Source organism: Euprymna scolopes, chromosome 36 (genome assembly GCF_053919585.1).
Source record: "Euprymna scolopes isolate OS-2025 chromosome 36, ASM5391958v1, whole genome shotgun sequence".
Taxonomy (NCBI): domain Eukaryota; kingdom Metazoa; phylum Mollusca; class Cephalopoda; order Sepiida; family Sepiolidae; genus Euprymna; species Euprymna scolopes.
In genome coordinates this window covers 58,232,243-58,520,600 of record NC_136517.1, presented here as the reverse complement: position 1 = coordinate 58,520,600, position 288,358 = coordinate 58,232,243, and the positions used below count along the sequence as shown (strand labels likewise).

Genomic DNA, 288,358 nt, shown 5'->3' with positions numbered 1-288,358 from the left:
TGCCTATTTTACAAGTATTTTAATGGAATGTGCTCTGATGAACTCGTTGCATTTGTGCCCCCTCGGTGTACACATTCCCAACAAACCCATTTAGCAACAAAATCTTACCTCTTCACTGTTGAGGTCCATAAATGCCAGAAAGCTTTCTACTCTAATAGTTTCTTCCCTCGAACTTTTTATATTTTTAAAAAGAATAACAAAACAAATTGCAAGTATATACACTCCCGGGTAACATCGAGTAGATACAGATAGTGTTTGATAAAGTTGTTTTTTTACTCATCTCCACCCCTACCTGCTTCCCTGACTTTACTTGATGTGCAGAAGCTTAAATGTAATGTAAACCAATATCTTGTTAATCTTTCCTAAGCATGGCCCCAAATAGCAGCCTCTAACATCCAAATGATGATATGCCTTGTTAGGGGTGAACATGATTTAAAAAAAAAAAAACTTTATCAAACACTGGCTGTATCTACTCGATGTTACTCGGGAGTGTATGTACTTGCAATTTGTTTTATTATTCTTTTTAAAAATATACAGAGTTATTTTTTCCAGATTATTATTATTTATTTTTTCATTTCTTTTTTTTTTTTTTTTTTTGCGATCAAGTAGATGTAATTCTGTATAGATGAATACAAAATTACGTTCCTTTTTTTTTTTAGATGATGGCCATCTAAAAATAATTCCAACCCTGATAAAGTGCTTTTTCAAGAAGGAAATGACATTGTATTCTTTTTAACAAAATCTTGCAACGATCCACACCTTTGCCTCAGAAGTTTCTATGCTACAAAAAGAATTGTGAAACCGGATAGAAAATGTAAATGATGAAATCGATTGTAATTTCAATTTTCTGGAAAATGACGTTATCAAATTTTCAACTTAAATGCTATATGAGTCTAACTTTGAAAATGAAGACATGCTAGGCGGTGTACTTGTCTGTGCCAGGTTTCTCAAATGTTCCTGGCTATTAATTTCTGAAAATCATCTAGATAAGTAGCTCTTGTATATCAACAAGAGTAATAAAGTGTATTATTTCTTAAGTTGGTACTTATGCACTATAAGAACCATGCTATCGTCGGAATCGTCCGTACAGCTTACAGAAAACACCTTAACCCTAATACAAAAAAAAATAATTAAAAAAAAAATACTTGTTTGTTATCATATATATGTATGTGTGTGTGAATTTGAAAAAATTCATAAAAAATCATAAAATGAAGAAAAATTATGTAAAAAAGAATCAAACAATTTTTTTTTTTTTTTTGCTATCAGTTTTTTGTTACTAAAAATAAATATTTATTCATGAAACTTAACTACAATTAGTGCTTTTTTTGTTAATTCGAATTTTAATTTTCTAAAAATTTCATAAAAATTGTCCAATGATTATGCAAGAATATTGTTTTGATTTTTCAATTCATTTTTCCTCAAATTAGCTTCGTACTGACAGCAATAATATATTTTTCACTGAAAAAAAAAAAAAAATTGGCCGGCATTTGCATGGTAAAAAAATCACGAAACTTCCGTTCGCACTTTCAGGCGTTTTGTGTAAAAAAAAAAAAAAAAAAAAAAAAAAACGCCCTGTCGATTTTGACGATAATACGATCTTAAACTGCATAAGTATGATATTATTGTTTTGTTCTAAAGTCAGGGTCCAGTGTTTAGTTTGGAAATATACCAATGTCATAACGAAATACATGTTAATCCCAATTTTTTTTTTTCGCACATCGATTCATAATTGGCATCGATTTCATTTCTTCCATTGATTAAGAATAAATTTAAAAGCGGATATACATAAATATATTTTTTACTTGCATATGTGTGTGTGTGTGTGTGTGTGTGTGTGTGTGTGTGTGTGTGTGTGTGTGTGTGTGTGTGTGTGTGTGAAATGAATATGAATAGGTGATGAATAAGTGTTGTGTTGGCACACACTTAAGGGCTTTCTGCGTCTTCAGCCACATTGTTGCCCTTTCACTCTGAAGCCGTGTGAAAGCCACTCCTGACGACTCGTTGCCGGTGTAGGGCAACACACAAACGCGATCACAACAAAAATCGATTACCTTTGACTGAACAACAACTACAAAAACATTTCGAATAAGAATCTGCGTTTTGGGCTTGATTGTTCATTGAATTAATGGCAAAGTCATTTTGCCTTGCACAATACCATGACTCATTTCTATCTCTCTTCCCCTTCTTCTCTCTCTCTCTCTCTCTCTCTCTCTCTTTCTTTCTCTCTCTTTGTCTATCTACCTATCTACCTACCTATCTCTTTTATTCATTTTTTCTCTTGATTTCTTTTTCTCTCTCTCTCTCTCTTGATTTTCCCCCTCTCTCTCCTTCTCTCTCTCTCTTCCTCTTCTTCTTCTTCCGACATTCTCTTACACATAACTTTCTCACTTTCTCTCGATTTTTTCTCTTCTTCTTCTTCTTCTTCTTCTTCTTCTTCTTCTGTATATCTATCTATCTTTCCTTTTATTTCTCTCTCTTTTTTTTCTATCTTTCTTCTTTCTTTCTATCTCTCAATTTCTCTCTCTTTCTAGTTTTCCCTTCTTTCGCTCGCTCATGATTTCTCTTTCTTACTCTTGATTTCTTTCTCTTCTCTCTCTCTCTCTCTCTCTCTCTCTCTCTCTTTCAATTTCTCTATCTTTTTACCTTTGCCCTTCCTTTCTCCCTCAATTTTTACCTTTCCTCTCTCTCTCTCTCCCTCTCTTTCTCTCTCTCTCTCTTTCTTCCTCTTTCTATCTTTCTCCATTCTCTCCATCTATCTATCTATCTATCTATCTATCTATCTATGTCTCTTTCTCTTTCTGTCTGTCTTTCCCCTTTGTTTCTCCTTCTCTCTTTCGATTTCTCTCTTTGTTTTCCTTTTCTTTCTCTCTCTTTTGATTTATCTCTCTTTCTATTTTTTCTCACTTTATTTCTCTCCCACTTCCTCCTACCCCCGTCCCCCCCTCTCTCTCTCTCTCTCTCTCTCTCTCTCTCTCTCTCTCTCTCTCTCTCTCTCTCTCTCTCTAAACGGCTCGGAATTCTCACGAGAGATTTGTGCCTACAAGTAGCGCAATGATGGGCTCGTCGACGCTGGTGTGACTCTACCACTGGTGCAGATGAACAGCGAATGATGCGGAAGTGTGGCTGTGTGCACATTCAATTGTTCTAATCAATAACAAAACAAAATAAAACACACAACGCATACACACACAGCGATTCTGTGTATTGATTTATGGTATTGATTCAATAATTTCACCCGAATGTTTTCGGCATGGCCCGATGATGTCAGCCTGGAGGGCATATGCAAACATGTTATCGCAACGAGTTTAAAACTCCCGACTTTTTCCTGTCGCCAACACTTTTAGATCAAAAGAAAAAACATACCCCCCTTCTTCTGCTGCACTTAGTTGGTCATCAAGTTATAGTCTGATTTGGTTTAGGTTTGGATTTAGTTTGATTTAGGTTTCATATAGTGTGGTTTAATTCTAATTAATTTGGTCATGTTTGGTTTGCTAATTATTTGATATTTGTTTTAGTTTGCTATTTGTTTAATTTCGCTTGGTTTAATTTGGTTTAAATTTCATGTGGTTTGGTCTAATTTTAAATAATTTGGTCTAATTAATGACATATTTGATTTTCTATTTGTTTTTTATTTGTATTTAATTTGGTTTTGCTTTCAGTTTGTTTGGGCGAATAAATGGCATAGTTTGTTTGACTTAGTTTGCATTTACTTTATTTGGTTTGGTTAATTAATGGTATATCATTTAGTTTGGTGTAAATTTTATTTGACTTGGACTAATTAATTGCATATCGCTTGCTTGCTTGTTTTTTAGTTTGGCTTGGGTTTAATTTGATTTAATATCATATCGATGAGTTTAGATCAACTGGAAGAAAAATATTTCTCCTCATCTCTTTTGGATGGTGATTCTGCCAAATACGTTTTGGTTTATGTTGGATTTGGTTTGGTTTGATTTGGTTTTGGTTTGAGTTTGGTTTGGTTTGATTTGGTTTTGGTTTGGTTTGTTTTAGTTTGGTTTTGGTTAAACATTACTAATTAAATAAAACTTGTTTTAGATATTTATTGTCAAAAGAAAATAGTTGATTCAAACTAAACAACTATTTAACACTGTTTCCTTAGATATTACATTGATGTAGGAGCGGTATACAGTCGGATTAGGGTTAATAATGTTGTGTCGAAAGGTAGTACAGCTAGATTTTATGGTAGTACAGTCAGTTTTCGTAATCAGTGTGTGTATGTGTGTGTATGTGTGTATGCGTATGTATGTGTTCGTTTAGTTCTTTTTTTTTTTTTTTTCATATATATGCATGTGCGCATATCTGTTTCTGTCTCTCACTGTTACTTCAGGGCTGCGAGATCTGCATTTCTTTCTTTCTTCTTTTTTTTTTTTTTTTTTTGCTATCTCTTACTGTTACCTCTGGGGGTGGGGGGTTCTTCTCTCCTACCCCCCCCCAACCCACCATCACATGAACAAATGCACTTTTCCAAAATGGAATTTATTCAATCGTTTCCTAAACTATGGGATATGTCTCTCGACAGTCAATCGGTCATCAATGTCCTTAAATAACCTGCACTGGTTATGAAAGCCAGATGGCCACCTTCACATTAACACGGAGTGGGGGTGGCCGACACAACAGCAGATTCCAGCGAGGTCACAGTTCTCATTTGTCATCAGAATTTCCTATTCTCTGAAATTTGGAAACAGAAAAAATTCTTTTCTTTCTCACCAAATCTTCGTTTTTCCTCAATTTGTAAGCTTTTTTGTTTGTTTTTTTTTTAGAAAAAATGTAAAAAAAAAAAAAAAAAACAAGTTTGCATTAACCTTTTCGATCCGATAATATAGTTATACATTTATCTGTGTAGATATTTATGTTTGTGTGCGTATGCATGTTTATGTGGCAGTTTATGTCGAGGGGGGGGTAGTTTTATCTTTGAACAGAGAATGATATTTCTTCTAATGATGAAGTTTGAGATTCTTGAGAGCGTTTCCTTCAGGCCCCTCTCTAAGAAGAAAAATGAAATAATCCCTTAAAATCCTGCTTTAAATAGATTATTATTTAGACAACTTCCAAGAACGGGCAAAAGTAAATCTTGCTCAAAATATGACTATATCATCATCAGCAGCAGCATTATCATCAACGTCGTCATCATCAGTAACAGCACGCCCTTCATCACCATAGTAGGGGCTATGGCAATGGCATAGCTATGCCATCTGGAACTTTGGTGCCTAGCATGGCCACCCATGACAGACAGATTTGGGATGAAGCCATATTTTTTATGGAAATAGCTCCAGACATGGTATGAAGCCACTTGATGTAAGAAGCTAAAATAAAATACCATTTCAATGTCAAAAACTAGTCAGCGATAAATGTTAAATGGATAGATTCCGACCCATAAAACATCAATTCTTCCCATTCTGTCAGAAACATCACTCATGGAACGTGAGGATTAAAATACAAAGTAAAATACCAAATTAAAGTACAAAATAAGATAAGCGAGATTTATGAGGCTGCTGAAAGTAAACCCAAGATGCACTTTTTACTATATTGCATTACGTATCATCGGCAGAAGCAACAGCTGCATCACAAGCCTTTAACTCTGTATGTAGTTGCGCAGGCGCCATCTTGATAAATAACTTATCACCTTGCTACCACCTATCGAGGTTCTGCACCAATGCCTGATATTCCACATGTTTTCCAACCCATAGGTTTTATCAACCTAAAACTTACTTTATACAAATCTTGTCTTTTGTTTTAAATCTCAAAACTTATCACCTGTGTTTAATGTCAAAACTTGTCATATGTTTTAAATGTCAAAATTTGTCATCTACTTTTAATATCAAAAAAAATGTCATCTGTTTTAATGTCAAAAATTGTCATCTGTTTTAATGTCAAATCTTGTATAGGATACTAGTTGGTGTGATAAGTTTTCTATGGAACTCATCTTCTTTACAGCAGACTTGGCAGCATATTCTATGTATTTTCTCCAATTAATGTTACCTGGAGTTTGTATGTTGACCTATTGGGAAGGGTGCTACAGTCATGGCCAATTGGAAGTTGGAAAGATTCCTGATAATTATTAAAAGAAAGAAGCTGCTTTGTCTTAGTAGCATTAAATGTAACCATCCTTTTTTGGCCTCTTTACATTATAAACTGAGGATTATTTTCAAGAGATCTGGACTCTTGAACTCCTGACAACTTTTATCTCGTCTTCCACCTTAGTATATAAAAATTATATATCGTATTATTATTATCAGTATATAAAAATATTATATCGTATTATTATTATCAGTATATAAAAATATTATATCATATTATTATTATTAGTATATAAAAATTATATATCATATTATTATTATTAGTATATAAAAATTATATATCGTATTATTATTATCAGTATATAAAAATATTATATCGTATTATTATTATCAGTATATAAAAATATTATATCATACTATTATTATTAGTATATAAAAATTATATATCGTATTATTATTATTAGTATATAAAATTATATATCGTATTATTATTAGTAGTATATAAAAATTATATATCGTATTATTATTATTAGTATATAAAAATTATATATCGTATTATTAGTAGTAGTATATAAAAATTATATATCGTATTATTATTAGTAGTATATAAAAATTATATATCGTATTATTATTAGTAGTATATAAAATTATATATCGTATTATTATTATTAGTATATAAAAATTATATATCGTATTATTATTAGTAGTGTATAAAAATTATATATCGTATTATTATTATTAGTATATAAAAATTATATATCGTATTATTAGTAGTAGTATATAAAAATTATATATCGTATTATTATTATTAGTATATAAAAATTATATATCGTATTATTATTATTAGTATATAAAAATTATATATCGTATTATTATTATTAGTATATAAAAATTATATATCGTATTATTATTAGTAGTATATAAAAATTATATATCGTATTATTAGTAGTAGTATATAAAAATTATACATCGTATTATTATTATTAGTATATAAAAATTATATATCGTATTATTATTAGTAGTATATAAAAATTATATATCGTATTATTATTAGTAGTATATAAAAATTATATATCGTATTATTATTATCATTATTAGTATATAAAAATTATATATCGTATTATTATTAGTAGTATATAAAAATTATATATCATATTATTATTAGTAGTATATAAAAATTATATATCGTATTATTATTAGTAGTATATAAAAATTATATATCGTATTATTATTAGTAGTATATAAAAATTATATATCGTATTATTATTATTATTATTAGTCTATAAAAATTATATATCGTATTATTATTAGTAGTATATAAAAATTATATATCATATTATTATTATTAGTATATAAAAATTATATATCGTATTATTATTAGTAGTATATAAAAATTATATATCGTATTATTAGTAGTAGTATATAAAAATTATATATCGTATTATTATTATTAGTATATAAAAATTATATATCGTATTATTATTATTAGTCTATAAAAATTATATATCGTATTATTATTATTAGTATATAAAAATTATATATCGTATTATTATTAGTAGTATATAAAAATATCAGCCAAACTCAAATTCTCCAGGTCCACTTCATGATCGTGGCAAAAGCAAATAAGTTATTCAAAAAAAATTTGTTTTATTTGAATGATTCAAACTACTGTTTATCATCTTGAGTGTTATTCTTACAATGTTTCGGCTAATGTAACCTCCGATCTTCTTCAGGCGTATTTTTCCGAACTTGGGAAGTATATAATATCGAATTACTTAAGACTTCTAACATGTCATGACATGTTCGTAGATTAAATAAAGGTTTCTGTTCGAAATTCTCTTCAAATTCAACAGAAAGGATCCCAAATTCGACAAGGTACACCTGAAGAAGGTTAGAGGTTATATTGGTCGAAACGTTGTGCAAATAAAACTTAAGATGAGAATAGTAATCCAAATTATCCAAATTATCAGTCCTCATCTCAAAAGTTCAGGAACAAAACAAAAATATGAGGATGAATCACAAGTTTTACAAAGTTTTAAAAGAATATTCCTTCTATTTGCATTTTATTGGCCATAGATTTTTCTAAGACGTTTCATTATGATGACTTGTGTGATTATGATAACTTGTGTGATTATGATGACTTGTGTGAGAACTCCTAGTAGGTAAAAACCTATCAGGAGTTTTTACACAAGTCAATATCAGCAATTGCTCATGGGCAATTTTTTTTGGAGTCTGAGTCACAACAAGTTTTTCCAGATGACCAATACTCTCTGCCCACTTTTGATAATTGTTGCAAATCTCGTTGCATTATTACAACAGCCGTCTACCATTGTTTTCTCACTGACAATCATCGTTGGTTTTATCTGGGATTTGAGTCGAATAAGCCCCTGCAATGTTCCCGTACTCCGTGTACTTTTCCAGTGGAGGTTTGGTTGGTGTTAAGTCTCTGCAATCTTTACATTCCCCCTTGACTCTTCAAGACCACTTTTCATCATCATCATCATCATCATCATCATCATCATCATCATCATCATCACTACTACTTCAATATTCTCCTGTCTTCTCCTTCTCGATTTGAAAACAAAATGCTGAGAAAACTTTTCTGACCCCCTCTGCATCGATAAATGTGAATTGTATCCTATTTCTGTTATCAACGTTATCACATCTGGGGATAAATTTACGTCTCTATAACAACTTCCTACTTCCAGATAATTTATAAGTTTTTTGAACAGAAAATGATATCACATTGTGTTGGTCTCATTTTCTAAAGCAGGAAGAAATAATATGAATGTCTTATTTCTGGTTTTGTCTGTTTTGTATTTAGGACAGACATTTGGTAAGATCAATTCATTATCAAAATGGATATGGAATTTGAATAAAAAATAATGTGTACTCTCTTCACTGTCATATATGTAGCTGTTTACCCGGTTTCGAGTGTGACCACCCTTCATCAGAAACTTTTCAGGTTTTTGCGTACGCGTACATCAAGGATATATATATATATATATATATATATATATATATATATATATATATATATATATATACTGGGAAGAATGTGATTCATTGGGTCACTTATTGAGTTCAGTTTAGATTGTTTGAGTCCAAAAAGCCAGTTAATATTATAAATAAAATGACAAAGTCGAGTCATTTATGAAAGTATGATAGGTTATGAAATAGAAGGGTTGTAAAGAGATAGCTTCGAATTAGGAGGTGTCAAAAGCAAAGCAAAATATGATGAAAGTAAAAATAAAATAGATTAACCCCATAATTTATTATACCATACCTGTTCACACTAAAACACTTATCACAATATTCTGTGGATCTATATTAAAAAACCTTGTTAAACTTTGTGACATATTTCCATTCTATGGAGGTCAGGCGCAAATGAACACCCCATAATTTTATTATACCATATTTCTTCAAACTGAAACATAATTATCAAAGTATACTTACGCAGATAGATATGAAAAGTCTTTATTAAAGTTTGTGCCTATTTCCATTCTATGGAGGCCAGGCGTGAACGCAGACCCCACAATTTTATTATACTATCCGTATTTAAGTTAAAACATACTTATCAAAGTATTATTATGTACATCTATATCAAAAACACTTGTAAACGTTTTTTTTTAATTTTTTATTTCCATACTTTGTGGACCAGGCGCGTACGCAGACCCTACAATTTTAATGAATCATCATTATGCCAGATCAAACATACCCAGTCCTGTGTCTCGATACACCTTCTATCATTATATGTGATAGTTTTCTATAATAGTCAACCATATAGGAGCCTATTCATGACCAGACACACACACAGACGTTCAGCTTTATATTATAGAAGATATATATATATATATATATATATATATATATATATATATATATAAATATACATATATATATATATATATATTTCTGTTAGTCTGTCTGTCTGTTTGTCCATTCCATAATTGCTCAGAAACTACTAGGCCAATCTGTCTGAAAATTTTTTATGGATTTTGTTCTGATAAGGCACAGCAAACTAAGTATTAAAGTACCTGTTCAGTGCACAGTTAGAGATTAATAGGGATTAGTATTTAATGTAAAAATGAGCACAAATTTAACCATATTCAATCATCAATTTGGCAGAAAGCACAAATTCTTAGCCAATGGGCTATAACTTTTGCAAGTTTTTAATTGTCTAAACAGTCTAGTGTTATGTATAAAGCTACTTTTGTTGTTGATGTTATCCATTGTTCTGACAATATCATTAAACAAACGGTTTATTTTTGGCTGGACACTATAAAAATTACAAAAAGAAAATGAGACTCGTACAGAATTCGAACCTAATGCAAGATGGGTATTATTTGAACCACTTGATTAACGATCCATACATCCAGAGAAAGCTAAAATTGTACAAATAATATACAGGGGTTGGACAAAGTAATGGAAACACCTTGTGAATTTTGCATCAATCAATAGGTGGTTTAAACCTATAAAAACTGAAAATTAATCAAAATGTTGGTTTCATGTTTTCAGCAAGATACGAACCTTTCTGGTTTATTCCCAGGAATGTTTACAGGGCCCTTGGGAAAAAAAAATGTGCTGGTACAAAACTATTTCTGAACCACCTATTCAACGCTGATCATATCTAGATAATTCAGTTGCATTATATTATTTTATGTTCTGAGTAAAAAAAAAAATCTAGTGCTTATTCAGAATTGTACTATCAAATCATGTGACTTTATTTCTCCATACTGTCTTTAGGGATTTTTATCCTGGGCCCCCAAAATCAACAAAGATTAAACCATTCCTGTAATGATCCAGTCCCTGTTGATTTTGCGGTGGGAGTTTAGTTCTGTGCAGTTCTAGGATGTTCACCCCACCCCCTAGGCTTTGCTTTCTCTCTTTGAGAAGGGGTTAGTATATTGCTAATCACCTGAGGCGCCCTTATTGGGGAATGTCGATGGGGCTGCCCAGGCACTTTTTGCAGGTCAGAGTGCCCCTCCTTAGGGGCACTGACTTGTCAATCCCACTTTCCGACCCTGGTGGCTAAGTTCTTGCAGTGGGAGGAAACTAAACAACTCCACCCTTTCCTAATACAATTGAAAACTCCTTTTCATTTCTCTCTACAAGCCGGACATTTTCTACAAGTCGAACTTAAAACTCTAAAGGAGCAAGAATTTATATCATTAACGATTACTACACTACCACCTTACATTCATTAGCCCTTATCCTCGAGTGGCCTTCGGGCCTTGATAAGTGGTAACTCCGGGTAGGTGATCAAAATAACATAAATTTGGATGAAAAAAAAAAAAAATGAAAATTTCGGAGATGATTTCAAACGTAATAACAAAAACATACTCGAAACAGTCAGTAATCCAGAGGATAAGCCGAAAAGATTCTTAGCAAACATTTAAAGATAAGCAAAGCAATAAACACAGTCAATTGGATGTTGGGAAGGAGGGGGGGGCATTTTCAGACTCATCTTAACATCTACTCTTTTCTTGTCAACCGGATGCTGTCAACGAAAATCAGAAAGCCTGAAACATCCCAAGTAGAGATAAAAAGAAATGGTTAAAATAATGAAAAGGAACAAAAATCGATGAAATCGCATCTGAATTGATTAGAGCAGGTTGAGAAGCAATGATTGAGATGTTTTAAAAAATATCAGCATAAAACTATTGAATTAAAAAAAAAAAAAAACAAAGAATGGTATCCGATGCTTGTTAACACTATTTATAAAATGAGGACAAACTTGACTCGGCAAATACAATTGCGCGTGTGTCAATTCTTTGTAAACTTTTCCTGCGGATTCTGTTATAGGGAATGAAAAACAAAATGCTTTGAGGATTCCACAAAAAATCGAACCATGCGCAAAAAAAATTGCACCTAAAGAGATGATTAAAATATTAAAAAGATCTCTCGGTGTATGAGACAGTGGGAGAATGTCTGCTATCCAGTAGGATGCTCCATCCCCAGCTAGAACAAAATTATAGAAAAATTGAATAGAAAAACAGAAAACCCATAACAACCCAAGTAGAAATAAAAAGGTCGTTAAAAAAAAAGAAAAGGGAGAAATTGCCAGGAATCGATGAAATCGCATCTGAATTGATTAAAGCAGGTTGAGAAGCAATGATTGAGATGTAAAAAGAATCATAAAACCATAGAATAAAAAAAATGGTATTGGATGCTTGTTAACACTCTAAAATGGGGACAAATTTGATTCAGAAAAATATCATTTCTTTAGCCAAGCTTTTTTTTTTTAGATCATTTTTTTTTTTTTAATACAAGAATGATTCTTCACTGAAGATTTTTCCTGAATTTTGTCTATTCTGACTTTTATTCGGATCATACTATTCTGCAGTCAATAGCAGTTCCGCTTTCCTATTCAGATTTTTTTTTACATAGCCGTGCCCATGCGTTTTTATGTGCCATTTCTTCATTTAGATGACAAAAATCGAGAATCCGACTTACTTTATTTTATTATATAGAAAATCAAGTACAATATTCTATATTAAGATGAAAATATGAAACATAGCTACTGCAAGAAAGTTATAATTTATATTGTTGCATTTTCAACCTTATGTCATGCATGCAGAAAACCAAGGTGTGATAAACTTTACAGAAGTTTACAAATAGTATTCATACTTTGTAGTGGTATGTTCTTGTATGAGTGTATGTGATCCTTCCAGAGTGAGGACTTACCATCCTGAAATTAAAATCTCCTTATTTTTACTGTCAAAAGTTGAGACAAAACTGATGGAAGAGAGACCTTCATTCTAAATCGTTGGGTGGGAAGACAAAGTGAGAGAAGGATCGATAATAACTGTTTAATTATATTTTGTCAGCCCATATCATTTTACATGTCCACGCATTGCATGCTTCCAAACGAACTTTGCTTCTCTCCCACATTCTGTCTTTGAGCTATATGATATCATATAGTCAACGGAATTCTTATTGATTACAGGGCAATTTCACAAGTTCTGAAACAATAGAAGTTTTTACAACAAAAGTGACACCTGCTTCTTTCTTAAAACTTCTGTTATTACACTCTAATAAAAAGTATGAGTGTTGCGTTTCAATCTTTTTCAATAAACGCAACAAAAAAACCCAACAAATTGCTGTCATTATTACAAAAGTACATTAAAGTTCACAAATTGTATTCATACCTTGGTAACTGCTTGTTCTTGTACCTGTAATCTAAGAAACATTAACAGTACTCCCACGACATTCACATTATTAGCTCAACGTCTGAACTTTGTCATGTTTGGTTTATTGCCAAATACTCAACTCATTCTTCTCTACAATTCGTCCTTCTTATTGCAGCCATTCCTCTCATATGCAAATTATATTTTGCAATCACACGCCCTCATAATCTTTAAAGATCATTTCACAGCATATAGAACTTACATCTCTAGTGATTCATACACAACCAGACTTAACTAGTCCTCACTACACGGTTAGACTTAACTAGTCCTCACTATACGGTCAGACTTTACTAGCCTTCACTACACGGCCAGACTTAACTAGTCTTCACTACATGACCAAACACAATTAGCTCTTGACACACGACCAGATATAATTATCCCTGCATACACAGGTAAACATAACTAGCCCACCATACATGGCCAGACATAACTAGCCTTTTTTATTCTTATTGACTTTTAAACATGCCAAAAAAAAATAAAATAAAAAGTCTGACTCTCGAATTGCTATTTAAACTTCTCCAAAGCATGACGTCATTTCTCAAAAAGTTTGCCTCAAATCGTAATTTAACCTGCTCTTTTACATGGTGACTAATTTCTCAAAAAGTCTGACTCTTGAATCCTTATTTAAAATTCTCCATAATATGACTACTGTTATATAGGGGTTTCATTGAGAGAGCCTTATTATACGCGCAGTCTTAGAAGAGTCTTATTAGAGTGTTTGTTATTGAGAGAGAGTCTTATTACAAGTGATGCTGTTGAGAGAGTTCTAGAGAGGGATGTTGTGAGAGAGATTGTTCGTTCCGTGTTCGTGTTATGACGATTCATATATATTAAAAATATGTTCATTCTTAGGTTAATAGATGTGTTGCTATGTGAAGCTCTTAGAGTGAGGAGATAGTGTTCAGTGTAGATATGAGATGTAGATTCACATTGTGGATATGAGATGTGTATGTCACGACATTTTATGACACAGACATATAATAACAATTCACTTTACCTTTTTGTAAGAATCACAACCACAAAGACGCTTTATCAAAACACATGATGGGTTTATTTCTTCACGACCGGCCATGGTTTTCTCATCAAGAATTCAAAGTTTCACATTTTAGTTTCAAAGTGACCGTCTCGCTTCCTAGACATTCGAATTCCCAGACCCTCTCTGACTTTCTCACTGACTGTCTCCCCAACTAACTAACTCTCACTTCCTATATTGAGATCCATCCATGTCTGGCCACGTGAGCAAAACTCACGTGCCACCAACATGCGCGACTTTGCACGTTTCCGACATTATGATTTCCCAATAACCTATTTTTTCTTTGATGTTTTTACAAAGGAATTCAACCTACATATCTAATTTATTTAACCCATATTTTATAATCCACATATTTTCTAACAATTGAATAGTTTATTTATTATTTATTTCATCAGAATTAACAATTTACTGGACATTCCATTTAAACCTATTGTTCTTTAAAACTTATATCCAAGGTTCGATTTCTGCTTTCTCTCATTTTATTTTCATTTTAAGTAATCTCTCTATTTTTATACTTACATGAAAAGGGGACAGCCCTTATCATGTAACACTACGACCATTTTCAAAATGTCCAACTCTTGAATTTTATAAACAATTCTCCAAAACATACCAACGCCAACTGTAAAAAAAAAAAAAAAAAAAACTGTTGATCCTAAATATTTGTGATTCGTCCACACATCTATCTGTTAAATTACATTTCAACTTGATAGTTCCCTTGCATGAATAAGCAAAAAACAAGCACACGACAGAAATGGCCAAAAGAGACATCAGAAATGCATGAAAACCCTCCATTGTAGAAAAATGGAAGAATAGGTCAGTCAATGTGCCAAATATTTTTGGAGTGAACTATCTCAGGAATATAAACATAAGTAAGGCTCTGCAGACTCTTTTGAGTACTTGTCACACAGACGTAGAGAGTGTGAGCCATTTAACATCCAGTTGTAAGGTTCTGTTTTAGTATGACTACTATCTAATGTGGCACAATGGACTCTGTAAATATCTTCACTGTACTATCTGTAAAAAAAAAAAGAATATCCAGTGTAGCAGCAAGCTTTGGGAACATATACCAGAAAATACTGTTAGAAGTAAGCTCATACACCATCCACTATGATTATGCAATCCTTATAACTATATACTTAGAAATTGTAGCTATTACACTTTACATAGTGATATGGGACAAAAGGAGAAAGAAACAACCTTAGTAGAAGTTAATAATCTCTAATGATGCTGGCAAAAACAGAACTGAAAGAGAAGATAACGAAATACTAAGGTATTATGTACAACATAAAAAGAAACTTGAATCTTAGGAAGATTCCCATCATAGGAGCAATCGGACTCATGAAAAAGAATTTAAAAAACTACTTGGAAAATATATCTGATGAACTAAGTGCAAGATAGATCCAAACAATTGTTCCTAAAGAAACGGTTAGAATTTAAAAAAAAAAAAATCTTGTGGTTGGAATGTCTGAAATAGTGAGTGAATGTCTCTCATCCGGTAGGATGCACCATCACCAGAAAAAAAAACATAAGAAAATTGAAATTATTAGATGATTTAGTTTCATTTCACTATTTTGTACAGTTCTTTTTGTGTATATTTTCTACATTGTGCATACTTGCATAGCATTTGGGGCTGCATTTAGGGTAAATCTTTATCTCTATCTGTAGAACAGTCTTTGCCAAACTATTATGTCAATTTTTGTTTTACAGACTTGAAACTGATATATGGGGTATTCGGACCTGTGAAACAAAATTGAGATAGTTTTTAGCTAGAAAATAGCTGCTAAAGTAGCAAAATTGAACAATTGGAACTTGGAAGGCATAGTTCGATGTAATGTGCATGTTCTACGCATGTGCAAATATACATTTATACGTCTAACTGCGTTAATTTGTCAAGTTTTAATGTGTCGTTAGCTCAGATGGTAGCAAATACTGCTAGAAAGCTAAATGTTTCGTTTTGTTTCTAACTGATGGCAGCCAAATCATATATATATTTTTTAACTTATGAATTCCCACTATACATTGGTACAATATAATAATCAATAAAGAATTGGCCTAGAATAATATGAGAGTATGAAATCTGCACGCATTAAAATGTTTAATATCATATTTAAGTGTAATTTAGGCTAATCGTCAGTAAAGCTAGAAAATGCGTATTTTTTTTTAAACAATGCATAAAAACGATTAACGCTAACAATTTTTTTTTCTAAAAAAAAGGGTCGTTCTTTAACGGGAAATAACTCTGTACATTTTATAACGATTTATCTCCCTTTCATCACAATACACTATTTGTCAGTAAAAATAAGTTGTGAACTTGTATTTTAAAATGATAAAAATAAATTGATATTACAAACAATTATTTCCTGTGCTTTACTTATGCATGCTAAATATATGGTATGATCACGTTAACACATCAGTTTTCATTAGATCACCGAAGTTAAGCAAAGTTGACTCTGGTCAGTACTAGATAGATGGCCATTTAAGAATACCAGACGTAGTATGTAGGAGGACCTCAACAACACCTCTCTGCAAGAACTACAATGCCTAACGTCGTCATCTCCCCTGACAATGATATATACATATATATATGTGTGTGTGTGTGTGTGTGTGTGTGTGTGTGTGTGTGTGTGTGTGTGTGCGACTGCCGACCGCTTGTGAATTTAATATTCCCTTGACATTTCCTCCTTCAGAGGAAGCTGGTTCAACCCACTGGTATGTTAAACAGATTAGTGACTTTTTTTTTTACACAGGAATCACCACTTATCAAGGCCCGAAGGCCACTCGAGGATAAGGGTTAATGGGTATACATTAGTCAATATGATTATAGCGTAGTAAACATAAGTAGTTGGAATTTTGTAAATTGGATTACTTAGGGGGACGGTTCATCAAGAACTTGTTTACACTGGACTTGAAGACAATCAGATTGTAGTCATCTGGAAAGCAGGCAAACAGAAGAGAGTTCCACAAGGGTGCAGTTCTAAGAAAGAAGCTTTGTTCATGGAATTTAGGTTTAGGCACAGATAAAGAGTGTGGGAAATTATTGATAGTGGTTTTGGCTAGACGAGTGTTTTTCATGGTCTTGTACCATAATCTTTTAGTGATGGTTTCACAAACAAAACACCCATTTCCACTGTGTCATTAATCAGCATGGAAGTAGTAAAGCTCAGGAAACTGTCATAAGAATGACCATGTCAAAGCACAACCTGGTCTAACCGGAGGTAGCAAAACTTAAAATAAAAATTACGAGCATTTAATAATAGGGAGATATGTCCAATTACCGTCTATGCCAAAAAAAATGGGAGATTACAGAAAATTTTTCAAAAGTTTAGCTAAAAAAAAAATACTGACTCGATCTTAATAAAATCTTCAATAAATAAAATAATAAAAGAAACACTTTTGTTTAAATAAATGTTTGCTGCAAATTTAAAAGAAAATTAGTTCTTGTGCAGTTTGTGTTTCACACATTAACACCTTCCGTTCCAGTGTCTTCCTCATATATAGAAAATCCATTTTTCTTGTAGTTGAGTTGATGTACAAAAACAAATTTTATATCATTGTACAGAGAATTGCATGAAGGAAAAATATAACAAAAGGGAAAGAAATAATTGATTAAACAATAAAATCACTAGGATTTGTAAACATTTTAATCCTGTGTTAAAAACAAAATAGTTCTCTGTATCATTTGATTCTTCAGACTACTGTTCTGATTTTGAGTGTTATTTCTACAACGTTCCAGTCAATGTAATTTCCGATCTTTTTCAGGTGTATCTTGTCGAAGTCGACGAGGTTACATCAACCGAAACGTTGTCAAAATGTCACTGAAGATGAGAACAGTAATCCGAAGGCTCCCAATAATACAAATAACCAATTCTCATCTAAAAAAGTTAGACACAAAAAATAGTTCTCTTTCTTTTTTTTAATCGCAAACTTATTTTTTGGGAGAGGGTGCTGTTAAAAAGTTTATGTCATTTATATTACTTATTTTTTACAGATATTTTGTGTGATGAAATTAAAGAAAAGGTTATATTATGAAAATTTAGCTTAAAATATCAACATTTCATTCATTAATTCGATATGAAAAAAATAATTGTTTTAGTTAAATTGTAAATTTTTTTTCTACGGAAGCTACTAGTTTTGTTTGCTTGTCTTTTGTCTTTTTGGAAATTTCTTCACCGACTGCTGTCGATAGTATGTATTCTCTTTACGCTTTTGGACTACCATACTTAATTTAAGAAAGTAAGCATGGTTTATCATTAAGAAGCATGACAAGGTAAAGAATAAAAATAACTAAAACGAGTTGAAATATAATCTGACCTTTTCTTTTTTTTTTTTTTTTCTTTCTTGGTGTTTTTAATTTTACTTTTGTACGCATGAATTTCAGAACTGTTTGTTTAATTTTTTTTTTTTTTTTTTTTTGTCAACGTTTATTGAGCATACCTAATAACAAGGAGTTGCTTTCTATACACTTTTAGATAATACTAGTAGGCCGCCTGCATTGTCCGATCGTAAAATACGCTTAAATATAATATTTGGATGAATACAAATTTCGTATTTATTATTATATTATATTCGACCCAATATAAAAGTTGTTTTTTTTTAATTACTCATACGCCACCACCGAGAATCGAAACCAAAACGTTTAGCTTACGATTTACTTTTTCCTTTGACGTTAATACCTGAGTTATGAAGACGTGTTTGTTGCAGGGCTAAAAATTAAAACATGAACCAATAGCTATGACGTTATGCATGCATATTCGTAATGCCATCGTTCGACCTTCCCCTGGCAAATTTCATTTTTTAAATTTTTACACTTTTGCACTTATTTTCCCCAGCTAAAACCCAAATATAAAGTTTCGTATGGGTTCAAATAGTCTATATATTAAGTTTCATGTCTGTAGACAGAAAACTAACAGAGGAGTTTGTTAGGAACATTTTTTTAAACAAATATATATGCACATACATAAATATATATAGAAAGAGGTTTGTGTTTACTATAACCTTTTTATGCAAATATTACGCAAGTAAAAATCATGCAGAATATCTGTGTGAATTACACGTAATAGTTAACTAAAGATGATAATTCCATAAGAAAACAGAAAAAAACGAATAGGGAATTAATTAAAATGAATATTTAAAAAATTATGCAAATTAGTTAGATGACTGCAATTCCACGGCCCGTATAGAAGAAAGTTGTATTTTCCTTTTCAATAAATAGAAAATAGGGTTTTTTATATGAAAACCATTACATAAAAAAAAAGAAAAAAATTATAGGAGTATAGATACCAGCCACTCCAGATACAATATTTTAAATGTGACCTGCGACCAAGGGAGATAAGTCCTGCTTAATTTCAGATATGGCTAGGGGAACTAACTCTTGATTTTGCTAATTTTCTCCCTTTGCTATTCATATATGGAATTGATAATAATTTACTCAAAAACATTTCAACAATATATATATATATATATATATATATATATATATATATATATATATATATATATATATATATATATATATATATAAAGCTGAACGTCAGTGTGTGTGGGTGTCTGGTCATGAATAGGCTCCTATATGGTTGACTATTATATAAAACTAATCACATATAATGATAGAAGATGTATCGAGACACAGGAATGGGTATGTTTGATCTGGCATAATGATGATGCATTAAAATTGTGGAGTCTGCATACGCGCCTGGTCTACAAAGTATGGAAATAAAAAATTTAAAAATTAAAAAAAAACGTTTACAAGTGTTTTTGATATAGATGTACATAATAATACTTTGATAAGTATGTTTTAACTTAAATAGAGATGGTATAATAAAATTGTGGGGTCTGTGTTCGCGCGTGGCCTTCATAGAATGGAAATAGGCACAAACTTTAATAAAGACTTTTCATATCTATCTGCGTAAGTATACTTTGATAATTATGTTTCAGTTTGAAGAAATATGGTATAATAAAATTATGGGGAGTTCGTTCGCGCCTGACCTCCATAGAATGGAAATGTGTCACAAAGTTTAACAAGGTTTTTTAATATAGATCCACAGAATATTGTGATAATTGTTTCAGTGTGAAAAGATATGGTATAATAAATTATGGGGTTTATCTATTTTATTTTTACTTTCATCATATTTTGCTTTGGTTTTGATAGCCCCAAATTCGAAGCTATCTCTTTACAACCCTTCCTTTTCATAACCTATCATACTTTCATAAATCAGTCCATTTTCTGTAGGCTGTTTTTGAACCCAGTCAACGACGGGTACTTTTGCTAGTATATATATAGTCTTGGAAGTTTTTTAACCTTTAAAACTATACAAAGAAAAATTATTTTTTATCATTCGTTAGAAAACTATCAGTAAGTCATTCAATAACCTGCAATCACTGCATCAACTTGCTCTCTTTAATTCACTATAGTACTAATGTAATTTAAGGGATCATCAGTTGTTTACAGTGAAACACTGTTCCGGGGATTTAAAAATAAAACAGTATATTAAATCATGGCTCCCAGCAGTGTTGATCAAACACCACCTCCTTTAATCTTAAGAAGAAGACGTTACAAATATTAGATCTAGTTTTCTATTCTTAATTAATTTAGCTAACCTATTCATGTTATAAAAATGAATTTCTTACCTGTGAGATTCATCTGTTTCCAAATTCAAAATGGATATATTTTTTAATTTACCAGTCTTGTATTTATAGGATTAGGATTGATCCATTTGACTACTTATCCCCTCCACTATGATTAGTACTTTGTATATTTACATTCTTATTTATTGAAAATTAAATATATATAAAGATTAAAAATATTTATAAATATATACATTTTTTTTAATACATTTTATACATTACTAATATAGTTTTGGATTTCCTTTATTAATATATTCTGGTTAATTTTATACGATTCAAACGCATCAGGATAACGAAAAAATGCTTTATTTAACTATCTAAATATTTTATTTTTATCCCCACCTTGTTTTACCATCCTTATTACTAAGCTAGAAACTGGTGGTATAAAATCTATTAATTTTGAAGTAACGCAAGCTATTCTCAAAATCTCTGACATAATGGTACCATAAAATATAAAAACAGGGCAAGTACTATCTTTATGCGGCATACAAATTATTTGAAAGGGGAAAGAGTTTCTTTTATTGAATATTTTATAAAGGAAAATCCCATCCTTAATTTTTATATCTAAATCCAGAAATGTAGCCTGTTTTCCTCTATGTTCACAATTCAATTCTAACTCTTTTGGATATATAAGATGCTTATTTTTTTCAAATTCATCATTATCATTTATACATATAAGGTTATCTATAAATCTCCTACACCCATGAAAATTATATGTTTTAGATATATCATTTTTTATTTGTGATGACATATATATATACTCGAGCCTATGTAAATACAGGTTTGCCCAAAATGGTGCAGGATCCAATCCCATTTGGGATACCTATCGTTTGGTGTAATATTTTATTTCCTATTTGAAAATAACATTCTTTAATAAGATGACTTATAAGTATTTTTAAAATACCTTTAGAAACACTAGTTTTGCTATTTTTATTTTTACACCAGAAAGTTTTAGAGTTTGAAAAGTCTATATATTTATCTTTTGCCACTTTCAAAAGCTAAATCTACAGTATCATTTAATTCTTTTATAAGATTTTCATGTGGAATTTTAGTATATAGCGTACTAAAATCATAAGTCACTATAGATTTTGCTTTTATCCTGGAGTTTATTTTATCTAATTTTTCTTTTACTGAAATTATTTACCACCCAAAATAGATTTATATTACTATAGAATTTTCTTTTCTGGTGGAAATTATTTATTTGATCCATAATTAATTTAAATATTTTAAATATAGCTTTACTTAAGGGTTTAGTAATGCACGTCTTTGAAACCTAGTGCTAACTGGATTTTTGTGCATTTTAGGTATCCAATACATACATGGAAGTTTTTTGTTTTTTTCTTATAACTTTAATCCTACTTTTTTTTTTTTTAACAAGGTGATCACCACTTATCAAGGCCCGGAAGCCACTCACGGATAAGGGTTATTGCATGTACAGTACGTTAGTGTGGGGATTTAATAAAAATATCTACTTAAGGGGGGGGGGGCTTCATCAGGAATTTGTTTACGTTGGACTTGAAGACATCCAGGTTGTAGTCAGGTGGGAAGCAGGCAGATGGAACAGAGTTCCACAGGCGTGCAGTTCTAAGAAAGAAGCTTTGTTCATGGAATCTACGTTTTGATTTAGGCACAGATAAAGAGTGGGGAAAATTTTTGACAGTGGTTTCAGCTAGACGGGTGTTTTTTGTAAAAGATTTGCAAGGGGGGGACTAGAGATTGGAGCTCAGACGAGCAGCTGCCATGGAAATAACGATAAAACAAAGATAGGCTCACAACGTCTCTTCTGTGGGTGAGAAGTTGCAGGGAAGAGAAAAGGGCATCCCCCACTAAGCCACGAAGTCTATTTTGTACTCTGTCAAGGCAGGATAGGCTGTTTTTAGCAGCTCCTGCCCAGATATGGCAGCACTACTCCATCCTTGGGCGTACTTGGCTTTTATATAGATAGAGAATTGCATCAGTAGTGAGATATCTTCTTAAGCGGTACAAGGATCCCACCATCTTCCCAATGACCCTGGCAACAGACCTGATGTACATGTTCCATTTCAGATCAGGAGTAAAGGTCAAGCCCAGAAGCTTGTCAAAACATGGGGCTTCTCCTAGACGAGAGCCATCCATTTCAATTGATGGGGATCAGAGCGTTGATGATGTAAAGATAGGAGCTTGGTTTTAGATGCATTAAAAGTAACCAGCCACCTCTTCCCCCACTGAACCACACGCTCGGGATCAGAGGAGAGAGAAGCAGAGAGAACTATAGTACTGTTATTCAGAATAATGCTATTTAAATTAATATTATTTACTTTATAGGTATCTGAAACGTTACCTATAATTCCTACTTCTATCAATAAACGTTGTATATGATATTTTTTACATATAAAAGCTATATTGTTTGCCGCTTTATCAATAGGAACAATTACAAACTTATCTTGAAGTATTTTAAGTTCATATATATATATATATATATATATATATATATATATATATATATATATATATATATATATATATATATATATATTCATTTCAACAGCAGATATTAGTTCTCGCGCGAAAGAGCAGGACACAAAATGTTTTAAATAATAATAATAATAATAATAGAATAACAATAACAAAGACTTTCGCTGGCGGAACTACTATTGACCGTAACCAGTTATACAATCCTTTTGAAATTTTCATCTCAATTTTTCTCGTTATGTACTGAATATTTGTTAACGAAACCTATATGAAATATGTTCCTTATTAAATTTTAAAGATTTTCTATTCTGAAAGAAGTTTAAAAAATTTAATCGAAAAAAGTTATTTTAAAGTTTTTGTTAAAAAAAATTCAGATTTTCTCATTATTCAGACCTGTATTACAAAGAGGGGGTTGCAAAAAATGAGTTGTGGTGTGAGGAGAAACACGAACTGAAACAGAGAATATTCAGACCTGTAATAATACAAAGAGGGGGTTGCAAAAATGAGTTGTAGTGTGAGGAGAAATATAAACTGAAATAGAGAGAAGGAGAGTTTTCAAATATAATCTTAAAAAGATAAGATACAAGTTAGAAAAGCATTTCATCCATTTATTTTATGTAACGTACATTTTGTTGCAATTTAAAAACATTATCTTTCATCTAGCAATTAATGATATAGATATAAAATCTTCAATGATGTTTTTTTTTTAAAGTGCAACAGAATGTATGTACATTACATAAAATAAATCCAAGGTAATTTTTTGATTCAATTTAAATTAAATTTTTATACCCTACTTTGTAAAATTTATAAAAGTGCACTTTGAAAATAAATAAATTTCAAATTGAATCTTGTACATTTATTTTTAAAGCCTATAGTAAAAACATTTTGTTTAACAATTTTCGTGCCTTGGATGAAATGCTTTTCTGACTTGTATATTTGTTGTTGAAATACTTTTGGTTTTTTAACTTTATTTTATGTTTGTCAGTATAGAATTACATAATCTTATCACCAATCGAACAATTCAAGCCCAAGATCTACGTAATATGAAGACTGATCTCGTAACCATTTGATCAACATGATGATCACACTTTGAACATGAAAGAAATGCCACTCGTATTCTTTCAATGTAAACACAAGTACTATGATTCCAAAAAGAATTCTATCTCCCAAAGGAGAGAACCATACGACATGGTTACTTTATGAATCATTAATTTATTATCTTTTGAAAGGGCTCAACTTTTAAGGAGCTTAATATTTATGAGGGTCGTACCAAAAGTAAAGCCTCCTATTTTTTCTTTAACTCGAAAAAAATTGAAGCACTACGAAGTGATACCATTAAAATGAGTGACCGTTTGTGCTTCAGAATTTATTTTTCTACATAGTCACCACTATTCTCAATACATTTTAGCCAGGAATTTAATGACCCATCTCTGCTTCTGATGCACATCCACGACAGGGTTGCTTTCTTCGAGTCTTACACTATCAATGTCTGTGCAAAGAGATGCAACTGTCAGGTCATTAATGCATAAGTTCAGTCATCATATGCAATTTGCAATCCTCTCTGATCCATAAAGTGTTCTTGCATATCACTGAACAATGATAAAAACAAAGACTGTTGAATATTCATAGCTGAAACTGGGTGGAAAAGTTAGGCATAGACTGCAATTCGTTCATATCAAATATGGTTGAATTGTTCGTACCAAATATGGTTGAATTGTTTATACCAAATATGGTTGAATTGCAGAAATGATTGTGAATTTTATTAACGATTCTATGGGTGGCATTTATTCGAGATGAGCACACCTTTATTTTCACTCTTTTTTTTTTTTTTCATTAACATAATCTCTTCCCATATAATTTAGGCTTGAAACTGCAAGGCCTGATGGAGTTCCTTTCTTTTGTTTATTAATATAAGTGTACCTGCTTCCCACTGCATCAAATTTAGACCTGGTATCGGCTTATAGTAGGGAATTCAGCTCCAGTCTGAGCTATAGTTTGAACGACGAGTTTTATCTAGGAGAGATAACTAACATTTACTAAGGGAAGAAGGTTATTTTTTTCCAGATAATTTAGGACGCTGAAAAGATCAGTAGAACAATGAAACAAAGTCAAAATACAAAGCAATTTCCTTTTTTTGATATGAAGAAATTTCATTTTTTTCAGACAATCTAATCTATATTGATAAATTCATTATGTCCGGACGTTAAAATGATGAATGATTTTTTTTTTGCTGAAACAAAGTCCAAAACACCATTCGTCATTGTTCAATTGTTCTTTTTATGGCATTTGACCTCTGCCCTCTGCCTCAACTATGTCATTCATCTCTGGAAATGCTTCTGTTTGCATATCAAGGTCATCCTGACATGCACTAAATGTGACCTTTGTGAAAATTCACACTAGCTAACTTAATCGTTACATGTAGAATTCCTAACATGTAACATATATATCTGCATTCAGAGGTGTGTAGCACCAAAGCTGTATGTAATCTCTTGAAGTGAAAGCTTGGTTGTTGATTCCTTTGTCCAGCCTTCGTTTTGTAGTAATAAGAATAAAAAATTAAAACAATTGACACAAAAAATCAGAGATCAAGCCACAGAAAATTCGAATCCAAATCAAAGATGCAAAAAAACAGAAAAAAAATGCATTCAAATCGTGAAAAAGAATCATCATCACAAATCAAGCAAAGAACAACTGTGGCATAAATCTTGGTGAAATCAGCAGCTGTTGCAACTGCAACGGGGATCTGAGCACGTCCGTTACTTTGAACTAGTCAGCCCATGATTAATCATGTTTATACTATGCTCAGTCATTCGTATTAGAGATACATAAAGCCATTGGCAAAGTCCTAGCTCATGGTTCTTCCCTTAATGCTGGCGTTTGCAGCTCATCTATCATGAGCAATTTTTTTTTGTTGATCAGATTTATCATATTCAATGTTCAATTACACACATAACCCATAGAGATACAAAGCATTGCACATACAAAATTTCAGCTAAATTAGACGACTGGAAATGAGTTAACGGCATTGCTTATTGAACGCTCCTGGTATTCTTTAATTACACACTTATACAATTCAGAAAGGAATGACCCACAATTACCTTGTAGCTATGAAAAAACTCAGAGCTGGGTTTACTTGTGAACATTAAGCTAAACTGCAACCTTATTTATGAGTCAATCATCATCATCATCATCATCATCATCAACTTTGGTTCAACATCTGTTTTACACATTGTCATGCATTGATTATTAGTTTGCATAATGGTTTCCTTAGCCTACTCTTAGACCTGACCCTGTGACATCAACTGTTCTGCATCTACTAATTCATTTTTTTAATGTGATCAAACCATCAAAGTCTCTTACTCTGTATACATCCTCATCTATTGTCAAAAAGTAATAAACAACGCAAGAGAGTTGTATGCTCAGTCCGTTAAGTCCAAAGTAGCTGAGCAGCAGCTAGGTTCCCACCAGTTTTGGCAAATAGCAAACAGAATCCTGAACAAAAGCCTGTGTTCTATCCCAACTCTAATAAATGGACCTGAGCTCATTTCGTCAACATCAGACAAAGCCAAACTCTTTGTCAAGAACTTTGCAGCTAATTCTACCCTTTATGACCAAGGCCACCAACCTCCAATATTTCCTCCTGTATCAGAAAACATGCTATGTGATATACAAATATCTGTACATGATGTTGCCAAGCTAATTAAAAACTTTGATTCCAGTAAAACAACCGGCTGTGACGGTATTCCAATACTCAAAAGACTAACGCTCATCCTTACAAAACTGTTTAAACATTGTCTTAAGAATTGCTTTCCATCACCTTGGAAAATCTCATCAGTATGCCTTGTATTTAAGAATTCAGGTGATCGCTCATCTTCCTCTCAGTACAGGCCAATGTCTCCTGTGTGTCATGAGTATGTTGCTGGAATCTGTGTTAAATAGAGAAGTAATCAACCATCTCAGCAAAAATAACCTTTTTAATGACACGCAATATCGTTTCCATTTTGCTAGATCTACAGCAGATGTGCTTACAGTTATATCTCATAGGATTAGCAAATCTCTCGACAGAGGCTTCCTTTCTAGGGCAATTGCTGTTGACATATCAAAGGCCTTTGATAGAGTATAGCATAAAGGTTTACTTCACAAGATCTCCAGCTACAGTATAGATGGAAGTATCTTCTCAATTATTAAATCATTTCTCTCTGATAGGTTCATAAGAGTAGTGGTTGATGGGCAGAAATCAGAAGCTCGCAGTATTAATGCTGGAGTCCCTCAGGGGTCCATCCTGGGCCCAACTCTCTTCCTGATCTACATTAATGATCTTCTAAATCACATTCTTACATTATTCGTAGACATTTATACTGATGACACTACTATCTATGGTAGCATATCTAAGACCATAAACGACCAAGTTCTCTCTGATTCTCTCTCCTCTGATCTCGAGCAAGTGGTACAATTGGGGAAGAGGTGGCTTGTTACTTTTAATGCATCTAAAACCAAGCTTTTATCTTTATATCATCAACGCTCTGATCCCCATCTGGTATCAATTGAAATGAATGGCTTTCGTCTTGGGGAGGCCTCATGTTTTGACAAGCTTCTGGGCTTGACCTTTACTCCTGATCTTAAATGGAACACATACATTAAATCAGTTGCCAAAGCTGCTGGAAAAATGGTAGGATCCTTCTATCGATCCAGTACATATCTTACTGCTGATGCAATTCTCTATCTATATAAGAGCCAAGTACGTCCAAGGATGGAGTACTGTTGCCACATCTGGGGAGGAGCTGCTAGAAAGAGCTTATCCTGCCTTGATAGAGTTCAAAATAGACTTCGTAGCCTCGTAGGGGATGTCCTTTTCTCTTCCCTGCAACCTCTTTCTCATAGAAGAGATGTTGCGAGTTTGTCTCTGCTTTATCGTTATTTTCATGGAAAGTGCTCGGCTGAGCTCCAATCTATGGTCCCCCCTCGCCAGACTTTCACAAGAAACACCCATCTAGCAGAAAGCACTATCACTAATTTCCCCCACTCTTTATCTGTGCCTAAACCTAAACGTAGATTCCATGAACAAAGCTTCTTTCTTAGAACTGCACGCCTATGGAATTATCTTCCGTTTTCCTGCTTTCCAGCTGACTACAATATGGTTGTCTTCAAGTCTAACATAAACAAGTTTTTGATGAACCATTCCATATAAGTTAACAAATTTACCGAATTTCCATTATTAACGATTACTATATTGTCCAATTTCTACTCTACACTCTTTAACCCTTATCCTCGAGTGGCCTCTTGGCCTTGATAAGTGGTGACGCCTATGTAAAAAAAAAAAAAGATTTAATCTTTCTCTGATGTCTTTAAGATTCACATTACACATACATTACATCATTCTCATATCATTTCTCTCCATGCGACGTATGTCCTCAACCGTCACTAGTGAACCACTCATACAGTTTTTATAATTAATTTATTTCGTGAGAATTGCTAAGATTTAAAAAAAAATCTATGTTAAAGACTAATAGTAAATAAGACAACACGGTGGTATACTTAGAAGAGTTTGTTTACAGAACTACAGAATAATATTTTACAGAAAGTCTGCATCCAATATTGTGACCTTGTTGATTGCCATGAGACTTAGTTGTAACCTTTAGTCTTCATACTCCATAAGCGAGGTTTCTGACAAAGGCGAAAGAATTACTGTTTTCTGAGTCGCAACCTATCCATCTAACACTTATTGTTGGCAAATTTTTTACCTTGAAGTTTTATTTATTTATTTATTAGCTCCTTACATCAAGTGGTTTCATGCCTTGTCTGGAGCGATTTCCATACAAAAAATACTCTGTATATAGTGTTTGAAAGAGTCCATCTATTCCAAAAATAGGGTAGCTCAATATCATGCCATAACAATCTATAAGCATAAATCTGTGTATTTATAAAATGTGTATAATCATCACACTAACAGTGAAATTAAAATGCTTTCCTGTGTTTTTTCTTCATCAAAAAATGTTCCGTTTTAATAACAGTAGCAGCAGTAATCACCTGAAATCAAATAAGTGTAAACCCCAAAAAATAATTTCATCGACAACACATGCAAACAATGGTAATTCAGCGCTCAAAAAAATTTTGCTGTGGTGTGGTTTCTGGTTTTGGTAGGTAAGACCATTTTGGACGACTATAGTGCCTTTGAGTACTGCCAAGAACCACACCAACAATTCAAATATAAATTGGATATAAATGCTCTGTTTTAGCAAAGGAATAAAATTAAGGATATATGTACAGATGTGTATGCATATAAAAAAGGAAATAAATGAAACATTGAGACAATAAAAGGGTAACCAGTTAGTAAATGCTAACTAAAACATAAACAGAGTTTTGTAAATGAAAAATTAAGAACAAAAAGAAAACGAAACTTTATAACAAAACATTTTTATATTACAATTTTATAAGAATAAAAAGTATCTTCAATTGATAAATGTTCATTTATGCAAATGTGCGTTTGGGTAAAAAAACGTTAAGTAGTTACATGTCAAATTGTTCATAATGTGAATAATATCTGTATGTAATAGTATTGTTTATGTGAGTATTTGGCAGAGTGGCTTTTGTATGTGTTGATTTACTTTGTTTTTGTTAGTGCATGTATAGCTGTGAGTAGTGATTCATTTCTGTTCACTTGACTGCCAGTAGCGTGTAAAAATGTGTGTACAAGATGAAGACGGCTGGTATATGATTCATTAAGTACTTTCTGCCTTGCCTCCGCCAGCCAAAGGCATGAGATGGGGGTAGAGAATACGTTCTTGGAGTCCTGTTCAATATGACCAGATTGGTGAAATCTTACAGAAAATCTCATTTGGTCACTGTTCTTGTAGGAGTTCCTCAGTTCACACTGGCATATTACTTTCACATAGATGTCTTTTGAGTTTGAAACGATTTTCGTTGGTTGAAAATACTTTGAGTTAACACATTTCTGTGAAAACTTGCTTTTGAAAGTGGCAAAGAGAGTGAATCCAAACAAAGCGGAGAAAGAAAGAGGGTAGCGATTCAGCTGCCACACTGTCTTCTCAATCAAAAACTTTCACTCATTTTATTCAGCTATTTTGAACTGCCAAAAGCACCTATTTTGCATAAAGACGTCGGCAACCTACACATTGTCCCTCTTGTGTCTGGTCTCTTTCTAGAAAGAATTCTAAGATGGAGTACTGTTGCCACATGTGAGGTAGAGCTCTTAAGAGCACCCTCTCCTGCTTTGACAGAATTCAAAACCATCTGCAAAACTTTGGGTGATAACCTTTTTGCCTCCTACATTGAAAAGACGTTAACATCTGTCTCTTTTCTATCACTACTCAGGTGATTGACTGAGCTCCAATCTATGGTCTCTCCCCATAAAACGTTTGCAACAAATACATGCCTAGCTTCAACAATCATCAACAACTTTCTGCACTCTCTATCTGTGCCTAAAAATAAATGAAAATTCCGTGAGTAGAGTTTCTTTCTTAGAACTGTGGGTCTGCTTTCTGGCTGACTATAACGTAGTTGTCTTCAAATCCAATGTGAATAAATTACTATTGAGCCGTTTACTTAGATAATCTAGACTTACCTAAATTCTACTATAACTCATCTTATTGCCTCACCATCCACCTAATATTTTAACCCTTATCCTAAAGTGGCTTCTAAGCTTTGATAAGTGGTGACCTCCCAAGTAAAACAAAATAAAAGGTAAAAATAAAAATAACCATTTGATTCATTCAAATTGAATGAATAATGTCCAACCACAGCAACAAGAGATGAAATTTTTTTAATTACTTTTTTGCATTATATTTTCGGTAATCAAGTGACCTCATCTTTTAAAAATGAGTTGAGGCAATAACATATGTACAAACGTTAAATTATCTTATTATATTATTGCTAGCGGGTCATGTGGAAATTCCACAGCAGCATCTTTCATATGTAATATATTGCTGCTGGGCATTTTGTGGCCGTTCAGCATGAATGAAGACACCCTCATATTATTCTAGCCCTTATCGCCCTCCCCCCTTACTAAAATAATAAATTTGATACTTTGTCTGGGCTGACGATTGCATTACAAACACACCAATCAATTAACTCATATTTCATCATTTTTCATAATTCTTGGATATGTTACTAATTTCGACAATCATTTTTCATAATTTTGACCAACATTATCGCCCTCCCCCTTACTAAAATAATAACTTTGATATATTGTCTGGGCTGATTATTTCATTACATACACATCAATCAATTCTGGGTATTCTGATAGTATCTTAACCAATCTCGGGTGACGCTGTATATTCTGCTAGTATATATCTTCCACCTATCTTATTCAATCCTGGGCGATGCTAGGTATTCTGCCACTATGTTTTCTACCTATCTCATTCAATCCTGGGCGACGCTGGGTATTCTGCTAGTATATATTTGCACTTATTTCAACCACTCCCAGGACTTACTTCATGTCCGCCACCCCACTGTTAAAAATATACATGAAATAAAGTGTTTAAATTTAAACTGTTTCAGCCATTTCTGGGACTGACTTCTTATCCCCCACCCCACTGTTAAAAATATACATGAAATAAAGTAATGTTTAATGCATAAACGGTTTCAGCCATTTCCGGGACTGCTTTCATATCCCCCACCCCACTATAAAAAATATATATCAAATAAAGTAATGTTTAAATCGTAAATGTTTTCAGACATTTCTGGGATTGACTTTTTATTCCCCATCCCACTGCTAAAAATATACTTGAAATAAAGTAATATTTAAATCATAAACTGTTTGAGCAGCTTTTCGAAATTCACACACAAAAACATTCACACTTTAGGGATTAGGCAACCATTACTTCAACATGAATTTCTGAGTGTAGTCTCAGCATTCCAGTGACTTTAATCCCCCCTCCTTAAGAAGAGTTTTTTCAATTAATGCCATGCGGACATTAAGGAAGAAAATATGAACTCAAGATTACTTGATATATTTACGTGATTTGTGGAATATTACAAATCAACCCCTAGCGTGCATTAATCCATTTACCTGATTTTTGGAATCAGCAGTACATTCATGTGATTTTTGGAATATGACATCTTATGTCAATGTAGTACATCATAAATATATTATATGCATCTTTTTTAGCAAAAGATACTGACGTCATCACTGAAAATAAACATGTCAGACTATCATCCTCCCTATTCGAAAAGAAGGAGGAAATTGAACACTCATCAAATCTATTAACTCACATTTAGTATAATCTATATATTAATACGATAGCGTGTGTGTTCTTAAATTTCAACCAATGAAATTTTCCAGAAAATGTGATACAAAAGAACACACACACTAGCGTATTAATATATATATATATATATATGAGCAAATAGTTAATAAAACATGTTAAAAAACACTTTGAAAAAGAGTTAAAAACATATTTAATTTGAAAAGGAAACACTAAATAAGTGGATAGTCCTTAATCTGCGAAGTTTTGAAGAAATACTTTCCTTCTCATCAGAGGGTAAGAATTAGCAAAATGCGGGATCGGATTTTGCATGCAAAAGTATTTGATGAAACTGCAAGTAAGTCAAAGATCTTACTTGATAACAAAAAGCGAAGCATCCCCAACTCTTTGGTAGTGCTTAGAGTGGCTGCTCCATCAACAGTTGTATAATATCGGGATGTTTGTAGTACCATGTCGCGCATGGAAAGGGACCCTGTACTCATCCCCGGTGGGCTTTCCTGAGGCCACAATCCTGTAGGTAAAGACAGCTGATGGTCTACTTGTATTGCATGTCTGATATTCTGCACAACCACTCAGCTAGCACCTCTCACTCACCCTAACTGAAACTTTTAAATTAAATAAAATGAAATGACAGTTCAATCAAAAATTACGTTTAAACCAGGACCAAACTAAAAAAAAAACAACCTGCCTTCTCATTGAGGCTTGCATTTACGAATATCCGCGGGCTTAGAACTAACTTAGATGAAGTTGGATCATTTCTCCAAGTAAACACCCTGGATATTTTAGCATTAAGTGAAACTAACCTTCACTCATCCATTCCCTCTAACCACTTTAACATGCCTGGTTACCTCCCACTCTGCCGTAAGGACTCAGACAGACATATGCATGCGCTTGGAGTCTATATTCGTAACACCCTCCCCCTGACTAGAGAAACAAAACTAGAATCAGACGACCAGGCCTTTATGTGTTTCAGACTAAACATGCAACAATTAGCTACTTCTATTTTCTCTACCGCTCTCCCTCAACCCAAGACTATACCCTAATAAACAAAGTCTCTGAAACTATAGATATAGCACTCTCCCTCAATACTAATGCACAAGTAACGATTGCATGCACAGACGTGGTATACGCTTGCACAGTCACGGAATTGCCGAAACATGCAAACAACCAATGAAATGGAGGAAATAATGAATATAATCAAAGTACTCAGGACACAAGTATATATAGAGAAGCATATGGTCAGGGTTCTAATAATAACAATAACAACAAAAACAACCAGAACAGCAGATCCAATAATATAATTCCCAATAAAAACCAGAAGAAGATTAACCAACACCCGCGTTATACATCTTCAGGTCCTCTCTCAACTCATCTCCCCAATATAAGATTCACCAACACTGGGATGGATAAACCACTAAACAATAATAAAACATTGCAAACATTCACTTATATAGGTGCATCTTCAAACTTAATAAAAGTAAGAATTTCAAACCACTTGCATTCTTTCAGAAATGAAAGATCTCAAAATAATGATAATAATAGCACATCTTTAACTACATTAATTCTAGGGTTATAATCAGGATTCGGTTCTGGAGTTCGGGAAGGAGTGAGTCACTCTCTCAACAACAGCACGTTTCTGCCCTCTTCTTTTCCAATCGACCACACCTGGCCTCTCGCCACCAATGTCACACTGCACAATCTGAACGTCAGCAATACAAAATTCTTTTCAAGAGATGTTCACGACTCTTTTCTCTCTCCTCCCCCAGGGAATTTTTCCCAGCTTTTATATCCTCCTATCTAGAAAAAAAAAGGAAGAGACAGGAAAAAAAATAGCTTCTCCCATCATGCTCTGCCTTCCCAAGATGCTTTTTTCCACAGCAGCCTTGATGGTGTGATGATTCCTCTCCACTATCCCATTGCCACTCGGCCGATACGCTGCCCTAAAAAATTGCCTTACTCCCCACCTATCACACACCTCTTTAAAGGTTTCTGATCGGGAAGTGGGGCCATTGTCCATTAACAGTTCTTCAACCAGCCCTCTTTCCAAAAATATTTCTTCGATGACCCCTCCGATCGCCCATGCAGCTTCTGCCCTGATCTCTCTCCATATGGCAAACTTCCCCGGTCCACAGTCGACCATCGACAGATACAGCTTATGGCAATAATGGGTCACATCAATGGCCAATCGCTTCCAGTCCTCTGCAATGTGTAACTCCTACTTCATGTCTTGATGGTCCGGGGTCTATCGATTGGCACTCCTGACAGTGCTCCACTACATCCCTGACCTCCTTCTCGGTGGTTTCCGGGTAAACCTCTCTTGCCAGGAATAACATCTGTTCACGACCAAAGTAGTGCATTTCATGTAACTTTTTAACTTCCTCTCCTACACAGCATACTGAGGAAACCTCCTTTCTCTCTTGCAGCCAGGCCTTCTTTACCCGTGTCATCGAATCCGCCTTGTTCTTTTCTAATGGGATCAGCACTACAGATACCTTCAACTGGAATTCTGCTATCAAATCTGTGAGTGCTCTGAGCCTGCGCTTGATCAGCATTTCTGCAGCACCTCTGGTCCTAATTCTCTTATCGTCAGTCACTGCTGACCTGATCCATGAAACTACCATTGCCGAATCGGATTTGATTTTGATTGTTTTCAATCCCCACTTCAGGGCCAGATTGATTCCTTTCATAGCGGTCTCCAGTTCGGCTATGTTGATATGGGAATAGTCGTTTTTCTTCCTTAACCACACCACATCATCCACAGTTACGCCTCCCATCTCTAATACAACACCCAATGCCAGACTGCTCGCATCACACCAAATCACCACCGTGTCTCCGCCGCTGACGTACCATTCCTCCTTTACTGGGTCTTCTTTCGTCACTCTCGCGATGATTTCCTGTAGCATGTTCATGACCTTCGTCACACGGCCTTCCCAGCCATCAGTGCCCGTTTGTCGTTTAATAAAGCTGCACGCTATCCTGAGCCAGCTGGCGATTGGATAGTGTCCCACCAGTCTCCTGTAGACCGAGAAGAGTTCTCGTTTTGTCAGGTCGGTTCCGATTTCGGGTATTGCATTCCCTTGTCTAAAGACAAGGCTTCCTTTGCCATCTCGGTATAGTTTCACCCCCAACACCGCTCCTCCATCCAGGGATCCGCCGGTTTTGCAGTCAACCCATACCTCACGACATGGCCTCTCACTTTCTCTGCTGTCACCTCTGCTTCCTCCACAAGAATGTCGTCAATGTACAAACTAGTGGCCTTGTCCACTGTACAGTCTTTACTCAGCACCGTCTTCAGCACGGCAGTCATAGTTTTGGGGGCTGAGCTCAGCCCAAAGCTTAACCTCGTCAGGCAATACAACTTCCCTTTGTACTGGACCAATTGATGTTTCCAGAGTTTTTCATCTACATGGATCTGGAAATAAGCCGACTTCAGGTCGACAATCTTAGTGGCCTGCTTCATTCTCCTCCACTTCCTCAGCACTTTTTCGCATACATCAATCCCCTTTCCAGTGTGGCAGGCTACGTATCTGTTTAATTCTCAGAAATCCAGTACCGATCTAACTTTATTCTTTGTAGGTTGAACAACCGCCAGTAATGGTAGCACTCCTTTTTCTTCCCCTTTCCACGGTTTCAGAATTCCCTCCTCTATCCACCTCTCCACTTCTTCCTCGAATCCTTTTCTTATTTCTCCTCGCAGTGTTTTCTCATAGCAGCTTACTTTGTTTCGTAGTTCCTGAGGCCCGGAGATTCATTTCCATTCCACCGTCCACCTCTCACCATCGAACCTCGCCAGGAAATCCTTGTCCTCGATGCAGCAAGCCTCTGGTTTTTGTGTTCTGATATTTCTATCACCTTCCACTCCTGCCATTCCTACTGCGCTGTGGCGTCCAAAAGTTACTTGGCCCCCTCTCAACATAGCGCCCCCCAGCTGGTTGATCGCACTTACCTACCTGCCATCCACGGTCTTAATACTCCTGGTTCCACTCCATGATCTAGTGACATTCTTCGTTACCAACGTCGTGGTGCAGCCTGAGTCAACAAGGGCCATGGCTCTCTTCCCATTGACCACTACCGGTAACTGGGGCAACGTTTCGTTGTGCGCCATTTCCACATAGAAGGGGGAACCACTGGTGCAATGGCTCACCTTCACTCATTTCCCTGGTCCCATGCAGCAACGCAATAGCGGCTAATGTGCCCCACTCGTCCACATCGGTAGCAGATGACCCCCGGTCTCAGCTCTTTGCAATCCTTGAGCAAGTGAGGACCCTGGCACCGGAAGCACTTGATGGCAGGCCTCCCCTTCTGTCACCTCGCTGCCTGTCTCTCGTCATTCAAGTGGGGCCTCATGCACTTATTTCCACTCACAGCTGCAACCACGATTGGGCCCTTGACATTCTTGACTAGGACTCTGACGTGGACCAAGAGATCGTCCACTTCCATCGTACTGATCTCAGTGATTCTCTGCATGTTCGCGGAGATTTCTTCTGGGAAGCCATTCACTAGGTATAGCTTTATCGTCATCTCCAGACTCCTCCCCACATAACCAGCCAATCCTGCCAGTCTTCTGATCTCTGCAGCAAAGACGTCAACAGACTCGCCTGTCCACCTCAAACTTGCAAGCTTGCCGAGTGCTTCAAATGGACTCTCGGCGAAAGCCAATTTCAGTCTTTGCTCCACTGAGGCAAGGTCTCCCTTATCTTCATCACGCATCTGCTGGTAAATAGTGAGGGCTTCCCCCTCTAAGTAGAGCGGCAGCAGGGTGACTACGTCTTCGATTTTTTGCAACCTTGCCACCATCTTTAATTTTTCCAGCCATTTAATTAGGTCACCCTCCCCAGTGAAGGGTCTCAACATCTGAGTTGAGAGTCTCCAGTCAGCCATGTTAACCTGCTTGACTGGCCGAAATAGCTTCTTGGGTTATAATCAGGATTCGGTTCTGGGGTTCGGGAAGGAGTGAGTCACTCTCTTGACAACAGCACATTTCTGCCCTCTTCCTTTCCAATCGACCACACCTGGCCTCTCACCACCAATGTCACACCGCACAATCTCAACGTCAGCAATACAAAATTCTTTTCACGAGATGTTCACGACTCTTTTCTTTCTGCTGCCCCAGAGAATTTTTCCCTGCTTTTATATCCTCCTATCTAGAAAAAAAGGAAGAGACAGGAAAAAAAATAGTTTCTCCCATCATGCTCTGCCTTCCCAAAATGCCCTTCGCGTATACAAATGCGCTGGCCATCCTTTCCTTCTTCTTTCCCAAAGAGTGATGCAGATACGCCCAGTACGTTTCTTTTTTTTTTTTTTTTCTTTTCTAACCATATACCCCTCATTAATCAATAGCCTGGAGGACAAGAAAATTCCCTATTCAATTAAATGGAGTATACCGGATAAATCTAGATCATACACCCCAGGGGACAAATTTTGTAATCTTTGTATACCCGAAGCAGTTAACATTATCACCTTCAATAAACCTATAATAAATGCCAAGAACGAACTAGTGTCTAGATGTAAACACAAGAAAAACTTTAAATACAGCCAACTTAAAATAAAATAACATAGATTTTCTGTATACTTGTAAATGTGTAAAAACATAACACTAAATGCATATCACTTTTTGACTAAAAACTAAGGTATATGACTTGCGAAATGTTTTTAAAAATAAGATGTAGAGTATTTCATTTAACCTATATACTAACACATTCTTATTTACATTTTATATAGAGACTCACCATACACGCATTCACATACTATACTTTAAATTCCAGCACATAATTTACACTTCTGAGATTTTGTTTGAATACTGTTTTAAGCTAGTATTTAACATCTCAATTAAGGAATTTATAAATCGTCTCTCTTCATTACCCACAAATAGAGTAAGCATTCCTCATTGCAAAGTGTTTTCCCTATTCACACATGTGAATATGGACACATAATACTCAATAATGCATCATCCTTGTGGTACTATACTAACCCAGTTTTATGGGTATAGTTCCTATACCTTATTTTCTTAGTTTTACTTAACAATTATAGTGGTTACTTTGATTATTATTATTATTGTTATTATTATTATTATTATTATCATTATTATTATTATTATTAATTTTATTACTATAATGATTATTATTATTAATAGTATGATTATTATTATACTTTCACTTTTTATATATATAAAGTTTTTTCAGTTAAATATTATTAAATATTATTATTATTATTATATATTTTTTGATATTTTTTCAGTAAAGTATTTTCATTAGTATTATAAATTTTATAACCCGTTTTATTAATATGCCTAGATTTAGTTGTACAAATTACTTACACAGATTATTATAGTTCTAAATTTTCAGTTTAATTTTGTCATTTATACATATAAAATTAACAAGAATAGTACTGTATGTATTAGATAATATTATTTTGAGTTGACTAGATTTGAATTGATTTAAATCGATTTAAATGAAATTAGTTTAAGCGGTTGGTTTCTGTTTGACATGCGTTGTTTTGGATTTTCTTCCTCTTCTTTTTCTTTTTCTTTCTTTCATATGTCTGGGCTCAAGTTGAGCTTCTTGACCTATTTTCGCGGCCTGTCACTTTATTTTATAAAAGTTTATTGACTTCGTCTACGTAATTCATCGTCCTCTCTCTCTCTCTCTCTCTCTCTCTCTCTCTCTCTCTCTCTCTCTCTCTCTCTCTCTCTCTCTCTCTCTCTCTCTCTCTCTCTATGTATCTCCCCCCTCTATTTCTTTATTATCATTATTTTATCTCTTTTTTATTTTATTTTTTTATTTTTTATTTTTTCTGTCTCTCCCCATGCATCAATATTTCCTTCCCTCCCTTTTTATTTATTTTATTTTATTTCATTTTATTTTTATTTTATTTCATTTTATATTATTTTATTTTGCTTTATCTTATCTTATACTCGCTTTTTGATTATGCGCAATCATTTTCTGTCCTTTTCTTTTCGTTTTTCATATCACTTCAGTTTCTCTCATTTTGCATGGCGTGTCTGCCAAAGCGACTTTAATTTTTTAATTTTTAATTTTAAATTTTATCAACAATTTGAAAGTTATTTTAGAGTGGAATTTGAAGCTCATGTTCTATGAGTATAAAAAAGATTAAATATATCAATTTATATGTTTATTAATAAACAGATCCACCGGACCTATATATATATATAAACAAATTTTTTTTATTGGACCAATTATGTAAACAAAAGAAAATTGCTCCAGGAAAATGCCTAATTCGGATCATTACATTGTGATGTGGATCAGTTTACCACACTGCTTTCAAAGACATTCACTTCGGATTTTACCATGCAATTTGGATGTTAACTTTTATATCCTTTTCTTTAACTTCCCTTACTCTATGACTTTTAATTACTCAATCAATTTTTAATTGTGATTTTCCATAGCTTACTTACTTTAGCAAATAAGGTATAAACCATTATAACTATTTGCTAATATTTTCTCCTCTGAAGAGATGGTAGACATGGAAATCCTATAGGATAAGAAGTTAAAATATTTCTAATGTCTTTGTCTTTTTAATAAAAATCTTTGGATCTGAAACTCAAACATTTCATGTCATAAATTATTATATTCATTGAATGACTAAAAATTTGATATATATATATATATATATATATATATATATATATATATATATGATGATTGCAACGTCTTGTCAGACAAGTGCCACTCCCTCAGTCACTGAAAGTCCATGAGCCCGAAAATAACCTTTTTTTTTTCTTTTCTTTTTTTTAGTCCTGCCAGCGAATTCACACGCTCACGCAGACATGACATTGAAGACGGTCCTTGGCATACATACACATATATACATATACACACATACATACACATACATACCCATAAACATACACACATGCACACATCCATACATCCATACATACACAATACATATAACACATAACATACAAACATATACATACACACATACACACACATATACATATATATGCATACACATATATACTATCATATACAAATACATGCACACATATACATACATATTCACATACATATACGTACACATGTATGCACATATACATGCATACACATAAAGTTACCTACATACATACACATACATATATATGCACCTATACGCATACATATATATGCATATATACATATACATATACATACACACAAATATATATACGTATATACATACAAACACACATAAACATGTATACACAATAAATAAATAAATAAAAATATATACCCACATACATATATACATACATATACAAATAGGTATACATACACATACATACACTAGTACATATATTAACATACATACATACATACATACACACACATATGCATATATAGAATGATGGCAGATCAATTATTACATGCTTCCAGCATTTCAGGCCTACACACATGACACTTTTTCCATCGCCACGGACAATTTTTATAGACAAATGCCTGAGGAAGTATCTATACAAAGATGATGTTACAGAGTTTTAGCTTTGTATGACAGCTAAATCTCTCTCTCAGTTCAAAATGTTGAGATCCAGCAACAAGCATCAGCAAGATAGCCAGCAACAAATCAAACTGCAGACCAACTTAATGCGGGTACTGGTCTCCCGCTTTATGTATTTTTTTTTTTTTTAAATCAGAGGGGTTGCCTTAACAGGGCTTTTGGGCGTCCTCTCCACCCCACACACATATCGAAATAAAGATATACACGTACGCATACAAGTATGCATACAAACAGATGCACGCAAACATACATACGCAAGAACAAATACACATGACAACATGCACATACACTCATACATTCATACATACACGCATGTACATACATATGCACACATACGTACACATACACGTACATGTATAATATATATGAAGGAGCATTTATCATGACAATGATGATGGTTGTTACGAATAGGTGAATTCAACATGAATAAAAGAGTAAAACAATCCCAAATACACAGAAGATAGAATAGAGAGACGTTCGCTTCACCAGTTGTACAGTTTTTAAAATGAAAACGCGTTCATAACGGCACAAATCCACAACGTTCATGACGACGACGATGATGGTTGTTACGAATAGGTGAATTCAATATTAATAAAAGAGTAAAACAATTCCAAATACACAGAAGATAGAATTCTATATTCTATATATATATATACATATATATACATGCATATATATATATATATATATATATATATATATATATATATATATATATATATATATATGAAGAATAAAAAATGTATAAATACATTTGAAGCCAAAACTGCAACACGAATTTTTTTTTTTTATAAAATAAACAGATGTTTATTTTTGAAGAAATATATTTCGGAGTAAGACTCCTTTATCAATCATTTTTTTTCTTCTCTTCTTCCACGACATGATGTAGTGGGAGATAGTTCGATGAAGAGTCCACGTGATGTTGTTAACTGCGGGGTTTTTGTGAAGCCGGATAGGTGACACGTGGTCGCGCATTTTGAAAATCTGAGTAGTTATTTTTGTGTATATCCATTAGAACTGTTGAGTGAAATTTGAAGAATAAAACATGTATAAATACATTTGAAGCCAAAACTGCATATACACAAAAATAACCAACCAGATTGTCAAAATGCGTGACCACGCGTCACCTATCCGGCTTCACAAAAACCCCGCAGTTAACAACATCACGTGGACTCTTCATCGAACTATCTCCCACTACATCATGTCGTGGAAGAAGAGAAGAAAAAAAATGATTGATAAAGGAGTCTTACTCCGAAATATATTTCTTTAAAAATAAACATCTGTTTATTTTATAAAAAAAAAAAAAAATTTGTGTTGCAGTTTTGGCTTCAAATGTATTTATACATGTTTTATTCTTCAAATTTCACTCAACACTTCTAACGGATATACACAAAAATAACCACCCATATATATATATATATATATATATATATATATATATATATATATATATGAATTTACTAGTGTTTGAAATGTGATAAATAAAAAAAAGATACTGATAAAAAATCTTTTACATTATATATCTTTATTTAAATATAATTTTACTAAATTCAAAATGTAATGGTTTAAAACCCAAACAAGAGTAGAATTTCTTTTTCAATGAATTAATACAATTATTTATTAGAACTAAATTCGGTATTCCGATCTATAACAGAATCTTCATCAGGAAATTTTTTTTATTTTTTTTACGTGACATATTGATGGTAATGCTTGGCACAGCTTCAGATGCTGGTGAAGCACGAGGTTTGAATGTCCTGAGCAGTGTGAGGAAAGAAATGCTGCACTTGTTTGGATTTAAACCATTAAATTTTGAATTTTGTATCCCAATTCCAACAGTGCTTACTATAAATAATTTTACTAATGAAAAAAAAAAATTTTTTAAACGTGCATATATGGAAAATGACAGGTTGAGTATTCATACCAGGAACATGTTTCAGAAAAATCTGAAATCATAGTTAATATGTTTTGAATTTTTGAAATATTTTCTATATATTAATATTCTAGTACCTTTAACATACGTACATATGTGTATCACGATTTCCAGATTATAAATTATTCGATCAGGAGATCCTACTTATTAAAAAGGAAGCTAGAAGTGATAACATATTACAACCATTAAATTAGTATATAGAGATGCTAATTTAATGTTTGTAGTATGTTATCACTTTTTTAATAAATAGGATCTCCTGATCACTGAAGACGAAATGTAAAAAAAAAATATTTTAAATTTAAAAAAATGATGTCGCTTTTGGTCCTTATGTAAAACTAAAATATACTTTCTTGGTCTTCTAGCTAGAATTTGGTATAATGATATCATGGGGTTTCCGTTTGCGTCAGACGTCCATACAATAGAAATACGTCACAGAATCATATATATATATATATATATATATATATATATATATATATATATATATATATATATATATATATTTACATAAAATGGGTTAAGAAATTCCAACGAAAGAAAGATGTATATTTAAATAAGGGGGCAGTCACCAACAATGTGTATTTTTAACATTATTTTATTATTCCGTGTCTTGGTTTTTCATTGAGAATTGTGTTTGGATCATTGTAATAATGTTTTTAAATCATTGAAATCGTTTTTACGCGTTTCAGACGTTCTGTGAAGCGTCCTTGTCAGAAATTATTTTCAAATGTGTTGGAGATGTAAAAATGGCATTTTCGTAGTTCATTTGAAGTGTTTCCAAGGGGTGGAGGCTTGTAAGTGTTTATTGGCATTATTAGTATTATTCATTCAACAATATGAAATATGAAAGATGCCGCCATGGAATTTCCACAAGTCCCACTAGTATACCATAAATATATGAAAGTTCTGAATAATAATATATAAACCATTTATTCTCAACCATTTTTTACTCATGGATTTCTTTTCTTTTTAATGTATTTTGATTAACTCCTATAGTTTATGTTATTTTGCGTAAATAAAAAGAAAACTAAAGGACATATAGCAACAGTTTATTTTGAAGGAAAACTGAACCCATATTACATGTATCATGGGAGTCTACATAGGCCCTGGTCGAAAACCATTGAATATCAATCACTGAGCTTAACTTTAACTTTGAACTGCAGGGTGCCCCAATAAAATGTATACACTCTTTAAATGACTATAAAACCAACATTTATTATAATAATAAAGAAAAATTTCACACATCAAAATACTGTGAACAAATATATGGAAACCAACTAATTATCGAAAGTGTTCAAATTATTGGCCATTGTGGTCCATGAACAGCTAACAACGCTCACTGATTAAATCGAAAATGTTCCTAATCAGTTCAATCAGTATTTTTACACTTTTTCTTTCAATGGTTGCTTTCAACTCATTAATTGTAGCTTGTTATGTGGTGTGAACCTTTGTTTAACATGCCCCCCACATCGCCCCCAAACATGAGAAAAATCCATGGGGGGTTCAAATCTAGTGAGTGTGGACAGTACTCGATACTTCCTCTTCGTCCTAACTATCTGTTTCGCAGGTGACTATCAAGACCTGCTCTTACGTCATGATGACAGTGGGGAAGTGCTCCATCCTGCTGGAAGTGCCATTCTTTATTCATAAACATCTCTTGGGAACATGGTATAGCGTATTCATGTAGCAAGTTGAGATAATTTAAAGAGTGTATACATTTTATTGGGACATCTTGTATAATATTCCAGAGATTTGATAATATATTCTTTTCTTTTTATTATTCTTTTGAAAAATGTCGGAATTAATGATTAAATGGGTTAATAGGAATTATTTTCAACCGAGATAACTCTTGAATTGTTTTAGTTCAGCAACTTAAACTTTTCCTCGATATATCATGAATAAAGATATCTTATGTTTTAAGAGGTTACTGTAGTTTGTTTGAAGCATTGTTTCGTGTGTATATATAAAGGATGTATAGAAGGCAATACAATGCAGAGGTGTAATGGATCAAGACAAATTGAAGCAAATAAAGACATAATGGGGGAAAGAGTTATATATATTCTACTTTTTATCAATGTTTCCAATACTTTTATTGTCATCGAAATCGGTGTAATAGTCCATTTTTAAATCACATCAATTGATATAGTCAAGAACACACCACGATGCACCAGGAGGAAGCTTCACATGTCTCTTTTAAGTGGCTTAGTCCACAATACACTGTAGTTTCTATTGCATGTTGAAGTATCTACTGAACACTCCCAGATACATAAAGTACATTTGTGTGAAATTTCAAAAAAATCGACCCAGACATTTCAAAGCCCATAGGGAACGAAACCTCCCCCGCGTGTACGCACGCACACACACACACACACACCACACACAACACACACACACATGCAAGCATACAAAACACACACAAGTGCCTTTTATATATAAGTAGAGATATATTACATAAATATTTTTAATGCTATGTATATGCATAAATGACGAGAGAAAAATGAGTATGTTATCAATTGTGATTTTAGAAGATGGATATATATTTCACACAACAGAATTTTAATCTATGCCCAACACATCATCCTGCCACTTAAATCTAGCAATGAAAAAGTTTCATGCAAATTAATTTGGTCAAACGACGAAACTGAAATATGAATATATGAAAGTTTTATGGTTTACATGTTCAAAAGCGATATTTGTGGATTTAGTCACGTGATCCCTTGAAATTTTGCTGCATTCTTCAATATGCATAAACATAGACCGTAGACACTTATTTTGCACCTAAAGAAATCAAACTTATCAATATCAAAGCTATGGTTTAAACTTGTTCCATATGTGTCTCGATAATATGTTTCTATAAATAAAACTTTTATTATATATATATATATATATATATATATATATATATATATATATATATATATATATATATATATGACAAGCAAGTTTGGTTAAAAACTATAGTTTTTGTTTTTCGTCTCATTACGAAGGAAGTTGGTTTAGTAAAGATTCAAGGTTATTACTTACTGTTCAGTTAATCATAAATTACGGCTAATCAGAACAATTAAAGCATTGTTTTTTCAAACAGAACTCAATCCCAAAACTAATGTATATTTAGCATGTGTTGTGTTATTAAAGCTTATAGAGAAAAAGCCTTGACGAACTAACAATAATAATAATAATAATAATAATAGTAGTAGTAATAATAATAATAATTGTAAAGTGTTTAGACATTACATTGAACAAAGATGGCAGTAGTAAGTCAAATCGTCGAAGAATCAATGCAGTCACGATCTCGAGTGTTGACTAATTCTTAATAACAAAGATGGTGGCAAAGAATCAATGTTGTCTAATTCATTCGTTTCAAGATGGAGACTGACTTGCATTCAAAATTCAATATTCTCATGATGAGGTCGAAGGCTTCTCATTGGTTGATTGTCCTAACGCTTAGTTATAAATAAGATCGTCCAAATCATTGGGGTCATACGTTCATTATTAATCAAAAACATTTTAATAAAAATAATAATGATAATAATGTAATCTCAAAAAACGTTGAAATAAAGAATGGGAGAAATTGGAATCAGAGGAAGACTGAGAAGATACAACGGATAGTCAAACTGAAAAGCTTAAGGAAACTCCTAGGATGCAGAAATTAACTAAGCATAAACTGTGATAGAAATACAGGGTAGAATGATAAAATTGTCATCCTATAAAAAACAACATGATTCCATTTCAATTTGATGAAAACCTACTTTCTTTTTTTGTTGCAGACCATCTACTAGTTGGTATGGCACAATCACGTTGACACACCGGTTCTGGCCAGATCTCCAAAGTTAAGCAACATTGAGCCTGGCCAGTAACAGATGGGTGACCATTTGAGAAGGCTAGGTGCTGTATGTACCTTCTAAGAAGGTTGGGCATGGGGCCAGCACCCCCACCCTGAAAAAAGAACTCCTCACTACAAAAGCATCTACAAAGTTGTGGATGGCCTATGCCCCTCCAGGGGGCTCAAGGTTATCGATGGGATCTACTAGTTGGCCAGTTGTGTATAAATCCCAACAGTGATAGGAGCCTTCTATAATGTCTGAAAGTGACACAATGTTCAACGAGCGAGATCGGAGATGCACCGCTGTACAACTCATACTCTGTACCAATCCAAGTTATGACAACAGAACCATTGCCAGCACCCTCAAAATGCATTGCTGGATTGCCATGAATAACAGGGACGTGCTCAGGGTGACGAAAACAAAGTTTTCAGCCACTGTTATGATCCTTGGTGTGATTTCGAGTCAGGGCCACATCATGCCACCTCATATCTTCAAAGTCGGCTTGAAAGTCAACATCAAAGTTTACCTGGATGTGCTGAAGAGTGCGATGATTCCCTGGTGCAATCAGGTTCTGCTGGCAGACCCTACATGTGGCAGCAAAACTTGGCACCAGCCCACAAGTCCAAAAAGACCCTTGGCTTCAGAAAAAGTACTACGACTTTGTACCCTTCTCTCACTGGCCCTCCCTCCTCCCCAGACCTAAACCCGCTGGGCTACTTCATTTGGTCATACATCAAAAACATCACCAACATGACCTTCTTTAACACCAAAACCAGCCTGATCGGCACCATCTGCCGAGTAATCGCTGAGCTTCTGCCGGTGCTTGTAGAAAAGGCATGCTCTCAGTTCTGGATCCATATCAAGACAGTGATTGAGACTGAAGGCAGCTACATTAAATAGATGTCAGCTCAAGTTATCTGAATTGATTTTTTCAATAAATGTATTAAAATAAAGCTGTAGTGTCATTTTCTTTAAGGCGACAACTTTATCGTTCCACCCTGTATAAATAAAACAAAAACAGAATACAATCAAAGGAAACTAAGAAAACCGAACCCACAAAAAGTTAACTACACCCGCCCCCCCCCTAAAAAAGAATGGTGGCATCTATATCAGATAATATGACACCAAACAGTTGTGAGGGATCCGGAAGGACTGAGTATTGCTGGCATGAACCAGACCTCCAAGTGCGGAGAGTACTGTAGCCTTTGGGAGGCTTTTTGCCACCCAACCCCAGGCTTTACTAATGGCTGTTGCTAGTGAGAGATCAAAGGTAAGCAGCTGTTGTGATAACGTGAAGTCATCTGTACTTATTATCAAAAGAGGTGGAGAGCATTGGAAATCAGGGGAGACTTGTTGTCACTCAGACTTCAGAAAAGACAACAAGTTATTGTTAGTGAGTAATCGCTACATGAGAACTCCTAGTGAGTGGACAATAACAATATTGGAACTCTACAAGAAATTCTCCCAATATAAAAAAGCAGTTTTTTTCACATTTTCATTGATTTAGAAAAGACCTTTGACAAAGTGCCAAGAGAAACTAGTTGTGAGCCTCGCTGATGTACTCTCTAACCCAAAATAAATAATGGTGGGAGTGCACCAAAAATAAGTACTCAGCCTGCTCCTCTTCACAATCGTCCTTGATGACCTGACAAAACTCTGCAAAAGTAGTGGTCTGTGGGAGGTTCTGTATGCAAATAATATTGTTATCAGTGCACCCAATGTGACAGATTTTTTTTTACTGTTTTAACGGAGTTGATCTGTTAGTTTATGGATAAAGCAGGAGAGGGTAGGGCCACTACTCTTGACTTTTTAAATGCATTCGACAGAGTGTGATATTCTGGTCTTCTACATAAACTTTAGGGTTATGGTAAGGTTTTTGGCATTATTAGGGGTTTATTTTTTATGAAGCTTGTGAGTAACTCTGGATGGTTCCACTTCATTCTCTTTTTCTATCATGGTGTTCCTCAGGGCTATATTCTATAGCACTGCTTCTTCATTATATCAATGATTTTTCTAGAGAATATTTTTCAGAAAATTAACATCTATACTGATAATACTATTCTCTATTCCGGTGTTGCTTCCCCTCCATTTCTCTCGGATCAGTTGAAATATGCAGAAGTTATAATCTAGAAGTTGAGCTGGATTCAGTTGTAGATTGCAGTACTAAATGACGTGTTTCATTTAATCCTGTCAAGACTCAATTCATGTCTTTCACTCGAAGATGTATCTCTTTTCATTCTGAGATTTTCATGGATGTTTCTGCTCTTAAAAAGAAATTGACTCCAAAACTTCTTTTTCTTTTTTTTTTTTTTTTTTTTCCAAAAATCTTTCTTGGAGTACATATATTAAGTCCATTGCTCTTTCTTCTTCTTGTAAAGTCGGTTCGCTCAATCACTTTAAACACTTTCTCACACCTGAGGTTATTCTCTATCTCTATAAATCTATCAGGCCATGTATGGAGTACTGTTGTCATATTTGGGTTGGTGATCGTCTATCCCATCTATATATATAAATCTATTATATAAATCTCACTTGTCTGTTTAAATGTATGTATGTATGTATGTATGTATGTATGCCTAAAAATTTCAACAGAGGCAACAGATTTTCATGAGATTGATATCGTTTTGAAGGTCGACCCTTCAGACGGCAAATATCAAAAAATTGGCTAAAAACATTAATTCCTTCACTCTCAACTGGGCACTTTTCTACAAGGTGGGGTCGCTTTTTTCACCGCTATTTTCAAAAGTCATCCTCTCTTTTCGATTGACTAGCCTTAATTTAAACCTTTGCCACTTCCGGTTTGGCGATGAACACAACAGTAAAGACGTAAAGTTTTTTTCATCTTTCGCAGTACAGGTTCGAGCCTGCCTGCCTACTACCACATTTTAATTTTTTTTTTTTTTGCTCAACACACACCTCCAAACACCCGGGCAATGCCGGGAACCTTGGCTAGTTCTTGATAAATTGCAGAAACATATCTGAAATTTGATTCTTCTCACCTTTTCTTCTTCTCTGCAACCTCTCACAAAAGTAATGTTTCTCTATAAATAATTTTATGGTTTGTTTTTTTCAGAATTGTCTGATACCCTGCTTCCTTAGTTCCAGCTCGTTTGACTTGTTGGTCTATTGGTTTTCATCAATTCACTGTTTTGATATCTCATTGTAATACAACTTCCAATTCCATTAGCTTTTTTCCAAGAACTGCAGACTTGTGGAACTCTCTTCCTCCTAACTGTTTTCCTCATACCTAGCAAAATGCTTATGAATTTGTTTTATGTTATTTACATTTTGTTGCACTTAAAAAATTAAATTTACCTATTATTTAGTCAGTAAATATTTAGATATATAATTTTCAAGTAAAGTTGTTTTTTTTTTAAGTGCAACAAAATACACATAATATAAAATAAACCCAGGGTAATTTTTAGATTTAATTTAAATCAATTTTTTATATCTTACTCTGTAAAGTTTATAAAAATGGACTTTGAAAATTGATAAATTTCAAATTAAATCTTGTAATTTAATTTTTAAAGTTTATAAAAAGAATTCTGTTTAACCATTTCCATGCCTTGCAAGAAATGCTTTTCTAACCTGTATCTCATTTTTTAAAATTAGATTTTACTTAATTTAAATTTGAAAAAATGAATATGCTTTTGCATGCCTGTAACAAGTTGAAATTATTTTCTTGTTTCAATATTCTATTTGGGTGAAAAAATAATGTTATCTCTACTTATATATAAAAGGAACTTTGTGGGGGGGGGAAGAGAGAGAGAGAGAGAGAGTTTATTCTCTATGGATTCTGAAACGGCAAGGCCGATTTTTTAAAAATTTCACACAAATGTATCATATGTGTCTGGCAGTGTTTTTAGATAGATTTTGTATCAGAATGCCCCTGATATGTATCGAAAATCAATAATCGAAAGAATCCGGTCAAAGTAGGAACAGTTCGATTTTGACCAATGTTAACACTCTCATATCATAAATGTATTTTAGAAGTTTTATCACCACACAAGTAGAGGGCCCAGTGTATAAAATCAACTGTAGAGTCTTTGATAAGATAGGGGCGCGTTCGAAATGAATGTTTTTGTTTAGAGCACAATTGAACTATGATGCCTTTTAAAATTTAATTCAAGCCATTATATTAAAAAAAACAAAAAACAATGTATTGTGAACTAAGTTACTGTGGGGATGCATGTGAATTTTCCTTCCAGTGCACCACGGTGAGTCTCTGACTAAAGCAGTAAATCAATCGATTTGATTGAAAAATGAGCAATTCCACAGATTTTCATGACAATAAAAATATTGGAAGTGTGGGACATTTATTAATCCTTATTTAATCCTTGACAACATCGGATCTCCCTGCTCTTTTGTAATAAAAATTATTAAAGTCTGATTTAAAAAATAAAAAAAGAAAAAAGAAAAACATATACAATTAAATCTACTTTTCTGTCTTTCTTCTTTACTTCTATTTCTCCTTTGAATCTCTATTTTTCTACTCTCTCTCTCTCTCTCTCTCTCTCTCTCTCTCTTTCTCTCTTTCTCAACTCTCATATATATTCTATTTAAGGCATTGCATACTGTTTGATTCAACAGAAGACTTGATAAAATTAAAATTATATCCTATCAGAGTATTGAGTACATTTGGATTTAGCATCTACCATGTTTTAAGTGGCCTACTGTATTATTGCACACCTCTGTTACATCTATGGAATTGGGCACTAGTTTATGTAGCATATATTATTTATAGACTGTCCTACTGTATTATTAATAATCTATTACTCCAGATTTAAGATTATTGACTGTGGCCATAAATAACAAAGCAAAAAAAAAAATGTATGCTTAACATATTTCTTTAAAAATTTATTTCTTTATCTTTCATTATCCTGGGAATCATTTGTTTTAAAACCAAGGTTATCTACCACTTCTAAGCAAAATATCCCTTCCCTATATATATATAAAATGAACTAATTTTTTCCCCTAGGATTAAAAATCAAGACATTTAATGCGAATGTAATATGCACAAACTGCAGCACAATATCTGAGGTGTGTTATAGGCATATTACCTCTCCACTTCCTCGATAATCGAAGATTCCTATATTTTTTCTGCTTTTTTATTGCTTTTTTTTACATGGAGGTCACCACTTATCAAGGCCCAATGGCCACTCGGGGATAAGGGTTATTGTGTGTACAGTAATCAAAGGGATAGTGTAGTAATAGTATTGGAGAATTGATAAAGTGTCATTACTTAAGGGGGCGGTTCATCAGGAATTTGTTTATGTTGGACTTGAAGACATCCAGGTTGAAGTCGGGAGGGAAACAGGCAAGCGGAACAGAGTTCCACAGGCGTGCAGTTTTAAGAAAGAAGCTTTGTTCATGGAATCTACCTTTTGATTTAGGCACAGATAAGGAGTGGGGAAAATTATTGACCGTGGTTTCAGCTAGTCGGGTGTTTTTTGAAAAAGATTGGCGAGGGGGACCAGAGAATGGAGCTCAGACGAGCACTTGCCATGGAAATAACGATAGAACAAAGATAGGCTCGCTACATCTCTTCTGTGGGAAAGAGGTTGCAGGGAAGAGAAAAGGGCATCCCCCACCAAGCCACAAAGTCTATTTTGTACTCTGTCAAGGCAGGATAGGCTGTTTTTAGCAGCTCTTGCCCAGATGTAACAGCAGTACTCCATCCTTGGACGTACTTGGCTTTTATATAGATAGAGAATTGCATCATTAGTTAGATATCTTCTGGAGCGGTAGAAGGATCCCACCATTTTCCCAGCGGCCTTGACCACAGACTTGATGTATGTGTTCCATTTAAGATCAGGAGTAAAGGTCAAGCCCAGAAGCTTATCAAAACATGGGACCTCCCCTAGACGAAAGCCATCCATTTCAATTGATGCCAGATGGGGATCAGAGCGTTTATGATGTAGAGATAGGAGCTTAGTCTTAGATGCATTAAAGGTAACCAGCCACCTCTTCCCCCACTGTACCACACGCTCAAGATCAGAGGAAAGAGAATGAAAGAGAACATCATCATTTACGCCCTTTGATGTGTTGCCATAGATAGTTGTGTCATCAGCATAGATGTCAACGAAAGATTTTAGTATGTGTTTTGGGAGATCATTGATGTAGATCAGAAAGAGAGTTGGGCCCAGTATGGACCCCTGAGGGACTCCAGCATTAATACTGTGGGCCTCTGATTTCTGCCCATCAACCACTACTCTTATGAGCCTATCAGAGAGAAATGATTTAATGATCGAGAAAACATTTCCAGTTATACTGTAGCTGGAAATCTTGTGTAGTAGGCCTTTATGCCAAACCTTATCGAAGGCCTTTGATATGTCAAGAGCAATTGCCCTAGAAATGAAGCCTTTGTCGAGAGATTCGCTAATCCTATGAGATATAACTGTTAGCACATCTGCTGTAGATCTAGCAGAATGGAAACAATATTGCGTGTCGATAAGGAGGTTATTTCTGATGAGATGGTTGACTACTTCTCTATTTATTGTGGATTCCAGCATGACACACAGGAGACTTATTGGTCTGTATTGAGAGGGAGATGACTTATCACCTGAATTCTTAAATACAGGGCATACTGATGAGGTTTTCCAGGGTGTTGGGAAGCACTTCTCCTTAAGGCAACGTTTAAACAGTTTGGTAAGTATGGGGGCAAGTTCTGGTTGTAATTTTTTAACACTATAATTGGAATACCGTCAGGACCAGTTGCTTTACTGGAGTCAAGGTTCTTGATTAGCTTGGCGACCTCACACACAGATATTTGTATGTTGCATAGCGTGTTGTCTGTTATAGGAGGGAATACGGGGAGTTGATGGCCTTCGTCGCACAGGGTAAAATTTGCCGCACGCACAGATATTTGTATGTTGCATAGCGTGTTGTCTGTTATAGGAGGGAATATGGGGAGTTGATGGCCTTCGCCGCACAGGGTAGAATTGCCGCAAATTTGATGTGAGTTAACTGCCACAATCGGTTGTTAAAATCTATGGAAGTAGTAAAATCTTTTCTCTCTAATTAATTCCTCCTTTCCCCGCCACCAGTTATACCATTTTCGGGATCGTTCACAAGCGACAGTTACTAAGGAACACCGGTTTGGGTTTTCTTTACTTCGTAGTTGCTTAAAAAAACTGGAATGGAATTTTACTGTGCCTTTCCGTTCTATGCTTTCTACTGGGTGAAATGCACTATGGACTTAACCGAATCGAAGGATTATTTGTGCCATATTTTTTTCGCTTTTCACTGTTTTCAGTTTTTTTTTGTTCATCATTTTTTTCCCCCTTATTTTTGCTTTTTGTTTTTCCGATTTCTTTTTTAAAGAAGTTTTACGTTTGTTCTCTGTTTTTTTTTTGTTTTGGTTTTTCAGATTTTTTTAAGAAGTTTATCATCGTTTTTTTTTTAATATTTAAACAGGTTTATTACTTCGCTTATTCTTTACTTTACCCCTCCCCCTTACACACACACCTCCAAATACCCGGGAAACGCAGGGTACCCCCGCTAGTAATAAATAAAATGAAAACAATTTCATAAGTTAACAGTGTAAAAAAATGAAAGTCAGGAGGCCTCCATAACGTTAGTGAAAGCACTAAATAACATTAACTAGGTCTCCAGAGCATTACTAAAACCAACTTTCAAACTCCCCTAGAAAAGAAATTATTTTTTTAAGAGAGTTGTAGCAGAAACAAATAGAGCTCTTTTTCTTGTGCGTCAGTGCCTCCCCTGACTGTGCGATATGGCATATACTAACCAATCAGAGGCATAGCACAGGGACCTTCCTTAACCCCTAAGGAACTCTAACTGCTTCCGTTCCGGACGAGAAAAACTCTTTCTTTTCCAGCCAGACGCCAAAGAGAGCGGACCTGTTTCCTCTCTCTCTCTCTCTCTCTCTCTCTCTCTCTCTCTCTCTCTCTCTCTCTCTCTCTCTCTGCCTACACCGGTATCGACGATTCCCACTTGAGAATAACTACCGGGCAAAGGCAGACAAGTTTTATCCGAGTCATATCTTTTTGGCATCTTACCCTGACTCGCTTCAATAAACCTTTTCCTTGTTAAGTTTTACGAAGTTGTTAGTTCGTTTATTCAGTAGCTTGTGCTGAAATAATTATTTTATTAGGAAGTGCCCGAAAAGCACTAACTCAACTCCCTAAAGAGTACTGAAAAAAATAACACAGGATGCCGCCAAAGCACAATTGAAAGCTCAAAAGTAAGGAGGCATCCAGAATACTACTAAAAACGATTTACTAAGCACCCTCTACTAGTGGAGGAAATATTTTTTAAGTAAGCAGTGAAAAAAAAACTCAGGAAGCTTCTAGGGAACTACTGAAAACACTAAATAAAAGTAAGGAGAGTTCCAGAGCACTAATAAAACTAAATTCTTTACCCTCACTTTAGAAGAGAAATTAATTTTTGAAGTGAGTAAGGGAAAAATAAACCTCAGGAGGCCTCCAAAGTGCTACTAAAAGCACTAGGTAAAATTAAAGAGACTTCCAGAGCACTACTCTAACCAAGTTTCTACCCATGCAGAAGAAAAATTATTTTTTTAAGAAAGCACTGAACAAATATTTATATATAAAACTCAGCAGGCCTCCAAAGTGCTACTAAAGAGACTTCCAGAGCACTATTAAAACAAAGTTTTTACTCCCCCCCCCCTTTAACAGAGAAATTATTTTTTTAAGTGATCAGTGGAAAACAAACTAAAGAAGCCTCCAGAGTGCTACTGAAAGCACTAATTAAAATTAAGGAGGTTTTCAGTGCCCTACTAAAATTATTTTTAAGTACTTTATTTATTATCTATATATATATATAAACGAAAATGTATGTATGTATGTGTGTATATTTGTGTGTCTGCTAAAAACTTTCGACAGACACAACAAAAATTCACAAACTCTGTATCATATTGAAGCTCCATCCTTCGCTCGAAAAATATGAAAAATTGGCCAAAAACGTTCATTTTTTCAACCCAAAATCGACAATTTTCGACAGGGGGGGGGGGTCAACAAAAACTGTCCTCTCGTGACGACGACCGGTTCTACACATGTGTCAGATGACGTCATGACCTGATTTACTTTAAATAGTTGAAAAACTGAACAAATTTCATGTATGTTGCGTTAGGTCAGTTGTTTAGCGCATTGGTTCATTATCTAAATGTTTTGGGTTCGAATCGTGGTGTGAGATGTCTTTTTCTTTTTTTTTTCTCGATTTTTTAAATTTAAATATTGAACCAGTGTTATTAAGCCATTTTTCACGTAACGTTCGTTTTTCTGGGTTTTTTTTTACTTCGCTTATCCACCCCTGATACACACCCAAAAACACCCGGGTACCCACCGATTTTTTAAATTTTAATATCAAAACAGGCTTATTTAAGCTATTTTTCACGTGTTCATTTTTCTGTTTTCAACATCGTTCGTTTGCCTTACGTTAGTTTTTTTTGTGTTTTTTTTTGGATGTTTTGATTACCCCCGCCGCTTAAGTTTTAACGTTGTTTTCTTTTTTTACTCGCTTATTACAAACAAACCTGGTTATTGACCTCATTTGCTGAATAGCTTCCGCCGTCATCATCGTCGTCGTAAAGCTCGACGATTTCCGTGCGCGCACCTGTCAATTTGGTTCTTACTTAAATAAATTCAAACATCTTTCAGTAACTCATTCTGGCTGGCCGCTTTTATTTTCAAACTTCGCCTCAGGGCTTCGGGTTCGATCCTACCAACTTTTACCCCCCCCCCCGGTTTCTTTTTTTATTTAACACCACACACACCTCCAAACACCTGAGCAACGCTGGGTACCCCCGCTAGTTTAAAAATAAAACTACTCAATGATTTTATGTGATTTTTTGTTGTGCCATCTTTTCTTTCTGTCATGGGTAAGATTATTTTGTTTTTTTATATGGATAGAATTTTGTACAAATACTTTATTTCTTATTTTAAAATAAAACTACTTGATGATTTTATGTGAGTTTTTGTTGTACAAACTTTTCTTTCCGTTATGGGGTAAGATTCTGTTTGTGTTTTTCCATATGGGCAGAATTCTGTAGAAACACCTTATTTTTTATTTAAAAATAAAACTACTCGACGATTATTATATTTCGACCCATGGTGATGAGATCATATTTCGCGTTGGAAGCTGTTGGGTTAGTCGGGTTGGAGATTCTGATTAAAAGAATTATTTTTAAATAACTATTAAAGATTGTCTCTGTGCAAAAGAGGAAATGTCATTTCGATTGATGATAAAGGAAATCGTCCCAACCAGAGAATAAATCTGTTGATCCTGGTTAAACTCTAAGACATGCTGTCATCGCATGTCATTGTGGAAAACCTGAATTGCGTCAGCTAGTCTTATATGTCTGATTGACCAATCCACTTCTGCATGAGTTGATGCGGCACTCATTGATTAATCGATCGAGAGGAGAGATTGCACCCTTGCCTGACCACATTTTCAGGATAAAGTGCAGTGCAGAGCTGTTTTTAGTCAGTCAGGCGGCAGAGTGTGAGTTGTTGTGATCAGTTGAGGAAATCCCAGTGATCAGTTGTGTGAGTTCTCGTAGACAGAAAGGCAGTCAAGGAGTCAGTCCTGTTAGCAGTCTTGATCAGAATCAGAGTGATATGTAAAACCTCTTGGAATAGAAGAAGAACCGGATGAAGAAACGGCATATTAACTCGAAATGACAAAATATCCTTACCCCCCCCCTCCCACACACACACACCCACACACACACTTCTGATATTGAGAAAAAAGTGAAAGGGAAATTAAGTTAAAAAGAAAGGGAAAAATAGATAATGAAATAAAACAGTAGCGCTTGTTACTGAAATTTGTTGACAATAACGTTGGTACACACATTTTGTTTTGTTTTTTTGTTTTTTGTTGATTATTGTTTTTTTACTCACCTTTTTCTTTATTGTTTGAATTATATACTGATCTGAACTATTGCATTGCTTTTAAATATGTTTGAAATTCAAACCATGGCTTATGTCCTTTGTTATGATAGCAAGTGTGACCTTTATTTGTTTTGTTTTCTTCCTCTTTCTCCGCTTGCCGTTAATTTCTTCTGCTTGACGTCATATCGAACCATTGAGTGAACCTATTGCATTTTCATAGTGAGGTGGTCCAGGAACCACTAGAATATTTCTTTCTTCCTTTTTATTTTCTTGTTTTTTTTTTTGTTTTGTTGTTTTTTTTCTGGCTGTCCATTTGAGATTACTGCTTCATCACCTGTTGGAGTGGCAAATAATGATTTGTCAAACCAAATGACCTCACTCAGATTGTTCAGGAACCTACCCGTGTGCCCGATAATGACGGCCAGTATGCGAGCCTACTAGACCTTTTTCTCACAACTTGCCCTGAACTATGTTCAGTTTCTGTTCTGTCGCCTCTTGGATCTTCCGACCACTCTGTTGTATCAATTAAGATAAAAATGAAATGTAATAAGTCCCCAGACGTACCTCTTCATCGTACAGTATATCGATACACTAAGGCTGACTGGGATAGCTTCCGTACATTTATATCTGATCTACCTCTGCATTCCATGTTTAAAAAGGATGTGTCCTCTATAGTATTAGACCTAACTGAATGGTTAATTGTAGGTATTGACCATTTCATACCCTCTAAAAAGTTTCAGCAAAAACCTAACAGCCAGCCATGGTTCTCTCCAGAATGTGCTGCTGCCATTGCGCACAGAAATCACTTTTTCCACTGCTTCAAACGTAATAGATGTATGGAAACTAAAGCCGTTTTCAGGACTGCCAGCAACCATTGTAAGAAAGTAATAAGGAACGCAAGAGTGTTGTATGCTCAATCTGTTAAGTCCAAAGTAGCTGAGCAGCGGCTTGGTTCCCACCAGTTTTGGCAAATAGCAAACAGAATCCTGAACAGAAGCGTGTGCTCCATCCCAACTATTATCAATGGACCTGAGGTAATCTCGTCAGCATCAGACAAAGTCAAACTCTTTGTCAAGAACTTTGCAGCTAATTCTACCCTTTGCGACCAAGACCGCCAACCCCCAATATTTCCTCCTGTATCAGAAAACACGCTATGTGATATACGTATATCTGTACGTGATGTTGCGAAGCTAATCAAAAACCTTGATTCGAGTAAAGCAACTGGCCCTGATGGTATTCCAATTATAGTACTCAAAAAACTTCAACCTGAATTAGCGCCCATACTTACAAAACTGTTTAAACGTTGTCTTAAGGAGAATAGTTTCCCATCTCCCTGGAAAATCTCATCAGTATGCCCTGTATTTAAGAATTCAGGTGATCGCTCATCCCCCTCTCAGTACAGGCCAATAAGTCTCCTGTGCGTCATGAGTAAGTTGCTAGAATCTGTGTTAAATACAGAAGTAATCAAACATCTCAACAAAAATAACCTTCTTAGTGACACTCAATATGGTTTCCGTTCTGCTAGATCTACAGCAGATGTCCTTACAGTTATATCGCATAGGATTAGCAAATCTCTCGACGGTGGCAATCTTTCTAGGGCAATTGCTCTTGACATATCTAAAGCCTTTGATAGGGTATGGCATAAAGGTTTACTTCATAAGATCGCTAGCTATGGTATAGCTGGAAAAGTCTTCTCAATTATTAAATCATTTCTTTCTGATAGGTTCATAAGAGTAGTAGTTGAGGGGCAAAAATCAGAAGCTCACAGTATTAATGCCGGTGTCCCTCAGGGATCCATCCTGGGCCCAACTCTTTTCCTGATCTACATTAATGATCTTCCAAATCATATCCTTACATCATTTGTAGACATTTATGCTGACGACACTACCATTTATGGTACCACATCTAAGACAGTAAACGACCAAGTTCTCTCCAATTCTCTCTCCTCTGATCTTGAGCACGTAGTACAATGGGGAAAGGAGTGGCTGGTTACTTTTAATGCATCTAAAACCAAGCTTCTCTCTTTACATCATCAACATTCTAATTCACATTTGTCATCAATTGAAATGAATGGCTCTCGTCTTCAGGAGGCCTCAAGTTTTGACAAGCTTCTGGGCTTGACCATTACTCCTGATCTTAAATGGAACACGTATATCAAATCTGTTGCCAAGGCCGCTGAAAAAATGGTGGGATCTTTCTATCGATCCAGTAGATATCTCACTGCTGATGCTATTCTCTACCTATATAAGAGCCAGGTACGTCCAAGGATGGAATACTGTTGCCACATCTGGGCAGGAGCTGCTAGAAAGGACTTGTCCTGCCTTGATAGAGTTCAAAATAGACTTCGTAGCCTCGTAGGAGATGTCCTTTTCTCCTCCTTGCAACCTCTATCTCACAGAAGAGATGTTGCGAGTTTGTCTCTGATGTATCGTTATTTTCATGGAAAGTGTTCAACTGAGCTTCAATCTATGGTCCCCCCTCACCAAACTTTCACAAGAAACACTCGTCTAGCTGTAAACACTATCAATAATTTCCCCCACTCTTTATCTGTGCCTAAACCTAAACGTAGATTCCATGAACAAAGCTTCTTTCTTAGAACTGCACGCCTGTGGAATTGTCTTCCGTTTTCCTGCTTTTCGGCTGACTACAATATGGTTGTGTTCAAGTCTAAAGTAAATAAGTTCTTGATGAGCCGTTCCATATAAGTTATTAAATTTACCAAATTTTCATTACTAATGATTACTATATTGACCAATTTCTACTGTACACTCTTTAACCCTTATCCTTGAGTGGCCTCTGGGCCTTGATAATGTGGTGATGCCTTTGTAAAAAAAAAAAAAAAAAAAAAAAAAAGCTTCATTATAGTATTTTCAATTTCATGATAACCTTTACATTATAGATGGCGTTATAATCTATAAAGACCGCATCATCATTCCACTATCACTACGAAGTGAGATACTCCATGTTTTATTAAGGTATAATATCTCTGACTGCCAGGGCTGAATCATCTGTATTTTGGCCAGCTGCCTGCAATGAAACTGCAATGCACTATCTAATCCTAGCACTCCACTGATCTTACCAAAGAGTCCAGAATATCCCTTCCAATGTCTATGCACAGATTTCTTCACATATCAAAGGCGCCAATACTTCATTATCATGGACCGCTATTCTGATTAACCAATAGTTGAAAAGGTCGTCTGATAGGGCCCAAGGACTCATTTCCTGTCTCAAACGCACTTTCATAACATATGACATACCCATTGAACTGGCTTTTAATGGAGGAGCTAAGTTCACCACCACTATCACTTGACAGTTCTTAGTTGATTGAGGGTTCATCACAGGCTATCCTCAGTAGCATTCCCACACAGTAACTGCAGAGAAGAGATCAGCATGAAGACTGTTAAGTGTCTTCTTATGGACAACATAGGTCTTTCTAGAACCATTGACAGTGTGCAATGCTATCATATCAAAACACAGCAGACAGAGATACTATGCTATCACCTGCCAGGTGTATCTTTGACAGTTCCATTCGTAATTCTATCCCAGGAAATTATAAACTGCATGAAACATGATACAGCACATGGAAAGCATGTGAAGTGACTCAGGTTAGATGAACTGAATGACTATCAGAGCATGGCTCTCACCACTCATGGTTGGTGACTATGTACAGATTCAAAATCAGATCAGACCTTATCCATGCAAATGGGATAAACCTGTGGTAGTAATTGAAGTTTACCAATTCAATCAATACGTGATAAGCATTAATGGATTGAGAAGAGTGACACTCCAGAACAGAACATTCCTACGGAAATATGTTCCAGTGCAACTCCCTTCCCAAAGCTGATGATTGATAGCAACCTTAGTGTGCGTTATGCAACTTCCACTTCAAAACCAACAATCATGTTGAATGACTTGACGACAGCACTGAAATTTACAGAACATCAGAAACCCACTGTTTCTATCACTCCTACATAAAAGGAGACGCCCAAGGACAACATCACAAACCCCACTGAATAGATCATCAGTGAGGGGGACTGATCCACACGGCCAAGAACAAATGATGACTGACAAAACCTTAAGCTTTGATACCAGTGTATCACAAGTTGGACTCAACAAGTCAAATCTTTTATTAAAGAGACAACTCCATCCTCTCCATCTATTGTGATGCAGTTTGATATGCATTAATTTGCATATCAATGAATCGGCTGTGCTAAAAAGATGTTATAAAAAGACTGAAGGCAAGCGGACAGGAGTTAAGTGGTTGTGAATAAAATAAATATATATATATATATATACTAGCGGGGAGATCTGACGTTGTCCAGGTTGGTTGTGAATAAAACAAGACGAGTGTAAAATTTTATGCATGCTGGCAAATATTTTTCTAATTAGATTACAGAATTTCCATTACTAACGATTACTTTATTGTCCAATTGTCTACTGTACACTCTTTAACCCTTATCCTAGAGTGGCCTCTTCGCCTTGATAAGTGGTGATGCCTTTGTAAAAAAAAAAGAAAAAAGTTGAATGTGCTGAAACTATCAGGCCAAACCAAGCATGGGCCAAAGTGGTTTGAACACCACCTGACTTCTAACTCAACATCCCTATTGTAAACTGTTTTTGACTGCTGGTGTGGGTATGAGACCAATGAATTCGCCAATCATTTTTATAACCACCGGCTGTGCTAAACCAACCAATGAAATCTTTCAAAGTTACTATAAAAATTGTCGAATTTTGGATTCAATCAGTTCGCCATTAACTACGTCACGGACCGCATTTGATTCTTGGCTGCCATCTTGGTTATTGCCAATTACACTCAGGATCTGACCTGAACTATGCCGCCATCTTTGTTCAACATAATGCCTCAACACTTAACACCTATCTAATGTTTACAGTGCATTGTCTGACAATTCAACCATACAGCAAGCATCATTATGAATGTCTACAGTATTCCGCATTTTTCATTAATCTGTCTCCTATGTTTCATGTCTCATATTCGCAGAAATCTTTTTGTATCAGTTTTTGAGCATATCCCTCTTGACAGTTATGTTTACACACATGCAAAGACTTGCAAGGAGATAAAGAGTGCCATGATTAATGGATTTCTAAATCTTGCATTTAAATCTTTTTCAGGTCTTGTTCATTGTCAACAGTCAATAAACGTTTGTGGAAAAAATGGAATTCATTCTTATTTAGACTTTGCTAGGTTCTCTCCCAAAATTTTACACACACACACACACACACACACACACACACACACACACACACACACACACATATATATATATATATATATATATATATATATATATATATATATATATATATATATATACTAGCCGGGAGATCCGATGTTGTCCAGGATTGAATGAGGATCAACAAATCTTCCACCTCCCAATACTTTTACTGTCATCAAAATCGGTGACATCACCTATTTTTTTTTTTTTACATCAAATCAACTGATAGTGCACCAGGAAGAATCTTTACATGCTTTCCTGCAGTGATTTAGTCCACAATACATTATAATCTACATTGTTCTGTAGAGAATGCATTGTTGATTTTATAAAATTATCTGTAAATAAAGGCTTCACTTAAGTATAAAATGCAAAAGTAAAGTATCATGGTTCAATTGTGCTTTAAATAGAAAGATTCATTTCGAACGCGCCCCTTTCTTATCAAAGAACCAGCTGTTGATTTAATTAAATCATTTTATATAATCACTTGAATTAAAGTTAAATGTACAAAAGTCAAGTATCATGGTTCAATTGTGCTCTAAAAAGAAGCATTCGTTTCGAATGCGCCTCTGTCTTATAAAAAAATCTACAGTTGATTTTATAGGTTGGTCTTTTCTGCTTTTTCGGTGATAAAACTTCACAAATGCACTTGTGATGTCAGGCTGTATTAAGGTGGTAACTAGTAATGAGACGATTTCAATACAATTCTCGATTCCGATTCTTTCTAAATGTCTAAATATTTAACTATAAACTTGTTATTTTTCATCAATTACTGCATAAACACATATTAAATGTGCATATATTTTCTCAGTTGTAAAAAATACAATTATTTGGGGTTAATCTTTTAGCTTTAGTGATAGTTTAAAATCAATAAACATTTGTTATTTCATTATTACTACCAGCAGTGGAAAATTTTGTTTTAAACAAAATCAAATAAAAAAAGATAATTAAAGGAATCGTTTTTAAAATTGGAAAATAGGCACAAATTTTTCCGATTCCAATACCTCAAAAAGTTTCGATTTTTCTGATTCCTAATTCCAATTAATCGTCCCAACACTAGTGGTAAGTTTAGTCAAAATCTGACTTCCTTCTTTAATCAGATTTTTTTGATTATTGATTTTCAATACTTACCGGACACATCCCAATACAAAACCTATATAAGAACACTCTCAGACACATCAAGTATCTTCATGTGAAATTAAAAAAAAGAACTCTTTCTCTCTCTCTCTTACGCACACACACATACACACAAATTTCTTTTTATATATATATATATATATATATATACTTTTTATTTGTTTTACATGAGCATTAATATGTCGCTACACATTCATGGACATGTCGCGATCAGCCAGTTACAAGTAACTAGAGACCTCTTCAGGCGATACTGCTTATACAAAAGCTTAGTCCATAGTCGCTTACAGACTAAGCTTCTTAACGCTTATCTAAAACAAATAAAAAGTATATCTTTCTCTACTTTGGTATTGAGTACTCTTGTATTAATTTCGTTAAAACTTCATTAGTTGCTTTACCTCTGGAAAATATTAACCTGGAATTTTATAATCACATCAAAAACAAAGTTTAGTGTTTACAAAGCATGCATTATCACTACGTTGCTATATGGGTCAGAGACTTGGGCTTCATATAGAAGGCATCTCAAGTTATTGGAAAGATTCTATCAAAGTTGTATTTGGAGAATACTTAATATTAACTGAAGGACCTTAACATCTGACACTGACACTGTAGTTCTTGAACAATCAAATAGCATTTGCATAGAAATGAAAATCATTCAAAATCAGATGCACTGGACACTTGGTTAGGATGGAGGACAAAAGCCTAAACAACTGTTTTATGGCGAGATAGATAGGGGTAAAAGACTACAACATAAACCAAGAAAAAGGTTTAAGAATTCTCTGAAAAACAGGTTTAAGGATTCTCTGAAAAACAGCTTGAAAATACTTGAGATGGATATACATAACTGGGAAGCCCAAGCGAAAGATTAATCACTGTGAAGAAAAACCATCAGAGAAAGGTGTAAGATTTTTGAAGAGCAGCGTGTAGATCTTGCTGTCTTAAAACACATTTTAAGAAAGCAGAACAAAAATATAATGTCAGAGAAATTACAACAGGAACTGAAGTGCACTACATGTGTCAGATACCTATTGTCAAAAGCTGTTTTTTTTAAATCATCTGAAATCACACAATCAAAGACAGGAACGGCAGTCTTATGAGGAGGCTTTTGCAGCACATCCGGCATCGCTAAGTTATCATATTTGTGGTCTAATCTGCAAATATAAAAGTGTCCTGACACGACATTCGAGGATTCACAATATTATCATGCGAATACCTTTACAATAAGAAAAATTTTTATGTCACATATGTGTACTTTCATGTAGAACTAAAGCTGGATTAAAAAGTCACTTGCATGCATACAGCCACACAACACTTAACTGAAGAGATGGCAAACTTCTGTCAAGCAGTAGCAACCATCATAATATATATATATATATATATATATATATATATGTGTATATATATATGTGTATATATATATATATAATGAAATAAGTATTACAGTTAAGTTTACCAAAATAATCCAAATATGTTTTTAACTCTTTTTTTAAAGTGTTTTTAATGTTTTATAAACTACTTGTTCTTATATATATATATATATATATATATATATATATATATATATATATATATATATATATATATATATATATATATATATATATATATATATATATATATATATATATATATATATATAATGAGTGTACGTATAACTGTCAAATATGTACATGTTATCATCATATGACCCATCCAAATTAAAGATGGAAAAAAAATTGTACTTCGGTATTTTTTTTTTTTTTTTTTTCAATCAAATGAAACTATTTTTGGAAGCCGGAAAAGCATAGAAAGGACTGATAGAGTTATCTCCCTTGCAGTGTGCGTGCGCATCGAAATCGCGAAAGGAAATGAGTTTGATAAACGCAAGATGACGATGACGACGACCGCCACGATAGCCGTTGTCTCTTCTTCTACTACTTCATTCACCTTTTCGTTCGAACTGATTTAGTTATTTTAAATAATAACTATCATAACTGAAATAATAACACAGAAAGACAAAGAACATCTACCTTTTTTTTTAGCAAAACGAGAAACACACTTGATTTATTTTATATTTCTTAATAAGCAAAAAAACAACAAAAAAAACAAACAATAATTTTTATTTTATTTTTAAAAAAGAAAGATATTTTTAAAAAGTAATTTACCATTGATAATTGTGTTTCTTTTGTTTTAGTAAAAAGTGAATGGTCTTTTGCGCTGTGTCGCATAACGTCGTTGACCCCAAAGTTAGGGGCACGAGGCCCCCCTCCTCATCAAATTTGAATCTGTCATCCCTTTTAAAAGAATAAGAAGACAGGTGATTTTTGTTTTTAATTACTATTGACGATTTTCGAGGCCTTCAGTAATGGGAAAACTCGACAGGTCCGAAGTTCTGGGTTTCCAACCGCAAAAGGAGATCTCCTACAACCACATCCTTCCATACGCGTCCCAGTTGGACGCCGAATCCAACGAGTTACTCTCCGAGATCAAAGGAAATCTCGCCCGTTCCGTCGAGTTAAGAGACATCAAGGTTGGCGCGACACATTGGGTCGGACAGTTGGCCAGGTAAATCATAAATAATTCCAGACAAAACTTTTCGTTTTGATTCCCAGTTCGAGAAATACTCATTTTCTGTTATTCTTCCTTCACACTTTAGAGAACAAAAAAAAAAAAAAAAAAAACTGGACATAATAAAACCTACACTTACTATATAATAAACTTTAATTATTTGGTGCTTGTATAGATCAGCCCCATGGCTGCCAATAATAACTCCGTAAAATCTGGTAGCGAGTTAGAACAGCTGTGAAAGGTGACCGCACAAGATGAAACACAGGTTCAAGAAATGGCAAACAAAAACACATTAACATTTTTATATTTTAGTTGCTGATTGTTAATTTTCTTTTGCAAATGATTTGGTGGTACTCATGCAGAGAGTGATCCGTGCTGAAATAATGTTATTTAAAAAGCCATTCTTAACATGGGGAGGGTGTTTTGTACCTATTCTGTACTTTAACCTTACAATTGAATAAAAAAACATATAAAACTTTAATTAAACGTGGAAATACGATTTAAAAAAAATAGCGCGGATCACTCTCTGCATTAGCACCACTTTATTATTTTAAAACCCATTCTTGACATGGGAGAGTAAGGTGTTTTGTAACTTGCATACTTTCACCTAACAAGTTTAATGGCAATTTGGAATAACAACTCATTGTTCTAAGGGAGGTAATTCTATTTTACTAAAATAATTGAAAAAAAAATTTTTTCTTACAATTACTCAATGTTTTATTTAGAAAATTTACAACATAGTCGTATTTTACTTTTTTTTATATAAAACTTTTTACATTAAATGTAGTTGAAAAAAAAAAATTCTTACAATTCTTAGTAAAATAGTTACCTACCTTAGAACAATGAGTTATTTCGAATTGTCAATTGAATACCGCAAAACTTAAATTTAACTTAAATACTGTTTTTTAAAAAAAAAAAAGGTCAGGTACTCGTGCACTTATTGATCCGTGCTGAAATAATAACGTTATTTAAAAAGCCATTCTTAACATAGGGAGGTTTGGGGTGTTTATTCGTTGTAAATGTACCCGAAAACCTATAAAAGTCGACGGTACTAGTGCAAGCAGCAGCGCAGTGAACTTTATTATTTAAAAAGCCATTCTTAACATGGGTGTTTTGTACCTATTCTGTACTTTAACCTTACAATTGAATAAAAAAACAAAAAAACTTTAAACTTGGAAATACGATTTAAAAAATAGTTCGGATCAGTGAGTGCATTTAGCACCTTTAAAAAAAATAGCACCTTGTTTTTATTTATTTTTAATAGAAAAAAAAAACAAATAAACCTGCTGTGTGACCGAAGAAGAAATAGATTTTAAAAATATCAAAAATATTTACAAAAAATATCAACAACCTACTGTAAATAAATCTGTAAATGGTTTTCGTTTTCTATTTCTGGCGCCCCAGTTTCGCATGCATCACTTCCATCTCTAAACCGAGGTTGGGATTAATTCTACAGAAAACCACCGAAAACCCACTTGACGACGGAAGGGATTCTATAAAAATACGGGTTAATTTTGTGTGGAAACCATTCGTCTGTTGTCACCACTTATTGAATATAAGAATCCATGGGGGTTGATCTATATAAGCACCACCGAAACAAAAAAACTCTTTCATTTGGCTTTAGGTTTCGAGAAATATTCCTTTTATTTGGTTTAAACGGTGCTTATTCAAATTGGCACTCGTGACGGCAATTAAAAGAAAATACAAAAAGTCTGTATTATGTACGTACTAAATAAGTACTTACATAATTTTGGAATGACATATTCAAGATGTCCTATTCCAAAACTTAAGTAATTTGATTAAGTAGTTTTTCTTTTTATTATTATTCAAGAAAGTTACATTTTACCACTCGGTGAGTAGTCGTGTTTTCATCGGCCATGATGAAATCCAATAAAGTAAGGAGACAGCTCGAAGTGTCGAGGTCAGAAATTAACCTTATGTTCAATACAGTTTAGTAGTAAAATCTCTAAAAATCGTAAAGGTAAAACTTGCGGTGTATGCGCTGTTTTACGGTTGTTGTAAAAATGGAACGGAAATTTAAATTTCGTTCCGTTTTAAATTCGGTACATTTTTACATTACGTCCAACTCCTCGTTCAGTCGTTCACATTCGACATATCAACTTTTATAGGGTTTCGGGTATGCTGACAAGGTTAGAGGTGTCTATTCCGAAGGCCGTTCTTAACATAGGGATGTTGGGTGTCTATTCCGAAAACCGTTCTTAACATAGGGAGGTTGGGGTGTTTATTCGTTGTAAATGTACCCGAAATCTATAAAAGTCGACATTTCCAAACAGTGAGTTGGACTTCTTGCAGTACTGCAAAAAAAAAAAAAAAAAAAAAAAAAAATTTCGGTGCTAGTGCAGAGAGTGATCCTGATCCTGATCCGCGCTATTTTTTAAAATCGTATTTCCAAGTTTAATCAAAGTTTTGATATGTTTTTTATTCAATTGTAGGGTTAAAGTATAGAATAAGTACAAAACACCCTCCCCCATCCCATGTTAAGAATAGCTTTTTAAATAATGTTATTATTTACGTCCGGATCACTCTGCCTGCGCCTGCACTAGTACCAAAATACCAAAAAGGTATACATAATTGACTTTTTTGTTTAAAAATTTATTTTTTTTAATAAAATTTTATTTAAAAATAAAAAAACAACTTTGTATACATATATAAAGTACGATTGCTAAATTTTTACTTTCATGGGGGGGGGGCACAATTAAAAAAAATAATTACAACGGAACGAAATTTAAATTTCCGTTCCATATTTACAACAACCATAAGATAGCGCATACTCCGCAAGTTTTACCATCGTAAATTTTGATTTTTATAGTTTAAATAAAATACTCTATCGATTTACGTAATTTTTGGAAACGAGTACTTGCATCATACAGACTTTTCTATATTTTCATTACTTTTAATTGCCGTCAGAAGTGCCAAATCGAATAAGCACCGTTTAAACTATAGAGAACCATAAAATGAATAATAATAATAATAATACCTACTTTATTAACTTTGATAATTTCGGTACTAGTAGTGCACTAGTGCAGTTGATCCGTGCTGAAATAAAATTATTTAAAAAGCCATTCTTAACATGAGGAGGGGGGTGTTGTGTACCTATTCTGTACTTTAACCTTACAATTGAATAAAAAAACATAATAAAATTTTAATTAAACTTGGAAATACGATTTTAAAAAATAGCGCGGATGAGTAAGTGCATTAGCACCATAATTTCTAACCAGATATAACTTTTTATCCGAAATCACCCACAATCTATTTTTAAATAGTAATTTAGCTAATAGGTAGCTTAGCTTACTGATATACATTATTTTAAAGGAAATATCAAATGTATTTTGGTTTGTCATTTTTTTCAAATACTTATTTGCACTTGAAAAAAGAAGGATAAACTAGAAATTATCCACTTATCATGAGCACTGTATCGGAAATTGCGAAGCGTTATTAATACCCCCCCCCTCTTAATCCCTATTTATTTAAGGCTCCATAGCTTTTGACGGAATGATTATTGATAATTTTCAACCGAAGAAAAGGGTGAAATAAATAAAAATAAAGGTACTTATGCAAAGAAGATACCATGCTACTTTTGATAGTATTTTCTAGTTAAAATTACGTTTTACGGTATTTTAGGTTTTAAAATGGTGCTGTTTTACAATTTGTCATTGTTCTGAGGGAGACAACTCTCGGATTCGTTCTTTTTTTTTTCTTTTTTTTTTTTCATCTAATTTAGAACACTAATAATGCTGTCAGTAAGTTTTTACGAGCGGTTTACAAAAACATACTGGCACTTTTACACTATTAGGATTAAAGTTTGTAGTCGATAAATGGAGTTTTTAGATAAAGAAAAAAAACAATGGTTTCTACTGATTTTATTTATTTTTTTGGTACTTGTACAGTTTAGTCAAGACATTAAAAAATGAAAATATCGAAAAAAAACTTTAAATTGTATGTATCCGTTATGGAACAAAGTTTACTTAATTTCATCAAATAGTTTTTTTTTATTTTACAGCGAAAAAACAATTTATGATACCGAGCAAAATGTTCGATTTTTAGGAAGAAAAGCTAGTATTAAAGATGGGAAGGGGTGTCAGCGCTTTAACTGGAGTTATCTCCCTTTGGCATTTCTAAAATTCAAATTTTTTTTTAAATCCAAGATGGCCGCCTTCAACGCGCTCTCATAAAAACGTTTTTCCGCTGTAAAAAAAAACAAAAAAAAAACTACTTGATGAAATTAAGTGAAATTTTTTTCCCGAGAACTTCGGTCTACAACGGATACATACAATTTAAACTTCGATATTTTCATTTTTTAATGTCTTCACTAAACTGTATAAGCGCCTTTTTTTTTTTTTTTTTTTTTTTTTTTTTTTTTTTTTTTTTTTTTTTTATCAATTCTAATAAATTACAATGGTAGCTTCCTGAATTATTAAAAAAAACATTATTGAATTATTTAAAATAAAAATAAAAACTTTAATCGTGTTAGCCAATGAAAAATTGCGGCCATCTTGTTTAAATCAAAACGAAAAATTACCTCCCTTTTGAACTCTCCTGTGTTTTACGATCGTTTTCAAATTCTATTTTTTTTTTTTTTTTCTTTAATAATTTTCTATCTTATCGATTTTCGTAATTTTTTGATATAATCATCTTGTCGGAATTTATCTTGCTTCCAGATAAATTTGACGCTAAACTAACCTGAAAAAAAAACAGCATGAAACAAAAGTGGGGGAGGGGGTAAAGAATAAAATATAAATGTCTTGCTTTGAAATGAAGAAGAGATTTTATTTACAATAATAAGTTGCAAATTTTTCCCTTTGCGGGCATTAAACTTAAGAAACGCCAAGGTAACATATTATGAAAAAAAAATAACAACACTGGTTCTTATAAAGATGTGTGTGTCCATTAACGAATATAATAATATACAAAATAGTATCTCCTAATCACACTCGCATATGAAATTAATTTTAGGAGTATACTCACAATTGAAAGCCAGTCAGGCACGTGCCTTTTTTCTTTTTTTTTTTTTTTTTGTTTAAAGTCCTTTTAGAATTTTCTCTCCCGCCATGTTGCGTGCAAACTGTAGACACACATGAATTTCAGGAGCAAGACCTCGTCGCTTGTCCGGATAGGAAATTCCAAAATTCCTTGTCACATAAAAAGGTATTTTCTTTAAAACAATTTCACTCCCTCTAAAATACGCGTAAAACTGTAGTGACGTAGTTAATTTTCAGAAGTCTGTCTCGTCACAGTTGGGTATTAACTTCTTGCCGGGCCTTCTTCTTTGAAGGAGGCTCATCAAAATTCCATTTTCAGCGGCGGGCAATGAACCACGTTCACTCTCCACGTCAGCAGAATTTCAAAAGAGACCGAATCTCGCGCTGGGCTCGTGACGTCATCACGGAGCTGGCATTTCGCTTTTCTCCAAATTAAAAGGAGTTTCGTACAAACCCAAAATATACGAAACTAAAAAGCATAATGGATACAAAATACAAAAAATTATGTATAAGAACCAGATAAAAATAAAAAATAAATGTAAACAGGGGGGGGGGGGATGCACCATTATTGGTACAAAAAAAATTCCAACATTCTCCCCCAACAGGAAATGGCAGTCAACCTACAGTTGGATGACACCTGTAAAATTTACAATACAAAAAAATGTTTCTTTATATATACACATACCACACAATGTATGGTCAGAAGAACTCCAGGAAACACATATCAGAACAAAAAAGCAGAAAAATTTAAATAGGCTTGTTTTATACAAATTCACTCGAAAACCTTCATGTTTTAGGTTAGAACAGAGTAGTACATAACCAAATTCATAAATTTAAAACTAATGCTACGATGGTAGGTCACAACAGATGTTTGAACTGAGAATATTATGCCAGGTCATTAACTATTTGCATATAAGAGTATAAAGGCTTGAAAAGTTCACTTACCATCCAACCTCCTCATCCTTCTGGTGTACACCAAAATATCCCAGCCCCCTCGTAACCACAAGAGCCCAGTGAGATCAACACCGATGCTACAAGAGGGACGAATCCAATCAACCCTATGCTTTGATAAGTTCTTCAACTTGGTGGAATGAAATAAAGCTGAATCCTCCATCCTGCGCAAATTATGCAAGGCAATTACAGTTTTAAACGTCCGCATAGCCATATACATGTAGCCAAACAAACAAAGTTGAGTATAGATGTCAGAAACACCTAGGTAGCTGGAGGTGTAATATTTATGGAAGACCCCTATCAAGGAGAGATCTAATCTTGTGTTCAGCACTGAAACAAACATCTCAGCATTAGAAAACTCACTCCCAACTAAGTATAAGATGGTTCTGAGTGCCTCAGAAACACCTCTGGACAAATCAAGCTTGACTTTGATAGCTCTTGCGATACTGCAGTAGACTACGTCAAGGCAGATATTTTTTTTTTACATAGGCGTCACCACTTATCAAGGCCGATCGGCCACTCAAGGATAAGGGTTAAAAAGTGTAGAGTAGTCAAAATGACAATATAGTAATCAATAGTAATGGAAGTTCGGTAAATTTGTTAACTTAAGTGGAACGGTTCATCAGAAACTTGTTCACGTTGGACTTGAAGACAACCATATTATAGACAGCTGGAAAGCAGGAAAACGGAAGACAATTCCACAGGCGTGCAGTTCTAAGAAAGAAGCTTTGATCATGGAATCTATGTTTAGGTTTAGGCACAGATAAAGAGTGGGGAAAATTATTGATAATGTTTTCAGCTAGTCTAGTGTTTCTTGTGAAAGTTTGGTGAGGGGGGACCATAGATTGAAGCTCAGTCAAACACTTTCCATGAAAATAACGATAAAGCAGAGACAAACTCGCAACATCTCTTCTGTGAGATAGAGGTTGCAGCGAAGAGAAAAGGACATCTCCGACCAGGTCAAGATCTTCACAAAATATTCGAAAACAAAAACACCTGCTTGTGACTCCAAAGCAGGAACCGTCCTACTTAAAGGAGCCACTTCATAGAATGAAGGTTCTGCAAGTGATCTCTGCACAACATATCCTACACTCTCGTAGGAACTCTGAGAAGCTGAACTACACACCATGTAGTCAGCAAATTCAACAGGATCCCTCATGGGATTCTTTATAGAGTTACACTCAACCTGAATCTGGACGCCCCAGTCCAACTTGAGTTCACATAACTCTTCAAAAACCATTCTCTTCTTGGTTTTTCCACCTTCACAGGTGGATATAGTGCTTTCTGCCCTATATCCTTGATGGAGAATTTTTCTCCCAGTGCTAACATTAGCACTTAAAGAAGTGCACAAAGCTTGCACTTTCACACAGGATAGACTCCTGTCCTTTAACCACTGGCTATTGTCAGAACTAAATGACTGGAGTAATATCCCACCGTCATGATTAAGTTCCTCAGTATTCTGACAAGGTTGTGGAAGATAACCACACATGCGAGTTTTCGAACTCACATGGTTAGAGGGAAAAACAATTCTAACATCCCATGGAAATCCCTCCATAAATTTCATAATATTCATGCTCACACTTACCAAGTCGTGGACACGAGTGGTATTATTCATGATACCTGGGAATCTCACTCCCAATACCTTTTTCTTTAAAATACTACTGGCAAACTGCCCACCAGAAAAATCAAACTTCAGCGCCTGACTGCGCAGATCCTCTGAAGTGGCACTTGCAACACTGCTTTCAGACCGTGATACAAAATTTTCCAAGCCAAACTTGCCAGCACTCAGCAAACAGTTTTCAGAGTCTGGACATTCGGGCTTAGTAGTCAGTAACTCGCCAAGCATCTCCCTAGGAGTTTCAAATATCTCAGGGTTGTACAAGGAATCACACTCTACACCATCTGCTAACCTCGAAAGAATGAATCGAACCTGGGACGAGAACACTACAACATTAACAGCATCCGCTTCTTCTAGCGAACAGTCCACGTCCTCACGTAAGGAACGATCACCCAACAACTCAGTTATATTATCCACCGATGCTAACCCTTCATCAACATCGGCCTTCATTGTTATAAAATAAGGCTTAGGTAATTCCTCCTGCAACCGCAACAAATCCAAGACGGCGATAATTTTCCCTAAATAAAACTTTCGTTTCCTTACAAGGAATCCGGAAGAACGAGTGACCAACATCGTGCAGCGGTTTTTTTTTTGTTTTTTTTCTTTCAAAAATATGGAATAAATCCAAACAAATACAAAAATGGGCATTCAAATATTATACACAATAAAATGCGCACACAAATATTATACACAATAAAATGCACACACAAAGGTTACAAACAATAAAATTCCTTCCTCATAGCACAAACAAAACAAGACCAAGGTTGTTTTAAACAAACACAATAGTACTCAATTTTCATGTCGAAAATAGTAATATATTAAAAAATTATGAAAATCATAGAGTAGAAAATCTATATATTTATTCGCCGATATTTTCGAAAGTCATCCTCTCCTTCCAATTGTCTTGCTTTACTTTAAACCTATGTCACTTCCGGTTTGGCAGTGGTTGTAACAGACAAAGACATCAGGTTTTTTCCCCCCTTCTTTTCCACCTCTGCGGTACAAGCCTGCCTTCCTACTACCATTTTTTTTTTTTTTTTTTTTGCTCAACATACACCTCCAAACACCCGGGCATCGCCGGGCACTCATGCTAGTCTATATATATATATATAAAAGCCAAAATGTGTGTATGTATGTTCGCTTTTTGTGTATGTACAAGAAAGGCTTTTTTCAGAGAAGCGGTCGGTTGGCTCGCAGCTTAAAACTTTTCATATCACATAGAAATTGTAATATCTCTGAGTTAACAGCGGAGCCCGCCTGTCTATTTAATTTGCTCGACTTCGGGAAAATAAATATTCAACATTTGTCGCTCGCCGCATGTGGATTAGTCTTTTTCCTATAATAAAAGCGACACTAATTCTGGCGGTATTTTTCGACTATCGCCGGAAATGTCCGAAAGCAATCAGATTTGATCAATGTGGAAATATTTTCCTTATATCAAACAATTTCTATTCAAATTGGACAAGGGGAGCTGGTCCCCCCCCCTCTCCAACATCTTGGGAAAATTAAAAAAAAAAAAAAAAGCGTTCCTGCAGTAAATGAAATACTATCCCGCAGTCAAAGTTGACCTCATCAAGTCATTAAAACGTGCACCTGCCAAATCCAAGTAATTAAATAAATTCAAACGTGTTTCCGTTAAGTATTGCGCGGTGGCCCAAAGGTTAATGTCACACGTTTTTATCACACTTTAATTTCCAACTTTACCTCAAGGGTTCGGGTTCGGGTTCGATCCTCATACTCACCTACCAAAACTTTTTTTTTTATTTTAACCTCCCCCCCTCGGAGTTTTGATTTACCCAAAACCACACACACCTCCAAACACCCGAGCAACGCCGGGTACCCCCCCCCCCGCTAGTTGTAGATAAAAGTAATTTTTATGGAAAATTGGGAAATGGCATTTTGCCTAGATGTGAACACCTTGAAGATTGCGAATATATTTTTCTTTTCGCCACTTTAATGGTTGACGTTTTGTTTTAGCCAATAGTGGTACTTTTTATGGTATTTTTTTACGACCTGCCCCAGCGTAGTATAAACACCCACTAATCTCCCCATGTTAAGAATGGCTTTCGGAATAAACACCCTCCCAACCTCCCCATGTTAAGAACGGCTTTCGAGTTTGGGGGTACTTATTCCGAAAGCCGTTCTTAACATGGTGGGGTGGGCACGTCGTAAAAATTTACCTTTTTTATTTTGACTAAAAACACAATAGCAGTTGTTCTAATTCAATAAATTTTCGTAATTTTTTGCTATTTCCGATATAGCAATTGAGTGAGTACTGTTGTTTTGGTTTAAAACCACGTATTTTAAAAATCGATCTGACGACTCTAACACACACCAAACAAAATGTCCGGCTAAATTCAAGTTTTATGTAAAAAACGGAAATTAACTGATACAATTACAGGAGACAAAACCGGACATATTATTTCTAAGTGAAACTGGAATAGGGCCGACCACTTCCCTAGATGAGTCCATAATTAACGGATACTCTAATTTAACAGCTAAATCTGACACCCAAGATCGCCATGGGCATGGAATATGTGCCTACATTAAGGATGGCTTCCCGTGTGACAGGGATATCTCTAGAGAAGATCCTAATTTACCCTATATGTGCTTCAGGGTTGCACTTGCTAACACCACTGCATTTATATTTGCCCTTTATAGGCCCCACAACAGCGGAGTTACTATCTTTAAGAGCATATCTGAGAAAATAGACAACATACTGTCTTCACATCCCTCCGCTAACATCCACATCTGTGGTGACTTCAACGTCCATAACGTGGAATGGCTGACCCATTCAAATAAGACAGATGATGAGGGGAGGTTTTGTCATGATTTTGCCATTGCTTATGACCTCACTCAGATTGTTCGCGAACCCACCCATGTGCCCGATACACCCGGTCAATATGCAAGCCTCCTAGACCTTTTTCTCTCAACTTCCCCTGAGCCATGTTCATGTTCTGTTCATTCTCCTCTAGGATCCTCCGACCACTCCGTCGTATCAGTTAAGATAAAAACGAAATGTAAGAAGCCCCCAGACGTACCCCTCCACTGTACTGTATACCGATACTCTATGGCTGACTGGGATAGCTTCCGTACATTCATATCTGATTTACCTCTGCACTCCATGTTTAAAAAGGAAGTGTCCTCTATAGTATCAGATCTGACCGAATGGTTAATTGTAGGCATAGACCAATTCATACCATCTAAAAAAATTCCAACAAAAACCTAACAGCCAGCCATGGTTCTCCCCAGAATGTGCTGCTGCTATCGCGCACAGAAATCACTTTTTCCATAGCTATCAACGTAAAAGATGCACTGAGACTAAAGCTGCTTTCAGGACTGCCAGCAACCACTGTAAAAGAGTAATAAAAAATGCAAGAGAGCTATATGCCCAGTCTGTTAAATCCAAGGTAGCTGATCAGCGGCTTGGTTCCCACCAGTTTTGGCAAATAACAAATAGGATCCTGAACAGAAGTGTGCGTTCTATCCCAACCATTATCAATGGACCAGAGGTCATCTCGTCAGCGTCAGACAAGGCCAAACTATTTGCAAAGAACTTTGCAGCTAATTCTACCCTATGCGACGAAGGCCATCAACTCCTCATATTTCCTCCTATAACACAGAACAAGCTTGGTAACATACAAATATCCGTGCATGAGGTCGCCAAGCTAATCAAGAACCTAGATTCCAGTAAAGCAACTGGCCCTGATGGCATCCCAATTATAGTGTTAAAAAAAGCTTCAACCAGAACTTGCTCCCATACTTACGAAACTATTTAAGCACTGCCTTAAGAAGTGCTTTCCGACTCCCTGGAAGACCTCATCAGTTTGCCCTGTATTTAAGAATTCAGGTGATAAGTCATCTCCCTCTCAGTACAGACCAATAAGTATCCTGTGTGTTATGAGTAAGTTGTTGGAATCCATATTAAATAGAGAAATAGTCAACCACCTCAGCAGGAATAACCTTCTTAGTGACACACAATATGGTTTCCGCTCTGCAAGATCTACAGCAGATGTGCTGACGGTTATATCCCACAGGATTAGTGAATCTCTTGACAAAGGCTTCCTTTCTAGGGCAATTGCTCTTGACATATCAAAGGCCTTCGACAAGGTATGACATAAGGGTCTACTTCACAAGATTTCCAGCTATGGTATAACTGGAAATGTTTTCTCAATCATTAAATCATTTCTCTCCGATAGGCTCATAAGAGTAGTGGTAGATGGACAAAAATCGGAGGCCTGCAATATAAATGCTGGAGTCCCTCAGGGGTCAATCCTGGGCCCAACTCTCTTTCTGATCTACATCAATGACCTCCCTAAACACATACTTAAATCATTCGTTGACATCTATGCTGATGACACGACCATCTACGGCAACGCATCAAAAGCTGTAAAAAATCGAGGTCGTGGTTCAGTGGGGGAAGACGTGGCTGGTTACCTTTAATGCATCCAAAACCAAACTCCTATCCTTACATCATCAACGCTCTGATCCCCATCTGGCATCAATTTCTCTACCCTGCAACCTCTCTCCCACAGAAGAGACGTTGCAAGCCTATCCTTGTTTTATCGTTATTTCCATGGCAGGTGCTCGTCTGAACTCCAATCTCTTCCCCCCCCCCTCGCCAATTTTTCACGAAAACCACCCGTCTAGCTGAATCCACTGTGAAAAATTTCCCCCACTCTATATCTGTGCCTAAATCAAAACGCGGATTCCATGAACAAAGCTTCTTTCTTAGAACTGCACGCCTGTGGAACTCTGTTCCGTCTGCCTGCTTCCCTCCGGACTACAACTTGGATGTCTTCAAGTCCAATGTTAACAAATTCCTAATGAACCGCCCCCCTTAATTAAACACTTCATCAAATCTCCACACTAACATAATGTACTTGCAATAACCCTTATCCCTGAGTGGCTTCCGGGCCTTGATAAGTGGTGATCATTGTGTAAAAAAAAAAAAAAAAAAAATACGAAACTAGCACACTAATCAAACTGAATGAAATGCAATTGAAAATGAAAATTTTGTGTAGATAACTCCAATGCGCGCCACAGAACCCCCTATATGTAACACGATGTAACTGTAATATAATTTTATATTATCATCTCAACTTTTGTATCATTTAAGATTTAAATAAACTTAATATTTAAAAAAAAAATTTTATTGCGTACGAAAATAATGAAGATGAAAGACTAAAATCGTGATTACATTATCGACGCCTAAGAACAACATTCCTATGTAGTGATCATTTTGAAGCAGCTTAAAAAAAATCTAGCAAAAATCAACTAATTGTCAGATTTTCATTAAATTTTCGATACTTATTTATTTTTAATTTAACTTGCGTATTAAAAGTAGTAATTGTCTGTAGTAGGTTTTGTTAAATATATGAGGGGAAATATTTATTTTTGGGTGTTCTACCCCCCCCTCATATCATGTTACAAAAACCAAACAAAATAAATTTAGGTCCATAAAAAATTGCAACATTTTATAAAACTGAAGTGTTTAAATAATATATATATATATATATATATATATATATATATATATATATTGTTATTATATATATTATTGTTGAGCTTGGCATTATCCAGATAAGTCTCCTTTGTGGAATTGAACTTTCTCTTTTCCTTTTAAATTTAAGCTCTATATATATATATATATACACACACACACAGGGCGACCCAAAAAAACAGGACATTCAATTGTTTTTCTGAGCATTTTACAGTCAACGGAGAAAAAAAGGCTAAAGACCCTAGTGTTTTGATGTGATGTTTTGAATATAATAAACTAGTTATGACCAAAGTTTCATTTCATTCGGACAAAACACTAAGAAACGGGGCCTAATTAGAGTTGTACCCGTTTTTTTTTTGGGGGGGGGTCACCCTATATATATATATATAAATATAAATAAACTATTATAAAAATTACTTGCAGTTATAAATTAAAAAAAAATGGACATATAACTAATATTATATTTTTAAAAAATCGTTTTTTCTCAGTAATATGTAATTAGTTAAATTACAAAAAAAAAAACAATTCTAAAAAAATTATGAATTTTTAAGATTTAAATAGAATAAAATTCCAATATTCCATGATATGAAGTTTTAAACAGATTTTTGAATAAGGTTTTCTGATTTAAAAAAAAATATTTTCGTATGATATAAAAAATGACTATTGGCAATTATAAAATAGCAAATTTAACTACAACTTAAAATCATTTTAATTGTTAAAAGATGTTTATTTGTAGAGAGGGGGGGGTAATTTGAATTCAGCGCCTATTTCCAATAAAATGTACAGAGGTCTCTAATAAAATTATCATAAATAATAGCAAAAAAACACTGCTTCCCTGATTTCAATTAAAACGACTAGCAGCATCTGTAAAAAGTATGCCCAATTATAGGTAGGCATAAAATGTTGTGGCTGATAATGTTGATTTTTACACAAAAATTTGGCCATCCCTAATGTTATATAATTATTTTAAAAAGCCTATTTTATGAAAAAGAAAATGTTTATTTAAAAAGTTTTGTGTAATTATTATTCAAAATTTCAGTATTTAATTGAAAGTATAAAAATATTTCCATGTTAGAATTAGATGCTAATGTATAAGAGCACCATACATTTTAATATACTACTTTTAAAGTATATTATGTTTCAATTAACGATTTAAATTTTGAAAAAAAAAAAAATAGTTTTGTATATAATTACACCAGACTACATCACATAGGAAAATATATTAAAACAAATAACTGAATGCTCTGCAGCATAACATCTTGGTGAATTTATTTGATGCAACTTTCTCTCCACATGAATTAGTATGGTGAATGTGCTGGTTGCGTATTCTGTTTCGATTTCACTCAGTTTCCATTTTTACATAAACTTAGAACTCAGCTGGCCATTTTGTTTCTAGGCTGCAGCATATAAATATTATCAACTCGGCATATTTAAGCTGGCAACAATTTTACTATCAAGCTCCAATGTCATAGTTAACAAAAAAATCAAAAATTAAACAATACAACTAATAAAAAGGTACTTCTGCACTTAATGGACTGTGCTAAAATAATGTTATTTAGAAACCCATTCTTAACATGGGAGAGAGCTTTATTAACTATTCTGTACTTTCACATAATTTAATAAATTCAATTTTTACATCTTTTATTTAACTTAACAATCCTATCTATCATATTTCCAGATCAAACTTTAGGATGATTCCAGAGTGACAATACAAATGAGAAAAAACAAAACTGTGCTTGTTAAGATAGTTGACATAGATTTGGATATATTACTATTTTCGACATGACAATTAAGTAAATACTCTTGTTTTTGCTTAAAACCATTTATTCAAAAAAAAAAAAAAATTGATCTGTCGACTCTATCTTAACAAGCACTCAAAACTCTGAACTGAGGAAATTTTTTTTTTTTTTAAGTGGAAAAATAGGAAAACTGGAAATCATTTGTTCATACAGACTTGACCGTGATTATAAATTTTTACCTTATTTTATTGATAAACATAGATCTTAGGGTACTTGTCCAGAGTTATCCCTACTACTATTAGATTTGAGACTTTTTTTTTATCCTGTCTAACAGTGAGAGACTAGTGGAAGATGCATTAACCCAGATGTGGCAACAATACTCCAGGCATGGGCAAATGGTGGCTTTGTAGGGATATAGAATACTCTAAGATATGATTAATTTTCTGGCATGGCAAAGAGAACTTCTTTGCAGCAGCCTTGGCAAGGTCCTCACCATATTTGTTCCAATTCATATTGCTTGTGAATGTTAGGGCGACGAGTTTGAAAGATGAGCTCTTAGGTAGGGTGTTATTTGTCATGGCAATCAGTGATTGAGAAGAGTAAGCGTTTTAAGTAAAGCTAAGTTATTTGGATACAATGAAACTCACGAATCTAATTTCATTGGAAATAATTTCTATTTATGTAGTAGCATATTATCATAAACAAATAATTTCTATTTATGTAGTAGCATATTATCATAAACAAATAATTTCTATTTATGTAGTAGCATATTATCATAAACAAATAATTTCTATGTATGTAGTAGCATATTATCATAAACAAATAATTTCTATTTATGTAGTAGCATATTATCATAAACAAATAATTTCTATTTATGTAGTAGCATATTATCATAAACAAATATTTCTATTTATGTAGTAGCATATTATCATAAACAAATAATTTTTATTTATGTAGTAGCATATTATCATAAACAAATAATTTCTATTTATGTAGTAGCATATTATCATAAACAAATATTTCTATTTATGTAGTAGCATATTATCATAAACAAATAATTTTTATTTATGTAGTAGCATATTATCATAAACAAATAATTTCTATTTATGTAGTAGCATATTATCATAAACAAATATTTCTATTTATGTAGTAGCATATTATCATAAACAAATAATTTTTATTTATGTAGTAGCATATTATCATAAACAAATAATTTCTATTTATGTAGTAGCATATTATCATAAACAAATATTTCTATTTATGTAGTAGCATATTATCATAAACAAATAATTTTTATTTATGTAGTAGCATATTATCATAAACAAATAATTTCTATTTATGTAGTAGCATATTATCATAAACAAATATTTCTATTTATGTAGTAGCATATTATCATAAACAAATAATTTCTATTTATGTAGTAGCATATTATCATAAACAAATATTTCTATTTATGTAGTAGCATATTATCATAAACAAATAATTTCTATTTATGTAGTAGCATATTATCATAAACAAATAATTTTTATTTATGTAGTAGCATATTATCATAAACAAATAATTTCTATTTATGTAGTAGCATATTATCATAAACAAATAATTTCTATTTATGTAGTAGCATATTATCATAAACAAATAATTTCTATTTATGTAGTAGCATATTATCATAAACAAATATTTCTATTTATGTAGTAGCATATTATCATAAACAAATAATTTTTATTTATGTAGTAGCATATTATCATAAACAAATAATTTCTATTTATGTAGTAGCATATTATCATAAACAAATAATTTCTATTTATGTAGTAGCATATTATCATAAACAAATATTTCTATTTATGTAGTAGCATATTATCATAAACAAATAATTTCTATTTATGTAGTAGCATATTATCATAAACAAATATTTCTATTTATGTAGTAGCATATTATCATAAACAAATAATTTTTATTTATGTAGTAGCATATTATCATAAACAAATAATTTCTATTTATGTAGTAGCATATTATCATAAACAAATATTTCTATTTATGTAGTAGCATATTATCATAAACAAATAATTTTTATTTATGTAGTAGCATATTATCATAAACAAATAATTTCTATTTATGTAGTAGCATATTATCATAAACAAATAATTTTTATTTATGTAGTAGCATATTATCATAAACAAATAATTTCTATTTATGTAGTAGCATATTATCATAAACAAATAATTTCTATTTATGTAGTAGCATATTATCATAAACAAATATTTCTATTTATGTAGTAGCATATTATCATAAACAAATATTTCTATTTATGTAGTAGCATATTATCATAAACAAATATTTCTATTTATGTAGTAGCATATTATCATAAACAAATAATTTTTATTTATGTAGTAGCATATTATCATAAACAAATAATTTCTATTTATGTAGTAGCATATTATCATAAACAAATATTTCTATTTATGTAGTAGCATATTATCATAAACAAATAATTTTTATTTATGTAGTAGCATATTATCATAAACAAATAATTTCTATTTATGTAGTAGCATATTATCATAAACAAATAATTTCTATTTATGTAGTAGCATATTATCATAAACAAATATTTCTATTTATGTAGTAGCATATTATCATAAACAAATATTTCTATTTATGTAGTAGCATATTATCATAAACAAATAATTTTTATTTATGTAGTAGCATATTATCATAAACAAATAATTTCTATTTATGTAGTAGCATATTATCATAAACAAATAATTTCTATTTATGTAGTAGCATATTATCATAAACAAATAATTTCTATTTATGTAGTAGCATATTATCATAAACAAATATTTCTATTTATGTAGTAGCATATTATCATAAACAAATAATTTTTATTTATGTAGTAGCATATTATCATAAACAAATAATTTCTATTTATGTAGTAGCATATTATCATAAACAAATATTTCTATTTATGTAGTAGCATATTATCATAAACAAATAATTTCTATTTATGTAGTAGCATATTATCATAAACAAATAATTTCTATTTATGTAGTAGCATATTATCATAAACAAATAATTTCTATTTATGTAGTAGCATATTATCATAAACAAATAATTTCTATTTATGTAGTAGCATATTATCATAAACAAATATTTCTATTTATGTAGTAGCATATTATCATAAACAAATATTTCTATTTATGTAGTAGCATATTATCATAAACAAATAATTTTTATTTATGTAGTAGCATATTATCATAAACAAATAATTTCTATTTATGTAGTAGCATATTATCATAAACAAATATTTCTATTTATGTAGTAGCATATTATCATAAACCAATATTTCTATTTATGTAGTAGCATATTATCATAAACAAATAATTTTTATTTATGTAGTAGCATATTATCATAAACAAATAATTTCTATTTATGTAGTAGCATATTATCATAAACAAATATTTCTATTTATGTAGTAGCATATTATCATAAACAAATAATTTCTATTTATGTAGTAGCATATTATCATAAACAAATAATTTCTATTTATGTAGTAGCATATTATCATAAACAAATAATTTCTATTTATGTAGTAGCATATTATCATAAACAAATAATTTCTATTTATGTAGTAGCATATTATCATAAACAAATATTTCTATTTATGTAGTAGCATATTATCATAAACAAATATTTCTATTTATGTAGTAGCATATTATCATAAACAAATAATTTCTATTTATGTAGTAGCATATTATCATAAACAAATAATTTCTATTTATGTAGTAGCATATTATCATAAACAAATAATTTCTATTTATGTAGTAGCATATTATCATAAACAAATAATTTCTATTTATGTAGTAGCATATTATCATAAACAAATAATTTCTATTTATGTAGTAGCATATTATCATAAACAAATATTTCTATTTATGTAGTAGCATATTATCATAAACAAATAATTTCTATTTATGTAGTAGCATATTATCATAAACAAATAATTTCTATTTATGTAGTAGCATATAATCATAAACAAATAATTTCTATTTATGTAGTAGCATATTATCATAAACAAATATTTCTATTTATGTAGTAGCATATTATCATAAACAAATAATTTCTATTTATGTAGTAGCATATTATCATAAACAAATAATTTCTATTTATGTAGTAGCATATTATCATAAACAAATATTTCTATTTATGTAGTAGCATATTATCATAAACAAATATTTCTATTTATGTAGTAGCATATTATCATAAACAAATAATTTCTATTTATGTAGTAGCATATTATCATAAACAAATAATTTCTATTTATGTAGTAGCATATTATCATAAACAAATAATTTCTATTTATGTAGTAGCATATTATCATAAACAAATAATTTCTATTTATGTAGTAGCATATTATCATAAACAAATAATTTCTATTTATGTAGTAGCATATTATCATAAACAAATAATTTCTATTTATGTAGTAGCATATTATCATAAACAAATAATTTCTATTTATGTAGTAGCATATTATCATAAACAAATATTTCTATTTATGTAGTAGCATATTATCATAAACAAATATTTCTATTTATGTAGTAGCATATTATCATAAACAAATAATTTCTATTTATGTAGTAGCATATTATCATAAACAAATAATTTCTATTTATGTAGTAGCATATTATCATAAACAAATAATTTCTATTTATGTAGTAGCATATTATCATAAACAAATAATTTCTATTTATGTAGTAGCATATTATCATAAACAAATATTTCTATTTATGTAGTAGCATATTATCATAAACAAATATTTCTATTTATGTAGTAGCATATTATCATAAACAAATATTTCTATTTATGTAGTAGCATATTATCATAAACAAATAATTTCTATTTATGTAGTAGCATATTATCATAAACAAATATTTCTATTTATGTAGTAGCATATTATCATAAACAAATAATTTCTATTTATGTAGTAGCATATTATCATAAACAAATATTTCTATTTATGTAGTAGCATATTATCATAAACAAATAATTTCTATTTATGTAGTAGCATATTATCATAACAAATAATTTCTATTTGTGTAGTAGCATATTATCATAAACAAATAATTTCTATTTATGTAGTAGCATATTATCATAAACAAATAATTTCTATTTATGTAGTAGCATATTATCATAAACAAATATTTCTATTTATGTAGTAGCATATTATCATAAACAAATAATTTCTATTTATGTAGTAGCATATTATCATAAACAAATAATTTCTATTTATGTAGTAGCATATTATCATAAACAAATAATTTCTATTTATGTAGTAGCATATTATCATAAACAAATAATTTCTATTTATGTAGTAGCATATTATCATAAACAAATATTTCTATTTATGTAGTAGCATATTATCATAAACAAATAATTTCTATTTATGTAGTAGCATATTATCATAAACAAATAATTTCTATTTATGTAGTAGCATATTATCATAAACAAATAATTTCTATTTATGTAGTAGCATATTATCATAAACAAATAATTTCTATTTATGTAGTAGCATATTATCATAAACAAATAATTTCTATTTATGTAGTAGCATATTATCATAAACAAATAATTTCTATTTATGTAGTAGCATATTATCATAAACAAATAATTTCTATTTATGTAGTAGCATATTATCATAAACAAATAATTTCTATTTATGTAGTAGCATATTATCATAAACAAATAATTTCTATTTATGTAGTAGCATATTATCATAAACAAATATTTCTATTTATGTAGTAGCATATTATCATAAACAAATAATTTCTATTTATGTAGTAGCATATTATCATAAACAAATAATTTCTATTTATGTAGTAGCATATTATCATAAACAAATAATTTCTATTTATGTAGTAGCATATTATCATAAACAAATATTTCTATTTATGTAGTAGCATATTATCATAAACAAATAATTTCTATTTATGTAGTAGCATATTATCATAAACAAATATTTCTATTTATGTAGTAGCATATTATCATAAACAAATAATTTCTATTTATGTAGTAGCATATTATCATAAACAAATAATTTCTATTTATGTAGTAGCATATTATCATAAACAAATATTTCTATTTATGTAGTAGCATATTATCATAAACAAATATTTCTATTTATGTAGTAGCATATTATCATAAACAAATAATTTCTATTTATGTAGTAGCATATTATCATAAACAAATAATTTCTATTTATGTAGTAGCATATTATCATAAACAAATATTTCTATTTATGTAGTAGCATATTATCATAAACAAATAATTTCTATTTATGTAGTAGCATATTATCATAAACAAATAATTTCTATTTATGTAGTAGCATATTATCATAAACAAATATTTCTATTTATGTAGTAGCATATTATCATAAACAAATAATTTCTATTTATGTAGTAGCATATTATCATAAACAAATAATTTCTATTTATGTAGTAGCATATTATCATAAACAAATATTTCTATTTATGTAGTAGCATATTATCATAAACAAATAATTTCTATTTATGTAGTAGCATATTATCATAAACAAATATTTCTATTTATGTAGTAGCATATTATCATAAACAAATAATTTCTATTTATGTAGTAGCATATTATCATAAACAAATAATTTCTATTTATGTAGTAGCATATTATCATAAACAAATAATTTCTATTTATGTAGTAGCATATTATCATAAACAAATAATTTCTATTTATGTAGTAGCATATTATCATAAACAAATAATTTCTATTTATGTAGTAGCATATTATCATAAACAAATATTTCTATTTATGTAGTAGCATATTATCATAAACAAATAATTTCTATTTATGTAGTAGCATATTATCATAAACAAATAATTTCTATTTATGTAGTAGCATATTATCATAAACAAATATTTCTATTTATGTAGTAGCATATTATCATAAACAAATATTTCTATTTATGTAGTAGCATATTATCATAAACAAATAATTTCTATTTATGTAGTAGCATATTATCATAAACAAATAATTTCTATTTATGTAGTAGCATATTATCATAAACAAATAATTTCTATTTATGTAGTAGCATATTATCATAAACAAATAATTTCTATTTATGTAGTAGCATATTATCATAAACAAATATTTCTATTTATGTAGTAGCATATTATCATAAACAAATAATTTCTATTTATGTAGTAGCATATTATCATAAACAAATAATTTCTATTTATGTAGTAGCATATTATCATAAACAAATAATTTCTATTTATGTAGTAGCATATTATCATAAACAAATATTTCTATTTATGTAGTAGCATATTATCATAAACAAATATTTCTATTTATGTAGTAGCATATTATCATAAACAAATATTTCTATTTATGTAGTAGCATATTATCATAAACAAATAATTTCTATTTATGTAGTAGCATATTATCATAAACAAATAATTTCTATTTATGTAGTAGCATATTATCATAAACAAATAATTTCTATTTATGTAGTAGCATATTATCATAAACAAATATTTCTATTTATGTAGTAGCATATTATCATAAACAAATAATTTCTATTTATGTAGTAGCATATTATCATAAACAAATATTTCTATTTATGTAGTAGCATATTATCATAAACAAATAATTTCTATTTATGTAGTAGCATATTATCATAAACAAATAATTTCTATTTATGTAGTAGCATATTATCATAAACAAATATTTCTATTTATGTAGTAGCATATTATCATAAACAAATATTTCTATTTATGTAGTAGCATATTATCATAAACAAATAATTTCTATTTATGTAGTAGCATATTATCATAAACAAATAATTTCTATTTATGTAGTAGCATATTATTCTATTTATGTAGTAGCATATTATCATAAACAAATAATTTCTATTTATGTAGTAGCATATTATCATAAACAAATATTTCTATTTATGTAGTAGCATATTATCATAAACAAATAATTTCTATTTATGTAGTAGCATATTATCATAAACAAATAATTTCTATTTATGTAGTAGCATATTATCATAAACAAATATTTCTATTTATGTAGTAGCATATTATCATAAACAAATAATTTCTATTTATGTAGTAGCATATTATCATAAACAAATATTTCTATTTATGTAGTAGCATATTATCATAAACAAATAATTTCTATTTATGTAGTAGCATATTTTCATAAACAAATAATTTCTATTTATGTAGTAGCATATTATCATAAACAAATAATTTCTATTTATGTAGTAGATATAACAAATTTCTATTTATGTAGTAGCATATTATCATAAACAAATAATTTCTATTTATGTAGTAGCATATTATCATAAACAAATATTTCTATTTATGTAGTAGCATAACATAAACAATACATTTTTAAGCATATTATCATAAACAAATATTTCTATTTATGTAGTAGCATATTATCATAAACAAATAATTTCTATTTATGTAGTAGCATATTATCATAAACAAATAATTTCTATTTATGTAGTAGCATATTATCATAAACAAATAATTTCTATTTATGTAGTAGCATATTATCATAAACAAATAATTTCTATTTATGTAGTAGCATATTATCATAAACAAATAATTTCTATTTATGTAGTAGCATATTATCATAAACAAATAATTTCTATTTATGTAGTAGCATATTATCATAAACAAATAATTTCTATTTATGTAGTAGCATATTATCATAAACAAATAATTTCTATTTATGTAGTAGCATATTATCATAAACAAATAATTTCTATTTATGTAGTAGCATATTATCATAAACAAATAATTTCTATTTATGTAGTAGCATATTATCATAAACAAATAATTTCTATTTATGTAGTAGCATATTATCATAAACAAATAATTTCTATTTATGTAGTAGCATATTATCATAAACAAATAATTTCTATTTATGTAGTAGCATATTATCATAAACAAATATTTCTATTTATGTAGTAGCATATTATCATAAACAAATATTTCTATTTATGTAGTAGCATATTATCATAAACAAATAATTTCTATTTATGTAGTAGCATATTATCATAAACAAATAATTTCTATTTATGTAGTAGCATATTATCATAAACAAATAATTTCTATTTATGTAGTAGCATATTATCATAAACAAATATTTCTATTTATGTAGTAGCATATTATCATAAACAAATATTTCTATTTATGTAGTAGCATATTATCATAAACAAATATTTCTATTTATGTAGTAGCATATTATCATAAACAAATAATTTCTATTTATGTAGTAGCATATTATCATAAACAAATAATTTCTATTTATGTAGTAGCATATTATCATAAACAAATATTTCTATTTATGTAGTAGCATATTATCATAAACAAATATTTCTATTTATGTAGTAGCATATTATCATAAACAAATATTTCTATTTATGTAGTAGCATATTATCATAAACAAATAATTTCTATTTATGTAGTAGCATATTATCATAAACAAATAATTTCTATTTATGTAGTAGCATATTATCATAAACAAATATTTCTATTTATGTAGTAGCATATTATCATAAACAAATATTTCTATTTATGTAGTAGCATATTATCATAAACAAATAATTTCTATTTATGTAGTAGCATATTATCATAAACAAATAATTTCTATTTATGTAGTAGCATATTATCATAAACAAATAATTTCTATTTATGTAGTAGCATATTATCATAAACAAATAATTTCTATTTATGTAGTAGCATATTATCATAAACAAATATTTCTATTTATGTAGTAGCATATTATCATAAACAAATATTTCTATTTATGTAGTAGCATATTATCATAAACAAATAATTTCTATTTATGTAGTAGCATATTATCATAAACAAATATTTCTATTTATGTAGTAGCATATTATCATAAACAAATAATTTTTATTTATGTAGTAGCATATTATCATAAACAAATAATTTCTATTTATGTAGTAGCATATTATCATAAACAAATAATTTCTATTTATGTAGTAGCATATTATCATAAACAAATAATTTCTATTTATGTAGTAGCATATTATCATAAACAAATATTTCTTTGAATCTAAGAAAAAAGGGGGAGAGGAGCATACAATTCAGGGTCTAATAAATTCTTGACAAAATTAACTATTTTCTCTTCTGCATAATTTTTTTCCTCTTTAAAAAAAAAAAAACTATTATAAAATGTTTACTTAACAAAACAAAAAATTAAATGTTTCTATAGGAAGGGACCCATATCAGCCTGAATGTTTCCAATTGTGATTTACAGTACAAATTGGAAATGACCAAAGCATTTTATCATTTGAAAACCATGAAAAAATGTAAAAAACAGACTACACTAAATCATAATTGCAAAACTGAAATTAATTTAATCATAGTGACAACAGCTGTTCAGTTTCTCAAAAAAAAATAATCACATTCTGTACTCTCCCCCAAAAAGCGATCTAACGAGAAAAACTCAAAATTACAATGAATAGAGAAAGAATTGCATATTTTTGGTTAGCTTGAGGGTAAAAATTTGCATATTTTTGGTTAGCTTGAGGTAAAAAACAAAAAAAAAGAAAAAAAATCTTAACACCCTCAAAAAAGTTTAACTTAATGAGTTGAAGAAAATTAATCATTAAATACACAACTCAGATGGGGGGTATGATATTCGTCCTAATCCGTAAAAAAGTTGTTTCGTCTAATGTTTGTATTAATTGACTATTGGGCAACGAATGGACCATTTCCAGTTGGTTCTGTTAATCGCTCTCAGAAACATTTAATCTGATAGTGTTCCCCTCCTAGAAATATCTAATCACAAAACTAAAGAAAAAAAAAGAAAAAAAAAAAAGTATTTTCATGCTCCTCACTTCTTACTCTTGCATTTTTCCCTCTCCTCCTCCCTCATTGCACTTTCCTTCCTCCTCTCTCGTTGCTCTCCTCCTCCACTCTCATTGCTCATGGTAGCTTTCAAGGCCAATGTAAACAAGTTCAATCATCATCACTACCAATCATTACGGTTGTGACTTACCAACTACCTGACATTTCTTAACCCTTATCCTCAAGTGGCCTTCAGGTCTTGATAAGCAGCGACTCCCTTGTATAAAAAGCAGGAGAAAAAATGAAATATTGTTAGGAAGAAATGGTTGTTTTATGAAGTATATAGAATTAGTAGATGTAGTAGTAGATATGAGTGTAAGAGTGAAAATTTCTTCAACTTCCTGTGTAAATGACGATATTAGACGCTGTCCAGCTGGAAAAAAAAATTGAAAGCAAAGAAAATATATTTTCCAAAAACACATCAACCATTGATCTAAATGGCTGCTGAATCAAATTCTCACGTGCAGCTTTTTTTATAGAAAGTTATAATCGTCAATGAAATAGGGATGAAACACTTTATTATGAAAATGTGTCTTATTTGTACATTTCTTATTATTGTAAAAGGATATTGATCCTTTTGTAGGTGTGCAATGTTTGCCGTCTTTTTTTGGTTTTGTTTAAATCCTGACAAGTTGATTTCATATTATATATCTCCATTCTAAAATAAAGACGAGTATATTTTTTTATTTATTCAATTTTCACCCTAAACAAGGCACAGTGCCACTTTGAAGTAGGAGGCTACTATCGGGGACATAAGTTGCAGGGGCATTATGAAGGGAGATGAGTAGCAAGATGTTTGTTCATATTACACTTGAACTTCCGCATATCAGTACAGTTGGGAAAGTAGAATCCCGGAAAGGAGTTCCAAAGTCTAGCAGTTCTGTGGAAGAAACTATTGGAGTAAAAGGCTTTCTTACACCTAGGGATCTCTACTGTAAAGAGGTGGAACTTAGTTGCTTGTCAGGTTTGTCACGTCGAGGAGGTACAAGTGCTTGTAGTTCATCAGAGCATTCACCATTAAAGTAATTGTAGAACAGGCAGAGGGATGCAACATTTCGTCAATGGGACAGAGGCTGAAGCCTAGATGACAGTTCAGGACCTATCAGGTTTGTGACTCTCTTTTGAACCCTGTCCACAAGTGAGAGACCAGCAGCAGATGCACCAATCCAAATGTGACAACAGTACTCCATACATGGGTGAATGGTGGCCTTATAGAGGTAGAGGATACTTTGAGGCTTCTTCATAGATAAATAGATGTGGGTATTCCTTTTTCTTCACCTCATCACACAAATGTAGTGAATGGAGAAAGTTAATAGCAAGTATTACCTTCCTCCCCTTCTATGATGAATCTGAAAAGAAAACCCTCACTCTATCTCCATAATGAGACATTTTCTATTTTTCCTTTCTTTCTATACTAATTAATTTTTACTTTTTTTTTAAAACTTTCCAGTTTGAAACTCCTGGTGCTACCAGATCAGGCTGTTTGAAGATATCACCTTTCTGGCTTAAAAGCATCACCAAACAGTTTTTTTTTTCTTTTCCCTTTACAAAAGTCAATCATGTTCTGTGAAGCCAAAAAGTAAAAATTATTCTCTACAAAACAACCAAACTAGACACCATGACCTTCATATTTGAAGATATAAACAATTTTAAGCATATATATTTTTTTTTTTTCCAAATTTAACAGATTTGGCATTAGATAACCTGAAAAGGGTTGATATGTAGTAAAAACAAAACAAACCACTTTGAGACTTTTTCTTATTTTCAGTTTCACCAACTGAAACTTCCCTTTTTATTAGTGAGAAAGCAAATTTTTTTGTGTTTCGTCATTTTTGATGAAGAGTATATACACTCCTCTATTATATAAATCTCACCTGTCTGTTTAAATGTATGTATGTATGTTTATATGGCTGCCTAAAACTTTCAACAGAGATGACGGATTTTCATGAGATCGGTATCCTTTTGAAGCTTGACACTTCGGATGACAAATATCGAAAAATTGGCTAAAAAAAATTAATTCTTTCACCCTCAACTAGGCACTTTTCTACAGGGAAGGATCACTTTTTTGCCGATATTTTCAAAAGTCATCCCCTTTTCTCGATTGACTAGCCTTAATTTAAACCTTTGCCACTTCCGGTTTGGCAATGGACACAACAGCAAAGACGTAACGTTTTTGTTTTTTTTTTCACATTTTTCATTGCAATAGCTTAACTGCCTTCTAACTTTTTTTTTCCTCTACACATACCTGCAAACACCCGGGCAACACTAGGCACCCAGGCTAGTTCACAATAGATGCAAAATTTTACAAATATCTACAAGTCTACATAAGCATCAAAACCGACGAGGTCATTATGACATCACAATTTCACTATCATTAACTAAAATACTGCTTACATATTATTCTTAAAATTCTTATACAGCATCACATTTATTTATTTATGATGCCTTTTCAAAGATCTCATTTTTTTAACATAAACTTGTTAGATTTTCAAAATTGCATTGAAGCTGACAAATCAAGCTTTGTTTTTGCCAATTTTCATTTGTTATTGTTGTACCGTGTTATTGACAATATAACTGTAGAATCGAGAATGCGCTTACCTTCCCTCTGGACCATTTAACTAATTTCAACATATTTATTCAGTAGCAATTAGTCGTATGCTAATTGCCATTGGACCAGCCTACAATTAGTCAGGGATGGTGGATTGTTCTATTTTCAGGCGCCTGATTGGCTAAACATGCGAGGAGGGGCAGGTGCCACTCTACAAATGCCAGCTGCTCTGGCATTCAGGGGTTTTACTGTTCTAGACTTCTGCCAGGAACTACACTCTGTCAATTATCGCATCCATTCAGCACAACATCTTCATTGGATTAGCTGGCTCACCCTAGCAATATTCTACATGGTGCTACGAACAGGATGGAACCTGAGGATTGGGAAGACTTCTTTCTCAAAGCTGGGATTACAGCTGAGTCTGCCAAAATCTATGCCACCACATTTGCCAGAGAAAGACTCACCACAGATCACCTACACATGATGGACAGATCCCTGTTAAAGGAATTAGGCATCACTACTATGGGTGAAGCAATGCGAATCCTCGAAAAAGCCAAGGACCCCCCCGCCTCACAGACTGCCTATGCTAAGGCACCAACCGCCAAACTCCCTCAGCTCCATTCCAACATGACACCCGAACAGTTTAGGAAATTCCGAATCAATTGGGAGGTATTTACTAAAATTACAGACATGCCAAAACACCAGGCCAATATTCAATTGCACAATTGTGCAGATGAATCGGTTCAAAATGCAATCATAAACACTCACCCGAAACTTTTTACCATTGATCCAGACAGATTATTGAACACGATCGAGGCCCTGGTAACTCAGAAAGCCCCTGCTGCAGCTATGACCTATCCGACGTTTACATAAAAGACCAGCTAATAAGGGGAATAGCAAATGACGCACTCCAGACGGACCTACTGGCTAAAGCCGGCTCACTGAAATCACTTGAGCAGAATATCTGCCATGCCGAGGCATTTAAGTCCGCATTACGGGACCAGACTACAATGAGCAACATGTTGGACATATCTGCATATCGAAAACAGAAGCGTCGTGTCCCCACTAAAAGGAGCCCAGACTCGCGTTAGCCCCCCCCCTCAAACTGCAATTACAACGACGACGTGGGATCAGCGGTTGTGGAAACAGTCAACATGGCACCCCGGGGATGAAACCTTGCCATCTATCTTACCCAGCATGGGGCCAAACATGCAGCAATTGTGGAAGATCAAACCACTTTGCCCGAGTGTGCCGGTCGATCAAGAAGGAACGCCGCAGAGCTGCTGTCAAAAGCGCCGAACTTGACAAGGCAGCAATGGCCAGCCTGATCGCCCACATTACATTTGATCAGGCAATAGAGCAAGTTACCGAAATAAAGGCAACGGTAACCCCATTTTCACCCAATCCGGACCCAAGGAAGAGAAACAACATCCCTGAAAATAATAGCACCAACATGATGATATTCCCTGACAGCGGTGCCACTATATGTCTGGGTGGCACAATATACTCGAGACACATGGGCCTTACCATAGACAACCTGATCCCATCGAGGAAAGTTGTTTGAGCAGTCGGGGATTCCACTCGTGAATGTCAGGGTTGGTTGCCGGTGATGTTCAGTGTGAGGGGACACACAACCAAACAAGCCCTCTACATTTGTGAAAGGACAAAACGGCTTTATTTCAGCAAGGCGGCCTGCATTGATGTTGGGATATTACATAAGGAATTCCCAAACCCATCGATGGCTATGCAGTCGTTAGAAGTCGAAAATAAAGTGCAGGATACAGAAAACAGGGTCAAACCCTTACCAACGCGTCCAGACAGCCTCCCTTTCCCTGCTACTGAAGCCAACATCGGCAAATTAAAAGACTGGCTGTTAAAATGTTTTGCGGACTCTGCATTCAAGAACAACGGGGTATTTCCCTCCATGACTGGACCTGTAACATATTTGTTACAATTTATTTTAAAAATTACTTGGTTCAGCACCGCCAACTGCTAATATAAAACATTTTTAAATAATCACCTAAAAATAGAAATCAGCAAGGGAGATAACTCATTTTAAATTGAAGAATGTGATAGCTGTATGTTTAAAATACATGTGTAAGTTTAAAAATGTGTCAACAAATAAAAATTATAAACTCAAATGATTTCACTGCATCCCAGGCAATACTGGGCAGATAATCAATAATCTCACATTTATTCCTAAAACAAAAGAAAATTTAAATCTACCAATAATATTTTTTAAATAAATATCAATTATTTTTTATAATATAATTATATTATAATTATATTACAAACACTAGCAGTTCTTATACAATTATCAGTTTAGGAAAAGATAATTTATTGCCAGGCGGGCAATTCGAACCCAGTCACAAAGTCACCTTTGACTTTGGAAGCTGATATTCTGCCTTCAAGCTGTCAAAAATTAACACAAGAATTGAGGGAAATTAAGTATCTATAAATTTCAAATCAGTAGGTATAAACAGTAAACAGTCAGATAATATTCAACAGCAGGAAGTTAGAATAATGCATTTTTGCTTAGGTTGACCACTTTTTTTCTTAATTCCCCAAAGAGGGCTCAATCTTTTTTATTTAAAGGGGCTTTATAACAATGTTTTGAATAAATATTAACAATTATTTTATACCTACAAATACCAGTGTCTCGTGCTTACACAATCATCAGTGTAGGAACTGATAATTACTTCTGGTCGGGAGATTCGAACTCAGTCACCCTTGACTTCGTCGGCTGATATTCTGCCCTCAGACAATCGGAAATTAACAAGACAATTCTCCTAAATATTTCATCAGATAGACCCAAAAAATATTTTCTTTTTTTAAACCATTATTTTTTAATTCAACAGTTTTTAAAATGATTTACATTATTTATCATTCATGCTCTTTTTCTGTCTTTCACCCACTGATTTAATTCCATCCTTTCCATTCAGCTGTACATTTTGGATATTTATGACTATCTCTGTTCCATCCCTCTAGCCTCTAGCTTTACTCACCTTCTTTCCCAAATTGCATCTGAACTACCAAATTCTGTCCTACACCAAGGATGCCGCCACCCTCATTTTTTTTACTCTTACTCTTGTGCAAGTTATGTATTTTTTTTTATTTTCATGAAATGTTACAAAAGACAAAATGGAAAAACAAAAAATTAGGGACAAAGCCACTCAAAAATTGGGGAGAGTTGGTGGTGGTGGAGGAAAGGTTTTTGGTCATCCTTGTCACTGCACCTTTTGTTGCTCTATGCTATTCCTAGCTGGAGTTTTCATTCACCACAATACGACAAACACACTGGGTGAGGGGGTGGGGGCTCATCTTGAATAAGTTTCGAATAAGATAGAAAGCAAAGTATCACTTCTTGTATCCTCCTCCCAACATTTGATTTGAATCTTTATCTTATATTTTCTCTTTATTTATTCCCTTCTACATTTTATTTATCTTATATATACAAATCTCACAGAATATACAATATGAATGTACAGAGCAAACTCTTAAATATTGCATCAGATTGAACTCAAAAAAGTCTTTGTGAAGAATTATCACAGACCAGCATAATTTAGAGTATGAAAACTGATAAATATTCAATTTTAACTTACAATATTACATTATTTTATTTATTTTTTTTTTTTTAGATAAAATTGGGATGTAAAAAAAATACAATTTTTATTCGTTATAAATGTACGATTCTTTCTCTTGTGTTAGTTTTTTCCAGGATACTTCAAATTAAGTTATTTTCGGTAAAATTGTTTTTTATATTGGATGTGCACAGTACTGTGCCTCTTTGCACAATAAAAGCAGCCCTATCTTAAAGAAAAGGACCACTCATCAGTATGGTTGGATTAAAGTAAGGTTTTAACTTGTACTGATGATTGCTGAGGGTGTAAGCACTAGTTTACAATTTGTATTAAATGAAAGTTACCACTTTGATGCCTCCATTCAGTCTTGAATGACAATAGATACCGTCTGTAAAGGGTAGGTGCACATGTAATTGTGAGGTAAGGGTTGCGCAGTCCCTAACCACACCTCTCCTTAATTGGCACTGCTTGAATCCAGTGGCAAGGAGAAGTGCTAGATGACTGGAAACTATGCAGAGATAAGCAGAGAGCATATACAGCACCTGGAATTCTCAAATGGTCACTTATTTTTGGTACTGACCAGGTTGAACGTTGTTAAACTCTAGTGATCTAACAGGAACCGGTATGTCAACGTGATTATACTATATCAAGTAACACAGATACATAAAGTGTGTAAGAAAGACTTATTGAACATGGATGTGTGCATGTTGTGGGGGCCCTGTCATTCGTGTTTACATCTGAGTTAGGCTTCCCATCGTCTATAGTATATCTGTTAAGATCTGAGATTATTTGCCTGTCAAGACCAGTTATTATCCACTCCAACTCGTCTGTTAGTCTCATCTACTCTAACTGATCTGCTTCATCTCCTTGAACACCTCTATCTGACGTTTTGAGATGAGGATTGGTTATTTGTATTCATCTGACTACTTTTCTCATCTTGAGTGTGATTTTCACGTTTCAATCAATGTAACCTCCAACCTTCTTCAGGTGTATCTTGTCGAACTTGGAAATGTTTTTGTCGAACTCAGGAATTTGGACAGGTTGTAATGCAGTAGTTAGAATACTTGTAAAAATAAATTGTAAAAAGTGATATTCTCCTAAAGGTTCAATCCTCAGTGTGGGCGATTGAAAAATACAGTTGCGAATTACTTAGGACCTCTATCCAGTCATGGATGACAGAACAAGAGCATGCTACCCCTGTGAAGTAAATAAAGGGTTCTGCCTGAAATTCCATCCAAATTCCCGAGATTGACAAACTAAAACTAGATACTGATGCTACCAGATCAGGTTGTCCAGTGGCTTCCTGAGACAAAATGCACCGACATTAAATTTCTGTTTTTGTTTTCTATTCTCTTTTGTAAAACTTAATTATGTTCTCCAAAAACAGCCCCCTTATCCCCCCTTTTTTTTTTCCTATCCTACTTCCCAAACCCATCGGTGGGGCATTAGAATACACCGACTGTCCCCCTGCAGAGAGTAAAAGCCTCTCAAAGGGGCCACCTGTTGGCCATGGGTGGCGACCCGTAATGACTTGGAAAAGGATCCTGATGGCTGAGCAACCGATATCTAGGGAAATTAAAGTTATCAGTTGCAACACTCCACTTTGGCCTCATACAAGGCTAGACGGGTGGTTGGAGGGGCCCGATCCGATCAATCGGCTAGTTACATCAAGCCCCAACACATCTTCTACTTTTCTATCAATTTCCTCTAAACCGTAACAAATACAGTTCTACCCTGTACCACTATAAACTATATACATATTTTCCCCTCTTTTCCTTGTGTTAGAAGGCGGTGGCTAGGGTCAAATGTGCCAAATGATTAAAGTCATGGCATGGCTGTATAGTGCTGGAAGTTGCCACAAATGACTTGGATTGTGTAACTAAAGGATTATGGGTGCTCATGGCTCCCATTTGGAACATGTATACTGTTTATGTAAACCTGGCATGACAAGGCGAATGGGTTTCCCCCTTAACATGCCCCAATATTGGACTCCGAGGTGGGTGGGGAGCATAAACAATAAATTTAAAATATATATATATATATATATATGACCAATAATAAAAACTTCCAAGCGCCAACATGTCGACTCGGATAGTTCAGATAATGAACTATATCAAACATCTTCAAAATTTATTGTATTGGAATCCACCGAAGAAACCAAAATAACTGACTTATCACCGTTTATTATACACTAGCAGGGGGTACCCGGCATTGCCCTGGTTTTTAGAGGTGTGGGTGGTGGGGTGGTAAAATGAAAACAAAGCGAAGTCATAACCCTGTTTAAATATAAAAACAATGTTAAAACTATTAAAAAAAAATCGTGTAAAAAAAAAAAAAAAAAACCTAAAAAAATGAATGTGATGCAATATGAACGGTCCGACAATGCCCGTGTGTTTGAAAAATCCCCTAAAAGTTTGAAGGGAGGGGGGGGTCGAACTCTAATCATTGAGCCAAAAGCGCAAAAAAAAAAAAAAAAAAGTGATGAATTAACTAAAAAGTGAATTAGGCCAAATATCAATTCTGCAGTGAAGTTTGTTTTGGTTTAGTTTCAGTAGTCACATCACACTCGAATTCTAAATGAATGTTTTTGTTTTCTCAAATTCTAAATGAATTTGTTTGTTTTAATTTTAATTTAAGTGTAATGCAAGTGAATTCACGATATGCGTTGTAATCTTTGTGTAAAAATAAATGTTGAGTTGAAAGTACTAATAAATAAAGGTCAAAGTTAGATTTCACGGTTAGAGGCGTTAAAACCGGAAGTAAAATCTGGTTAGTCTCGCAGATTGCGTCTTACACTAACGAGAAAAAAAAGAAAACAATAATAGTAATTGCGTTTTTGTGTTTTTTTTATTTTTATTTTTTTATTTCTATTTTATTATGGAAAAAACAGAAAGCATAAATCAGGGAAAAAAGAAGAAAAAAAAAAAAAAAGAAACGACATAAGTAACCTTGTACGATTCCAAACCGGTGTGTTTCCTCGTAGTGTTCCTTGTGAACGCATCCGCTGCGGTGTAAATGGGGAGAGGAGAATAGAGAGAAAAGATGTTGCAACTTCCATTGAATCTAAGCGATTTTGGCAGTGGACTCTCACCGGAAAAAATATAGGAATGTACCATTGTCAAGGAACTGTAGAGGTAATAGGCCTATAGCAAACCTCATATAATGTGCTACAGTCTGTACGCATTACATTTGCATGTTATGTCATGATTTTTAATCTTTTATGGTCAAAGTTGGAGGGGAAAAAATTAGTTCATTTTATTTATATAGAGAAGATAAAATTATATCGGCATATATTACCCCAAAAAATGTGAAAACTTTAAAAAATAAAACCCTACCGGTGGAAGTGGAAAGAAAAAAACATGCCACTTTTCTCCTAGGAATGAAAACTTTTCACAACATAAATATCAAAACTTATCCACCCAAGAATCTGAATACATCCAAAGGTGTAGTAAAATCGAAAGACCTATCAATGTGCACTACTAAAGAGATAACAAAAGAACTTAAAAACCAAGGAGTAATAAACGTTAAAAGAATTACAATAAAAAAAGAGAATCAGACTATACATACGAACATTTACAGTATGCAGTTCGATAGACCCACTATCCCAAAAGAAATCAAAATTGGGTTCAACGTTGAAAAAGTTTAACCCTTTATGCCAAACCCACTTCAGTGCTTTAAATGCCAGAAGTTTGGGCACCATGAGGATGCATGTAGGGGACGAGCAGTGTGCGGCAGATGTAGCCAGAGAGATCCATACCACACTGTAATCTTGATTGTAAATGTGCAAATTGTGGAGAAAACTATCCTGCTTATGCTAGAGCATGCAGAATCTGAAAGAAAAAAAAGGAAGTAGCGTCAATAAAACATACCAAAAACATCTCCTTCCTCAAAGCCAGGAAAATAGTAGATGGATACATGAAGGAAAAGACGTACTCTCAAGTCACCTCAAGTTGTATATCATCCAACATCACTAACCAAGACTCCAAATACAAATACTAATAAGCAAATTGTTACAATTGGGACCAAATGACTGGCACAAATTTATAAATGAAATTAAACCAAAGATATCATCAAAAATTAATCATCCCATTAAATCATCAACTAATGTTACCAAATTCTCAACCAAAATCAGAACATCCAAGAAAACAAAGTCGATCAAAAGAAAGACCACAAAAATCACCAGTACATCGTGCAGATGCTGAAAAAGACGAAACTAAGGAAAAACAAAATCAGTTAAAAGAAAGACCACACAGGTCACCAGTACGTCTTCCCCGTGGTGAAAAAAATACACTTGAAAAACAAACAAAAAATACATCTACCAAAAAACAAAATAATATAAAGAAATTACCACAAACAGAAGCCACTACTACTGCTACTACAAATAGATTTACGGAATTAGAAGACCTGGAAACTGAAATTCTCATGAATTACAAGAAAATCCAATGGAACTGCCGTGGACTGAAAGCAAATTACAATGAAATTTTATTGTTGCAAACCAAATTTAATCCTTTGGTTATTTATCTCCAACAAACCTTCCTTAAGAATGAGAAACATTTGAATATAAAACACTAATAACAATATAACTACATTCATAATACAGGACTTAATAATACTGTAACCCTTTTCCCTCTCCCATTGCAAAACCCAATCATATTCTGCAAGGCAGAGAACAAAAATGATAAAATCCACTTTTAAACAACCAAATCAAAAGCTAAAAACTAACGATTGAAAATACAAGGAGCTTGAAGAATAAAAATCTCATAAAATAACTGGATACAACATCAAATACTATTCCCCAAAATAACTGGATTCGGCATTAAATAACCCACAAAGGGTTGATATGCCGTTAAACAAAACAAAAAAAATGAATAAAACTAAAAATTTTTTTTTTTTTTTACTACATAGGTGTCACCACTTATCAAGGCCGATAGGCCACTCAAGGATAAGGGTTAAAGAGTGTAGAGTAGTCAAAAGGACAATATAGTAATCGATAGTAATGGAAGTTCGGTAAATTTGTTAACTTAAGTGGAACGGCTCATCAGAAACTTGTTCACGTTGGACTTGAAGACAACCATATTATAGACAGTTGGAAAGCAGGAAAACGGAAGACAATTCCACAGGCGTGCAGTTCTAAGAAAGAAGCTTTGATCATGGAATCTATGTTTAAGTTTAGGCACAGATAAAGAGTGGGGAAAATTATTGATAATGTTTTCAGCTAATCTAGTGTTTCTTGTGAAAGTTTGGCGAGGGGGGATCATAGATTGAAGCTCAGTCGAACACTTTCCATGAAAATAACGATAAAGTAGAGACAAACTCGCAACATCTCTTCTGTGAGATAGAGGTTGCAGCGAAGAGAAAAGGACATCTCCCACCAGGCCACAAAGTCTATTTTGAACCCTATCAAGGCAGGACAAGTCATTTCTAGCAGCTCCTGCCCATATGTGGCAACAGTATTCCATCCTTGGATGTATCTGGCTCTCATATAGATAGAGAATTGCATCAGCAGTGAGATATCTACTGGATCATCGATAGAAGGATCCGACCATTTTTCCAGCGGCCTCGGCAACAGATTTGATGTACGTATTCCATTTAAGATCAGGAGTAAAGGTCAAGCCCAGAAGCCTGTCAAAACTTGAGGCCTCCCCAAGACGAGAGCCATTCATTTTAATTAATGCCAGATGGGGATCAGAACGTTGATGATGTAAAGATAGAAGCTTGGTTATACATCCGTTTTTTTTTTTTGTTTTGTTTTTTCTCTCACCTTAGTTTCTAGCTGACTATTGGAATTAAACTGCTTACATCCATACGTGACAAAACCAACAAGGTCAACTCCAATGTTGTGTGCCGTGGATGTTTTTTCTTTTATTTTTTCCTCTGGTTCTGTCCATGTTGTCGTCTCTCACATTGGCAATATTTTTTTGTGTACTATGTTAAAAATGGTAGACGGTAAAGATGAAAATTGACGTACCCACATACTGTACCAACACTAATCATGAAGTAGGTATAAGTAGTTTAATTTAAAAAGCAAACAAAAAAATCTTGTTTTTCAATTAAAAAAAAATGCTCTGTTGATTTAAGTAATTTTATATGATTAAAATTGTTTTTCATGAAAGCAACAATAAAAAAAAATTAGTCTGTTTATTAAGAAACTTTATTTATCGACTATTGAATTATCTGGGCGACCCATTCAGATATCAACTGGTACGTCTTTTGAGGATTTATTATATTAAAATCATGTCAGCATTGGTTTACACATACCCAGGGCAATGGCAGAAACCCTAGAAAACAAATTTCAGTAGAATGGGGTCATAAGTGAATGGTAACATTTAATGCTACTAAGACTAAGCTTCTTTCCTTTAAGAACTACAAAAAATCTTCTCAACCATTGATTTCTATGCCCACACCTTACCTGAGAGTCCATCCTTCAAACTAATCGACTAAACATTCACAGGCAACATGAATTGGAACAAACAAACTTAGGACATTGTCAAGAAGGTGGCTTCTTCTATTGTGGCTAGAAAATTACTTGCACCTATATCATTGTAAAGATATAAGATATTCTTTGGTGCAAGTAATTTTCTTGTCACAATTTGCCCATGAATGAAATATTGTTGCCACATCTGTGCTGGTGCATTTACCACTAATATTTCACTTTTAGACAAGATCCAAAAAAGAGTCTTAAATCTAATGAGTCCCACACTATTAACCAATCTCTTCAACCTCTTTTTCATCCTCACAATCTTGCCTCCCTCTGCCTGCTTTACAAACACTTTAATGGAATGTGCTCTGTAGAATTCTTAGCACCCCTTGACATATATATTCTCGATAAGTAACAAAATCCCACCCCTTCACTGTTGAAATCTTTAGGTGCCAGAAAACTTTTTACTCTAATAGTTTATTCTCTCCGACTGCTAGACTTTGAAATTCATTTCCTGTTTTCTGCTTCCTTGACCGTATGAACATGTAGAAATTGAAATATGAGACATGTTGCTACTCAACTCCTCAGTCTCCGGCTAAATACAATCCCAAATATTAGCCCTACACTCCAAGTGACAATATGCCTTGTTTAGGGCGAAAAAGAATTTTAACAGAAAATGTTTGTGTATAAATGTTTTCCAGAACAAGACTTTAAATACTTTGTTTAGTAAACAGACTGAACACATAAACAGAAAAGGATGAACATCTGATTATTATCGCTGAAAGAAGATGAAGAATCAATTTGTTTTTGTGGTTGTTGTCTCTGTTCTGAATTATCAGCTTAAAAGAATTGGATTGTTGTCCAATGGGATGAAGCTTAATTTTTATCACCTTTTCATCTCACTTCACCGACATTTGGTTATCTCCTCTTGGCTCCCAAGCAAAGGAGGAAGTCAGACAGGTTTGTCTCTAGACTTAATTTATTTTTATTTTAACTGCTTTGACCAAAGCAATAAAGTAAATCTGAATGGTTATGAATGCAGATTCATTGCTTTTAGAATCTTTCTAGGACAGATTTGACTCCAGAGTTATGTTTTTTCTGTTTTTCAACCTCTGAGGTATTGAGTCAAGTTTTACGGGAGTTGGAGTAAGATTTTTTTTTTTAAACTGACTCTGGTAGTTTTTCTTTATATAATCAGGGATGTGAGATCTTTGCTTTTTAGTGGAATTCCGCTTTTTCTTTTAATTAAAAAAAAAAATCTTTTTATTTTTAAAATTTTCAAGCAAAGTCTATTTCTGTTGAATTCAATAAAGCTTTCTTATATTTTATTGTCTTGTTCCTTTATCTCTATATGCATTCAAGGTCAATGAATTCATGGCATTTTATTCCTACTGTCTTGTTTTGGTCCTTCTCTCTTTTTAAAGCACATACTTTCTCTCTCTCTCATTTTATCTGTCTTTCTCTCTTCCTGTTTTGTCTCTCTTCCTCTTCTTTGTTTCAGCTTAATTTGTGTCATTGTCCTCATACTTCAAAACAATCACCGATATGGGTAGAGGAAGATAGCAAAAATTTGTTTTATCACAGGATAAACCCCTTCCACATATTTGAAGTCTTTCTCTTGCTAACAACCATGTTTTTTTCTTGTTTATTTCTTCAGAATAAACTTTGGACATGCTATTTCCATAAAAATCTCATTTTACTAAAAATTTAATAAAGTTAAAGTACATCAGTCAATAATTTCAGTTAAAAAAAAAAAATATTGATTCACCATCTCCCTCACCTCCAAAAAATAAGATTCTACTTTATTTAGGTGATTATGGGGGAAAACTGAAAAAGTTGGCAAAAAGAATGATTATTTTAGGGGAGGAGGTAAGGTATATATACAATTACTTATCTACATAGTTACACATCACTCCTCTCTTAGTTCCCCCCCCTACTTCTCTAACCAAAACGGTATGCAAGAGTGTAATTTATCTATCCCTCTGTCTAATTAATATGGTTCAAAGAAGCTGGACTTTAAATAAATTGATAGTTGAAACATTTCTGCACATATGTAACCAATAATGTTTGTATAAAAAAAAAAAAAATTTATACTATAATACAACTCTACTTGTTATTGAGCACTATCTTAAAAACACTGGATTTTCGTTAGATTGACATCTATGAAACAATCACCATATAAGTGCTATATATCCATTTGTCTCGGAAGACAATGGTTTTGTGCTTCCGATTAGTTCATTCACAAATTGCAATGTCTGCTGTGATGATACAAGCCCATATTTGATCGAGCGATATATATATCTATATCTATAAAAGTGAACGTGTCTGTATATGTCTGTGTGTGTACATTTCCCTACGCAATAACTCTGTCAATTTTAAGTCTACAGACTCAAAATTTGATATACAGGGTACTGAGATTAAGGAAAATCGATGTGATCGGTTTTCAGACAGAAATTTGGCGATTAAGGGGTCACAGTTCAACGATTTGACCTTTGAGAACTCTACCAAACTCGTTTGACAATTTTCGGTCTAAACACTTGAAATTTTAGATATAGGTTCCTTGGACATGGATCTAACTTAACTTGATTTAAGCCCAAAACAATAAATTTTAAGGGGTCATAATTTTAAAAATTTGCCGTTTTTTTTTTTTTTGCTCAACATACACCTCCAAATACCTGGGCAACGCTGGGCACCCATGCTAGTATATATGCAATGCCTTTGTTCAGTCTCAAGAGACAATGAACACCTCTGGGTAGCTGCGCCTGTTACTGTGAAGTAAGGGTTGCCAATCCCCAACCAGACCTCTGCTGAATCTGCACTGCTCGGGTCCAGTGGCAAAGAGAGGCCAAAGACTGACTGGAAACAACGCCAAGATAAGCGGAAAATACATACAGCACCTGGAATTCCCAAATTTTCACACATTTTATTAATAGTACTGACCAAACTCACCATTGCTAAACTTCTGTGATCTGACGGGAACCAGTGTGTCAATGTGATTATGCTGTATGTATATTATGCAGCTTATATATATATATATATATATATATATATATATATATATATATATATATATATTTATTCTTTATGTAAATACAGTCATATCTTGCTACAATGTACAGACCGTTTCAATCATATTTTGAGGAGAGAAAATGCCATGACCCTTGTTGAAATTCATTAATTTTTTATAAATATATATATATAAAGTGAAAATGTCTGTGTGTACGTTTCTCTACCAAATAACTCTGTCAATTTTTGTTCTACAGACTCAAGATTTGACATGAATGGTATTGAGATTTGGGAAAATCTTTTTCATTGGTTTCAGACAGAAATTTGGCTGTTAAGAGGTCAAAGTTCAACGATTTGACCTGTAAGAACTCTACCAAACTCCTCCATCAATTTTGTGTCTAAACACTTGAAATTTTAGGTATAGGTTACTTGGACATGGATCTAACTTTATAATTTTATTTCAGCTCAAAACAAATGTTATGGGGTCATAATTGGGTTTTAAATATTTGACCTCTGTGGTCTCTATCAAATTACTCAGCCAATTTTTGGTCTAAACATTTAAAATTTTACATAAAGTGTATTCAGACATAGGGTAAGCTTTTTAATCGTTTTTTTTTTGTTTTTTCTGAAAATTTGGCTTCCAAGTGGTCATAGTTCAAAAGATTTTACATTTGCAGACTCTAGCAAACTATTAAGCCAATTTTTCGGTCTAAGCATTTGAAACTTTACATAAAGGGTATTCAGACATGCAGCAAGCTTTTTAATCAGTTTTGGGGTGAAAATTTGGCTGCCACAAGGTCAAAGTTGACAGTTGACCTTGGCAGACTCTACCAAACTCCTCTTATAATTTTGGATCTAAACACTTGAAATTTTAGATATAGGTTACTTGGACATAGGTCAAACATTTAAATTTGATTTGAGCCCAAAACAAATGTTAAAAGATCAAAATTGGGGTCAAAGTTTAAAAACATTAAACCTCTACGGTCTCTACCAACCTTTCTCTATGGTAGTTAAGGAAGCCTGTTATATAGAAGGCATTACCGTACATGCTCACATTTTTTGATCTATATATATGGACATAAAGTTATGAACAGTACATAGGGCCTGAGCAAAGCCGGGCTAAACTGCTAGTATATATAAAGTGAGAATGTGTGTGAGGACACTTCTCAACCTATATACGCAACAAAATTTTGATCTACAGACTTGAAATTTGGTATATAGAGTATTCAAACAAGTAGAAAACTTTTTACTTAGGTTTTATCCAGAAAAAAGAGCTGCTAAGGTGTAAAAATTGAGAAAGAAAAATTGGTACGTGGACACCGTTGGATTTTTGTTTAACTGTTTTATGACTGCGTATGCACAAATCGTTCGCATTATATTAAGATTAAGTAACTTGAAATGATATTTTGAAGATGCCAAGCCGGCCTGATGATTGTTGCACTTGACTCTGTTTTTAGGTTTTGGTTTTGATCTGTTTGAGTATTTTTTTTTTTTTTTTTTTTACTTACATGAAGTGAACTGTTTAGAAAAACCATCATATTCGTATGACCATGTCTGTTTTTTTTTTCATTTTAAAAAATTTTTTTTATTTATTTTTTTTTTTTTTTAAGCGATTTAACATTACGTTTAATACCAGGCAATGCCAGGCTGCTTGTTAGCATATATATAAAAGCTGATTTTATCATGTGTTCTTTCAAATCTGTATCTGGAAAAATGGTGGGATCTTTCTACCACTTCAGAAGGCACCTTACATTTGGAGCAATCTTCTGTTTGTATAAGTGCCAGATACATCCTCAGATGGAGTATTGCTGTCATATCTGGGGAGGTGTTGCTCAGAACAATCTTTCCTGTTTTGGCAATGTAAAAAAACTGAACTCAAAATCTAATGGGCGAGACAATTTCTTTTTGTTCCTATGGCTTCTTTCACACAGAAATATTGCTAGCCTCTCTCTACTCTATTGTTATTATGGTCATAGTAGGTGTTTGACTGAGCTCCAATCCTTGGTCCTCCTCCATCTCCTTGCAAGACATTCTTAGTTATGACTTGTCTATTTACAACCACAGCAAATAATTTTCTTTCTCTGTCTACCAAAAGCCAAATCAAACTTTCATGAATATGGCTCCTTTCTTAGAACATACCATCTGTTGAATAAAATGCTGTAAGATTGATAACCGACCGACTACAGTATGTTAACTTTCAAGTTTAATGTAAAAAAAATAATTGATGAGTCATCTTCTTGAATAATTGATCCCTTTTCAATACTCTTGTGCTCATCTCCCTAGTAATACACATGAAAAAATTTAAATGGCTTAAAATATTTCAATATTGGTATATATAGAAAGAGCTTGATAACCTAAGAAAGAATCTTTTAAAATTTTTTAAATCCAATTAAAATTAAGGAAGTTATGAGTTTTTTTGTTGTTTTTTTTTTTTGCCTCGCATGTTTGGATATTTTTCCCTCTTTAAAACCATATGCGTTTTGTCACATTTTTTTTTATACCAGTTTTTTGGTAAAAATGTTATATCTTTGTTAAAACAGAAGATCAAGCAATGAAATTTGCCATATAAGTATATTTTTGTGCTAGGAATTAGAATATGCTACTGAAAATCTCCAGAAGTTAATGGTTTCCAAATAATCTGCAGTAAATGCACATAAATATGCTGCAATTCCTTAAAAATGCTATGTATCCATTAAAAGAAAAAAAATCTTACCGAAAACGCCGTTTTATGATAGCATTTTTATCACTTTATTTGCTTAAAACTCTTAAAATATATATAATGTACATTATTATTTATTAATTCATTTGAAAGTATATTCATTTTCGAACGAAACAGTGGTATTTTGAGGACTTAAGGTGCTTTGGTTTTTAAAATATTACGATTTTAGCAGAACCCCCTTGAAATCCGTAATTATTCAAAGTGTTTTATCGTCCATGTGTATTACTAATCTCACATATTGTTGCTGTTCCTTTCATGGTGATCATCCAGCTGACAATCTACTTAAACCTTATCCTTGAGCTGCTCTAAGCCTTGATAGACAATGAACTATTTGTAAAAAAAAAAAAAATGAAACAATTTGAGGAAATTTTAGCAACATACATATAGGAGTGGATCCAGTTGGGATCACAGATTAAGATGTTTTTGTGTCTTTGAGACGAGGATTGATAATTGGCATCGTTGTAGTTCTCCCCCATTCCTATACAGATATTTCTTTTTGCTGAATACTAGGGCATTTTAAACTATTTTGATTGTATAGACATGGCATTTCAAGGGCATTATTATTTAGTTAACATGCATAGACGATGTGATCATTGCCATTTTATATCTGGTTATATAATCATTTGAGGACAAATTAATATATACATGAAAATGACTCTTGGAAACACTTTTCTTTTTTATCTTTTTACTAAAAAGTGTTGTTACAGATAAGAATATATTTTGTAATTGTATTCATTACAGTCTCCTTGGTAACAACTTTTATGTGAAGTATGAATTGCCTACATGCTAGGATCATATTGAAAATTTAATTCGTTTAGAGATTATTTACTTAAAAAAATGAGACTTCTGATAACTTTTAAGTATGCTCATGTATAGTAGCCCAAAGGATTGAGATCTGCAAAGCTAAGAGTCCATGAATGAATTCTGTAGTGTTTGGCAAATGCAAATTCTGGAATGAAGGTTTATGTCTGAGTAGCTAATGAAAGTGTTGTTGTAATCAGAAGTGGATTAGAAAGGGACTGTTTATTATTTTCACAACAATCAAATCCTAGGTAAAAGAGAAAAGTACATAATGACAAAATAAAATGATTATGGTGATTCAGAGTAAGCATAGACTATGAAATATTTGGTCCGGACTTAACTGGGAGAGTCACAGTAGAAAATATAAAGTTATTCTTTTACCATGGTTGGCTGTGACTTGTTTTAAATACTTACTCTCTTCGGGAATGATGTAGCAATTTGTGATAGCGAATAAAATCAGATGATAATAGCTGGAAAACATGCATCCAGTACAGGCATGTAGTGTGATCATTTTCAATTTATGTGTGGAAGCAGCATTTTTGAAGCTATACTAGTATTTTGTAAAAAGGAAAAAATGTTCCTATTTTATTATATATTAGCAATTTCATGACTACTAATTTTTCAGTTTTCATTTGAAGTGTTTTTTTTTGTTTGTTTTTTTTTGTTTGTTTTTTTTTTAAATTTTCATATGCTCAAATATACACACATACATAAACTAAGAGAGGCACTCAGTGTTACCTAGGACTGAAAATGATTGTCACATATTAGAAATAATCAAAATCTATAGTATGGAAACTTGTTATTATAAATGACATTTTGTAGGTCTTCAAATTCCTTTTTAAATTGCTACTTAGCTTGGCCTGAAATATATAGTTTAACCCTTTGGACCCTGACCCAATTAAGCTATAATTAACAAAAAAAAAACAAAAAAAAAACAAAAAAAAACAATAGGCGATTAGCACAATTATTTGATGACGTATTATTAGATAGCAAAAATATCAGTTGTCATGTTTTTGGTTATGTTGCTAGGGTCGATATTATAAGCCGTGCCATGGAAAGGTTAAAGGATAAAGATGCTGTTAACCGCAACAAAAGTGTTTTCCTTTAGTTTTTGTCATAATCTCTCTTTCTCATTCCTCTCCCTTTGTCACCCTTCCTTTCCTCCATTTTTCTCACCATTGGTTGTGGCAATAAGATGTCGATTGTAACAGAAACTGATAAAATGCAGTGTATCCTAACTGAGTGACTAAATAATCTCTACACATAATAAAGTGATCTTGATGTTTTCCCATGACTCTAGAGTTTTAATAGGAAAGTAACCAAACAGTTCCGAAACAATTTTTTTATACTCACCGCTCAAGACACTACTGCATGTTTCAGTAAACTGTGTACATTTTTATCTGTTTAAAAATTATTATACTTATTCCATAAAAAAAGACTTATTTACTCAAATACATCGTGCCACAATGAAAATAGTAAAGGCTTTCACACTCTCTCCATTAGATCCTCTCACACTCGTCACATCACTGTGTTCTGACATTTACCAGTATAATTATTTTATTAGATTTCATTTTTTCACTCCTACCAACTCTAACAAACAATACTTTTCTTTAAAAAATTGCCACTTCCTCACTTTCACTTACATTCAAAGTGGCATCCTGATTGTATTCCAGGAATTTGGAATGCTTGAATTTTAGAACTGCTCGATGCCTATTGATGATAATTTGAATCATTCTATTGAATCCTTGATTACATTCGCAAGCATGTCGAATTATATTCAAAACGGCCTTTTGTAATTAGCAGTCACTTACACATTTGTTACTAATTTCAGTTCCAACACAATTCGTTTAAATAAATGAAAAAAAATTAATACTTTTTCTATTTTTAATAGAATTGTAAATTTTCAAATTTTCAAAAATACACCATTCACCACCATTTTTGTCTCTATGGATAACACATTTTTTAAAAGGTTTTTGAATCAATTTTTTTTTTTTTTTTTTTTTTTTTTTTTTTTGTCTAAATAAGATTTAGGATGATTTGTTATAAGAATATGTAAAAAATATTAACATGAATACCTGAATTTCAAATGATTCAGTCTTTTATCTCAGTGTTGTGGCGAAATTAAAAAATCCAAAATTTAATGATAGTTTCGAAGAAACTGGTAGCCTTTACATGAATAAATGAAGTCAATTTAGTCCTGTAAATTTCCATGTATTTTTAACATTTGTTTGGACGATTAAGTGAAGAATAAACTGTATAAGGATTTAATTCTTTTTTCATAAGCGATACATATTTGTTGCCTACATGACCCACAAAGTTAAGCAATGATTAGGTTGGCCAGTACTACATGGGTGACCATTTGAGGAATGCTAGATAAGGAAATATCAGGTAACGACAAATTGCTGAAAGAAATTATCATATTTTTGGCAAAATGTGCAGTTATTTATCGATTTTTTTTTTTATTTACTTTTTTTTTTATCGATTCTCCAAAGCATTCCCTATTTAATGGCATATTAGCAATATTGGGTTCACTAAAAGAAAATTAATCATTTATTTTTCAAAGATTTAAAAGTAGTGTTTTCCATAAAATAATCAAAGTATGTTTTTTTTTTTTTTTTTTGCTAATCTGAAAGAATAATTTTTAACATATTCAACAAATTTCGCACTTCCAAACGCAATCGATGAAAAATGAAACGTTCAACATTCGGATTTTCAACCTTAAAATCTGATATGTGCATATTTTTTTTTTTTGTTTTTTTGTTTTATTTACAATCCTCACCCTCCCCACAATACAATTTATTTTCAGTTTCAGATGATTATTTTAAGCATATTTGTAATCACAAATAAATAAAGGGGTTTTGTAGGCATATATATATATATATATATATATATATATATATATATAAGCATCGATTATTAAAAATACACTGTTATATATTTCATTCTTCACTTAATAATCAGTGAAAATTGCATATTGATTGGATTATTACTCGATTTTTGGTAGATTTTTAAAGAGAAACTCCATCAAAAAGTACTTACTCCCTCCTTCCGTTTGGGGCGGGCCTAATTTTGTCTGAGTGTTTGTTAAAAACACCTAATGGAGGTAGTCTTGTCTATGTCACTAGTACATTTGCTAAGAATGCGGTCGGCCTCGTTCATAGCATATCCTATTTTAGCTTTGGTGGAGAGGGCAGATTTGTAATTTATAGAGATATCCTTGCAAGCGCTCTTCCTATAGAATTTTGTATGTGTCCTGTTTTGATAATGTTTGTTAAGGGTGAAGTCTACAAGTGAAAGAGATCCAGATGTGTTAGTGTCCAATGGTAACTTTATACATGGGTCAGTATTTTTGAAGGTGATGAGGATCTTAATTGCTTCTCGATGTGAGGATGAGGATATCGTCCACGTATCTTGTAAAGAATATGCTGGCACGTTGTTACACCCTTGACAACTAATCAATAACAATACATAAATAGCAAGTTAGATAGAATAGTGTATATATATAAATATATATATATATATATATACACACACACACACACACACATAAACATAATAAAGAAATTAATATATAGAAAACAAATGAATTCAATTATTAAAATAAAATGTGTACGTGTGTGTATGCACATATATGTAGGCATGTACACGTATACATATTGACATATATACTTCGGCAGGGGAACCAATCCAAGCACACTTTGAGTGATCTTCCTTAGGCCATTCGCTTCACCCAAACCAGATATTACATGACACCAATATAGCAGTCATTAACATTCTAAATACACACTTTAAGTGTAATACGCAAAAATTAATTATTTACATACATTAAAAAAAAAAAAGCTACAATAATTCCCAGCAATACTTAACATTCATCACAACTCGTAGCCTGGAAATTGATTTGACAGCCACTGACTTCGGGGAAATGAAAAACAATGAAATAAAACAAATGAAAGCACCGCTGAACAGTTGTACACGTTCCTGAAGACGAGATACTACTCTTGAAAATTAGGAACATCAACACCTACCATCTTCTGGGTCACATTATGTTGGCAAATAAACGTAGTATAATTGAAATTTTTTTCTAATATTGTCATTATTCTTTTATATCTAATTCATGTCCACAGTGTTTCCTACAGACCGCATTGATATAGCCTTCAAACACAACTCCTTTCATAATACTTCACATCATTTTATTACAAAAATACATACACATATTTCAATTGAATTAAAATATGATACCCCGGTTTGAAGTGAGCCACCACAGTTTTCAACCCTGTCTTTTTGTTAAAGTGTCGTATCTGTTCTGATAGTGTACTTAATCATCTCTATCCACAGTCATTGAATGATAATTTCCTCTGGACAGCAGCAATACATATTAGAAAACAAAGAAAACAAAATTGAACTAATCTAATTTTTCTTTCAAGGAACAATTCCCTTTCTGTTAATAATTTAACAAAAAATTTTGTTTTTAATTCTCGATGACAATAATGAATGAGGTTTAGAAAAACTTTGAATTCTTTCACTAACATTTGTAAACAATTAAACATGTGATTATTTTTCAGACAAACAGTTCAAAGTAAAAAACAAAAATGTTTGTATTTTCATTAAAATATTTCTTTAGATTACATGTAAACAGCCTGATAGAATATCAAATAAAGAAGTAACAAAAACATTTCATTTTTTTTATTTTAAGGTGGGAATTACTTTTCTATAAAAAATCAAGGAATAATAAGCACCCAATTCCTGCCAAGTAACAGTAGCTCTGCATGTATAAGCAAATGTTTTCTCCATTTTGGGACAAGAAAATTGGGTTCGGATATTTTGTTGTTGTTTTTTACTCGTCCAAATTTTTTCTTTTGTTTTAAATAGAAATGGTGGTTACTTTTGTAAAATATTTGCTCTTCTAAAGTTCTTGATGGTTATATGAACGCATATATTATATACTAGCATAGGTGCCCGGCTGTTTGGAAGTGTGTTGAGCAAAAAAAAAAGTGGTAATAGGGAGGCAGGCTCCAACCCGTACCGCGAAGGAGGAAAAGAATAGGGAAACAACGTGACGTCTTTGCTGTTACGACCACCACCAAACCGGAAGTGACGTAGGTTTAAATTAAGGCTAGACAATTGAAAAGAGGGGATGACTTTCAACAGTATCAGCAAAAAGGCAACCCCCCTCCCTGTAGAAAAGTGCCCAGTTGAAGGTGAAGAAATTAATGTTTTTAGCACATTTTTTCCGATATTTGTCGTCCTATAGGTCGATACTGATTTTGTGAAAATCTGTTGCCTATGTCGAAAGCTTTAGGCAGACATGCAAACATACATTTATATATTGGTTGCTCAAATTTTCGACCCAAACCAATTAAAAAGCTTGCTCTATCTCTGAATACCCTTTATGTAAAATTTCAAATGTTTAGACCAGAAATTATCTGAGTAATTTGGTAGAGACCGCAGCAGTCAGTTTTTTAAAAAAACTTTGACCCCTATTATGACCTCCTTAACATTTATTGTTTTGGGCTCAAATCAAGTTAAGTTAGATTCATGTCCAAGGAACCTATATCTAAAATTTCAATTGTTTAGACCCAAAATTGGCGGAGGAGTTTGTTAGAGTTCTTAAAGGTCAAATTGTTGAATTTTTACCCCTTAACAGCCAAATTTCTGGCCAAAACCAATTACAAAGATTTTCCCAAATCTCAGTGCCCTGTATATCAAATGTTGAGTCTGTAGACTGAAAATTGACATAGATATTGTGTAGGGAAATTGCCACTGACAGACAGACACTTTCACTTTTATAGATATATAGATTATACTTCACATAAAATTTGAGCATCTTGGGAAAATAACCATGTTTTGGCTAAATACAAGTAATGATAATGAACTTAAACAATGTACTCACTATAAGCCAAACAGTTTACACTAACCTAACTCAAGTTTTATTTCAAGTTTGCAGGAGGGCAGCAAAAAATATATCTTAAAATATTAAATATAGTTTACGCACTTCATTTATTGTAGGAATTTTTTTTTTTTAATAAAATTCCTTTTTTCATATATTTTTTTTATAGTTCAATTATTCTGTTATATTCGATCCGAGTAAGGCCTGAAATACTGGTTCTACAAGTTAATTTTATAAATTAAAAAAAAAAAAACATGCAAAGAAAAACATTTTCACAGAACCTTTGAAATAAGATCATGGTTAATTTTTATTTAGATTGTTAAAGTTTCATATGTAAATTATAATATATGCTTGCTCTGTGGAGAAAAAATATCTGCTTAGACTTTTTTTTAACATGTAAATGCATTTTATCTTTTCTGTATTTAATAGATTTCTCGGAAGATACTTAAAATGTAGTGATTCATTAGATAAAGATGTTTTCCTGTTTTTGTTTTGTTCATTGTATACATAACAAAAGTGGTGTACCTTCAAGTTATTAACATTCACATTTTTACTATGCACGAGGTACCTTCAATAAGTTTCTAGACTTTTTTCATATTGGCACGTTTATTGATAGTACACATATGAAACTCTAGTCCTCTTCAAAGTAATCTCTCCCGACTGCAATGCACTTCTTGTACCGTTCCAATAACTTCTGGAAGGCCCCATGGAAGTCCTCTCGTGTGAGCGTGTCAATGACCCTCATCACAGCCTCTTTCATCTCCTCAATTGTCTCTAAGGTTTTTCTTGAGCTTAGGGAATAACCAAAAGTCACAAGAGCAAGGTCTGGACTATAGGGTGAGGAACTGTCTTGATATCCATCTTGGTCAAATAGTCTGTGATAAGGATGGAGTTGTGGACTGGTGCATTCATGTAAATCTTTTGCAGTTTCTTGTGAATAATTATGTGTACAGTTCCCACACTGACATCAAACTGTGCACTTATTGTCTCTATAGACACACAACTGTCCTTAATTCATGAATTTTTTTATTTATCCAATCAACTCTGGTGTCCTGACTTCCATATGCCTCTCACACCTCTCATCATCCCTCATAGACTCCCTGCCTTCCTTGAATCTCTTATGCTATTCAAAAGCTGATGCTTAATTCATGAAAGATGGTCCAAAAGCAGTCTGAAGCATTCCATATGTTTCTGTGGCATTTTTTTCCAAGTTAAAAACATAATTTTATTGCAATCATTCTTCTAAAGTGTCCTCACATCCAGATTTCATTTTTGAAATTCACCACCTGTGACAATCAGGTTTTAGTGGGGTGTATTCCAATTTCTGCTGTAGCTGTTCATTTGAACCAGAAATCATAAAAATTGGTCAGTCATTTGTATAACAATAACATACTGAATTTTTAAGAGTTTACAACGATTTTAGATTTGGTTTAGGAGCTGTTTTACATGCTGGCATGTATTTAAATATTGACTTCCGAACTAACCTTTCTCTGGCCGCGCATTTATCTCTTTTTCTCTTTATAAAATCTATTTTTAATCATTTCCTCTCATGTTTTTCTTTCCCTGCCAATTGACCTTGTTATTTTGTTTGTTCTAACTCTGTTAACCCAAGAACTCTCATCTATTCTTTCAATATGACCATACCAACAAAGTTTCCTGTTCTACAAACACGTCCCTATACTGTTCAGATTTAATCTTTCTCTGAGGTCATCCATCTATAAGACTCACAGACATTGCCAGAACTTCATCCACTCATAACTCTTGCAATCACACTAGCACCAACTCATCCCTGTGTTGCAATAGTATAACCAATTTTGAACTACTTCAGTAGTTTTGCCATCCAAATATACTTTCTCTACATCTGAGTTCTCATCCATTTTGATTGTCTTACAATTCCTGTACAGAAACCAGTTATCATTTCACAGAAATGTTTGTTTCATTTCTGAGCTTAAATCTACCAATCTTGGAATGAAAATGAAGCTTTGAATAAAACCAGAATATCTGTGTTTCTTATTTCCAATATTGATAGCATCATTATTGCTAGTATCACTAAATATTATTTAGTATGAAAATATTTTTGAAGTTTTGAAAAATATCAGCTCAAAATATGTTGCTATTCTGATTGTCCACACTAGAAACATTTTGAAGGAAAAAAAATTGAATCATTGAATTACTTTAAAATCACGCATGTACAGATTGTCTTGTTTACATGTATCAAACACACGAGGCATAAAAAAATAAATAATCCAACCAACGTGCATATCATGTAAAGGTTCAGTCTCGTTTTAGAAAATGAATTCAAGCCGACTGTTTCGGTGTTATTGAGTTGTCATTTTTTTTATGATGATAAAGAGGCTCTAGAGACAATATCGTGAACGGACTTTTTCATGCTTGGTAAACTGTGCTTTTTACACATTGTCTATACCAAAAGAAATGTAATATTTCAATGCATAATATATTAAAAGCAATCTCAATAGTGGTAGTGAGATGGGAGGGGATGTTAATGAAATCTGATTTCTCTTTTATATATATACTAGCATGGGTGCCCGGCGTTGCCCGGTTGTTTGGGGGTGTATGTTGAACAAAACAAAAAAAAATTGGTAGTAGGAAGGCAGGCTCGAACCCGTACCGCAAAGGAGGAAAAGAATGGAAAAAAACCTGCCGTCTTTGCTGTTACGACCACTGCCAAACCAGAAGTGACGTAGGTTTTAATTAAGGCTAGACAATCGAAAGGAGAGGATGGCTTTCGAAAATATCGGCACTGTAGAAAAGTGTCATGTTGAAGGTGAAGATATTAATGTTTTTAGCCACTTTTTCGATATTTGTCATCTGAATGGTCGAACTTCAAAACGATACTGATCTTGTAAAAATCTGTCACCTCTGTCGAAAATTTTAGGCTGGCATGCAAACATACATACATTTATATATTGACATGATGCATAAGAATTTTTCACCTGATATAATCCTACATTCTTAATTATATACTATGAAAATTAGGTTCTGGATGAATAGCATACAAGACGGTAAATTTTCTAATTTCCAACAACTTTTGAACTGTCATAATTCAGTGGCTACTTATGCTAACAAAATAAATTTGATACCGTTGTTTACGTTTTGTAAAGATCTAGGTACCCACAGTGAAAGTGTCCAGATGTAATGAAAATAAAATTTTGATTTTGGATACCTATAATGTCAAAGACTTTGATATATATTTATGTCACTTAAAATTAAATTCTTTACATTCCATATATTAAAAAAAAAAAAAATGTTTAATTTCTGAAGTCTTGAAAAAAAAAAAAATGTCCATCCTCTTTAAATTCTTCTGACACTTACATTTTTAACATGTCATCCAAACAAGTGTCCCACCATTGTAGCATCGTCAGACTCAACAAAGTGTGTTTGTTATAATAGGTAATGGTAGCTTTAAAGGAGAACAGGGAGGAGGTGAATGAGTTAAAGTAAAACCAATATGAGTCGCTGCATGCAGACTATGAAAAAAAATGGATATGCCTTCTGTTGTCCATTGAGATCAGATGTTGTGGTTTTTAGGACAATGGTCATTTCCTTCCGTTTAAATATAGATATCACTGATCACTGCTTGAAAAGTGCTTCACATCATCTTCAAATCACAGCTCAATATAATGATATCCTCAACAGCAAAAATCTACAAACGTTTTTATAGTCTATCTGGTGGCATTAGAAGTAACAGTATCACCTTAGCCATCAAAACTTTTACCACCTTTGGTTAAGGACAAGGTATCACACATGCTATCATATGTATGAAAAGAAAAAAAATGTGTGTGTATATATAAATTATTATTCATGGAAATTTGCTTGAATCTTATCTTTTAATATTTTGATTTGTAGTCAAATGTTTGGGCTACCGACCCCAAAATCCAGGACACAAGGTCAGTTAAATTTCTCTAGTTGAGAAATTTGTGATAAATTTTTAAGTTGTGCAACTTGCTTATCCCAGAATAATTCTGAAAAAATTTTTTCATTGTTTCAAGTAAAACTACTTTTTGTATGATTATTTTTTTTTTAATATTTCTTTTGCAGATACATCCACCTTTATGGGCTGAAATTTTCCAAAGAAGATCATATATATTTCATCAAACTCTTGTATGAATTAATCCTCATTCCTCATTACCAATTCTCACTGACACACAAGTTTGCCCAAACCATCAACAACTTACTCAAGTAAGAAAACATTTTGATTTTTAAAAGATTATTTTCATTGATTTTTGCTTTAAAAAAATTATTATTAATGGAGTTATCACTTAAGGCCAAAAGCACCTCAAGGATAAGGGTTAATGACATTGAATGATTGTCATTTGAAAGATGAAGAATATTGAGTTTATTAAAAATAATTAATGGAATTAAAAAAAAATTATGGGAAATTGAGTAAATGTTTATTAATAAAAAATGGAATTAATATAAGCATGTCTCATTTTTTCTCGTTTGACACCATTTTTAATCTTTATTTATGAAGAGTTATATAAATGGAAGTTCAGCAGTGACAAAATTCGTGATGATCGAGAAATTTTAACTATTGCTAAAAGTAGATTTTGTAAATAAAGACAAGATTACTGAGTTAATTTTCATAAATTTTGTGTGAACAGTATTTTGTTTTCCATCACAAGTAAGTACTTCACAAATGTTTATTATTTTCTATTTAGCAGCAATATTTCATATGAGTGCAACCATATAAAAGCATCAAATTTGGTTATAAATTTTTTTTTTTTTTTTTTTACATGAAGAATATTATGAGAAGATTGAAAATTGATATAATGAAACACTTTGATTAGTTATGGGAATGATTCATGACAAGAATTTGAAGACTATTATACCATCTTGTAGCTTGGCGAGCAGTAGTCCCATGGTAATGTCTTCCACAGATAAGTTCTTGGAAAGAAATTCTGTTCATGGAAATTATATGGTGAAGTTTCCAATTCATTAAAAAATAATTGCTTCTTTGCAACCTACTCTTGTCTGTCCAGCGAGACTCTTATTTGAAGTTGGAGTATGGAGTCATCTCTTTGTTACTGTGACTCGGAGGAGTGATAATACCTGTCAATTCCATCTATGGGTTAAATAGAATCTATTGTTTACAAACTATTTATTTACAAGATATACTTCTACAAACCATAGATAAAATATACATTTACAACATAAATATAAAGATATTAAGAATTTAAAGCAAAGTCGTTTACCAAAATGACTGGATTCAGCATTAAATAACCATTTTTAAGATGCTTTTTATTATTTCTTTCTTCACCTAATTTGACAACTTTAAAAAAAAATTAATAACTAGCAAAAACTACCTGCCATCCAGACAGAAATTGAGTTGTAGCCTTCTGTACAGAAAAAATGTTACAATTTTCATTTAACATTTTAGTAATTTGGAGAATAACAAAAAAAAAAAACTAATTGGAACGGTGTTATTTTATATATTTTAGTATTGAAAAAATTTACTGTGTGTGAACTTAGACATATTTTATTAATTAGAAAAACAATAACAAAAATATTATTTTATTTGATCTTTTTTATATTCAAAGTCGAGGAAATAAATTATCCATTAAAAACAGTTACATAATGAAATGAAAAGGCTGAAAATCGATTGGTCAAATAAAATAATTACTGAGCATTGTGAAATGGTTGTGCTTTTTACTTTTCATTATTCAAGAGAGAAAAAATTTTTTTGTTTAAATTTTTTATATTTTTTGTAATTTAGAAAGATGAGATTTTTTCATGGCTATTATCACTACAAGTAAAATTTTGTTTTAAAATAAACTTATCTGTTTAATTATTAAAAGATATATACATATATGTGTAAATTATTAAATTTTGTTTTAATTATTAAAAGAAAACCTTTAATCATTGTCTTCAATGCAAATTAGTGAAATCGCACATTTTTCAATCAAATCGATTAATTGCCTGTCGTAGTTGGAGGTCCATTGCGGTGTATCAGGAGGGAGCTTCACATGCTTGCCCGCAGTGACTTAGTCCACAATACATTGTAATCTACATTGCACTGTGCAATTGTGCTTTAAACAGAAACATTCATTTCAAACGTGCCTCTGCCATATCAAAGAACCTAATGTTGATTTTATATGTCTGGCCTTTCTGCTTGTGTGCTAATAAAACTTCTCAAATGCACTTGTGATGTTAGGTTGTGTAAGATGTTAATTTTGGCCAAAATTGCCTGTTCGGTTTTTCATTGGATTTTTTTCAATTATCAATACTCATTGAAGTTATTCTGTTTCATAACCTATTTAAGAACACTGCCAGGCACATAAACTACCTTTGTGTAAAATTTCATAAAAATAGGCCAGCCATTTTTGTGTCTGTAGGGAATAAGCTCACACAAACACAAAAAGTTCCTTTTATATATAAATGAAAATAACATCAACAAAATTGTTGCATGTATTGAAGAAAATAAGCAAATTAAATTACAAATGAATCATACAGAATATTAATTATAAACTGTTTTATAAAATATGCAAATGAAGTATGATCTTGTGTTTTGTAAGTCCTTTCATCAGTATATAACATATTTCAATATATTTCGTTGTATCAATGAATTAATATTATTTTGATATAAATATAATATTGATAAATGAAATGCCCATAGAAAAATAAACAAAAAAAAACAAAATTTAATTTCTTCAATTTCGTTAAAAGAAAATGACTTTTCTTTCATATCTGATTTTTTTTTTGTTATTTTCAGAAAGAAGTATCTCCTGTCTCCTGATGACTTAACACTTCCTTGGAAGCCATTGTATGACTTCTACCAAGATGTCTTTGATTCTCACTATGAAATGTTTGGGTTGCATTTCTTTTCAAGGTTAGATTCTATTTGCATTTGACAATGTTGATTTATTTTCTTCTGTTGAAACTGAAAAAATCGTTATCTTAGAGATAACAATGATTTATAAAGAAATAGATGTAAGTATACATATAGGTATTCCAACCTAATTTTGGCTGCTAATTTCAGATGAGATAGATTCATTTTCAGTCATTACTTATTTTTTAGATTTTTTACAAAGGATTCCCCCACTTATCAAGGCCCGGAGGCCACTCGAGGATAAGGGTTAATGGGTATACATAAGTAGTGGAAATTTTGTAGATTTGATTACTTAGGGGGATGGTTCATCAAAACTTGTTTACGTTGGACTTGAAGACAATCAAATTGTAGTCAGCTGGAAAGCAAGCAAACGGAAGAGTTCCACAGGCGTGCAGTTCTAAGAAAGCTTTGTTCATGGAATCTATGTTTAGGTTTAGGTACAGATAATGAGTGTGGGAAATTATTGATAGTGGTTTTGGCCAGATGGGTGTTTTTCGTGAAAGTTTGACGAGGGGGGACCATAGATTGAAGTTCAGACGGGCACTTGCCATGAAAATAACGATAAAGCAAAGACAGGCTCACAACATCTCTTCTGTGGGAAAAAGGTTGCAGGGAAGAGAAAAGGGCATCCTCCACTAAGCTACAAAGTCTGTTTTGAACTCTGTCAAAGCAGGATAAGTTGCTTCTAGCAGCTCCTGCCCAGATGTGGCAACAGTACTCCATCATTGGCCGTACCTGGTTGTTATATATATATATATATATATATATATATATATATATATATATATAAAGATATTATTTATTGCATATGTATTTGTATGTGTGCATGTTGTCTTTACGTAAAGTTGTTGCTATGCAAGGAAATTGTCTGTCTCTTAACATTCACTTGTTTTTTAATGTTTTCAATTTTTATCTCCATTTTTCTCGTTATATACTGAATACTTGTTAATGAAACCTATATAAAATCTGTTTCTTATTTCATTCTAAACGCTTTTTTTTTTTTTTTTTTTTTTTTTTTTTTTTAATTTTGCATTTGAAGAAAGTTATTTAAGCTCTTGTTTTGAAAATTTAAGAGCTTTTTTATTTTTAAGACATTACATAGAATGAAAAAGGTGAATTACTGGAAAAATACGGATGAAGAGAGAATAAGAGCAACATATATACCAAGAGAGTAAAAAAAAAAAAAATCTATATTATACTAAAACTTTGTATCTGCTTGTCACATTATTTGAAGATATATTTTAATGTCTATTAAAACAGATAAGGGGGTAGAAACTTACTTTTTAGTGCTTTCAGTAGTGCTTTGGAGACCTTGAGTGTTATTTATTTTTTTTTTTTCGCTGATTACTTTAAAAAGATTTTCTCTTCTCGGGTTTGAGGGTTGGAAACTTGGTTTTAGTATTACTCTGGGGGCCTTCTTAGTGCTTTCAGTAGTGCTATGAAGGCCTCATGACTTTTTTTAAATTTTTTTTTTTTTATTTTTTTCCAGTTCTCACCTAAAAAACTTTCTCTTCTAGAGATGATTAGAAGTTTGCTTTTATTAGCGGTCTGGAAGCCTCCTTAATTTTTTTCATTGCTCACTTAAAAAAATATTTTCTTTTCTGGGGATGGGGAGTACTTAGTAACTTACTTTTAGTAGAGCTCAGGAGAACTCCTTAATTAGTGCTGTTAGTAGCATTCTGGAGGCCTCCTGAGTTTTTAACTGATCACTAAAAAAAAAATAATTTAGTATGCTCTGGAGGCTTCATTAATTTGATTCAGTGCTTTCAGTAATGCTCTGAAGGACTCCTGTTTTTTTTTTTGTGGCGGGGGGGGGGGGGTTCTACTGCTTACTTATGCAATTGTTTTTGTTTTATTATATTTGGTTTGAAAGTGGTAGATAAACTTTGTTTTAAAACAAATGAGTTTCAGGATAATGAGAGATAAAGAAATAAGTTTTTAAAGAAGCACACATTTTTAATACTGCTTTGTTATTTATGACCTCGGTCAATAATCTAAAACAAACTCTGAAGCAATGAATTATTAATACAGTAGAACACTCAGTTAATAGTATCTGCTACATAAAACAGTACTCAATTTACTAGATGTAACAATTGTGTGCAATAATGCAGTAGACCACTTGGAATGTGGTAGATGCTTAATCCAAATGTACTCTAAATACAGCTGGTATGTGCTATAATATAATTTTACTCTTATTAAGTCTTATGTTGAATCAAACAGTGCTCAATACACTAGAATCTAGGAAGTAAATCTATTCTATCTCTTTCCCCTCTTTTTTACTTGTATTTCTCTCTCTCTCAGCTCGTATATATTCTATCTAGGTTAGATAGAATATATATGAGAGCTGAGAGACAGAGTAGAAGTAAAGAGGGGGGGGCAGAAGAGTAGATTTACTTCTATGTTTTTCTGTTTTACTTGTTTTATGTTTTAAAATCAGATTTTAATCATTTTTTTTTAATTAGAAATAACTTTATTTTTTCACCCAAATAGAATACCGAAACCAGAAAATAATTTCAACTTGTTACAGGCATGCAAAAGCATATTTATTTTTTTAAATTTAAAAAAATTAAGTAAAATATAGTCTTAAAAAATGAGATAAAAGTTAGAAAAACATTTCTTGCAAGGCATGAAAATGATTAAACAGTATGTTTTTTTTTATAAAACTTTAAAAATTTAATTACGAGATTTAATTTGAAATTTATCAATTTTTAAAGTCAATTTTTATAAACTTTATAAAGTAGCATATGAAAATTTAATTTAAATTGAATTTAAAAATTACTTTGGATTTATTTTATGTTATGTACATTTTGTTGCACTTTTAAAAAAATTTTAGATGAAAATTTTATATCAATATCATTATTGCTAAATAAATTTATTTTTTTAAGTGCAATAAATTTTACATAATATAAAATAAAAAAAAAATATTTAATTCAATTTAAATGCAATTTTTATGTTTTACTTTGTGAAGTTTATAAAAGTGCATTTTGAAAATTGAATTTCAAATTAAATCTCGCACCTTAATTTTTAAAGTTTATAAAAAACATTTTGTTTAACCATTTAAAGGTGTTAGGAAGTGAAAAAGAGGAAATAAGTTTAACTGAACAAATGTATAAAAAGTGAGTTTAGTAGAAAGACAATGGGGAGGAACTTACTCGCTAAGGCACACAGTCAGCAAAATTAAGATTGTTAATCAAGGTGTGGCAGGTGTTTGGAACAAAGAACTTGGACAGTATATTTAGAGTTATATCAGTTAGGAACGTTTTATTGACTGTCTTGAATTTGCAATAGTTTAGGACAGTTAAAGGCAGGTTATAGCTCAGAGCAGATGGAAAAATGAATTAATCAACTTACAGAGTACAGTTTAATTGATTTTTTTTTCTTCTTTTTTTATGTTTGTGATTTTACGATAATCTCTTCGCACCTAGGATTGCATTCTCTTCATTGTTAATCTTACTGAATATAACTTCATTGATTTTTTTTTTTTTTTTACAATTTTAACAATTTTTTGCACTACACTATAATCTATTTACATTTGGATTCCAGATTCTTCCTTTGTTTTCACGGATTACTATTTCATTGATTGATTGACTGTTTGATTTTTTTATTCTATTGAAAATGTCTTTTGTTTTACAAAAAAAAACATTTGTATTTTTTTAAAAAATTAAAAAAAAATTTTTTATTATAAATTTTCAAATTTATGCTAACCAGTGATGCATTTTTTACTAATGTTTATCCTCTTGTGAAAAGAGTCTATCCTTAAAAATCCATGTTTTGTCTTGATTGGTTCTAATTTTAAGATTCATATTAATTTTATCTCTCATATATATATACACACACACACACTTGCCTTTTATTTTTTATAGAAGTTTCTTACGTATATTTATACTCCTAAAAATATTTTTTTTTTTTTGTGTGTATTGATGTATTAAAAACACTTTCTTCTATTTATTTAAAAAGAAAATACAACTTTCTTATATAGGTTGTGGAAATGCACTCACCAGCAAAAGATCTAGCTAATTTGCATATTCTTTTAAACATTCATTTTAATTAATTCCCTATTAGTGTTTTTTGGTTTTCTTATGGGATGATCATCTTTAGTTAACTATTACATGTAATTATATTAATGCAGATATTCTACATGATTTATACTTGCGTAAAAAGTTTGTAGTAAACACAAAACTCTTTCCATATATTTTTATGTATATGCATATATTTTTGTTTAAAAAATTTTGCCTACCAAACTCTTCCTAGAGTTTTTGGTCTAGAGACATGAAACTTCATACATAAGATATTTGAACTCATGCAAAAGTTCATATTTGGGTTTTAGTCCGGGAAAATCAATACAATAGTGTATTTTAACACTAGAAAGAAAATGAAATTTGATAGGTGATGGTTGAATGTCGGCATTACGATTATGCATGCATAACATAATAGCTATTGGTTCATGTTTTAATTTTTAACCTTGCAGCAAACATGTCTTCATAGCTCAGCCATTAATAGCAGAGGCAAAAATAAATCGGAAGCTAAGCGTTTTGGTTTCAATTCTTGGTGGTGGCCCAAGTCTTTTTAAATCATTATTGCATCCAATATAATAATAAATATGAAATCTGCATGAATCAAAATATATTTAAGCATATTTTATGACCTGGTAATGCCGGGCACCCTGTTAGTTTTTATATATTTTGAAATTTATGCTAACCAGTGATGCATTTTTTTTATTTTTTCATTATTAATTTCTTAATCCATCAAAAATTCAAACAAGGAACTATAATCAATCAAAATTGATTTTTTTTTTTATTTATGTTATTGTATTAAAAATGCTTTCTATTTTTCAACAAAAATTTCTCTTTTTTTTTTTTTTTCTTTTTTTTTTAATATATTTTCAAATTTATGCTAACCAGTGATGCATTTTTATTGATGTTTATCCTTTGATGAAAAGAGTATCTTTAAAAATCTATAGATTAAGGATGTTTCTTTATTGTAATTTTTTTGCATAATTGATGGTTTAATAAATGCTGCAATTTATTCAATTTTTATTGTCTTGGTCAATTTTTCTTATATATATATATATATACTAGCAGTTCAGTCCAGCTTTGCTCGGGCCCTATGTACTGTTCATAACTTTATGTGCATATGTATATATATATATATATATATATATATATATCTATAATATAAAGCTGAATGTTTGTATGTGTGTCTGGTCACGAATAGGCTCCTATATGGTTGACTATTTTAAAAAACTGATTACATATAATGATAGAAGATGTATGTAGACACAGGAATGGGTATGTTTTATCTGACAGAACGGTGGTTCATTAAAATTGTGGGGTCTGCATACGCATCTGGTCCACAAAGTATGGAAATAAAAAATTTTAAAATTAAAAAAAAAACGTTTACAAGTGTTTTTGATATAGATGTACATAAGAATACTTTGATAAGTATGTTTTAACTTAGAGATGGTATAATAAAATTGTGGGGTCTGCGTTCGTGCCTGGCCTCCATAGAATGGAAATAGGCACAAACTTTAATAAAGACTTTTCGTATCTATCTGCGTAAGTATACTTTGATAATTATGTTTCAGGTTAAAAAATATGGTATAATAAATTATGGGGTGTTCGTTCGCGCCTGACCTCCATAGAATGTAAATGTCACAAAGTTTAACAAGGTTTTTTAATATAGATCCACAGAAAATTGTAATAAGTTTTTCAGTGTGAACAGGTATGGTATAATAAATTATGGGGTTTATCTATTTTACTTTTACTTTCATCATATTTTGCTTTGGTTTTGATACCTCCAAATTCGAAGCTATCTCTTTACAACCCTTCCTTTTCATAACCTATCATACTTTAATAAATCAGAGCCCATTTTCTGTAGGTTGTTTTTGAACCCAGTCAACGACGGGTACTTTTGCTAGTATATATATATATATATATATGTATATATATATAATAAAGTTTGATTCATGTCCAATTGACCTACATGTAAAATTTCAAGTGTTTAGACCCAAAATTGGCGGAGTTTGGTAGAGTCTGCAAAGGTCAACTCTTTCAACTTTGACCTCTTGGCAGCCAAATTTTCACCCAAAAACTAACATGCCGAATACCTTTTATGCAAAATTTCAAATGTTTAGAGTCAAAATTGACTGAATAGTTTGCTAGAAACCGCAAAAGTCAAATTTTTTTAACTTTGACCCCTTGGTAGCCAGATTTTCGGGCAAAACCCGATTAAAAAGCTTGCCCTATATCTGCATACACTTTATGTAAAATTTCAAATGTTTAGACCAAAAATTGGCTGAGAGGTCAAATTTTTAACTTTGACCCCAACTTTGACCCCAATTTTGACTCTTAACATTTAATGTTTTGGGCTCAAATCAAGTTAAAATGTTTGATCTATGTCCAAGGAAACTACATCTAAAATTTCAAGTGTTTGAATCCAAAATTGGCAGAAGAGTTTGGTAGAGTTTTCAAAGGTCAAATTGTTGAACTTTGACTCTTTGACAGCCAAATTTCTGTCCGAAAACTGATTAAAATTATTTTCCCAAATCTTATGTCAAATCTCGAGTCTGTAGACTGAAAATTGAGAGTAATTTGGTAGGGAAATCTACACACATAGACAATTTCACTTTGATAAATCTAGATATATATCTCCAAACAGCACTATTGTCAAAAAAAATAGCAAAGTGCAACAAGCTGTGGAAAAGGATAGTTAAGAATATGTACATTTATATATCAACTAACTGTATGTCCAAAGTGACTTTAAATCTGCTATGATAGGCATCATCATTACCTTTGATAAGTTATTTCATGGAGCATAAGTATAGACAGAGAATGCTGCCTGCATTCTAATGAGACAAGCACTTATGATCCATCTTTTGTTGGGTTCTATGGAGAACACAATTTATACTTGGGTGATGAATTCTTCAAAATATATATTTAAATTCCCATTGTTAATGTTTTATGCCAGGGTCACATCTCTTCGCACCCTCCACTTAACTATCAAAAAATCAGTGGCCATGGTGCATCTAGCATTGCCTTGAAGTGTTTGGCCGTCTGCCTGCTGACCACTGCTTCTGGCATCCTGTTTCATGGTGCAGTGATTCAAACTAATAAAAAAAAGATGCTTTCTGGCAATTAAGTTGAAATCCTATCGTGTATAGTTTCTGAGTTTCCACAAAGCCCACTCACTATTTATAAATATATACAGGGTCTGTCATAAGTAACTACATAATTTTATTTCAACGTAATAAATATAGCATGGAAGAAACTTAAGTTGTTTTGCAGCATAAAACATAATGTTTATTAAAGCTTTGTGTGCTCTCCACAGAGCTCAATCCCCTTCGCTAATCATTCAAGGAATAGCAAGATACTTTAGAACAACTTTAACAGCACATCAGCAATGGCAGCTCAGATTCATTAAGTTCAATGCTACAAGGCTTTCTGAATAGACTTTGTTTTTTAGGCCTCACAGTAAAAAACCTGGATGGAAACCAAACCTGGTAAACAAATATATAGCAAACACACGTGTGTGTGTGTGTGTGTATATATATATATATATATATATATATATATATGCTTCTATTATTAGACAAGCATTAGTTTAGAAAATAACAAAAATAAATTACAGAAAATTGCATTTTGGGAGAGGGGAGTAGTTGAAAGGTGGATAACTACCATTTCATTCTTTAATTTAAAAGGAGTTATTTAACTTGGTGATTCTGATATAAGGTGATTATTAAAAATTATTTTATATTACCAGTTGTTCAAGCTTGTTTAAGTAGTTTTAAAATAAATTGTAGCAAAGTACATCAATATATTACCAATAACATGGCGTATCAATAACAAATCAAAATTAATTACTTGAAAGCAATGTTTTATTTGGTGGTTAAGTGTTGTTTGTTAAATTTGTAGCATCCACCTAACTTTTCTTTATATATTAGATTATAAGGTTACAATTTTTTCTTGCATTTTATCTCCATTTCTCTCTTCTTTATTGAACATTCAATTGCATCTTTTTTTTTATTCTAGTAACATTGATAGCGTCATGAAAGACATGATAAGCAACTGCCGACCGTAAGTATTTTATGTGTGTAAGATATATTTAAATGGTACGAAGAGTGATAGTGAAAAATGAGGATAACCACGGGGGAAAGTGATAGATTGTAGAAAAAAAAGAGGTCAGATGGCCTACAATGAGAATGTGAGGGTGATAAAAAGTTGGTGAGTAAATTATAAAATTACGGCTGATTAGAACAATTAAAATGGATTTGAAAAGTCAGTTGTATTTAAAAATTAGATGATAAAATCCAAAATATTTCCTGTCTACTTTATCTCTTTTTCTCTCTCTCTTTCCCTCTTTCTCCTTCCCCGCTTTCCCTCTCTTCGCTTTCCCTCTTTCCTTCCCCTTCCTCGCTTTCCCTCTTTCCTTCCCCTTCCTCGCTTTCCCTCTCTCTCCTTCCTCGCTTTCCCTCTCTCTCCTTCCTCGCTTTCCCTCTCTCTCCTTCCTCGCTTTCCCTCTCTCTCCTTCCTCGCTTTCCCTCTCTCTCCTTCCTCGCTTTCCCTCTCTCTCCTTCCTCGCTTTCCCTCTCTCTCCTTCCTCGCTTTCCCTCTCTCTCCCTCCCCGCTTTCCCTCTCTCTCCCTCCCCGCTTTCCCTCTCTCTCCCTCCCCGCTTTCCCTCTCTCTCCCTCCCCGCTTTCCCTCTCTCTCCCTCCCCGCTTTCCCTCTCTCTCCCTCCCCGCTTTCCCTCTCTCTCCCTCCCCGCTTTCCCTCTCTCTCTCTCTCCCTTCCCGCTTTCCCTCCCGCTCTCTCCCTCTCTTTCTTTATATCTGTGTTAAATAGTATTAGTACTTGTGATAATATTTCCTATTCTTTATAATAAACTATTGTAATTGCGTCCTATAGTTTGACTGCTAATTAGCAGAGAGAGAAACCGGAACAATAGTTCTAGACACTGTATGAAAAAAGAATAGTGGGGGATCAAATAACATGCAGTGGGAGAGGTTTGAGAGTGATAGAAAAAAATGTAGTAAGAGATGGGTGACAGTGAATAAATTGCAACTTACAGCTAATTAAAACAATTTATGATAGTCATGCAGAATGCAGACCATGCTGAAATAATGTTATTTAGAAACATGGGTAGGGGAGAGCATTAATTAATAATTCAATGAATAAAAATATTGTCAAAATTGAGTTTAACTTGAAAATTCTATCTAAAAAATAATCTGATGCAATTAATAATGGATATTTTTTAGCCATTATTTGTTGTTTCCTATGGGATGGCATGCCTGCATTAATCTTCATTATGCATTCGTCCAAAATTTCAATTTCAATAAAAATTAAATGAATAAAATAAAAAATAAAAATAAAGAAACAATATATGTTAATATATGCAGAGAAAAATGATAGGAATAACAGGGTAAATAGTAAATATTTAAATTAATACATAACTTCTGTTATTTTCTGCTTGGCAGCTGACTTAATTCTGTTTTCCTGTTCCATTCTTACAGCAGTTTTTTTTTTTTTCTTGGTACCCTGACAAAAAGAGGGTGGACCTGTAAATTCCCCCTTGTCCGTTCGTTTGTCTGTCCACACTTTTTTCAATAACTACGCCTTGGAATTTTTTGAAATTTTGCACAAACATTAAACATGATATGAGTAAAAAGATAACGGATTTTCTGGGAAATCTCCGATTACCCACCTAAGGGTGCCTTTCAGTTTAAAATGGCTAAAATTGACACTTTCGTGTTTATTAAAAAAAAAAAAAAAAAATTGATGCTTTGGATTTTTATACAACTTCCTGATTTCTATATAATTTTGTTTGTCTATACTTCAAGATAACTCTTTTGGGTGTGCCCTAGGGGCTCTTTTAGGACTAGTAAAAACACTCCATTTTTGGGACTATTTTACCATATTTGTGTATGTCTATTTAGCAGTTTTGCATTGTGCTGAACTCAAATTTAAATATGTTAAGGCATTGGGGACTTTGGGGGCTAAATGGGGGGGGTGCAAATGATGGACTTAGTCATTTCTTTTTTTGTATAGTGCAGAACGCAGAACTCAAATTGACATATGTTAAGGCCTAAAACTGCACCGTTTGTTCATTTTCACCAAAATTTGATGTCCTCTGGAGACTTTTGGGGCTAAATGGGAGGAGGGGTGCAAATGCTGAACTTAGTCATTTTTTTATGCCTCGTTCATGGGGGACCATGCATGCTTCACTTATTTTTTATGGCATTCTTTTGATTTGTTTTCATTTTGAAAAAGAGAAATTATTCTCAAAATATCAAAAACATTTACCATCCCAGTTATATTAAATTGTAAGTCCATATTTATTGATTTATATATGTGAGTGATTTTGAAAAATAAATAGATATATATGAAGATTTATAATTTTAATAAGATCATTGTTCATTTGTCTGTTTTTGGTCATACACCACATCACTTCAATATCCCAATATTTTACATTGCTAACAGCCTTCTTATACGCTTTCATATTTTTTCTTCTTTTCAAACAACTGTATTCTCAAACAAGGAATATTTTAATATGTATTTTGTGTGTTTAAAATATATGGAAAAAGAAATTAGAAAGAAATGTTGATTAATTAATATTTAGTATAATAATAGGGGATGGATTGTTGAAATCTGCTATGAATAATTGGTTTAAATGTATTTTTTTTCACCTGCAGTTATTTTGATTTGGACGCAACAGACGAAATGTTAAAAATTTGGCGTCCCCAACTTTGCCCATTTGACGCCATTATTGAAAAGGCATTGAATTGCATGGATTATTTTCTGCCCACTCTGCTTCCCCCAAAACACCATGACAAAGGATACAAGTAAGTAACAAAGATGGACTACAAAAAAATCTTGATGTACATACCTGTCATGTAACAAAAATGTCATATTCTAAAAATCATATAAATTGATCAAGTAGTTTTATTTTTATAAACAAAATCATACTTAATGATTAATGTGAAATTATTAGCATTACAAGGCTAATCTCGCAAATTTGAATTATTGTGGACCTATCTGCCCCTCTTTTTCTTTTTCTTTTTTTCTTTTTTTTTCTTTTTTTTTTTTCAAGATGTCAACATAAGACAATCCTTTTTTTTTATTATTATTTGATGTTAAAATAAAACTATTGATCAATTTATATGATTTTTGAAATATGACATCTTCCTTCTGTGACGGGTACATACATCATAAAAATTTTTCCGTGTTTTATTTATTTTAATTAGGTTGAATTCTAAATAAGAACCTAAATATTACATTTACATATTTAAAAATGACATGAAACAGCAGCCAATCAAATCATTTTTCCTCAGAAGAAAAAATATTTTCTTTGTTTTAAAATGAAAGATTATGATTTTCACCCACAACTTAAAATGTATTAAATGAGTTGAACGCCATTTTTCTGGCACTTTCTGCAAAAATGGATTCAAGACTTTTTTGTGTTTGTATTTACTATAAAATATATATATATATATATGACAAACGAATGAACAGGTACTACTCCAACCTCCAAAGCAGGAGGTAATGCTTGGAAGGAAGGTATCATTACGGATGAATATATATATTATACTACCACCAAAGGAGGTGTTAGTTCCTAGAAGGATCTCATGATAACAAAACATACTATACAACCTCATTCCCCTAAAAAAAAACAATGGGAGAAGATAATTCTTAGGAGGAATGTATTATGATCACAAATGAGATACAGTATTTATCCCCTCTTTTTATAAAAAAAGAGGTAATGCCTGGGACAACAGAACAGATACTACACTAAATTCGCTCCTGACTTGATCATTGAAAGATAGAACATTAGTCTGAAATAGCTAAGTAAACTGAATTGAACATTAAAAGATAGCAAAATAATAGGTCCTTGTCCAGAATTCCCCCTATATTAAAAATCAAAAATAAAGAAAAATTCTATATGATGTACATACCTGTGATGAAACAAAAATATAATATTCCAAAAATGATGTAAATTGATTAAGTAGTTTTATTTTTATAAAGAAAATTATTTTTAAGAGATCGGAATTTATAGGCATCACAACATAAATCTTGCAGATTTGAATTATTGTTGTTGGGTTATCTCTCTTTGTTTCTTGGCTTGGTTTTAAAATGGCGGACAAAAGTCTCTTCTCTGTTAATAATAAAATTTGATGTTCATTTTTAAAAATAAAACTTGATCAATTTACATGAATTTTGGAACATGATAGTTTCATTTCGAGTACATCATACACATTTTTCTTTATCTTTGTTTTTTAATATAGGGGGAATTCTGGACAACAAAAAAAATGACCCTTTGTCAAAATGAGGTATTGTTCGGCTCAGACCAAGAAGGTCTATCTTTGCAGGCATTAAATCATCTTTTGAGAAGGGTGTGTGTGTGTGTGTGTGTGTTTTATAGATGCCTTGACTAAAGAATGCCAACTGTTCATTTTGGGGTATTTTTGTACCTGACCTGAGTATCTCTTCAGGAACAGCTAGTTTTCTCCACCTATTGCACTGTGCTACATCTTGCTGTAGTGACGAAGTAACTAACTCCAAAGATTTCTTAATAGCGCAGTGACTGGTACTACCAGATCAGGCTGTCTGAAGATACTGGCTTCTTGACCCAAAATATACCAAACATTGATGTGATTGTTTTGCTTTGTTTTTCCTTTCCCTTTGCAAAGCTAAATCATGTTTTGCAAAGTCAAAAACAAAATTTTCCTCTACAAAATAAAAACATTTTCCAGAATTATTGGAGTTTACATTAAATAACTCAAAATTGGTTGATATGGGTAAAACAAAACAACCAAACCAAACTCCATGAATAAATATTTGAAGGTATAAGGAACTTGAAGCATACAAACTTTTTTTCCAAAATTACTGGATTCCACATTAAATAACTTGAAAAGGATTAATATCTCTTAACAAAAAACAACCAAATCTAAGGCAGCATATCACTACCCATCTTCATGACTAAAGAATTTTTATATTTTTGTCCCTTTATAACTCTGTCAGTCTAGGCAACAATGTTTTGTTGACGAGCGGTATTGTTTTCAGACAAAAATTGATAAACAAAAACCTGAAACACAAAGGTGTATAAAACTGAAGAAAGTTTCATTTCCTTGAAGAGGTGAACAAGCAGGTAGACATGTTATTGTTTAAACAAGGATTTGTGATGCTATGTATGTCGACGTGAAATTAAACATCTTTGACCAATGTGTAAATATGTAGAGAGAGATGACAGAGGTGTCTTTACTTTACTCAGGGATTTTGTTGCTATCCCACTAATCCTTGTTGCATCTATATTAGTTAATGAAAAAGGATGATTTCATCTTCAAGTCCGCTTAGCAAGCAAGTCCAAATTTTCCTAAAAAAGGTTCCTTGTCCAAGGTGAACAATTGTAAATCTTTTCTTTAACCAACTTATTAAAAGTTTCTGCAATTGTCGCGCATGGTTTAGTGCAGAAATTAGCATACTTTACTATACAGTCACTTGTATTCTTCTCTGGTTTATGACATCCCTTTTCTGGACCGCACCTTTAATTCAAGTTGAAGAAATAAGTGTAAAATGTTACTACTTGTATCAGCTGCACGAGGAAGAGAAGTAAAAGAAAAAGAGGAATATGCTGTGGTTTCTGTTCATTCGCATACGTCTTCCTTTTCTCCAGGTCCTGGATATGATCTTAAACTATATCCAGTGGTGAGGCCCCAGCTTGTGGGCTTTGGGGAGTGTGGAGCCACCCTTTAATTACCATTGCTCCCAGGTCCACTCTGACCCGGAGTGGTAGTATCTGTTAGGGTCCCAGCTATGGGTTAAATAGAAACCGACTTGAAAACAACAAATATATTCTATTAAAACTTTTTCTTAAAAATCTTTGGATTCGGCATTAAATAACCTGAAAAGGGTTGATATGCCATAAAACAAAAACAACCAACCAATCCTTTTCTCCAAGTGGTTAGGCAAGGAGAGCGAATCATATGATTTTTATCATAACACAGTTTGGCAACATTTTCATGGAAACTGTCATTGTTATACAAAAAGCCATAATCTACATCTCTCTCATAAAAATTTAATGCTATGTAAATTTTTATTTTGTTTTTATTTGTATACATTTTTTCAAATGTAACCTCAGACCTTCTTCAGGTAAATCTTATCTAACTTGTGAATCTGTATGAAATTTTAAAATGAACCTTGTACTTAAGATTTAAAATTTTTGAGTTGGACAAGATGCACCCAAAGAAAGTCAGAGGTTACAGCAGTCAAAACACTGTGAGAATAACATAAGTTATCAATGACCATCTAAAAAATACTAAAGCAGCATATGAAGTGTCTATATTCTATTTATTTTTGTTGAAAATTTTCTGAAAATTTATGTATGAAATGAAAATTGAAAAGGTGAAATACTTTAAAGTAAAATTTGATTATGAAATTTAAAAAAAAAATCTTTCTAACTGGACATATTTTTTATAAATGTTATCCACTTGTTTCTATATTTGCATAATAGAATTGTTTCAGTTCTTTAAGTTCTAAACTTTCTAACTTCAGATTATGGCTAGATGAAATCCTGTTGCTATGGTCATCTTCAAATAACACCCCAGGTTGGGAATGTGTAAGTAACATCAGTTTCATTTTTTAGAATACATTTATCTTTTCTTGATAAAATTGTGTTAGAAAATTTGAGAAAAAAAGAAAATTATTAAAATCTTGTGATTTTATTAGAAGCATTGTAGAAATTGGCATTATTATATTTTTTGAGAAATCATATTAATGTAGATTTTGAGAATGAAACCAGGTAACTTGATTTTGTTTTTTTATATAGGCATAACTTATCAAGGCCGAGAGGCCACTCACGGATAAGGGTTAAAGAGTGTATAGTAATCAAAAGGACAATATAGTAATCGATAGTAATGGAAGTTTGGTAAATTTGTTAACTTAAGTGTAAAGGCTGATCAGAAACTTGTTCACGTTGGACTTGAAGACAACCATGTTATAGACAGCTGGAAAGCAGGAAAACGGAAGACAATTCCACAGGTATGCAGTTCTAAGAAAGAAGCTTTGATCATGGAATCTACGTTTAGGTTTAGGCACAGATAAAAAGTGGGGGGGAATTATTGATAGTGTTTTCAGTTAGACGAGTGTGTCTTGTGAAAGTTTGGCGAGGGGGGGACCATAGATTGAAGCTCAATCAAACACTTTCCATGAAAATAACGATAAAGCAGAGACAAACTCGCATCATCTCTCCTGTGAGAAAGAGGTTGCAGTGAAGAGAAAAGGGCATCTCCCACGAGGCCACAAAGTCTATTTTGAACCCTATCAAGACAGGACAAGTCCTTTCTAGCAGCTCCTGCTCAGATGTGACAACAGTATTCCATCCTTGGACGTACCTGGCTCTTATATAGATAGAGAATTGCATCAGCAGTGAGATATCTACTGGATCGATAGAAGGATCCGACCATATTTCCAGCGGCCTTGGCAACAGATTTGATGTACGTATTCCATTTAAGATCAGAAATAAACGTCAAGCCCAGAAGCTTGTCAAAACTTAAGGCCTCCCCAAGACGAGAGCCATTCATTTTAATTGAAGCCAGATGGGGATCAGAACGTTGATGATGTAAAGATAGAAGTTTGGTTTTAGATGCATTAAAAGTAACCAGTCACTCCTTTCCCCATTGTACAACGTGATCAAGATCAGAGGAGAGAGAATCGGAAAGAACTTGGTCGTTTACTGTCTTAGATGTGCTACCATAGATGGTAGTGTCATCAGCAAAAATGTCTACAAATGATGTAAGGATGTGATTTGAAAGATCATTAATGTAGATCAGCTTACTCATGACGCACAGGAGACTTATTGGCCTGTACTGAGAGGGAGATGAACGATCACCTGAATTCTTAAATACAGGGCATACTGATGAGATTTTCCAGGGTGATGGGAAGCAATTCTCCTTAAGACAACGTTTTAACAGTTTTGTAAGTATGGGCGCTAGTTCTGGTTGAAGCTTTTTGAGCACTGTAATTAGAATACCGTCAGGGCCGGTTGCTTTACTGGAGTCAAGGTTTTTGATTAGCTTGGCAACATCACGTACAGATATTTGTATATCACATAGCGTGTTTTCTGATACAGGAGGAAATATTGGGGGTTGGTGGCCTTGGTCGCAAAGGGTAGAATTAGCTGCAAAGTTCATGGCAAAGAGTTTGGCTTTGTCTGATTCTGACGAGATTAACTCAGGTCCATTGATGATAGTTGGGATAGAGCACATGCTTCTGTTAAGGATTCTGTTTGCTATTTGCCAAAACTGGTGGGAACCAAGCTGCTGCTCAGCTACTTTGGACTTGACGGGCTGAGCATATAACTCTCTTACGTTCTTTATTACTTTCTTACAATGGTTGCTGGCAATCCTGAAAGCGGCTTTAGTTTCCATACATCTATTACGTTGGAAGCAGTGGAAAAAGTGATTTCTGTGCACAATAGCAGCAGCACATTCTGGAGAAAACCATGGCTCATTATTATTTTTTTTCTTATATTTTGGGGTAAAACCCCTTTTTCAAGCAATTGAGGACAGCCATTTTTTTGCTGTTTTCTTCACTTTGTGTTCTATTGTTTCTGTATATCTGATCTGGCATGGGATAACAATCCTGCATTTTAAAAGGTTGAACTAACCACTGTTAACAATGTCTCTGTCTATCTGTGCCTAAAACTAAACAAAATTTCCATAAACAAAGTTTCTTTCCTATATCTGTCTGCTCATGAAACACAATATCACGGAGCTGGTTCCCAGTTGACTACCACATAGTCAAATTCAAGTCCAATGTAAACAAGTTTTTGTTGAACAGCTTAAATCAAATTCTACCCAATTTTCACCATTATCGATCATCATGGTATTGCCTCATTGGCTACCTGACACTCATTAACCCTTATCCTCAAATGACCTTTGGTCCTTGTATCTCCTTGAGTAAAACAAAAAAAAACAATAAATATAATTTGAAACACAGATGTAAAAATGTTTGATAAGTTTATTAATAGATTATTAGTAACTTGGATTTTTTTTATCTAGTAATACTGAATTTTTTTCTTTTTTATTGTCTCTTTTGTTCTTTTTGTTTTCTAGAACCTGGTTTCTCTTGTTGCACGTTTAGCCTATGAAAACATTGGCTACATCGATTGGTCTCCTTACATTCCTCAAGTAAGTTTTTAAATCAATTTCTTCATTCACAAATTGGTTTGTCTGTTTTTACCATGTATGGGTTTTCCAATATCAAAGAAAGGAAATTGTTCAGAGACATGCAACCAAGCAGATACTCCTCTTGTACTTAAACTCAAAAGCTAACAGAGTATAAGGCATTGTTGAAATGACCTTTACCCTGTTGACTGAGGAACTGATGATATCTTATGCAGTTCTGGGATGTCCGCCCTTCCAGTCTATTGCCCTCCCGTCTTTTGGATGAAGTAAGTTTATTGCTTACTGTTTGAGATGCCCCTACTGGGGAATGCCCAGGCAATTTTTAAAAGGCTAAAGTAGTCCTCCTCCAAGGGCACTGATTTGACTCTTCCGACCTTGTGTCACATCTTTCTGCGGTGGAAAGAAAGTAAATAGCTCCTATTGTACTCTGAATGCTTTGTTTCCCTGGTTTTGGATTTTTTCACTCTCAGAATTGATGAAACAAACTGCACCAGTTGTTTGACTAAATTCAACAAAGCTACACCTGATGTTTCTTTCCCTCCTTCATATACATGCACGTCCAGAAACTTTTGATGTGCTGTAAAGCACCTGCCGAGCATTGCATTTATTTTTGAATCTGTACACAATGATTACATTTATTTTTAAATCCTAGCGCAAGTGGTAAAACATAGGAATCAGCAAGTAATTGTTTAATGACACGCTTGTTTTGTTGACGTTGATTCTTTATATTTTTTTTTTTTTTAAGAATTGATTACTCATAGGATCGAGAGCATGTGAAGAAGATTGTGAGCATCTTGAATGAAACTGATGCATTAAATCTGAAAGGACTCTAACGGCTAATTAGTTGGTCTGTGCCATTATCTACTCCATTTGTATGAGGGTTGCAGTGGCAGATGGTATAATATTTATGGATATAAATTGTAAAGCCAAGTTCAAATCCAATCAGGTTATTATATTCAATCCTTTGAGAAAAGTATAAATTCTTCCTTCACTACAATTATCAAAAGAAAATATCAACAGAAGTTGATGCTATACTTGGTGTAGAGAATTGATTAATTTTATTTATCTCTTCTGTTGGTTAGACTTATGATCAGGTGTTAAGTTGGAAAACCAGTGCACATTCTGGACTACAAAAAATGCCTGAGTAATCTTGTTAGTATTCGCTGAAAGAGGTGGCTCAGGTAATTAATGATAAAGTAATCCCTGCTAAAAGAAGGTAAAGCCTTGGGAGGATTGACCTCCTGGGATTGAACAGGACCATATCTTGACCTGAAAGCCAAAAGATTGTTGAAAATGAAGCCCAACTGGTATGAAAATAAGTTTTGAATCTTCAGTATGAAAAAAGAGATTCTTGTCAAGAATTCACTCTATATTAAAAAACAAAACCAAAAAAAAATCTGCATGTACCTGTGACAAAACAAAAAAATATGGAAATTGATCAAATAGTTTTATTTTTATAAAAAAATCATTTTTAAACGATTAATGGAAATTTGTAGACATTACTACATAGATCTTACAAGTTTGGATTATTGAGCTATTTCCCTTTGTTTTATTTATTTTATTTTCTAGATCGATTTCAAAATGGCAGACAAGATAGCCGCTTTTGGTACAGATAAAATTTATAAAAAACAAAAACAGTTGTGTTTTCGTCGAGCATTATTTTATTTATTATTTTTTTTTTTTTAATCAATAAAATTTCAGTTGTTCGCTATGAGCAGAAAGGGAACGCTCCCTGCAACGCACTGGGTACAACATTGTAGTTAGTGCGTAGTTCGCAATGGGGACCTCACTCGCATAAGTCGGCCCGTAAACGTTTCCACAATGAAACAAATGATTAATCTTAGTTAAGATTTCGTACTAAAAAAATATCATTTATTTTTAAAGTAAAACAAGGTTATTTCCCAATCCAAGATAAATAAGCCTATTCGTTTTCGTTTCATCAGGAACCATTGTTTCATTTTGTGTGGACGCCTTTTGGTTGTTGTAACTCTTTACCGGATTTTGTTGTCACAAGTAAACAAATGGTAAATATTAGTTACGATATAGGAAGGAAAAAATTTGATTTTTGAAGTATAATTTTTTAACAAATAAACAAAAGAAATCATATACGTACGCACCAGACGTCACAAAGGAAATGATTAAGCTTAGTTAAGAGTTGGTGATTTAAAAAAACATCATTAATTTTTAAAATAATATTTTGTATTATATGAAAATATCATTAATTTGTAACTTTAAACGAAAAATTTAAGAGGTATAAATAGAAATTATTTCATGAATTACATAAATAAAACTTAAGAGTAATGTTTATGTATGGAAATGGCAGCATGTTTTATAGTGGCATAAGCAAAAAACTATTTTATAGGAAATACATTTGCTAAATTATTTTTTTAAACAAACATTTTCATTTACCTACAATAAGCACAAATTTACTTTATAAAAAATATAGTGGCGAAATTATTTAAAAAAAAAAAAAAAAAAAATTGGGGTCTACCTACGATATTTGGGACGTATTTTCGTTATAAGCACAAAATTATTTTATAGAAAATACAGTTGTGCAATCATTAGAATAAAAATGATTGTTTATCTACATAATTAGTGATCTACTTGCGTTTTAACAAAGAAGATCGCATTTAAATTGTCCGTAAATAAGTAGTTTTCCAAATAAAATAAAACATTATCGTTTGCCTATGTTATTTTTTACTTATTTGCGTTTAAATAAAAAATACTGCATTCTCATTGTACGCAAATAGGTAGTTTTTCGAATATTAAGCAATATAACTTTTGTTAAGACTATTTTTCGTACAAAAATACCATTGGGTTAAATCAATGTAATTAACTACAGTTATTTTATAGAAACTACAGTTGAAAATTTATTTTAAAAAAAAACAAAAAACATTTTGATTTACCTAGGTATGTGTGACCTATTTGAGTTATAAAAAGACTAATATTTATTAGAAGTTTTCGGGCCATGTAGTTACCGACTTTCTATTTTTTTTTTTTTTTTTTTTTTCTTACAAAGGAATCACCACTTATCAAGGCTCAGAGGCCACTCAAGGATAAGGGTTAATGAGTGTACAGTAGTCAAAGAGATAATATGGTAATCGTTAGAAGTGTAAATTTGGTAAATTGGTTTATTAAAGGGGAACAGCTCATCAAGAACTTGTTTACGTTGGACTTGAAGACAACTATTGTAGTCAACTGGAATGCAGGCAAATGGAAGAGTTCCACAAGTATGCAGTTCTAATGGAGAAGCTCTGTTCATGGAATCCATGTTTAGGTCTAGGCACAGATAAAGAGTGGGGAAAACTATTGATAGTGTTTACAGCTACACAAGTGTTTCTCGTGAATGTTTGTTGAGGAGGGGGGGGGGTGATTGGAGCTCAGACGAGCACTTGCCTGAAAATAACGATAAAGGCTTAACGTCTCTTCTGTAAGAAAGAGTCTATTTTGAACTCTGTCAAGGCAGGATAAGGTTTTTCTATCAGCTCCTGTCCAGATGTGGCAACAATACTCCATCCTTGGATGTACCTGGCTCTTATATAGGTGGAGAATTGCATCACCAGGTAGATATCTACTGGATCAATAGAAGGATCCCACCATTTTTCCAGCGACCTTGGTAACGGATTTGATGTACCTGTTTCGTTTCAGATCAGGGGTAAAAGTCAAGCCCAGAAGCTTGTTAAAACATGGAGTCTCCCAAAGACGAGTCATTCATTTCAATTGATGTCAGATGGGGATTAGAACGTTGATGATGTAACGATAAGTAACCATTCTACCACATGCTCAAGATCAGAGGAGAGAGAACTTGGTCGTTTACGGCCTTTGATGTGCTGCCATAGATGGTGGTGTCATCAGCAAAAATGTCTACAAATGATGTAAGGATGTGATTTGGAAGATCATTGATGTAGATCAGGAAGAGAGTTGGGCCCAGGATGGACTCCTGAGGGACTCCAGCATTAATACTATGAGCTTCTTATTTCTATCCATCAACCACTACTCTTATGAATCTATCAGAGAGAAATGATTTAATAATCGAAAAGACATTTTCAGCTATACCATAGCTGAAGATCTTGTGAAGTAAACCTGTATGCCATACCCTATCAAAGGCCTTTGATATGTCAAGAGCAATCGCCCTAGAAAGGAAGCCTCTGTTGAGAGACTCACTAATCCTATGAGATATACTGTAAGCACATCTGCTGTAGATCTAGCAGAACGGAAACCGTATTGCATGTCACTAAGGAGGTTTTTATATGGAACTCACACCCTTGACGTAATAACATTATTTGAGCAACAAATATATATAATTAACCAACAAATATATAAGTAACCAACATTTACACTTTTTTCCAACCGACACTGCACACAGAAAAATTCAAGTATTCATAGTATTTGCGCGTGGGGATCATGACAACGATTATCCAGATTAAATTTGGGACAGATATTTTGACAACTCCCCACCCCCTCCAAATGGGGTGTCTATTCAGAAAACCGTTTTTAACAGGGGTAGGTATGGGGTGTCCATTCCGAAGCCATTCTTCACATGAAGAGGTTGCGGTTGGGGGTTGGCCAATACCAACAACATCCATACTTAAACTTTTTACTGGGGGGGGGGGGCATGTTTCCACTGGGCAATGCTAATTAATGTGTCCTATTTCTATATAAGTTTTAAAATGTCAACATTTATTTACAAAAAGATATCAACAAATAAAAACAAAAGTTAATATGGAAGGGAAGAAGGATTTTTGAAAAATGAGACAAGCAATTACTAGTGCGGAGAAAACATGAACAGAGAAAATATAGGTTTGTCGATCAGAACAATTAAGAGTACTTTTCTCTTCCTTTCTACCTCACATTGATATGATGGTATTTGAGACTGCAGAATAAAATGCTATCTTTTCCACAATGTTGAGTTTAATATCCGTTTTATATGAAAAATAATTGGGTTAGTTTTATTTTTTTAATTTGGTGAAAAAAAGCTTAACATAGGGATAGGCAATGAAGTTGAAAATAATTTTTTGAACTAAAATTCACTTGATTGAAAAAAGAAAAAAAATCTAAGAAATCAGAATCGTACGATCTTAATTTTTCAGTATTCACACTTCTGTTTAATTTAACCTTTTAGGAGAAATACTGTTTTTATACATTTTTTTTACACCTCAATATCTAAACCTGCTGCAAATAAACCCATTAAAATCTGTTTATAAGAATCTTTGTTATTTGTGACTGAGAAAATTAATTTAAAAAATGACTAAAACATGTTAAATTTTTTCAGACATTTGCTTTATTTTTATAAATTAAATAATAGAACTGAGGAAATGTGTTAAAATTGATGATATTATATCTTTTGTTTATTTTTTAATTACTTATTTATATTTTTCAGATCTTTACTCGATTCTTAAAAGGTTTCAATCTTCCTGTTGGCAACTCTCGCAATGCAACTCAACCCAATAATAATATTGATATTGTTTCATATGTACAGTGGATTGTTTCTGCAATAGTGAGTGCTTTCTCTTCAGTTTCTTGAAAAAAATTTTCATTGTGAGTTCAGCTGTGTTTGTAAAAAATGTTTTTGTATAATTAGAATTGAATTTTATGTTGCTACACACATTCACATGTTTGAAATTTCATTATGTATATATTCTATTTACATATTTCTATATATAAATAGCTATTCTCATACTTTTACTTTTCCTAGGTATACATCGGCATGATTTTGGCTAAAGCAAAAATTAAAATGACACAATTTTAATTTAACCAACAACGAAGATTGTAGATTTGGTGGAGGGTGATTGCAGTAATTTAAACACTTAACATAATTTAAATAACAACTGAACAGTACTAATTAAAATTAATATTTTGATATTGCAATTAGGAATTATATTATTTGAATTATTAAGACAACATCTTGGGTGTTATATTCACATTTTAGGTTGTAAAAATATGAAAACTTGTTTTAAAAGGACACAAACAAATCGGACATTATTTTAATTTTTAATGAACCTTAAAGATTGCGTCCAATCAGACAGAATCTGTGATTGGTATAAACTGAAATAATTAAATATTTGTGATGGTGTTGAGTGGGAGAGGCACAGTAGATTCCATATAGTGAGTGAAAAGACTACCACTTTCCTTTGAGAAAGTAAAGAGGAAATGAAGCCAGACTAAATACCAAAATCGGAAAAAATTTATTTAAAGGATTGATTAAATGCCTTAAAAATTGGTACAAATATGATTTTGTGCATCATGTAGTATCTGGTGGCAGACAATAAAGAATAATAAACTACTGCTTCTAACTATATGCTGGTGATTTCATGAAGTAATGAGATCTCTGTCACTTCATATGCAAATGAGATGCTACCAGTTTGAATAAAATGTCTGTTTTTTATTGACTAAACTAAAGCTTTAACAGAAAAGTGCAGAATAGTTAAGAATTGATTATTTAACTACAAGGATAATTTTTACTTTTGAAAACTAATATGCATTAAGTAGCCATGCAAAAACATTTAATGTTATGCATTTTTTTTTTTTTTTTTAGAATCAAAAGAAGGGGAAAAGTTACTTTACTTTATATGCAAGATATACATGCAGGGTGTGAAAAATATTTATTCATAAGATTGCTGTCTAGGAAAAATTAAATTTCTTTTAGATTTATTCAGCGAAATTAGATTATTTGTCTTTGACTTGTTCTGTTGATTTCATGTGATAAACTCTTGTCAATGGCTTTGTTGATAGCCTCAAGGTGATTTTAAAACTCACCACAGTCCTTTCGCTGTCTCTCAACTGATCCTGGCATCCAGTTAATATTTTATGTTAGTCATGCCCACAAAGAAAAGGGAACTGCAGTTGTTAGCTGGAAGGTTGAATGTCAGGTGAGGTGTGGTTTACAAAGTCCATGATAGCAAGGCCTGGGTTTTCCGGATGGTATGGCAGCACATTTCTGCAGCGATCTGCTTGATTCATGATTTCATTATCTTATCAGAACATGTGTTTAGCCTGAGGTCCTTGAAAGAAGTAACATCTTCATTGGTAAAAACTCAAAAGATTATTATCACTGGAAACTTTGTCAGCATGACTGAGCATGTTGTTTGATGAGGCAAGCAAGCCATCTGGTGTTCTGGGAAATGATCTGATCTTGATATTTTTTTTATTACAGAAGTTGTAACATTATCAATAACATAAAATGTTTTCTTACACGTGTGCAGGTGTTTATACGGGGGGGGGGGGTCTTTTTAGTCTCTTTATTGTTGCTGTTACATAAGTGGCAGTCTCTCGTTTCATCTGTTTAACTAAGATATTACTTTTTTCATGAAGAAAGTAATACACAAGGAGAAAACTGCTGAGAGTTTCTTCCGGGTATTGTTTATTTCTTAAGTTTACTTTCTAACTTAACAAAATAAGCGACAAACATCGATAAAGACATTGGTAACATTTTCTAAGATTATCAGTTTTCAACATCATGGGCTGTGTCTCATTTACATGATTTCCATGGAGAGATGATTTGAAAACCTTTGTTTCTCTTCGCTCGAAAATGTGACGTCATTTTCCATCGCCTTTGTTTTGTCTACGACATTTGATCTCTATCAGCGGCACCAACTTTATATCACACGTCTCTGGGAACAATTCTGTTTGCAGGTTAAGGTTATCATGACCTTCACTAAATGTGACCCTTGTCAAAGTTCACACTAGCTAACTTAAGCGCTACAGATGCTGGGTCGCTAATATGTGAGAAAGCACCATAGCATTTTTGCCCCCTGTGGTTGTTCCAACTTGTTCATCAGCTTCTTTGCATACTTTAGTCGCTTTTCTTGCATTGCATTTGACAGAAATTGTCATTTCATCGTGTATAAAACCACTTGACCATTTTCATGCATCACCAGCCTATTGAATTTCATCTACGACTTTCTCCCTTGCGTGCAGCAATTTGCAGAGTTCACTTCTCTTGAACTTCAGCAACAAACACCAATATTCTGGCAGTGTCAGATCATTAATTATGCTGCTTTCTCTCCGATGTCATCTCATAGTCGAATCCTGAATTTTTCCATCCATCTCCACCATTCTTCTGCTGAGGAAGTCTGATGAAATCTTCATATTTTTCCTTCTAGCAAAGAATTCGGTGTCTCTTCCACAACATTGAGGTTCAAAATTGTCTACCATTAATTAATCACACACACAAAAAAAAAAAAAAATGGGAGTATATCACTGTTTTCCTGAAGTTAAAACTAACAAATTTTTTTTTTTCAATATAAGATTAGTAATTGAAAATTGCAAACAAATAACATCTGCACTCTGCACATAACACACTAGATATCCCTACCTTGCATTGCTTAGGAGTCTTCTTGCTTTTATTTTAGTTTCTTTTCTATTTTTATTTAGCAAATTATTTTTTAATAGGATCTTGAAAGTTAAATTTAATTATAGTACTGTTCAGTCATTAAATTATTGAGCCAAACTGTAACCAATTGTGTTAATATTGTTTTAATGACACTTGTTTATATGAAAATTTCAAAGTTATTTTGAAGTAATTTTTTTTTTTAATATTACTAAGACATAGTTTTAAGTAATAAAAAAAAAATTTTAATGTAAAAAAAATCACATTGGTTGTTCACTCTAGGTAGTTTATGTAACTGAAATAGGAATTAACCGTCTCATATGTAGAGATTTACATGGTGCCAACCTCAGCATGATGTAACACAATAAAAATTTATGAAAACATTATTTGATCTACTTTGTGTAGTGTTTATAAAAGTACATCTCTGTGACCCAATGGAGATTGGGCTTCTAATTTAGGGATTCCAAATTTAACTGTTAGGTTGAGGAGAAAGTTCTTGCAAAATTTTAAATTTGAATTTCAAATGATGTATTTTCAAATAAGTTTTTATTATAATACCTTTACTTTATATATCATTCACTCTATCTAATTGTTTAAATTACAATCAGTTTAAAACAATTGTCATTTCAGAATGTTGAATACTAGATGGATAAAAAGCAAATTTGCACAATTTTCTCATTTCAATTCAAGCTAGGCCGAAAAGCTGCTGAAATAGCTTGCAATATCAACAAAGTGTTTGGCCCAGGAACCACTACTAAAAGCACACTGCAATGGTGGTTTAAGAAATTCCATGGTGGCAACGAGAGTCTTGAAGATGATGAGTGTAGTGGTCAGTCATCAGATGTTGACAACGATCAATTAAGAGCATTAGTCGAAGCCAATCTATGCACAACTGTTTGACAACTTGCTTTTGAATTAGACGTAATATATACAACAATTTCCAACCACTTGGGAGAGATTGGAAAAATAACTTGATAAGTGGGCACCTCACGAATTGAATGACAACCAAAAGAAACGCGTTATGAAGTGTCATCTTCTCTTTTATGCAACAAGAACGACCCATTTCTCAACTGGGTTGTAACTTGCAATGAAAAGTGGGTTCTTTATGATAACCCACGACAGTCAACTTAGTGATTAGACGCTAACGACGCTCCACAACACTTCTCAAAGCCAAAATTGCACCAAAAGGTCATGCTGACTGTTTGGTGGTCTGCGACTGGTCTCATCCGTTAGTTTTTTTTAATGCAGGCAAAACCATTACGGCGGAAAAGTACTTAACAAATGGATGAAATGCATCAGAAACTTCAATAACACCACCCAGCATTAATCAACAGAAAAGGCCTAATTCTCTTTCGCAACAATCCCGACCACACGTTGCTAAACTGACCCTGCAGAAGTTGAACAAATTGGGCTACAAAACTCTGCCTCATCTGCCATACTCTCCAGACCTTTAACCTACTGACTACTATTTTTTCAAATATCTTGACAACTTTCTGCGTAAGAAATGCTTCAAAAATCTAAACGATATCAAAAATGCCTTCAGTGACTTTATCAGCACGAGAACACAAGATTTTTACGTTACTGGCATAAATACACTTGTTTGCGTTGGTAAAAGTGTGATGGTTCTGCTAGTGCTTATTTCGATCTATAAATTTTTGTTTAAGCTGAGATATGGTCATCTGAATTTATTTTTTTTTAATGTTTTAAATCTTTAAAATCTAAATGCATAATTTTGTTAAATTTGATTTTTCTTAAATTAAATGATCACTTTTCATGTACCTGTGTGTTTCTTGTCTCCATGACGTGCACATTATTTTAATTATCTAATGTTATTTCTTTATTTATTGAAATAAAAAAAACATGATGTTAGGTATTTTATTCATTTATTTGCGAACTATTATCCTCATCTTTTTCAGTTGTTGCTTTTAACACCATTTCGGCCAACTATATCTGGCTTTCATCAGGTTGTTAATTGCGACAGGATAGAAATGCTGAATATTTAACTATATCTTCAGTAATTACTGTCCGCAAATAAATAAAATAGACAAATTACCTCAAAAGAATTCCAATAATTAATGATGTTCGGTAATAAAATAAATTTTTAAAAGATCTGAATCAAAAAATATTGTGAAATTAAATCCACCAGCATGCATTTCAAGTTAACTAAGTATTTTTTTTTTAATGAAACTGATGCTAAATACATTATTTGGTAAAGAATATTGTAGGAGAAAGAAAGACAAATTGGCTAAGTGGAATCAAATATCAATTTGTTATATTCAAGGCTTTCAATGACAAATCCAAAAATAGACTGACTTCATTTAATATATTAGATATATAATCATGAACTATAACACAATCGTTAAGAGGCTCATATCTTGAATTGAATTTACAAAATAACATTAATTAATCCTTCTGTCTTTTTGTTTTTATCAGTCTTTTAGAAATTTTTTTTTTTTTTTTTTTCAGGGTAACAATAGTTGTGCTCAAGACCACATTGATAAATTGTTCAAGACGTTAAAAACCTTCTACCATCCGTCCAATACCGGTCGATGGAATGTAAGTCCTTTTATCTTTTTGTTTCATCACATTTAATTTGACCAAACGAGCCATGTCCTTTTGTATGTCCTAAATCCAAAAAGAAGAAAAGACTGACAAAATAACAGTGTACTCTTATCTCGACAAATTAGTTTAATTATGATTGTCAAATGGATACTTTACTTTTCACAATCAGATTAGGGAGTATGAGATTGACTTAATGGATATTTTTACAGACTTTGTAATCTGCTATATCACGATTGAATCCTCATGAATCTACCATTGTAATATTATTGGGAGAGGTAGGAACCTATGACTTACCCCATTTCCAAGCTCTGGGTAAAAAAAGTAACTTTATTGGGATTTACGATTTTAATTTTGTTCATCCTCAACACTGAAATATAAGGTGCTATTGTGATTAGGGGTAAGATGCATGGAGGATGACTACCTAAGTGGGTAGTTGTGCAGCAAGATGCTTGTTCACATTACATTTACATTTATGCATGTTGGTATAGGCAAGGGTGGAGCAATTTTTAAGGTAAACAATCTATAGAAAGAAGCTATTAAAATAGAAAATCTTCTTGCATCTAAGTTCTCTAATGAAGGGGTGGGATTTTGCTGCTAATGTGGGTCAGTTGGAGGTATTTTCCTTGAGGTGGTACAAGTTCAGTAAGTTCACTGGAACACATTCTATGAAAGTACTTGTAAAATAAGCACAGGTATGCAACACTGCAGTGATTGGACTGAAGCTTGGTAAATGATACACAAGCTATTAGGTTAAATACTTTTTTCTTTTGCACATTGTCCAAGAGGGAGAGGCAAATGATTTGTGTACTAGTTCAGATGTGGCAACACTACTTTTTTGTTGTGTTCGCGTTCACAGTGGGTCAGTTGAGGCAGCTCCTCCAACTGAATTCTCTGCATCTCGTATAGACGCAGCCCAAGCACGTATGTTTGAAGCTGCAGTCGATATCAGGTCCAGTCAATCACGGTTCCAGTGGCACACTCCATAGAAGCGAGAATGCAGAATCAGATCGGCATCTTGCTTCACTGTGCTGAGCTAGATTTTCAGCTGACCACCTCGTCGTTTCTTCCAACTCTGGAATGGAGCTGGGTTGATGATGGCATGGATTAAGTCATCTGGTTGCCAGTGCAGAGTATGACCAAACCATCAGAAACGTCTCAAAAGGAGGGTCTGTTTCGAACAGATGGTGGCGTTTGGGATGAATTAGTGCGAGCGAACCCGAAGGATGTGGCGTAGACATTGGTGATAAAAATTTCCGGTCTGCACAGATCACAAACTCGTACTGGCCTGGTTTCACATTCGTATAGGAGAATGATGCGGACAGTACTTTGTGCATGAGTGAATCATCTTGAGTGTCATTCTGAATTAGGATAAAACACTTTGATTCTAGCCTGCTGGCCTGATATGCTTATTCATTTCATAGAATTGACAAGGCAAGTTTAAATTTCATCAGATGGATTGCGAAAAGAGGTATGATACAATTTATTTTTTTAAATTACATAGTCCAATCCAATTTGAAGTCATTCACCAAACAAATGGTTTTATGAATCATTTATTTGAATGAATTATGAGATAAAATGAAAAGAAAAAAAATATTTTAGCTTCTTTAGGAGTTAATTTTAATGCTTCCCGAAAAAAGTAAAGAAGTCGATTTAAGAAAAAAAATATTTTTAAAGCTCACTTGGATTGTGATGAAAAACTTGCCCGTGTCCCCAAGTTTCCATCTTGTGTTTTCAATGCATTCAGAACCTATTTATTTGTATTCAATTTTTGGCATTTCTTTCAAGTACATTTTTGTTGTACACATGAATGCTAAGATCTGTTCTCAACATTTCTTGGAGGCAGCACTCTACAAAGCATCTACTTTATGGACACCTATGTCAGATCTCTGCCTGGATTGAAGAGCGAGGCACCAGATTTGCTAGTTACTGCTTAAATGGTAAGGAAGGATAGAATCATTAGTCATGTTTTTTGCACACGAGGGGTGTGCAATAAGTAATGCCTCTGACCCACTTCCCATAGCAGTAGCGCAACGAAACTTGGCACAGTTATTAGTCTTTCTCTACATAGGAACCACCCAGAGTTATGCATTTCTCCCATCGTTTGATGTAGCTCTGGAGACTGTTTTTTGTAGAACACCCCAGGTTGGTCCTCCAACCACGACGTGACTTCAGAAATCAAGGCTGCATCATGTGGGAAACGCTTTCCTTTCAAAAACAACTTCATGGCTGAGAAGAGGTGAAAGTCAAAGGGAGCAAGGTCAGGAGAGTAGGGAGAATGGGGAGGATTTCATACCCACATGCCCGTGCTTCTAATCTGGCGACATGTGAGTTGTAGACCAGAGCGTTGTCCTACAGGAGGAGGGTAACTTTGCTGATCTTGCCCCGCCTCTTGATTTTGATAGCTTCCCTTAATTTCCTCAAAATGACCTTGCCAGCGGAGGGCTACACCCTTGCTTTCTTTGGAGGTGGTGAGTCCAAGTGCTTCCACTGCATTGACTGGGCTTTGGTCTCTGGATCATAGTGATGAACCCAGGTTTCATCCTGTGTAATCAGTCTTTTGAAAAACTTTGACTCATCTTCTTGGCACATCTCCAAATTCATCCTCGATGCATTCTCGCTTCTGGAATGGTGTGAGCAACCTGGGAATCCATCTGGCAGACACCTTATGCAAATGGTCATGAATGATAGTTCCCACAGACCCTGTACTAATCTTGACATCTTGGGCTATTTGGCGAATAGTAATGCGCCGATCTTCCAAAATGGCAGCCTCAACTTGACGGACAGATGCCTCATCATTGGTAGAAGGGGAGGGGGGCAACCGGGTCTGGGAGCTGTTTGAATTCACGATGCCAGCGTTTTACAAGGTCATCATCACCATAAGTTTCTTTCATTTCATCAAAAGTCTCCTGTGGTGTGCGTCCTTTCAAATACAAAAACCGGATCACTGCTCGACATTTACAGGCTCCATTTCACACCTGACTCGGTTCAAACACCTGTAAAACAGAAACCACAATTAGTTTAGAGCTGTAATTTGCCACATAACGTGTAGAGATATAAATCATTGCACATGCAAAATTTCAGCTAGATGAGACAACTGGAAGTGGGTCAAGGGCATTACTTATTGCACGCCCCTCGTACCAAAATGGAAATGTAATTCGGTGGGAAACTGCCCAGAACATACATGAGACCACTCGCAGGGGACACACAATGCACTTTCTTGATGATACGAAGGATAGAGCTAGAGCCAAGAACATCCATGATACTAGCATGACTATATAATGAAGATTTCCAAGCTATAGACATAATTTTGGAAAAGCACAATATGGAAATAGCCTCTAATGTTCTTGGACTATTACACAATTACAAATGAGCCTCCACCAATTCCTAAACAACAAATGAGCCTCCACCAATTCCAGAACACTTGCTTTCCAGACTACTGGAAAACTGCTTCTGTGGTACCAGTTTTCAAAAATTCTGGCAAAAGAACTGACCCATTAAATTACCACCCCATTAGCCTCCTCCCACTTTTCACCAAAATATTTGAGTCCATAATTAACCAAGTTCTAGTTCATCACCTTACAGATGCTAAGCTTCTGACCGATCAATAATATGGATTTAGGCAAGCCCATTCAACAGCAGATATCCTAACTATAATCTCTGAACGTATATACCATTCACTGGACAAAGCAGGGGAGGGTAGAGCAGTAGCTTTAGATATATCTAAGGTATGGTATGAAGGTCTTCTCAGGAAAATCAGATCCTACGGTATCATTGGACGAATACTTAACATAATTAAATCCTTCTTAGATAAGAGAAAAATTCAGGTTGTCTTCGATGGTCGTACATCTAAACAATATGATATAAATACAGGAGTGCTTCAGGGAACTATCCTTGGACCTTTATTATTCTAACATTCATAAATGACCTCCCTGACAAAATTGCCTCTGAGATACGTATATATGCTGATGACACCACGCTCTATAACAGGCATGACAGGAAAGCAAATGAACACATATCTAAGGAAATGGCAGAAACACAAGAGGATGACCTTGAATCCGTAGTGGAATGGGGGACAAAAATGGATGGTCACATTCAATACTGCCAAGACTAAACTTGTTTCCTTCAATGATTACAAGAAACCTTCTTTACCACTAATAGCAATGGCCAAAGATTCTTTATCTGAAAGTACTCCTTTTAAACTCCTCGGCCTAACATTCACAGGAAACATGAGTTGGAACAATTACATTGAGAGCATTGCCAGAACCGCTGCGAAAAAGGTAGGCTCTCTCTACCATGCTAGAAAGCTACTAACGCCCAAAAGTATCCTGTACCTCTATAAGGCCACCATTCACCCATGTATGGAGTATTGTCATATTTGGGCTGGTGCATCTGCTACTAGTCTCTCACTCCTAAAGGTCCAAAAGAGAATCACCAACCTGATAGGTCCTGAACTGTCATCTAAACTTCAGCCTCTGTCCCACCGACGAAATGTTGCATCCCTCTGCCTGTTCTACAAGTATTTTAATGGTGAATGCTCTGACAAACTGCAAGTACTTGTGCTTGCACGACGTAAATACCCCCGACAGACCCAACAAGCAGCTAAATCCCACCACTACACAGAGATCCCTAGATGTAAGAGAGCTTTCTACTCCAGTAGTTTCTTCCCCAGAAACGCTAGACTTTAGAATTCCCTTCCGGGTCCCTGCTTCCACAACTGTACTGACATGCTACATGAACTGACATCTTGCTGCCCAACTCCCTACATAGTACCCCAGTAGCTTATTTCCCTGATAGTAGCCCCCTACACCAAAATGGCAATGTGCCTTGTTTGGGGTGAAAATGTAAAAAAAAAAAAAAAAAAAGAAAGATGGATTTAAAAACAATGATACAAGATGTTCAGTCATATATGAGAAGCAAATTACTCAACATCTTCCTAAAGAAACATCTATATTAGCGTTGAATATCATCTCGTAAATTAAAAGGGAAAATTTCATCCTTTTCTCAAACTCCTTATTAGTCTTAAGAACATAAGAAAATTTGATACTCAATACTTATTAAATTGTTTAAAAGATTAACATCATTGTCAGATAGCAACGCGATCATGCTTTGTTGAATTTCAAATCCTGTGGAAATCCAAGAAAATGATGAAGCTGATACAACAGCCAAAACTACGTAACAACAAATGTAAGATTCCAGACATGTACATTAAGATAAACCTTCAAAGGCAATTTCATGAGAAATGAGTTTCACTGGAGTAATAACATTTCCAATAAATTATTTACGATATAATCCGATTTGTGAGAATGTAAAACAGAGCTGTAGGACATCACAAAGGGAGGTGGATGTCCTCTTCCGTTTTGGCAACACAAAAGCTACACATTCATTCCTACTTTAACAGAATGAGTCATTATGATGTGCAGTTTGTCATGTCTCATATAAAACTATATGATAGGATGTGTTAATTTTAACCAATGTTGACAATAATGAAGAACTTGTTTCATGACATCAGGATGAAATTTATAGTCTCCTTTTGCAAGAGAGCAGGCTTATACCTAAAAATCTACTGCCTATAAATTTGATGCTGCCAGATCAAGCTGTCTGGAGATCCTGACAAAAAAATGCACCAAACATTGATATTATTGTTCCCTCCTCCTCTTTCTCTTTGCAAAACTCAATCATGTTCTACAGAGCCAAAATAAAAACAATTTTCCTCTACAAAACAACCCAATCAAACACCTTGAATAATTATTTATAGATATAAAGAACTTGAAACTTAAAAACTTTTATCAAAATGACTGGATTTGACATGAATTAACCTGAAAGGGTTGATATGCTGTAAAACTAAATAATCCAATCTAATATTAAGAAGCCAATAAACCGAACCAAATCCTCTGTTTTATCAACTGTCAAATGTTTATTTACAAATCTACAAATAATTTATATACAGAATAGAATCCATTTAATATTTTACAATATTAAGAACCTGAAATATGAAAACATTTTATCAAAATAAGTTGTCATTAAATTAATCAAAAACAGTCAATCAATTTATTAATTTCACCATCTCTAGGAATAGAGTAGCCTCTGCTTTTTTTTTTTTTATTATTATTATTAATTTGATAAATTTCAGATTTTTAATTATTTCTTTATCTTTTCAGTTAAAACTCTCCAACGTTTTGGTTTCCTTTCCAAAGATTTTCATCCAGCGATTACACAGGTAATTACAACTGTTTATTTATTTTACTTTAGGACTATCGTTGCTGTTAACACTCAGATGACATTACAGTTAGAATCAGAAAATCAATTTTGCTGCCCAGCATTAATTTATTTACCTCTGATCCTATCGATATTCTTGTCTCCCAAGTGTTAGGAACTAAAAAAAAAAAAAAAAAAAGATAAAATATAACAAAAAAAAAAAAAGGAAATAAGTTTATCAGCAGAACAAAGGTACAGGAAGTTCACAACGCACTCAAAGGAAGTTGAAATAGGATTGTAGGATTGTTAATCAAGGTGTGCCAGTGATGGGGAGACAAAATGACCAATTAAAAGAGATTAGTATATTTAGAGTTAGTTTATCAACAGTTTTAGGAATGGCAATGAGTTTTGCGACAATTTACAGCAGTAACAGTTAACATCCCCTTAAGTAAGACAAATTTCCAATACTAACAATTACTACAATACTATCCCATTGATTACTGTACATGCAATAACCCTTATCTTTGAGTGGCTTCCGGACCTTGATAAGTGGTGACTACCTTGTAAAAGAGAAAAAAAAAATGTATGGTCTTGGGTTTGCAACAGTTGAGGGTTTTTTTCAGTTTTACACAGTGTAATGTGGCTGTTACACTTTAACGATGTCATTACATTTCAACTGCTCAGACCCACAGGTTATCTAAGACTTTGTCGCAAAGGAATAAACAAAAAAGAAATATGACTCGGATTTTTTTTAAGAGCATTTATTTGTGATTCTTTGAAAACAACGCATTTCATTATCTTTCCAAATTTCACTTCGCACACACGTTTTACAATGCTCTGCCATATAAACATTTCTTTTTTTTTTAAATCTGTCTCCCCGCCACCTCACGCCGGCCTTTGCCAGTGTCTTCTCGCCCTCAGATTCACACATCCATTTTCCCTGCTTGCGACAGTTGAGGGTTTTTCCAGTTTGATACAGAAGGAGGCAAGTCATAGCTCTGAGCAAATCAAGATGAGCTAACATCAAGTGACGAACACAGCTTCGACAGAAGACATAGATGTGAACCTTAGTGTTTAAAGGATTATTTCCTTTGATGGTGTCACACACGCACCTAGAACCCAACATCTACAGAATATATTTGCTATGTTTTCTTTTGAGTCGTTTTATTTTTTTTCATACTTTTATAAATGCCTGGTTTTGTTAGTTGGCTTCTGATTTCTATCTTAGTGCATCACAGACACTGTTACAAATGGGATCTTTTCAAAGAGAGGCGACTTGAATGACTTGATCATTTTTATAGTACACACAAGTTCTAATTCTTTTTTTAACAATAGATTAATGATGATCATTTTTCATTGCAGAGAACGAGTTGCTTTAAAGTCTTGGAAGACTCCAGTCCCTGATTCTCACAAACTGACCGATGAGGATGTGACACGATTTGTAAAAAGTATGCAACCTGTTGTGTTTATGGCTATGTTTAGTAAATTTGGCAGCCATGATGCATCCATTGCACTCAAGCACCTTGCCTCTATGCGGCCAGAGATTATTATGCCACCACTGTTAGAAAAGTAAGTCCTACAATTTTAGTTTTTTTTGTTTTTTTTGTTGGCTTTATTTTCATTTATTATTTCAGGCAAACATTTATTTATGAAAATCATACCTTTTAAATTATGGAAAGCCCTAGTAATCTATAATTTATGTTTTCCAGCTCTCCTAACCATTAGTGTTATAAGGGCTTAATTTATCTTCCTTATATAGAGAGTGAGAGGTTTTATCTTCCATTTCAGAAAGATTTTCACAGCAATCTACAATAATGGAGAAAAAGAAATAGAAAGATTTAGAAAAATCCAGAAATTTTGGATCTTTTCGGAACTAAGAAAGATTGAAAAGGTTCTAGAATATGTCTGGGTGGCAGTCTTTATTAGTTTTTTTTTATGCTAACTCAGCAGTTGTTTGTCTCGATGTGGTGAGTTTACCCTCTGCTCCTGCATAATTCTAGAGTTATAAATCTATTTGAAAGAACCCTCTTTAAAACCTCCTGTTAACAAGATAACTTTTTAAAAATATTTCTTGACCAAAGATACCATAAATTAAAAATTTTTAGATCAATGGAAACATTTTTTGGGGTGAAAAATACATTAAAATGTTATATAATAATGTTTTTTGATTTTTCTTATGGACTTATATTATGAATGAATAGTCGCCATGCCTCTTCTCCCCAACACTCTGCCAGAATTACTGCTCACTGAATCCCAATCACATGGGTTGGTTCATCCACTCATTTGCAGGCTCTCACATAACAGGATTGTCCCATCCCTCTACCCAACAATGCTAGTCTTTACAGGTTATACTTTTTATTATTAATCTCTCTTTAAAAAAATGTCCTTAAAAATGTTGTTAGGCCCCAAAGTGGGTGATAATTACTGTCTGGTAGTCTGGAAATTGGTGATATTTTACATTAAATATAACTGAAAGTGATCCACAATTCCAAAGTCTACAATTTTTTGTACTTTTTTTAACCACATAACATTAGCCCAGTTCAATAGTACACCAGCAGTGACAATGGAATGTTTTGAGTATACTCAATGTCCTTAATCTTTTTCACTTGTTCCTTTTTGTACAGTTTTTTTTTATTATTCATTCTTTCTGCTGGCATCTTCACAACACATTTTTCTATCTTATACATTTATCAACGTTTGTCTTAGTATCACTCATTTAAACATATTTTATATTCTATACTTTACCCCTATTGTCAATGCTCGTTTTAGTATTATTAGATTGGCCTAGTTGCCGAGAGAGATGAAGAAACATGATCGGTGCTTTGGGTCGTCTGAAAAAAAAAAAAATGGCTAATTTTCATTTAAAAAAGGATTGTCACGATAATTTTTTTTGTTGACTAAAAAATTAATGATTTTGCTACATAATTTCTTTTTTCATTGATACATTTTCATTTTATTATTTTAAAAAAATTTTTTAAACATGTTACAGTGTGTATGTGTGACTATATATAACTGACAGAAAAATTCATATATACCTATATTTACTTTATTTGAAATTTCATTGTATTTGATGTTCCACCCCCATATGTTAAACTTCTTATATCCTGATGAGATAATGATATGAAGAATCTATCCATATCCTTTAATTCCATTTGATATATATGCCAATAGCATTAGGTGAGTTGAACCAGCTTACTCCAAAATAGGGAGTACTAAGGGAAATTTTACAAGTGGTCACCAGTCATGTGTATATCCTGTTCAGAGGAGATGACAACGTTAGTTTCATTATATAAAAACACCAAGGGGTTTTATCCTTCGGAATTTGACTACAAGTAGTAAAATAATTTTTTATTAAAATTCTACTTGATAATTTTCCGTAATTTTTTGTGCACAAATAATTTTGCCTGATATTTAAGTATATCAAATAGTTTTTCTTATTTTGAAATATCATATTTCACTTGTGTATTAATCGAAGCAACCACCTTATTATTTCCAGAATGTATCCTGCAATGGAAACATTGACAGAACCTCATCGTCTAATTGCCTGCATGACGTGTATTGTTGGTGTGTGCCGTCCAATGTTAAGGGCTAAGAAATGGTATCCGGAAGGTCCGTTACATATCCTGCCCTTGCTCAATCTTTCTTTACCTGGCATTGATCCAAACGACTTCAAAAAATCTGTCGTAAGTTGATATCTTTTTGTCATTTTTGTTTCACAAATTTTAAGATGCAATTCGGTGCATTTGCTGCATCCTTTGTGCATATAAATCTTAAAAAATGTAATTGATTCCTAACTTTGCATCTCAAGCCGAATGTCTTTATTTTTCCTACAAAGTTTGGTAAGTTCATACAGTAATGTATAGACACAGTGGCTTAGACAGAAAATGACTGTTGGGTTCATAAAATGCATTCAACAAGTCTTGTAAATGATTGATAATAATTTCATATGGACTGAAGAAATAAACACTATTGCAACTTGTCAATAAAGCTACCTGACAGTTTTGAAATAATTTGGTTAATAAGCCAATTCTTGGAGGTGTAAAATCTGTAATTTTCCATGCGCATTGAACTGTTATTCGCAGTCAATTGATGGTTGGAGATGGAATTGTTGAAAAGATCCTATATTCTTACTATAACATTTGTATCTTTTGAATTAAAATGCTTTATCTAAACAATTATTTTATTGGTCTTTAATTGGCAAAATATGACAATTATATTTAACTTTATTTTACTAAAACTTACTAAAAAAAACTGTCTACCATACTCATTTTGCTTGCTTGTCACTCTGCACTCTGAATGATGTCAGAAAGATAAATGACACAAATATGTTACACATTGGGAATTCTGTCAAGAGCCATTGAGTTAGCTAGTATGGATTTTGACAAGGGTCACATTGAGTGCAGTGCAGTTTATGGAAGTCTGTTAGGAGATATCTAATAATGCATATGTCATGGTTTGCGTAAGACAGTCGACCAATAATGTAGAAAAGTTTGATAATCACTAAGTGCAAAATGTTACTCCAACATCTGTATACATATCACCATTTCATTTAAATTAAGAAAGTAACGAAATAATTTAATCTTAGTCTGTCTTTCCAGTGTTTGTCAATTCTCTCCAAAAATAAAATCATAAAAAAACACTCTCAGCTAATGTCTCCTTGTGTCTTTCCTGCATGAAAAGAAGTTTTATTTGTATAGCAACCACTAGACAAAACTGCGATTAAGAGGAGCTGTCGCATCAGAGAAGGATGATAAAAAACCCACATGTGGATAAAGAACATTTTGTTATTGAAAATAAAACCAATAAAGGGCGAATGATCCGAAGAGTAATGGAGGAAAGTGAATGATACAGATGATCAAAAGATAGAGGGGGGAAGAGTGGATAAAAATATTAAAGAAAAGATAACTAATTATTATCAAGATAGAAATATATTTACTTGAAAATGACATTACAAAGTGAGCTTTTATATATATATATATATTTTTTTTTTTTCAAATATTGTCAAGCTATCCTTTATGATATACATTTTTCAAAGAAAATACTTTGATGTAAAACCATTTTTATCAATAATTATCGAATATTTAATAATATATATAACAAATACTGAACCAACAGGTTACAGCAACTAATCTAGTGTATCATTAGATCTTGTTCCAAATTATATTTTTCAATAATACCCCAGACACAGAGGTGCCTGGTTTTCCTTGGTCTTCCATGCACCCTCATCTCTGGGGTATTTATGCATGTTATTGAGTTGATGCAGGAGTTGGCATGCTGTACATGGCCAAACTAAGATGCAGAGCATGTAAGGCATCCAAAATCCCACCAATACAATGCTTCCGATAGAAGTCGACTGAAAGTTTCCCTATAGCAGCAAGCTAGAGGACAGAATCTTTTCAGCCATGTTTGGTTTTGTTGAAATTTTGGATGCCTTACACATACTTGGTCAATGTAATCTCAGACTTTCTTCAGTTGTATCGTGTCAAATTTTGAAATCTTTCTGTTAGACTTGGGGAATCTTCTGCCAAACTCAGTAATCTGCACAGAATTTCAAACAGAATCCTTTACTTAATCAACAAGGATAGCATGCTCTCGTTCTGTCGGCCATGACTGAGTAGAAATCCCAAGTAATTTAGTTTTATTTTAAATGTGGCCCACATTCAGGATTGAACCTTCAACCTCCAGAAGAGTGTAACTCGCAACTAAATTTACTATGTACTTCATCCACTACTGGATTCTTATGAGAACAGTAGTCTGAAAAATCCAAATAATCAAACCATATCTCCAAAATTCAGAAACCTTAGGCACTCAGTCTCAGGTGGTTTGGCCATGTACAACATGCGGCCTCCTATATCAACTCAATAACACATATGGATACCCAAGGCATGAGGATGCATGGAAGACCAAAGAAAACCTGGCTTGAATGGATACAAAATGACTTGACTTGCAACACAACTGATACCTTTGGATTGGATCATATGGAGAGCAGGTGTGAGATGTTGCCAGGTGTTGTTCACCCTGGAGTCCAAGATATTCGCAGCACCTTAAATACCAAAACCAGACAATGACAACGATAATGAATAGCCTTTTAATTTTCTTGTAAATACATATTTTTAATTTTTACTTCTGTTGTTTTTCTCTTGTCATTTAAGTTTGTATACCAATTCGCCAATGAGTGTCCTATCTTTTCCAGATGACATTCCAAATGATTTCCACGTTTGTATCATTGGTGCCGATTGTTGACTGCTCAACTGCCATTCACACACGAGATGACCTCAGTGATGTAAGAATCACAGTCTATTTCTTTTTGTTTTCTCAAAATGATTTTAAAGAATTAGAATTGTAAATAATGTTCAGACTCTATGCTACCTATCCCCCCCACACACACAGAGGTCAATAACACATTAGGAGTCCTTAATATTCTTTTCTCAAAATGCTGCATGTGAAATTAATTATATTAAACACTAGCTGCATTAAAAAAAAAATTCCTATGACGTTATCTGGTTAAAATTAAAATTACATCAAACTTCCACTTTTTTAAAGATCGTTATGTTGATTAAAAAACTTGTGTTCCTTATGAAAAAATATTTATTTAATAAATATTAAACAGTTCATTAAAATGGAAAAATTCTGATTTTTTTTTTTTTTTTTTAACACATTTTGTTTTTGTTTGTATAGTCTGTATCTATTTTTTTCATAAAATTTCGAAATCATGTTCTGCAAAGTCAAAAACAATTTTCCTCTACAAAAAAATAAAACCAAACACTATGAATAAATATTTGAATATATAAAGAACTTGAAGCATAAAACTTTTTCCAAAATTCAACATTAAATAATCTGAAAAGGGTTGATATGCTATAAAATAAAAACAATCTAATCTAAAATTGGATTTCAAACTAATTTTTACTTTTCTTTTCAGGTTGAGAAAGAGCTCTGCTCTGCAAGTGCTCAGTTTGAAGATTTTGTGCTGCAGTTCATGCATAGGTACAACAGTTTTTAGTTTTAACAGAATTTTTAGAATGGAAGGAGTTCCATCAGTATTTACTTTTTTTTTTTTTTCTACAATTGTATTTGATTTTGATGCTAGTTTACAAAAGAAGTTCAAGTCTTAAATCAGATAGGTCACACACATCTCTGTGCCCGTTTTATAAATACTTTAAGTAAATGTGCTCTGATGACCTAACACATCCCCCCCCCCTTGATATACATATTTAAGATTAATCCAACAAGCAGCAAAATCCTACTTCTTCACTGTTAGGGTCTCTAGATGCCAAAAACTTTCTATTTTAATAGTTTCTTCCCTCAGATAGCTAGATTTTGGAATTCCTATCTCATTTCCTGCTTTCCTGACTGTACTAACATGCAGAAGTTTAAATGTAAACGGTCATCTTGCTGTTCAATTCTCCGCAGTCCACAGACATGATCCCAAATAATAGCCCCTTACATCTAAATGGTAATATACCTTGTTTGGCCTAAAAAAGTACAAAAAGCCATGGAAGGGATCCACTGTAATTGGTAATATTTTGGTTATTGGTCTGCTGACACATTATGCAATTATTTAAAAATCTCAAAAAATGTGTGTGCAGTATAGTACAATTCAGGAATTTGCTTTAAGGTGTGCTATAATGTTGCAGAAGAAAGGAAAAATGATGTTATGTAATAGGTAACTGTTGAGGGAGCGAACTCAGTATCTCACAAGTATAAATAATTAAACACCTCAAAACACAAATGAAAACGCAGACTCCGACACATTCTGAGAACTTGAATGCCTACTGGACACTGTCTTTGAGTGTCTAAGGTCTCTCTGTAGACAAATTTGTCAGGACAACCTGGCATGAGGATACTTCCCCCTACAAGTAAACCCTCGCTAAATATTCAAAATAACAGTATTCGCAGATGAAAAAGATCTCCACTTTTGGCTAACTTATACACGTAATGGTGCATCCTCTCCATGTGATGTTAACTACAGTAACAGCACGAAGCTGGATACTACACCAGACGAGATGAATTCTTGTCCTGGATTCCGGTAAGACCAAAAGATCACTAAAAAGATATTCTATAACATAATTAACTAGTCAGTTAAGGAGAGGAAAATTAATGTTAATTTTTTTTCTAACTCAACGTTTGAGAGCTAAAAGAACGTTAATAGAATATTCGAATATCTATGTGCCTCATATAAAGATCAAGGGTTAGCCCTAAGAAACAAGCTTTTTGAGTTCTAAGAAATTCCACTGAAGTTAAATGAAACATAAATATCAGTTGGGTTCTGGATAGATGTGTGTCACGATCGCAGAAAACAATCCTCTAAATGCTAACATCTGCAGCCATGTAGTCTTATTTCCTCTTTTTCATTTCCTAACATTTTGCGGGGTGGGAGATAGTATCACACAGTAACCCGATGGTGGTTTGAAGAATTTTGCTTGACTTGTAAGAATCTCAATTAACAGTTATGGTCAAGTAAACCTAAAACCATGTTTCTGCCACAAATTTGACGTACAGAACTCTGAGCGTATCAGTCAAGCTCAATATATCACATTTCATTGCAGTGTAACACCTTCACATTTTTAGGTTACTAAAATTTTTCAAAACTTTTGATTTGCTCGTGTAGTTTTAAGAGAAAGAGTTTTAGAAGTTTAAAGGTGCAACTGTGGATACTTTGCACTAAAATTAAACCCAAGCTGAATATTTTTCTACAATTCTTGCTGACAGCTTTCAAGGAAACTATCTAGTTCATTTTGGGATTGCTATCTGAGCCAATATGATGCAAAACTCAAAATTGGCAATGAGGACAATGCACCACTGAAGATCTCCTTGAGGCATCTGAAAAATGTATTTTACAATTCTATGAATTTGACATCTTAGAAAAAATTGGATTGTTCTATCGGTATAAATATAATGAAATAGAAATTTTTTGTTTGGAAATAATTATTTTTAATGGTTCTTCCAGTTAATAAAAATTCCTGGAAATGAAATGGTTTTAAAATATATATTAAATAATCATGAAATTTTACATCTTGTAACCAACTTTGATCTAATATATGAAATTAAGTCAGATTCTCAGAGTTTGACAGTAATAGCTAGTGTTCTTTACAATAAAAATGTGATTCACTTCCATTTCTTTCCAAAAATGCTTGTAATTAATAAGACTTTTTATTTGTTTTCCAGAGGTTTTTCTCTCATTGAAAATAATGTCCAAGAAGAACAGCATGGACACACCAATTCCGCACAAGATAACCTTAATCCTGAGCAGACGTTACTTGAAGTTGGCCTTTCATCCACATTCAAATCCATTCTTGAACAGTGTTCTACTCCAATCTTTGAGGTAAATATTGCAAAAGTGAAATCCATAGATTCTTTGATTTTATTTCAAGGGAAATAACTGTTATTAAAAAAATATCATGATATGTTAAATGTCTGCACGTGTTAGATGATATTCAAAACTAGTTTAAAACAGTTTAAGGATGGTTGATTTGAGAAATAATGGAAAAAAAATTTACAATGACATTTTGGAGATCTATCTGATGAAATGTGTAAAAGAATTTGTTCCGTATAATCCCTTTAAATACTTTGTTAGATTGTAATCCATTATGTTTATAGAAAGGAAATATTTCAGTGTGTGAAGAAACAGTATGTTTTTTCAGGGTTTATTTAGAATTACACTTTTTTAAAACAAAAATACAGAAAAATCAGAACAGCTATAATATTCCAAAACTCATGTAAATTGAATCCCTTGCCAAGGCCGCTGGAAAAATGGTAGGATCCTTCTATCGATCCAGTAGATATCTCACTGCTGATGCAATTCTCTATCTATATAAGAGCTGTTACATGATAAGGGCTGTCCCCTTTTCATGTAAGTATAAAAATAGAGAGATTACTTAAAATGAAAATAAAATGAGAGAAAGCAGAAATTGAACCTTGGATATAAGTTTTAAAGAACAATAGGTTTAAATGGAATGTCCAGTAAATTGTTAATTCTGATGAAATAAATAATAAATAAACTATTCAATTGTTAGAAAGAATGTGGATAATAAAATATGGGCTAAATAAATTAGATATGTAGGTTGAATTCCTTTGTGAAAATAAAGAAAAAATAGGTTATTGGAAAATCAGAATGTTCGGGAAATGTGCGACTCGCGCATTTTGCTCACGAGGCTGGACATGCATGGATTTCTCAATATAGGAAGTGAGAGTTAGTTAGGGAGACAGTCAGTGAGAAACTCAGAGAGAGTCTGGAGTTTGAAATTTGAACGTCTAGAAGTGAGACGATCACTTTTAAACTTAATATGTGAAGCTTTGAATTCTTGATGAGAAAACCACGGCCGGTCGTGAAGAAATAAACCCATCATGTGTTTTGATAAAGCTCGTGTTTGTGATTCTTACAAAAAGGTAAAGTGAATTGTTATTATATGTCTGTGTTATAAAATATCGTGACATACACATCTCATATCCACAATGTGAATCTACATCTCATATCTACACTAAGACTGTCTGAACCCTAGCTACTCACTCTAAGAGCTTCACATAGCAACACATCTATTAACCTAAGAATGAACATATTTTTTATATATATGAATCGTCATAACACGAACACGGAACGAATAATCTCTTTCACAACATCCCTCTCTAGAACTCTTTCAACATCTCTCTCTAAAACTCTCTCTAAGACTAATAAGACTCAAAGACTCTCTCTGAATAAGACCCCTATATAACAAGAGCCAGGTACGTTCAAGGATGGAGTACTGTTGCCACATCTGGGCAGGAGCTGCTAGAAAGGACTTATCCTGCCTTGATAGAGTTCAAAATAGACTTCGTAGCCTTGTGAGGGATGTCCTTTTCTCTTCCCTGCAACCTCTTTCTCACAGAAGAAATTTTGCGAGTTTGTCTCTGCTTTATCGTTATTTTCATGGCAATTGCTCGGCTGAGCTCCATTCTATGGTCTCCCCTCGCCAAACTTTCACAAGAAACACCCATCTAGCAGAAAACACTATCACTAATTTCCCCTACTCTTTATCTGTGCCTAAACCTAAACGTAGACTCCATGAGCAAAGCTTCTTTCTTAGAACTGCACGCCTATGGAATTGTCTTCTGTTTTTCTGCTTTCCAGCTGACTACAATATGGTTGTCTTCAAGTCTAATGTAAACAAGTTTTTGATGAGTCGTTCCATATAAGTTAACAAATTTACCATTACTAACGGTTACTATATTGTCCAATTTCTACTGTACACTCTTTAACCCTTATCCTCGAGTGGCCTCTTGGCCTTGATAAGTGGTGATGCCTATGAAAAAAACAAAAAAAAAACAGGTATTTTTTGTTTTTTGAACTAAGAATATCAAAATTTTATGATTTTTAGCAATTTTAATACCAAATTGTATCCATTTTGATCTTGATAGTTTGAATTGTCTCCCCCTTTTTGTATTCAAAAAAACAAACTACTTGTATGTTGTTTAACTCTTCCCCTTCTTATTCAGAGCCTCTCACTCTCCTTTCTATCACTCAACTCTCTCTTTCTCTCTGTTTATTAATAAGCAAAGGTAATAGCAAGGTATTAACAAGAAAAGGTAATAAAGGTTAAAAAAATTCATCTTGAGTTTAGCTTTCATTTATTATTGTCCACGGATATCCTTGAATTACATTATTTATAAAATATTTGTTTGAAGAAGCATCTGGATATATTTTTTCTCTGCTGCAAAAACATCATGTAATGTAATTTGTATATGAAACTTTAACAATCAAAATAAAAATTAACCATGATCTGTTGTTTATTTTGCACTGACTTGTTGCAAAATTTAGTTAAAACTAGCCTAGGTGCCCAGCGTTGGCCATGTGTTTGGAGGTGTGTGGTGAGCAAAAAAAAAAAGTGGTTGTAGATAGGCTCAAACACGTACCGCGAAAGAGGAAAAGAATGTGGAAAAAAAAGTGACATCTTTGCCGTTGTGTCCATTGCCAAACCGGAAGTGGCAAAGGTTTAAATTAAGGCTAGTCAATCAAAAAGTAGGGATAACTTTTGAAAATATTGGCGAAAAAAGTGACCCCTCCTTGTAGAAAAGTGCTCAATTGAGGGTGAAGGAATTAATGCTTTTAGCCAATTTTTCGATATTTGTCGTCCAATAGGTCGTGCTTCAAAACGATACCGATCTTGTGAAAATCCATTGCCTCTGTGGAAAGTTTTAGGCAGACATACATACATACATACATACATTTAAACAGACAGGTGAGATTTATATTATAGATAATCTATTTGGTGCTCGTCTTTTTTATTAATCATTAATTAGATTTTTACAGAGACATAAAATATGATTAAACTCATGCGAGTAAATTTTTATTTTTGGCAACCACCAACATATATTTCTCAATTACAATTTTGCATTTCACCTCTGGTGATCGAATGATCTCATTTTTTATAATGTCATAAACCATTTCTGTTGGTAAATTTCTTCAGGTGAATAATTTGAAATTAGTCCTTCAAAATTCAAACTTAAATTGTAAAGGTCATTTAAAGTTTTGTTCAACTAAAAAAATTTTACTAACATGGAAAAAAGTTTGTAGCATTCTAATTAACAAGTATGAGGTTAATGTAGTTTAGTTTGCTTGAATGCATACATGTATATGTATAAGGGGATACTATATGCACTATATTATAAAATGACATGTTATGAAGACAGAATGTATAAAAAAGACAGGGAAAATAAATGCAGGAAGAAATAAAATCAAATAAGATTTTAAATCTCTTTATTTCTTCCTGCGTTTAATTGTTTTTCCTTTGTCTATTTCACGTGTATGTGTAGTATAAAATTTTATGGCTTTATAAAGACCACATTTATTTTTAAACTAAATGTCTCAAAAGATAAAGACTGAAAAGGTTAGCTAACAGGTTTCAAACCTTGCTTTACAGAGATAATGGTTAGATAGTGTCCACTCAAAAGAGTTTATCTGCAGACAATGCAGTTTTTTTTTTTAAGTAGGTTACTCTCAGTATGAACCTTCATTTATTAAGGCAGTTATTATCGTTATACAAAAAACACTTTTTTTTTTACATGGCCTAACTTACAATCATATATTTTCAATTCTATGTGCATATTTTCGCTAATAAATATTACTCACTTTTTTACATATGAGTCACCACTGATCAAGGCTCAGACGCCACTCGAGGATATGGGTTAGTGAGTGTACAGTAGTCAATAGGATAATATCATAGTAATCATTATTAGTGGAAATTTAGTAAATTAGATTACTTAAGTGGAACAGTTCATCAAGAATTTGTTTATGTTGGACTTGAGGACAACCAAATTGTAGTCAGCTGGAAAGCAGGCAAACAGAAAAGAGTCCCACAAGCATGCAGTTCTAAGAAAGAAGTTTTATTCATGGCAATCACATTTAGGTTTAGGCACAGATAAAGAGTAGGGGAAATTATTTATAGTGGTTTCAAATGAGTGTTTTTTGTGAAAGTTTGGCGAGGGCGGGGAGGAGCTCCGTAGATTGGAGCTCAGATGAGCACTTGCCATGAAAATAACAATAAAGCTGAGACAGGCTCGCAACGTCTCTTCTGTGGGAAAGTGGTTGCAGGGAAGAGAAAAGGGCATCCTCCACTAGTCTACGAAGTCTATTTTGAACTCTGTTAAAGCAGGATAAGATCTTCCTAGCAGCTCCTGCCCAGATGTGGCAACAGTACTCCATCCCTGGACGTACCTGGCTTTTATATAGATAAAGAATTGCATCAATATCTGCTGGAGTGGTAGAATGATCCCACCAGTTTTCCAGCGACCTTGGTAAGAGATTTAATGTACGTGTTCCATTTCAGATCGGGAGTAAAGGTCAAGCCCAGAAGGTTGTCAAACATGGGGCCTCCCCAAGATGAGAGCCATTCATTTCAATTGATGACAGATGGGGATCAGAGCATTGATGATGTAAAGATAGAAGCTTGGTTCTAGATGCATTAAAAGTAACCAGCCATCTCTTTCCCCATTTTACTACGTGCTCAAGATCAGAGGAGAGAGAACTTAATCATTTACAGCCTTTGATGTGTGTCATAGATGGCAGTGTCGTCAGCAGAAATGTCTACAAATGATCTTAAGATGTGATTTGGAAGATTAGGAAGAGAGTTAAGCCCAGGATGGACCCCTGAGGGACTCCAGCATTAATTGCAGCAAGTGATAGGGAAATCTCTCGAGAAGATCCTAACTTACCCTACATGTGCTTTCGGGTTGCACTTGCTCACACTACTGCATTTATATTTGCACTCTATCGCCCCCCCCCCCACAACAGTGGAGTTACTATCTTTAAAAGCATATCTGAGAAAATTGATCATGTTCTGTCTGCATACCTCTCAGCAAACATTCACGTCTAGACTTCAATGTTCACAATGTGGAATGGTTAACCCACTCAAACAAGACCTATGACAAGGGGAGGTTCTGTCACGATTTCTCCATTGCTTATGACCTCACTCAGATTGTTCATGAACCCACCCATGTCCCTGACACTGACGGTCAGTATGCAAGTCTCCTAGACCTCTTTCTCACAACTTGCCCTGAGCTATGTTCATCTTCTGTTCTGTCTCCACTGGGATCTTCTAACCACTCTGTTGTATCAGTTAAAATAAAAACGAAACGTAATAGTGTAGCAGTTAACAAACTATTTACTGTAAGCGGATCAATGCCTGGTGCCAAAGTGATTTGGCCGCAAATATCTTTGGCACCGGGCATTGATCCGCTTACAGTAGTGATGTAGCAGTTAACAAACTATTTACTATAGGTCCTCAGATGTACCTCTCCATCGTACAGTATATTGTGGATCGTTTCTGTACATTTATATCAGATTTACCTCTGCGTTCCATGTTTAAAACTGGTGCTACCAGATCAGGCTGTCTATTGGCTTCCTGAGACGAAATGCACCTACATTGATTTGTTTTTGTTTTCTATTCTCTTTTGTAAAACCTAATTATGTTATACGAAAAACAAAAACAAAAACAACAACCCTTCTTCCCTCCTCCCCTCCTTTCTTTTTCCTTCCCTACTTCCCGGTTGACTCTGTCGGTGGAGCATTAGAATATGCCGACTGCCCCCCTGCAGAGGGTATAAGTCCCTCAATGGGGCCACCTGTTGACCGTGGTTGGCATCCCGTAAGGCTTACGAACGGAATCCTGGTGGTTGAGTAGATCATGTCCAGGATATTTTAAGGACATGAGATGCATCACACCTCTTTGGCCCTTACTTAAGCTAAGACGGGCGGTTGGATAGGCCCGATCTAATCAATCAGTTGGTCACGCCTAGCCCTAAATCAGACAGACATAACAAGAAAATATGCTTGCACTTCCCACACTATACAATAAACTGATTTAGTAAGCGGTGGCTGGAGGGCCAATCAACTTGCTGAATAATGGACTAAACACGACTGAAAAACTGAAATTCTTACTGAAAACGAGGCCTTCAGAAAGAAATTGAAGAACCACAGGTGCTTGAATCCACCAGCAAGAAGAGTATACTTTTCCTGTATCCCTGTTGGGTTGGGGCGAATGGGTATCCCCCCCAACACTTCCCATATAGGACTCCGAGGTGGGTGGGGAGCATGAAAAATGAAACAAACCAAATATATTAATGGAATCCAGAAAGCCTCAAAAAAGAAACCACACCGAAGTATCTGATGCCAGTAGTTCTGACACTGAAACAGAGCTTCATCAAAAAAAACAGAATGTTCCCCGCTTCATAGTTATAGAAGCAACTGAAGGGGAACCAATAACCAAGATATCCCCATTCAAAATTGAAAAGATTCTATCTAGCATCAAACCTAAAATGGTTAAAAAACAAAATAATGGTACATTACTTCTCGAAGTAGAAAACCAAAAATATGCTGTTGAAATTTCCAAATGGAAACGTTTTAACAATCAAAATGTTAAAATTTACCCTCACAAATCTCTGAACATTAGCAAAGGCATAATCAGGAGTACTGAATTATCACTGTGCCCCTTGGAAGAAATTCAGACTAACCTACAAAAACAAAACGTCACTGACGTTAAGAGTCCAAATTAATAAACTTGGCGAAATAATAAAAACAAATACTTACATTTTAACATTCAATACTCACCAAATTCCAAACAAAATTAAAATAGGGTATGAAATGGTAAACGTTGAACACTACATACCAAACCCACTCAGGTGTTACAATTGCCAGAGATACGGACACCATCGAGACCGGTGTACCCGCCCTCCAATATGTATAAGATGCGGAGATAATGAACCTCATACAGACTGTAAAAAAGAGCCAAAATGCATCAACTGTCAAAAAGGCCATAGCGCCAATTCAAAAGAATGCGACAAATGGAAGAGTGAAAAAGAAATCAACAAAATAAAATATACAAAAAATATTACCTTCCAAGAAGCTCGCAAACTATCAGAAAATGCAAAATATTCTGAAATAACAAAAAAAACATACAGCAAACTACCGAACCAAATAAACAAACAAAAATAAATTCACTCAACATTAAATCCGAGGACATTATTAAATTACTTAATGAAATGAAGGAACTTATGGAAGAATTTAAAAAAATTATAAAACAATTCAACAATGAAAAAAAAGTTCCTATAACTGAACAAACCTCTCAAGCTAAAACTAAATCAAATAAACCCATAAAACCCCAAAATACAACACCCATAGAAACATCTCCACTTACAGAGGGGAAAAAACAGACACCAAAATATGCCCATGAAGAGAAAAGAAATAAACCTCCACTCAAAAAAGAAACTAAAACAAAACTAGACAGATCACGCTCAAGTTCCAGACCAAGAATCCCTACACAAAACAGATTTGAAGAAATGGACATAGAAGACCGAAGATCTGATACCAATGACTAACAAAAAACAAAAAATAATCCAGTGGAACTGTCGCGGTTTAAAAACAAACATGAATGAACTGCTTCAGCTACTAGCGCAGGAGCGCCCTGCAATGGTGTGTCTTCAAGAAACTTTTCTGAAACCAGGAGACAAAATTAATATTAAGCAATATGAAATCTTTAATTTCACTCATAACTTTGGGGGCAGGGCCTTCGGGGGAGTAACAATTCTAATCAGAAACGATATACCCCATAGCAAAATAAACATAACAACCAATATCCAAGCAATTGCTATTAATGCCACACTACATAAACCAATGACAGTATGTTCACTATATATACCTCCAAACGATGACATAGATAAAAACGAGATTAAAAAATTGATTGATCAATTACCCAAACCTTTCGCCCTATTAGGAGATTTCAATAGTCATAACATACTATGGGGATGTAAAGACACCAATAAAAAGGGCAAAACGTTGGAAGAATTTATCAATGAAAACGATATATGCTTCCTCAACGATGGAACACCTACACACATCAACCCAACTGGTGGAAACCATTCAGCCATTGACCTTAGCTTGTGTGATTCATCACTATATATGGACTTAACCTGGAAAGTATATGATGACACTTGCTGCAGTAACCATTTCCCATTAGTGATAGAAATTCCAGAATTCAACAGTGAAAAACTTCCCAGATGGAAGCTAAATAAGGCCAACTGGTAATTATACAAAGAAAAATGTCGACATAAGTTGAATGATTCAGAGACAAACAACACTGTAGAATTTTTTACAGAAACACTAGTAGAAATTGCAAATGAATGCATCCCTAAAACTTCAGCATCTAATCGGTACAACAGACCCTGGTTTGACAATAAATGTCAGGAATCCATCAAATTGCGAAAAATTGCACTGAAGAAATTTCAGAAACAACCCACAACTTCAAATTTGATAGAATACAAATTAAATAGAGCTAAAGCTCGTAGGGTAATAAAAGCAGCTAAAAAAGAGAGTTGGGAAAAGTATGTCAATAAACTAAATTCCTCTACAGAACCGAGAGTAGTATGGGAGATGATTAGAAAAATTTCAGGTAAACATCAATCAACACCAATTAAACACCTGCTTAAAAACAACACCAGAGTAACCGATGAAAAGAATATAGCAGACCTACTAGCCGAAACTTTTTCTCAAAACTCATCTAACCAAAACCATAACTTTAAATTTATAACAATTAAACAAAATATCGAACAATACAAACTAAACTTTAAATCAAAAAACCTAGAAGATTATAATAAACTACTTACATAAACTGAATTAGAAGATTCTATTAAAAGATCCCACAACACAGCCGTAGGACCTGATGAAATCCATTACGAATTCCTGCGACAACTCCCTTTGGAATCATTGAAGTTGCTACTAAAAATTTACAACAAATTATGGACAGAAGGTGAATTTCCTGACTCGTGGAGGCAAACCACAATAATAGCAATACCAAAACCAGGAAAAGACCATTTGAATCCACAAAACTACAGACCAATCTCACTGACTAGCTGCTTGTGCAAAATAATGGAGAGAATGATAAATGATAGATTGGTTTGGTACCTAGAAACCAACAACCTTATCTCCAACCTACAATGTGGATTCCGTAATAAGAGAAGCACAACAGATCACTTGGTTAGATTGGAAACAGCCATAAGGGAAGCCTTTATTAGAAATGAGCACCTATCAGCAGTATTTTTTGATCTGGAGAAGGCCTACGACACTACGTGGAAATATGGAATTATGAGAGACTTGCACGAATTTGAACTAAAAGGCAGACTCCCACAATTTATAAAAGGATTTTTATCTGACCGAAAGTTTAGAGTCCGCATTGGAACTACTTACTCAGACACCACAAATCAAGAGGAAGGAGTACCTCAAGGTAGCATTTTATCTGTGACACTGTTCAATATTAAAATGAAAAGCATAGTGAAATGTTTGGACCCTGGTGTTGAGGGATCTTTATATGTAGATGACCTACTGGTGTTCTGCAGATCAAAGTATATATGCACCATCGAACGCAAACTCCAACACTGCTTAAATAAATTAGACAAATGGGCAATGGAAAATGGATATAAATTTTCCCAATCAAAAACCAAATGCGTTCATTTCTGCCACATGAGAAAACTTCATAATGATCCTACATTGAAGCTTGGAAGAACAATAATCCCCACCGTAGAACAACACAAATTCCTGGGCCTTATATTTGACAAAAAACTGTCATTCATCCCCCACCTGAAGAATCTAAGAAATAGTTGCAACAAAAGACTGCAACTACTACGGGTAATAGCCCATACAGAATGGGGAGCCGATCAAGAAACACTAATGAAATTATATAGGACTTTGATAAGATCAAAACTCGACTATGGTAGTTTTATATACCAATCAGCCAGAAAGTCCTACCTAAAGATTTTAGATCCAATCTGCCATGGAGGACTGGGGTTAGCTCTCGGTGCTTTTAGAACATCCCCAGTTGAAAGCCTCCATGCAGAGGCCAACAAAATCCCTATAAATATAAGGAGTCAAAAACTGGGTGCACAATATTACACTAAATTAAAAGCACAACGAAATAATCCAGCATATGAAGCTACATTCAATCCGAGATATAAAGAGGCATTTGAAGCAAAAAGAAAGGCCATAAAGCCCTTTAGTCTTAGAATGAAAGCAATACTGCAGGAATCAGAAATGACTGTAGAAAATATCCAAGAACATATACTACCTAAAACCCCACCTTGGATACTTAAAAAACCAAAAGTAATCTTAAACTTGAATGAACTCCCAAAAGCGAAATCCCACCCTAATATCTACCACGAAAAAGCCTATGATATTCTCCTAAAATATTCAGACCATCTACCTATTTTCACCGATGGCTCTAAAGACCATAATAGAGTGGCATGTGCTGCCGTGTCGAATGAAAAAACTCTTAAAAAAGCTCTTCCAACAGAAAGCTCTATTTTTACTGCCGAAATATGTGCCATCGACCTCGCACTCAGCATTATAGAAAAAGATGAACATAGGAAATTCCTAATTTTTTCAGATTCACTTTCCGTTTTGACATCTCTGAATAACAAAAAACTTGAAAACCCACTAATCATCAAACTAACAAATAGAATTGATTCATTATCCGAACACAAAGAAATATTTATATGTTGGATCCCAAGTCACATTGGGATAAGAGGAAATGAAAGAGCCGACTTAGCGGCCAAATCAGCTCTAAACTTAAAACCAGATACAATAAACATACCATATACTGACTTCAAACCCAAAATTAATCAATTAATTCATGCAAAATGGCAACGACAATGGAATAACAACACAAATAACAAATTATACCAAATCAAACCCATACTGGAAAAATGGAGACAAACTCCCCCCAAATCCAGAAAAGAACAAGTCGTTATAACTAGAATACATATTGGCCATACAAAACTCACACACTCCTTCATTCTAAAACAAGAACAACAACCACAATGCCCATTCTGCCAGAAAACTTGCACCATTAAACATCTTTTTGTGGAATGTAGAGCTCTAGATAAAGATAGAAAACAATACCTCAAACACAACAGCATGAAGAAACTTTTCAAAAACAACTGTCTAGAGGAAATATTATCCTTTTTAAGAGTAACAAGGATCTTTACAAAAATATAAATCATTCTCTGAATCAACCCAACTAAACCTTATGAATGAATATATGAGGATATATAAAACTTAATAAAAAAAAAAAAAGAAGATCGTTAGATATTAAAACAAACAAAACTATTGAACTATACAGAATTGATTGATACTTGACGTCATAAAGTTCTTTGAATACATAATTTATTTTTTTTTAATCCTGAGTCTGGCATTGAATAACCTGAAAAGGGTTGATATGCCGTTAAGCCAAAACAAAACCAAACCAAACCATGTTTAAAAAGGATGTGTCCTCTATAGTATCAGACCTGACAGAATGGTTAACTGTAGGTATAGACAGTTTCATACCCTCGAAAAAGTTCCAGCAAAAAACTAACAGCCAGCCGTGGTTCTCCCCAGAATGTGCTGCTGCCATTGCGCACAGAAATCACTTTTTCCACTGCTTTTAACATAATAGATGTACTGAGACTAAAGCCGCTTTCAGGACCGCCAGCAACCATTGTAAAAAAAGTAATAAAGAAGGCGAGAGAGTTGTATGCTCAATCCGTCAAGTCCAAGGTAGCTGACCAGCGGCTTGGTTCCCATCCGTTCTAGCAAATAGCAAACAGAATCCTCAACAGAAGTGTCTGCTCTATCTCAACTATTATCAATGGACCTGAGGTAATCTCGTCAGCATCAGACAAAGCCAATCTCTTTGCCAAGAATTTTGCAGCTAATGCTACCCTTTATGACCAAGGCCGCCAAACCCCAGTATTTTCTCGTGTATCTGTAAACACGCTATGCGACATACAAATATCTATGCATGATGTTGCCAAGCTAATCAAAAACTTTGATTCCAGTACAGCAACTGGCCCTGATGGCATTCCAATTACAGTGCTCAAAAAGCTTCAACCAGAACTAGCGCCCATATGTACAAGGTTATTTAAGCATTGTCTTAAGGAGAAATGCCTCCCAACACCTTGGAAAATTTCACCAGTATGCCCTGTATTGAAGAATTCAGGTGATCGCTCATCTCCCTCTCAGTACAGACCAATAAGTCTCCTGTGTGTCATGAGTAAGCTGCTAGAATCTCTGCTAAATAGAGAAGTAGTCAACCATCTCCGCAAAAATAACCTTCTTGGTGATATGCAATATAGTTTAAGTTCTGCTAGATCTACAGCAGACGTGCTTACAGTTATCTCATAGGATTAGCAAATCTCTCGACGGAGTCTTCCTCTTTAGGGCAATTGCTCTTGACATATCAAAGGTTTTTGATAAAGTATGGCATAACAGTCTACTTCACAAGATCTCCAGCTATGGTATAGCTGGAAATGTCTTAATTATTAAATCATTTCTCTCTGATAGATATTTTAACAAGCTCCTGGGCTTGACCTTTACTCCCGATCTGAAATGGAACATGTACATTAAATGGTGGGATCCTTCTATATACAGTAAATACTTCACTTCTGATGCAATTTTCTACCTATATAAAAGCGAGGTACGACCAACAATGTAGTACTGTTGCTAAAAGCAGCTTATCCTGTCTTGACAGTTCGAAATAGACTTCGTAGCTTAGTGGAGGATGCCCTTTTCTCTTCCCTGCAACCTCTTTCCCACAGAAGAGATGTTGCGAGCCTATCTCTGCTTTATCATTATTTTCATTACAAGTGCTCAGCTGATGGTCCCTCCTTGCCAAACTTTCACAAAAAACACTCGTCTAGCCAAAACCACTATCAACAATAGATATAGAGTAAACCTAAATATGCCTAAACCTAAATGTAGATTACATGAACAAAGCTTTTTTCTTAGAACTGCACGCCTGTGGAATTCTCTTCCGTTTGCCTGCTTTCTGGCTGACTACAATCTAATTGTCTTCGTCCAATGTAAACAAGTTCTTGATAAACCGTCCCCCTAAGTAATCCAATTTACAAAACTCCCACTACTTATGTTTAATATGCTATAATCACAATGATTAATGTATACCCATTAACCCTTATCCTCGAGTGGCCTCTGGGACTTGATAAGTAGTGATTCCTATGTAAAAACAAAAACAAAAAAAGTTGACTATTTAGTGTGCATGTTTATACTGTAAATTAATTTTTGATAAAAATGAATGTAAAACTTTTTGAATGTTCAGCTTATTTTAACTATCTTTTTGATGATGCTTCCCTGTATATATGCTGTACACAAAAATAAATTTCTATTTTATTTTTAATATCTAATTTTTAACATAGATGCATTTATTAACTTATTAACTTCTTATTAGTGTTGCGTATAAGTAATTTGTTGATAACCAAAACAAAATCTTTATTGGTTTAAAAAAAAACATGTCAGTGTTTAGACCGGATTTGTGTATTAATATCAGTGTTGTTGATTTCTTTTGTTTGTATGCAGATATTATCGCAAATTTGGTATTAGCGTGAATTCGATAGCTATTTATTAATACCATAGTATTAACGTACATACATCAGTTTCCAGATTATAAATTATTCGCTTGAGAGATCCTATTTATTAGAGGAGGATAGGTGATAACATACTACAAACATTAAATTAGTATGTAGAAATGCTAATTTGTAGTATGTTATCACTAGGGCTATGACAACAGAGTATTCTTATTGTTTTGACTCTAGTATATATCCAACACAGTTAATCAACTGAGGACCACATCACTTCATATAAAAGCATATAAGATATCAATGGATATACACTAGAGAGTAAAAACAATGAAAAGAATATGCTGTTGTCCTAGCTCTAGTTATCACTTTCTATCTTCCTTTTTAATAAATAGAATCTCCCAATCACTGAAGACCCAATGTAAAATAAAAAAATGAAAATAAATAAAAAATGTCTCTTTTGAGCAGTATGCGAAATTAAAGTATACTTTCTTGGTCTCCTGACTAAAATCCAAGGATAGTAGCTATTCTGTCTAAAGATATTGTGGGGTTTCCTTCACACCGGGCGTCCATGCAATGGAAATATGTGACAGACTCCTATAAGAATATTGAAGATAAACCGTAATAACCAGATATATTCTGACACTACATTAACATGATTATTTAGATAAATACTTTTATAGTTTTAACAAAAAGGCTACAATAATATCATGGTGTCTCTATTCACACCGAACGTTCACAAAATGCCCAGTAGCAATATATAACATATGAAAGATGCCACTGTGGAATTTCCACAGGTCTAGCTAGTTAGTATGAATTTGATATTAGCTGATGTGTATGTATGGCATTTACCTTAGGTGGGTTGAACCAGCTTCCTCTGCAGGATGAAGTGTCGAGGGAATATTAAATTCACAAACAGTTCCTTATCGCATGTATATCCTTGTCAGGGAAAATAACGATGTTAGGTTTTTGCAGTTCTTGCAGGGAAGTGTCGACATTCTCCTACATAATGGCACTTTGTATTCCCAAATGGTCACTCATCTGGTACTGACCAGGCTCAACATTGCTTAATTTTGGCAATCTAACAAGAACTAGTGTGTCAATGTGATTATGGTGTATATATTTGTTAATGTATATTCTGTTTGATTAAAATGTTTATTATGGAGTAGGGTGATTTATTTTTGAATCCGAGTAATCTAAAAGCTAATTTTATTGTGTGGAGGGGGGGGGGGTCGGTACAATATAATATGCTCCCTTTTGTGAGTTAAGCTTTTTGGTAAGTGAAATCGTCAACTACCATCAAGTTATAATGCATTGCTCTTTGTGTAAACAAATGGAGCATTCGGGCAATTGACAATGTTTAATTATATTGAGATTTCACTTAGTCTCAGCAAATATACAATATAACCTAGTGGTTAGAAGCACTGTCTAGTTTCGATTTTAGTTTGAGGTAATTGTTTAACCATGCATAAAAGCTGTGATACAACAAAAGTCTTCTGTGAATTACTATGAATAAAACTTAGTGTCATTGTTAATTAAACTTGTTGGAGGTCCTATATTAATGCAATGAGGGATATTACTGGCACTAGAAATACAGTTCTGTATTAAAAGTGGCAGCTGTTTCTATAGATGGCCGATATAAATTGTTTGTTTTTTTTTGCTCTTATCTATACATCTATAAAAGTGAATGTGTCTGTATATCTGTTTGTCTGTGTGTGTACATTTCCCTATGCAATAACTCCGTCAATTTTAAGTCTACAGACTCAACATTTGATATACAGGGTACTGAGATTTGGGAAAATCGATGTGATCGGTTTTCAGCCAGAAATTTGGCGATTAAGGGGTCAAAGTTCAACGATTTGACCTTTGAGAACTCTACCAAACTCCTCGAACAATTTTGAGTTTAAACAATTGAAATTTTAGATATAGGTTCCTTGGACATGGATCTAACATAATAGCTTGATTTGAGCCCAAAACAATAAATGTTAAGGGGTCATAATAGGGGTCAAAGTTTAAAAAAAAATTGATTGCTTTTTTGCTCAACATACATCTCCAAATACCCGGGCAACGCCAGGCACCCATGCTAATTGCATTATAAATGTTGAACTTTAAAGAAAAAAAAATTGCATATAAATGATTTCTGAGAAGTTTTTTGTTTATTAAATATATTTTATTTTTAATTTCTTTTTATTGTTTTATAAAAAGTTTACTTCTAAATGTGTGTTTTTCATCCATATCATTTGGCTTTTTCGGACTACTTGGGACAAACTTGGAAACCTTTCTATCTTACTCTGATATCATTACAGAATTTCAAATGGAACCTTTTATTTAATCTATGGTGGTAGCATGCTCTTATACTGTCAATCATAACTGGATAGAAGTTCTAAACAGTGTTGCCAACTGAAATTATCCAAACCTGCTAGATCAAAAGAAAAAAATCTCCAGAAAGTGGAAGTTTTTTTTTTTACTTTTTGTTACTGTTGCCATCTGAAATTTACAAAAACTGCTGAAGTGAAAGAAATATCTTCAATAAAGAAAAACACTATATTTTAATTTGCTTGAAAAAATATTATGAATAGACAAAATATTCTGTTTTCTCTTATATATATTTTCTTTTTAGATTATATTGATGTGGTTCGCTCCCAGAATAGTTGCCAAATTTTATCAGCTAGTTTTATCTGTTTTTTACAGAAGGGTATATTTTGTTTTGCAAGAAATAGATCATAAAATCAATGTTTATTGAAAGTTTGTCTAATTAAAAAATAAATTATATTTAATAGTAGATGAGAACCCTTAGTTATTCCTCTTAAAAACAAAAATGAGATTCTGCATTTTTAGGTGATTGTGTGTGAATGCAAGTAGGGGATTACTTTTTCAGATATCATTATATTAAAAGGATTCCTTATTTTTTTGGCCATTATAACTTTTGGCGACAGGTAACTAAACTTTTATCTCTCTCTAACCCTTAGTCCAACTGGCTAAATTTTAAAACCATACAAAATCACCTCAGAGAGTAAAATTCACAGAATTTATCTCCCATAGAAAAAAAAATGGTTAATAGTCTTGAGCCAAAAGCCTGGAAACATGGGTGCCATTTTGCATTAAATTGGGCAGCACTTTTCATGCCCACCACGATTCACAATTGAGTATATTTTTGTCTGTTTTGACTATTTTAAAAATGAAAAACGTTTTTTGCAATTTAAATATTTATCGATTTTGCAAATCTTTATTTTCAGTTTTTAAATTTTCAAAATAAAATTAACATTAAAGTATAGTATCCGCTTTGATACTATACTTTATCTTTTCTGTCCTTGGTCATTGAAGGAGAAATCCTTTAAGATTAAGGACTTTTTTTAATTTACCCCTATCCCGAGTACCAATTTTAAGGGGGAACAGGATTTTCACCACATTAAAAACCAACCTTGTGTCTAAATTTGTCATCTTGAAAAAGCAAGTAAATATTGCAATGCTAATTTTTTTATTTTTTTTTTATTACATGTGGAAATTTTTTTTATGTTCACTCAAAAATGAACCCAATAAATTTTAAAATAAAATACTCATATTTCAGTTACGTAAATCTCCTGTGCAGCATAAACTGAAGCTTCGCTGAGGTGTTGACAAATGTAATAATAAATGTTAGAAAAATGAGTAAAAATTGATAACATGAATGTTGGCCAACAAAAATCAAATATATCAAAGGCAGTAAAATTCAATTATCTATCTTTAAACCTGCTGAAACTGTTTTTAAGTTTATTTATTTCACTTATTTTAGCTACCTTTACAACAAATAAATGATGCTTGTCGATTAACCATTAGTTTCATTCCTGGAAAATTGTAAAGAAATCTATGACTAATTTCGGGGTGCAACTCAAATTTAGGGTTAGTGGTAGAATAAGTTATTTTGTTTATAACTTTTCAGGAATTAAGTGATAAGCGGCTATTTGGTCTTTTTTCAGTCTGTTAAAGACTGCTTTGAACAACATATTTTAAAATAAAAAAGAACTTAGTTTCAGCATATTAAAAGTATACAGGTCAATGGATAATTAAATGCCATAGTGTCTGGTATGTCTTTTTTTTTTTTTAAATTTCTTTTCACAATTTTCAACAGTTAACTTTCCTACATTCTTACCTAATAAGTAAATACTTATTTTAAATCAAGAGAAGTGCTTAGATCCTATTTCAAACTATAGATGCTTCTGCCTCTCACCTCCTAAAAAATGTACTTAGAAAAATCGATCTGATAGCAATTTTTAAGAATGGTAAACAGAAAATAAAAATAGTGAAATAAACAAGTAGCTAACAAATAATTGTTACCAAAGGCAATAAAAATTATTTTTCTACCTACCTGGATAAGTTTGTTTATCTTTTACAGTATTTTCAAGCGCTTTTATTCATTTTTAAAATTTTAAATTGCAGGTGTATGAATGTCAAAAATCTCCAGATTTTCCAGGAAAAAACACTAGCCACTAGATTTAAATTCTATCTACTGAATTCCAAACAAAATCTCCAGATCTAAAGGGAAAGCAACTAAATTGGTAACACCGGTCTTAAGTAATTCACAATTGTGCTTTTAAGTGTTGCCTGCACTAAGGACTGAACCTCAATCTCCAAATTTATAACTAAATTTTATCAAGTACTTTATGTACTATGTCACGGGTCCTTGAATAATACAAATAATCCATCCCTATCTCAAAAATTTCGAAACATAATATAAAATCTACAAAACTTTTTTTCTCATTTCAGTCAGCCTTATCCTGCCTCTTCAACTTTGTCAGCCGTACTTACTATGAGACGCATGTTGGTGGACGATTTGTGGCTAACCTTTGTAAATCTGCTGTCAAGGTATTCTAAATCTCTTTACCACTTTTTTTTTTTTTTTTTTTTTCAGCTACGATTGATTAAATGACAAGATTTTTCCCAAGTACATAATCCTATGTCTCCATTTTGTTTGAAATTATTGACTTTATTTTTTTAACCTAATGTTCCTATTTACTTTGCCTCCCCACGAAGGCAGAGTGAGACACAAGGGTCGTTTTTTTAATGTGAAGAAAAGGAACAAAAATAAAAATTCTCAGTCGTGAAGAATTTCTCCTCCACTAACAGAGAACAAAAAATTTGAAGTGTAGCATCAGAACAGATACTACACTTTTGAGCTTGGCCCGAATGTTATTTTGGACTAGCGATTATGAAATCAAACTTTAAAAAAAAAATTATATTATACCTTTTTAAAATTTTAAATATGTTGATATTGAATTAATTTCTATTTAATTTTATTAGATTGTTAAAATAAGTGTACAAATCATATATTTCCATTTCCAAAATTATATGCATATAAATAGTACATTTGAAAAAAACAGTTTATTATTTGCTTCCCCCATTAATCAATGATAAATATTTATGGAATTAAATTCTATATACACATGTGTATATATACTAGCCGGGAGACCTGATATTGCTCAGGGTCGAATGAGGATCAACAAATGTTCTACATTTCCAATACTTTTATTTTTCACCAATTTTTCAATCAAATCAATTGATTGTCTGCTTTAGTCAGGGACTCACTGCAGTGCACTGAAAGGAAGCGTCACATGCCTACCCACAAGGACTTAGTTCACAATATATTGTAGTCAACATTGCACTATAAGGAATTTACTGTTGATTTTATAAAATTAATTTTATATAATGGCTTGAATCCAACTTAGATATGCAAAAGTCATGTATCACGATTCAATTGTGCTCTAAACACAAACATTCATTTCAAATGCACCCCTGTCTTATCAAAGAACATACTGTTGATTTTATATGCTAGGCCCTTCCGCTTGTGTGGTGATAAAACTTTTTGGTTCTTCTATATTGAACAAATGAATTTGAAAATCAAAATATTGAATTTCAAGTAAAACAAATGGTACCTATGTAATTGTCATGTTGCAAATAGAAATACATGCAACACTTACAGAAAACGATAAGGTAGAAAAATAATTAGAAAAAAGTTTTCGATAAAGTTTATATAGGAAATAAAATTTGTCCAACATTTTGAATTACATTCGTCACGTGATGTAAGCAACAGAACTTAATTTATTCCACTTTATCAACTTATCTCTTTTTTACTAAGCGTAATATAGTGATTTCCTTTCGTTTCACAAATTTCTTTTTTCATTAAAAATTATTTTTCTATCCGATTGTTTTTTTGTTATTTTTGGATATGTTACTATTCGTGCCACGACAATTACATAGCTATCAATTGTTTTACTTGAAATTCAATATTTTGATTCATTCATTCAATATAGAATCACCAGCTTTTTAAATGCACTTGCAATGTTAGAAACATTCATTTCAGCTGCACCCCTGTTTATCAAAGAACCTACTGTTGATTTTATATGCTGGACCCTTCTGCTTGTGTGATGATAAGCTTCTCAAATGCACTTGTGATGGTTGGCCGTATAAGGATCTTAACTTTGGTCAAAATCACATTGTTCCTTCTTTAATCAGACTTTTTCAATTATCGATTTTCAGTATTTATTGGAGGTATTCTGATACAATACCTATCTAAAAATACTCTCTTAGGACCTTAGGTCCATGTGTATGAAATTAAAAAAAAAAAAATCCATCCTGCTGTTTTAAAGTCCATACGAAACAAACTCGCATAGACACACATACATACACACACACAGTGCATTTTCTATATAAGTAGAGATAGATATATGTATATATAATTTCAAACTTGTGTGTATGTGTATCATAGCACCACAGTTAAACAATTGATCTTAGAGCCAAACTAACCACAGATCAGCCCCTTGAGCTGATGTCCTTGTCAATGTCAGAAGTTCTTGAACCATTTTTAAAACACATTAAAATGAAAAGTTTGTAAAAGTAACATTACAAACAAATGGTTCAACATTTTTATTATTCCCTTTTAGCCAACCAGACAATTATGTAATTTACTTTGATGAAAAACTTTTTTTTCTGTTTTTAATGTATAAAAAATGTTTGATAAATATTCACTAATATATTTTTCCTTTAATAAGAATTTAAGTTTTTTTATTTATTTATTTTAGACAAACTATTCTATATCTATGTGGAGTCTTATGCCCAACTCAAACACTGTAAAAAGGATTAAAAATAGCATTTAGTGCTTATTTAGAATTACACTTATTAAAAGACAAAAATACAGAAAAATCTTTGCTATACATACTCATAATGGAACAAAGTTGTCATATTCCAAAAATTACATAAATTAAGTAATTTTTTTTAAATTTTTTTTTTTTTTTAAGAAAATCAAAGTTTCTGAAAAAATGAGGAGGCTGAGAGTAACCATATTGTTTAAAATTTTACCAAAATTCTAGGTCGATAATTGAATTTGACCAGAGATTTTGTTTGTATTCAAAATAATTTAAAGTTTTTAATCGCTAAAAATTGTAAAATTCGATTTTCTTAATAAAAATACTTGATCAATTTACGTAACAATATCTTCATTCTGTGATGTGACAGGTATGCACATTATAAAGAATTTTCTGTATTTTTTTTTTTTTTGCTTGTTTTTATTCCTTTTTTAACTAAGTGTTATTCCTTTTTTAAATATTAGCCAAGTAGTTAATATGTTCGTTTTTATTTCTAACATTTAAAGGCATCTTTCAAGGCTTTTATCTTGCAATTGTTTTGTTTTTTTGCTACAGCATTTCATTTATTTCCTAGCTAATATCAATCATTATAAACTTGAATGATATTTTTAAAAATTTTATTGCAATCTAAAGTTATAAAAAAACAACTTTTATTTAAAATTGTCATGCAGAATAGAAAAATGTATTTCTTCAAAATTTCCCCTCCTGAAAAAACAAAGAAAAATCTGTATAATTTGTATCTGATGGAAAGAAAATATTGTACTTCAAAAATCACGTAAATTGATGAAGTAATTTTATTTTTAAATAAGAAAATTTGTGGCTAAACTACATGCAAATATCTTTCGGCACTTTTGAAAACAGATTGAAAAATAAGGGAGATAACTCCAAATAATTCACAGTTGCAAGATTTTTAGGAAGTCATTCTTACTAATATAGGATGGATAGCGTTGGAAAACCTCAAATAAGTTTAAAAATGAGGTACTCTTGCATAATTTGACCCAAATTCTTGTGAATTCCCGTCAAGCATGGATCGGGCGAGACCGGTAATCATCGGTGTCAGCCGCGAGCGTTGTTCAAATGTTGAAACGCTAACTCGACTTTTTATTTCATTTTTTTTTTCTATTATGTTTTTAGTCATTTTTAAGGTGATATTAAGGGGGGTAGGGGTGACTTTATTTTCTGAATAGTTACTTATTTATAATTTTTTTATCTAATTGAATTTTTGGGAGTTTGATTAGCAAAAGAAAAAGTGCTATCTAAATGGAAGCAGACAACATTCAAATTGTAAGAAAGCGACTAAACCAGCAACAACAAAAAAAGAAATGCTGACAAACAAATATTTTCAAACTTGCCAAACAGAAAAATAACAGGCAAGAAAATAAATCTATACATGTTAGAAAAAAAAATGTAAACATCGATGCAGTCAGAATCTTATATTGTCAGAAGAAATTGCTGTCCCAAAAAATGTGGTGCAACAATTGTAAACACAAATGTTTACTTAAAAAAAGATTGTGTGTAAAGGATGGTTTCTCCTGGAGATGTACAAATGGACAGTGCCACCAAAAGAACTTGACTGAACAACAAGTCTTGTAAATAAAAATTTTAATAAAAACAAGAAAAAACAATATATGATTACAAAAAAGAAAACAAAACAAAACAAAAAAACTTGTACTTACACCTAACAATTATACGGTTAAAAATCTTTTCTTGGAGAAAAAAACAAACTTTCTGTTGATAAATATTTGCAAAAAAAAAAAAAAAAAAAAAAAAAAATTAAATACTAAAATGAAATAAACGAGAATTCGGCTCAAATTATGCAACAGTACCAAAAATGATTTTCGATATAAAAATAAAACTACATGATTAATTGACATGATTTCTTTGTTTACGATACTTTTTCTTCATTACAAGTACGTACATTGTACAGAATTTTCTTTAATTATTAATAGAGGAATTCTGGAGAAGCACATATAAAAGTTTGAGAAATTTAATGGTATCACACATACTGCAGATGCAAACAAAAATCTATACTTAGAGCAAACACAATTTTTCTCAAAAGGTTATATAGAATTTGATGGCGGTATTAATTTTATATTAGGGATTTTGGCTCTTGTCCAAAAATCTTTCTCTATTTTAAAAAATGAAAAAAAATATGTATGATGTACATACCCATGACAAAACAAAAATATCATATTCCATAAATGATGTGAATTGATCAAATAAAAAATTCTGCATGATAGTTTAAATAAAGTTTTGTTTTTTATTTTTATAAAAATATTTTTAAACGATTAATGGGAATTTGTAAGCATAACAAATGTAAACCTAAGTTTTGAATTGTTGAGTTACCTCTCTTGAGTTTGGAGATTTTTTTTCTTTTTTCAAAATGGTGGATGAAATGGTCATTCCTTGGACAATCATAAAATTTGATTTTCTTTATAAAATTGAAACTACTAAATCAATTTCTATGATTTTTAGAATATGATATCTTCGGTTCATCACTAGTACATACATCACACAGATTTTTCTTTAATTTTGTCTTTTAATATAGATGGAATTTTGGACTAGAATCAAGATCTTTACAACAACAGATATAAAGAAATAGCAAAAATGGTCTGTTTATTTTAAAAGATAAAAAATAGATAAGAATGCTAATATAGGGTTCAGAGCAAAGAGCTTTAAGGTTCTCATTACTTATGAAGCAAATTCCTTCAACAAAAGTCAGAAAATATTTTTTTGTTTCTTTTCTTTTCTTTGATTTTTTTTTTTTTTTTTTTTCCTCAGGTGAATACAGAAAAATCTCTTCGATTATTCATCCCTCACTTCACTGGCAATCTCAGACGACTTTTGGCTGCTAGTAAGTATTTCTCCTCTGCTTTCTTTCCACATTTATTCTTCTCGCCTCCTTTTTGTTTCTCTTAAAATCCGTACTTCATAAAAACTAGTTTTGTTGTGATTACCTATTAAAGAAAAAATATAAGATAACTTGTATGTTCAAAATCCAAGTTATCAAAAAAACAAAAACACCTCGTTCTGGATTTGATATTAAACTGATTTCAGTGGGAATTTTGTAGCATGTGTAGTCATTTCTTTGTTACCATTACTCCCAGGTCTATTCCAGTCTGTAGTGGTAGTACCTGTCGGTAGTAACCTATAGGTTAAATAAAATCATAGGATCATTCAATATTTTCGCTAAAAATTATCACTTTCATTAGCATTAGTGAATACACAAGCGTGAGAAAAATGTTATGTGATAAACCTACAAAATAATGCATACAAAAGTATAAATTTACAAGAGATTTTATATATACAAAGGGACTGGTCACATTGAATTCATTATTTTTCTAGTTATTTAAAGAATTTAGAGCACCAAATAATGTTATAGAATTTTTTTTTAAAATGAATAAAATTTTGTCTGAGACTTTTGGCATCATACATCTTTTTTCAAAGAAGATTTTTTGGGTTTTTTTTTTTTTCCTTTGGATTCTCCTTGTATTAATGAAGTGTAACCCACTTGTGAGCAAAGTAAAATAGACATGCATCCATTTTTGTTGATGAATGTTAAAGTTAAAAAAATGTTGGAAAATACATTTAAAATAGTTATCCCTATCTGTTGAAAATTGATGACAAATCAAAGAAAACAAAAAACAAAGGGTGGGAGAAAAGCTGAAAGGTTCATTTTTTAAAGTATAGAATAAAAGGAATTTCGGTTGTTCAAAATTCAACCTGGTAAAAAAAAAAAAATACAGAAACCCCTATATGATTTCATCATGGAATGAAATGTTATATTCCAAAAATTATGTAAATTGATGAAGTATTTTTTTGGTTTATAAAAAATCATTTTTATACAATTTTTAATAGTTAATAATAAACCAGCCATTATAATGCTGATTTTGATCTTGGTAGTTCAAATTTAGTTGTCCCCCTTTATTTATTAAAGATGGTAGATCAAGACCCTCCACCCTCACTTGATCATAAAATTTGATTTTCTTACAGGCTGTTAAATTGGACAGGATATTTTTATGGATAGAACAGTTTCATATAGAAATGAAAAATACAAAAAAAAAACACAAATAAATATCAAAAGGAAGAAATCAATTAGAAGATGCCATTGATATTTATTGGATATTCTATGCAGGAGTTTGTATATAGAAACTTTCATTCTAGAATGAGAATGGCTGTAATTTCAGTCCTAGTGTCGGTTTTTGTATTCAAAGTGCATTCAGATATTATCACTGTTGTGATATGCTAGTGAAATTGAGGAATCATTTATTTTGTATATCAATGATTGAACATGGTTTATATATGAAGAAGTTAAGTATTTGTTAAAAGTATTTTTATAAGAATAATGCATTCTATGCAAAGAGTATGTTGTTTTAAAATTATTTTAGTAAATGAAGGTGCTTTATTGAATGAAGGAATTAGATGCACCATGTTTTAATTTTTTTCTGTGTTCAGCAATTGTAAAATTTGTTTACTTTTAATTGACTTATTTTTTTATTTTGTTACAGATGAGGATTTAAAAAATGAAGAGAAACTTGATGTTGAGTTTCTCTGGAACATTCTTATGTTGTCACAAGTAAGTGTACACGCCATGAACAAGTAATCTAAAATATTTGTTCCAACTTATGCCCCCTCTTTGGTCTATAAGCAATTTTACCCAATTTTCTGTAAAAATTATTTTTAACTATAAATAACTTTTTACTTGATGAATTTTTGTAATTTTTGGATACAATACTATTTTTGACATGACAATTATGTACATTATATTGGTTTTGCTTAAAACGGCATATTTAAAAAAAATATTGATCTATCGACTCTATCTTAACAAACACTTTTCATTTATTTAAAGGAAAAATAATATAGAAAAATCTTTATGATGTATCTACTAATCATGGAACAGATGTTATCATCCAAAGTTTACGTTAATTGATCATATAGTTTATTTTTTTTTTTTTTTACGAAAATCAAATTTTATTTTTAGTGATTAAGCATTTTTGGCGGCCATTGATGATCTCTTTTGGAGAAATAGATAAATCTCCTTAGTCGAATTGAGTTGTCCACTTTTGAATTGCAGTGCATCCTAAAACATGCCAATTACTGACTATCCCATCTAGCTTGTCATTAAATTTTATTTTCTTAAATAATAAAAAAAATACTTGGAATATTGCATCTTCATTCCGTGATGGATATGTACATCATTAAGGATTTTTCAGTGCTTATTCAAATTGGTACTTATGGCGGCAATTAAAAGTAAACATCATACAGAAATGCCTGTATGCTGTTTGTACTTGTTACAGAATGAAGATTTCATATCCCAAAAATTACATAAATTGATCGAGTATTCTTTTTAACTAAGAAAGTAAAAATTTGCAATTTCACTACTAAACTGCATTGAATATAAGGTTTTTTTTTTTTTTTTACTTCAACACTTCGATTTGAGTTGTCTCCCCCTTATTTCATTAGATTTCGTCATGGCTGATGAAAACACTACAATTCGCTTCATCGTAAAATTTGATTTTCTTGAATAAAAAAAAAACTACTTGATCAAATTAATTTTTATAAAATATCTTTGTTCTGTAACAAGTATGTACATCATAGACTTTTTTGTATTTTCTTTACTTTTAATTGCTGCCAATTTGAATAAGCACTGATTTTTCTGTATTTTTGTTTATTTTTAAAATGAGTTAACCAAAGTTTTTAGATATGATGAAAATAAAACTTTCATTTGTAATAACCAATATATCCAGCTATGATATGAAAAAAAAACTAAATTGCTCAGAACTTTCAAAGCAACCAAATGTTTTCCATTTACTAACTCTTGTATCATCTTGTAGATATTTAATAAGATTTTCCTTGTCAATTATTTAATTTGTTCTAACAATGCAAACTAACTTTTTTTTTCTTTCTGTTTTAGGTGGTACGTTCCCCAGGCCAATATTTGTTGGCTTACAAAGAGGAATTGCTGGAGATCTTGCTTGCCACCCTAGATATGAAGTGTGTTGAGGGTTATGAGCATAGCACTAACCTTTTACGATACTTACTACGGTCACTCACTAACATTTATCCAATGGACTATCGAAATGTCTCCACAGATATTGACCAACCGATTTCTGAATATTTGGCCATCAGGGTAAGTTGTTTTTTCTATTTAATTTGGATTCTTATATTTATCAGAAAACAGCCAGACATTTCTTCTGTGTCAGCGTGCATGGTCTTTCTTTCTCTATTTTCAATATATAAAGACTTCCTTCATCCTCACGTCTGACGTAAGAGGTCATCATTCCACCACCCTTACCCTCAACCGACATGTGAGATCTTCATTCCCTCACCAATATGCAAGGTCATCTATCTCCTGTTGCCCACCAAACACATATAGGCTATGTCTATATTTTCTTGTCCTCCGTTAGGTCCAAGGTCTTCCTTCACCCATCTCTCCTTGATGTCAGACCTAGATCTCAAATTTAGTTCATATCATTTTTCGGCTTACAATCATTTTCTCTCATTAATTTTATCCTCGAGTGGCTATTGGCTTTGATAAATGGTGATTTGATATTAAAAAGAAAAAGGTTAGAAGAGAATTATGTAACACTTTAAAATTATACTTATATATTTTAGCTGAGCGTATTCTTATTTTATTATTCTATTTATTTTTTCTTGTATTTGTTTTTCTTTGTAGGACTGGGCATATACGTGCACTGTTGATCAGATTGATGTCAAGTGGCACATCCCTTCGACTGAAGAAATTGAATTTGCCACTCTCATCTTGGAGAAAGTCTTGCAACCACAACTTGATGCGATTAGCAATATCTCTGAAGAAAATGAGATCCCAAGGTCAGATTAATTTTAAGCATTTTCCTAGAATCAAAATCACTTAATGGGTTTCTTGATCAACATTGAAAGAAGGTTTTAGACATAATATTTGGTTATAATCCGCTAATGTACTTCCTAACTTCCGGCTTGCATGCTATCGAAAGCAGTGACAAGGCAAATCAGTCTGTTCACTTTTTTTCTCTTATGCCTATATCTTCCCTGTGCATGTACTCTTTTTTTAGGTTTTTCTGCTCATTCTTTTTGTTTGATAATCATTGAAAAGTTTTTTTGGTCTTATTTCATTTAAGAATTATTCAAAATACTTTTTAAAATCTTTTGGGAATATTATGTATTTGATACTTTCTTTTATAATATTTGAAATTTTTTTAATTTGGTTTCAGTAATCTCATTTGTTATTTTAATTTCAATAATTTTATTTTTATACTTTCATAAACATATTTATTATATAAATTCAAATAAAAACTTATTTTTAAAATAAAAAAATAACATTTTAATTATTTCATAAACGCATTTCTTATAAAATTTCAAATATAATAAAAACTTATTTTTTAATTTTGTTATTAAAAGGGCAAATAAAGATTATTTTTATAATTTTGTTAATTTTTATTGCATACTTTTCAATAATGTCCTTTTCTTATATTTTATTTTAATAAATCGCATTACATTAGAAATACTGAAGAACAATAAAAGTGAAGGAACTGATTTGCCTTGTCACCGCTTCCGGTAGTAGCCACGTTGGAAGTTAGGAAGTATGTTAGCTGACTATAACCAAATATTTATTAGCATATCTCTTCATTTTTCTATGAGAACATGAAAGTGGTGCAAGACTATTCTGTTTGGTGAATTCATTTTATCATTAATTAATAGAATAACCATCCTAGTTTTTGGTATATGTATGGTATTGAAGATTAAAAAATGAAAAAAAAAAAAATTGTTTTTTTGTTTTGTTCTTTTAGGGAGGATCTTCTACGACGATTGAGCATCATCCTTGAATGCTTATTGGGAGCAGGAGCTATGTTGAATGTTTTAAGTGATGAGCCTCACCAAGTGTTAGTATCTTTACTTCAACATCCAATTTTCTTTAACCTTTTCTCTCTTGCTTTCTCCCTATATATAAATACTAGCGTGACTACCCAGTGTTGCTCAGGGTCATGAACTACAAAATAGATGAGTTAAAATTCCTGACATCTTTCTTTAAAGACGTACCTAATTCTCTATCTCCCCTCTTCTCTTCCCATTTCTCTCCCTCCCTTTATAACTTCTTCTTTCATAAGAACTTTCATAACATTAGAAAATCGTTCTAAATGTGTGTGTGTGTGTGTGTGTGTGTGTGTGTGTGTGTGTGTGCCCCCCCCCCCCCCAAAATAATTTTGTTCCTAAAAGAATGAATATAAAAAATGCAGCTATATTTTGATGAAGTGAAAAAGAATGTATCAGGTTTGTAGGTGTGTCTTGTGTAGTTTTCAACTTTCAATTGGACATGCACACAAGTCAACTTTTCTGTATATAAATATATACGTATATATATATTCATATCAAGTATATTTTATTGATCTTTCAATCATTCTTTCCAAAGTTGAAAAAGAAGTCGCATATAAATCTTATCTGTGTACATGAACACAATAATTGAGAAAGTTTATATGTTCATCAAAGTAATGTTAACAAAAAATAAGTGTCAAAGCTTATTTGCCTCTTCTAAGTGTTCGTAACAGAAATAAAGTATGTGCGAACATAATAAATATTAATGGCAACTTTCTGTCTCTTGAGATAATGGCATTCTGCATCTAGTTTGGTTTACTACAGCATCTGCTGTGGCTAACCAGGTGCAGGTCTAGGCAGGTAATTAGAGAACCTTGGTTTGCACATTTATCAGGATCCTCCTTTCGGCATTGGAGGCAGACTCCAACGGAAAGGCAAGCAATACAGTCGTTGCCAGCACGGCTGCAGGAGCTGCCAGAAAGGTGTTGCAGAGCTTCACTATCTGCCTATCGGAAGTCCAGACTGGATTTTTTGGGGAGGTTTACTCCCTTAGCCTTTGCCTTTCCCAAGGCATCCACAAGGCAATGGGGCTATATGCCCATAGCTGGGGGATTCTTCAGGGTACACAACAAATAACAAAAAGACTAAAATAAAAACAAACTTTGTTTTTATCTTCAGTCACTATTGTTGTATTTTTTTTTAATTAGTGACGTTAAAGATTTTCAACTGATGCTCAATAAACAAAATGACCAAAATCAAAGCAAACTTTTTTTTTTAATACCTTCAGTCACTGTTGTTGTTGACAACAGTGACTGAAGGTAAAAACAAACAAAAAACAAAACGTTTTTTTGTTTTGGTCATTTCGCTATTCGATCATCAGTTGGAAATCTTTAACGTCACTAATTTAAAAAAATAATCATTAATCATTTTAGATATAAAAAATGAATCGCCTACAATGTAAATTTTTGCTACCAAATGGTTTGCATAACAATAGAAGTGCTAGATGAGGTAAAATTATTTATGCACTTGTTATGGAAGATCTCTTTTCTCAATTTATGTTAAAAAAATTTTCAAACCTTTGCAGATTTTTCATTTTTTTGTCACTTGTTTTCTATATAAATTAACACTATATTATTTATCTGTTATGTAATAGTAATAAATGAATGCATTTAATATTAGTATTTCTTATTATTAGTCTCATTTGCTGCTGATAAAAAAAATGTCTTCTAAAAAGTATTCCTGGCTGGATAAAATATATTTGTAAAGAAATGAAATTGATGAGGATAATTGGTATTATTTAAACTACTGTTCTCATCTTAAGTGTTATTCTCACACTGTTTCTGACCTTCTTCAGATGTATCTTATTGAACTGGGGGGAATCTTCTGGAATTTCAATAAGATAAACACTGTGAGAAAAATAATTAAAATGAGAACAGTAGTTTGAATAATCCAAAAAATAAAAATTAGTTTCAGAATTTTTGAGATGAAGATTGATAATTTGTATTGGATTATTTGGACTGCTGTTCTCATCTTTGTTGACTCATGGTGCAATGGATAGAAGTGTTAAGTAATGATTAGTTCTAAAGTGACAGTCTTCCAGAGGTTGATGGTTCAATCACTATGGATGGTATTAAGAATACAATTATGAATTTCTGGCACAGTCATGGCTGATGGAATGAGAGCAAGCTAAGTCTAAAGATTAAATAAAGGATTCCATACAGATTCCCAAGTTTAACAAGTTTCATCTGAAAAAAGGTTAGAGGTTACATGAACTCAGTATGAGATTAATGTCGAAGATGAAAACATTAATCCAAATAATACAAACGAAATCAAATTACATTTTATTGTTCTTAATAGCATGGACAAAGATTAAAAGCAAAGAAAATTGCTGTTCAAAATGAAATATTGATAATGTATCAATAACAAAAGTTTAGAATCTGATTGACTTCCCTTTATTATATAGATATGATAAATTATAATAAATGTTGTTTTCACCTGTTACACATTATTTTTGGTCTACACTAATATTTTTCAACTGATAAGTATGTCTATAAGTTTTCCTGTTATTTTTTTGATCTGCAATATTTTGTATGGAAAGGATTACAAACAAATACCAAATTTAAAAAAATTTTTGACAATATCTGTTCTTCAAATATTTGAATAATGACATTGAGAAAAACACTTACTCAGTATCTTAAATGAAATTAGATTTAACAAAAAAATAATAATGATTAATTCTGCTAATAATAAGACTCTGAAATTGACTCCAAAACAAAGAAAAAATATCAATTTAATTTTTGTATTTATTTACAGAGTCAATTCTGAAGTGGACCTCAAGTATTTTGGTTGTCAGTCTTCCATGAGTGAAGGTAATTTCTTTTTCACTATTAAACATAAGACATAGTTGTATGAATGAATCCTGCTTCATCATCCAAGATGCCCATTGTGCATTTTATTTTGTTTCTACCCACATCCAAAAATGGCGCTTATCTTGGAAGGCGCAATCCATGTCTACAAACCGCATCCTTTTTTCTCCCCCAACAATCCTCATTCCCATTTTAAAACTAGCTTGTTTTTATCTCTTAAAACAATCTGGAAAATAGTGAGCAATTTATACCTAGCTTTCGGTTAGGGTTAGCCACCATTTTATTTGGTTACGTTTCTTTTCCTTTACTTTTTCGATGTTCATGAAACTGGGGAAATTTTAAGTAGGTTGGGCCATAGAATGAATGCGGTATTTTGGTGATTGGAATTAGAATAGAGAAAATGGATGACCATTATATTCATATCACTGTTTTGGCTTTGTGTCACTTTTTTCTAAAACATAATATTTGTAAATTAAAGGTAAATAAAATTGACATTTTTTATACATGATGGTAAATGTGAGGTATTTCTTAGATGGGTATTTTGGGTTACTCTATATTGTCCGATACCACAAGGATGGTATACATTCTGACTGGTTACTCAAATTTTTTTTTTTTTTTTTTTTCAAATCTTTCGTTTCACTTGCAATGAAAAATGTCAAATAACGATTTTTTACTTTGAAAGAAAGAAGGAATTTGTATATTGTAAATTACTTTTGCATTAAAATGGACGCTTTTAGAGTTAACCCGAAATAAACTTACTTGATCACATTTGTAATTTTATTTTTACTTATCTTATGTATTGGCCAATGTGCTGCCCTTTGAAAATATAAGTTGCTAAACATCTTAAATTCAGCATCGCTACTGACAACATTGAAAAGCACACCAACATATCAACAGTTATCTGTATTCCCTCCATCATAAGCAACAGACAAGCCAATAACCAGATCCACCATTGATTCCCTTATGTAACAATATTTAGATGTGGATGTGTAAAAATGATGTTAAGAACGGAATTCTCTATAAAGGATAGATTGAGTAAGAAAAGTGGAAAATTCAACGATTATTTATATTGAGATTCATGTGAAAAATGTAGCAGTTCAAAATAAAATGGCATAACTTATGGATATGCTTATCGACATAATGCATATGAGTACATCCGTGGTTCTCCTCACAAGATGATTGGCGGGTTAAGCTATAAATTAGTGTTGGAATCAATTAATCAGAATCGGGTATCAAAATTGGAAAAACTTTTGCTTATTTTCCGATGCCAAAAATAATGCTTTAAATTATCTTTTTTATTTTGTTAAAAGCAAAATTTTCAACTGCTGATAGTAATGATAAAGTAATCAATATTTATTGATTTTTAAACTACCACTAAAATTAAAATCTATAGATACCCTTCCCCCACAAGAAAATATCTCCACATTTAACATGTGTTTTTATGATAATCAGGAAGAAATAACAACTCTGTAGTTAAATATTTAAAGATTTATAAAGAATCGGAATCAGTAAAAATATTGGAATCATCCCATCACTATAGGGATTGGTAGAACAGGTTGAGCGAGACGTTGAAAAATACAACAAAAGCCTCATGCTTAAACATATTACCAGCCCCGACCACAAACACCCATTCAACAAGACGACTTACAAGATTCTTTCTTGTGTACTGGACCTTAGACCATTCAGCTACTTCAAACAAGTATATCCCTATTGAAGAACATATCAGTCTCTTTGCAAACAAGTCAGCCATTTTAATATTTTTTTCATAGTCAAAGGAGAAAAAAATAGAATGAATCACTTTGTAATATCCTTTTCATGTGACCTATCATTTATCAAAGAAAAATATTAGTGTACACCAAAAATTACAAAAAATTATCATAAAACAATTATTTACTATTCAACAAACTTTGAACAAGACCATGTGGCGTCTTCATATTAAACGATAGATAATCTATGATACGCTATCTTGATAGTAAATTAATTTTATTGGTTCCCCAACAAAGGATGGATAGCACCTAGTCATTCATTCCCATTTGTCCATTCATTTGTTTGCACTTTTCTCAATAACCACGCCTTGGATTTTTAAAAATTTTACACAAGCATTTGTCATGGTGAAAGTAAATTTTTCACGCATAGAGAGAGACCCTGCATGCTCAGCTTAGTTTTTTTATTAAAATGTTATGTGATAATTTTTCAGTAATTTTTAGTACACATTATTTTTTACTCATATGTAGATTGATAAACTTTCCTGTCATTTTTAACTGCCATGTTTTGCATGTGCTTCAATATAATTAAGCATGGAAAATTCCATTAGAAGTTGATGGTTTACAATTAAGACTATGTATGTGGAAGGATATGACATCACAGACAAGAAATCATGAATGAGTGAAATCTGGTAGCTCTTTCTCTGTTTACTGAACCACAAGTGAGTGGTTGGATTTTTGGATAGATCCTGACTTCTATACTAGATGGGTTTTGAGTATTGTATGTCTATACATGAATATGATAAAGAAAAATAATACCCGCAAAAAAGATTGAGCCCCAAATGATTTTGTGCTATTAATGGATCAATTAGGGTTTAAGGGTCCCAGCAGGGGGATGAAACAAGAAGCACAGCTTTCAGTCAACACTGGTTAATCTTTACCTTTGCACACGCACATGACATTCTGTAAGCAAAAAAAAAAAAAAAAAATCAAGTCATTCAGTTTCATGCCAGCAGGTTTTATTTTTAATGTTTGGATGTGTTTCATTTTTTTTATTATTTATTTACTAAGCTTTTTTTATAAAACTATTTAAACAAAATCTTTTAATAAACTTTTTTTATTTAAAAATTAAAATGCCTACCAAAAAATATGAGTATTTAAATGTGTTTATTTGTTTATTAAAAATTTTGTTTAAATATTTGTATAAAAAAGTTTTGTAAATAAATTTATAAAAAAAAGAAAATGACTTTCAACTGTGGCTCCCAGTCAGACCACTGATCAATTTACAGAATTGCTAATAATTTTCTATTAAAAAAGTAGTCTTTTGAACATCAGTGTGTTAAAATGATTTTTTTGTTTCCTTTTTCTTTTTATTTGTAGGAATTCTGCTGAATGGTAAATGTATCCGTCGAGCTATTGTGGATGCCATTCGTCCTTTACTAAGTGAGTTTTTTTTTTTTAACTTTTTTTTCTGAAACTTTTCTATGATTTTTTTTTTTTTTTTAATAGAATTGAAAGCTTTATTTTTATCAAACCCACATTTTGGTTCTTTTCTAGAATTCTCTCTATATTATCCAAAAAGAAAGAAAAATCTGTATAATGTACATACCCATGATGGAGCAAAAATATATTCCAAAAATCATTTAAATTAAGTAGTTTAATTTTTAAATAATAAAATCAAATTTTGTTAGTAAAAGAGGAGGGGGCCATCTTGTATTGCCATCTTGAAAATAATCTCAAGAAACAAAGGTGATAACGAAATAATTCCAACTTGTGAGATTTTTGTAATGCCTACAAATTCCCATTAATCTTTTAAAAATGATTTTCTTTTATAAAAATAAAGCTATTTGATCATTTTACATGATTTTTGAAATATGATACTTTCCTTTTGTTCGTGATTTGTACATTATAGAGATTTTCTTTATTTTTTAGTTTTTAACATTGAGGTATTCTAGACATAGACATGGTTTTATTTGTTAAACTATTTTTATACAAAGTATATTTTTCTAAATACATGTACGTTTCAAATATTATTTTTCTGTTCAGTGCCTATTTTCAAAACAAAAATTCACAAATCTTTTTTAAAAAAAAAGACTTTGATATATATACCTATCATGGAATGAAAATGTCATATTCCAAAAATCACATAAATTGAGCAAGTAGTTCTTTGTTAAACTAAGAAAATTAAATTTTATAAGGACATGAGACATGTTTGATCCTTCGTGTTTAATAAATAAGGGCAAGACAACTTAATTCAAACTATCAAGATCAAAATCAGTCCTGTAATGGCTACAATTTCCTATTAAAATTGTAAAAAATAATTTTCTATATAAAATACTACTTGATCAATGTTATTTTTGGAAAATCTTCATTCTGTGACGAGTACATACATCATAAAGATTTTTCTGTAATTTAATTTTTTAAAATAAGTTTAATTCTAAATAAGCACCTTATGTTTTTATCTTTTCAATTTTTTTACCAACAGGATATTTTTAAGTAAAATTTGCAAAATAATTACATATTCAGCCAAACTCAACTTCTGTTTAACTTGTCGCACAATTATAGGAATATATAATAATGTTCAGTTTAACATCCATTTTACATGTTGGGCAAACATGCTTATCTCTGAACAGGTTTTTTTGTGATGAAAAAGACTCTTTTATGTCCCCTTATGCTCTTTGGAAGTGGGTTACTTCTCTTTGTTCATTTTTCTCAGTGTTTCTGCAGAAACCAATGTACTTCAGGTAAAAACACTTATGTACCATGTGTCATGTCAAAATTAGTAAAAATTAAAGATTATGAAAAATTATCCAGTAGAAAATGTGCTAGATCTAATTTTTACAAACAAAAATTATACATACTACTGATTCACATTTTGTATTTTTAAATGGCGAATTTTAAGAGAAAACAAGGGAAATAAGTCACTTCGTCATACAAAATTGTTTGCAAAGAATTGTTCCACGGTAATGCATATGATAAAACTCGATAAATTTTTACTTATTATTTTTTTTATTGTATCAGCTTTTGGAATTTTTGGAATTTATACAAATTTCGACATGAAGTACGTGATAGTGTTTTTTACCTGAATTGCACTATTCTACAAAAGCACCCTTTCCACTTAGGCGGCCATTGTTCTCCCGGAGAGTTGATCATTGAGTAGATCTTGGTAGAATAAAACTTTTTTAAGCATACTCAAACTTTTTTTTTTTTTTACAAGGTGATCACCACTTATCAAGGCCCAGAAGCCACTCGGGGATGAGGGTTATTGCATGTACAGTACGTTAGTGTGGGGATTTAATAAAAGTGTCTACTTAAGGAGGTGGTTCATCAGAAATTTGTTTACATTGGACTTGAAGACATCCAGGTTGTAGTCAGGTGGGAAGCAGGCAGACGGAACAGAGTTCCACAGGCGTGCAGTTCTAAGAAAGAAGCTTTGTTCATGGAATCTATGTTTTGATTTTGGCACAGATAAAGCGTGGGGAAAATTTTTGACAGTGGTTTCAGCTAGACGGGTGTTTTTTGTAAAAGATTGGCAAGGGGGGGACTAGAGATTGCAGCTCAGACGAGCGCCTGTCATGGTAATAACAATAAAACAAAGATAGGCTCGCAACGTCTCTTCTGTGGGAGAGAGGTTGCCCATTAAACCACGAAGTCTATTTTGTACTCTGTCAAGGCAAGATAGGCTGTTTTTAGCAGCTCCTGCTCAGATATGGCAGCAGTATTCTATCCTTGGGCGTACTTGGCTTTTATATAGATACAGAATTGTATCAGTAGTGAGATATCTTCTGGAGCGGTAGAAGGATCCCACCATCTTTCCAGCGACCTTGGCAACAGACTTGATGTGCGTGTTCCATTTCAGATCAGAAGTAAAGGTCAAGCCCAGAAGCTTGTCAAAATATGGGGCTTCTCCTAGTCGAGAGCCATCCATTTCAATTGATGCCAGATGGGGATCAGAGCGTTGATGATGTAAAGATAGGAGCTTGGTTTTAGATGCATTAAAGGTAACCAGCCACATCTTCCCCCACTGAACCACGCGCTCGAGATCAGGAGAGAGAATCAGAACTTTGTCATTTACAGCCTTTGATGTGTTGCCGTAGATGGTCGTGTCATCAGCATAAATGTCAACGAATGATTTAAGTATGTGTTTAGGGAGATCATTGATGTAGATCAGGAAAAGAGTTGGGCCCAGGATGAACCCCTGAGGGATTCCAGTATTAATACTGCAGGCTTCTGATTTTTGTCCATCAACCACTACTCTTATGAGCCTATCAGAGAGAAATGATTTAATGATAAAGAAAACATTTCCAGTTAAACCGTAGCTGGAATCTTGTGAAGTAGGCCTTTATGCCATACTTTGTCGAAGGCCTTTGATATGTCAAGAGTAATTGCCCTAGAAAGGAAGCCTTTGTCAAAAGATTCATTAATCCTATGAGATAACCGTCAGCACATCTATGGTAGATTTTGCAGAACGGAAACCATATTGCGTGTCACTAAGAAGGTTATTTCTGCTGAGGTGGTTGACTATTTCTGTATTTAATATGGAGGCATATATCTGGGGACTTATTACATTTCATTTTTATCTTAACTGATACGACGGAGTGGTCGGAGGATCCTAGAGGAGAAAGAACGGAACATGAACATAGCTCAGGGGAAGTGGAGAGAAAGAGGTCTAGAAGGCTTGCATACTTACCTGTAGTATCAGGCACACGGGTTGGCTCGCGAACAATCTGGGTGAGGTCATAGGCAATGGCAAAATCATGACAGAACCTCCCCTCATCGTCTGTCTTATTTGAGTGGGTCAGCCATTCCACGTTATGGACATTGAAGTCACCACATGTGAATGTTAGCCGAGGGATGTGCAGACAGGATGTGGTCTATTTTCTCAGATATACTCTTAAAGATAGTAACTCCGCTGTTATGGGGCGGATAGAGGGCAAATATAAATGCAGTGGTGTAAGCAAATGCAACTCGGAAGCACATATAAGGTAAATTATGATCTTCTCTAGAGATATCCCTGCCACATGGGGAAGCCATCTTTAATGTAGGCACATATTCCATGCCCATGCCGGTCTTGGGGGTCAGATTTAGATGTTAAGTTAGAGTATTCGTTAATTATGAACTCATCTAGGGAAGTGGTCGGCCCTATTCCAGTTTCGCTTAGAAAGAATATGTCCGGTTTCGTCTCCTGTAATTGGGTTTCAACCTCTGGAAGGTTGGAACGTAGACCCCCTGATGTTGAAGGAGACCTGGTAGTAGAGGTCATCGTTGGAAGATGGAGTTCTAGGTTTATTCGAGTTTTTATTCTGGAGAAAATTAATGTTGAGGTTTTGGCATACTTGGTTAGAGCAGGATAGAGAGAGAAAGTAAGAGAGAAAAGGACAGGAAAATTTTTTTTTTTTTTATGTAGCACATAAGGTAAAGCCGTAACAATTACCCACTAGTATGGCATCAAGAGGCCCCACCAGAGATTACTGCATGGTCCAGAATCCATTCATCAAATGGCAATGCAGCAGCCCCAGTACTTTGCATCTGCTGATAGGACAGCTTCCTTAGTGGTTAATCTAAGGTTTGGGTCCCTGACTATCAGGCTGATAATGTCAGCCCAGACGAAATGTTTACCTCCAGCATCCTTACTAGTGACATGGCCACAAGGATAGACATAGAGACAGAAAAATTTCCGACATCTCAGACTACTGTTCACAAAGTACTACCGACCTGGGAAGCAGCTTTTTCTTCACCTTTTGTCAGAAAAATCACTCATTGTAATGAGGACTTCTATTCATTCATTACTATTAATACAACTTAATTGTTATTTATTATTCTTTCAAGTTCATCCTTATCACTTTCTTCCATGTTTTCCTTAAGAATATATAAGACTAATAAAAAAATAAATTTTATCTGTTGCATGCAAATATAAAAAATACAAAAAAAAAATTTCTCTATTTTCTGTTAAAATATTTAAATAAGATTCTAATTTTGTTGTGCAAACTCATTAATAATTATGATTCCAAGTTTGAATTAAAAGAAAATGAAAATCGTTTTTCAAGTAAAAACATTTTCATGTACGTATTATGCAAAAATAAATATCCTCAATAAAAATCAGGAAAAAAAATGATCTAGTAGAAGATTGCTTAGTTTTTAATAAAAATAAAAATCATTTTTTATTTTTTCAATCCACCATTGAAAAGGGCGGAAGTACTATTTGCCAAAATGACAGGCTGCATCGCTTCCCCTGTATTTTGAGTAATCTTCAATAGTATGTAATACAATAAACTTGAATTTTACTTGTAATTAATCTTCTATTTAGGCATTTCTTTTATAATTTTTTTGTGAAATTTCTGCATGATACATTAGTGCATGAAGACATTTTGATTTGAAATGTAATTTTCACTTTGAGACTAACACTATATAGTACCGCTTTTTTTTTTTTTTTTTAATTCAAGGTTTTCAAATTTTATTATGTTTTGGAAACTAACTAGGTGACTATCATTTTTGAGGCAAAACTAAATTTAGGGTCCTGATCCTAGAATTCTTGGCCATCATCTTGTGTTACACTTGGATACAACAGTAAATAAATAAGGATACAAAATTTTATCAGTTGAGATTGAAGATAGATTTTAGTTAATTTTTATTGAGTGTAAATTAATATTGAAAAGAAATTTAAATGCAGACATTATGAAATTGAAGTCTTATGAAGAATAAATTTTCAGGTAATTACGTGACTACTGTAGCCAAGTGATCATGTGACTTCTTAGGTAAAATTGTTATCACTGTATGACTAAGAATCATTGAAAACAAAAAGAAATCAAGTAAGGATAAGCAGATAAAGTAAGTGTATGACAAAATCATATTTTCATGTTCCAGTCGTATTCTTAGTTTTGACTGCACTGAAGATTGGACCTTCAATCTCCAGAAGAATGTAATTTACAGTTGGATTTAGTATTTGTCTTAAACTCCCCCATACCTGATGAAAAAGTAAAACTAAAGCAAAATTTGTATGATGTACATATCCATGACAGAAAGAAAATATCATACATGGAGATAGTTGAAAAAAAAGGAATGAAGACACATTGTTTGAGCGGAGAATAGAAAGCATATAGTCTGATAGACTGATTTGCTATTTTCCCACTGCATTGTTAACCGTTCACGTTATTGTGTGAAATCAATCAACCAAGTCCATACACAGACAATAGAAAGTTATTGGAATCACTTTAAACGGTTTACTAAATCAATGCTCAGTTGTAGAAGATCTCATTTAGATTCTTGTCTGAAAGGATTTCTCCTGCATTGATAGAGAATAGAAAAGATGAAGTGTAGTATCAAAGCACCTTGCTCTTGGCCAGAAGTGAAAAAGTTTAACACAAACTGTTAATTCAAGAAGCACTTATTTTATTGTTTATTTTCAAGTGAAATAATACAACAAAACAATTTATTCAACAATGCAAATACCCCAAGTTTGCCTGATTGAATGATATGGTCCTGCTTAATGGGAGTATTTCTATAGGAATTATATACAAACTTTTTCTCTTTTTCATGCACCATTATTGAGTATTATTGTCCATGCATTTTTCTTTCAGATTATCTGTTAACTCATAGTGAAGATGACACTAAAAGTCTACACAAAATTATCCTCGTAAGTATGTCAGATTCAGACTTTAAGATTACAAAGCATCAGTTTGATAATCTTGCAACTTATGAGAAAGTCTTGAAGCAGCTGCTATTTGCCAAAAAGGAATAGATCCAAAATAAAGAATTTCCTACTTTTGTGAAAAATAAATTACTGTTTAACAAATTTGCTGCTGTTCTAGTGACCGTCCTATAAATATTAAAAACATACAGAATATGAAGTTTAGTTTGTGTCCAGAATTCCCCCTATATTAAAAAAAATCTGTATGATATACGTACTCATGACAGAATGAAAATGTCATATTCCAAAATTCACATAAATTGATCAAGTAGTTTTATTTCTAACCAAGAAAATCAAATTTTACTTGAAGAAACAAAGGGAAATAACAATCATTGAAACTTACTAGAATCAACCTTGCAATGCCTATAATTTCTTATTTTCTTAAATCGTTTAAAAATAATTTTCTTTATAAAAATAAAATTACTTGATAAATTTGATTATTTGTAGTGTGATCTTTTCGTGCCATTACGGGTATGTTAATTATAAAGATTTTTCTGTGTTTTTAGTTTTTTAATATGAGGGAATTCTGGACAACCCAAACTTTTACAAAAGTTATTGAATTTGACATTAAATGTCTCGAAAAGAAATGTTATAAAACAAAACCTTCAAAACCAAACCTGATGTATTTGTAGGTATTAAGAACTTGAAGATTAAAAATCTTTTTTTAAAAAAATGTTGGTTATGCCATAAAAGAAAACCACAAACTCCTGAGAATTTATTTTTTCGATTTCAGATTTATGACTGTTTGATCTTCTTCCATGGAACTTTAAAGAAAGACTTTGATACTCGCTGGAAAAACTTCCATCTTGTAAAGAATGTTCTCGAAGACAAGGTAAGGTGCTTTTCATTGTCTTTACAATTTCAAGATAGGACCAAGTGGTGAGCCTGGTGTTCACCAATATAAGTGTGATTATGTTGTGTATTGAAATTGTGTTGTTGTTTGTCCAGTAATAAAAAATCTTTGCTTAATTTCCATTTTCAAACAAATAAAAAAATCTTTGTTGGTTTGTAACTAAAAATCAATTGTTGAAATACATCTATGCTTAAATGAATTGTTGAAAAAAGAATAAGTTGATAAAACGTGAAAAAAATCATTAAAACTATAGAAAAAGAGTTACAAAATCTAAAAGTTATCTCCCTTACTTTGCCAGCCTCAAGTAAAACCTTCCCCATCCAATATATGGGCTAAATAAAATCTGTTGTTAAAAACTACAAACAAGGTAAAAAAAAAATCTAATTATAACATTTAATAAGATTGTTCTTGTCACACTCCATGCAATTCTGTTATGTTATACTCAAAGCTTTTTTGAAAACAACTGATTTAATACATCAGTTCCATCAGGATTTCAATATGCAAAGAAACATCAATGCATGTATATAATCAAAGTACATCATATTTAAATATACAGGAAATCATCTATAATATAAATCTCATCTGTCTGTTTAAACGTATGTATGTATGCCTAAAACTTTCAACAGAAGCGACAGGTTTTCCTGAGATCAGTATCAATTTGAAGCTCAACCCTTTAGACGACGAATATCGAAAAATTGGCCAGAATTTCTTCACTCTCAATTTGGCACTTTTCTACAAGGAGGGGTCACGTTTTTCGCCGATGTTTTCAAAAGTCATCTCCTCTTTTCGATTGTTTAACCTTGATTTAAACCTATGTCACTTCCGGTTTGAAGATGGGCGCAACAGGAAAGACATTATAGGTCATAAATGAGTAGGTCCTGCCAAATTGTTTGGGACTAATTTTCCAGTAATATTGCCTTTAAAATTATTTATGTTGGTAATAATAATGAATTGACAAAATAATTATGCTTTTTGTATTTTTAAAAGTTATTTCAAATAAAGTTGTTAGCAGATGAGAAATTTCATCAGAAATAAAGTTTGATACTTGGTATTCTCCCTCCTGCTCCTTCTATATAACAAATACAGACCTAACAGATCACAGGTGGTGGTTTAGTTAATTAAAAATGTATAAATTACATTCAGTTCTTTTGTTTTGTTATTTAGTAAACTTCGATAAATATACAGAATAATTAACGCTTGATAACTCATAAATTAAAAAACATCAAAGCAAATCTATTAGCAAAAGATTTCAATGTGCAATAAGCCATGTAAAAGGACGGAAGATATGTACATCTATATACCATTTGAATGTTTTGTTTAAGGTGACTTTAAACCAGATATGATAGGCACCAAAATTATTTTTGATAGGCTGTTCGACAGTAGAAACAATCAGAGAATGCTGAATTTCTTCTAATGAGACAAAAATACTTATGGTATATCTTTTGTTGAGTTTCATGGAAACCATGACTTTGCACTGGGGTGTAAAACTCTGAAAGATATATTTAAATTCCTGTTAATCACATCCTCTACTGCTTAAGTATTAGGTAATTATCCAAAGATCAGTGACCTTGATGCATCCAGCGTTGTCTTGAACTGTTTGGGTGTCTGCTAGCTGACGATAATTTTCAGCATAATGAAAATAAACAAAACGATAACAATGTAAATATATATATTTTTTTTGTTTTGTTTCAGTTGGCTGGTTATAAAACCAATGTCCGTGCATTGTTGGTAGATCGAGTTCTTTTACAGCATGAGGTAAGTTGGATCGCAATTACAATCGGTCCTAAATTGCTTCAGATCCTCTTAAGTTAAGTTGTCATCACCCCCTTCACCCATCTTTCTCAGTATAGCATTTTCAGTTGATTTATTTTTTATTTTAAATTGTTATTTAATCACATTGGTTATAAAAAACTAAGTGAATGTGAATTACAATTTACGAAAACAATTTGAATTATGCAGATATCTTCAGCAGTTCAAAGCTTATAAGAATTTAAAGCTCAGAAATTTGGAGTACAACATTGACATCTATAATGATGCCTGTTTTGAATCCTGAAAAAAATTACTTAAAATTATTGACAAATTCACAAGAAATTCATTAATTGCTTGTCTAAGGGGGAGATTTTAAAGAATTTTGTTATGTAAAATATTGTTGTTTCTGATTCTGCACTCAAATTGTATGTAGCCGTATGCCATAACTCCTTATTTAGATTATAAGAGGTACAGATATCAGCATTTTATTTTTTAAAGAAATCGAGCATTGTGGAATGTGTGTGTACTACTAAAGCTGGATGTTTCTTGTTATCTATAATATAAATCTCACCTGTGTGTTTAAATGAATTAATGTATGTATGTTTGCCTAAAACTTTCGACAGGCAACGGATTTACACAAGATCAGTATTGTTTTGAATCTCGATCATTCGGACAACAAATATCGAAAAATTGGCCAAAAACATTAATTCCTTCACCCTCAACTTGGCACTTTTCTACAAGGAGGGGTCGATTTTTTTGCCAAATTTTTTTGAAAGTCATCCCCTTTTTTCGATTGAAAATTTAAACCTTCGCCACTTCCGGCTTGGTGATGGATGCAACGGCAAAGACATCACGTTTTATTTTTTCACATTCTTTCCCTCCTTCATGGTACGGGTTCGAGCCTGCCTGCCTACTACTTTTTTTTTTTTTTTTCCTCTCTCTCAACACACACCTCCAAACACCCAGGCAATGCTGGGCACCCAAGCTAGTCTTATATATTTGTCTTCACTCATAATGGATGATATTGTTAAACGAATTTGGAAGAAAGCAAATCCTTTATAACATCACAAAGTGATGACCTCATCCAGTAAAACTGTAAGATATTAGATCTTTTATGATGTCATCCATTAAAACAGAACATAACTAATTTAAAATTAACTGAACAAATCATCTCTCTTAGCTTTTTATGTATTTTTTTCATCCTTCTCACTACGTTGATTCAACCACTCTTTAATACTTTTTAATATCATTATGAGCATTTAGAGAAAGGATAACTCGTTTCAACATAGTCATTTAGTTTACATACATGTGTCACTACAGACCACAAAGACGTATGTCAATTAGATGGCAAAATAATAAATTTATATAAGGATAATAATAAAAATTATAATCCCCTGCTCTATAATAAGGACCAATGTGTATTTGTATATAAGGGTATGATATACTTCCTTCCTATCAGACAAGTAAATATTCTCTCTCTCTCTCATAAAAGTAAAAAAAACTTGCCAAATTTCAAACTTTTAGAGCTAGGAAGAAGGCAAATCGCAAATCAAATTTTTTCTGAATTTTGAAAAAAAACTTCACTCTATTTCCATAATGAGATGTGAACTTTCTTTCTATATCAAACTATACATTGTTTTTTTTGTTTTTTTTTTTCATTCTTATTGCCTTTATTTAACTGATTTATGTTATCTATATATATAAAAACGAAAATGTGTGTGTGTCTGAGAAAGGCTTTTTTCCAAGAAGTGATTGGTCGGCTCACTCCTTAAAACATTTTTATATCACGTCTAAATGATAATATCTACGAATTAACAAGGGTCGCCTGTCTATTTAATTTGCCCGACTTTGAAAAGCTAAATATTCCACATTTTTTGATCGCCGCGTATGGATTAGGCTTTTTTGTATAATAAAAGTGAAACAAAGCTAAAGACAACGTTCCCATCGCGATTGCCGGGAATGTCCAAAAGCAATCAGCTTTGATCAATGCAGAGTTTCTCCTTATATTAGACAATTGCCAATTGCTATTCAATTTGGACAATCCTCTTTAAATGGGGAGCTGTTTCCCTCCACCCCAATCATCATTTTGGGGAAGCCAAAACTGCCCCGCATTGAAACAAAATAAACAAACTCCAAAAAGCTGCCCCGCAGTAAATGAAAAAACTGCCACATCATCGTAACGCTCCCGTGATGACCTCATTAAGCGGCCACCTGTCAATCAAACTTATTTGACTTTTTAACCCTTAATTCAACACGCTTCTCAATTCCTCTGCCCTCGTGGCCGAGATGGTTAGGTGGCTGGCTTTTTTTTTTTGCCTTTTGTTTCCACCTTCGTGTCAAGGTTTCAGGGTTCAATCCTACCTTCCTACTAAAACTTTTTTTCTTTTAGTTTTTTTTTTTTTTTTTTTTTACACACACACCTCCAAACACCCAGACAACGCCAGATCCCCCCCCCGCTAGTCTCCCTCTCTCTCTCTCTCTCTCTCTCTCTCTCTCTCTCTCATATATATATATATATATATATATAAAGCGAAAATGTATGTTTGTGTGTGTGCGTGCGTTTTCATGTATGTCCGCAAAAGGGTTTTTTCCTCTGTCTTCTCGTGTGGGTCGCTCCTTAAAACTTTTTATATCGCGTCTAAATGATAATAGCTACGAGATAACAACAGGGGTTGCATGTGTATTTAATTTACTCGACTTTGCAAAGCTAAATATTCAACATTTTTCGATCGCCGCGTGTGGATTCGGCTTTTTCATATAATAAAACCAAAAAAAAAACTGCCCCACAGTAAATAAAATACTGCCCACAGCCAAAGTTGACCTCATTAAGTCGTCAAGTACGGGCACCTGCCAATTCTTAATATTTAAATAAATTCAAACATCTTTTCTCTACTACTTCTTGCTGGCCCAGTGGTTAGCGGCGCACATTTTTTTCTTTTTCATACTTTATTTTCCAACTTCGCCTCAAGGCTTTGGGTTCAATCCTTCTTACTTACCACCCAAAACTACCCCCCACACCCACCCCGACACAAACACCCGGGCAACATCTTTTGTTTTGATTTACCCAAAAGCACACCTTGAAACACCTGGGCATCGCCGAGTACCCCAGCTAGCCTAATATAGAAAAGGCAAAATAGGTGCGCGCGTTTATGTCCACGAAAGGCTTTTTGGGTGGAAGTTCTTGTGCTGGTTAGATTCCAGGAGAAGTTTTCGCATACTTCCTAGATCGTAATATCTAAGATTTGCAAATGGACATCGTCCCTGTGTGTTTTTTTTTTTTTATCAAGTTGGATCGAGTGCCCCCTTTTTGGGGGAAGCTGCTTTTCTTCCACAGTAAAAACGACCTTCGTGGGAGGTTTAAAAGCATTTAAAAAGCAACGCCATTTCTGCAAATCATCTTTTTCATTGATTACATTAAATTTGAACACTTTACGCTTGCGTCATGTAGTAGGGGTAAGATGTCAGGTTTTCTTTCACTTTCTTTTCTGCGTTCATGTCACGGGTTCAAGCCTGCCCGCTACCACTTCTTTTTTTTTTTTTTTTTTATACTCAACACACACCTCCAAACACCTGGGCAACGCCCAGCACCCCCACTAGTTTTATATAAATATTAGTACAAACACTGAGAAAGCATAATATTTTTCCATTTTTGATGAGTGTACACTCGTAAAAATAATGAAGATAATATAGGAGTAAACAGTTATTATTTTTAGTTATGCAAGAAGAATAATAATTAAAGATGTCACAGTTTATGAATAGGTAAATAAGTTAAGGATGAAACTTTTTTTTCGTTTGAATAAAATTTTTGAAGCAGTTAAAAAAAATAATTCTAATGAATGAAATGTGTGTATTGCAAATAAACGATATAGATTTTTAAATTACTTCAAATTTATATTACATTAATGTGAAATAATTTATAAATAAAAAGCACAAACCAAATTCATAGAGAAAGTTGTTTACAATTTTTCTTAGGAATTTAACACATTTAAAAATTATTAAATGTAAATTTTTTTTCGTAGCCACCTTAGTTTTTCTTAATGTCTATATTTCAATATATAGTAAACTTTTTTATTTTTTTAACATAGTTGTAAAATACAATTTCAGTCAAAATCCATTGGTATCAGCTTGTATTTACTTTATTATGTAGAATATTAATTTAAAGACCTATTTTTCAAAATAAATGTTAGACAAGTGGAGGTCAGTCATAATATTAAATGATAGACTTTTAAAAAATTTTACAAAGTTCAGGGTTAAGGTTCAAATGACAAGCGGACAAGAAAGGGGCGGTGAAACCCTGCAATTCTTTCTTTTTTCCTCTCTCATGCTGACATTTTTTTTTTTTTTTACATGAAATAACTTGCAATTGTTAAGGTTCTTTTTTTTTTTTTTTCAAAATTGAAAGTTTCTCAAACATGCCTAACATTAAAAATTTTGCATTATCTATTAAAATAATTCTGAGATTATTTTCTTTTACTAAGTAGTTGAATTTTTTTTTTTTCTTTTTTTGCATACCTTATAATTTTTTAAGGAACTTGCGTTAAATATCATTTGCACCAAATTGCTGAAAAATAAACATTTTTATTTTGTCCAAAGACTTGTTTCACCTCATTGTAAGTAAAGATAATCAAAATAGAGTTGATATGCCATATCAAACAACTCTAAAACTAAAAGTTATAAATGTAATAAGAGCCATTTTATTTTATCTGACCAATAATTTCATCATTTTCTTCAATTCGTGTTTTTAATGCTTTTGTTATATTCTTAAACATGAAACATTTTCTCCTTTGTTCAATAGTTGCGAATGTTGTTAAGTGCCAAAAAGAAGTTCACCAAGGTCCACAAATTGTTATTGCATGATCTCCTGGCTCTCTCAACCAGTCGATACAGTGGGGTGAGTAGCTTGGATTGGTATTCTCCACTTCAATGAAAATTGGTTTAGAGTGATATTGTTCTAACAAAAAAAAAAAAAGCTAGGCATTCTTATATAAAAGTAAAATTATATCAGCATTGTAAAATGTTAAGAAAACAATATAATGGCAATAATAGGCCAAACAAAATATGTGCTTAAAAACAAGATACATTTTTCCAAAGGATATATATATATATATATATATATATATATATATGTATGTATAAAAAGTTAAAACGTTCTGAATTTAAAAAAAAAGGATATCTTTATTTATACAATTGTTTCTGCTCATTTTCAAAACACATTTTTGATAAATTCAGGATGTTTCAAAGGCTTCTTCAGTGAATTTGTTTTCTCATCAAATTACCCCCCCCCAAAAAAAAAAACCCATTAACATCAAAATTGTTGGTTCTTGTCAAGAATTTCTCTTATATTAAAAAACAAAAATAAAGGAAAAGCTGTATGATGTATTTATCTGTGACAAAACAAAAATCTCATATTCCAAAAATTATGTAAATTTATGAAGTTTTATTTTTATAAACGAAATCAAATTTTATGAGTAAACAAAGTCTTGTCCACCATTTTGAAAACAATCTAAAACAGGGTTCATACAGACTTGAAAAGTATTTGAATTTTGATTTTTGCTTTGAAAAGGACTTCTTTCTATTATTTCCTTGCAAAATCCTTAAAAATCTGGAATATGCCTTGAAAATTTCTTGAAAGACCTAAAAATTTGTGTTGAAATATTAAAAATAAAATCGAAATAAATATTAAATTATTTCTTAAGTATTAATAAAAATACTATTACCATATTTTTTAAATATTGAAAATACATTGTTCTGAAATTGCATCAGTATTGTGGATACAAGAGTTACATCCCTTTATCACGAAACTACCTCAGGTAGTTTCATGATAAAGATTTAAATCTTTATCTATTTTTGATCTCATAATTTAATTTTTGTGGGGATGGGGGCACAAGAGAGGAGGAGTAGTGGCGCCCACCATAAATAAAATTAACCCCTCCCTCTCTAAAAAAAAATACTTTCCTTGTGCAGATGGGACTCTCCAATGGTAAAAAAAAACCCATCCCCCTCCCAACAAAAAAATTGTGATAATTCAAAATTAGGCCAGCCAGGCCTAAAATGTACAAGACACCAGCCAGTCGTCTAGAGAGTTAATATTTGAGATGAAATAAACAGCATTTAAAACTACTTAAAAAGTAGGGTTTTTTTTTTTTTCAAAAAATGATGCAAGTAGGTTGGATGATAACTGTTATTGGCTATGGTAACATTTATTTATTTATTATATATTTTGATTTTTTTTTACCACTTTTTTTTATCCCTATGGATTGTAAAACAGACTCCAAATTTTGTTGTGAAAACTTGAATTTTTTCTGGAGAAGGCCTTGAAAGGTCCTTGAAAAATGGACATTGAAAATCTGTACAAGCCCTAAAAATCACAAAGCAAAGTGAGATAACTCAATAATTCAAACTTGCGAGATTAACATCAATATTGTTGGTTCTTGTCTTCTTATATTAAAAAGACAACAATAAAGGAAAAGCTGTATGATGTACTTATCTGTGATGAAACAAAAATGTCATATTCCAAAAGTCACGCTTAAAAATGGTTTACTTTAACATCATACAAATGAATAATATTTTTCAATCGTCTTTAATCTGGCGATGAAATAGATGGCAAGAGTCATGTTTATATTATAACTTAATCTATAAATATAAAAGCGAAAATGTATGTGTGTTCGCTTTTTCTGTATGTCTACAAAAGGCTTTTTTCAGAGAAGCAGTCGGTCGCTTCACAACTTTTTAAAACTTTTTATATCACATATAAAATATAAATTGTAATATCTCACAGTTAACAACGAAGCTCGCCTGTCTATTTAATTTGCTCGATTTTGGGAAGATAAATATTCAACATTTGTCGCTCACCGCATGTGGGTTAGTCTTTTTCCTATAACATCTTGGGGGGGGGGCGTTCAGCAGTAAATGAAATTACTATCCCGCAGTCAAACTTGACCTCATTAACTCCTTAAAACGGGCACCTGCCAAATCCAAGTAATTAAATAAATTCAAACGTGTTTCTGTTAGCATCTCTTGGTGGGGCAATGGTTAACGTCGCACGTTTTTTTTTTCACACTTTAATTTACAACTTTGCCTCAAGGGTTTGGGTTCGGGTTCGATCCTCATACTTACCTACCAAAACATTTTTTTTTAACCCCCACCCCCGGAGTTTCCACACACACCTCCAAACACCCGGGCAACGCCGGGTACCCCTCGCTAGTATTAAAATAAAATTTGAACAGTTTTTTTTTTTTAAATCTATATTGTAATGGAACATTTTGAAATAATGGAGTTTTAATCTTTTAAAAATTAATTAACTTTTAGGAAGTTTTTTCTCTTCGCAATTCAACGGGAGAAAAAAACGTTATTTTAAAAAAGGATTAATTTTTTAATTCCAAATTCAAGGTAAGTTTTTGCCCAATTTGTGCATTTAAAATGTAAAAAAAATATTTTGTATTGGAACTCTTATCTTTCATTATAAATAGTAATTTCGATCAATTTAAATATATTTTGTTAAATTTGGGAATGAGGAAGGAATCTTATCTTTGCCAAATACACAAAAAACTAGATTTGCACAAGATACAATTAATAAAGTGAAGCAGTTTTACAAAAGTGAAGAAGTCAGTCGAGTGATGCCTGGGAATCATTACACGACCGTTTTAAAGGATGGGGAACGGGTTCAGGAACAAAAATATCTTGTTTTCTGTAACCTGAAAGAGGCATTTGAATTATTCACATCAAAGCACCAAGAGAAAATAGGTTTCTCTAAATTCGCCGAGCTTAGGCTAAAAGAATGCGTGCTAGCAGGTGGTGCCGGGACTCATACTGCTTGCATTTGCACAATCCATCAGAATATAAAGTTGATGATTACAGGATCTCATCTGGCTAAACTGACTGAAGGAGAAAGTCATCATTTGACAGATTACAACCGATGCATACTTGCTATTACATGCAATGAAGCATCGACAAATTGTTACTTGGGTGCCTGCTCATCTTGCAACAAACTGACGGATGATTTTGTTATGCAAGAAATTAAAAAAAAAAAAACTCAATTGATGCTTTTGTATACAAACAGTGGTTATCAACTGATAGAACCATTCTACAAACTCTCTCACAATCTACAGAGGAATTTATTGAAACTTTCCATGCAGGCCTTCAAAAATTGAAGAAGCATAATTTCATTGCCAAAGCACAATCAAAATTTTGTTCTGATAGAAAAGGTTTTTTAAAGTTTGGTGAAGTCTTAACAATAGCAGATTTTCTGAGAATTATTCATTTATTTTGCAAGATTCAGCTTGAGGATTCCGCTGGAATAATGATCAAGCTACATTGAACCCATTCATCTGCTACTATAGAAATAGAATTGACCTTGAGCATATTCATTTTGTTATAATATCTGATTGTCTTAAGCATGATGCAATAGCTGTCCATTTGTTTCAAAGAGAGGTTATAGAAAAATTAAAAGAAATTATAAATTTTAATGTACAAAAAATGATATATTTCTTTGATGGGGCTGTTACACATTATAAAAATTTTTTAAACTTTATAAATCTGTGCAACCATAAATCTGACTTTGATAACTGAAACAGAAATATCTTATAAACTTTCAAAAAATGAGATTTTTCATTTTGAAATGTATCCTAATGAACACATGTTGATTTCTTGTGTATATAATGTATACTTAAGACTTCTAAAAATGTCAAAGAAACCGTTTCCCATCACCATCAAATGTTGTTTATTCTTTTGATACTATAACCTAATTAAATCTCAACACACTTTTTAGGAATTTTTATTACATCACCTTCTGTATCACCTTCTGTATCAAAATCTGTATCAGAAAAGTATGAAAGTCATAAAACAGTTTGACTTCACAACCAGAATTTCCATAGAATTCAACATGTCAAGTATTTTTAAGTACATGCATTTTAAAAAAATTTTACCAATAAACAACAGCAATTGCCATTGAGATCACGTTTTATCATATAATTTAATAAACCCTTAACACCTTTCAAAATTCTTTTTTTATCATACATCACTTTTTCCATAACAAAATCTGTGGTGCATTAAAAAAAACGGTGCTTATGCACTTTCTGAACCACGCTATTTTTCAAATTATATTTTCAGCTTAATTTAAAGTGTTATGATATGTTCTTTTTTATTATAAAATTGTTAGGTGAAAGTACACATTAGTTACAAAACACCTTCCTCTCCACATGTTAAGAATGGCTTCCAAAATAACATTATTTCAGCATGGTTCAAAAAGTGCACAAGTACCAAAAAACAAATGAAGAAAATTCAGTTTCATCAACAAAAATTTTTTTTTTTTACTTTTTAACCATGGTCTTTATGTAAATATTAATCAGCATCAAAATAACTTTACAAAGATATCAAACTTGACCATATTGGGAAATATCAAAATGTTTTATATGAAGTCGCAGGTACTATGTTGCGCCATTTTGAATTTGCCCACTTCTTTAAAACACTTGTAACGATAGTTCTAGTGAAAGGCCCATCACGAAATTTGGAATATATACTGTCATAAGATAGACAAATCTTCTGTTAAACTTTAAAAGAAATTAAAAGAACAGTTTTTGAGATAATTTAGGTTAAAAGTTATGGTCAAGGTGAACTTTTTTAATTTGACCTTGAAAAAACTTCCCCGATAAAATTATAGATCTATCTAAGTATTTTAAAATGATATATGAATGGACTTTGTATGCCCATAAACAATAGAGATATCGTCTTTTAAATTGGTCACTTCTTCATAAAAATTCATTTTTGTAAAAGGTCAGTCATATCTCAGGAACCCCTTGACCTTGATGTTTAACAATTCCTTTCATGGAGATCTATAAGTGTAGCAAATTTGAAAAAAATCTGTGTCAGACATGGTTTTACCCCCTGTCGATTTGACATAGAATGAGCCATATATATATATAGTACAAATGAATGATTCAAAGATTTCTTTGAATACCTAATTTATATAAGTACTTTTAAGCAGTTCATAATAAATTAATGTTTAGTGTTAATAATTTGTAATTTTATTGTACTATTTTTACTATATAAATGCAATAGTTTAATCCATATTAACAGTAATTTAAGTAATTTCATGAAAAAGCAGATAAATTACAAAATCTTTTAATTAATAACATCGCTTGCCACAACCAAGAAAAGAATATGGAGGTAGTGGCTGTCTCTCTCCTTCTCATTAGCGACACCTATTTGCTTTTTTATGGTTTTTAAATTTAATTGTTTTAAATATTGATGGGACGAGTTTAATATTTTTTCTGATTTTAATACTATAATTATACAAAAGTTATATTAAAAATCAACTAACAATTTATTTATGTCAGTTTGTTTTTTTTTGTTTTTTTTTTTAAGTATAATATTGCGCTGGAACAAAAATCTATAAAAAGCGGATATGTTTAATTTTTTGTATCTTATCAATAAGTTAAAAAAAAAAAAATTTTCTAGATTTAAAAAAAAAAACAACTTCATTAATTAATAATTAATTAATGAATGTTTATTTTCATTTTTAAGAAGCAAATATTTCTTTGTAAATAAATTTATTTATTTGCAAAGGGAAGAGAAAAAAAAGATCATAATGCTTGAATTTATAAATATTTGTTTGAAAAGATATACATTTATTTTATTTAGTTAACTAAACATTAAAAAAAATGTGTTTCTGCTTAGGATTTTATTTTACAAACTTTATTGTACATATTTTATATTGAATGAAAATGATAACTCAATTATAGAGAAAGAAATTAGAGAAATTTAGAAAAAATAAAACCAACAAAATACAAGACTCATTTTAGGTTTAATTGTAATTATTTTGGTTTAATTATAAATGTTGGCTATTAAATAACAGAACCTTGTCTTTCATTTCTGTTATTCGCATGAATTTCCTTTTTGTACAAATTTTAACAAAATATCCTTGTGCCTAATTTGTCAAAATATATTTTTTAACAAATAAATAGTTCAAACTGTAGTATCTGTTTTGATATTACACTTTATCATTTTCATTTTGTTTTTTGTTTTTTTTTTTATATAAAGTTTGTTTTGAGATACCATATTTTTAAACAGTTTATTCAGTTTTTCTTTTGTCTGTTTTTTTGATTAAATGTTTTTCTGTCTTTATTTTTTGAAAGGTGAGGAAAAAAAGCCAATCGATGCTGTTCCATGTCTTCCTAAATTTTCACTACAGTTATATGTTGCTGCTGCCTGAAATAGTGAAAAACCTCACTGACCCAACCGTTCTGGAACACAAATTCAAAGTGAGCAATATATATCCTTATTCTTTCAAATCTAACATCACAACTGTACATTAATATCATCATATTCAGTTTAATTTTACATGCTGGCATGTGTTGGCTGGCTTTTAGAAATTGATTTCCAAACTAACCTATCTTTGGCCAACTCTTAATTCTTTTTTTCTCTATTATTCACTCCAGACATATGCCACTGAGACATAAGGCGCTAGTGTAAATTAGGGACAAGAATCTATAGAGCGCATACTAAGTGGGGAGTTGTGCAGCAAGATGTTTGTTCATATTTATTCCTCTTTCAAATTCATCCTTATCACTTTCTCTTGTTTGACCTTTCCCTACTACCTCAGCAGTTAAGTTCTTTCATCTATTCTTTTAAGGTGACCAAACCAATGAAGTTTCCTCCTCTGCACACATCACCTAATGCTATTATTGTTATGTAGCAGAGCCACCGACACAAATACCCAAGCCATGGTGCAAGTCACAGCGAAGGAAGAAAAAGGAGAGAAAAAAGCATGTTTTGATATGATAGCTTATTTAACCATGTGCCAGCACGCAAGAGATTTTTAACTATGTGACGGTATGACAGGACTTCTAAGCATATGGTGGTGTGACAGGAACTTTTAAACAAGATGCAGAACTTTTAACAAAATTGTCTGACAACTGTGTGTTGTGGGACAAGCTGCAGACATAGCAGCTGGTTGTAGCTGTACACTAGGAAACTGTTAATTAGTTCTGAGAGGAAAAGCAGAGATGTGCCCATATTGGCGCTGGCTTGAAAAATGTGTTAGTGGCAAAATACTATCAATCCCTATTATCAAAACCCCCTAATCACTGTTATGTTACTATGCAAACCATATGGAAACAATGATATCAGTATTTCTGAAGTTAAGTTTTAAATAAGCAGAACTTCAAAAACAAACAATATATGCACAACTTTTTTCAAAATTATAGACAATATAAATAGAACTTTTTATAATTTTAAACAATATAAACTTTATTTTTAATTTTAAAAGCGGAATTTTTTTTTTTTTTTTTAAGCATTGTTCACAAATGCTTGGAGAAATGCTTGCCCCTTTTCCCTTCTTCATCACATGAATTTCATTATATATGTTCCAAAAGTTCCTATTTCCAACTTTTCTCATTTTCTTTTTTCTTTTACAATGGGACCATAAATCTATGATTTGCGTGTGATGGGGGGGGGGGTCAATAAAGTTTTTTATGAATAATTTAATTATTGATCCACAATCATCTTGTTGGCATAATCCATTATAAGAAAAAATTAAGAAATTGAAAACTTTTTTCAAAAAATTGAAAAAGAATACATGTGTTCAAATTTTAATTTAAATCACATGATTAAATTTTCAATAATCATGTGATTAAATTTTAATTAGTGATTTGGGGAATTTGGTTCTTTTTATGTGATATAGGGATCGAGAGTATTTTGTCACTCAATATCTAAGCTTGCCATAAGTTTTATTTAGATAGATTCCAACCCAATAAATAATTCTTCCCTCTTTTGTCAGAAACGTTGTTCATGGAATGTGAGGACTAAAAGTCCAAAAGCCACTAAAGGATAAGGGCTAATGATATGGTCAATTTGATGAATATTCAAATCGAATTTATTTGGGAAAAAATAACATAGTGCAAGCCTTGGAAAAAGATATTGTAGTCATGGTCACAGCCTCCTCTGGTAGAAACAGAAACACTGACAGAAAATACAGCCTTTTATTTATTGAGTTGAAAACGATGGAGGTACTTTTTTTTCGTGTGCCCAGAGAGCTCATGACTTGATGGTAGGATGAAAAAACTTCTCTAAAGGTAGATTTGCATTCCTGTTGATGTATGTCAGAATCAAGTCTTCTCACATCTGCTGCTGCACAAGTAAGAATAGATTTCATCTTTCGTTTGTTGTTCTTTATGTTTATGGGGGGGGGGTCACTTTCAAGGCCACGGTAGTTATAGTTTTTGATTTTTAATGAACCCATCTCTGTACTGAATAGAGTTAAAATGTCTGCTTTTTTTTCATTTCTCTTCAGAGTTCTTTGTACATATTGAAAGGGAATGGCTCAAGGGCCTTGATTATCAAACGCCAGTGGGACGTCCTCACTCAATTATGGCCAGCCTTAGTAAAAGCGCATCACTCTGAAGAGCTGTCAATCTTGAAAGTTATTGACGATGTCAATTCTGCGGTGACTAAATTCTTTGAGACACCTGCTATCAAAATAATTGTAAGTTTTTTAAATTTACTTTTTTTCTTTTTCATTGTTTTTCATGGTAATAAATTTGTAATAAAGATTTAAAATAAACAAAACCAATAAAGAGGTTTCAGTTAAAAAGTGAAATGGAAAATCAGGTTTAAAACAAATGTGTGCATATAAATATTTATTAATATATAAATATTTTCTCATCATTCATAGACATAAACGATTTTACACTCATTAGTATGGATTACATAACCCTAACTGCCAGTTAAACTCTGGATTCAAGTATTACGAATCTTGGCCTCTTGCTATCAGTTCATCATGACAATTGGTTTTGAAATGCAAAAGGAATACACCTTGTATTTTAAATACAACACAAGTACTGAGCTTCTAGGGTTCCAATCTCTTAATGAGAGAGAACCTTGCAACATGGCATTTGAATCTTCAATTTAATTTCTCCATTATATTTATATCTATAAAAGTAAAATTGTCTGTCTAGATTTCCCTACCAAATTACTTTGTCAATTTTCAGTCTACAGACTCGAGATTTGACATAAGGGGTATTGAGATTTTGGAAAGTTTTTTTTTTTTTTTTTTTTTTAATCAGTTTTCGGCCAGAAATTTGTCTGTCAAGGGGTCAAAGTTCAACAATTTGACCTTTGAAAACTCTACCAAACTCCTCCACCAATTTTAGGTCTAAACACTTGAAATTTTAGATGTAGGTTCCTTGGACATGGATCAAACTTTTTAATTTGATTTGAGCCCAAAACAAATGTTATGGGGTCACAATTGGGGTCAAAGTTAAAAAAATTGACCTCCCAGCCAATTTTGGATCTAAACATTTGAAATTTTACATAGTGTATTCAGACATAGGGCAAGCTTTCTAATTGTTCCCCCCCCCCCCCCCCGAAAATTTAGTTGTCAAAGTTCAAAAGATTTGACCTTTTGCGGCCTCTAGCAAACTATTCAGCCAATTTTAGGTCTAAACATTTGAAATTTTACATAAACAGTAATCAGACATGCTGCAAACTTTTTAATCAGTTTGTGGGCAAAAATTTGCCTGCCAAGAGGTCAAAGTTGAAAATGTTGACCTTTGCAGACTCTACCAAACTCCTCCACCAGTTTAAGGTCCAAACACTTGAAATTTTAGATGTGGGTTACCTGGGCATGAGTTAAACTTTTTAATATATATATATATATATTGGGCATTCAAGAAAGCAAATTGATTCTGCAATTGCAGATTAAATAACTTACTGACAAAATAATTTTCCAATGAAAGACTAAAAAAATTTTTTAATTATTTATATAATTTGAAAGGTTGAAAAACTTCCAAGACTATATATATATATATATATATATATATATATATAATGAGAGCCAAAAAGAATTATAGAAATTCTTTAAAAAGAGACAGATAATACATAGCTCAACAATTGAGGTAATTGGAGAAGAGAGAAAAAATGAAAAAAAATCAATATAAAGATATATACGAATACATATAATCAATAGGAAAATTAGATCAAATAAGCTTCAATAGGTTCCTATTGAATCAACGATTAAATTTATATGCATTAGTATATATCTTCATATTCTGATTTTTTTCCCCTCTTTTTTTCTCTTATATATATATATACTCTATAAATTTTGGGTTTTTTTTTTTTTTTTTTGCTTTCTTTCTTTTGTTTGTTTTTTTTGTGTGTGTTCCTGTGTATTGATTTTCATATTAAAAACTAGTGTTGGGACGATTAATCGGAATCGGAAAAATTGGAGCTCAAATGGGCTCAAATTTTCCCAATTCCAATACGGTATCGGAATCGAGAAAATTTGAGCCTATTTTCTAATGCCAAAACCAATTCCTTTAATTATCTATTTTATTTTGTTTTTATAAAACATCTTCCACTGCTTGTAGTAATAATAAATATTTATTTATTTAAACTTCCAGTAAGACTAAAATCTCTAGATCACCCCCTCACAAGTGTGTTTTTATGTTTGAGAAAATACATGCACATTTAAGATGCGTTTTTACAGTAATCGGGACAAAATAACAATTTTATAGTTAAATATTTAGAGATTTATAAAGAATCGAAATCAGTAATTGTATCAGAATTGGGAATTTTGTATGGAATCGGGGGAAAAATATTGGAATCGTTTCATCTCCATTAAAAACCCTTTTTTCTATTTAAGAAAATACAACTTTGTTATATGTGAAGAAGAAAATACAACTTTGTTATATATGGGTCATGAAATTGTATTCATCTGCAAAAGATCTAGTTAATTTGCATATTCTTTTAAACATTCATTTTAATTAATTCCCTATTTTTTCAGTTTTCTTATGGGACGATCATCTTAAGTTAATGTGTAATTATATTCATGCAGATATTCTACATGATTTATACTTGCATAATATTTGCGTAAAAAGGTTATAGTAAACACAAACCTCTTTTTATATATATATATATATATATTTATGCATGCATGTATATTAGTTTTAAAAAATTTTGCCTACAAAACTCCTGTCAGTTTTTGGTTTACAGACATAAAACTTATATAAGGTATTTGAACCTATGCAAATATTTATATTTGGGTTCTAGCCAGGGAAAACCGGTGCAAAAGTGTGAAAATTTAAAAAAAAAAAAAATGGTAACCTTTTTCTCAGTACAAGCTAGTAAATGCTGAAGAAGCTTCAACCAGAACTAGCTTCCATGCTTACAAAAATGTTTACGCATTGTCTAAAGGAGAATTGCTGGAAAATCTCATCACTATGCCCCATAGTAATTTATTTTTATTTCGGATTATTATTCTCATCTTTATTAGTTGTTGTTTTTCATCTTTTATTGGTTGTTGTTTTTCACAACGTTTCGGCCAACTATTCCTCTGGCCTTCGTCAGGTAGTAACCGCGACGGATAGGAACCTCGAATCTCCTAACTGCATTTTCAGCAATCACTGTAGTTGTTGTCGTCTTACCACGTTTTGGCCAAGTAAACCTCTGGCTAGCTTTGAGTAGTATTGAAACCGCTATCTTCAGACAACGTCTCTATCAACTGCGCCACGGGCCCCAAAGGGCGATTGATCGAGGTTGCCCCATATTTAAAAATTCAGGTAATCAGTTATCTTTCTCTCAATACAAACCAATGTATCATGAGTAAGTTGCTGGAATGTTAAAAAGAGAAGTAATCAACCACCTCAGTAAAAATAACCTCCTCATTGACATGCAATATGGTTTCCGTTCTGCTAGATCTACAGCAGATGTGCTAACAGTTCGATCTCATAAGATTAGTGAATCTCTCGATGGATGCTTCCTTTCTAGGGTAATTGCTCTTGACATATCAAATTATCATTGATAGTGTGGCATAATTGATAGTGTGGCATAATTGATAGTGTGGCATCTACTCCATAAGATCTCCGGCTATGGTATGGCTGGAAATGTCTTCTCAATTATTAAATAATTTCTCTCTGATAGGTTCATAAGAGTAGTAGTTGATGGGCAAGAATCAAAAGCTCACAGTATTAATGCTGGAGTCCCTCAGGGGTCCATCCTGGGCCCAACTCTCTTCCTGATCTACATAAATGATCTCTCAAATCACATCCTAAGATCATTCGTAGACATTTATGCTGACGATACCACCGTTTATGGCAACACTTTAAAGGCCATAAATGACCAAGTTCTCTCTGATTCTCTCTCCTCTGATCCTGAGCACATGGTGCAACGGGAAAGAGGTTGGTGGTTAATTTTAATGCATCTAAAACTAAGCTTCTATCTTTCAACTCTCTGATCCCCATCTGACATCAATAAAAATGAATGGCTCTTGTCTTGGGGAAGCTTCATGTTTTGACAAGCTTCTAGGTCTAACCTTTACTCCTGATCTGAGGTGAAACATATACATCAAATCCATTGCCATGGCTACTGGAAAAATGGTGGGATCATTCTACCATTCCAGTAGATATTTTCTACCTGTAGAAGAGCTAAACAGGTCCAAAGATGGAGTACTGCTGCCACAAGAAGCAGCTTATCAAAATAGTTCAAAATAGACTTCATAGCCTAGTAGGGGGTGCTCTTTTCTCTTCCCTGCAACCGCTTTCCCACAGAAGAGACACTGCGAACCTGTCTCTGCTTTATCACTATTTTCATGACAAATGCTCGTCTGACCTCCAATCTATGGTCCCTCCTCGCCAAACTTTCACGAAAAACACTCATCTAGCTAAAACCACTATCAATAATTTCCTCCATTCCTTATCTGTGCTTAAACCTAAATGTAGATTTCATGAACAAAACCTGTGGAACTCTCTTCCGTTTCCCTGCTTTCCAGCTGACTACAATATGATTGTCTTCCAAGTTCATCGTGAACAAGTTTTTGATGAATCATCCCCTTAAGTAATCCAATTTACCAAATTTGCACTACTAAGAATTACTAGGATATTGTCCCATTGACTACTGGCTACTCCTTAACCCATATCCTCACATTGCTTCCAGGCCTTGATAAGTAGTGGCTCCTTTGTTAAAAAAGAAAAGCTAATATAATTTATTAATATTGGGGGATTTTTGACAAGAACCCCAAAATTTTTTATTACAGTGTACATTAAGGCATTAAATTCTAGCATTAAATTATCAGTCTGTATTGATGTATTTTTAAGTTTTATCAATGTTTGTAATGAAAACTTGCTCTTTTTCAGACTCCTACAAGTTGCATTGAGAGAGCACAGGATTTACTGAACTCTTCCAGTTATCCAAAACCAAAATGTCTCTTAGCAACCCCTGATGAAATGGAAGTGAGTCTTAAACACGAATCCAGTAGAAATGATGAATATACTGAGTGAGTTCTTTGTTTAGCTTTTATGTGCCTCAAGGATTGTAAATGTAACGATACTGACCCAGTAAGAAAGTTTGCGATAAGAACTCTAGGAAGGAATGGTTTCAGCAGAGTGTCGGAGATATTTTTATTTTTCAACCTATTACTTAAAATGCTGTTTGGAAACAATTGTTTTTAACATTAACAACATAGCCTCCTGCCCCCCCCAAAAAAAAGAAACACTACTGTGCATGTTTGTTAATCTAAATCAAACTTAAATTCTGCTAAACTTTGAAAATATTGATTACTTATAAAATATAGTTTACTATTGTACACTTTCTGTTAAAAATAACAAAAAAAAACTTGGGTGCCCAGCATTGCCCGGGTGTAAGGCGGGGTGTGTGGAACAAAAAAAAAAAAGTGGTAGTACCTATTTACTATGCCTCCCCACGGGACAGAGTTAGACACCAGGGTCGTTTTTTAACGTGGAGAAAAGGTACAAAAATAAAAATTGTCTCAGTCGTGAAGGATTTCTCCTCCACCGAAAGAGAACAAGAAAATGAAGTGCAGCATCTGAAGAACAGATACTACACTTTGATGCCTCGAACCCGTACCGCGAATGAGGAAAAGAATGTGAAAAAGAAAAAAGTGACGCCTTTGCTGTTGTGCCCATTGCCAAACTGGAAGTGACAAATGTTTAAATTAAGGGTAGTCAATCGAAAAGGGAGGATGACTTTCGAAAATATCAGCAAATAAAAGCAACCTCTCCCTGTAGAAAAGTGCCCAGTTGAGGGTGAAGAAATTAATGTCTTTAGTCAATTTTTTGATATTTGTCATCCGAAGGGTTGAGCTTCAAAACGATACCGATCTCCTGAAAATCCGTCACCTCTGTTGAAAGTTTTTGTGAGACATACATCCATTTAAACAGACATGTGAGATTTATATTATTACTACCTTGCGTTGCCCGAGTGTTTAGAGGTGTATGTGCTTTGGGGTAAATCAAAACAAAAGAATAAGCTAAGTAATCACCCTGTTAAAATATTATAAAAAAAAATTAAAACTTTAAAAAAAAAAAAAAAAAAAACTAACATAAGGCAAACGAACAATGTTAAAATTTCTTATAATTGGAAAAACAAAAAAAGAAAATGCATATGTGATGGAAAAAAAAAAACAGAAAAACGAACGTTAAATCTTCTTTAAAAAATCTGAAAAATAAAAACAAAAAAAATAGAATGTGAAAAATAGCTTAAATAACCCTGTTTCAATATTAAATCTTTAAAAATCGAAAAAAAAAACATCCCACACCATGATTCGAACTCACAACCTTTAGATAAAGTGTGCAAAAAACCTGACACATTTACCTGCTCGGCCAGCAACACAGAATAGCTGAAACACGTTTGGAGGGGGGGGGGGTCCATTCTGTTGTCCTGATGAACTATCTGTTGCCATGTTATCTGGCTACGTGCCCTTCCCATCTGTGTTTGGATGTTTTGATGGCAGTATTGATGTCAATAACTCTTGTTTGTTGATGGATCCAGATGTTTGTCTTTCTGTTTTGTAGAGTGATGCCTAACATTATCCTTTCCATCTTTTTGCTACCGCCAAGATTTCATGTTGGCGAGTTGTCAGGGCCCATGTTTCCCTACCATAGATAGTATATATGTACTTGTAGATTATAACAGTTTAGAAACCCATCAAAATGCAGAGTTTTTTTACAAACAAACATTTGTTTCTTTAAATTTTTATTTTTTACCCATATAAGAATCGGGAAAATGCATTTTATTTTTTTCATGCAACATGTCACTTAGCCGTTTTCTGTTCTTATCAAAGATTAAGATTTTTATGTCAGATTCCAATGGTTGTTGCTCTGATGTGCATGTGTGCATCAGGAATAAAAGTATTTCCACTGTTTGAATGCATTAAAATTTAAAAATTATAATTGTTTAGAGATCAGCACTGTTAACTCGCATGTGCATACCAGAGAACCACTGGAATCAAACCTGAAAATTTCAATCTTTCGTAAGAACAAAAAAATATTGCTAAGTGACTGCATACCTCATTAAGAAAAAAAGAAAAGTATATTGTCTGTATTTTTCTTGATTAAAACTCTTATATGAATTAAAAATTAGAATTTAAATAAAAATAGAATTTAAATAAACAAATAGAATTTAAATAAAAATAGAATTTAAATAAACAAATATGCTTATTTATAAAAATAAATCTGCATTTTGATGGATTTCTAAACAGTTGTAATTTTTCAAATTTCAATGCATTCAAACAATGGAAATATTTTTACGCCTTCGTATTTATGATGACATTCACCCTCAGGTGATTTTGCTGGCTCCTTATAATGAATTCACTGCATCTATATATAAAAGCGAAAATTATGTATGTGTGTTCGCTTTTTGTGTATGTCTGTAAAAGGCTTTTTTCGCTGGACTTCTCGGTCGGCTCATTCCTTAAAATTTTTTATATCACGCCTAAATGATAATATCTAAGAGTTACGAACGGGGGTCGCCTGTCTATTTAATTTGCCCGACTTTCACACACTATTTTTTTCCAGATTTTTAGAGCATCCTGTGTATCTTTCGCTTTTCAGTATAAAACAAGCGAAACTGGCTTGCCGCTGCGTCATGTTTCAAGGTCAAACATCACGCGACTTAAGGTTCTCGCACCGGTTAATTTCATTTTATAAACGTTAAATTAAGATTGCTAGGTACCAGGGTTTTTTTCCACTTCGTTTCCACTTCACATCAAAGGTTCGGGGTTCAAACCTATTTTCCTACTAAAACTTTTTTTTTTTCTTTTACACCTCCAAACACCCAACCAACATTTTTTTTAAAACAGGATTGTTTTGATCACCCCACCCACCCCAACACGCACACACCTACAAACACCCGGGCCACACCAGGTAGCCCCTGCTAATATATACAGGGTGACCCAAAAAAAACAGCTAAATGGAGGCCATCTAGAACATATGCTGTAGAACAGAGAACAAAAGGCCAAAGACCCTTGTGTTTTGATGTGATAAACTAGTTATGACCAAAGTTTCATTTCATTCGGACAAAACACTAAGAAACGGGGCCTAATTTTAGTTGGGGCCCGTTTTTTGGGGGGTCACCCTGTATATAAGAACTATAAAAACTTTAATAATGATACATAGTGAACGTGATCTGCATCAATTTTATCTTTGAGTTGCTTTAGTCTAGAATAGAAAGTGGGTACTTTTTTACATCCTTTATTTTGTTTTATAATTAAAGTGCTCACATTCCATAAGTGATGTTTTTGACAAAGGTGGAAGACACTTTGGCTGTTTTTTTTTACTTTGAAGTGATGACTCGTTAGTAAATTAAAAAAAAAAAAACTTTTTTTCTGCTATATATAAACATATCAAACTTTTGATTAGTTATTGTTAAAAGTTTAATTTAATTCATCTTTGACAATAAAATCAATCTTTTTTATTTTTCAGAATGTACAAAACTTTGGTAGTTGATTTGGTCACATTAGTGGAAAAAGGAGATCTGTAAGTTTTTCTTTTGTTTGTTTTCTTTCTTTTTTTTAAATATAGTAAAATGTAAGTGAAGAATTTTGGTATATTTAGTAATTCTTTTCCATCTGTCTTTATTGCTCTCTATATATACCTAGATCTGTCTCTATATATATATATATTAGTTGCCTGACAAATCCACAGGGGAGACAACCAAAGCAACAAAGCTGAATATGGTTTGCAGGACACTATATATACAAATGTAGGCAAATTTGGGCAGTTTTTATTGGTTTGAAAATAAAGGTTCTTTTTTTTTCAATTGTCAGTTTTAACCATAGAATAGTATAATAATCTTCAAAAAGCTTGCAAATTTTCACGTGGTTTCATCCCATAGAACTAAAGATATTAGCATTTCAATATTCAATTTGACTACCAGTGTGTGTGTGTGTGTATACACCACTTTTTTTTGTGCCATTTTATAAGTTTCAAATCTCAGCGACTATTGATCAAAATTTAACGAATGAAGATTTGTTGGAAAGGTAATGACCTGAATTGTGTGACGGCCTATGTGGCATTTGCCCTTAAGGTCACACATTAAGGGGATCATCCAGAGCCTATTTTTGGCAATTTTTAACAGCCATAAAATGTTTGTCATAGTCACTTATTTTCCTAGTTTTGCATATGAATTACAAAATATTTGATAAATATTTCCTCAAAGACTAAAACTTGTTGCTATGGTTTCAAATTATCTGAAATAGCAGCAAGGGGAGACTTAATTCCATATATTTCTTATATGTTATATCTCCCCTCTTTCATTTTCATACATAAAGTAAATTTCAGTGTATAAGGATCATTTAATACTAGAGATATTAATGATCGTACCCTATTTTCAAAAGATGGAAGATATAACATATGAGAAATATTTGGAATCAAATCTCCCCTTGCTGCTATTTCAGGTCATTTGAAACCATAGCAGCAAGTTTTAGTCTCCCCTTAATCAAGGTCAGAGGTTTTGGGGAAATATGTATAAAAGTGACCTTGTCTGTGTGAAGAACGGTCTCTACTAAATTGTTCTGTCAATTTTTGGTCTACAGACTTGTAACTCCATATATACGGGATTTGGACCTGTGGAACAAATTCTATTTGGTTTTTAGCTGCTAATGAGTTAAAATCGAAAAAAAACTTGGCACTTGTATTACGTAAGTCAACTTAAAGTGCTCTTCTATGCATGCACAAATATACATTTATACATTTTAAGTTTTTATATGCGTAAGGACATAGTGCAGATGGTAACGAATTAGACTAGAGCTATGTTTTGCTTTCGGTTGTAGTTGATGGCGATTCTGGATATGACCTTAAACTGTATCCAATGGTGAGGCCCCAGCTTGCAGGCTTTGGGGAGTGTGGAGCCACCCTTTAATTGCCATTGCTCTCAGGTCCACTCTGACCCTAAGTGGTAGTACCTGTTAGGGTCCCAACTATGGGTTAAATAGAAACCAACTTGATTAAAAAAAGAAAAAACAACATATTCTATTAAAAAATTATTCTTCAAAATCACTGGATTCGGCATTAATCTGAAAATGGTTGATATGTCATAAAACAAAAACAACCAATCTAGTTGATGGCACTTTTTTTATTTTTGAAATCATTACTATATATATTGAGTATAATAGTCAACAGAGTATTGGCTCTATAATAATATATACAAAATCTGCATAAATTAAAATATTATATTTAAGCGTATTTTATGACTGGCCCATATATATAGTATATGTATATAAAAGTGACCTTGTCTGTCCATCTAAGAAACAGCCTCTACCAAATTCCTTTGTCAATTTTTGATCCACAGACTTGAAACTTTTTTATATAGAGGATTTGTTTTTAGCCAGTAAAAATAGCTGCTAAAGGATCAAAATAATTTTTAAATTGGAATATGGCAGGTATAAGTCAAGTAGACATGTTACTTCTACACATGTACAAATATACAGTTATAGTTGAAAGTATGTTCTTTTTTAACATCTATGCATATGGACATGGCTCCGAGGCTGGAGATCTATGTTTTGGTTTCAATTCTAGCTGATGGCATTTTATTTATTTATTTTTTATTTTTGTAATCATTACTGTATATTGTATACAATATAATAATCAATATGCATAAATTAAAAGATCATATTTAAGCGAATTTTATGACTGGGCAATGCTGGGCGGCCTACTAATTTATGGATAAATAATATATATATATATATATATATATATATGGCATAAGTAACACCCTTTAATTATTTATTCTTTTAAAATAATTTAATTAAAATTAAAAAGGCATTACTTATGCTGTACCCTGTATGTATGTGTTATATCATTGAAATAAAATATATTCAATTTTATATTCAAATATAGATATTAATAACACTAAGTTATATAATATATATATATAGAGAGAGAGAGAGAGAAAACACCTTTCTGTCTATGTGCCTGTCAGTTTCTAAAAATGAAGCCATATTAGCGAGTATACCTTAAATATATGTCTTAACATGTGAACATAATGGAAGATGTTCTATGTCTCTAGCTGACCCTTAAAGAAGCTAATGGCACTTTTCTAACATACTATTTTTTTAATTTTTTTTTTTTTTACACAGTGATCACCACTTATCAAGGCCCGGAAGCCACTCAGGGATAAGGGTTATTGCAAGTACATTACGTTAGTGTGGAGATTTGCTGAAGTGTTTACTTAAGGGGACGGTTCATTAGGAATTTGTTAACATTGGACTTGAACACATCCAAGTTGTAGTCCGGAGGGAAGCAGGCAGACGGAACAGAGTTCCACAGGCGTGCAGTTCTAAGAAAGAAGCTTTGTTCATGGAATCCGCGTTTTGATTTAGGCACAGATATAGAGTGGGGGAAATTTTTCACAGTGGATTCAGCTAGACTTGTGTTTTTCTTGAAAGATTGGCGAGGGGGGACCAGAGATTGGAGTTCAGATGAGCATCTGCCATGGAAATAACGATAAAACAAGGACAGGCTCGCAACATCTCTTCTGTGGGAGAGAGGTTGCAGGGTAGAGAAGAGGGCATCCCCCACTAAACCACGAAGTCTATTTTGTACTCTGTCAAGGCAGGATAGGCTGTTTTTAGCAGTTCCTGCCCAGATATGGCAACAGTATTCCATCCTTGGACGTACTTGGCTATACAATGAAATAAATCTATTTCATTAGCTCCAGAGTAGTAAAATATATCTGAATAGCTCAGTTGACAACATCAACATTGAAGTAAACTCTTCTATAATATGATGTTGTATAGTCTATCGTACACTCTAAACCGAGCAGTGTCAGGTAATATTGCTAGTTTTAGATATTTTTTAGAATCAAAATCAAGTAATTTAATCAAAATTAGAATGAGTATTCTAGACACGAGGCATAGTGTCATTATCTCTTAATTTTAAGACTCATAAGAAGACATAAAAGTTGTGCAAAATTTTGTTTGAGGAATTCATTTTACCCATACTGAGACAGTTATTTTAATATATATATATATATATATATATATATATATATACACACACACACCAGCAATCATTGTAACCCTTTGTTTCATGGGTCGTTTTAATACCTAATGCTACTGTGTTTTCTTTCTTTCTTTTATTTTGATGAGGGAATGTTATGAATGGAAGTGTCGGTATATCATAATTATTAATATCTTGCAGAAGATTATGCCTAAAGACATGTGCACGTATGTGTGTAGCAAATGAATGACAGTAGTAGTAGAAGAAAAATAAAGATACTCCCAGTTGTATAGGGGTGTTGGCATATCATAAGTATTAATACCTTATAGAAGATTCTGAAGATGAATATATATGTGTGTATGTGTTTAGCACATGAACGACATAAAGTAATGAAAGAAATGATGATACTCACCGTTGATTTGACATCGACATTTTATTTACAAGGAGTCAACACATGGAATGATACAAGTTACGTCTATCAGTCTTAGTCCACTATTACTTGAGTTTGTGTGTCACAATTATCAGTGACAGTTTGTGTGTCACAATTATCATTGACAGAAGTAATATAACTCCATCTGCTTTTACCTGGATTTAAAGGCATCCTTTTGTTGGCACCTGCTAGTGTAAATCTCATCCCATTCTCATATCTCAACATGAGAACTCGCATAACAAAGTTAAAAGGGGAGAAGTAACTTCATCTGAAACGGAAAAGGAGTTATCTCACCTTGATCATATTCTATCATCCTAACAAAAAAGATCTTGGATCCTGGGCCTTTTGGCAGTTTCAGCTCTATTCTCCTCATTATCATCATTATTAGTATTAATATTATTATTATTCGAAGGATTATGATGAATTTTTCTCTTTTCTCTCAAATTCTTTTTATGCCTTTTCTTGTTCATAGTTCTTGGAAATTCCGTCAACTTGGCATTGATCTATTAACTCTACTTTTGCGCCATGACCATATGATGCCAGTGTGTGCCGTGAATATGTTCCTCAAAAATGCAGTTGATGATTCAATTTATGTTCGACTAGTAAGTAGATCTTTTTCAAGTTCTTAACGTTGGAGTTGTTTACAATAATTGTCTCTTTTTATTCACTTTCTGAAAATCATGAAAACAAGCCTCAGTTTTTAACTGATTGATACTAAAAACATTAGTTTGCTTTAGCTGTGACCTTTATTACAAATTAATTAACATTCTGGGGTTTTAGAGATTTGGGGGAGTCAATTCATTAGTATTATTCCTAAGTCCAGTCTTAGCTTTACTAATACCATTCACTTTACTAGTACCCTTCAAATTACTCTCTACAAGTTAAATAGAATCTGTTGTATAAGGTGTGTGTGTGTGTGTATATATATATATATATATATATATACATACACACACACACACACACACACGCACACACATTTACACCATGAATAAATTTAAAAAAATTATTAAGGACATTTGTAACAGAACGTGAACACACGGATTCAAATACATGCAAAATGACGTCGCCAGTAGGAAAAAAGAAAGGTAATAAAAAGGACGATCATATTAGAGGCGTAAATGACATTTGAGAGCATGTTCAAGATCACATTTTATTCAGGAGACTATTCAGAAATGTTGTTATAAAAAAAAAAATAAAAGGAGTCGAGTTATTACTTGTCTTATGTTCCTTGTGACGTACTGTCTACGTGTTGGGTCTGCATGTGTAATGTTACACATTGAGTCATTTCTATTAGGAGAGTAGAAAGTGGGCCTTAAATCTACATTACAATTATTTTTCTATCTTATCATTTTCCATGATTTTTGGATATGTTACTATTTGACATAATTTTCGAATTTCGTTAGTTCACCTTTTTTTTTTTTTTTTTTTTTTTTTTTTTTTTCTGAGACTTTCAGCAGTATCTGTCCTAATCATAAAAGAAGACTTTATAATTTATTTTTTTCTTTTCATTTTGTTGGTGTTGCTATGTCCAGGGCTGGTACGTTTGAATTCGATGATTATATCAGTCAGGTTCAATGTGTCACGTGGTTGGTGCAAAAATTGAATATGAGTTAGTCACATCAAAAAACAAAAATGATTTTATCAATTTTAAAACATAATTTTTGATTTTCAATTTCTATTAAAAAATTCATACATACATGATACTTCAAAAGATGTGAACGTTTCTTTAATCCCGATTTAATTTTGTCTTTCAGATTTGCATATCTTCATTAATGGCTGTCTTTGAACAACTGAAACGTAAACATAAAGTGATCGATGCTGACTTCGAAACATTAACGGGCTGTCCACTGTCTTCAGATTCCAGAGTTGTGCCAGGAAAACGAGACGATAACACTTGGCATCAATTTCGATCTGAAAATCTGCCACGTACCAAAGAGGCCTGGGATAAATGTGTCTTTCTTGAGAAAACCCATTGGGGTTTTTATTGTTGGCCACAGTAAGTCGTACTAAACCTTTCATTTTTCATCACAAGCAAAACAAACACAGAACAATCCTTTCTTATCTTTCTTTTATATATTTATATGGTTCTTGTTCAGAATTCCCTCTATATTAAAAAAAAAAAAATGAAATGAAAGAAAAATCTGTATGGTTTATGTACCCATGACAAAAATATATTCCATTAGTACTGTCATGTTGAGTGTTTGATCTCCTAAATAAACCATATGCAGAAGTGTGGATGTTTTCAAAAGAAAAATTGGAAGGAAGTGATGAGACAAGACTGTACAGTTAAATTTGGAGATGGTTGAACTGCTGAACCATGAAACTGGAGAATGAACGGTTCTTGCCCAGAATTGTTAAAAAAGCAAAAATAAAGAAAAATCTAATGTAATACCCATAACAAAACGAAAATATCACCTTCCAAAAATCATGTAAATTGATCACATAGTTTTATTTTTATGAATAAAATCATTTTTAAACAATTCATGAGAATTCATAGGTATTATGACAAAAAGGTTGCCAACTTGAATTATTAGTGGGTTATCTTGTTTTCAAAATGTTGCAGGAGATGATTGCTTCTTGATTACTCATAAAATTTGATTTTCTTAAAGATAAAACTACTTGATCAATGCATGTGTTTTTTGGAATGTGATATTTTTGTTTCATCACAAGTACATGTATCATACAAATTTTTCTTTAATTTTATTTTTTTATATAGAGAAAATTCTGGATCAGAACTGCTTATATGAATAAATTTGAATGTTCATCTGTAAATTCAATATACATTTTGTGGCAAACAAAAGTATACCTATGTATTTTGAAAAATATTAAATTAGGTTTATCAGCATGAGTGTGATGTTGATCATGTTTAGAAACTGCAATGTGGCCAGTGAAGACATGTGTTGCATGGAGAGAAATATGAGAATAATATAATAGATGTATAATGTGAGGCTAAGATAGCTTCCTCTGAGGGAGATGAAATCGAAAAAATATAAGATGCATGTTGAAAAGAAGACTTTGATGGTGTGGCCATATTGAAAGAATGGATGAAAATTCTTACGTTAGTGGATACAGAACAGTTGAGGTGGCTGGGGAAAGCCATGGAAAACATGAGAAGTGATAAGGATGGAGAGAAAGGAAGATTAACAACTTAGCCAGAGAGACAGCTTAGGTTGGAAGCCAATATCTAAAAGTTGTCCAACACATGCCAGCATGTAAAACAGATGTTAAATTGATGTTGATGTCTAAGTTATAATATTTTTTTAATTTTTTTTTTCTACATGGAGGTCACCACTTATCAAGGCCCAGAAGCCACTCAAGGATAAGGGTTATTGTGTGTACAGTAATCAATGGGATAGTATCGTAGTAATAGTTAGTATTGGAGATTTGATTAAGTATCATTACTTAAGGGGGCGGTTCATCAGGAATTTGTTTGTGTTGGACTTGAAGACATCCAAGTTGAAGTCGGGAGGGAAAAACGGGCAAGCGGCAGAGAGGTCCACAGACGTGCAGTTCTAAGAAAGAAGCTTTGTTCATGGAATCTAGGTTTTGATTTAGGCACAGATAAAGAGTGGGGAAAATTATTGACAGTGGTTTCAGCTAGTCGGGTGTTTTTCGTGAAAGATTGGCGAGGGGGGACCAGAGAATGGAGCTCAGACGAGCACTTGCCATGGAAATAACAATAAAACAGAGACAGGCTTGCAACGTCTCTTCTGTGAGAGAGAGGTTGCAGGGAAGAGAAGGGCATCCCCCACCAAGCCACGAAGTCTATTGTGTACTATTTCAAGGCAGGATAGGCTGTTTTTAGCAACTCCTGCCCAGATGTGGCAGCAGTACTCCATCCTTGGATATACTTTAAACAAGTTATTCCAACATGAACTTTCACACAGTTGTCTGGATATTTATTCTCCCATGCCAGAAAAATATGACACTAGGTTCAGAAAGTAGGATTGAAGAGTCAGCACCTCAGATGAGAAGCAATCTGACCTGCAAAAAAAGTGCCTGGGTAGCTCCGTCGGCATTTCCTGGTAGGGGTGCTTCAGAATATTAGTAGTAAACTAACCCCTTATCAAAAAGAGAAGGCGAAGCTTGGCAGGGTTCACCTGCACAGGACCAGCAACATACTGTTATTAACGGGGTATGTCAGTTCAGAAATGACAGAGACTCTGTTGATTTTGGTGCCAAGGGCAGAAATAAATCCGCTTTGGACAATAGTTGTCAGACAACTTTATTACATAGATATAAATATTTTAGTTGAAAATTATAATTTAAAATTGGATATTTATTCATAGTTTTATAACTAGAGGAATTCTCCTTCCATAACTGATAAAATTCATAGAACAGATTTGGGTGCTTGTTCAGAATTCTCCCTATATTAAAAGCACAAAAAAAAAAAAAAGTAAAACTGTATGATGAAATGTATAACAGGCACAAAATATTGTATTCCAAAAATCAAGTAACTTAATCAAATAGTTTTTTTACAAATAAAATAATTTTTAAGGGATTAATGGGAATTCATAAGCATTACAATAAAAATTTGAAAAAAGTTTGAATTATGTTGAGTTATGTCCCTTGTTTCTCGATGGCATTGTGAGAGGGTCGCTTCTCCGCAAGCCATAAAATTTGCTTTTCTTATTTAAAAAATAAAACTATTTTTATCAATTTATACGATTTATTATGGATTTCGTTTTTTTTCACTACGTTTCGGCCGTATCATCCTTCAGCCTTCTTCAGGTGTATCTCAAACTCAGGAACTTTTTTGGGGGGGAAGGAGGGAATTTCGAACCCAACCCTTTATTGTTATGGGGGTACCATGTTCTCGTTCCATTCAGGCTGTCGCTGCCATTGTGTTGCCACTGCTTTCGCTCAGGATTGGAGACTTGCAATGTCTGTTCCAACGTCTTAGTCGCCTCGGCCATTGGAACAGACATTGCAAGTCTCCAAGGTGCCTAGTTCAATCCTGAGCGAAAGCAGTGGCAGTGACAACACAATGGCAGCGACAGCGATAGACGCAACAGCATTAAGCGGGAGTAGCAGGGAATGCCTGAATGGAACAAGAACATGGTACTCCCGTAACAATAAAGGGCTTGAGTTCGAGATACACCTGAAGAAGGCCGAAGGATGATATGGCCGAAACGTAGTGAAAAAAAACACTGAAGATGAGGAAGTGAGTCCGAAAAATAAAATCCATAATGAAATCACCTCATCCCAGAACTATAGACAATTAAAATATGATTTAAAAAAATTGATTTCTTTTTTTTTTTTTTAATACAATATTTGTTCCATACATGATATATAGATTGTTCTTTATTTGTTTTTAACATGGGGGAATTTTGGACAAGCGCCCAGATTTGTACCACTTCTGTGCTCTTTCCAATATTATAATCAACATGTAACCTCTAGAATCCTTAATCCAATTTTTATTAAAATCCATTACATCAATTTCATTCTTGAAAATATCTGAAACTTAAGGCTTAAGCATAAGAGGTCTTAAGAATAAATTGAAATTCAGGGAATCTTAATTGTTGGTTAATGATTACGGATCAAATTCAATGCTTATCTGAAAGAGTTGAATTTTCAAAAAGGAGATTATGCACGTATTTGTTATGCTTCTTAAAAATATCTCAAACTGAAATTTTTGGAATATTCATGTCTAATATCTATTGTTAAAATTTCACAAAAATCAGAAGTGTTGTTGTATACTGTGCTATATCATGAGTGTATATATGTTAGTTATACATAATGAGTCTCTTTAACTTGTTGACGTGTTGTCTGTTTGTATTTATGTACTTCATGTCTATTGAATGTGTATAACGTCTTCCAATATGTTATCTGGTGTATACATGTTTCTCTTCATATGTTGTGTGTATAATGGGTATATGTGTCGACATACTAAACAGTTTAGACAAACGGAAGGATAAACATCTTTTACATTTGTGCTAGATAAAGAACGACATACCTTGAATCACAACAATTTTTGTCTGTCCTGAGGTGCTCCTGAAATATAGCCATGTCTCTCACTCAAACTGTTGAAAAGCTCAAACAACCAAGTTGTTTCATATTTACAGTTATTGTGGTTGTGAGTTGTTAGTTTTGAGGTTGATGCGCCGTTTCCTTCTCCACAGCTGCATATATTCATTTACCCAATCCAGTGTTCCCATGACTACCATTCTGTCTCTACTCCACAACTCCCAGTACAGACTGACTCAATTAACTTTCTACATATAAATCTAAAATCCGTTACATCATCACTGCACATAACCTAAAGATCCTTGCTGGGTTTTTGTCATGTATCTTTGTTTATGTTCTAACATTAGTGAAAATATAACTATCAGAATGACCTTCCATTCATCAAGTTACATTTCTGAAAACTATTTAATGTAAATATTTTTATTCTTCTCAAACATAACTTTTCGTATCGTAACATTTTTCTATCTAAGCAACAATAATCATCTTGATCAATTCAGCAAGACTAACCAGTATTTTCCGAGAAGCTAATAACATAACAGTATCTGAATTTTCATCAAGGGCTTACACCACACTTTGCACAATGCATCCCACTCCTCTAGCAACATCATTAAATTTGTCTATTCTTGGGTTCCAGTCATCACTTGGTAATTGATAGTTATTCTGGTGAAGACCCTGCTTGTTGAAATGTTTTGGTCCATCAAATTGCGAAAAGTGCAATCATCCAGTGCTGGTCACCAAAGTCTGTACCGCTAAGGAGCATAATATAACCAGGTGACAGTGAAGTGTTAATGGGTGGAAATGTTGGTAGGATGCAAGAGATTGTGTTAGCACAAAAATTTTATAAACTAAAAGCTCGGAGTTCAATCCCTGTGCAGGCAGCACTTCTAATTTTTCTTTTAATCATTCAAAAAATAAAAATTTCACTAAGCAGTATTTGAATGGAATTCCATTAAATAATTCTTTAAGATAGAACGTTCTTTAAATTTATTGCAGGCCAGTTTCTGTGTATGCCCCTTACAGTGAACAGCCACAAGTCGCTCGTGATCGTTCTGAATTGAATGAAATGGAACAGCTTGTATATGACAAATATACGTCTGCAGAATATGTTGACAAATTTATAACTCTTGTGGCGCTCGAAGAACAAAAAGGTAGAGATAAATTCCGACACAGACAAGTTTATTTTTTTAAGGTAAGTTTTTTCCCCCCCAAATTGTTTTATTTTTAAGTTTGTTTTTTTTCTTAAAGAATTTAAAAAAAAAATTTTATGTGGTTCTTGTCCAGAATTCCCCTTATATAAAAAAAATAAAGAATAATCTATATGATGTGCATACACATTACAAAACGAAAATATATTCCAAAAATCATGTAAATTGATTGAGTAGTTTTATTTTTATAATGAAAATCAAATTTTATGAGTATCCAAGAAGTAACTCTTTCCTGCCATTTTGAAAAAAAATAAATCTCAAGAAACAAAGGGAGATAACTCAATAATTCCTACTTTGTAAATTTTTATGGTAACGTCTCCAAAGTCATATTAATCACTTAAAAATTATTTTCTTTATAAAAATAAAACTGCTTTATCAATTTGTGTGATTTTTGGAATATGATATTTTCATTCCATCTTTAAATTGTTTGCAGATAAATATATCATATAGATTTTTCTTTATTTTGGCTTTTTGATATAGTGGGAATTGGGGATAAGAACCTTTTTTGTTTTCTTGAAGAATTTCCAGGTGTGTATATCACCTTGCATTTGATTATTAGTATCTAAAATTAATAAGCGATAATTTATTAATTTTCTATGGTAAAAACTACAGCTATAATCACATTGAAATACTGGTTACTGTACAATTTTTGACGTTAAGTGACGTTGGGCCTGTTCAATACTTAAAAAGTGAGAACAACAATGAAACGCACTTTAAAACAATTGTAATTGTTTAGCAAAACCCAGTAATGTTAATTTAAATGCCCCAATAAAAGTTAGAAATAAATATTAAAAAAATTAATAAAATGTGACAAGCAAGTGCAAAGCAGGAAGTAAGAATTCCTTGGTAACGTGTGTTGCGTGTGATTAAAGAATTCGAAGACACAGATTTGTCCAGCAGCAGTTCTGATGATGGGAGTTAGCCTCTTTTTCAGGTAAAAATCGTGTCTCCAAAGGGGAAATCAGTTACGTTATCAATACACCATTTGACGTCAAAACCAATTATATCCCAACTAATATCGTCCAGCAAAATATAAAAGTGCTTTTGCAGCCTTTAACCTAGCAAATAGGAAATAACTTTTTTTATTATTATTTTTATTATTATTATTTTTATTATTATTACTAACTAATCGACTTCAATATATTCATCAGATTTTTCATTCAATATTTTAAACTTGTGTCAAGTTTATGGCCTTGTTTTACTGTAAGTTTTTGTTCATTGGTAATTTTAACTCGTCATATTCAGGTTAATACTTGTTTTTACATGATAGCATGTGTTGGGTGGCTTTTAGTAATTGACTTCCATACTAACTTACCTCTATCCAGGACTTTATTTATCCATCTTTCTCTCAAATCCATCTGACATTTGACCCTTTTACCTCAACTGTTCTACATCTGTAAATCCAAGCAGTCTCATCCTGTCCAGATTTAATCTTCCTCTAAAGTCTTTAGAACTATATGAATATCATGATTGCTTCTTCTTGACAGGTTTGCCATCTCTTCAGTTAACTGCTGTGCAGCTGTGTGCACGTAGGTGACCTTTTAACCCAACTTCAGTCCTACAGATGTGACACAAAAATTTTTCTTATAAGGGTGATCACATGTTAACACTATGAATCCTCAATTTTTATTATCCATTTTTAGATTTGCTGATTAGAACACAAATATGATGACTCAGCAGTGGAAGTTGTGCTGTTATAACCTTTTCATAAAACTATCAATCTTGTCTTTGATTGTGTGATCTGAAATAATTTACAAATTCCCATTTTGATAGACGGGACTTATTCTATTTTCAACCTGCTTTCTTAAAACACACTTTAAGACAGCAAGATCTACACACTACTGTTCAAAATCTTTACGTCTTTATCTGAGGATTTTCCTCCATAGTGATCAATCATCCATCTCAAGTAGTTTCAAGTTATTTCTCAGAGTATCCTTAAATGTTTTTCTTGGTTTATGTTTTCCTTCTATCTATTTCAGTGAGTCTTTTGTCCTTCATCCTAACCAGGCGTCTATTCTAGCGCATCTGATTTTGAATGATTTTCATCAGAACTAAACTTGTCTTTAAGACTCGCATTACTCATTCATTGTATAATTATCATTATATTATTTCTTTCCATGCAACGCATATCCGCAACTGGACAGGTTTTACTTCTGTACATCATTACATTGCACACAGTCTTTCTTTAGTCAGTCTTGGTTACCTATTACATAGATTGTAAAAATTAAAAAGAAAATAACTTTTTTGTCTGTTTACAGGGGCTTTTTAGAAATTTTGGTGATACATTCCTTGAGGTGTTTAAGCCTCAAGTTGAAAGATTGCTGGCTGAGACCAACCCTATCATTCAAGAGACGCATCATAGGTGTGCATTGGAGATCCTGGCAGGAATGATCCGTGGATCAAAACATTGGCCTTTTGAAAAGGTAAGACAAATATAGAAATATCAAAGGAAACAAACAAGTCTTATTTATTTAACGTAATGGTTTAGGTATGCAGCTCATTGCCGATAGGTTGGAGGAGGGGGGGGTAATTTGCAGTGTAATCTTTCCTATTTTTTTTTTTACCTGTATGACGCAAGCATATTGATGAGGACATCAGGAAGGAATTATTTGAGCGCTTAGGTCCACAAATGTTTATCCCCATCGGTTGTATGTGCTGCTGCTATGGTACAGGATGTGGTGTAGCTCAATGTCATTGTAATAACATACAATTAAACAGTATTTGTTTAATGAGTCAGGATTTGAGACATCTATTATATAAAGGAGCGTTGTCTGTTAATGTGTTTGTGTGTATGTCTATCTGAAAATCAAAAAATACAAAACCGACCATTTTCAGATATTGTTGGGGGTTTTTTTTTTTTTTTAGTTTTTTTTTGTAAATGAATTTGAAATGCTGAGATTGTTGTGCGGTTTGCAAAGCGCTAAGCATAACTTTTTTTACTATGCATAAAACTTAATTTTAATTCAAAAATACTATTTAAAAATTAGCACAGTCAATAAGCCTGTACACAACAAAGAAATAATTGATATTAAACCTTTTCAATGATTTTATGAATATTTTAAAAGTGAATTTAGGACGCTGAAAATGTACGCAATTCTTTTATTTTTTTAGATGTGTTTAAATGCAACTATATTTCTTCTTTGTCTTATATGCTAGTTCAATATAAGAGGTGAAAAGTTAATAAAGCACTCGGGCCCGCATCAACCTTTTGACTGGCAAATATGTGTATCTGCCATAGTTTATTAATGGTGGATATTTTTACTAACATTTGTTTTTTTTGTATATTTCATGTTTAACTTGTAAATAAATTTATTCCCCTAATCCTCCCATTGCATATTGTTAAAAACATGAGTCAAGTTAGCCATGGTACAATTTCTTATGGTGATTGAAGAAGGATATATAATATAAATGTGGTATTTTGGTGAGAGAAGAGTGAATATATTTAGGTTGGTGCAAAAATGATTTTTGATGTTCAACTATATATATATATATATATATATATATATATATATATATATATCCATTCATGTGAAATCTTTTTATCATTTTTCTTTTACCTCCTATTCCTCTTACCTCACCCTTTTTTTAACCAAGTAAGATCTGTGACTTACTTGTAGTTTCATTAAATACTTTTACATGCAAAATCCGATCCCGCATTTTGCTAATTCCTGCCCTCTGATGAGAAGGAGAGTATTTCTTCGAAACTCCGCGGATTAAGGACTATCCACTTGTGCTTCCTTTTTAAAATTAAATACGTTTTTAACTCTTTTTCAAGATGTCTTTTAACATGTTTTATTAATCATTTGTTCATATATATATATATATATATATATATATATATATATATACATATATATATATATATATATACATATGACATTATTTTTGCACCAACCTAATAGAAACTAGCTAGGTTAGCATAATTAGCGTTAGATCGTCTTGACCGCCCTTGCCCTACCTTTTATTGGCCTTGTGTCAAATTTTTTAATAAAGATGGTATTTCTTATTGGAAATATTTACCTAACTTATATATATCTCGAATTTTTCAATAAATTCACTAAACACAATTTTTTAATTCATCACTTGCCTGAAGACGACTCATGGAAGTCGAAAACGTTCGCGACTATAGCAAATTTCTTTTTACACTCGAAAAGAACATTGGAGCATTGGCTGGCTAAATGGAAAAGATAGATCACAAGAGAAACCAACAGGAATTATCCCTGCTGTTCAATGAAACATGTATAAGAGAAAAAATGCTGCTCAAACATGCTAATGTGCATACAAAAAAATGCTATGCCAACACAATACAATAAACCCATTGAAGCATTTGATATTTCATCTTATTCTAACGAAGTCTCTGAATAATAAAAATTGAAATTGCAAGTTCAAATATATTTGAATTTGTATACCTACTTTTTCCCCCAATAATTCATGTACATGTATTTTTTTATTTTTAATTTGATCATGGATTAAAATAATAAATACCCAATGATTTTTCTATATATTTACCAATTATTTTTTTGTTTCTTCTAATCTTCATTATTTTCAGGTCAATAATCTATGGAGTTGGGCCAGTGTCGTAATGCGGAAACACTTGAACAATATCAGTGTACAAACTCTGGATGACTGGGGGCAGCTTTTTACTTTGATATGCGTAAGTCTTCCTATTTCTGGCATTGTTAAGCTACTGCATCATTTTCATTAATACCTTTGGGGAAAAAAATATGAATGCAGATATTAAATCTGAAACTTTAGGAAATCGAGTAATGCTGTATAATTTTTTTTTAATTAAATGAAAGTGAAAAAATAAATTTTTTTTCGTTCTGAGACTTTCAGTGGCATGTATCCTAATCATTGAAGAAAACTAATTTTTTATTTTTTTCCCATTTTGTTGATGTTATGTCCAAGTTTGATGACCCCTAGAAAAAGAAAATTGTATGCCCACCTCTAGATTAAACATCACCAACAAAAAATTGGGGAAAAAAAAGGGGGAAAAATAAAATTACAAAGTTTTCTATGATTGAGATGCATACCACCGAAAATCTTTGAAAAAAAAAAAAAAAAAGATTTTTCATTCAATAAAAAATTATACAACATTACTTTTCTAAAGTTTTCAAATTTAACCTTACAAAATAATGCTTTCAAAAGATGCAACTAACTTCTATGAATCCGTATGTTTTCCCTCCAGCTATGTGTTAAATAGGGTAGGATCTCAAGCTTTCAGTGTGTAACTAATCTGAGAGAAAACTCTAATATAACACCAGTCTTTCTCTGCTCTTCTCGACATTGTTTTATTTATTCTAAACTTTTTTTACCATTGAATTAAAGGAGTACCGGTTCATAAGAGGTGAGGTGGAGATTATACAACTCCAGCTTCACTATAGATTCTCGTTACAGGAAATATCCATTGTCTTTCGAAACTTAAAGCAATTTTAAATCTTGTTAAAATGCAATTTTAACAAGATTATTGGTTTTCATTTTGATGCTTTCGAATTTTATTGTTTTTGTTTTATTCGCTAAAACAAATATGAAAACAAATAAGTTTGGATAAAATTAGACAATATGTAGAAGATAAATGGAAAAAGCAGATATACAGACACAATACAATCAAATTAAGTCATATAAGTGGAGATGATTATATTTTATTTATTTGAAAGATTATAATTTAAGTGACTGAAAGATGTATTTAGGCAATTCCTATTTCAGTCACGTAAATTATTTCGAGTTGAAAAGAAAATGTGCTTGAGGTAAATTATTTTCTGTCCTTTTTTCCCCCAAGATAAAGATGTTCGCTGTTCATATAAGCAGCAGTAGTCCTATTCTTTTTTCTCTAACCAACAAAACCACACGAGCAAAGTGGCATCCAAAAACCAAAAGATATGTCAAGCAAAAATCCGTCTTTTATTCCTTGAACTTTCAAGAATGGCTAAACTTGCATGTTTTTGTCAGAAATGAGTTATAATTTAACATTTACAATGTTAAAAACATCAACATGAGAATATATGAAGGAGGAGGAATAAATAGAAAAAAAATGAAGAAAGAGGCAGGAGTTTAAAATGGTAAAAAAATCCTCTGGTTATCAATTGAATAAAAAATAAGTTGAGGGGAAAAAACAGGAAATGAGGAAATGTCACATGATTCGTATTCTTTGGAATCTTTGGACTATTGTTCTCGCCTTGAGTTATATTTTCACAAGGTTTCGACTGACATAACCTCCAAATTTTTTAAGGTGTATCTTGTTTTACCCCGGAATCTGCACATATTTTCAATCAAAATGCTACTCCCATGGATTAAAATTCACAGGGGTAGCATGCTCTCATTCCGTCAGCTATGACTGAGTAGAAATCCTAAATAATTCGCAATTGTGTGTCAAGTGTCATCCACACTAAGGATTGAACCTTCAATCTTGAGAAGAGTGTAACTTGAAACTGAATTTTACAAAGTACTTTATCCACTACATCGCGGGTTTCTGACAGAACAAGAGCATGTGGATTAAATAAATTAAATAAAGAGTTCCATTTGAAATTCCTTGCAGATTCTCAAGTTTGGCAAGGTATACCTGAAGAAGGTCGGAGGTTACATCAACTGAAACATTGTGAAAATAACACTGAAGATGAGAACAGTAGTCCAAAGAATTCAAATAATATAAATAATTAATCCTTATCTCAAAAATTAAGAAACATAACATCACATGATGTCTTAATAGTTTCTAGTTGATCAAAATTGATTAGTAAAAATCTCAAGTACTCTTGGATTATTTTAAGAACCTGAGTTTAACTCCCAGTAAATTAAAGCTTTTCTAAGCCCATAACTTCAGCTGTATAATTTGTTTTTACATAGAATTTTTACCACATTTATCAATGCTTTTGAAAGCTAACATATCACTATATCATTTTGTTTATTTCTAATGGTATTGTTGCAAATGTTCAATAAAAAGTAGAGTTATTTATTAGGTATAATTCTTTTTATTTATACAAACATTTCTTGGCTACACATGTGCAGACATCAGTTAAAAGCTATCAATTAGCTTAGACTTCCTCAGGTGAACAGTTCTCAATGGGTGTGAAAATCACACCCATTGAAAACAATTGGCCTGAAGAGGTCTAACTATATAATGAATTTTATTTATATGTCTGCAAATGTGTAGCAAAATTTATACTTTATAAAGTATATATCCATTATAAAACCGTCAAAATTGTTATGAATAATAAACTCAATTAAGATGTTATCAACTTCAAAGTACAAATACTGTAAATTTACATTCCAGTTACCATAAAAAGTCAATCCACAGTCGTGATTTTTATATTTTTGTATTCATTATATATAATGACAAATTTTTATTTTTTACTATTTCCTTATAGAAACAGTAAATATAAAAATTTTCCTCCATGAAAAATAACAATCGTTATTGTGGATGAACTTTTTATAGAAACTAGAATGTAAATTTACAGTGTATGTATCTGCATTTAGGCGGTTAATGTAGTAAAATTCAATTTTAAGCAATGTTTTACTTTTTTTTTTTTTTAAATCTGCCTATTCGTTTTAGGAAAGCCGAGATCCTCGTAAATTATTCTGGGTGTGGGACTTACTCATGGATAATCCTCTTAATGGCGATGATGGCTCTTTTGGTGATTCCAGGTAATGTTCATTTGTTACATGTAATGTAGTAATACATTTTCAATTAGTTAAATGCTCCTAGAGTCCTCTATCATTCCATTCAAAAAAAAAAAAGTTTGATTTGTTTATTGATGTGACTAGATACAAAGATTTAAAGTTAAAAAAACAGATGGAAAGGATTCGATAACGTGTTTCATTATAAACTCCTAGTTGCACAGACATCTCTTCAGAAAGGAGAGGGGTTGACTATAGTTTTTTTTTTCTTATTTAATAGGAAGATGGTTTTAAAAAGTTGCTTTTGAAATTAGAAATAATTTTTCAAATAAATAAGATTACTTAAGTATGCTTGAAAATGAAGTGGCTTGGGTTCATTTATCATTTGCCAGAAAATAAAATCATGAAAATCCCTAAAAAATGCTTATCTATTAATTTTTTTTTTTAAATATTTTAGTACTTGATATGATACAATGGATGTGTAATGTGAGATATGCCTCAATCTGATTTCAAAGGAAGATTAAATTTGAATAGTATAGATACATATGCAGAACAGAAGATTTTGATGGTATGGTATATTGAAAGAATGAATGAGAGGTGTTGGGTTAGTAAATATAGAACAGTTGAAGTCACAGAATTAGTTCACAGGGAAAAGTCAAGGAACACATGGGAGGAAGTGATTTGAAAGTCAATTTTTGAAATTTATGCAACACATGACAGTATGTAAAACAGACATTAAATTGAATATGATGATGATGATTATTATTATTTTACTTAAATATAGGCCCTGTCGGTGGGGCATTAGAATACACCGACTGCCCCTCTACAGAGGGTAAAAGTCCCTCAATGGGGGTCCTGGATATGACCTTAAGCTATATCCAGTGGTGAGGCCCCAGCTTGCAGGCTTTGGGGAGTGTGGAGCCACCCTTTAATTACCATTGCTCCCAGGTCCACTCTGAACCGGAGTGGTAGTACCTGTTAGGGTTCCAACTATGGGTTAAAAACAACTTCAAAACAACAAACATATTCTATTAAAAATTTTTTCTTCAAAATCTTTGGATTCGGCATTAAATAACCCGAAAAGGGTTGATATGCCGTAAAACAAAAACAACCAACCAACCAACTTAAATATAAAATATGTATCCAACATTTACAAAAAAAAAAAACAACTAATCAAAATAAAATACATTCATACCCAGGAAAACTAATGACAAAATAACCTAGCTCAAATCAAATAATGATTGTCAGGTGGATTGATATTTGGGTCTGACTATAGATTTTGACTTGGAAACATCTTGGCAAACTAGATTATATTTTCTATGCAATTTATTTATTTTATTAAAATTTTAATTTAGACTAAAACATTTTTTAATTAAAATTTATTTTTTATTTTAATTATTTAATTAAAATTACATTAAATTATATTTTTAATTTGATTTTATAAAATGTTTTAAAATTATATATTCTTAATTTGATTTTCTAAAACGTTTTCTTATTAAAAGTAAACATTTTGTTTATTTAACGTTTAGATTTAACTAGACTATCCGTGACCCGTTGGGTCAGTATGTTATATTAGCCATGGAATTAATGTATGAGCATGACACTTGTGACGTAAAGAAAATAGTTTTTTGTGACATAACAGAAACATTTCTATGAAAGTATATTAAAATGAAAAAAGAATATAGATAGATTTCTATGAGTCATTCTTTTTATAATTGTTTATTTTGGGAAAAAAAAACTTACAGCCATAAGTGGTTTGCCATACTTATAGGTAAATGTGCACTGAACAAATACCATAATGCTTAAATTCAAATTTTGATATATCTTTTAATTTAAACGCAAAAAAAAAACAATTGGGATACTGAAAATGTACACAGTGAAACAATACGTTTTATTGTCACGTTGATTATTTATTTGTAACGCAAATTAAAATAAAAACATTTTTGGGGTTATTTATTTATGTTGGTAGTGTAGAAGTAAACGTATGAATGTTTTTTTAAGAAAGATCTATTAAAAAAAATGGAGAATAAATTTAAAAAAAAAAAAATGAAGGGGTGGGTAAATCGCTGTTGTAAAATGCTCTGATGGTTGTCAACAGGTTAAAGTAGATTTATTTGTAAGAAAATCGCATTAAAATAACTTAAACGTAATAACGATGTAAAAAAAAATGCAGAAAGTATGAACAATTGTTTATTTGGATAATTTCAACATGAAAAAAAAAAACAATTGGGACGCTGAAAATGTACACAGTAAAACAATGTTTTATTGTCGCGTTAATTATTTGTTTATGTACGCATGCGCAACTGGAAGTTGTAAACCAGATGTTGGATTACAACACCCGTTGTAAGGTCATTTGAGTTTTATAATTTGTTCATTTTATGCAAAAATTAAAATATTTAAAAAATATTGATTTTTTTTTTTTTTTTTTTTTTTTTTTTTCTTTTTTTATTCACATGAAATTTATGCAATTTTTGAAATTTCATTAAAAATTTTACATTGTTCTTCCAGCCGATTATATGTTCTTCAAATGGCACTGATGACACAGGAATGGAGAGTAGCTGAACTGCTTGAAAAGCTCCTCAAATATCTTGAGCCTCATCTCGATCATCTTTATAAAAATGTTAGGGATCGAATTGGCAGGTAATCACCATGTCTTCATTTCGTTTTTTTTTTACTACCTTTATTTTATGTATGATGTGTTTTCTCCTCTGTATTTAAAATGAACATTTGTTTTCCATGTTGTCTTTTGTTTTTATTTAACTTAAGTATTAACAATAACAACCTAAATATGGCTCAAAAGTAAATTCTGTAATAATTAATAATCTTGTATTTGTTATATTAACTGCAATTATTCAGCATTTGATCAGTAATCTTTTTTACTTGAATCTTTTTTTTCTAATTATGCAGTTTGCTTTTGACCAATTGTTTTTAATAGGTACTTTTTTAAAGTTACATTTAATTGTTATGGTATCATTTGATAATTAAAGTACTAGCAAAGAAGACTTTACTGTACGCTCGGATATCCACTTCATGGGCATCATGCAGTAAGTGGATGTTGTATACTATGCTATTGTAATAATTATTGTATAATGTAAAATACATGCAGTAATCATGGTGGTGGCATTTATGAAGAGCCGCATCAAATATGGCCTTAACCTTTGACCTTAATCTTGAAAAATGGTGTTCACCACCCCTAGATCATGATCGATCCAGTAGTGTGGGCTGTAGGAGAGTATAATATATATATATATATATATATGACCGTGACCTTTACCTAAGAAAATGGTGTGCACCATCATTTGGTGGGGAATTATCATCATGCCAGGTTTGTTTATGATCGGACCAGTGGTGTGACTGTAGGAGAGTTGTATACACGCACACATACTACTACTTTATATATATATTTATATATAGATGAATTAAACCCCAATTTTATTAAACTACTAGCGGGGGGGGGCCTGGGTGTTTGGAGGTGTGTGTGTTAAAAAGAGGTGTAAAAGAAAAAAAAAAAGTTTTGGTCGGATTGTACCCCGAAGCCTTGACGCGAAGGTGGAAACGAAAGGGAAAAAAAAGCCACTTACCTAACCATCTGTGCCACGAAGGAGAGGAACTGATACTGGCGTTATATGAATGTTTATGAAGCGAAATGAACAGGTGCGAGGAAGTCTGACCTATTTTTGCGCTGCAAGCCAAATCATTCGCAGTTATGCACAAGAAGTGAACAAACACACACATTTTCGCTTTTATATTTATAGATGCCCCCCCCCCCCCCTGGTTTAGCTAATATATGACGGAAGTAAATTTTTTGTAAATGCAAACAGCGGATTTTATTTTGTAATGAAATAAACCCGTAATGATTTATGTTGAATTTGTTCTGTTAGTGTCCGATCTGGCGAAGAAATTAAACTGTATTTACCGTCCACCCACCCCCACCCCCCGGTAAGCAAAAAGGACCCAAATTTTTTTATGTGTTTTATGTGCGTAAAATTGATAGAATTAATGGCAAAAACTGGGGAAAAAAAATGTAAGATAGGGTATTAAGAAATCATTTGTAGGTGTTTAGGGCTCAAGAAAAAAGAAGAAAAAAATTAAGGTAGTCCTGCATAATTTGACCCGAATTCTCGTGAATTCCCGTCAAGCATTGATTGGGTGAGACCGGCAGTCATCGGTGTCAGCCGCAGAGTACAGGAAAAAACAAAAACAAAACGAACTTGAACGAATACAAAAAAAAACTCCCAGAAAATTTACTGTGTAAAATGCAATTATGTTTATTTTATTTTGTTTTTATTTTTTTTGGTTGGTTTGTTTTCTGCAATAAAATCAAAGAAACAAAACAAACAGGAAAAAATACAAATGGGAAAAAAAAAAAGAAAACCAGAAAACTGACCGTGTATAATGAAAAAATGTTTAATAGATTTTAGCCATAATTTTTTTTTATTGTTGGTTTGTTTTATGCTAAAAAAGTATTTTTTAACCGTATAATTGTTAGGTGTAAGTATAACAGTTTGTAATGCATTTTGTATTGTTTTCTTTGTTGTTGCTTTTTACCAATTGGAATATCGTCTGATTCCATATCGATAGCATAATAGTAATTGGGCTTATGAAACTACCAGAAATTCAATGTATAGAAATAATGAATGAGTCACTAATCTGAAAATAAGAAGTCTGCTCTCTCTCCCCTAGTATCACGTATAAAATCCCTGAAAACATAATAGAAGGAAAAATTCAGTAAATAAAATATATAAATCGAGTAATCGTTTGAACATTTGAAGAACGCTAGCGGCTCACTGTTATAGTTTGTTGTAAAACCTGGAATCCAAGGTTAGTTCGTTTCGTTTAAGTAATCCTTTGACTCTCAGCCCCCCCCCCCCCTAGAAAAAAAAAAGTTAAAAAGAAATAAAAGAAATGGTATGAATAACCCATGGAATAGGTGAAATCAAAAGTTGCGTTTCACCCAATGGTAAAATGCCATTCCATTTTTTTAAGCAACTAAGAACTCAAACCGGTGTTTCCTCGTAAATTCCCCTGTGGATGTAACCGCAACGGTGTTAAGTGGTTGCGGGGGGAGTATGAATGTAATAGAGAGGAAAGATTTTACCACTTCCATTGATCCTTACAGGTTTTGGCAGTGAACTCTCACTAGAAAAAATATAGGAATGTACTGTTACCGAGGAAGTGTAAGGGTAATAGGCCTATAGCACACCTCAGATAATGTGCTGCAGTTTGTGCACATTATATTTGCATGAAATGTTTTGAGTTTTAATCCTATTAAGGTCAAACTCAGAGGGGGAAAAAAAAAATGACTTCATTTTATTTATATAGAGATAACTGATTTCGATATAGTAATGTTTTAATGAATAAGTGAAAATTTTTTCATTTATAACAACCAAACGGGTTACTTTAACTTAATAATACATAATACACTTCTGAAATACTGTGTGTGTGTATGTATATATATATATATATATATATATATATATATATATATATAATATGCAAAAGATCAAACGCAAGTATTTGTTTACCTCATTTGCATCACTATTTTTTTAACAGTTTATAATAAATTAATGCTTGGTGTCATTCTGTTGTAATTTCGTTGCCCCGTTTTGCTATATATCTGGTCTACTCTGAATATTCAAAGCAATTAAAGTGATTTAATAAAAAAAGGATAAATTTGAAAACTTTCCATAGATTAAACTAACATTTCTCACCGTGAGGTATACGCAAGGAGAGAAAAAGGAAGAGAGGGTGGCTTACTCTCTTACACGCACTGGTTTGCTTGCTTGTTTGATCTGTCTCTTTTAGAATTATCAAAGTATTAATGTTTTCTATCTATATGAATAGATGCGAAAGTTTTAGTCTTATGTAAAAAAAAAATAAAAATAAATAAAATATTTAAAATTTTGATCTCATGGAGTGAACCATGTGAAGTGAGAGTTCATAAAATTATTGGATACAATTATTTTTTTTTCTGTCAGCTGTTCTGAACAAATTACAATCCAAGGTATGAAGAATAATTCCTTTTCTGTTAGTAAGAATTATCTTAGTAGTCCTAATAATCTAAATAATACAATCTATATATATAAAAGGCAAAATGTGTGTGTGTTTGTATGTCTCGCAAAAACGGATTTTCACCAGATAGCTATCATATTGAAGCTCCAACTTTCGAACGATAAATATTGAAAAATTGGCTAAAAACATTAATTCATTTACCCTCAACGGGACACTTTTCTACAGGGAAGGATAAGCAAAAAATCGTTCCTTCATGACAATCTAGGCAAATACGCATGCGCAAAAGACGGCGGTCCATAAATTAGTTTAAATATTATAAAAAGTGACCCAGATTCGCTCACGCGGACATGGCACAGTGATCAAAGTGGCAGCGTTATTTTTAGATTGCAGGTTCGATCCAAGGTATCAGATAAATTTTTATTTTTCTCGATTTTTAAAGTTTTAATATTGAAACAGGGTTATTTATGCCATTTTTCACATTCACTGTTTTATTTCTGTTTTTGTTTCTTCGATTTTTTAAAAAAAGTTTTAACGTCGTTCGTTTTGCATCACGTTCTTTTTCTTTTTTCCCCATCATGTTCGCGTCCCCCCCCCCCGATTTTAAAAAATTTTAACATTGTTCGTTTGCATCACATTCGTTTTTTTTTTTTTTTTTTTTTTTTAAGAAGTTTTAATTTTTTTGTTTTTTATATAATATACAGCTTTATTACTTATTCTTTGTTTCATTTTGTTTTGATTTACTCCTCTACACACACCTCTAAGCACCCAGGCAATGCCGGGTACTGCCACTAGTTTGATAACAAAGGATGAAATGCATCTCATTGCGATAAATCTTTTCATGTTTTTTTTTAAATTTTTTTATTTTATTTATTATATTTATATTATATTTTTTCATCTTTCAGTCTACTCTGCTATATATTTCTTTATGATTATGAAATGCACCCTGACAGTCAGTCTTTTGCACCTTTACGGAAAAACTTTGTGTGTCGAGTGTTGACCGAGTTGGAACCCCTGAAAAACTTATCTGAAGACTCTTCGAAAGGTGAGAGCATTTACAGCCTTGGTGCTTCTGCAGAATAGTGGGATTTGCAACAAATGCATTTTTAGATGAAAACATTATTACGTATTTTCGTGTCATGTCAAAATTAGTATTGATTCTAAAATTTACGAAAAATGATCTGGTAGAAAAAAAATTACAAATAAAAATGAAATTATTGAATTATTGAGTTTTATCATGTTTTCATGAATAACAGTTTGTTGTCTGACAAACTAAGTTATCTCCCTTGTTTTTAATTAAAATCTTCAATTTCAAAATACATACTACCAGTCCCACATTTTGTATGTATATTTAGTAAAACTTAGTTACTGAATCATTTTTCGTAATTTTTTAAATTTTTTACTAGTTTCAACATAACACTAAGGACATAGTAGTGTTTTTATCTGAAATACATTTGTTTCAAATCCTGCAATTCTGCAAAAGCATCAAAGCCTTTTCCTCCATGTCATGTCTATAATAATGTCATCCAGCTGTAGCAGTTATACACATTAATATTCATTAGTTTATGCACTGTGAAGTGGCTGGGTCACACAATAGTCAATCAGGGTGCATTAATTTCATTCACCTTCTGAAAGACAACTTCAGGCCCCTCAGAAATTATGGACAACAGTCAGTATTCCCTGGCATCAATCAAGAAAAATGTTGATATCTTCCTTTCTACCTCTGTCCACTGGACAGCTGAATAAAACTATTTTCCACTGAATTACTGCTCTAAGAAAAATGGCAGTTGTCTTTTTAACTTCATTACTTTCTTCACTCGGACACCATCCAACTTTCTTTAACCTACACGCCCAGTAGTGTTGGTAACTAAAATAAATACATTTGTTCTTATCAAAAGGTTTTTTTTTTTTTTCGTGTGATGACCGTTTTCATGTTACAAATATTTTTTATGATAATCGCTCTAGACAAGGCATGAAGCCATAATAGTATTTATAAAAAGAACTGAGACTAGCAACATCACATCTGTGAAAGAGCAAATGTCAATTACAGATACATTTCTGCACCTTATCATGAACCTTCAAGTGGGGCAGATTCACCAGCCCAAATAGTATCTGGTCTGATAGTAGCTTTGTAGAGATAGATAATAGCCTTTTAATGTCTGAGTTATTTTAGTGGGGGGGGGGCGATAATGTGGGTTTACTCATGCAAAATGATTGGCGAAATAAGTAACATATCCAAGAATTACGAAAAATGAAGAAACGTGACTTGATTGGTGTGTTTGTAATGAAATAAACAGCCAAGACAATGCATCAGTTATTATTTTAGTAAGGAGGGGGTGATAATGTAGATTAACTCATGAAAAATAATGGTCGAAATTAGTAACATATCCAAGAATTATGAAAAATGATGAAATGTGAGTTATTTGGATGGTGTGTTTGTAATGAAATAACCAGCCAAGACAATATGTCAAAGTTATTTTAGACAGAGGGGAGTGATGTGGGTTAACTCATGAAAAATGATTATCAAAATAAGATATCCAAGAATTATGAAAAATGATGAAATAGGACTTGATTGGTGTGTTTGTAATGAAATGAAACAGCCCAGACAATGTATCAAAGTTATTATTTTAGTAAGAGGGTGGCGATAATGTGGGTTAAAGCAAAAAAAATGATAGTTGAAATCAGTAACATATCCAAGAATTATGAAAAATGATGAAATGTGAATTATTTGATTAGTGTGTTTGTAATGAAATAAACAACCAAGACAAAGTTATTATTTTAGTAAGCAGGGGATGATAATGTGGGTTGAATTATGAAAAATGATTCTTGAAATTAGTAACATATCCAAGAATTATGGGTTTTAACGAGATACGTCAAAATATATACTAGCAGAACACCCGGAGTCACCAGGGATTGAATGCGATACATGCAAATGTATGCAAGCAGAATACATGGGCAGCGGGGATCGAATGAGATAGATGCAAATATATACTAGCAGAATACCTGGCATTGCCTTGGATTGAATTAGTGATTGAAATATATACTAACAGAATATCTTGCGTCGCCCAGGATTTAATGAGATTGATGGAGATATATACTAGCAGAATACCCGGCGTTGCCCGGGATTGAATAAAATAGGTGAGAATATATATTAGCAAAATACCTGGCGTCGCTTGGAATTGAATTATATAGGTGGAAATATAGCAAAATACACTGCATCGTCCCTTATTATATAGGTGGAAATATAGCAAAATACACTGCATCGTCCCGTATTGAATGAGATAGGTGGAAATATATAGAAGCACAATACCAGGCATCACCCAGGATTTAATAATGCTGGTGCAAATAAATACTAACAGAATACCTGGCATCGCCTGGGATTAAATGATATAGGTACAAATACAGAATAGATGAATACTTGGCGTCGCCCGGGATTGTATTAGATAGCTGCACTTATACACTTAGCAGAATACCCGGCGTCACTCAAGCTTGAATGAGATATGAGATAATTTACTAGCAATATCCCCAGTGTCACCCGGGATTGAAGGAGATTGATGGAAATATATATCAGCAAAATTCCTGGCGTTGCCTGGGATTGAATGAGATAGGGACAAATATATAATGGCAGAATAATCAGCGTCGCTTTGGATTAAATGAGGGTGATAGAATATAAAGTTTGTACCGGAAATGGCTTAAACAATTTTCCATCTCAAAATTACTTTATTTGTGAAGTCGATTCTGGATATGGTTTAAATAGTTTATGATCTCAAAATTAGATAAATACATATATATTGTTGGTTTTCTATGAAAGTTTACTAGGCCAGTTTCTGTAAAGGGTGATCTATATTTTTAAAAAAATTTTATGTAATCATCCGGTAATGATGTCATGGTTGCAGTAGTGGATAGAAAGAAGCACGATTGTTAATTTTAAACGTGTTCTTGAGTTTTCTTTTGGGGGTTGCGTTGGAGAAAGTAATGTCTATTTTGGGGTAAAAAAAAAAAACTATGTGAAATTGTTTCATGTGTATTTAAATTACCCGTCTTAGTGAAGGTAAAATTATTTTAAATATGTGTTGTATATTACCTGTCCTTGCAAAGGTAAAATTATTTTATATACATGCTGTAAATTACCTATCCTAGGTAAGATACAATTTCATACGTGTAATACCCGTACTAAGTAGGTAAAATATTCGGATTTTCAAAAGATTGGTATCATTTCGGATGACAAATATAAAAAAATTGGCCCAATACACACAATAATTGCTCAATACACACCTCCAAAAACCCGGGCAACGCCAGGTACGTTTCATACTAAAGCAAAATGGACCATGTACAGATTGTTTTTAATTTTTAAGAAAAAAAATGTAATTATTTAAAAAGAATTTTTTTTTTTACGTTTGGTTTTATTTTGATTCCTCTCAAAATAGTTTTTTAATTTCTAAAAGTGTTTTTTTTTTGTGATTGTTGTTTTTCAGATGTTGACCATTCCTCCACACCAAATGGTTATACGGCAGAAGCTGGGAAACAGTTGATCAGTGGAAGTTCGCAGGACAGCGATGAAGAATCAGAAGAAAAAAAAAGATTGATACGATTGTGTAAAACAGGTACAGGTTTCTCATCTCTATTTACATGTGATAAGTTGCGTCAGTATTTGTTTATTAAAACCTTCAAATTTTCAAAATGGTTTATTGAATATTTATAAATATATGAAACTGGCTGTATTGAAACAAGTTTACGTTGTGATGTAATAGTAATAGATCCTCTCATCTCCCTCCTCTTTTCCTCGTTCCCTGTTCCATCTCTCCTCTCTCCCTGTACTCTCTCCTCCTCAGTCTCTCTCTCTCTCTCGCCCACCATTGCTCTTTCTCTCTCTCTCTTCTCTTTTTAGCTTCTCTTCTCTCCTCCCCCAACTCTGTCCTCCTCTCTCTGTCCCTTCCTTTATCTCTTTCCTGTCCCTCTCATACTTCCCCCTTCTCCTCTCTCTCTCTCCTTATTGTTATCTGATAAAATACAAAAATAATCAAAATACATTAATAAAGACAAGTAAATATTTGAGAATGACTGCATGAAATAGATTCCATTGGAACCAAAAATTATTAATAAATATTTTTAACATATTTCTTCGAAACATTCAGCCATTTTTCAGCTTTTCTGATGCCACAGCTTATTATGCACTTATGTACGGTTAGAAAACATGAATGACTTCGCCCAATTATAAGTTAAAACTAAAAAAGCTTGTACTGAAATTATAATTTGTCATTAAATAATCCAGATTTGAAAATGGTTGATTTTGCAGTTAAAAAAATAAAAAAATGATCTTCCATTTTTTTATTTCTTATTTTATTTATTTATTTGTTTTTGATTTTCCTTAATAAAAATTTGTTGATAAAACTTTTTCTACTTTCAGTTGTGAAGTGGTTATTATTGAGCGTGAGTAAATTGTTGAATCAACCGGCTGAGGAAATCTATGGCTTCCTGCCCATCGTAAGTGACTTGCCTGCCTCTATCTATCATTATGTATGAACAAATGAGTGCTCAGCTGGCCACCTTTTGCCAGACTGGTGCAATATAAATCACAGGTCACACATAAGTGAAATAACAAACATTTTAAAAGCCCCTTTCTCTCTGACCACTAGACAGATTGGATGCAATATTCACACAATGAAAATACATTGGAACAAAAAAATTTATGTATATATGTATGCCACGGTTATGGTTTTTGGTGTGGTTCAAGTGAGGGCCACATCATGCCACCTCACATCTTTGAAATTAGCTTGAAAGTCAACACGAAAGTGTACCCGGATGGGCTGAAAAGTATGGTGATCCTCTCTGGTGCATGTGGAAAAGGCATGCTCCCAGTTCCAGACCCATATCAAGGCGGTGCTTGAGGCTGAAGGCCATTAGATATCAGCTCTACTGCATAATCAAGTTACCTGAATTGATTTTTACAATAAAAGTTTTAAATAAAGCTGTAATCTTTTCTTTAGGGTGACAAATTTATCGTTCCACCCTTTGTGTGTATGTAAATATACACACACAAAATATGGATAATATTTCTATGTATGATTACTAAGTAAAAATAACAGTAATTTCATGTTTCATTTTAAGATTTATTCATTGAGCTCTGATCAGTCTTTGTTTGTTCTGTTGATTTTAGTCAATAACTCTAGTTTGGTTTCAATAACGGCTTTAGAACTGGCTACAGGTCTTCATTACTGTCAAGCTCTGCTGATCCTGGCCATTAGCTCGTTCTTTGTGTTACAGTTGAATCTGTTGTTTCATCCCATTTCTCTGCACAAGTTGAGGTTAGGATTCTGGTTAAGCAAGCTGAAAGGCCAGATGTTAGGTGAAGTGTAACCGACAAAGTTCTTTGACAGCCAAACCACCTGGGTTTTCTTCAGCTAATATGATGACATGCCAAGTTTTTCTACTAAATGTATGGTTACGTGCAGATACCTCGTCCAAGAATTTCTCTATTTTACTTAGAACACAGATGTAGTCATAAGTGTTCAGTCTGTGACCCTCAGAGGTGGTATGACGTCGCTTTCATTGCTAATGATGCTGTTCTAATTGCATCAGATGATCAATCATGTATTTTTCTCTCTAATGACATCATCGTTGAATCTGAATTTTTCCATCTTTCATCTTTTCTACCAGGAAGTCTGAAAACTCATTATTTGTTTCTCCAGCACAGATTCCAAGGAGAACATCATGTTTGTTCCATAAATTTGAAAGTTCAAAATTGTCTCTAATCAATTTTTCTGCCAAAAACGAATAGAAATATAATCACGGTTTTCATAGCAACAAAAGTGGGGAGTTGTGCAGCAAGATGCATATTCACCTTACATTTAAATTGATGCATGTTGGTTCAGTCGCAGAAACAATTAATTGGCAGGTTTTAGTAATTATTAAAGAATTAGCCTCATAAAATGTAGTGACTATTGTAGTGTGTTTCATTGGCAGTGATGTGAATGTAATGTTTTTGTTGCCATCATTATGAAAACAAAACCTATTTTTAACAAACTGTTCTGTTTATTGCTTGAATATAATTAAATTTCTCTAGAATTTTAAAATTCCAAAACGTTTTATTCATTTCTGCTTTTCTTTGTGATTTTCTTACATGCTTTTCTTTTTAAACAAAAGCAAATTTACTGTTTCCTTTCAGCTGTGCAGTTTGGTGAGCCAATCGCAGGAGGAGGAGTTACGTAAGGAATGCCTTCATGCCTTGGCCAATCTGGCCCGAGCCCATATCCCACTCAATGTAATCCCAGTTGCTATGCAGAGAGTGCAAGAAGTATGATTTTTCATTCTAAATTTTCCAGACATTCATTGATACCTCCATGAATTTTTTAGATGAGGATTGATAATTTTTATTTGGATTATTTGGACTACTGTTCTCATCTTGAGTGTTATTTTAGCATTTCAATTGAAATTCTGTACAAATTCATGACTTCAACAGAAAGTTTCCCTGAGTTCAACAAGATACATCTGAAGATTACATTGACCAAAATGTGACAATAACACGCAAGATGAGAACACTAGTCCAAATAATTCAATAAATATGATAGTGTGTGTGTATATGTGTATATATATATATATATATATATCATTACCCCGTGAAAATCTGACACAAAGCAAGAGCACACAAATTATTGACTATGGATAAACAGCTAAAAGAATGTTAAAAAAAAAATTGCGGGCACTGGCAACTGTATCTAAAATGAAATTTGACTTCACTGTTGGGCATCCAGTGGCTATTATTGTTGGCACTGGTTATTACTGGCGATTAGTGCTGGTTTGGAGTGGTTACTGGCATGTGCAACGAGTGATCACTGGTGACAATGACTAGTGTCGGCCTAGATTGGGTTACTCTGGACTAAAATTATGTCTTCAGTGGCTGTCACTGAGTGCCCCCAGTGAGCACTAGTGATTATTGGTGTTTGGAGGAAGTTACTTGCATTTACTGGTAGGCACTGGCTGCCTCTGTAACTATTGGTCACTGTCGATCATAACCAATAGACTGTCTTTAATTGTTGGGCGCTGTCATCGAGTGGCAGTCATAATGGTTATTGACCCTCTATAACATAATAATGTCAACTAGCGGGACCTGTGGAAATTCTACAGCAGACTTTTATATGTAATATATTGATGTTCAGCATAAATAGAGATGCTCTAATATTATTGTAGGTCATTTGTTAAAACTGCAGAAGTATTTATTTAAGCTAGCAGGGACACTCGGCATAACCTGGTTATAAAATAGACTTAAATATATTTTAATTTATGCAGATTTTGTATATATTATTATAGAGTCAATTTTCTATCGATTCTTATATATTATAAAATTGTGATTTCAAAAATAAATAAAAAATATATTCATATGGCTTGGGTGCATCAGCTTGAATCAAAACCAAAAATTATGAAGAAAAAAAAAATATTTGTATATTATAACTTGAATTCCTTTAGCTATAACCAAAACTTATGAAGCATTCTTGGTAAAATTATTTATTAAAAAAAATAGATTACTTGAGTGCCATCAGCTATAATTGAAACCAAAATCCAAACTTATGAAGAATTCTTGGTAAACTTATTTATTACAAGAAATGGAAGGTCATAACAATTAAACGACAGTCACTTGGAAGAAAAAAAGATGTCAGCATGACACACAACATAACGCGCTATCATATTAATATGTAAATTGTCGATGCAATATTTTATTTTTTAATAAGATTGTGTAAAATTTTGGACAACATACAATAAAAATTTATGTGCGTTATTTCGTTTCACTTTTTGGATATGAACAAAAGTTGTTTATATTCTATTAAAGCGTAAGTAACTTAAATCAGTGCCGGTTGTTAAACTGTTCATAAAGTTTGAACTGTGAATGTTATATATGGAAAGTAGTACAAGGATAATAATAAAAATAGAAAGGTAAGTAAGAATGCAAAGAACAAAAGCCAGAAAAAAAGAAAAGGCAGGTTGAAACCTCTGAGGTGTAAATTCATTAAACCTCTTGCTGCTTGTTACTGACTGAAGGCACAGTGGATACAAACGTTGAATCTCTATGGTTCCAGGTGAGCATTGTCTGAAGATAGCAGCCTCAATCTTACCAAAAACAGGCCAGAGGATTAGTTGGCCAAAATGTGGTGAGACAATAACATTGGAAGGCAGTAATTACTAGGGATGCAGTTAAGAGGCTCAGCATTCCTATTCTGTTGCTGTTACTCACCTGAAGAAGGCCAGAGGATGAGTTTTCCGAAACATGGTGAAACAATAACAACTATGAAGCAGTCCGCAAATAAATAAAAATACAAACTAATGTTAAGTATTTTGTCACTTAGCAAAAATTAGAAAAACTCTTATTTCGCCTCTCCCATTCCCAAAAAACATATCAAAATCTAAAAAACAAGCTAAACAATGACATTATGAAGAGTTAAATCCTGATTGCTTCGCATACATTCATAAAGAATAAACACTGTAAAAACTGAAGCGTGAAAAGAAAAATGTTTGACCTGAGATGACCTTATAATAATTGAAAGGTTTTATATATATATATATATATATATATATATATATACAAAGGAGTCACCACTTATCAAGGCCCAGAGGTCACTCAAGGATAAGGGTTCATGACTGTACCATGGTGAAAGGGAACAAATCGTAGTCATCATTAGTAGAGGCAATTTGGAAAATTGGATTACTTAAGGGGATGGCTCATCAAGAATTTGTTCACGTTGGACTTGAAGACAACCATATTGCAGTCAGTTGGAAAGCAGGAAAATGGAACAGAGTTCCAGAAGGATGCAATTCTAAGAAAGAAGCGTTGTTCATGGAATCTATGTTTAGGTTTAGGCACAGATAAAGAGTGGGGGAAATTATTGATAGTAGTTTCAGCTAGACAAGTGGGTTTTGTGAAAGTCAAGGAGGACCATAGATTGGAGCTCAGACGAGCATTTGCTATGAAAATAACGATAAAGCAGACAGAGGCTTGCCACATCTCTTCTGTGGGAAAGAGGTTCCAGGGAAGAGAAAAGGGCATCTTCCACTAGACTACGAAGTCTATTTTGAACTCTGTCAAGGCAGGATAAGCTGCTTCTAGCAGCTCCTGGCCAGATGTGGCAACAGTACTCTATCCTTGAACGCAGTTGGCTCTTATATAGGTAGAGAATTGCATCAGCAGTGAGATATCTACTGGAGCGGTAGAACAATCCCACCATTTTCTCAGCAGTTCTGACAATGGATTTGATGTAAGTGTTCCATCTCAGATCAGGAGTAAAGGTCAGACCTAAAAGTTTGTCAAAACATTAAGCCTCCTCAAGACGAGAGCTGTTCATTTCGATTGATGCCAGACGGGGATCAAAGCGTTGATGATGGAAAGATAGAAGTTTGGCCTTAGATGCATTAAAACTAACCAGCCACCTCTTTCCCCATTATACCACGTGCTTAAGATTAGAGGAGAGAGAATCAGGGAGAACTTGGTCGTTTATGGCCTTTGACGTGTTGCCGTAGATGGTAGTCATAAGCATAAATGTCTACAAATGATCTTAGGATGTGATTTGGGAGATCATTGATGTAGATCAAGATACACACCAACAAACATCTTTAAAATGTTTCTTCCATGTCAGATATGGGCTATGATCATAGCATTATGACGCGATTTTGGTGCTTGTACATGAGTTGATACCTAAAAACTGCATTTTAAATAAAAACACTATTACATGATTGTGTTATGCCAAAATTAATTTTAAAAATTCCAAATATTAGAAAAAAAATGAATGATTACAAAATAAGATTTATCGAATAATGCAGTTTTAGTGGTTAACAAACTGACTTATCTCCCTTGCTTTAACTATCTCTATTTCAAATTAGAAAATGGCAGAGCAATAATGGTGTTTTTGTTTTATTTTTGTAAAAAAAAAAAAAAAAAAATTTTCGCAGACCTTCTACGCTATCATTTTTTGTAATTTTTAAAAACTTTTTATTAATTTCAATATGACACATAAGTACATACTAGTGTTTTTACTTGAAAAGCATTATTTTATAATGCACAAATGCCATGATTTTCTTCATGTACGTAAATCTGACATAGTAAAAAAACGTTTGAAACTGAATCATGAAGCAAATGAAACATAAATTAAATTTATGAATAATTCTTTTGAAGATACTAAGAAGTTAAAGCATACATTTTCCAAGATAACTTGATTTTGCATTAAATAATTTAAAAAAGGGTTGATATGCTACAAAGCAAGACGACCAAATCCACACCATCCTTTTAACCAAGCATTCGAGTTTCTTAAGGTAGAGGACAGACTTTATGACTGTTGTTTCTGAATTTTTGAGATGACGATTGATAATTTGGATGATTCAGACTAGTGTGGACAACACTCAAAAATATGATTGTGAATTTCTTAGGACTTCCATGGCTGATGGAATGAGAACATGATACCCCCATGAATTAAATAAAGGGTTCAGTCTGAAATTCCATGCAAATTCCCAAGTTTGACAGAAAGATTTACAAGTTAGACATGAAGACGGTCAGAGGTTACATTGGTCGAAACGTGCAAATAACACTCAAGATGAGAACAGTTGTTCAAATGTTATAATTTATGACTTTTTGTTTTCTGCTCAATTAAAATATGGAAACATTTTTCATCTCTTTCAGGTGAGTACATTGTCTTCATGGAATGCAAAATCTGCTGTGCTTAGTTTTTTGCAAGCAATGGTCTTCAACAATTTCTTTGTGCTACACACACCTTTGTACGTTGAAAAGATCCGTTCATTGCTCATGTTGCTCATCTGTAATGAAAGACTTGAGGTAAGTTTAACGTACTCTAGCCTCCCATCCCTGTTTTGTTGATGTTTTTATTTTTCCTTTACTGACCTCCATGCTCGTAAACAGTACTTTGTTTTTTTTTTTCACATTTTAATTAGGATTAGCAGTGCTATTCGGCTTGCCCAGAATGAATGTAACAACTTTTATCCCTCTCTCTTCCTCCTTTCCCTCATCCCTCACTTTTTTCTCTGTCCCGCCTATTCCTCTCGCTGAACAGTCACACACACTTTTATAGATTCATCAAAGAATGAGTTAGCATAAGAGAATTAACTCTTTGATTTAAAAATCAGTTACTTTACTTTTGATATATAAATTGGGCTGGAAAACCGGTCTTCTCTGAAATCAGCACCAGTTTAGGGTAAAAGAATGATCTTTTTTTTTTTTTTCCATTAGATTTTAAATATTATTCATCCAGAGCAACACCAATCAAGAAAATATCAACTTTATGGGTGTTTTGTTTTTTTTTTATTTTTAGTGAGACATGGCGTGGAACAATAAAATAGTCGCCCTAGGAAAGACATGATTCCATTTCCGTTCATAAAAACTGGTTTTCGTTTTTTGTTGCAGACCATCTACTAGCTGACCAGTTGTGTACAAATCACAGGAGTGGTAGGAGCCTTCTATCATGTCTAAAAGTGACAGTATTCAATGAGTGAGCGGAGATGTGCCACTGTACAACTCATGCTCTCTACTAATCTAAGTTATGACAACAGGACCATTGTCATCACCCTCAAAATGCATCGCTGGATTGCCACGAATAACAGGGACATGCCCAGGGTGATGAATACAAAGTTTACGGCCATGATTATGATCTTTGGTATGGTTTCAAGTGAGAGCCACATCATGACACCTCACATTTTCAAAGTCGGCTTGAAAGTCAACACCAAAGTGTACCTAAATGTGCTGAAGAGTGTAGTGATCCCCTGGTGCAATCAGGTGGCTGCTGGCAGACCCTGGATGTGGCAGCAGGACTCTGCTCCAACCTACAAGTCCAAAGAGACCCAGGCTTGGCTTCAGAAGGAGTGCTATGACTTTGTACTCTTCTCTCACTGATTCCCCTCCTCCCCCCCAACCTGAACCCGCTGGACTACTTTGTTTGGTCATACGTTGAGAACATTACCACCAATAGCTATGGCTAGCGATACTTTTCTGAGAGCACTTCGTTCAAGCTTCTTGGCTTAACGTTCACAGGAAACATGAGTTGGAATAGATACATGGAGATTATTGCTTAGGCTGCTGCAAAGAAGGTGGGCTCTCTCTATCGTGCTAGAAAGTTACTTATGCCTGAAAGTATCCTGTATCTCTACGAAGCCACCATTTGCCCATGTATGGAGTACTGCTGTCACATTTGGGCTGGTGCATCTGCTACTAGTCTCTCGCTCTTGGATAGGGTTCAAAAGAGAGTAGCCAACCTAATAGGTCCCGAACTGTCATCTAAACTTTAGCTCCTGTCTCACCGATGTAATGTTGCATCCCTCTGCCTGTTTTACAAGTATTTTAATGATGGATGCTCTGACAAATTACAAGCCCTCGTACCTCCTCGACGAAAATACCCCCGACAAACCTGACAAGCAGCAGAGTCTCACCGCTACATGTAAGAAAGCCTTTTACTCTAATAGCTTCTTCCCCAGAACTGCAGGACTTTGGAATTCTCTTCCGGTTTCATGCTTTCCCAACTGTACTGACATGCAGAAGTTCAAGTGTAATGTGAACAGACATCTTGTTACTAAACTCCCTACGTAGTACCCCTGCAACTTAAGTCTCTGATAGTAGCCCCCTACATCAAAGTGGCAACGTGCCTTGTTTGGGGTGAAAGTGTAATAAAAAAAACCATGACCTCCCACAACACCAAAGCCAGGCTGATCACCACCATCTGCCGAGCTTCCGCCGGCGCTTGTGGAAAAGGCATGCTCCCAGTTCCATATCGAGGCAGTGATTGAAGCTGGAGGTGCCTACATTGAATAGATGTCAGCTCTACTACATAATCAAGATACCTGAATTTATTTTTTTCAATAAAAGTTTTAAAATAAAGCTGTAGTTCTTTTGTTTTATTTTGTTTTTTTTAGGGCGACAGCTTTATCGTTCGACCCTGTATACAGATAACTGCTTTTTATATAACAGAACATTAAATCAGTTCAATTTGTTTTCCATTTCTCTTTTTTAAGGTCCGACAGTCAGCAGCTGACACGTTAAGTGGACTTTTACATTGTGGATTTTTAGAAGTGGATGATAAATTATTAGTAAGTATCTCTATATATTTCTCCTCTCTCTATTATGGTCAACAATGAAGGGACTGATTACAAACAAATGGCAAAAGTCATCAGGCAATTATACAAATGAGAAATGGTTAAATGGACCCTTGGAGAATCGCATCAAACCTTTTTTTTCCTGGCAGTAGTGTTTTCTACTCTTTCTGTAAAATTTTTTAATGTTCCCATGATCACTGTGAAATTTACTTCTATGTGTATTGTTTCTTAAGAACAATGTACTCTGAGAATATCAATTATCTTTCCTATAGAATTACATTTGGCAACTTCATTCAGCATTTAAGCAGCGATAGTAGGTTGATATGCTGTAAACCAAACCAATCAAACTCCCACCTGCACCAAAAAAAAATGGTAATCTCTGAGAGAATGGTATCATGACTACTACTGCTACTACTACTACTACCCCCCCCCTCCAAAGTATGGTGAAAGCAATGTCAGGAAGGATATCATGACAAACAATACTCCTCTCCAAGGAAGAAGGAATGCCTGGGAGTATGGTCTTATAACAGAACAGCTACTACTCTTCCCTCCTTTTTGAATTAAGCATTGAAAGATAGTATATTAGTTTTAATTGGTATAATAAATTGAGCATTAAAAGATACTGATAGTTTATCCATTGGTGCCTGTTTGAAGCCAAAACTAGGCTTCAGATAGATACCAAATTTCCATTATTAATATACAATATGTCTTCAATAAGTTTCCAGACTTTTTTTGTACAGGTATTTAAAATTGTCATAAAGTCTTGAAAATTTAGTGTTATTGCTATATATCTTATAAGATGACTAATCAATTTTTATTATTTCACATTCAAAGGAACAGCTACAGCAGGAATTAAAATACACTCTACTAAAGCCTGATCGGCGTAGCTGATGAATTTCAAAAATGCAATCTGGATGTGAAGACACTTTAAAAGAGCGATATGCAATTCTGTTTTAAACTTGGACAAAATGCCATAGAAACGTATGGAATGATACAGACTGCTTTTGGACCATCTTGCATGAAACGAGCACCATTTTTTGAGTGGCATAAGAGATTCAAGCAAAGCAGGGAATCCGTGAAGGATGATGAGATATTTGGAAGGGGGTAAGGAAGTCGGAACACCAGAGTCGATTGACCAAATAAAGAATTTCATGGATATAAGAACCATCATGTGTCTATAGAGACTAAATGCACAGTTTGATGTCAGTATGGAAACTGTACACATTTATTTTCAAGGAACTGAAGATGCGGGAGATTTGCACAAAGTTTATTCCAAAGGTGCTCAGAGAAGATCAGAAAGAAAGCCATCGTGACAGCAGGGAGATGGTTGAGCTCATTGAGATCTTGCACTCCAGACTTTGCTCCCTGTGACTTTTGGTTATTCCCTAAGCTTGTTCTGAGACAATTGAGATGAAAGAGACTTTGATGAGGGTCATTCACATGCTCACACAAGAGGACTTCCATGGAGCCTTCCAGTTGTTGGAGCAGTACAACAAGTGCATTGCAGCTGGAGGAGATTACTTTGAAAAGAACTAGAGTTTCATGTATGTAATATCAATAAAAGTCTGGAAACTTATTTAAGGCACCTCGTAGATCATTTTTTATTTGCAAACACCTTCACTCATGTATACTTTAATCTATATGGTTTATGAATATATCTTTGGTAGTTTCTGATTTTTAACTGTTCACACACACACACACACACACTACCCTTTATGTAAGTAACAGATTTTTGTATCCACATTTCTGCGCATCTTTTCTATTGTCCGATTTTTTTTCACAGCCACCATTTGAGAGTCTAAGCAGAACAAAACTTGGAGTGACAGACAGTGGTTTTGGCAAACCGAAGGATGAGGCTGTTCTACAGCGTTTGATCCATCGCCATGCTGGTGTACTCGGACTCTGTGCTTGTATTGAGGCCTACCCTTATGAAGTGCCTCAGTTTATGCCACAACTTCTGGTCGACATCAGCATGCATGTCAATGATCTGCAACCCATTCAGGTCAGCATTCAACTTTTTCTTTTTTCTTCTCTCTTGTTTTCTCTTGCTTTTTCTTTTCTTTTCTGTTTCCTTTTCTATTTTTCAAGCTATTAATGTCCACCTATCATGTCCCTACAATGTCAATGATTGCCAGAAACTGAAACCCTTTCTTTGATATAAAATAACCAGTGTTTACATTCCATACCATGGCTGCCATTTGAATTTGTCTGTGAAACCTTTGTGGTGATTGAATTGCAAAGTGATTCCTACAAACGTTAAAAAGTAAATTGTTTTAATTGCTTACCTTCTTTCTTTTTTTTGCTTTGTTGGAAACTGTTCTTCATCACTTTCAAAAGCAAGAAAGTTTCACAGGAAAGTGTGAACTCAAAATATATTCCAACCAATGAAAATCGTTCCAAACCCCAAAAGTAACACATCTATGTGAAAGTAATGAACCAATGCTAACTTAAAAAATCCTATAAAACCTGGTAACAAAATCAGGGGGTTTTGTTCCAGTCGTCACTAGCTGTTCTTTCACAGAAAAAAAACATTGTTCAACTTCCCTCTCATGCCTTTTAGCTAAGGGAGGCAGAAAGGACTGTGACTTGCATACCAGCATTCTCTATCTTGTGTACACAGACACAATAGCAAGAGTCGGAGGAACAGAAAAGAATTGCTACTCACTCACATACACTAATAAGATCATGATAAACCAGCACGCGCACACACACACACAATAGAACTTTGAAACAAACTTTGACACGTTTCTCATTCAAGAACAAAAAAATTTCAACAAATTTGGGTATTTGAAAGTATAATTCACATCTCTGTAAAATTGTTGATATAAATATATTTCTGTTTGTTAATTCATGTTTTCTCATTTTCATTCAGAAAATCCCATTGTTAACTTGGCTCTTGCTAACTGGTGACCCATTCATAATATTCGTGTTTTTATTCATCTTTTTCATTTGCTAATTTAACTACATGTATATTAACTCTTAATGCTGTTCTTATCACTTTTCAAAGACGTTACTATCACCAAAATAAACTACCTGTAGCTAGAATTGACAGTATAATTTAACTAGAGTTAAATTTTAGCCAAATAGATATAATCTTAATATAAAAGGAGGCTACCATCAACAGGTGCAGTGTAAATGAATAAATCTGTTGGCTGCCTAGTAGATTTAGGTCTGACTTTTAAAATTTTACACACTGTGGATATAAATATTTTATAACTAATAGCTCCCAATAAGGGGTGGTTATATACTATATTTTATTTTAGTTTTATGCAAAGGGATGGAAGCCCTTGCAAAAATTCAGATATCTCCAAATTTTGTGAAAATTTAACAACAGGTATAAGACATTAATTCACAAATATTCCATATATTATTAATATAATATATATTAGCAGATTGGGTTGACCATCATCTGATGGGTTGAGGGTACCGGATTGACAGTTCCTGGCTGCTGTTCCTGACTGGTAGTACAGGAGCCCTAACTCTTTGGTTGCGCTTAGAGTGGCTGCTCCATCAACAGTTGAATAATATTGGGATGTTTTTAGTGCCATGTCGCACATGGAAAGCGACCCTGCACTCATCCCTGGTTGGATTTTCTGAGGCCACAATCTTAGTAGATGGAGGGTCAGCTGATTGTCTACTTGTGTTGCATGTCTGGTATTCTGCATAACCACTTGTTCAGCACCTCTTATCTAAATTGAAACTCTTAAAAAAAAAAAAGAAAATGATAAAAGTACAATCTAAATTCTCCAAATTTCAGTTTGTAGTATTTAACATTTTAAAATACTACAAACTGAAATTTAGGGAATATTTGTGAATAAATGTTTTCATAATATCAGCACAATCTCCTATTTTGAAAATCCAAACATAAGATTTACATTGAATTTTATCCGTAGATATTAGACACAAATTAAGGAATATTGTTTGAATTTCATTTTTTTAAGAACCCTTTTTAGATATAAGATTCCTAAATCTTATATTTAAAATCCATATTCTAATTTTGATTACATTATATGTTGAATTAAATCTTTGTGAAGGGCTATAAAAAGGAATGCAAAAACTGTTCTGTTCAGGGAATTTAAGAAAAAAAAAAATTACATTTATTAATTTATCAAATGTTTAAAAACAAGTAATAAAATGAAAGATTTTTAAAAAAATTAAGCCTTTTTTTTCTCCAGATGAAATAACTAGCAAAATAAAAAATATAGAATTGCTAGTTAACATCAACTTTGAAAATTTTAATGTTCGAAAAAGATATTAAAATTGTAGAAAGATATATTGAAAAGTGAAGTTTATGAATTCAAATTTAGTCAAATGACAAAAAATCCATGAAATTGATGTGAATCAATCCACTTAAATCAGAATCTAAAAGTTCTTAGAAAAATTAGATGAATTAATAAACTAAATTTTTATTTTTCAACATTTTAGTTTGACTTAAATGTTCTATTTATAGTATTGATCATTCTTTTATCAAGATAGGATCTAATATAAAATATCTATATTTATAATCTCTATATAAAGTAGTAGTGTTCATGTCTGTGTATGCAACTCTCCTACAGCCCACACCAGGGAACCAATTATGACCAAACCTAACATGATGGTCCCCTGCCTAGGGATAGTGCATGCCATTTTCCAAGGTAAATATCAATGGTCAAGGTCATAGCCTATGTATATATAATCCTCCTACAGCTCGCATTACTGTACTGATCATGACCAAACCTGAAATGATGATGATTTCCAACCTAGATATGGTGCACACCATTTTTTAAGGTCATACTTGATGCAGTTCTTACAACATCCACAAGGGTGCCTGCGAGCATACAGAAAAATAACATGCTAAGTACGGGTATCTTTGCTAGTTTATTATCTTATATATGTCATCATGAGATTTATGTAGGTTTTTTTTGTGTCCAAGTGTGAGAGCTCAGTGTGGAGCAGAGCATACATAAGTTTAAAAAGAAAAACTCCAATATAAACTTAGTCCAATCTCATTTGTTTTAAGTGCATTGTCCATTGTTTTGTGGAAAGCAAGATTCATTCTCTTCATCGCATGACTTTTCAAGAACACATTGTGTCATGTGAACCATTTGCTTGCTGCTACAGTTTTTATTTCAGCCATTGCAAAAAAGTTTTGATGGGTGAAAAGGATAAATGAAACTTTTTTTTTTTTTTTTTTCAGCCTTAAAAATAGGAATTAAAATCAGGAATATATATTTTACACGTGAAATAGGCTAATTCGGCAAATATTTAAAGGCTAGTGTAGAACATCAAAAACATGGAAGTTGTCAGGGTGGAATGATAAGTGTTGCCCTAAAATAAACAACACTACAGCTTTATTTTAAAACTTTTATGGAAAAAATCAATTCGGTTAACTTGATTATGTAGTAGAGCTTACGTCTATTCAATGTAGTCGACTTCAGCCTCAATCACTGCCTCGATACAGGTCACGAACTGGAAGCATGCTTTTTCTACAAGCGCTGGTGGAATATTTGGTGGATGGTAACTATCAGGCTTACTTTGGTGTTGTGGGAGGTCATGTTGGTGATGTTCTCGATGTATGATTAAACGAAGTAGTCCAGCAGGTTCAGGTCGGAGGAGGAGGTGGCCAGTCAGAGAAGGGTACAAAGTAGTAGCACTCCTTCTGAAGCCAAGTCTGCCGTTCTTTGGACTTGTGGGTCGAAGCAGAGTCCTGGTGCCACACTCCGGGTCTGCCAGCAACCATCTGATTGCACCAGGGGATCATCACTCTTCAACACATCCAGGTACATTTTAGAGTTGACTTTCAAGCCGACTTCGAAGATGTGAGGTGGCATAATGTGGCCCTCACTTAAAACCACACCAAAGACCATAATTGTGGCTGGAAACTTCATTGAGCTGTGCCTTCAAGTGTTGAACTGTCCAGATTTTCATTTTGAGGGTGCTGGCAATGATCCTGTTTTCATAACTTGGATCAGCAAAGCATGAGTTGTACAGTGGCACATCTCTGATCTTGCTCGTTGAACATTGTGTCACTTTCAGACATGATAGAAGGCTCCTATCATGCCTGGGATTTGTACACAACTGACCAACTAGTAGATTGTTTGCAACAAGACAAGAAAACCGGTTTTCATCAAATGGAAATGGAAACATGTCTTTTCTATGATGACAATTTTATTATTCCATTCTGTAAATACTAGATGTACCTATGATTCATAGAATCATAACACTTACCACTGTTCTACCTTGATTTCATTTGAAAGTTCATATCTGTTAAGACATTTTTCTTGCATACCTGAAGATAATAATTCTCTTTACTTCTGCGTGGTTATTATTTTTATATAGAAGTAAAGAAACATTTTGCCATCTGATAACATGTCTATGGTGTGTGTGTGTGTGTGTGTAGTTATGCTGAGAAAAATCATATTTTCCAGAATGCTCCAAGAGACGTTTTAAAATATTAGAAAGTGATTGAATCAGAATAGTGAGAGAACATGAGAGAAATACCTAGATAGTTAAGAGAGAGATCAGTGACTTGTTTAAATTACAGCTAAGTAGAACAGGAATTTTTTTTTTTTGCTTTCAAACATAATTCAATCTCAGTATTAAGGTTTATTCTAACATCTATTTTGTATTATAGTATATAGATAAAAAGCCATATGAAAACAAACTTTGTTAGCCTAGGAAGATGTCATGATAATGAACGGCTATATACTATACTACTTCCCCGAAAAAAGGTGGTAATACCTGGGAGGATGATATCATGAAAATAGAGCAGATACTGTACTATCTCCTCGCTAAAATGAACATTAAAAGATAGTATAAAAGTACAATATTAACAAAATTAATAGTGTAGTTTCAGCTTCAAACAGGCAGATACCAAATCTCCATCAGTAATAGATGGGGAGAGAGGTATCATAAGTATATCTACCTCAATTTGAGCATAACTTTTTTACGTGTTGATTTTTTTAATACAAATCCGTGTTTGTCGAGTATTTGGTTTGAAGTCGTTATCTTATTTTTTTTTCTCTATAGATGACAGTGAAGAAAACTTTGTCCAATTTCCGTCGTACGCACCATGACAATTGGCATGATCACAAACAGAAATTCACAGATGATCAACTGCTTGTCCTCACAGATCTGCTTGTTTCACCAAATTATTATGCATAAAATAGGATATGCATATATACATATTCCATCTGTGTATACTTCAGTAAGTTTTTCTCCCTCTCTTTCTTTCCCCTCTCTCTTTCTTCCCCCCCCTCTCTTTCTTCCCCCCTCTTCCCCCTCTCTATCCCCCCTCTCCCCCCCTCTCTTTCTTCCCCCCTCTACCCCCCCCTCTCTTCCTCCCCTCTCTTTCTTCCTCCCCTCTCTTTCTTCCCCCCCTCTCTTTCTTCCCCCCCTCTCTTTCTTCCCCCCCTCTCTTTCTTCCCCCGTCCTCTCTTTCTTCCCCCGTCCTCTCTTTCTTCCCCCGTCCTCTCTTTCTTCCCCCGTCCTCTCTTTCTTCCCCCGTCCTCTCTTTCTTCCCCCGTCCTCTCTTTCTTCCCCCGTCCTCTCTTTCTTCCCCCGTCCTCTCTTTCTTCACCCCCCCCGTCTTTCTTACCCCCTCCCTCTCTCTGTCTTTCTTCCCCCCTCTCTCTCCCTCCCTCCGTCTTACCCCCTCCCTCTCCCCCCTCTCTCCCTCCGTCAAATAAAATGACAGGCCACAAAAAAAAAAAACTCAAACTATCATTCGATGGGACTGCCAAGGATCTAAGGCAAACATAAAGATAACTAAACCCAAAACACCCAAATAACAAACTAAAATACAAACATGACACACAGAATCATACCAGATAGAAATGAAACAAATAATATAATCCAGTGGAATTGTCATGGTTTAAAGGCAAACCTAAATGAGCTCACTATTCTACTCTATAACTTTCTTCCAGTAGTAATCTGTCTCCGAGAAACCTTTATGAAATCGGATGACAATATAAAAATTTAAATCAGTATAACTATATATACACAATACTGGACTTGGAGCCTGTGGAGGTACATCAATCCTTATTAGAAATGACATACCCTAAAGTCAAATACAACTTAATACTAAACTAGACTACTGCAATGAAAGTAACACTCCACAAAACCATCAACATTTGCTCACTATACATACCCCCCAATGAAAGCATCTCCGAAACAGATCTGAGCAAACTAATACAGTAACTTCCAAAGTCATACATCATTATGGGAGACTTAAACAACCATAATGAGATATGGGGAAGTGAAAAACAAGCAAAAAGGGAAAAATTATAGAAAATATAATAACGAAAATCTATACCTCTTTAATGATAAAACACACACTTATTTACACCCAGGAACTCGTACATTCACATCAAGTGATTTAACATTGTGTGATCCAACACTTGCCTTGGATTACAAATGGAATGTACTAGAAGAGCCATATGGAAGTGACCACTTTCCCATTACACTGGAAAACAATGATCCAATGCCAGAAAACAAAATACCCCAATGGAATTTACAGAAGGCTGATTGGAAAAAATTCCAAAATTTATGCCAGACTAAATTACCAACGGATAACCCAAACCAAAATAATATCACACATTTTACTAATACACTGTATAATATTGTGGAGGAATGTATTCCAAAAAGCTCTACCTCCCCAAAACATAATAAACTCTGGTTTGACGAAAAATGCAAAGTAGCCATCAGAACTCGTCGAGCTATGCTAAGGAAATTCAAAAAAGAACCAACTAAAAAAAATCTCGATAAATATAAAAACAGTAGAGCTAAAGCTCGTAAAATCATTAAAGAATCGAAGCGAACATCATGGAAAAACTATGTATCAAAAATAAATACAAATACAAAAAGTAAAAAGGTCTGGGACATGATCCGTAAAATCTCAGGTAAAAGTAACAGCAACCCTACTAAACACCTGATCTATAATAACCAAAAAATTACTAACAAGAAAGAAATGGTAAATTGTCTTGCTGAAACTTTTGCAAAAAAACTCCTCCTCCAAAAAATCTAACCAAAAATTCCAAATTATTAAGGAAAAAGCAGAAAAGGAAAAACTCCAGTTTCAGACAAATAATACAGAAAAATACAACCAGCCATTCTCTAAAAATTAATTGAAAGTATCCCTAGGCAAAGCTCATGACTCAGCTGTTGGCCCTGATCAAATCCATTATCAATTTATAAAACAACTTCCTGATACGTCTACAGATTACCTACTACAAATATTCAATGATATTTGGGGAAGTGGCAACGTCCCTGAAATATGGAGGCAGACCATAGTAATCCCTCTACCTAAATCATCAAAGGTCTCTACAAATCCCATGAATTACTGACCTATAGCACTCACTAGCTGTATTTCCAAAATAAAGGAAAGAATGATTAACAGCAGATTAATATGGTACCTTGAGAAAAATAATCTGATTACAGATTATCAGTCAGGATTTAGGAATGAAAGAAGCCCCATGGACCACCTGATCCGGCTAGAAACCTTCATCAGAGAAGCCTTTATCAAGAAAGAACATCTTACGGCAGTCTTTTTCGATATTGAAAAACATACGACTCTGCATGGAGGCATGGCATTATAAAAGATCTACAAGAGTTTGGATTAAAAGGCAGAATGCCCATTTTCATCACAAATTTTATAAATGATAGACAATTTAATGTACGATTAGGTGATACTCTATTCATCAGTAAAAAACAAGAAACGGAGGGGGGGGATACCACAAGGAAGCATCCTGTCTGTCACACTTTTTAGCATTAAAATAAATAACATCGTCAAAAATATAAATGTAGGAACAGAATGTGCCCTCTGTGGATGATTTCCTGATCTGTTATAGATCAAAATATATTACAAGAATAGAAGGCCATTTACAACTGTGTCTAAACAAAATAAATGAATGGACAACAAAAAATGTTTTTAAATTTTCAAAAGAAAAAACAAAAGCCATTCATTTCTGCCAAACCCGGAAAATGCATCATGACCCAATACTAAAACTCGATAATGAAATTATACCTATAGTTGATCAGTATAAATATCTGGGCATTATCTTCGATAAAAAGCTAACATTCATTCCCCATATTAAATACCTCAAACAAAAATGCAACAAAGCCATCCAACTCTTAAAAGTAGTAGCTCCTACAGACTGGGGTGCAGACAAAGACTCGGTAATTAAATTATACAGATCCTTTGTCAGATCCAAGTTGGATTATCGATGCTATATCTATGGATCCGCAAGAAAGTCCTACATAAAGGAATTAGACACAATACATCACCAAGGACTAAGATTGGCTCTAGGAGCCTCCCCCACCTCCTCAGTGGAAAGTTTATATGTAGAAGCAGATGAACCCTCATTATCACTTAGAAGAGAAAAACTAGGACTACAATATTATACAAAATTGGCTTCATGTCCAACTAATCCTGCCTACAAATGTGTCTTCCACCCCCAATACAAAAACCTCTTTGATAGAAAAGAACATTTTATAAAACCATTTAGCCTACATATGGAAGAATCCATAAATAAAGCCCAGATAGATATTGCAACAATACACGAATCTGTAAAACCTAAATATCCTGGCTGACAAAACAACCAAAAATAATATCAGACCTAATTAAATACCCTAAAACAAAAACCAGTCCAATCATCTATCAAGAAAAATTCCAAATAATCAAAGATAAATATCCCAAACACTCAACAATTTATACAGACGGTTCAAAAGATGGAGATAATGTTGGATGTGCAGCCATACATAATAAAACAATCCTAATCAAAAGATTACCAGACAAAGCATCGATCTACAGTGCTGAAGTATCAGTCATTGGTATGGCACTTGATCTTATAGAATCTTCTAAAGATGAAAGATTCATTATCTGCTCAGATGCCAAATCAGTACTCGAAACACTGGAAAACAGGAAACCAACGAACGCAATAATCACCAAAACTCTAAATAGATTTGATGATATTCCTAATGATAAAAACATTCTCTTTTGTTGGATACCCAGTCATATCAACATAAAGGGTAATGATAGAGCTGACAAAGCAGCACTAAATTTGACCATAACCAATAAGATCCCTCATACCGATCTAAAACAAATCATTAACAAATATATTAGAAACACATGGCAAGAGTCATGGAACTCCTGCACTAGAAACAAGCTATACCAAATCCAGGAAACCATAGGAAAACAGAAACCAAACAAAAGAATGACCAGAAATGAGGAAGTTATAATAACAAGACTGAATAGGTCATACCTCTATAACACACTCCTACCTACTCAAAAAAGAAGAAGCCATACTTTGCACACCCTGCCAGGAACCATACACAGTAAATCACATATTAAGAAGATGCAAAGACTTGAAAACAAACCGACTGAATCTATATAATGAAAAAACTGTAAAAGACATATTCACTCATGTAGACCCAACTACTCTTCTCAAATATCTGAAGATAACAGGGTTACTCAACAAAATTTATAAAAAAAATACCTTATCTAACTATATAAACATAGACACTGAACACCAGATACATACATAAAACCTATAACTATTAATGTATATAAAAGACTCTGGCATTAAATGACCACATAAGTTGATATGCCATAAAACCAATCAATCAATCAACATAAATTAGTTGCATTAATGATAGTTGAAAGGAATAAAATCATCCCTTTTGAAAAGAGGTTAGTTTATTGCTAATCACCTCTATCAAACAATGCTGACAAGGCTACCCATGCAATTATTGTAGGCCAGAATGCTTTTCCTGTAGGCTGCTGGCTCTTCAAATCCTGCTGTCTGACTCTAATATCACATTGCCATCCCTATTGTGGATGGGAGATAAATATCGAGTCATTTAATAGAACGGCCAATCATATAGGTCTAAGATGCACTTACCATGGAGTAGGCTGAAGAGGTGCTACAATAAAACTGTCCAACTTTAGGCTGGTAGTGTTCCTCTCCCTCATCATACCAACGAGAAAAATATCTCCCAACCTTCAAGATAGGATCAAAGTACAGTATCTGTTCCTTACGAGAAACAAATCTTTCACTTGTAATAATTCATGTATGCAATATATTGTTTATAGCATTTTTATTTTAAAGAGAACAGGCATTAAGACGCTAGAACTTCAATCAAAGAAATCTAAGTGCGTTTCTGTTTCAGGCAAGTTACCTTCTTTTTACCTCTGTTATGCAAGTTCTCGTGTAGAGATGCGAGAACAGGATAACAAGATGACTTTGAATCCAGGTAAATGAAGATGTAGATATATTACTTCTGTCCTTGTTGCGACACACAAATTGAAATAATATCGGACTAAGACTGGTAGGTGTAATTTGTATCATTCTATGCATTGCCTCCTTGTAAATAAAATGTCTGTCAAGTCACCTATGAGTCTCCTCACTTCCTACACTACTTTTGTCATTCATGTGCTAGATACATGCACACATGTGAATAATTTTCTGTAAGGCATTAATAGGATTGCCAACTCCCTATTCATAAGTTATATTTTTTCAGGCTCTATGAACTTGTAGTGACTGCTACATACGGCCGGAACAAATCTTCTGAGGAACATTTTCATAACAATCACTGTTTCCAACGCCCACGATTATCAGAACGTGCAAGCGCACAACGTTGCGATTTGCTATATAAACTCAAATAGTTATCACTTCAGCTTCTTTTTCTCAGTTTCCCAATTTCAGTTGATGTTGACCTAACTGAAAGTCTGGTCATTGTCAGATTAAATCCATTCCTTCCACAATGGAAAAAGCTAAATGTGCAAAACAGTTATTCAAACATCTTCATAAATTCTTACGGAAAGCACAGATTTGCAAAGCCTCTCATTCCGTATATTTACCATTTTCTATCATACAACTATTCTTGAATAATATACACTAGTGTTTTGGGTTTTTTTTCTTTTTTCTTTCTAAAAGCTCTCCCTCCCAATTGAACTTTGTTTATCTTAGAGTAGAATTCCCACTTTCTCTGAAAAATGTACACAAAATCTTTTATATTTTTTTGGTGCTTGTCTAGAATTCCACCTATATTAAAAAAGCAAAACAAAAAACAAATCTGTATGATGTATGTACCCATGACAGAAAGAAAATATTGTACACCAACAATCACATAAATCGATCTAATAGTTTTATTTTTAAATAAGAAAATCAAATTTTGTGCTCAAAAAATCAGTACGATATCATAAAAACAAGGGAAATAACTCTAAATAATTCAAACTTGAGATTTTAGAAAGCCATTCTTAATATGCAGACATTGGAAAAACTTATGTTTGCTTAAAAATGATTTTCTTTATAAAAAAAATTACTTGATAAATTTATATGATTTTTGGAAGACATTTTTTTCCATCACATATATGGACATTGTACAGATATTTCTCTATTTTGTTTTTTTTGTTTGTTTTTTTTAATGTAGGGAAATTCTGAATAAGCATTTATTGTCTTTTGTCTTTGTAACAAAATATTAATTTTTTTTTTTTTTTTTTCAGGTAGGCAACAAAATTGTAAATCCTTTTTCCCTTTTTTTCTACGAAAATGATGGCATCATTTTCGACTCGTGTTGAATGTCGATAAAGGTGCTGATCTACTTGAACAATCAAAGAGATTCGATGCTGGCACTGCTAGTTGTGAAAGGTTGCCGCTTTTATCAGTATATGATTGATGTGGGGGGGGGGCATAATCTCCCTCCACCCCACCCCCAACCTAATTCTTTCGCATTCTTATATCAATGAAAAAAAAATCTAATTTGATCTTGTAAAAAGAAAAAAAAAATCATCTGCTGCTCCAAAATGCAATTTTCAGAATAAACTAATTTTTTCAGCTTTACAAGAAAAATAAATAAATGAAATTTAAAAAAAAATGTAAATATTTCTCACTGTTCTACAACAAACTTTTACCCCATTTTTAAAAAAAAGAAGCAAAAAAGAAAACAGCAACAAGACTTCACGACTTTTCTCTTGCTAAATCCCCACCCCCAAATAGTTGTAGGATATAAATCGCCATTGTTCAATTTAATTTTTCAACTTTTTCCAAATACAGAAGGTAGTTATCCAACCAGCATTTTTTTTCTTTTTCCAGAAATATATTTATTAAAGTATTATTTATACTTGTATTTCCTTCATCAACTCCTAATTCTAACCTTCCCTCATGTAACGATTTTAGGCAGTCAAAATGGCTGCCCTACATACTTGTGTCTGAAATTTACAAAATTCTGAAAATCTTACAAGAACAAACTATTTTTTCATTAATTCTTTGTAATAAGAATTGTTGACACAAAAATGACAACATAGCATTTTTTTATTTGAAAAAGTTGGAGAATTAAGTTGAAAAATAACAGATGATAAACCGCAAATATTTTTTTCACCTTTTTTTTAAATTTTTATTTAAATTTTTTCCTCTTGGTTAAAAAAAGAAAAAAAATATATATATATATTCACTTATTTTAACACGGCGCCTCTTTTCCGTTCAAAAATGTGACTCTTTTTCAAACGCAAAATGAAAAAATTATGACTGTACAATTTGTAAAATAACAAAATGACAAACCCAATCTAAAAAAAAAAAAAAAAAAAAACTTTTGACAAAAGTGGTTTCTTGATGACGGCAAATTTCACGTTTAATTGAAACCAAAATCAAAATAACACTCTTTGTTTTCGTCAGTGTTGAAATTGATGTTTCGTAAATTATATAAACAAATGGACTTTGTTGGGTTTGTTTGCCAACTTTTGAAATTGCAGATTCCACTGTTTATGAATGATCTCTATTTTATATGAATGATTTTATTATTATTTTTATTATTATTGCTACTTACATTTTTTTCTGTACAGCCCCCTCTCCCTCTCCGTATTTGTTTTACCTTCAAGCTGTGATGAATGGGAATTGATAAAAGATATTTAAAAATGGGGAGGGGGGGTCATATATGTGTGTGCTTCTTTTATGGATAGAATGGGGGTTCGTAATAGACAAATTAGTAAGCATTGCATCTGCTTTTTAATTGAGAAATGGGATGCGGATCGCTTGTTTTGTTGGGGATAACTTAAGCAGATAATACAAACGTTTTATTTTTTAATTCAAGCTTAAAATCAGATATTTAAAAATAATTTTTTATGACTTGTGGAAAACAACTTCAGTTGGATTTGAATCTGTTGCAAACACATCAAATCCAAGTTAATCCTTTTGTTTTATTGATTGTTTTTAGTCATAATATGCTCTCCGATATTACCTGGTTACGATCAAGGTGTAGTATTTGTCCTGGTCAATCTTAGGAGACCTTCCAGACATTACTTCCTCTTTTGAGAGATAGGATTCATTTATGATTAAAGCATCCTCATTGAGGAATGCCAAGCTTAATTTTGTATCAATTCAGTGCCCATTCCTTTTTGGGGAGGAACTGGATTCTTACAATAAATTGACCTTGTGTCTAACTTTGCCTTTATGAGAAGTAAGTAAACGAAATATACTCTTTTATGAAAATGAGTTAATTGTAGAAAACAAAATGTGAAAAAAAAAAAACTCATTTAAGTAACCTCCCTCCTCCACGCACACATGTTCCTTATCGTGGAATGGTTCAATTTTAAATTTTCAATGCATTTGTTTGTTTTTTTTGTTTATATGATGAAATGAAAACTTGATTTGATTGATTTTTCTCTTAAAATTTGACAAGGAAAATCAAATTGTATCTACTTGGATGTAAGAATTTCTTTTCTTTTATGTATTTTAAGATGAAGGATTATTTGTGCTATTTTTCTTTTCTTTTTTTGCACTTCCTGTAAAAATGAATTTGAATTATTTCGACTTTTACATTTATTTATATTTTAAAATAGCATTAAACAAAAATGATAACATTTTTAAAATGCTTTGGAGTTTTTAAATGACAATTAATAATTTGGATTATTTCGACTACTGTATTCCTCTTGAATATTATTCTTATAAAGTTTCTGCTGATTTAATTTCCAAGATTCCTCCGGTGTTTTTTATCCAACTCTAGAAGGTTGAGGACATATCTTGCATAGAAAGAAATGATATAATGGATATGTAATGTATCTTAAAGATAGGCTTAGTTCAGGTGACCATGAAGGAGGATTAAATTTGGACAGAATCGGGAGATGTGTGCAGAACAGAAGACTGCCTTAGTATGGTCATGTCAAAAAAAGGGAGAAGTGTTTTTGGGTTAGTTTAGGTAGCAGTAAGTTAGCAGGAGCAGGCCATGGAAAACATGGAAGGAAGTAACAGTATGGACTTGAAAAAGTGAGATAAATAAAAACTTGGCCAGAAATAGGTTTGTCTGGAAGTCAATTTGTAAAAGCTGTCTAAACACATGTAAAATGGGGATTAAACTGAATATGATTGGAATTTTTATGCCAAACTTTCGAATCGATATGGAATTTTTAAGTGAACTCTTTATCTAATTCATGGACGTAGATTGTTCTCAGTCATGGAGTAAATAAAAAGTTTGGTTTGAAATTTTGTGTAGATTCACCAGTTTGATATAAAGATTGTCTGGTTTGATAAGAGGCATCTGAAGAAGTTCACAGGTTACATCAGTTGAAATGTGGAAATAACATTCACGATAAGAATAGTAGTCTGAATAATCCAAATTTAAAAAAAAAAAAAAAATTTCATCATTCAAGTAATGCATTGTAAAAAAGGAAAAAAAAAAAAAAAAGCTGTTTCTTGCCTTCCCTTTTGATTTAGATCCCTTGTTGCCTCGTGCCTACTTTATGAATCTTTATTGGAGAAGAATGTGTTTAATAATCAGTGCAATAAAAAAAAAAAAATGAACTGAAGTAAAAAAAAAAATA

The 288,358-nt window shown here is 32.8% G+C and overlaps 1 protein-coding gene across 2 annotated transcripts; it reads left to right on the top strand.

Annotated features, from left to right (window-relative positions):
* Window positions 1-65,888: 65,888 nt before the first annotated feature.
* On the top strand, window positions 65,889-285,961 carry LOC145260526 (proteasome activator complex subunit 4A-like). Of its 2 annotated transcripts, none has more exons than XM_080118719.1 (47): window positions 65,889-66,590; window positions 121,340-121,480; window positions 124,011-124,127; window positions 132,155-132,199; window positions 134,813-134,962; window positions 138,669-138,732; window positions 141,230-141,304; window positions 146,682-146,798; window positions 152,097-152,186; window positions 158,351-158,409; window positions 159,750-159,956; window positions 161,884-162,070; window positions 164,581-164,670; window positions 165,307-165,371; window positions 167,553-167,709; window positions 185,997-186,095; window positions 191,153-191,225; window positions 192,880-192,947; window positions 194,286-194,501; window positions 195,048-195,202; window positions 196,159-196,251; window positions 198,995-199,050; window positions 202,131-202,193; window positions 208,328-208,383; window positions 209,171-209,269; window positions 210,983-211,045; window positions 215,835-215,930; window positions 222,172-222,297; window positions 224,328-224,519; window positions 229,165-229,304; window positions 232,750-232,803; window positions 237,168-237,297; window positions 238,453-238,694; window positions 243,659-243,854; window positions 246,129-246,293; window positions 248,420-248,524; window positions 251,417-251,508; window positions 253,990-254,121; window positions 258,396-258,535; window positions 261,966-262,094; window positions 262,898-262,974; window positions 264,656-264,784; window positions 269,150-269,302; window positions 271,486-271,560; window positions 273,350-273,568; window positions 278,575-278,752; window positions 285,050-285,961. In XM_080118719.1, exons 1-46 carry the CDS (start codon window positions 66,391-66,393, stop codon window positions 278,707-278,709), a joined length of 5,532 nt encoding a protein of 1,843 aa, XP_079974845.1. In that variant the 5' UTR covers window positions 65,889-66,390; the 3' UTR covers window positions 278,710-278,752; window positions 285,050-285,961. The 2 variants fall into 2 exon arrangements, with proteins under 2 accessions (XP_079974845.1, XP_079974846.1); XM_080118720.1 differs by having other exon boundaries at window positions 278,575-278,756; window positions 285,054-285,190.
* The last annotated feature ends 2,397 nt before the right edge of the window (window positions 285,962-288,358 follow it).

Coding starts and splice junctions, on each gene's coding strand:
- LOC145260526 (XM_080118719.1), top strand. CDS start 66,391: ATGGGAAAACTCGACAGGTCCGAAGTTCTGGGTTTCCAACCGCAAAAG. Junction 141,305..146,681: donor GGTCTCCTTACATTCCTCAA/GTAAGTTTTTAA, acceptor TATATTTTTCAG/ATCTTTACTCGATTCTTAAA. Junction 246,294..248,419: donor AACATTGGCCTTTTGAAAAG/GTAAGACAAATA, acceptor CATTATTTTCAG/GTCAATAATCTATGGAGTTG.